This window comes from Artibeus jamaicensis, unplaced genomic scaffold (genome assembly GCF_021234435.1).
Source record: "Artibeus jamaicensis isolate MK-2021 breed Jamaican fruit bat unplaced genomic scaffold, CSHL_Jam_final contig_475, whole genome shotgun sequence".
In the NCBI taxonomy this organism is placed as follows: Eukaryota; Metazoa; Chordata; class Mammalia; order Chiroptera; family Phyllostomidae; genus Artibeus; species Artibeus jamaicensis.
Genome location: NW_026521852.1, coordinates 91647 through 379421, shown reverse-complemented (window position 1 = coordinate 379421; position 287775 = coordinate 91647). Strand labels below are relative to the sequence as shown.

The 287775-nt window shown below is 47.9% G+C and overlaps 1 protein-coding gene and 1 long non-coding RNA gene across 5 annotated transcripts; one reads left to right on the top strand and one right to left on the bottom strand.

Moving 5' to 3' along the window:
• Window positions 1-60421: 60421 nt before the first annotated feature.
• PLXNA2 (plexin A2) lies at window positions 60422-264714 on the bottom strand. Of its 2 annotated transcripts, XM_037156975.2 has the most exons (32): window positions 264050-264714; window positions 238776-240043; window positions 232230-232412; window positions 168832-168966; window positions 132818-132918; window positions 129156-129279; window positions 127148-127301; window positions 126445-126541; window positions 123270-123384; window positions 115208-115408; window positions 113341-113437; window positions 109831-110021; window positions 95028-95179; window positions 88824-88941; window positions 86850-86986; window positions 85234-85401; window positions 85009-85102; window positions 80530-80769; window positions 79590-79733; window positions 79067-79301; window positions 76900-77042; window positions 75930-76198; window positions 73972-74038; window positions 73647-73793; window positions 72845-73004; window positions 72374-72477; window positions 68411-68510; window positions 67145-67335; window positions 65692-65861; window positions 62978-63190; window positions 62165-62315; window positions 60422-60935 (listed from the first exon to the last, which is right to left on the bottom strand). In XM_037156975.2, the coding sequence occupies exons 2-32, from the start codon at window positions 240006-240008 to the stop codon at window positions 60840-60842; spliced, it is 5730 nt and encodes a 1909-aa protein (XP_037012870.2). In that variant the 5' UTR covers window positions 240009-240043; window positions 264050-264714; the 3' UTR covers window positions 60422-60839. The 2 variants fall into 2 exon arrangements, with proteins under 2 accessions (XP_037012870.2, XP_053523957.1); XM_053667982.1 differs by lacking the exon at window positions 115208-115408.
• On the top strand, window positions 187951-251332 carry LOC119058023 (uncharacterized). 3 transcript variants are annotated; one of them, XR_005084178.2, is made up of 6 exons: window positions 187951-188104; window positions 234339-234466; window positions 237407-237469; window positions 238675-238867; window positions 246198-246457; window positions 250793-251332. It is a non-coding gene; the product is annotated as an uncharacterized LOC119058023 (long non-coding RNA). The 3 variants fall into 3 exon arrangements; XR_005084179.2 differs by having other exon boundaries at window positions 237364-237469; XR_005084180.2 differs by lacking the exon at window positions 237407-237469.
• Window positions 264715-287775: the final 23061 nt, after the last annotated feature.

Here is a 287775-nt window from a genome sequence, read left to right as displayed (position 1 = left end):
CGGTCTAGTCAGGGGCACAGGGAAGGCCTGGCCAACTTTTCCAGTGGAAATTGTGTGTAAACCAAGACCTAACTCAGCGAGAGTGACCAGCAGAGGTTGGGCCTAGAGCTGTCTGGGATCATTGAGCCAAACGTACAAAGCAGGAGATAGAGAAGAGCCAGAGTAGAGAGATGGGCATGTGGACAGTGAGCGGAGACAGATAAGATGCTGGTAGGGCCAAACCTGTTTTGAGTTCTGACTTTCTCCCCTGATTTAGGGAAGAAAGCCATTACAGGGCCCTGAGTTGCCACTGACAAGGTCTGGTGTGCTCCTGCTGGCAAATCTGTGACCCTGGTCAATGTACTTTCCTTGTTTTCTCATCAGTGCCTAACTGATCGCTGAAGTGGTTCACTGCTCTGACCTTGACCCCGTTTGAGCAGTGGGAGTCCACAGACCCCAGCCCATTAGCAGGGCTCTCTGTAAACGTGACCTTGTCAAGGGTCCCCATGCCCCAGTCAGCTCGACTTCCGAAAGGTCAAGGCGACCTTGCTCAAAGAGGCGCCCGAGGGGCAAAGGGTGGCCCAGAGGAGGGGCTCTGGCGGCTCCGGAGTCCCCGGGGGCTTCCAGGCCAGGGCAGCGTGCGCTGCGCTGCCTCCCAGCAGGCCGGACCACTGAATCCTTCCCGAAACTCCGGTCACAACCGCAGCTCAGGGTTCTTATCGCGTCTTTGGGGCCTCAGAGGAAGACCGCCCGGCCCCCGGACGACTGAAATCCGCCCATTGTTCCCTCCGGGGACAGCAGCACCACCGCTCCGGGCGGGAGGCCCACAGCAACCCCCGCCGTCCACGCCGCCGGAAGAGCGGGCTGGGCGCCGGGCCAGCGGCCGCCCCGGATCTGCGCAGGCGCAGGCCGAGGCAGCCCAGGCCGGGAGGTGGCGGGGGGAAAGTGGCGCGGTCTTTGGTTCTGCGGCCCGCTGCTGCCCTCTCGTGGAAGCTGAGCGCAGTGGCGCGGCCGCTTCCACCCAGCCGCCCGCCTGCGCTGGCCGGGAGGGGACAGGCAAACCCAACTCTGGGACCTTAGCCAAGCGCTGTGTTTTTCCAGGTCCGCACAGGGCCAGGGGAACCCTGCGTGTTTGTTTGATCGGAATGGATTACTGGAAAACTAGACGGAAGGTACCCTGAACATCAGCATGTATTGTATTGTTTGGGAGTCAACAGACTGTTAGAGTCAGGTGATAGCAGTTCTGGGAACCCCCGCCTCCTCCTGGCCTTGGCTGTTCCCTGACCTTGAGCAAGGGACACAGTGCAGGCCAAAAAGCTTAGCTGCTCAGCGTAGGGGGAGGAGGCAATAGGGGAGTGGAAACTTAGAAGTAAGAGCTGAACCAGTACTGCCCCCAAATTGCACCGTCAGGGTCTCTAAACGAGGGGTATCACCTACCCTGTGCCCATCCCACAAAGGCATGGTGTATGTGGACTAGTAATACTTTCAGATAGGAGAGCTTTATGCAAGGCACGGGTGAGGGTGGAAGGGTCACTGGGGACCCACCCAGTCATAACAATATCTGAAGAGCAACGTCAGTAATGGAAGATTTAGCAAAGAAGAGTGAACCCCACTGTGGAATGCAAATTATGTGCCTTAGGCAGATGAAGGAAACACAGCACAAACAGTTCCTTTTGAATTCTTCCTCATCAGCTGGGTGTGCAAAGTCCTCCCCTAAGTCCTGGTTCTGAGTTACCCTGATTCTTCTTGGGTGGCACCCTGTTCTTATCTCAAGAAGTCACTTCGGAATGTTTCCTCTCCTCGGAGATCTAAAGATGAGTCATGAAAGTCGTCACTGGCCTCTGCCCCTGCGTAATTCCACTGGCATTTCTAGGGCGGCTGCTGGGGAATGGCTTCTCTAGGGCGGACCCTGTTTCATGCTCTTCCTAGCTCTGGACTCCAGCCCATCGATGGGTGTCACCCGGTGCAACCAGAGAGGCTTTTAGTGCCTGAATTTTTCATGGGAAGAGAGCAACATCAGGACTGAAGGTATGAACTGACGAACGTCTCCCCACTTTTGCAGAAGTCATGCTTTCCATTCGAGCATATTTTTTTCTTCTGGCCTCTAAACCTTCTCCCTATGCAGTGCAGGTGTGGTGGGGTTATGTAGCAAGCCTTAAGCCCCCACACCTGCGCTGTATAGGTTATAGAAGCACTTCATGGCAGAGATCACTGTAAGGATTTCCTGTGGAGGCAGATGTCAGAACGTGGGTCCTGAGGGCTCACGTGCAGCCTCGGTGTGGTGACACCAATGTCCTGTGTTCTTCAAGAAATGTGTAGACTGGGTGACCTCATTGAAGATCTTCTGGAACAAAGTCCTTGTTATACATGAGGCAAATTGAGACCCAGAGAGGGGAAATGACTGGCCCAGGTCACTCAGCCGAGCTGGTGACTGAGCTGGAATTAGATCTCAGATTTCCTGACTCCCAGTTCATTCATATGTTGCACACGTTTGTTGAGGACCTACTACGTGTGAAGTTCGATGCTAGGTGCTGGGGACAGCTGTGAATAAAATGAAGTGGCTACATAGAGCTTATATCTTCTGGTGTGTGTGGGGAGATTGTGGGTAAACAAACACATTTATCTCACAGTGTCAAGTAGATAGATGCCCTATGAAGCTCTGTTCTTCTGTTCCTCTGTCCTTGGAGAGGAAGGTTGGAGAGTTGGAAGGAGACGCTAATTCACACCTTCAGTCATTAACTAAATATCCATGATGCCTGTGTGGGCTGGGCCCTACAGAGAGTACTCACACATAAGAACAGGACCTGACTTCATAAGCCTGCCCCTCAACTGGGCAGAAAAGACACGCCTCTTTGCATCATCTGTACATGTGCATCTAATTTTTATGCTTACTGCTTTCCTCTCCTGAGCCCATCCAGAAAGGAAGCTCGTAGAAAATTCCGGTTCTGAAATGGTGCCCATCCCTTCCCTCAAAGCCTCTCAAATCCAGTTGCTGCTACTGACTTATTGATGGACATTGTCCAGTGGCCTTAGGGAGGCAGTGGGCAGCCCAGCCAGGGCCTGTAATAAGGAGAGACAGCCCAGCATCCTGCCTGCCGTGAATAATAGAACAAAAACTGCCGGCGCCTGCAGGATCAAAGCGCAGAGGCAAGAGTGTCTTTGGATTAAGCAGATCAGCAGGGCGGGCGGTGGACTTTCTGGGAGGGAAGTCTGGGCTACAGAGGAACCTTCGGCTGGAGAGGGAACTTCTGTGCCTTACACACGCAAGACCATGGCTCCTTCTATACCTTCCCAGGGCCCGGGGCTGGGGTGGGGTGGCTTTTCCCCCCGTCCGCCCCGTCCACCCCATCCCCTCAGTCTGTAGAGATGCAGTGGAGAAGACACTGCTAGGAGGAAGGAGACATGGATCCCTGACCTGAGGCCTCAGTCTCCTTTCTGCGAAATAAGGAAGATGAAATAGTCTAGACTTTCTTCCAGCTTTCGTCAGCTGTACTTCTCTAAAAAGAGGCAGAAAGGATCTGTTGCTTAGGGTCCCTGTCCAGTTATGTCTAGGCCCGAGCCAAGGGCCAGCAGAGAAGCCTGCAGCAGTTTTAGAGTAGTTTTCTTAAAAATGAATTGTCATTAAAATAATGGTAATTTTATCTTTTATCTTAAAAGAATATTTTGAGGTGTTAATGTTTGTGCCTTTAAATACATAGGTAGTTCTGGAGCAGAAAGCCCGGATGGTATGAGGAGCTCTGGCGGGCTTGCAGGTGTGTCAGCGGAGAAGATCTCCAGGGTCCTTAATGCCTTTAAGAACCACACTCTGACCACAGCTGCCTTGTGAGTGTGCGGGAGTGTGTGTGAGCGTGTGTGTGTCGGCGGGGCATGTTGAGGGTGCAAGTGTGCATGCGCTGAGTCAGCCCTCATTTTGGGCCTTGTATCTTCCCTCCACAGTGAGCTAATGGAGGAGGTAAGTGTATCATTAGAGGAAGAAACATGCCAGTCAGCAAATTGGTCTTTTTACTAGTGGAAAGTCATCGAAAACCTTGGTTATTTTGTGGGTGCGAGGGCCTGCAGGCAGGTGAGGAATCTCAGAACAGAGTGGGGAGAAAATTAGACTCTTACTAAGTCAGAAACTCTCACATTTTACATAAACCCCAAACTTGGGGGACCCAGTGGGCAGTCCGTCCAGACAGAGTGTGCAGGTGGGTTTACACACAGACGCAGCTCCCCTCGGGCACCGCCCAGACCTGCATGATGGATGGCATGCCTGGACACATGTGGACGCTGGACATCCTCACAGACACATTCAGTGCAGGACAGAGACCCAGGGTTATGGGTTGAACTGTGCCCCCCAAAAAGATATGCTTAGGCCCTAAGCTTGGCACCTGGGAGTGTGGCTTAATTTGGAAGCGGGCTCGCTGCAGCTGTAAGCAGGTTAACACGAGGTCATACTGGAGGAGGCGGGCCCTGATCCAATGTGACAGGTGCGTTGATATGAAAAGGAACCTTTGGACACAGCAGATCCACAGAGCGACGACAGCCACGTGAAAGTGGAGGCAGGGACAGGAGTGATTCTGCCACAAGCCGAGGGACACCTGGGGCTCCCAGAAGCTGGAAGAGGCAAGGAAGTATAGGGACTTCGGAGGGAGCCTGGCCCTGCAACACCTTGACTCTGGAACTCTACATCCCCAACTATGAGAAAATAAATTTCTCTTGTTTTAAGCCACCCAGTCTGTGGTACGTTGTTCCTACAGCTCTGGGAAATGCCCACATTCGGGACGCACAGGACTTTTGGCGCCGTCAGCCAGAGACGCTCAGGGCAGGTGGGCTCCCCTGCTCCTCTGCTCCCCCCTGCACTCACCCCAGTGGCCTTAGGCCCCCTCACCGGCCCCACTCAGCCAACACCCACTGTGCACCTGCCTCTCTGCCTACCTCTATTTTCAATGCCAAGGTTAGTTCATTGAATCTTTACAACAACCCAGGGAGCTGTTCACATTCACAGATGAGTTAACAGAGGCACGGAAAAGTTGAATAACTTGTTCAAGTCCTTGGGGAACAGAGCACTTGGAGCTTGGTGGGAGTCTGCTTTTGTCTGCAGTCCCTGGGAAATGACTCTTTTCTCGGGGTTCCATTCAGGACTGTGTCCCGAGTAATGCCTGGACTGCCTACCCCCTGCTTCTTGGGTCCTAGGTTGTGAGGTCCAAGGCCTGTGACATAAAGGCCCCCTTCCACCTGGGTCTGCTGGACCGGCACTGCACTGCTTGAAGAAATGAGAGCAGAGTGGGGGCAACTTGGGCTCAGAGCCTTCGTCAGCCTCCTACTTGACTCTTTGTTCTGACTGAGGACCATTTCATTCACTGAGGAATTCATTACCTACCATCACATGCATGCATCTGACGTGCACAGTCTGATGCGGCATAACAAGCCTATCTAGTCACACAACCACTACTCCAAGTATGAAATGACCATTTCTGTCACGTAGAAATGCCCCTCTGCCCCTTTATAGTCAATCCCCACCTCCACCCCAGGCAATCTTCGATCCCACTGCTAGCACCACAGATTAATTTTGTCTGTTCTCTAACTTCGAATGCATGGGTATACGGGATACGTAACATTTTTACACATCTGGCTCCATTTACTCAGCGTGCCTTTGAGACCAATGCATGCAGTTGTTCATGCCAATAGTTCACTCCTCTTTATTGCTGAGTACGGTTCCATTGTATGGACGCACTGCAATTTGCTCATCCAGTCACCTGTTGATAGACATTTAGGTTGTTCAGAGTTTGGAGCAATTACAAATAAGTTTGCTGTGGTCATCTGTGTATCAGTTTTGTGTGGACATGTGTTTTTATTTCTCATGGGGAAATGCCTATTAGTTGAATGGCTGGTATTATGTTTAACTATTCGAGAAACTGGCTTCTTTTCCAAAATGGTTGCACTATTTTACACTCCTACTAATTAGCATATGAGAGTTCTAGTACTTGGTGTTATCTATTTTTAATATTTTAGTTGTTCTATTGGGTATGAAGTGGTGTTTCATTGTGGTTTTAATTTGTATTTTCCTAATAGCTAAAGATGCTGCCCATCTTTGAATGTGCTTATTGGACATTTCTATCCCTTCTTTGTGAATTGTCTTATCAATTTTAAAATTTATTGTTTACTTTTTTATTATTGAGTTGTAAGAGTTCTTTACATATTCTGGATGTGAGTCTTGCTTGTATCAGACAATAAGTTGTGAATATTAGCCAGTCTGTGGCTTGCCTTTTCATCTTTGAAGAGCAATTATTTTGAATTCTTTGTCAGGCAGTTGGTAGATGTCCATCTCTGTAGGGTCAGTTACTGTAGCTTTGCTTTATTCTGTTCCTGGGGTGACGCCATGTTTCCCTGATTTTTAGTGGTCCTTGCAGCCTTGCATTGGTGTCTATGCATTTGGAGAAAGAGCCACCTCCTCTGGTCTTTACAGATTGGCTTCAGCAGAGAAAGCCCTTGGCTAGTCAGCCTCGTCAGAGATCTGGGGCAGGTCAGTTGGTAGGGACCGCAGGTGGGTAGGCTTGTGGGGCCTTTAAGAGAAAGGGCCTGTTCTTGGGGTCCACAGCTGGGTTGGGTCCCAGAGCAGGACACACAATTAGGGAAGTAAATGCCACATTCATGCCATTCTCATCTGTATCTTAGCAACCATGTAAATTCCCTTGGTACTCTTTTGGAAGAAGATGGAGTCTGAATAGATGATAACCAAATAAATCCAGCTTAAGTGCTGAGCAGAATCTCTCAGTCTGTAAACTCAAGTTCTATTCCTCAGATCTTTGATATCTCTCCACCTCTCTCTCTACCCTCCTAATCTGTAGCATACATGTTTATTTTGGGGGTGGGCAATTCCTCCCTGTTCATTATCACATAACTTCCAAGAACACAATTACAACACACAAAAACATGCAGATTCCCTTAAACCACAGATCAAAGATATGGGAGTGGTTGCTGTTTCTGTCACCAGGGTGTTTGTGATTCCCGATGAAGACAAACATCGTTAGAAAGAGGGTAGAAGGCAATTACAATGCAAGTAAGGAAAAACATGTCAGCACACAACTGAATAATCATGGGGGGAGGAGGCTTTAATAGAAGAGGAGCATCTGTTGAGATGCAGATCACCCAGCTCCCAACTCTCCCTTGACAAGCACCTCGAGCTTATGGGACAAATTTGGAAGATGAGGAGAAGGTGTTAATTATAGCTTACGCTAGTGAGGTTTTTTAAAATATATTTTATTGGTCATGCTATTACAGTTGTCCCATTTTCCCTCTTTTATTCCCTGCTGCTCCAACCCCCCCACCCATATTCCCATCCTTTGTTCATATCCATGGGTCATACATATAAGTTCTTTGACTTCTCCATTTCCCATACTATTCTTAACCTCCCCCTGTCTACTTTGTACCTACTATTTATGCTTCTTATTCCCTGTACCTGTTCCCCCATTCTTCCCTCTCCCCCTCCTTGATGATAACCCTCCATGTGATCTCCATTTCTGTGATTCTTTTCTGGTTCTAGTTGTTTGCTTGGTTTGTTTTTGTTTTTTAAGTTGCGGTTATTGATAGTTGTGGGTTTGTTGTTAGTTTACTGTTCATAGTTTTTGATCATCTTTTTCTTAGATAAGTCCCTCTAACATTTCATATAATAAGGGCTTGGTGATGATGAACTCCTTTAACTTGACCTTATCTGGAAAGTACTTTATATGCCCTTGCATTCTAAATGAAAGCTTTGCTGGAGAGAGGAATCTTGGATGTAGGTCCTTGCCTTTCATGACTTGGAATACTTCTTTTCAGCCCCTTCTTGCCTTTAAGGTTTCTTTTGAGAAATCAGCTGATAGTCTGATGAGTACACCTTTATAGGTAACTGTGTCCTTTTCTCTTGCTGCTTCTAGGATTCTCTCTTTCATTTTAATCGTGGGTAATGTAATGATGATGTGTCTTGGTATGTGCTTCCTTGGGTTCAAATTCTTTGGGACTCTCTGAGCTTCCTGCACTTCCTGGAAGTCTATTTCCTTTGTTATATTGGTCAAGTTCTCCTTCATTATTTTTTCAGATAAGTTTTCAGTTTCTTGCTCTTTCTCTTCTCCTCCTACCCCTATGATTCAGGTGTTGGAATGTTTAAAGTTGTCCTGGAAGTTCCTAAGCCTCTCCTCATATTTTTGAATTCTTGTTTCCTCATTCTATTCTGGTTGAATGTTTATTTCTTTCTTCTAGTTCAAACTGTTGATTTGGGTCCCAGTTTCCTTCCTGTCACTGTTTGCTCCTTGTGCATTTTCCTTTAATTTACTTTGCATAGCCTTCACTCTATCCTCTCTTTTTGCGACCATACTGAACCATTTCTGTGAGCATCCTGATTACCTGTGTTTTGAACTCTGCACCTGATAGGTTCGCTATCTCTTCATTGCTTAGTTGTATTTCTTCTGAAGTTTTGATCTGTTCTTTCATTTGGGCCATAATTTTTTGTCTCAGCATGCCTGTTACGTAAAAAGTCCTATAGAAGAATCTGATTGGCTGGCTTTGCAATCAGATCCAATGACCATCCCTGATCCAATTACTATGGCCAAGAACACAGGTATTCTGATTGGCCAGGTCAGCATCTCCTGCACACCCCTGGAGAAGGATAGTAACATCCCCACCCAAACCACTTGGAGTGGATTTCCCACAGAAAAGAGGGTTCTTTTACCAGAAGAAGTAGGGATATTTCTTCCAGGGAGGTAGTTCACTGTACAGTCCAAACCCTGAGGAGTAATTTTCATGGTGTGTGGAATAATTTACACATCGATACCATGAAGGCCAATGGTCAAGAATGTACTGAGATGTGGAGGCGGCTTCCTTGCAAGTCCCCCCAGCCTCCACAGATGAGAGTAATCATGACTGAGACATGATGTGATCTGCTTGGGGAGGAGAGGTGGCCATTTTCCCAGAGGAAAAAGGCTGTGAGCCCCTCCTCCAGGGCTTTTATTGGGTTGTAATACACAGGAATACAGGGTGGCAAGGATCAAACAGTACATAACATTTCAAAGAAATCTGAGGGCTTAGTATGAGTCACAGTCTATCAGGAACAAAGTTTTAAGGTTTCCTGCTCCAACCCTTAACAGATGAATGAAAGTACTCTTAGCAGAGCAGATTTCACAGGTTTATTGGAAAGTCTTTGTGATGCCAGATTTTTCCCCAGGACACACTGTAGCAAGGCAAGGAGCTGAATACCCCATCAAGTATTCAGTCTTAAGGGGATTGGAGCCAGAAAGCACTTCTCCCAGAGAACATGGGGACTCAGGCTTTGTCAAAGCTGGGGGGCAAGAGTCCATTGCTCTTTGTTGCAGCCCCCTGAGTCCTTTGATCAAGTCTGGCTTAGGTTGCCCCCCACTGTGAGGGGTCTTACTGGTCATTGACTTCCGACCAAGCTTTGGGGGCAGGGAGAGGAAACTGAGGCAGTGTTTGCTGCCAGAGATAAGCTTTGTCTCCTGTGGCTGGCATTCCAAAGGTTGTCCCTTGCCCTTAGCCACAAGGGGTCAAGATACAATTCCTAGAACCAGGCAGAGCGGTCTACAACACTCAGAGATGTAAGGGGCTATGCTATTCAACTGTCACCCATGGTGCAGATGTTTGCTGGAAATCACAGAAGAGTTATTCCGCTCCCTGAGCTGCGCTCATTATCTTCGTAACCAACTGAGGTAGCAGAGAGCTGTCCTTGGAAAACAAAGGCAGAGTTGGCCAGATAGAGCAGGCAAGAAGGACTGCATTCCCACCCCTCTTTCTCTCTGCGTGGGACTCTGTGACAACATACACGTACCCAGAACACAAGGACACTCACCAAGTAGGGGAACCTGAGGATATACACAGTGTGGCCCTCTTCTTTCCACCTACTCCCACCTTAGTACAAGCAGCAGATAAGATTACAGAAGACACAGATAGCAGCATTCAGAAACTTAAATGATAAACGTGCACAAGGTAATTGAATAGCATTCTGCTGAAAAACAAGCTCTCAGAGTTCATCATCAAGACTATGCTTTACCAGAGGGGCTTCCTGCTACTGCTCTGTGCAAACCCAGCAGCTTTAATCCATTGGGAGTCTCTGTGGGGGGAATGCTGATTTTGGCTTTACAAGAGTTCTCCTTGGAACAGTCTGACATTGGAGTGAGCTGCCCAACTGGTAGGTAGGGAGCTCCTTGTCCCTGGCAGTATTCAAGCAGGGGATAGATGGGAGGGGTGAGCCCTGTGATCACGAAGGAGCCTATCGGCTCCCAGCTTCTGTTTCTACCATTCTGATTCTTCAGACTCAACCATCAGGTACCTATAGAGAGTATTGTTAGCTCTAGGCTCAGTACCGTGGGTTAAAAAAATAAATTATAAAAACACAGCAAACAGTTTAGATTGCACTTATTATGCACTGAGCACTATTTTAAGTGCTTTCAGGGATGTGCTTTCAAAATACTAACTAACTTGGTGCCACCATCCAGATCTTACAGTGGATGAGACTGAGGCCCAGAGGATCTAAGTAAGTTACCCAAGTTCACAGAGCTAGTAAGGAGTGGGCAGAATTCAGACCCAGGTGGCAGGAGAGAGGATATAGTATATCATGTCCTATAATACAATATAACACAGTTTCCAGTAATTCACCATCTTGTTGGAGAGAACACAGAGTGTGAAGGTTTGGAAAAGGGGGGGAAATGGATGAGACACAGAGCTGAAGGGCTCTCCAGCCCTTTTCCTGAGTCCTTCACCTCTAAGGCCTGGCCTTTCTCCAGCCTCCCTCAGAGGGGGCTGGGGATGGGTGGTATCGCCTGGATCCACAAGTCACAACGGTGTGGCAACTGCCCCCTCCAAACCTACCTCTCTCGCTCCTTTTTCCCTCTTTCTCTGGTTATCGTAATTATTTGGGAATTTACAGAATAATCTGTCACCAAGTCCCCCTGAACAAATTGAATGTCAGGTTTATAAAACAACCTAATAAAGCAGATGGCATTACCGACTAGTAAATCTCTTCCCCATTTCCTGCTCCATCCCCTCCCCACTCAGCGTCTCAGAAAGCTGACAGATTATCCATTTATAGGCAGATTAATCCTGAAGAGTATAAACATGGGGAGAAAATTACACTTTCTTGTCTCCATAATTGATAAGAAGGATGCATTAATCTGTAAAGCCAGGAGGAAAGGCCCATCTGTCTGCCTCGGCAGACATGGGGGTGTCTGAGTAGGAAGGAGACCCGTCTATCTTTCTGTCCATTTGTCTGTCTGTCTGCGTTCTTATCAGAAAGCACTTTCCCAGGGGCGTTCCTTCCTCACCCTCGCACTAGAGGCCGGGCACCCGCAACCTCAGACAGCTCCATCCCTGTCCACGAGGCAAGGCCCACCATTTCAGCATCCACAGCCAGGGGCCCAGGCTCTGCCACTGGGATTCTTCTTCCCAGAAGCTCCGACAATTGAGGCATCTATTAGCCTGCCTCTGGTGATTCCGTAAGTTTGTTTCAGGTGACCACTGACTAACTAGCCTTTCGAGGGATTCCAAGAGAAATTTGTATAGTAAGATTTTGATTCACCTTCCTCCCTATTCTCTACTATTGCTTTAAAGTGTTTTGCCAGTTTACCCACTCTGCCTTCCTTTCCTTCTCTTGCAGTACCTTCCTTGGTGGAGGCAGCTGTGAGGCGTTCGTTAACTGTCCCCAGGAGGCCTGTCAGAGCCATCAGGGAGTGTCACAGTGGCCGAACCCCCTCTCTTTGGAGGAGGCATGGGGGTGGAGGGAGGGCTTCTGAGGAGACTCCACTCGGGAAACAACCGTCCCCTCCCAGCTCAGACATGATGGACAACAAAACCACTCCCCACACTACCCTGCTTCTATTCGAGGAATTTAGGGCACGCCCCTTCTGTCACTGTGTCTGGAATGGCTTGGGGTGGGGATAGAGGAATGTGACAGGGGTTGGGTGGGTAGATTCATCTAGAGTGGGAGATAAGGTCCCCAGGAAATCCTGGCAAATCCTGATTTGACCAGAAGGACCCTTTTTGTCGGTAGGACCTTGAATGCAAGAGGGAAGAGATAAAAATGACAATGGAGAGTTAGGCAGAGAAGACACCAGAAAACACCAAGAGGTCGGCAGAAAGGGAAATAGAATAAAGGAGAAGAAGAGAAGTCTCAGGCAAGAGCTTGTAACCTTTGCCTTCTCTGGATGGCAGAGGATGGGTGGGCATCTCAGAATCTGGCAACATATGTTCCCACACTGCTTTCCCCAGAGTATAGCAAGGTTGCTGGCCCTTTACGAGTGAACAACTGCACCACCCCAACTTTGAGTAAAGGTGCCTTGAGCCCCCAGAGTCTGAATGAATCACAGAAACTGCTCCCAGGTGTATTGTGCTTCAGAAACACTTCACACCCACCCCCAGACTGTACACTAGCTTGGCCAGGCTTCTCCAAAGAGCTGGACGGTGGGAGGGAGTGCCAATTGTGGCCATCCAGGGCCACTTCTCCATGCTGGGGGCTGGTGGACACAGACATGCTCCAAAAAGGTGTTCCCAGTCTTTGCCTTTGCACTCCAAGTTCTTTGCACAAACGACACATTCTGCTCCCAGCTGGAATTTGGGGATGGCTGTGACCAGGGTTTCCCAGACTGAGTCCCAGGGGCACAAATGGCTCTTGAGCTGTTCTTTGGGGGATCACAGGTAAATACATTTGGAAGGTGCTGGGTTCACAAAGTTAAACAATGTCATTTCCTCTGTTTTACTTTTTTTTATTTATTTTTTTGCTTTCCTTCTCTTTTCAATTCTGGCTGACTTTTATCTGCTTCTTTCTTTGTTTTCTTCTAGCCCTCTATTTTTAAAACATTGATTATGGGTTTAATACAGTCCCAGTGAAACTGTAAATACTAACTCATTTTGGTTTTATGATTTCCTTTTTAAAATAAATGATTAAGTTCTACACATATGTTTTATAAATTGACAATTATAATTTTAAAAGACAAAAAATAGTGACTCTGACCCTAGGGTCTTGAAAACTTGGAGGTAATATCATTCCATTGTATTTTACTTATTTTAATAAAAAAAATCAGTGCGACATGAATAGTAAAGTAATGATATGTAAATTATCTAAAGAAACCAGCAAAGCACTTAATTTTAGCCCCTTAACTGCAGTAATTAATGCTAGATGACCATCTAAAGTTTGAAGGGTTAGTTTTAATAGATATAAGATAAAATGATTTTTTAAAATTTATTCTGCTTGTAAGAGTCTCAAACTGCTCCAAATCATTAACTTGTTACTGTCTAAAGAGGCACTTTTTGTGCCTTTTTAATAAGGAGTACTGAGTTTCTTCATTCTGCTACTGTATTCTTATAAAGTGACAAGCCAGAATAAGTCCCCCACATACTGTTAAGAGCAAGGAATTTTCTTTTTAACTTGCAAAGCCCTGTGCTAGACACCCTCATAAGATACAGGGAAAGATGCAAATGCTATTTCTGCCCTTAAAAAGACAATACAGAATGAGAAAACGTGTCTTTCCTGAAGGTGTCATTAATGACTTCACAGAACAAAAACAGCTGGCTTCTTAAAAAAGCTGATGGGAAGTGAAAAAGCGTTGGAGAGTGAAGAGCTGGGTGCTATATGTCACATCTCATGCCTTTTGCTCACACCAGCCCCTGTGCCCACATTGCCTCTCCCACACTCTGTGTACCTGCTTAAGTCTGTTCCTGACATCTCCTTCCCCCCACCAACTTGGTAGAACTGACTACTCCTTTTCTGGGCCCTCACTGAATCTGCTCCACATTTCTGTTAATAGCTTATTGAATTTTTATTTTTTTCCATGTTGGCAGATTCAAGAGTCAAGAAGCTTAATGAACCCCAACCAGGGGTTCCAAGAAGAGCACACCTAGACTCATTACAACAAAAATAGTGAAAGTCAAAGCAAAGAAAAACCTTTGAAAGCATCTAGAGAAAAAAGAAAAACGACATATACAAGGGAACAAAAGTTCTAATTTTCTTAAAATTAGAAATCAGGAAGGTCCGAAGACAGTAGGACAGCATCTGTAAAGTGCCAAAAGAAAAGAACGGTCAGCCCAGGATTCTATATACAGCAAAAATATCCTTCAGATATGAAGCCCACATTAGGCCATTCCCCGATGAAGGAAAACTAAGAATTTGTCACTAGAATACCTAGTCTGTAACAATTATTTTAAAAATTCATCAGACTGAAGGAAGATGATAACAAAAGAAAGTTAGGTCTTCATGAATAAAGCAAGAACAACAGAAATGGTAATTATGTAGATAAATATAACTGACCATTTTTCCCTTCTAAGCTCTTTAAAACACGTATGACCATTGAGAGCAAAAATTATAACATTATCTGGTAAAATTTATCATGTATAAAGATATACTTCAAATGACAATGATAAGAAAGGTCAGCTGAGGGGAATAATCAAAGAGTTTATATGGCCACAAAGCTTCTACATTTTACTTCATTGTGAAAGTATATATATTGTAATCTCTAGAGCAAACATTACTACAAAATAAATACAAGGAGGTTTAGCCAAAATGTGACTGATAATTGGACACTAAAAATTATTTCAGTGATCTTAAAGAAGGGATTGTTTTAATAATTGTTTAAATAGATATTATTTAAATAATAAAGTCATTAATTTTAAATAATTCCAAAGAAGGTTGGAAAGGGGGTTAGAGGTAGAACGAAAAGAGGGGAAAATTAGAAAACAAATAGTAAAATGACAGAACTAAGTATTATATCAATCATTATATTAAATGCTAATGGTTTAAACCCTTTACTTCAAAGGCAGAGAGTAGCAGAATGGGTTAAAAAGCAAGTTTCTACTCTGTGCTGCCTTTAAGCAACACACTTTAAATGGAAAGGCACATACAGGTTTAAAGTAAGTGGATACCATGCAAATTAGAAGCACAGGAAGGCTGGAATAGCTATTTTAACATCAATTAAAATAAACTTCCACATAAAGAATGTCACTAGAGAAAAGAGGGACAATTCATTAGGAAGAAAACAAGTATAAACTTATATGAACCTAATAGGAGAGCAATTCCAACCTTAGAAATAAAAACAATAAGATGAAATAAACTTTAATATATAACATGGATAAATCTCAAATCATAATAAACTGTAAAAGGAGCCAGGCAGAAAAAATAGCACACACTGTGTAATACTCTTTATATAAAAATCCAGAAAATAAGCAATAGTCTATCAATAACAGAAAACATGCTTTTTCTTATCTTTTGTTGGAACCTTGCTTCTCAGACAACAATAAGCTTTACTGAGGAACTTGATCATTCTTCCATTGAATTTCTCTTGCAGCACTTTTCTGTATTTATTTCTCTTTTTATTTGAGTGCTCTTCCAAGAGTTTTCAAAATGGGATTTTATGTGATATATCTTCTGAGGTCTAATTTGTTTAAATATATTTTAATAGCACGCTTGTATGTAAATGACAATATGGTTGGATATAGAATTTTAGGTTAAATTCTCTTTTTCTTTTAATATTTTGAAGATATTTCTGTTTTTCTATATCCAACAAATGTAGTGTTAAGAAATCTGATAGCTTGGCCAGTGTGGCTCATGTGGTTGGATCATTGTCCTGTACACAAAAAGGTCACTGGTTCCATCTCCAGTGTGGATATGTGTGGGAGGCAACCGGCCAATGTCTCTCTCTCTCTCTCTTCCTTCCTCTCACTCTCTAAAATCAGTAAATATATATTTAAAACTATAAATATAAAAAGAAATCTAGGACTTCCGCCAAGATGGAGGCGTAGGTGGAAACACTTTGCTTTCTCACACAACCAAATCTAAAAACAATAAAGTTTTAACAACAATAAATGCAATCAAACCACACAGAAAATCAGCAATATGGAGTCCGAAACTAACGAACCAATCAGCTAAACTAGTGAGAGGGGCAAAGCCAGCAGCGGAACAGGTTGGGCAAAAAAGATCCCCGACCCAGGCAGGCAGGCAGGCAGGCACCTGAGGGTACGGATCCCAGGTGCGGGATAGCTACAGGCGGACCCAGGGAAGAGGCGTGGCTGACTGTCTGTGGTAGGTTGCGCATTTGCGCACAGATAAACCAGTGAAGAGGCGAGCATTGAGACAGAGCGAGCAGGCTCTGGCAGCGCAGGGTGGCGGGCCTGCACATTTGCACTCAGATAAACAGGGGGCGAGCGGTCAGGCGGACTGGGCGAGCTGGAGAGGACCGCCATTGGTCCCTCTCTGACCCCACCCCCACATACAGCGTCACAAACCAGCGACCTGGGTGGCCCTGCCATGGTAAACAGCTAAGGCGCCTTTCCTTATACGTAACAGGCACAAACAGATAAAAACATGGCTCAAGAACAACTCAGAGTCCCAGAGCCAATAAATCCAAGCGATGAAGAAATAGCCAAACTTTCAGATGCACAGTTCAAAACACTGGTGATCAGGATGCTCACAGAACTGGTTGATTTTAGTCACAAATTAGAGGACCATATGAAGGCTAAACTAATTGAAATGAATGGTAATGCACAGGAAACCAATAGTAATGGAAAGGAAACTGGGATGCAAATCAAGGGAGTAGACCAGAAGAAAGGAAAAAATAACCAAACAGAAAAATATGAAGAATCAAGAATTCAAAAAAATGAGGAGAGGCTTAGGAACCTCCAGGACATCTTTAAACGCTCCAACATCTGAATTATAGGGGTGCCAGAAGGGGAAGAGGAACAGCCATTAGTGGAAACTTTATTTGAACAAATAATAAAAGAGAACTTCCCATTCTGGCAAAGGAAATAGGCTTCCAGGAAATCCAGGAAGCTCAGAGAGTCCCAAAGAAGTTGGACCCAAGAAGGAACACACCAAGGCACATCATCATTACATTAGCCAAGATTAAAATGAAGGAGAGAATCCTAGAAGCAGCAAGAGATAAGGGGACTGTCACCTACAAAGGAGTTCCCATCAGACTGTCAGCAGATTTCTCAAAAGAGACCTTCCAGGCAAGAAGCGGCTGGAAAGAAGTATTCCAAGTCATGAAAACCAAAGACCTACAACCAAGATTGCTCTATCCAGCAAAGCTTTCATTTAGAATGGAAGGACAGATAAAGTGCTTCTCAGATAAGACCAAATTCAAGGAGTTCATCATCACCAAGCCCTTATTATATGAAATGTTAAAGGGACTTATCTAAGAAAAAGAAGATAAAAAAGATGAACAGTGAAAGGACAGCAAACTCACAGTTATTAACAACCACACCTAAAACAAAATCAAATTAAGAGGACATCTAGATCAGGAGTGAACCATAGAAATGAAGATCATGTGGAGGGTTAGCAACAGGGGAGTGGGAGAAGGAGAAGGCGGGAGAAGGTACAGAAAATTAGTAGCATAGACAGTAGATAGAAAATATATAGGGAGGAGGGTAAGAATAGTAGGGGAAATATAGAATCTAAAGAACTTGAGACACGTTCATGAACTAAAGGGGGGGAATGGTGAGGGAGGGGGTTTGCAGGGTGGAGGAGAATGGAGGGGGGAAGTAGAACAAATGTAATGGCATAATCAATAAAAAAAGAAAAAAGAAATCTGATGAAATGAATCTTTATCATTTTAGATAACTTGCCTGTCTTTCTGGAAGCTTTCAGAAGTGTTTTGTATCTTTGATTTTTAAAATTTTACTAAAATGTATCTAAGTGTGGGGTTTTTGTTATCTACTGGGCACTCTAAGTCCTTTCAATTTGAGGTCTTCTATCTTTAATTTTTATTTCTTGAAATATTTCATCCCCTCTGTTTTTCTTACTTTTTTGGAATCCTGTTATGTGGATATAAGTACCTCTATTTACTTCAAAAGAATTTTAGCTTTTTGTTAGTGTTTTCTATCTTTTTATCTTCTGGTGCTTTCCAGAATTTTTTAACATTACCTTAACAGCTTACAAATTCTGTCTTCAAGGATATCCATCAAACTATTTACCCATTCTATTTATTTCAATTATTATTCACATATAATATTTCCATTTTTATTTTTATGATTTATTCTACCTACTTCATACTTCAATATTATTCTGCCTGTTGAGAATATTTATATTTATTTTAAAATCTTGATTTATCTGTCCCGGCTTATCCTGCTTCATGGGATACATGCCGTTCAGTTTGTTATCTTCTTTTAAAAGTGGTTTTATTCTTCAAGTTCAAATTATTTTGACCTCGGGGGTATGGTTATTCTGTCTGTGGTGTGCAGTGGAGGAGGGTCTGAAATCCTAGTTTGTTATCTCTTGTTGAACTTAAAGAAGAGGGGAGACCATAAACTCTAAGCCAGAGAACCCCTGGTTCTGCAGAAACACTCTTTTAAAAAATTTACTGTTGACACTATTACAGATGTCTCCATTTGCACCCCCCACCCTTTGCTGGGCTCCATTTAGTTCCCACCCCCCTTCCCTCTGGCCATCACCACACTGTTGTCTGTATATGGGTCATGAATATATGTGCTTTGACTAATCCCTTCACCATCTTTCATCCAGTGCCCCCTGCAGAAACACTCTTGACTTGTCCCAACAAACTGCTGTCTCCTTCCCAATGTAGGGTCCCTTTGAGATTGGGTTCCCTTATTGTACAACACCTCTGTCTGGCATTCTCCTGTGAAAGAAACCAGTGTGAGAGGTGGCCATATACTTAGTACATCCACCAGCCTTGATGGTGAGGTGGAGTGCTGGGTGGCTGGCTGAACACCCAAGGGCAGCTGGAGGCACACTCTGGCCCCATTACCTTGTATTCCAGCAGGGTTTTAGGGTTTCTCTAGCAATACTTTTGGAATCTCAGAAGCCTGGACTGTGATGCTGCTTTCTCTAGATAGGCGATGGTCGCTGTGGATGCATGTGTATGGGGGCGGGAGAGGGCAGTACAAGACCGGAGCTAGAGCCAACCTAATCTCCCGCTGGGGCTTCTCCCCTCTGATCCCATTCCACTGCCCATCCATCCCCTCCACACACACAACTGTTGACAGTGTGGGGGAGCCTACTGACTCCCAGGGATTTCTCACGGTTTTGAGTTTATATTTTCAGATCCATGACTTATTTTCTGTGCTGTAGTTTCTTCAAGATTGATTTAGGGGAGGGATTCAGCAGCTTATGCTAGTTTTATCTTTGACTAGAACTAGTGAACCCCTCTTTTGGAGTAAATGCTCAGTCCTGAAGATGTCTTCCCTGTCCCTCTGGTCCCCTTCATTGTGGTGGAGGGTTTACAAGATGCTGTGCTGCTATGGGGTGAAGGATGTCTTGGGTCCAGGCAACACCATTTCAAGTTGCCTGCCCTCTCCTGCAGAACAGCTGATGTGGGCTGGTGCCTGGCTCAGCAAACCCTGAGGTCCTTCCTGGCTGTTTGGAGCATCATGCTGCCTCCTGCCATTAAAGTCATGGTCCAGTGCTGTGACTCTGGCTGGGAGACACCTGCTTTTTCAACAGTCCTCAATCCTCTGCTGGTCCATCCACCAGCCCTGCAGGCAGCTAGCTCTGAGTTTCTTCCCTGGAGCACAGGAAGGTTCTATGCCATGCCTGCAGGCCACCAGCAGACACAGCAGGGAGCCAAGGGCTTGGCCTCAGGCTAATTGACATAGCAAATACCCTCTGTAATGGCTGCTCTTATTTTCTGTGCCCTGTTTGCTGCCTGAGTTCCCTACCCTGAAGGAGATACTGCCATCTTTCTAATGTTCCTGATCTCCCCATATCCACCGAGATGTTTTCCTTGAACAGAACCTACAGAATTTTATATAAACCTCTGTTAAACCTCTTTCCCTTTCATCCTAAGAATTTATGTTTCTGTCTCCCCAGATGGAGCATGGGTTCCCCCAGGGCACATACCGTCTAATGGTTTTTCTTGTACTGCTCAATATTTGGCTTAGGTAGGGCTTAGCCGGAAATAAACAATGGATAAAATGTGTATTGAATCAAATTGAATAATATAAGTTAACAAGGGATAAGTGCTTTAAAATAGGTATTTGGGGAAGAAAAAGATTATTTATGGTTGAGGGTGTGACAAGTTTTCTTAAGAAGGTAGCAACCAAGGGGTTTGAAGGATGGAAAAAGAGCACTCCAGGGGCGGGCAACATTAGGAGCAAAGGCATAAAGATGGAAGAGTGCAGGGTGTTTGTTTCTCTTCTTGAGCTTCTTTGCAAGCTCTGGTGCAGTGCCTTGGACATAAGGGGTGTTGAGAATAAATGGCATTGAGTGGAATATGGAAGCAACCCAAGTGCCCATTAATAGACGAATGAATAAAAAAGCTGTGGTACATGTGTATAATGAATACTACTCAGCCATAAAAAGAATGAAACCTCATCATTTGCAACAGCATGGATGGACCTAGAGGGTATTATGCTCAGTGAAGTAAGTCAGTCAGAGAAGGACAAACACCATATGATTTCACTTATATGTAGAATCTAACAAAACAAAACAAATGAACAAACAAAACTGAAACAGGCTCATAAACACAGAGGGTAGACTGGTAATTGCCAGAGGGGAGGGGTTTGAGGAACTGGGAGGGAAAGTTGAAAGGATTAAGAAGTACACACTGGTCGTTACAGAATAGTCATGGGGATGTAAAGCACAGCACAGGAAATATGGTAAGTGATACTGGGGGAACCGTGTGTGGTGCCAGGTGGGTACTGGAAATGTTGGTGGGGGCACTGTGTAGAGTATATGGTGGTCTAACCACTATGGCGTATACCCCAAACTAATACAAAAGAATGTTGAAAGTAAACTGCAATTTAAAAATTAAAATAAAAAAATTTTAAAAAATTCCTGTCTCCTCCTGCTCCTTAGGAAGGAGGATTAGGGTCTGGGGATGTCCAGTGGTCACAGAAGACTTGTGGATAAAAAAGCCAAGAATCTTTCTTTGCTACAGAATACACCTAAGATTACAATGTTTCACACCCTCTATCAATCAGCCAAGGTCCCGGTATGATACATGGCACACCCAGGCAACGTGACTAAGGAGAATCGAAGGGAGGAGTTATTAGCCAAGGTGTGGGTTGTTAAAGGAAACCAACCAGGGGTGTTGAGGGACCCTGACACCAAAAAGGCCCATTCTGAGGCCTGAAGGACAAAGGGAGGGAGAGACGCTTTGTGCAAGAGGCTGTCTAACAGGAGCACACCGAACTCCGGGTGTGCACATGTGTGTATGTACATGGGTGCACATGGCGGAGAGTGACAAGCCCTCCAACCTCTTTCTCCTCCTGTCTTCTGGACTCTCCCCCCAGAAACTCCCACTGGCTGTACCCACCTGGAAGCCTCCAGGGACACAGAGCGGGAAGTGGAAAGGTAGCGAGTCAGTCTTCGGATGCAGCAGATCTATTATATACCCACTGTCTCATTTAACTCTCACAGCAGCCCATCAGGATGGTTTTTAACTATGGACATCTGCGTATTATTGCGGAAGAAAATAAGGCCTGAGAGGCTGATTTTTCCAAAAGCTACCGTAAGGAAGACTTGGGTCTTAATTGTTTATAGGAGTAACTGTCCTTTGTGTGTGTGTGTGTGTGTGTGTCGCTGCAGTAGGTGGTGAGGACAGAGCGCACACAGCAAGCTGGAGCTCTCACAGACCACCCTGAAATGGGACCCCTGGGAGGGGCCAGGGGAGGCTGGGGCTGGCGTTATGAGTTAGGATACAGGAGGAACGCCAGGGCCCCGGGCCCAAGGAGAGAAAACAGTGGTGATGGGGAGCAGTGAGCTATAGAGGGATTCTCATTGTGGTTTCAGGAGTCCTTTACACTTATAATAATTTTGAGGACTCCCATGATCTTTGTTTACAAGGGTTGTCTTTTTTTATTTTTAAAAAATTTGTTTACTGATTTTAGTGAGAGAGGAAGTGGGGGAAGAGAGAGACATTGATGTGAGAGAAAAACCTCAATTGGTTGCCTCCCATATGTGCCCGGACCTGGGATTGAACCCAGAACCTAGGTGCATGCCCTGACCTTTTGGTGTACAGGACGATGCTCCAGCCAACTGAGCCACACTGACCAGGGCTGTGTGGATTGTACTTCTAATATAATATTTCCTATGTTAGAAATGAAAATGAAAATGAAAATTTAAAAAATATTTATTTTCAATTTACTTAAAAATAACAGCAATGGAGGTACTACATGTTAATATAAATAACATATTTTAATAAAAATATGTTCCAAAACAAAAAGATTTGTGAGAACAGTGGCGCTGTTTTACATTTTTACAAATCTTTTTAATGTCTGACTGGATCCCATCTGTTTCTGCAACCAGCTTGTTGGGATATGTTGTTTTGGCTGAAATATGTGGAAAAAAATCTGGCCTCATTTAAATATGTAGTTGAAGATGTAGGTTTTTTTTTTCTCCTCACATGAGGACATACTTCCATTGCTTTTAGAGAGAAAGGAAGAGAGAAAGAGAGAGAGGGGGGAGAGAGACAGCGATGTGAGAGAGAAACATTGACTGGTTGCCTCCGGTAGGCATGTACACTGACTGGGAATCGAACCTGCAACTTTTCCATGCAAGGAATGACACACCAACCAGGGAGGTGGGGGTTTTCTTGATAATTATCCACAGATAATTGTGAATATTCATCTTTGATACTACATTAAAATTCAATAAATGATAGTTTCTTAAAGGTTTTTTGCAATATAACATTTGAAATCAATAAATATTTTATATTCTATTGCATATATTTATGAAAATGCATGGATGATTTTTTTACTTCCAATGGCTTTTTCACTCATGAATGACCTTATAGAATCATGCGCTGGGCATTTAAAAAATTATTTCACTGAGTTACTATGTAGATCTTCCAAATGCTGGCACATTTCATTATATAAGACCTAAAAATCCCCAATTTCTTACTGTTACCACTGACCTCATCAGGAAAGATTTTAAGTACTGGGAAGCTATCAAATTCATGGGGGTGAGGACACATTTTTCATCATCATTCTAATTTTCAAAAGAAAGCGAACTTTTATTATTGACTGAAAGTCTGTCAATGGTTTTCTTTAAAGTGACAGGCTTGCTCTGTGCACTTCTGACAAGATCGGTGCCTGAAACACAAATCCAAATGACCATCGTTAGTTAGTTGTTCTTTTTTTCATTAATTGTTGTTCTATTACAGTTGTCCCAATTTTCCCCCATTGCTCTCCCCTGCCCCACCCCCTACAGCCACCCCCCACCCTGTTGTCCACGTCTATGGGTCATTTATACCTGCTTGTTGATTAGACCCTTCCCCTTCTTTCCCCCCTTATTCCCCTTCCCCTGCACCACAGGTTGCTCTCAGTCTGTTCCTTGTTTCCATGCTTCTGGTTCTACTTTGCTCATTTGTCAGTTGTCCTTTCAAATAAAAATGACGTCCCATAAAAGGAGTAACTAGTCCCGGTCACGACTCAATCTCACGCCTGCTTTTTACTTGCAACGAGGATCAAGTTTCCACATGCAGCAGTTAGTCACAGAGAATAGTGAAGAGATACGTACTCCTGGGTTGAGATTTAAAAAAAGTAATGATCTGTGCTGCTTGATAAAGGACATTCAAAAGTAAAAGTGGATTTTTAAAACTGTGAGTGGGTGTTGAGGGAAAAAAATAATTCCATTTGGTGGTATCACTGTATTTGCACATCGATACAAATGAAAGCACAGTGAAAAAGACAAATAATGTCATAATATTATTACAAACATATTTTGACCTTGTGGATCCCTGAAAGTGTCTCAGAGTACCCCAGGGGACTGTGGACCACATTTTGAGAAGCGCTGCGCTCGAGAGTTAGGAAGAGATGGATGGTATGAGGACTGGAAGGCATACCCCAACTGCTGGGGGAGCTGCCCCTGGCCCTGTCCCCACTCCCTCCCAAGGTGCTGGGCCTTTGCTGCCCACATGGACCATCTAGGGGTGTGGGGTGATGCCCGAGCTGGGGGTGATGTATGTGCCAGGGAGGGCCACCCCAATCTGAAGCTCATGTAGCTTTCCCAGGTGAGAGGACTGTCTCAGAGGAGAGTGGGGACTGAAAAATTTTTAAGCAGAGATTGCACAGGCAGCAATAGCTAATCGAGAAAGAGTCCACAGGACATTTAGGTGGGAAGTGTTCCTAGAAGACACGCCAGGGACACAACTCAGCTCTGCTGAGATGACACTGGGCTCCGGCCCTGACCCCTGCCAGCCTGCCCCATCCCTCACCCCACAGCCTCCCTTTAGACTCAAAGTTGTTCCTCCTTCAGGTGCATAGAAGGGGGGGCCTCTGAAAGTGGAGGGGAAAACTCCCAGTCTAGGCTCATGGCTCCAAGAGGGGTCAGGGATTAGCTCTGAGGATCTGGGCTTGGTACCATTTTAATTTAAAGTCCGCCACACATCTTACTTGTTTACCAAGCAGAATTCTCATGTATAGAACCCTGTTTGATTCTGAAGTCTGATGACTCAGACCTCCCTCCTCCAAAACTGTTTGGTCCATTCCTTCCTGCCTCCCACCAGAAAGTCCTGACCCCCTCCTCCTCCACCCCCATGTCCACCCGCTTCACTCCTCTGCTTTAAGCTTGGCTCAAAAGTCACCTCCTCCAGAAATCTTCCTCCATTATTCCTGCCCTCTTCTGCAGAAACTTCACTCGGATTCATTTCTGATTCCCTCTGTGCTCAATGTAGGTAAAGCTCCCATCTTTGAGCACCTGTATGTACTAGGTACTATGCTGTACTAAGATACTAGGTACTAATATCTTATATATATTGTTTTTCATTCTTATCATAGGAATCATTGTACCCCGCCATCCTTCCTTTGTTTCTAACATCTAAGCTATCAGCAGGCCCTGTTGATTCTGCCTCTAGTACGTAACTTGCCTCCATTCTCTTTGTCTTCAAACCAGTGCGCTAACCCAAGGCATTGTTTTCTCCTGTCTGCACAACAGCATACCCTCCTTGTAGTCTCTGCCCCAGCCCCTACCCCAGTAGCCTATTAGCTCCCTGAGGACAGACCTTGCATGTCTGTTCAGCATCTCTCACCAGTGGCCAGCACAATGCCTGACTCATACTCTCTGTGCAGCATTAACTTCTGAATTAACAAATGAATGGAAGGAGTAAATAAATGGGGAAATGACAGCCATTTTGCACGTGGAAATATTGAGGCTTGTTAAATAATGTGCCCATGATCTCATGATCTCACCACAGTGAGATTCCAGCCACCCGTGGGTCACTCAAGCTTGTGCCCTCTCTGCTGCCCACCTGCCTTGGTAGGAACTCACTTCATGCTGGAGTTGAATATGCACTCTCTGTCTTGCCTGTGTGCATTTTTGAATGGCCTCCATTGATTGTAAAATCCTTGAGGAAGAGAATGATAGCAAATGTCCTCCTAGTTCCCCGTGCCCTATGACTGCCCTGATTATGAACTAGGAGACCCAGGTTCCTAAGTAGGATCTGTCAATATTAGTTATTCTTTAAACAAGTAATTCCACCGCACGGGCTTAGTTTCCTAAATCAATATATTGGGAAAGATAACACACTCATCCGTCACTCAGTGAAGCCACAGGAGAGCAGAAGGCTTGCCTTGGACGTCGGGTGGCAATGGAGTTGGAGGGAAGCAAGTGGGAGGTAGATGGGCTCTGGGGCAGGACCGCTGAGGCTCGCCAGCACGAAGGATGGTGGTTCTCATTTGCACTGCGGGCCAGGATGAAACGTCCCTTCCACCATTCAGTTCCTTTCCCACATGGCTGTCACCTCTGTTTCAAGGTTTTAGTGTCCCAAACTCCTGTTTTTCCACCAGCAAAGCCCCAAAGTCACCTTTTGTCCATCCATTTGTTCTCTCGCCCAGTGTACCTCCAAGAGCCGCTGCTTCTTCCTGCGTGAGATCTCCTCCTCCTCCTCATTCTCTAGTTCTTACTCTGCTGCCAACCATCTTGGCCTCCGTCTCTGTGGGATGGGCCGGTGTCTCCAGACCCCAGGACCTCCATGCCTTCCTCTGCCCAGCCGAACAAGGGCTCCCCAGGGCTTGTCGATATTCCAGCTCCTCAGCCTGGCCTCCACCTTACCCCCAGCCTAGTCTCCCGTTAGTGGCCTCTTTCCTCCTCAGGCCCCTCCATTGCTCCCAGACTACTCACTGATATCGGCTTTGTTGTCCTTGCAGATCTTAAAATCTTCACTCTGGAAGACGCCTAAATGACATTTCACCTAACAAGTCGCTCAGTTCACGCGTCCCTTCTAGAATTATCTCTAATAAAATGCTTTCGTCTGGATGGAAATGGCCTCCACAGGTCCCTCCGCCCAGGACGCACCACCTTCTCTTGTGCGTTTTGTTTGGTGTTTTGCCCACCCGTAGACCCGAACCCTCCGCTTCAGGCCTGCCCTTCCTCCCAGGCCCTATTCAGGTCCCGCTGCTCCTGCAGCTTCCTCTGGCCACCAACCAAGCCACGGGGATCTGTCTTTCCCCTCTACTTCCTTGGTGTGCTAGGTAACAGCCTGACTTGTCTCGTTTTTGTGATTGTGGTAAAACACACACGACATAAAATTTACCATCTTCACAGTGTTCAAGTGCTCAGTGCAGCGGCATTAAGTGCCTTCTTCATGTTGCTGTGTAGCCATCGCCGCCATCCATCTCCAGTCCCTTTTCACCAAATCCAGCCAAAACTCCGTCCCGTTCAACACGAACCCCGCTGTTCCCCTGGGGACTGGCAACTGCTATTTATTTCACTGTTTGTCTCTGTGAAGTTCACTGCTCTGGGTTATTCACGAGAGTCATATGACGTTTGTTCTTTTGTAACTGGTTTACTTCACTGAGCAGAACGTCCTGAAGCTTCATATATATTGTAGCAAGTGTCAGGATTTCCTTCCTTGTTAATGCTAAGTAATATATATGTATATATGTGTGTGTATATATTGATGCACCCATACACACAGTTACATATACATACATACTTGCATGTACACACACATATATATTCCATTATGTTGATCCATTCATCTGTACATTTGGGTTGCTACTACCTTTTGGTTATTACAGATAAGCAACCTGAGTTTTGCCTATGACAGAAGAGTTTAAATCTCAGCTTTCTTAACTTTCCAACTTGGGTAAGCTATCTAAACTCCAGGAGTCTCAGATTTCTTATCTGTCCAATGCAATGGTTTTGTGTGCCTTTTAGGATTTTTGCGGGCGATGAGGGAGAGAAGGGTGTGAAGTGGTTGGTTGGTGAGCATACCTGACAACTAGTAAGTGCTCGGGCCTATGAGGAAGCTACTCATAGCACCGTGTCACTTCCCGGAGTTGCTTTGTGGTGTTAGCTCTTTTTCTTTGTTAGCTCTAACTCCACGACTCATGTTAGGCTCTCAGGGGGCAGCGACCTGAACATCATAAATAGTCATGAACTCTTTGTTGATTGTTTGACTTGGGGATGAGTGTGGGGGGGCATGTGTGTTTATGCACATGGGTCTCACTGGGGAGCACCAGAGTGAGTGTGAGGGTGTGTGTTTGTGGTAGACTGGATTGGCATACGAATGTTGCCCCTGCTGACGGCGTATCAATCTGTGGGCCTGGGGAGCAGTGCAGGTGAATGCTCTGTGTCCCTGTACTCTGCATTTCCTTGCCCCACCCCCTACCAGCCCTCCATGCTTCTCCCAGGAGGGTGGGAGTGTGTGTGGAGGTGCATAAGTGAGCTGGGAGTTGGGGAGCCGGGTAGCAGGGCACCCACAGAGCACAGGCAATTGCAGATTCTTTGTTCTCCGGGACGATTCCCCTACCCCAGCCCCCACTCCACACGCGCCTTAAAGAGTTGTTTTCTGTGCCAGCCCAGCCTCCCGTTCCCGCAGTCCAACAGAAGGACTGTCCCCACTTGGCTTTTGCACACTCTGGCCTTGTGACAGCACAGTCGCCTTCCTGGCGCCTCCCCTCCCTGGCCACCTTGCCTTGGCAGGTGTGAAATATTAATTGCCTCACTGGGGACTGGGCTCTTTCTGTCTGTCTTGTCTGACCAGAATATCATTCTCTCCTGCAAATATAATTACCGGGGTGGGGGGACAGAGGGGAGGGGGCTGCAAGGTAGGGAGGGGGAGTGTGTGTGGGAGGGGTGCTGAGTGGAGGCTGTGGCTTCTTTTCTTAATCGCCTCTCCCCTGTCTGTTCATTAGGAGCTGAGCTTTGCTACACGCTGAGATATTTTGGTTAATTATGAAAGAGAAAAGGACAAATTTGTCACATCTTTTGTTTTTGTTCCGCCACGTCTTGTGGTGACAGGGGTGTGAAAGCTGATGGACTGCTCAGGAGGCAGCGCCAGCTGCTCACGCACACCCCTCCTTGAGAGGTGGGGAGGGGTTCGCAGGGACAGGGGCGAGTGGGGTGACGGAGCAGGTGTGGGCCCAGGGCCTGTCTGGACCGGGTCCGTGGAGGTCACATGGAGACAGTCACATCCTTAAATGCGAATGGGAAGTAGATGCCAAGGAGGAGCCCAGACGCACTAGAAAGAGGGGAAGAGGGGCACTCCTTTGCTATCCAGTCTGGGATGTGGGCCTTTAGCTAATATCTAGTGGATCACAGCTGAACTTGTTGTTAGCGATCAGAGTGGACAGGTGGCATGAGGGGCCTCCTAAGGTCTTGGGGAAGTAGGGGGCATGTTCATGTTGGCGAGTGGGGGTGAGCATAAGACAGTGTCATACTCTATGAGCTTGTCATGGAATAGACCACCCAGGGGCTGTGGCGGGACGTGCCAGTTCTCTCTGCCACTGCTCACAGGGCCGAGGTCTCTTTCAGATCTCAGCTGTACTTCATTCCCTTAGTTCCAGGTAAGAGCCTTAGCTCTGGGGCTCACTGAGCTTCTACCGTGAGATGGTTAATGTTACATGTCAATTCGGCTAGGCTATGGTGCCCAGGCCTTGCTCAAACACCAGTCTAGATGTTGCTGCAGGTATATTTTCAGATATGTTTAATATTTACAACCAGAAGACTTGGGGAAAAGCAGATTACCCTCCATAGTGCGGGTGAGCCTCGTGCAATCTGTTGAAGGTCTTAAGAGTAAAGACTGGGGTTTCCTGAATGAGCAGAAATTCTGCCTCAAGGCTGCAACATCAAATTTTTCCCAGAGTTTTTCACCTCCTAGCTGCCCTGCAGATTTCAAACTCCAGACTGCATCAACTTCCGCTTTACTTTTCAACTTTGCCGGGCTGCCTTACAGATTTCAGACTTTCCAGGCTCCAAAATTACATGACCCAGTTCTTTGAAATAAATCTGTCTACAGATATAAGGAAATATAGATATAGATAGATAGACACTTGTTACGGGCTCTGTTTCTCTGGTGACTAACACACAGCATTTCAGCCCTTCGCTGCAGCCCGGCCTTTGCCTCGCCAGCTTCCCTGGGCATCTCCTTCATTCGTCTGTGAGGCCAGCAACGGGGCCCCATCACATTGCCTGGCTCCAGCATACGGTCTGACTGTAATGGGCCTTAATACGTGTGTGTCGCCTATTGAATGAGTTATTTGGGAAACAAGGAAAACCCACATCCCTGAAACCAATTGAGTAACCACACAAGGCCGTGCAGGCAGTTCCTGACTTACAAATGGGTTGAGTTCCAAAAATTCATTTCAGTTAGTTGTCTGAAGCTTTTTCCCATAACAGCAAGGATATCAGTGCTGGCAAGTCTCCCGGGCTGGCTGCCAAAAACCTATTTAACCCCCAGTATAGATTAAGTACTGTGCATTTGCCATGAAAAATCGTAGAAAACAATACTCTTGCAAGGGTAGTAATTAAAAGAGAAATGTGATAGTATTGAATAAAAATAGGTTTTTAAAATTTTTTTGAATGTTAGGGTTCGAAGAAGGTGAATGAGTAGGTAGAAAAGACGTATGGAAACTCTGAATGCAATTTCTGAATCTTTTTAAGTGTTTTAGAAGTCAATGAGACCAAGTCTTTAGTTTATCTAATTTCTGTGCAAAACTCAAGGTTTTTCCTCCCCCTTATTATAAGGCATTATAAACTTTTAAAATAATGAGGCCAGCTTTTATTGGCCTCATTTAAGGACATTAGTTTGTTCACAAATGTAACAAATTGGGAGAAAAGGAATCCTCCAGGGTTTGGGCAAGAGTTAGAGAGAGAGAGCACAGAGCCGATAACCGTGTATGGCTGTGTGGGCTGTGAGTGCTAGAGGTGAAATCCCCGGGCCAGTAGGTGTGATGCGCCAGAAAGAAGGCAGGGCCGAGAAGACGCCCAGGCTCTGCCGGGCACAGGCAAAGTGGAGAGTGCCGTGTCAGCAGTTCCCCACAGCGGCCACCAGACGGCGCTGTTGTCCTGTTCCGACCGAGAACGGGGGTGGGCAGCCTTCGAGAAGTTGAGGGGAAAGGGGGTGAGTATCATGGGCGTTTCCAAGTTGGGAACACTCCTGCAAACCCACTCTCCTGTTATACAAACAGTGTGATGAGGACTACATACACCCTAAGAGCTGAAGAAAGGAGTGTGGACAGAGAGTGAACCACAGATGAGGTGAACCTGGGATCAGCCTCTGAAGGCCCGCATAGCAGGACCAGCAGGAAGGCAGGGGACAGGCTTCATGGCCAAAAGGTCCAGTGTGAGCGCAGTTACTGCGGCAAGAGGAGCCGGGTGTGTTCAGGGAAGGAAGGTGACTCCCAGGTATCGCCTTTGTGAAATAAAGCAATGTAAATGGGATGTGAGGATGGAGGGTGTTTTTTCAGGGTTTGGAAGGGAGCAAGACAGTGAGTTCTTTTCTTTTAAAAAAGTAAATGAAAGCTTTTTATTCTGAAGTGATTTCAGATTTACAGAAAAGTTGCAAAGAGGGTACAGAGTTCCATATGTCCCACGTCCAGCTTCCCCTAATGTTAACATCTTGCATAATCATGGTACATTTCCTAAAATGAAGCAATTAACATCAGTACAACACTAGTAAGTAAACTATAGACTTTATTCTAATTTTGCCAGTGTCCCAAGTCATGCTTGTTTTTCTGTTCCAGGATCCCTTTCAGGATACATGTCACATTTAGTCATTTTTAATCCCCTCTAATTTGTGACACTTTCTCAGCCTTCCCTTATTTTTTCATGATCTTCACAGCTCTCAGTATTTTTGTCAGGTATTTTGTAGATCGTCCCTCAGTTTGGGCTTGGCTGATGTGTTCTCACAGTTCGAGTGAGGTTATGGGTTTTCAGGAAGAACAGCACAGAGGTGAAGTACCCTCACTGAATTATCTCAGCAGGCACGTGATCTCAACGTGACTTATTACTGGGGAAGCAAGCATTTCAAGGTGCTCTCCAGGGATGGATTCAGCCTGGTTTTCCAGAACAATCTAGCATTCCTGCCTTTAAGTCCCTTATTGTCCAGACGAACTAGAAAAGGTTTCATGCTCTAGAAAAGCGGTTTACTCATCTGGATTCTTTATTTAAAAGCCTCTGTTTTCCTCTTCCAATACGCAATTTGTTAGGCGTGTGTCACTAAGTCCTGCCCACGTTCAAGGGGATGGAAATTAAGCTCCACCTTTTGGAGGAAAGAGTAGCAAACCTTTAATGGAGGTGTGCTAAAGCCACCAAGCGTTAATACGTATTTGGGTGGAAATGCTTTGGAGCTATGCAAATATCCTATTTTGATGAGTTCATTATTGGATAAGTTGATTCTGCTGTAACTGTGGGACAGAGGACACGGTGAGGAGGGAGATAGAAAGACAGGACAATTCTGCAGTTCCTAGGACTGGAGACTTACCATAGCCAAAGATGTTCACTTTTTTCCTGTGGTCAGTTACCCAGTGACTTTTGTTCCTGGTAAAGAATTCTTGGCTGTCTTTTACAGTGGAGGGTTCAGGAAGTCTTGTGCCCTTGGCTCTCCCTGTGTGGCCCTGGGATGGACAGAAATGGGGAAGATGCTTCTTTGACGGTCTTCTGAGTGGTGACAGAAGCTTGCTCGCGGTGCATTCAGGTGTTGGCAGCCTCTCATTTAGGGCTGCGACCTGATGCAGCTGAGGTGCTGAACCACTGGTTCTGGTCTGCTCCCTATCAACCTCACCACCCCAACTCCTCCTGAGATTCAGCGGATTGGTGAACACCTGGGGCTCACTTTAGTTCTGCTGGTGTGCAGGTAGCAGCAATGCCCCATTACAGGAGCTCATGTCCCAGTGCCTGGGCCCTTGAGGTTGTAGCCTCCTATGTTTTCTTCAACATCTCTGCTTTAAAGACAGGTGCCTGCATTAGGGAGTTGTTGGTCTCTTCAGAGCTGGGGTTTGCATCAGCTGCAGGGTGTCCCACGGACCTGTTAGGATTTTCCTCCTCCTTTACTCAGTCATCTCTGTCACCATCCAGCTTTTGAGAGACAGACAGACTGACTCAAAGGGCATTATCCTAAAATATCTCTTAGGATTAGCCATGTCTGGCTCCTGATGTCTTTCTTGGTTTCAATCACTTGTTGCTTTAGATGGCAGTTCTCACTCCATACATGTGCACATGTGTGTGCACACACCCACATATTAAATGCACTGTGCATTGTCTCTCAGCACCTTCAGCCTGCCTTCGATTTATTTGATTCTATCTATCAGTAACCTGGCTCCAACTCACCTCTTCCAAAAAGCCTTCCTGGATTAATGTTACATCAACCCAGTATTAATGCAGCTAATTTAACTCAGTTCTATGCTGTCTGTATTACTGAGCAGTTTTAAATGTGAACATTCAGATGTCAATCTAGAGATGTCTTCTCTAGATTTTAAGCCCCCAGAGGATGTCTTACCTCCCTAAGACTGTATTATGGACAGATGGACTAACAAATAAAAACTCAAGATGTTTGATCTTATACAGCCCCCACTGACTTGTAACTCAATCTGTCTGTCCTCTGGAATAGTTGAAGGTCTGGAATCTGGGGTTATCCCGTCCACTTTCCTGCCTGTGTCTGTGGGTGCAGAAGTGGGGTGGGAGGGAAAAGCATCTCTTATTCTAACCCCAGGGCCAGGCCTCTGTACTGTAGCTTCTCCATTTCCCCAAAGAAATGAGCAGTCAGATGAATTACCCTTTCTGCAAGAGGTTCAAAGAATCCTCCCTATGTGGAGGCACCACCACCCTTGACCCTGCAGAGAAAGGGCCTGGTACCTAGAGTAGTGAGGCCATGGGCAGACACTGCCCATCTGTCACGAAGGGACGCACACTGCTTCTGCTCAGGTCCTTTGTTTTCCTTGCCTCGTTATTTGCATTCAGTAAGGAGTTGACACATTCTAGAACATAACCTCCTTTTCTTATTCCAGGAATCTAATTGTTATTTCTGTGTTTGTGAAAGATAAAGGATTAGCAAGAATGCTTTGCATCAAGGCACTCATTTGTAAATGCTTTATAATTATTTATGAAATTATCCTGCATTTTATTGCATGGGCGATAATAACTTAAATTGATGTATTAAACATGCACAATCATTATTTTAACAATATTAAATGCACCTCTGTAGAATAATCATTGCATAAATACGAAGGACGCATTCGGAAGTGGCACCGTAATTTAAGATGTTACGGGATTCATGACACCCAAATCCACGACCCTTTCTCTTGAAGACAGATGGAGTTTCTTATCTGGCTGCAGTTTTCCTCTTTCTTGAAGTGAAAATGAATTCTTAAATTAAAAAAACATATTATCGAGGTAATTTTGGCAATGTGATGAAGCAATGGGGGAGGAGATAAGGAGCAGAATTTCCAGGGATCAGAACAAATTGGACAAACCTTACCTTTCTGTGTCTTCATCTTCCTCAGGGCCAGGGTCCTGAGAGTCAGCCAGTTTGGGGGTGCCCCACAGGGCTCTGGGAGGGGAGTTAAGAACTGACAGATGGTGAGATCATTACATTATCCCCCCTAATGCCGGGGCTTTGGGAGCTGTTTTGAGCAAAGGAAACCCCAAAATAGAAGATCCATTTTGTAGGGTGGTAGGTCTCTACAATGAGGGGGAGAATCCAAGAGAAATGTGAAAATTGGGGAATAAGAGTGGGGAGAAAGAGGAGAGGGAAAAAAACATAAATCCCAGTCTATTATTTGTGTGAAGCTAGTTAGTTCACTTTCTTTTTTAGACAGGTTGTTGGGTCCAAGGCCAATCAATAAACCAGTCTCCCTGGCAATTCAGCTCGAGTCTTCTGCTAGTGGTGCCCTCTGCTGGTCACTGTCAGAATTTCAACATCAGGCATTCAAGAATGTTAATCTTCACCAGGAATGAAGTGCTTTCCAGGGTCTAGGCCCTGTGCAAAATGTTTTATAAACATTATTTTAAATTCGTTGGATGATGAAACTGAGCCTCACAGAGTTTGAAGTGCAGGTCCAACCTCTTAACCACTGGACTATACTGAGCCAAAGGCTAGGGAACTGACCTTGGATGGTCCTCTTATCTAGCCCCAGGCCTATGAATGAATGCAAATCTAGCCTTACAGTTAAAGGCTATACTCCAGAGTCTTAGTAATTCTTAGACTTTGGAAGTGCATCTTAGTCTCCGAATTAAACCTAGCAGTAACTCAAGCACACGTCCTTCAGGGTAGAATGGATTTTGAAATTCATACTATTTGTTCTAAGATCTAGGGGTAGCCCCAGGGTGTTCAAATACTGGGAGTTATGCTCATTCTCCTTCACTCTCACACCTTGTACCCACTCCCTGTCAGGAAAATCTGTCAACTTTACCTTCAAAATGTGTCCGGAATCCAGCTTCTGTGTACCACCTCCAAGGATCACCACTGTGGTCTTAGGCCCCGCCATTGGGCTTTTGTGCTGTTGGACCAGCCTCCTCCATGGTCGTCCTGCTTCACTGTCCTCCTGCTGTGCCTGCACCATCTGTTCTAAACACAGTCATCAGAGAGAGTCTACTGCAACACAAATCGAATCGTGTCCCTTCTTCCATCTCATTCTGGGAAGAGGCCACGTGGTCTGCAGGGATCCCCAGAACCCTATAAAGTTTGACCTCCCTGCCCACATCTGTCTCTTCTCTCTACCTTTCTTGCTATTTACTCACACTGCTCCACCTGCGTAGAATATGCAGGTCAAACTCCGCCTCTGAGTTTGAATATGCAAGTCAAACTCTGCCTCTGAGCCTTTGCACTTGCTGATCCCTCTGTCTAGAATGCCTTTCCCCTCAGAATCCTCATAACATTCTCCCTTGTCTTCTTTAAAGTTCTCAAATGCCACCTTTTCAGTGAAGCCTACTATGACCACTCTTTAAAATTACAGCTTCCTCATCATCAATCTTCCTTCCCTGTTTTATTTATCTCCACAGTGCTCATCATTTCCTGGCACTTATGCAAAATTCTTATTTAGGATGCTTATTCCTTGTCTCCCCGACTAGAATGTAAGCCCCCTGAGCATATGCTTTTGTCTGCTTTGTATGCCAGTGGTTTTCCTGGAGTCTGGAAAAGTGCCTGGCACACTGTAAGTACTTAACAAGTGCCCGTTAAATACACAGTTCTGCTCCCTTGTCCCCAGTTGGGAGCAGGCAGGATAATCACCTGTTCCGGTTTGCTCAGTGCTGACCTGGGTTTAGCACTGACAGTCCAGCATTTTGGGATCCCCGAGTTCCCGGCAAACTGGGACTGCTGGTCACCTGAGTGACAGCCGAGAAGAGCATCAGGAAGGCTCAGTGTCCTCAGGAGCTGGTTGAGAGTCTGGAGGAGGCACCGTCTTCCCCCACATCATTGAGAGAATGGCTCCATCCCAGGTAAAGCCTCTTGGGTTATTGAAATTGCAGCTTATTATGAAGAAGAAAGTGAGTTTCTATTTTCCTGTAAGTGGCACAGGAGCAGAAAAATGATCGTGTAATGATGGTCCAGTGGAACAATTATTTTCCTGAGATGGGGCCGCACAAAGCATCACTGACTACACTCTGTCTGCCTCCCCACCCCTCCACCCGCCACCCCAGTCTGGCTGAGTTCAGTGGCCAGTAAATCATCCCCGGGCTTCCCTGCCCTGTGGCAGCCGCCTCTGCAGTGACTCACTGGCTGGCCTGGTCTGGTCCTCACCTGCCTGACTGAGCCCTGCTTCTCCGAACTGTGCTTTAGGGCAATTAACCCAGGGGAGAGCCCAGAGGTGAAAGGAGATGAGGCAGAGAGAGAGGGCAGCTCGAAGGCTCAGGGTGTGACCTTGGGTCAGGGATGGAGGTCTGCGATGGGGTTACGCTGGAGAAGTGGAGATTGGGAAGAGATTTAAAAGCAGTCTTATCAGGAGTGTCTGGGCACAAAGGCAAAGGGCAACGTTCAGTTAGCAGGGAGGTTTGGTTTGAAAGAACAGAAAACCCAAGATAGGGTTTGTCTGTGCTGCTAGCTGAGGGGTATACATGGAGACATCTCTCTCTTTAAAAAAAATCTCAGTATTTATTCAGGTTGTTTGGTCTCTGATTCGGCCTACGTTAGTCTCCTTGGGCTCCCGTAATAAAATACCCCAGACCGAGTGGCTTAAACAACAGAAATTTACTTCTCATAGCTCTAGAGGCTGGAAGTCCAAGATCAAGGTGCTGGCTGATTTGGTTTCTAGTGCGAGTTCTCTTCCTGGCTTCCAGACAGTGTCCTTGCTGTGTCCTCAAGGAGTGGGGTGAGATAGAGTCAGAGGGAGAAATAGAGAGAGAGAGGGGAAGAGGGAGAGAAACTCACTTTCTCCTCCAGGTGCATAAACCCACCTGTGCCCCTCCGCTCTGATGTCTCTTTCTCGTCCTGCAATAGCACCAGCCCCAGCAGAGCGAGGGCCCACCATCGTGGCCTCATTTAACCTTTATGTCTCCCCACAGGCCCTGAGGATTACAGCTACAGCAAATGAATTGGAGGGCGGGGCACACTAGTCCATAAGGTTGCCTAACAGGACTCAGTGCTTCCTCTTGGCCCCTGGGATTGTCCTTCTCTTTCTCAGGCCCCATCCCAGTCTTCACCCCAGATTTCAGAATTGAGGACTGAAGGTGTTTTCACAACCCCTCCAGGCACTTTTTTAAAAGAAGATTTTATTTATTTATTTTTAGAGAGGGGAAAGGAGGGAGAAAGAGAGGGAAAAAAACATCAGTGCATGGTTGCCTCTTGCACACCCCTTACTGGGGACCTGGCCGGCAACCCAGACACGTGCCCTAGACTGGGACTCAAACCAGTGACCCTTTGGTTCACAGGCCAGCACTCAGTCCACTGAGCCATACCAGCCAGGGCTCTCCAGGTACTTGTGATGCGGAGTGTCATTTGAGAACAAGTACTGCGAACACAAGAGTGTCTCCCCTGAGGACTATGGATCTGAGCTTCTCAAGCTGTAGAGTCAGAATCACCTGTGCTTGGAAAAACACAGAGTCTTTCCCTGGCTGCAGAGTTTTGGTCACAGGATCTAAGGTGAGGCTGGAGAATCTGCATAACCCACCAGTTCCCAGGTGATGCTTCTGCAGCTGGTCCTGGACCACTGTTTGCTGTGCACGCCTCTGGGCGCTCTCTCAGGAAGCTGCTCTTCTGGCCATGGTAGGACCTTCACTTTGGACCCCAGTTCCAAATTGTTCTCTGTCTCCTTCACTTCAGATGTGGCTCAGCCTGGCTTCCCAAGGTGACACTGCCTTGGGCTGTTCCTCAGTCCCCCATTGGCAATTGGGTACCTGCCACTTCCTGGCCAGAGCTCTACTGTAGCACCTGTTCCCTCTCAACTGAGGCTCAAACTGAAGGTGGGGAAGAGGTCCAGTAATCTGTGCCCCAGCTGGTTCTCTGTTCCTGGCCAGGCCTCTGACACCCAGCCTTTGCTCTCAGCCCATTCTCTAGCACCATGTCTCATGCATTAATAAATCCTCGTTTTAATTTCTGCTGTTGGCCCTGGATGCTGTAGCCAGGGCCCTCCTTCTAAGATCAGACTTTATTGATATTTTCCTTCTGCCTCCCTGATTTTCTGACAGTGGCTGGGAGAGATTCCTAGCTATTGAACTGTTGGTATTCAACTTCTATCCTCAGGGTGTCCTGAGGGCCCAAGCGACCCCTCCTGCCCTTCCTTCCACACACCTCCCCTAGCCTCAGGCCCAGTCCTTGAGGGACTGGACCACCCCAATGGCCACCCCAAGTCCTCCCTCCATTAGTTCGCCCAGGGGCATTCTTTTCTCTAAGTTGGGTCCTGGGATATCGTAGACCCCAGGTTTTTCCTGGGGCACTTGGAAATGCAGCCTTGTTCAACTCCATGTTTCCGTGGCTATGGAGGGGTAGGCTGAGCCTCTGGCTGAGCTCCCAAGTCCTTAGGATTGGGGACAGGTGGTTGGCTTTTATTGCATTGTTATCAATTATAGGGGTCCTTCAGCAATTGCTGGCTGGGAATGAGAAGCATGAGGAAGCCTGTGGTTTTTGTCCTAATTTGTTTGGTTTGAGGCTGGACCCCAAGCTCGGGAACCACAGTAATTAGCCCAGCTGCAGAATTGGGCACACGTAGCACATGGTTGTCATTGCTCCAAGGGGCTGGGCCAGCACCAGAGCCACTGGCTCTGACATGAGCTCTTGTCAGCTGGGGGTGGGGGTGTGATTGCAGCAGCAGATGTGGAGGGCAAGGGCTCTGAGCCTCCAGCCTCTCCTCCCATGCCCCCTCAAATTCATTTTGGCATGTGAAGCAGCCCCCATTGGCTGAGTCTGGGTGGGGGTTGGGAAGGGAGGGGGCCCTGGGATCAGGGGGGCAGAGGAGAAGGGATAGCATGGCCTCTGAGTGTCTTGGAGGCTCCTTGGAGGGAGAGGCTGGGTCTGGAGCTCACCAAGCAGGAACAACAGAGAGCAGGGGCCATGCAGCCATGTGCGGGTGGAGCTGTGCCTGAGCCTGGGGCTCTGGGGACAGCATGCGTCACTGGCCAAGCCAACCAGGAAATTAAAAAAAGCTCTGGGTAGGAGAAGGGAAAGCAAGAGTCAGAGAAGTGGGGGGCACTGGGCCTCCTGACAGGGGCTCCATGTCACCCACAGATGGCATGAGACTGGGGGCATGGTGCCATGTGGAACTCAGCATGCTGATCTGAAGCACATTTGAGGCCTGTGACTGGAGCCACAAGCTGTGGGAGACATACGCATGGTACATACCCCACGGCCTCCATGGGGGCTCCAGGGCCGCCCTGGCTTCCCTTCTGTCCCTCTCAAGTCCTACTTGAGATGCCCCGTCCTCAGTTGGTTCACCAGTGTAAACGGTGAGCGCCTTCAGGGTCTTGACTTCTGTGTGTTGTAAAATGTCTAGAATCTAACATTTTGCTGACTTTAGTTCTTTGCTTCTAATTGTGGAAGGAAATAATCGCAGGGAGGTTTTAGGGTAGACATCAGGAAGAAACTCTTACTCATAAAAACAGGTGAGGAGCAGAAAATAATGCTGAGTTTTTGTCTCAACGGTCTAGACAGACACATGGAATCGTGCTGGAGGTGACCTCTCCGGAGGCTGGGGAGGAGACCACAGATCAGAGACCCTGAGTGTTCTCGGAGAAGCTTAAGGCCTGATGCATACCTGGGAGCCAAAGACTCACCAACTACCAGTTCCTTCTGCATTGTCTCCTTGTAGTGGGCCCAGCAGATCAGCCCTCTTAGTGTCACAAGGGAGCACAGTACCACTGAGAGATAAGGAAGATGAGAAGGGACGTTGGGCCTCTGCTTGTTTTAGGCTAATGACCTTCAACCTCTCCCATGTAGCGTTTTGTGGGACGTACTTTCTTTTGCTTCCTGTCAGCAAGACTAGAGAAGGTGCTCCATTCCCAACCATGGCTAACAGCAGACATTGGCTTTTTTCTCTTGACCTTGCCATTCCAAAAGGGTCTTCTGACTGGGCAGAGGAAGAGTCAGGAAAAGGGTAAAAAACACCCAGATCCTGAGAGATGGCCAGTGCAGTGAGAGGCACCAAGAGGGTTGAACAGGATCCTGCTGGGCTGTGGCTAAGGTTTTGGGTGAGGAAGAACTGGAGGAGCATTTCCCTCAAGCTGGGTTCCCTGTAGATGAGCTGAAAGCCAGACGACTGTGCTGGTAGGGTGACCTCAGCATCCTTGGACTCTGATGACCTGATACCTCTGTGGTAAGCCTCATTGCACTGGCTCCGTTTCTGTTCCCCATCTATAGGGAATGCTAATTGAACAGCAGCGATGTCTCTTTTGATCATTGTTGTATCTGTAGGACCTAGAACCTAGTAGGGACTCAGTAAAGTGGATACACAAATTTACTCAGGAGGGAGCTGCAGATGAGGGGCCCAGTGCCGGGCATGGTGGCTTCCTACCACTTTTACTGTGGGCTTTTCCATCTGGTTTCTTTCTCTTCTGAGATCCCCTCCTTTCTTCATATTCTACTGCTGTCATTTTTCTTTTTTCATGTTCTGCATTTAATCTCCATAGATATGGCCTGGTCCCTGGTTGTTCTTAACCACACAGGCCATGCATTTGTAGCATGCATTCTGCATGGGACTTCTCCAAAGGCCCAATCCCAGTGTGAAAACTTGCAGAAATAGTCCCACTGTGCACTCCTCTCTGGGACTTTTCCAGGACCCCACCTGCCTCTCCCTAAGACAACCTGAAAGGACCAAGCCAGACCTTACTCAGGTAGACTGAGCAGGCCCAGAATGCAACTTGATTGTATCACTCTGGCCACACATCGTACCCCATGTTCTCTTCAACATGATGATGTTTGCCACTTTCTTTTTATAGGAGTAGAAGCCTTCCACACATCTCCATGAGATATAAACTTTATTTTCCTGATGTGACTGACCAGATATTGAAGTTCTGCTCCCAGAAGATTTACCCATCAAAGTAGCATTGTGCAAAAGTACTGACAATTAGAGTAATACAGAGACTGATTTGTAGCACAGAAAATAATTGTAGAGAAATTATTGATAAGGAAGGATCAATAGGATAGATATGGGGACAAATCCTGTCAGTGGCCATCACTTATTTGGTCAAAAGGTCAACTTCTAGAGAATATCCAAAAATCAGTATATAGTTACCCTACCTATCTCTACCTTCTATCTCAACATCTGTAGTCATGGAAAATAATAATCAAAGTGGATAATGAAGGAGCCAGAAATTCTTCAAGATTCTCATCCATCAAAAAGGTTTATTCCACACACAAGTGTTGAGCCTGTAATGCCCCTTTAAATGATCCTGGCCTGCCCACACCTGTAGTCCCACCTTTAGACCTCAAGAAGCAACCTCAGTGTGGTAGGTACCCTTTTAGATTCTCCCCCGTGATCCTGGCATCTCAGTGCTCACCTACTTATATAATCTGTTCCCCTTCAAAGTGGTCTGGATGTGCTGATTCGCTACTAATGAATAAAATATAATGAAAGTGATGGTATGTCACTTCGAAGATTAGGCCATAAAATACTGTGGCTTCCATCTAGGGAGCTTGCTCTCTCTCTTATTTTCTCACACTCTGTTTTTTGTCTTTCTCTTTCTTTCTCCAACCACAGCTACCATGTTGCAAGAACATTTAGTCAGCCAGTGGAGAGGCCTGTGAGGTGAGAAACTGAGGCCTGCCAGCAACCCCATCAGTGAGTTTAGAAAAAGACCCTCCATCCTGCCCTATCCCCCCAGTCAAGCCCTTAAGAGGAGGCTACACCTCTTTGGTCTCCAGCTTGACTTTAGCCTCAGGAAAGATTTTGAACCAGAAGTACTCAGCCAAGACATGCTCAGATTCTTGTACAAACAGTGTGATAGAAAATGCTTGTTGTTTTCGTGCCACTAAACTTTGGCATGATTTGTTACATAGCAACAGATAACTAATATGCCCAGATATCACCACTTCTTGAACTCTGACACTCCTTCAGACTCCCTCTGTTTACCACTGTTCTTACCATTCTTCAGCTTCCCAACTCTATTCCCCCAGCCCTCCTCATCCCTTATTTTGACACCACATCTTTAGCTCCTTTGTCTAGCTGCTTGGGTTGATGGTCATGTCTTGGATCTTATCAGGTGGCTTTGACTTTGGTATCTCCACAGACACAATGTGGAGGGGTCTGCTTTCTGACTTCACGCTTCATAATCTTGTATAAGAAATAACCCTCTGAACTCTATCATGGCCAGACCTACCTGTCACCTGCTGCAGGTTTGACTCTGAAGCAGGATTAGAAAAGCCAGTGACTTAGTGGAGCAGGGAAGCTTAACCAGAAACTCTGGAAAGATTTTTTGTGAAAGCTGAAACAACCTCCTTATCATGAGAAAATCCTTTGCATTGTAACCATTCACCCCATTCTCTTAGTGTTCCCATCAATCTGGACTTTCCTACATTTGTTAGCTGATGGATGGCAAATGGCTGGCTCATTACTTTGTAAAAACAAGATGTCGTTTTTGGATATTTTTCTTCCCTCTTTCTCTCGCCTACCCCGCCTCACTTAAAAGCTTTCATTCTTTAAGTCTAGTTAGTATTTCATTCATTATTATTATTATTTTTGGACTTTAGGCATTGAAATGTTCGGGTCTGGGTTCTGTTACAGGGCTCTAGTGACTTACAGCAAATAATATCTGAGACTGAGAGTGTATATGGCTACTTTTTCTCAGTCATCCTGGTCTCATAATAGTTCAGGCCTTGGAGTGAATCAGAGGCCAACCCAAGGTTAGGCATAGAACCGGACTTCAAATCGTTCTTACGGGAGTGCCAGCAAGTGCTGATGACTCAAGTTAAATTCAATGTTCCTGGGTGGGTTGAGGGACATCTAGCCTAGGTTAGAAATTGGACATGACATTCCTCATCTCTGTCACCAGGAAATGACACATGAATAGTTGGAAATGCTTGGTAACAGATTATGACTGTCTTGCCTATAGGAGAGGCATGGGAACTGTTTGCCGAAGTGATGAACAAAGATGAAGGCCCACTGAGGATCTGTGTGGCCACCCCCTCTTCTCCTCCTGGGTGATTTCATCTATACTTGATTCAGTATAGATGGCAGACCCCAACATAATTCCCAACTCATCATCTCCAGGGCATTATTTCTCTTGAGTTCCAGAGCCCTGTACCTAGCAGCTCACTAGACAACTGCCTGTCAGTGTCTCTCAAGACATGAAAGCTTCTCATGTCCAAAAACTGCACTACTTCTCTTCACCCAAAGTTTCTTCTCATCCTGTTTTTCCCATCTTCTGGAATCTCTTCACTTTGCTCAAGACAGAGAACTGAGGGGTCAGATAGGGCTCCTCTTTCTCCCTCACACTGTGCTTGTGGTCAGTCACTGGATTTGGTTCATTCTACCTCTTGCACGTCTCTTGAGTGGGGTCACTTATCTCTATTTCCATTGTTGCCCTCATGTTTTTCCTATCTGGCCCTTTGCTTCCAGGGTGGCCTATGGCCAGTTTCTCTCCACATTCCTGCCAGGGAGATGAGCAGAAAATACAATTTTGTTTAATCATTTCCCATTTCAGACCATTCAAAGACTTTTTATCACCCTTGGGTAATCTGCCCCAGCTGTGAGCAAAGGCAGCCAGGCCCCACCTGATCTGATCTGGCCCTGCTTCCTTCTCTGGCCTTATCAATTTTTCATAGCACACCTTGAAAGTTAGGTTTCAGATACAGCCGATACCTTTCAGCCACTCTCTGATGCCTTTGTACACAAGACTTCCTTAGGAAATTGCCTAAGGACCCCCTCCCCTGTGTCTCACCAGGTGGCCTGTGTTTCTCCTCTTTGTCCTCCCAAACTCAGCGTAGATTCTTCCTCTTCTGAGCAATCTTCCCCACGGCCCGAGTTTGGGTGGGCTGTGTCCTGGTGTGCTCCTGCAGTTTGCTCTGCCACTGTAATGCCTTCTTGCTTCTCTGAGAGCAGAAACGGTGCCTGGTCCACGGGAGGAGGTTAGTGTTGATACGTAAGCCCCTGGGCAACAAAAGAATGAACCAAAACTACTGAGGAGAACTTTTACACCTTCTAGGTACTAATACATAGTGAAGACCTTCACCTGCCCCACCGATCCTGCAAAGAACATTAGCTGTTACTGCAATGCAGTGAGTGTCAGACTCGGTGTCCTGAGGCTGCAGGTCCAAATCCAAACTCTGCCTCTTCTTAGGAGAAGTTACTGAACTTAGATCTAAGCCTCTGTTTGCTCAGCTGTGAAGCAGGAACCATAACACAAACCAGACAGAGTTGGTGAGAGGAGCACGTAAGGTGACCACTGCCGAGGTGCCCATCTCAGTAAATGGCCAGCTGGGTGGAGCAGTCCCTCTGTGGCCATGGAGGCCTGTGCCCAGCGTGATGTACTTGTGCTTTCAAAAGCAAGGTTGACAGAGCAGACTTGGTAAGGGCCCAGGTTGTCGGATATGATAATAATAGTCTCATTTATTAATATAAAGGCCCGCTAATAGAGGTGGCACTTTTAATTAGCCAACAGAGCCACAATATTAATTTTTATCCAGAGTTATTTAAGTCCAAGAGCCTTCCTCCCCTCTTCTGTTAGCACTTAGCTGGAGGGCAATTGAGAACATTTGTAATTGGATTTCTGTGCAGGACTTAATTATAAGGAGACAATAAAGCCCCTGAAATGCCGCAGGTCCGACCCTGCTAACTATTATTTTCCAGAAACACACTCAGGCCAACAAATGCGCAGATTTATCTAAATTATGATTTTCAAACTTCACAGAGCTCTCCTTTCCCCGCCCCCAGGACCAGCTCAGAGGACTCTGCTGGGAGGACCGATTTGCGGGGAGGAGGGCAGAGGTGGAATCCTTCGTTCCTGCAATCAGGTTTTTTTGCTCCACGGGCCATGGAGCGGCTTCCCCAGACCCCTCGGGATCTCAGAAGTGTATTTTCTTCCCTTGGCCAAATGGCTTATTAATGGAGTTGGCTTATTTATATCTCACCCAGAAAATCCCAAAGTGATACAGCAACAGGGAGATATTGAGCCAATTAGTTGTTGGGCTTGTTGTCGTGGGGGGAAATCTAGTTATTAATTTACTGCCCTTCACCAGAAGCAGAATCGATTCAGAGGAAACCAAAAGGAAAAGAAGAGGAAGAGGGAGGAAAAAAAGCCACATGTTTCAGACCACCTGGGAAAACTCAAAGAGACAAGACTAAACTGTTTATACCTTCATCAAAGCTGTCTCAGTGTAGGAGATCAGGCAGTCGAAGGCTCTGTCCGAGGTCCGCCAGGTGCTTTGAGTGTTTACTGACCATGTACCGTGGACCTGACTGCTTGTGTACATTATTGCATTTGATTTGTACAACCTCCCTGTCAAATGGGCTTATTTCACCCACTTCTCAGTTGTTCATTCATTCGTTCATTCATTCATTCTCCGTTGAATCTCTTTGGAGAGACAACAGCGGACTAGGAATAGCCTGCTCTCCTGGAGCATACTTTCTGGCTCAGATGCAGAGACTTGCCTATGGTCATCAGCCAGCATTCACACTTGACAAGGCTAAAATATGAACCCAGGTCGTTTGTGGCAATGCCAAAGCCCCGGCGAAGTGCTTTGCTTTCTCCTGGGTGCCAGGTTCTGGGGGTTGGCATGGCCCACTACAAAACATACAAGGTGAGGGGTCATCCACCTTCCCAAACGGACAGCTCTGGAGATGGGCAAGAGATCACCAGCCAGTGCAGTTTAGGACCTGGAAGATGAGGGTAGGCTGAGGTGAGGTGAGGGGAGAGGACTTGTGCTATACCCCAAGAGTGGTTATAGAGAAGGGGAGCTCAGAAGTACAAGTACTTCTCTTTAAAACAAACATCATTATACTTGTAGAAATTTGGGGTATGAGAAGGTGGGATGCAGAATAAGTGAGTGATAAAATAAAATTCACCCATGATCTCACTGCTCTGTTAAGTTCACAGTTAACATATTATGAACAATTTTCCTAAACATTAAAAATGCTTTGTGAGCATAATTTTAAATGATAATATAATACCCCATCTTGTGGATATACTATATTTTATTTAACTTTCCAAAACTTGGTGGCTATCCAAACACATGGTGGATATTTAATTTGTTTTTACTTATTAAATATAAATGGTACAAACATGTACGTTTGTCCTTATTTTTACTTGTTCAAAATTGGAGTGGAATTATTGCAACAATGAAACTGAATGTTTTAAGAACTTTTGAGGCTTTTAGCCATATTGCATTCTAGAAATATTGTACAAATTTTTATGATGCAGGCAGTGTGCAGGTCAGCTTTTCGTGACACTGTACCTTCATCAACAGCCTGCATTGACTTTTACCAGTATTTACTAATTCAATAGGGCAACAAATGTATTTCATTACTGTGGTTTTTCACATATATTGATTGTTAGTGAGGTTTAACATTGCTTTGTATGTTTAAAACATGATTTGTATTTTTTCTGCAACAGCCTATTCTTGTCTCTTATACATTTGGGGGGGGGCTTGGTGCATTTTGTTATGTATAAACACTAGTGTATGTATTAAGAACATTAATTTTTGATGTTTTTGTTGTAGACATTTTTCTCAGGTTGATTTTGCGGTTTACTTTTTATTCTCTTTGATTTTTTTATAGAGATGGTTTGAATTTTTATGCAGCCAAATATATGTTTCTTTTTTCGTGATTTTCCTAATTCCTTTTATGCTTAGAAATTTTATCTCCACACTGAGGTAGAAATAATAACTGATATTTAATCTATTTTAGGATTTCATTTTTTATATTTAACTCTTTAATTCATCTCAATTTTGTTTTGTTCTATGTAGTGTGATAATCATTTAAAGAGGACATAATTTATCCCAGGATTATGATTTAAGCAATGTTTTATTTCCCCTTCTACACATATCACATGCTAACTTTTTAAATTTATTTACAGTGCATTATTTGAGTTATTCTGTTCAGTTGGTTCTTCTATTGTAATCACACTGTTATAATTATTGTATCTTTATAGATTCAGACATTTTTTAATATGAAATGTAGCATTTTATTATCTGGTGGAACAAATCTTCTACAATTATTCAGTGTAAAAAAAATGGGCTATTTCTGCTCATTTTCCAGATGAATTTTAGAATCATGCTGTCTAGCTTCAGGAAGAGAAAAATCTCATTTGGAACTTTGAAAGGGATTAGATTCAACATATATCTTAATTCATGAACCATTTGCATCTTTATACTATGCAGTTTTACCATTCAGGAAAATGATGTGTTTTGGCTTTTTCTCCTATTTCTTTGTTTTTGCAGCTTTAACTCTGGTCGAAGTGAAATTTTAGTGAATACTATGAGTTAAGGATCAAAACTGATTCCCTTTCAAACAGCCAATTTTCCCAGGTCCCAGTTTTTACATAACTCCCGCCTTCCCCAGTGATTTACGGTTTCTGTTATCATTTATTAAATCTTTGTGTATGTGTTAGGGTCTGTTTCCAGGCCATCTAATCCCCCCGATCAGCCTGTTCTTCTGCTAATACCACACTATTTTAATTACTGTCTGGTCTTTCCCAGATCTAGCTGGAAACGCCACCCCCTCCAGATGGCTCTTGGAGTCGCTGCCTGCTTTGCCCAAACCAGGATGCATGTACTGAATATAGAGCCAGTCCCTTGATCAGAGTCTCTGGTCAGAAGCTTTTCAGTGCTCCAAGGGACTTGGACCGAGCAGTTGGATGCCAGGTTTTGGTTTTTAGTTGAGCAAACACCAAGACTGGTGCAGACTGAAGCCTGATCCCTGCCCCCACCCTTTTCCTTAGTTCAGCAGAACCAGAGGCTGGCCATGGGGGGTTCCAATCTCCAGACTCCCCCAGGGAACCACGCAGGAGAATGAGTGACCTGAACATTCCAGAGAGGTGGTGCAAGATAATAATAATATTGCTCTACTGGAAACCTCATTTCTCAAGGGCCTACTTAGCCAGGCCTGCGCTAAGGCCATTGCATACATTAGACTAATTTTCACCAAGCCCCTGAGCTAACACCTCATTTTACACATTAGAAAACTGGCTCAGGGAGAGTAAGAAACACATAACACTACCCAGCTACTAAGAGGCAGAGCCTATTTTTCACCTCAGTTGTGTCTAATTCCATATTCTATGATTCTTACTGCTGTATGGTGGTTGGCCCTGCAGCCCCTCCCCCAAGGACTCTTCTGACTGCAGAGTTTATCATCTGGAGGAAATCTCTGAGGTTCCTTGAGCTTTGAGGTGGTCTCTATCTTGTAATATCTCTGGTAATATGAGTTCTAGGTGTTTGAAGCTGTTCACCTGAGCCAGGGCTCAGTGGTCACCTCACCACCCAAGCTAGTGGGGTCACCTGAGCATCTATGCCGCCATCAGCCACGGGGAACTCTATATCTCCCTCCATCCTTCTCCCAGCCTGCTGCTGCCCCTTTCCCCCAGCCAGACAGGCAAATTGGACTTTTTAGCTGGAGCCTGTGTGTGGATGGGGGTGGGAGGGAGCCTGTGTGCCCAGTAAGGGTGGGAAGCAAAGGCTGGGGCACGGGGAGAGTAGGGGGAAGCCCATTGCTCAAAAAATGGACCTGGTCACATTCTGTCTGAAACAGTGGCTGAGGTGGCTAAAACTGCCAGAATTTAAAAATAATAAGCATTCATGTATTGAGTCTCTATTAATCAAAGAATACAATCTCAACTTGCCTCTAACCTTGGGTCAGTGAGCAAGCAATGAGCACACTTTTCCACTTACGTAATCAGTGTGCATCTGTTCCCGTGGAGCTGCCTCTTCCACGTTCACATATCCTTGTGTTGACATGGTTCCCACACTCAGTTCTTCATGGACTACAGCATTCCATCATGTCAATAATCCACAATTTAAAGAAAACATATTTCAAATGCTGTCTTGAAGGGGCGATGACTGATGGACTGAGGGAGAACGACCTGGTCATGGGAAGATGAAACACGTTTGCTGGGTGGGGATTTTGATTTTGGGGGGGGGCATGGTAATGCAGTAGTGCAAACTATGACTCTTAAGACCTTCCTTTGATGCAGGTAGAGCCCTGGGCTTGGAATCTAGGCACCTGTGTTCTGATCTTGGTTTTTTTCTTTTATTGACTTTGTGTGTTTTTCTAAGACATTTTTTGTTCCCCTCATCCTCAGATTTAACTTGTTTTGTTCTGAAAATCATAGAAATCATGAAACCACAGAGGTGGAGGGGCATGAGAGATGACTTCGCCTAACCCTTTTATTTTACAGACGAGAAAAAACAAGTGCCAGGGTTCTGGTCACTTGTCCAAGGGGCAAAGTCAGCCATTTCCTTTACATAGGTCATCTCCACCAGCCTCGTGCTTCCGGGAATCACGGCAGAGCTGGAGGGCTTGGCACTTGTGAAGAAAGGTTTAATGAGATGCTCCATTATATTCACGCCAGACCAGCTTTGAAACTTGTGAGAGTTTTTCCACCTAAGCTGGTGGCGTGTGCCACCCATGAGCAGGCTTTATGGGAAGGAGGAGAAAAGGGCACCAGGTACCCTCCTGAGTCCTGAGGTGATTCTGTTTCCCTCCAGGACCCTTCTTTCATGTCTTCTTCTTTTTTAACTATTTTTTATTGAGTTTATTAGAGTGGCATTAGCTAATAAAATTATATAGGTGTCAGGTGTACAAGTCTATAATCCATCATCTGTATATTGTATTGTGTGTCCACCACCCCAGGTCAAGTCTGTGTGAGCTGAGCCATCCTTCCAGTTGCTCTTGGAACAGGCCAAAGCAGTCACAACATCACCATTCTGCCCTGGCAGAGTCTCTGAACAGTTTGGCTTGTCATAATTATCTCACTATCTTCCTATATTTCTTTCTCAGTTCAAAGAAAGCCCAAAGTGAACAAAAACATGGGCGCAGGGGGCAGGGTGGGGCCTGGAGCCCCAGGAGCTCTGGCCTAATCAGAGAACCCACTCTGGGAAGTTCTGATGGAGCCTCTACTCAGGAAACTGGCTGTGCTATTGGGACGGGAAGGAGACGCCAGGAAAAGGTTTTGTCCATTTAAAGTTATCCTAGAACAATAAGAAGTCAGCAATGTCACTGACATAGGGATAGAACAGATCCACAAAGGAGTAAGACCCAGTCAAGGATCAGGAGGAGGGAAGCGGTGCTGCCTGTGGTATGCAGGTCCCTGACCAGAGGAGCGGCCCCTGAGAGGAGGTGCAGGTAGCCCCAGGGGAGTGGGGTGGAGCATGGAGGGAAGAACTGTGTCATGGTTTTCCAAGTTCTGAATTTTCTAGAGACTAAGATCAAAGACTTCTGAGGAAATTTCCTCAAAGGTGCTGTTTGGGGCCAGGGCACTCTGAATTGTGGGCTTTGTCCTGTGTCTCTCGGGCTCTTCCTTGTGTCTCTGATAAAACAATTTTAATTCAATACAAAGGCACACAGAAGAAAGAAAAGTGGTAATGAGAGCCTAGGAACCGGGAGGGAACAGGGATGGATGTGCAGGCTGTGGGGGCAGAAGGGGCTGGCCTCCAGCCTCCCTGATACCCACCATCTAGGGCAGAGCTTCTTGAGTCCTTGCCCCCAGAAGTTTTTCCATGGCCTGGGTGGAAAGAGAGGTGGGAGGGGTAAAAAGAACAGGAAAAGTGGCAACTTGAGCATCCCCCCCCTTGTCCACTTGCCATCCCCAAAGAGCCTAAGTGTTTTTTTTCCCTGTCCTTTCTCTCTTTGTTTTAGAGTAGGGAGTTGGCCTATATTCCTCTCTCTTCTATCAGGTGTCCTTCTTCAGGTCACCTCTGAAATAGGAGCCTGATTCTTGAAACAGCAGGATCCCTTTACATTCCTAAGATCCTCTCAACACTCCACCACATCAAGACAGAGTGTGCACTATCACAAACCCTGGGCTGGTAAAGGCTAAATAAATCTCAAAGCCGTACATATCGGGAAGTCCTGGTCTTCATACTGTAAAAATAAATTGGGTCCACCAATCGCATAGTCCCTTCTCTCCTTCCTCCTCAGGGCTCTTCCATTCATCCGATCACTCTTTTATCCCACGGAGGGGCTCTTGTCACACCCAGTCCTACCTCCATGCCTCTCTCTTGTTCTCAGTCTTCCAGCAGAACTTTTGTTCGTTCTCTGTTAGGTGGAAAGACAGGTACCTCCAGGCTCTGTGACTTTTGTTCCATTTGTTGAGGCCAGAAATGTCCAAACATGTAGAGAATTTTTATGAGAGTTTACTGGAGCCAAACTGACAACATATACCAGGCAGCAAGATCTCAAATGCTCCCGAAGTAACAGTTTAGCAACTTCTCTCGTGCATTTGAAATTAAGGGGGGAATTTAAGGAAGGTTACCTGGAGGTGGGGGATCCTATTACAGGATAGTTAACAAGATGACGTGCTTTCTTAGGGGTGCCCAAAGTCAAGGGCACCTGAGTAATGATCAGGACCTGGGGCATGGAGCCAAAGGAAGACGAGAGAACCAAGAAAAGATGAGACTTGGAAGATGGATTAAGAAGGTTAGAAGTATGAAGGATTCTCGGAGATTAAACAACTGAATGTGTTTTTATTTGTTTTACCAGTTTTTGGTGTATGCTTCTTAGGCGGAACTCTTGTTAGAGCACTAGGACAACACAGACATTTATGAGTTCCATGGAAAAAGCAGAGAAGAAGGTGGTTTCCAGTTTTTTCTATTTTATTTTATTCCTCATGATGAGCCTCTCTTCCCTGGTCTGGAGCTGGAGTCCTCCCTCCCCCTGAGCCTCCCCACCACGCCTGCCCCAGTTCTTGGCATCTGGGCCACTTCACACCTGGTTGATGTCTGTCCCTTTTGTCCTTTGGTTACCTAGCAAAGGTTGGGACTTTAAAAAACATTTCTACTAGGAAACTAAGAGTTTCCTGGAGGTTGCCAGGGACCGGGGTGAGGGGAGAATGGAGAATTGTCATTAGTGGGTGCAGAGTTTCAGTTTTACAATGTAAACAGAGTTATGAGGATGGAGGTGATGGTTGTACACGAGTGTGAATGTATTTACTACCACTGACCTGTCTACTTCGAATGGTTGAGGTGGGAACTTTTATGTCATGCGTATTTTACCACAATGAAAAAAAAAGCGTCGGAGTGAATGGATTTACAGATCACACGCACTGCATTTGGCTCCAGTGTTTGATAGCGTGTTGACTTTTCCTCACTGCGACGGTTAATTTTTTCTGTCAACTTAGCCAGGTTATGGTGCCCAGTTGTTTGGTCGAACATCAGTCTAGATGTTGCCGCAAAGCTATTTTTTTAGATCAGATTAATATTTACATTCAGTAGCCTTTGAGCAAACATATTTCCTGCTGTAATGTGGGTGGGCCTTATCTGACATTTGAAGGCCTGAAGGTCAAAGCTGAGGTTTGCCAAAGAGGAAGAAATTCTGCCTCTGGGCTGCCTTCAGACTCAAGACTGCAACCTCAATGCTTGCTGCAGTCGCTGGCCTGCCGGCTTGCCCTGAAGATTTTAGACTTGCCAGCTCCTAAAGTTACGTGAGCCAATTCCATAAATTCCCTAAAATTTCTCTGCCTCTGTTGCTAAGTCCCATCTACATAGGAACACACACACACACACACACACACACACACACACACACACACACACACAATTGGTCTGACTAATACACTCACCTGAAACCGTTGGAGATGGAGGTGCCCAGACTTCTCCCAGAAGAGACACAGATGGGGGCTCCCTCCCAGGTCTGGAGAGTATTTTGTTTGCTCTCCTACTCACCTTTCCTGGATTCTCTGGGAATCGATCTCCCCCTTGGGGTCTCTGCCTTCTGCCTCCTGCCCACTTCTGCTACTCCTGCTTCCCCTGCCCTGAGCCTGTGGGCCTGACCTGCCTCCTGGCTCTCGAAGTGAAGGGGCTGTCTTTCCTACCAGGCCCCAAATACTTTTTGGCTCCCGTCCTGGTCAAGCTTTCAGAAAGCCATGTACTGATTTTGTGGACAAATGACTTGAGCACATGGAGATCTGGCTTGATTCACTTCTCTCTGCTACTTTATTTACCTGTAGCATTATTTACTGACTGGTTCCTAGCTGGTTCTGCCTTTGGCTAAACCTTGATTCGTCTCCTGTTTTCGTTGGTTGCCATCCATGCCTAGTCCTGTGAGGCTTAACTCTCAGGTACCAGCTTTTACTTCTGAAACCTACGAGTGTTAATTCAGCTTTGTCTCAGAGCTAGGTAGAGACTCTCATCTCCTCCTGTCTGTAGGTCCTGTGGAACTCTCTCTAAAAGACTAATTTGTGGCTCATTCTACCTTGTCTGCCTTTTGTAATATCTATTGACCTCATTACATACAGTATCTTACTTAACTTCTACAAAACCCTTATTTAAGACACAGCATACCCATTTTATAGATTTGAAAATTGATAAACAGAGAGGTGATGTAATTTGCCCCAGACCACTCATCTTTAGGATGGAATTCAATTGCAGGCAACTGACATCCAAGGCCTGTTCTGATAGGGATATATGAAATCCAGCCATTAGAGAGGAGTAGGGAGTAAAGACTCAAGAAAAAGGAGGCAGAGACATAAAGCGAAGCCAGGAATCAGATCAGTAGTGTACTACTAATATCACTTACTATGTATTATATGTAATATTAGTTAATATATATCATATTACTTAACAATGTATTATTAACATGTAGCAGAAGGTCCCAAACGTGTGCTACTTGGTGGCCCCCAAATTAGGCTCCCAGCTTCTGGCAGCCAAACACAGTGCAACCTCATCTGTCAGCCCACTTGCTGAACTGAGGGGTTTGACAGCTCATGGTGTCAACACGGCCAAACACGCACACATTTACCCACCACACCCACTTCCCTGAGTTCTCTCCAGTGGCCTATCATGCAGGCTTCCCTCAAACCCAGGAGCCCAGAACTCTGAGATTCCTGTTGCTACAGTTGGGCAAAATTATTTTGCATTTGTAGTAAAAATGAAGAAAAGGGGTGAATCTTTCTCTCTTTGAGTAATGATTTGGGGGTTCACATTCACTTGTAAATTCTGAGAAAGCTGCAGTTTAGTTTCCCCACCCCTTTGTGTACCTAATGGTGCCCAGTCTAGTATCACTCTCACTTCAAGCAACAAATCAATAGCAATTGTGTTGAACAAATATTAATGAATGCCCAAGAGTGGTCCCATCACACCTGCTTGTTCTCAGAGGAAGGATTTGTTTCTGGAGAAGACTTCCAAGGATTACATGACTCTAGAGACAATGAAGGGCAGAGTTGTATGGGATCAGAGGGCAGATCCTGTGTAGGATCCGACTCCAGGAGTCAGACCTCAATGGCTGTACCATTAGTAGCTGTGTGACTGTAGGGAAATCCCTTAACCTCTCTGAGTCTCAGACTATGAAAATGGAATATTCCTATCATATGAGATTAAGAGGCCTAAAGGAAAAGAGATTCCAGGGCCTGGAATTTGGTAGGTGGTTCACGACATTCATTTTTCAAACCTGTATCCATTCAGAACATTGTTATGGGGCATGTGCTGGGGCCCTCTGGGTGCTTTGTCCTGTAAACAGGACAGATAGGCACCTGGCAGATTCCTCCTCCCCACCTTTTCCTTCCTGAGGTCAGTGGTTCCTGCAGCGGATATTTAATAATAGAGGTCCTCCAAGCCCAAGTTGTAAAGGGGAGATGGACCGCGGCAAGGAACTCTGGGGTGCAAGGACCCCCTAGGAAGAAAGGGCCCCCTCTATCTGACCTGTGTCCCAGCCGACTCCAGGGCCCCTTCAGCACTGACAGAGGCCCGTCTCCTCTAACCGGACTTTTAGCAGGAGCTCGACAGGGTCACATATCAGCTCTGCTGAGAAAGGATCACTGGTGGAACAGAACTCTTCCAGTGCTCCAGGGCCACATTTAAAGGAGAAGCAGAAGACGGTTTAATGTCAGTAATGTTAGTCAAACGGCCCGTGGCCCCTGTGCTCACAAGCTCACAAACCCTTTGTGCGATCGGAAACAATGCACTAATTACACACAGGCTTGCTCTGCTCCTGCTCTTCAGGATGTTGTGTTTGCATTTTTTTTACCCTCAGGCCCAGCATTTGCATGTCTCCTGTCTCTTAGGGAATTGAGTGTGTGTGTGTGTGTGTGTGTGTGTGTGTGTGTGTGTGTGTGTGTGTGTGTGTCTGTGTGTAAACACCATAAACTTAGAGGCAACAAAGTAGGGACTGAAAAATCTTCACAGGTATTTTTCTCTTTGAACTACGATCATTCTACAACTCTAGCTCACATACTATCTATTAACACACATTTGTTGACATGCCTTTGTTTTTTGAGTCCCAGGCCCCATTCTTATGGTGTAAGAGTTCACATAAGATTGGGCTTAAGTCCACATAAGACACATGACAGCGAGGTCTGTGTCTGCCCCAGCAGGCGGCGGCACTGTGAAGGCGGCAACTACCTCTGCCATCGGAACACAGGCTCTCTGAGGGCAAGGGCTGTGTCTCCTCCTCCAGGAGACTTGACTCTTATTGTCAGGCAGACAGAAGTAGGGCCAGAAAACGGTTCTGAGCTCATTTTCAGGAAGGGAGTGAGCAGCAGTTGCCGGCCCGTTCAGCCGAGATGTCCCATGGACAGGTTGGAGAGTTATCCAGATCTACCCTCTTCACCAGCTGAGAGTGGAAGTATCGCCCACGCACTTTGGGGTATGAGCAAGCAAACCAGAAAAGCCGACGTACTGACATCAGAGGGAGCACGATGCCCTTGCACCAGCCCACCTGCTTCATCTTCTCCCTCCCCACTGTGCTGGGTCTGGAGGCACACACTGCCTGGCGCCTTTCCCTCAACTCCCCTGAATCCCTCAACTGGAAATAAAAGACAACAGAATTACCCTTCCCGTAGCATGGTGGAGACATTCATTCTTCAGAATCCTTGTGGTTTTCACCACACTATAAGGCTGGGGAGGGCAAGGACCCAGCCTTCTTCAGTTATAATTTTATTCCTGGGCATGTGCCACAATGCCAAGCCATGGTAGGTGCTCAATACAAGTTTTGTATAAATGAATGAATGTAATTTTCAGGAAAGGCTAGGAGCAGTCTCCTCATTCTTCAGAAGCCTCATTCACCCCTGGGCAAGTGCCTCAGTCCAAAAAGCCTCTGCCCTTGTCAGTCTTTTGCCGGAGAAAAGCTACATTCTGGGGTCTTGGGGCTAGAGGGCAGTGTTCACTTACTGGTACAAGCTGGAGCAGTGTGTGTGTGTGTGTGTGTGTGTGTGTGTGTGATATGACTGGACATTAATAAGCTCTGGCTCCAGAGAGAATTCCAGAAGTCCCTCAAAACAACTTAGCTCATCTGTACGTGATACCCTGCTTCTCAAACATGCTGTGAAATATTCTTCTGCAGATATGCTGCTGAACAATCAAGTTTACTTGAAGATTTAAGGCTATTTTTTTATCCAGTAAACTTTATTTATATATAACAACAGTACAAATTGTGTCCTTGGCTTGCAAAATAGGAGTGTTTCATATTTACAATAGGTACACGATAATATATTAGAATAACAAAAAACCCTATTTTATTGGAACGTTTTAAATACTTAATTTTCTTGCAATTTTTAATTCCACAACACCTGTAAAAACAACAAAACCAGACAACTATTGTTGCATTGTCTTAAAAATATATATAATACAGATTCCAGTGTGTCAAGAAGAGTGGGTTTGGGTAGGAGAAGTTGTGGGGAGAGGCAGGTGGGCTCGGGTCCCTCGTCTTACGGTCTAAGGAGCTTGTCCCTTCCTCCCTGACACACTTGGGGGCACCTGCTCTGTATGGAGGGGGCTGGTTTCTATTTTACTCTCCACCTGTAATGCCAGTAAGGAGGGCAGAAAGCCAGGCTGACTGAGAGCCAGAGCATCAGCCCACCTTCATTGAGCTTGGACAGGAGGAGCAGGCTGCGCAGAGGATAGAGCTGGGTCTGAAGGCAGAACTTCTTTCAGGTGAGGAGTGTGAGGGGAGGGCATCTGCGGAAGGCTGAGAATCTCCGGTTTGCTTGCTGGAGGCCACCTTGTGCCATGAGTAGTGGTCTTGCTTCTCTCCCAGGACCTTCCTGACTCCAAGAATGAAGCTTTATCCTTCATTGGTGGCATCACTGAACCCCAGTAGCTGACACTTCACTCACTGGGAAAGCCAGCAGGAAGGGAGGGGAGAAGGGAGGTTTGGAGTTATGAAGAGGATGAGCCATTTTCTCAAAGCTTGTTGTCAAGGCTTCTTCTGAACTGCGCCCCCCCACAAGTCTCCCTGGGGGATCTACTCCTACATGTACTTTTGTGTCTATGAGGCTGCTTTGCATTTTCTTACCCATGGAGACTCCTCTGCCCCCAGTCTCAGTTCTTTCCCGTCTGCAGCCAGGCCACAGGAACCACTGGCTGAGAAAATACAGCTTCCCCCAGAGGCTCGGTGTTTAATGGCTGTGGGTTAATGGGGCCAGGTGTGGCAATACGAATGCACCTGGAGATTTATCAGCCAGAGACTTTCAAGTATTCTCTATGTGTTCTGCCAGGCCACTTTAAGTCTAGCACACTCATGCATTACTTCTGTTTCATGCACAGCGGGGCCAGGAGACTTCGCTGCTATTTCTTGTCCTAATTTGGTGGATATAGAGGAAGATCTGGAGCTCAAGCAGCAGGGGAAGTGTCACCACAAGAGACAGTGGCAGTGGAAATGAGGGAGGCTCTATTGCCCCAGTAATGTCCCCTGAATAAGGTAAGGCAGTTGGGTTGGTTGGCTTTCCTTGTTCCTCTAGAAAACTCCTGCCCCCTGCAGGTGGGCACAGAGAACTGTACCTGCTAAGCTGGTGGCAGGAACCAGCAGTCTAAGGAGTGTACATTTGCAAGAAGGCCCTTCCTGGTCTTGTTGGTTGCTGTTTCTCAGCACACAGAGCAGTGTCTAGAAAATAGTTGCAGGTCTGAAGGTTCCCTGAATGAATGTAAGAAACAGGTCCCACGCTGATCCAAGCCTCACTGACTGCACTCTGCAAGGAGACGGAGAGCTCTGCCAGGGGTGGATTGGAAATGATGCTGAGAGACGTGCTGTGGGAGGGCAGGGAAGCCAGCACAGAAGCACCTGACACAATGCTGAGGGCAGGAAACTGCAGCCAGCCGGCCGGAGTGACTTGCTCCACCAAGCCAGACATCTTCCCCATCTCCATGTTGCCCATTAGCACCCTGCTTGCCAAACACATTTCTGGGGTCCTGTTCCTTTTCCAGAGATTTGTCTCTTGTGCAGATCAATAAAACAAAATGAATCTGGATTGACTTCATTCCCTGCCTCCCTCCAAGATCGATGGCTTTGTGTGGGGGAGGAGCAGTGACTTTAATACTTACTCTTCACTCAAGGTCAAAATATCTGCAGATTGGATAATAGTGAGGAGTTGAGGACAGCTAACGTCCTCTCCTCCCTGTTCCACAGGGCACCGGTTCTTGGTGACCCAATGTCAAGAGCTGGTGCAGGAGAGACAGGTGAGAAGCCAGGGAGGATGCTTTCCTTTTGCTTAATTCCTTTCTCAGGGGTGCCCCTCTGCCACTTCCTTTGCCAATCCAGCTTCCCTCTCTCATGGCATCCTGAGAAATGGGGCCAAGCCACTCTTGCCAGCTCTGGCTCCTCTTCTCTGTACTCTCCAATCTGTACCCCATCCCATATCACTCTCCACATTCTCCCAAACCCTCAGCGGCAGTGGTCACCAGAAGAAACTGCTGAGAGATACCCAGGAGGCTGTAGAGAGCTGAGGGACGTCAAGATGCAACTGAGATGGCTAAGTTGCTTTTACTTTTTGGTGGAGCAAAGTCCGGGATGGCAGTTTGAGCAGTGGTATGATCCAAAAACCTAAATTCAGAGCTCAGAAGTAAGATGAGGAGGGCTGGATTTTTTTTTTTTTTTTTTTTGTGGATAGCACAAAGTTCCTTGCTCACATTCTTCTTCCCATACCTCCTCTTTTCCTCTCCATAAGCCATAAGCTCTGGGATGATAAGTTTTGGGTGGTGTGAAGAGTCAACACTTTGGCTTAGTGAGGAAGGCCAGTGGTAGTATTTCTTTCAGGCTGTTAATAGGACCCAGAAGTGGATTATCAGAAGAAAGTGGCCTTGGCATGGCTGGTTGTGAATTATAATGAAAACAAGCAAGTTTCCTGAGTATTTTGCTGAATGCCCTTCTCTTCCCATTTGTCAGCTGCATTTAGGCAAGAAACTGGAGCTGAGAATACCAGGCGATGTCTGCTGTGTGGTTAGCTCAGCAATCCAAAGCCACACACCAGGGATGAGAGCCAGCCCTCAGAGCTCCCCCACCCGCAGCCCTTTCCTGGGAATCCAATGTGGTCAGCAGAGCCTCTAGAAGTTGGACTTGTTTGGAGGTATATCAAGGCATAGAGAAGCTGGGGCCCAGAGTTAGTTACAGAGGAAATGACCCTGGTCTGGTCTCTCTGGGGATGGCTGGTCCAGTTTCTCACAGCATTGCAGCCCTGTGAGAAGTAGGTGGACAGAGGAGGTTGGTCCTCTCCTGCCTCCCCCTTCCAATCTCTTTGCCTTTCTCTTGTCTTCCTTTGCCCACATTTTGGTGCTGCTTGTAGAGAAGTTGGAGCTGTTTGCTTGGGTCCTTGGCGGTGTGGGAGGCTTTGAAACTCAGATGGCCGTCCTGGTCACCAAGGTCCTGCCCCCAACAGAGCCATTTTCCTCTTGGCTCCCACTGGCTTCCACAAGTCCTCTGGAGTGGGGTGTGGACCTTTGGTCTCTTTGTCTGGAAACTACAGTCAGGAGAGTTGGTCATCATGGTTTTAGGTGTCAGCAGGAGAGAGCAGGAAAGGAGCCCAGTGGGAAGCCACGCACTTGTCCTTCAAACTCCTAAGGACAAGAGAGGCAGAAGACAGTTGTGTGGGTAGGCTAGTCATTTCTCCTGAGCAGGTGGTCACTCGGGAGCTTCCACGTATGAGTGAAGGGTTGTCTCCCCTCTCCAGGCACAAGAGAATGAAAGAAAGCAAGCATAGCAATAAATACTGCAGCTTCTTTAACCTATGCTCTTCAAGTATTGCTTGCTGTAAACAGTGTTTTATTTTTGCTTTCTCTTTAATTGTAAAAACCACTAGCGGACTGGAATGGAATCCGAAGCCAAACACCCATGCCCCCACATGGAACCTCCTGGAGGCCTGGCCCACATGCCTCCAAGCCCTTTCCCCAGGATGCCTTGGTTATGACAGTGACTGAAGTAAGGCAGAGCTGCTCAATGTCCTCAGGGAGGCCAGGCGTCTTGTCTGAGAGGCCCACCTCTCCCACACTTCTGTTAGTAACTTTAGGGAGATGCAAAGTACCAGAGATCAGCTCCTCATTGGTTGAGGTTTGGGATTAAATAAAATAAAACAAACACACATACACACATAAAAGAAAAAACAGTAGCAATAAGCATTGGTACTCTAGAGACACATATGTCCTCTGAAGAGATGAGAATATACAGGTGTGTGGTCTGTAAAGCTCGAGTTCCCGTTGGCCAGGCGGAGCTGCTTGATGGCTTTGCAGTTGGTGCGAGTTCTATGGTTCCCACACTCTTCTGGCTGCCAGGGTAATTCCAGGTTTTACTGGCCTCTAGTTTTGCTAAGTGTTTGGTGCAAACTTGTGCTCATTCTTCTTCTCCTCATTTATTATTATTTTTTTTAATTTCAAGGGAAAAGAAACAATCGTTTTCCCTTCAATTTCCCCCAGCATCTCTCTGTAGGTTTTTTTTCTGGCATTGGAAACAGGAGTTAGATAAGGAAGGAGGGACAGCGGTGAAAGAAGGAAATGGGTAGAAACCAGAATTCAACAAAAGTTGGACGGGATTAACAGGGAGGTTTTTGTTTTGTTTTATTTCTGGTTTTCCTTTTTCTTAAAAAAAATTAAATAAAGTTCTCATTATTTCCCCAATATACATCAAATGAGTTTTCATGCAAAGCAGCAGTCACAGAGGCAGAACTGGCCTAGCTCGTGCCTCTCAGCTTGAAGAACCGCCTCCTCCACGGCCCTGCTTCTCCCCTGCTCCTCTCTTGTTCGCCCTGGGACGGTGACGCCCATGGTCTCTCTCTGCAGGAACCACCTGTGAGGAAGCTGGGCTGGGACGGGGAGAGGGGCCCTCCCCTCTCCCTGAGATGGGGTCTCAGGAGACAGCAAGCTCTGGCGTCTGATCCCCTTCACTTGTCCTTCCTTCTGAGACTCCCAGTGTGACAGCTTTCCTGGGTCCCTCTTCCCAGGAACGGGAGGCTCCATCTCTCAGCTCTCGATGGACATGGCATTTATGAGCTGTTCCACCTTGTACGCCAGCCGCTGGCGCCGGGCCTGCTCGTCCTGTTCAAGTGCCCCGATGAGCTGAGGAACAAAACAGAGGTGGGGAAGGCTTCAGGACTCAGTCCAGAAGACGCCACTTTCCAATCTTCCGTCCTTCTACCTGCCTTTCCATTCTGCCCTAAAGAACATGACCTTAAATAACGTATATGATGAACTCTATATATGTATGTGTGCACATATGTTTATACAGGGTCCAGCAGAAGTAATGCCGGCTTCAGTGTGCTTGGTAGGGTAAATAATACGGGTATAGTAATTTATAGTTTTAATTTGAACATTTCACCTAAAATATCATATGGTGTGCTTGAGTGTAATATTGTTATGTTACAGAATTATGTGTTTATGAACTTGTAATAAAAAAGGGGCATTATTTGTGCTGCACCCTGTATATGTATGTATGTATGTATATGTGCATGTATATGTATGTATACATATATACATATACACATGTGTGTGTATGCCCTTGAACACAGAGGTTAGGGGTGCTGACCTCCCACACAGTAGAAGATTCTCCTGAAATTACAGCTACCCCTCTACATAGGTGAATTCCCAGCAGCAGAATTAACAATGCAAGTTTGACCTTTAACAATGCAGGTTTGACCTATGCAGGTCAACTGAACTGTGATCAGTTGAAAAAAAAATCTACAAACAAATGGACCTGCACAATTCAAAATGGTGTTGTTCGAGGGTGAACTCTCTCTCCAAGGTGTTTAAAACAATATTTGGCATAAAAGAAGTGCTATGTAGGTGTTAGATACTACAACTATTATTATTATATCATCATTATCACTACCACGTCTTTCAGGTACATTGCTAATGTGTGACTTGTGAATTCTCTAAAGCTGTTCTATTTAACCTCTACTCATGTTACGGTCACCCTGCATATCTGAACTGTAACTGACAGGATGTGTCCAAGTACAAAGAAGAGTCTAATTCATTGTTTAAGAAAGAATGAAGTTAATCATACAACACTTTCAACTGGAAAACCTCGCCATTATTAAAAGTGTTATTTATTGCATGAACAATGAGTGAAACACAATGCAATGTGTAAGGAAGTACCCAGTGAATCAGGAGAGGTGAGCCTGCCTTCTGAGGGAATCCGAATGACTTTTGAGCTTAGGTGTTTTTGCCCCCATGTTTGTTTTATCGAAATTACCCTCTGATACTATTATTCAAGGACCTGCACAGGTGTTGTGTTTAACCGCCTTGCTTGCTGCATGCTGGTTTCTGTCCCCTCTGGGGCCCCGTCTCACCTCTTCGCTGTACTTGCTGACGTAGGAGTAGATCTCATTGAGGGCACTGAGCATGTTGAACTCCACAGCGTGCAGGCGGGACTGCTCAGCGAGGTAGGCATTCATGTCCTGGTCACTGATGGCAGGGAGCTTGGCGATGTCTGCATAGTATCTGTGTAGAGAGGACAGGCTCCTGGGTGGCAGCTCAGCGAATGTCTTCCTACACCTACCCTGAGCCCAGGCCTTTAGTGACCATGAGGCGTCCCCATTCACTCGTGCCTCCCTATTTCTCTTCTGATGTGGCTTCCTCTGGCCTCTTCAGTGTGAGGTTAAGGCATGGAGACAGGCCCCCCCACAAGGCCAAAGTCCATGCAGCTTTGAGCTCCTGGCTCTAGTGCCCCCTAGAGTGGTTAAAAGCTCAGACTTTGACCAAACTCCTTGTATCGAAACAGCTCTGCTACCTGCTAGCTGTTTGACCTTGGGCAGGTTACTTAGCCTCTCCCAGTGCCAAAGTTTTCTTAGGGAAATGATAGTAATAGCTACTTCACAACTCTGTTGGATGTTTTAATAAGATGGTACAGACAAAGTCTTTATTACAGTGTCGGGTACTTAGCATATGCTCAATAAATGGTAATTAGGATGATGATAATAATCTGAGTTCCGAGCGCACCAATTCCCCTTCCTCCCCAATGCAGGAAGTATAAACAAGGGAAAGGACCAGAACATGTACAAAGGTACCCAACACAGTTGTGAGTCCAGGGTGAGTGAAACGCACAGGGTGGAGAATGGAGCAGGCGGACGTGCATGGGCCTTTTTCCTCAGGGTGCTACTGACCTCTCCACCCAGCTCTTATAGCTGGGAATGTCCTTGGCGTACAGCAGCTTATTGGAGGGGGAGTCCTTGCCCAGCCGGTGCTCTGAAGTGGAGCAAGAGTCCATGAAGGTCTGGGCCACCACGGAGAGGCAGGCATCCGTGATGCTGCCTTTGTGGATGTCAAATACAAACTGGGGGTTCTTGATCACATTCACCCAGAAGCGCAGAGGGAGGCTGTAGGGAGAGACAGAGCAGACCCTAAGGGCTATGCCTTGGCCGCACCCCTGACAGTGCCCACTAATATTCCTCCCTGTCCCCCAAATACAAAATTCTCTCTCTAAAGGGCAAGAAAATAAAATCATAGAAAACGGGTCCAACCAGGTCTGCTAATTTAGCTTAAGCCGTTCCTGATCCTGAGAGAAAAAGAGAGATGCTATCGTACCCTAATGGGGCGCTGACCCTGATCTCTGAGAACTGAAGGGTGGGAAGGGGTGTTCTGTTCCCTCCTGGCAGCCTTTTGCAAAGGCCTCCATGCCCCCAGGGCAGCCCAAGAACAGAGAACTGCACAATTTTCTCAGAGCTTCAAACAAAGCCACCAGGCTCCTAGAGTCCCTTCACAGTGCCCATGGCCATTGTCCGGAAGTACACAGCCAGCTGCCCTGGGCATGGCCTCAAAGAGGGCACAAAGGGGGCCACCTGTGCTCCCCGCCCAGCCCAGGCTGCTTCCCAGGGCTGGCCGGCCTGCCTGGGCTAAGGAATGGGCTCCCCTGGGGGCAGCTCTTTCACGACTCTCCCCAGGCTTTCCTGTATCTGGGCAGGGGCAGAGGGGGAAGACGAGGCAGGCCATTGTTGGTGCGCTGGAAGTGACTCACTGTAGCTCAGTTTTTCCCACCCAAAGAGGAACTGATCAGTGCTTCGGAGAGTTCCTTCTGCAAAGTGGGAATTCATAATCAGAGCAGAATGCATTTTCTCTGCTCCTTAGGCCAGAAGGAGGATAAGCCCATTTATCCCCCTTCAAAACCAGAGCAGCTGCTGTTTTTCCTTCCTTTTCCAACTTTGCCTGCTCCTCCAGCTGCCTTCGGGGCCTTAACTCTTTGGGCTCCTCTGTGGAGTAAACTCTGTTCCCTGGCTTGGCCCTCTGGCTTGAGGTAATGTTCCAGCAATCCAGCCTACCTCTCCTCTCTTGTTCTTCATCTTTTCTTGACTCTGAGGGACCCCAAACTTTCCCAAATATCTCAGCTCTCTCAGGTCTTGGGAAAGGCCTGCTTTGCCCACTTGAAGCCCTTCCATTAGAATTTCTGCTTATCTTTCAAAATGCAAGGCAATCACTCATTTTCCTGTAAGCTGGGAGGAGCTACCTGGGCTGGAAGGTGACTCATCTCTTCCATCCTTCCCTTCCTCCAGCAGCTTTGGGAAGCTTATGACGAAACTCTTTGTTTAGACATTAGCTATTTGAGGTCTGGTGAAGGGGACTTTTCCCACCACAATAGCAGGGTAGGGAATTTCTATAACTTGAGCCTGGCTAGTAACAGAGGACAGACAGATGAAGATAATCCAGATTTTTTTTTTTTTAGTTCCTTGAATGTGCCTACTCCCCATGCTGGGCTGAGATCCTCCAAAGCAAAGGAGATACCCCTGCCCTGCCCATGGGGACACAGGCAAGAGACCTGTCCTGGTGAAGTGTGAGGTGAGGTATGTGGTAGGCACGCAAGTCTCTACATTTCACTCCACTGTGATCAAAGTTGCAGGCTTTGATGGACTCTGCAACCACAACGTGCCAGAGAAGGAAAGAATTGGGCTTGGGGTTGGGTATTTCCACCGTGTTTTTTGGGTTGCTAGGACTTTTGCTTCCCAAATAACAGCCTGGGCCCATCTGTGTCGGCTGTTTTCTGAAGAGAGCGCTGACTCCAGACAGCTGTATGGGCTGTCTGCCCAACCCAAATGCCTGGACCTCCTTTCTCTACTCTCTGTGCTCTTTTCCAAAGGAAGATTTTTGACTCTGGCTCTTAGCCAGGCCCTATCTGACCTGTAAGCCAGACCTTAGCTTAGTTTTGGTTCTGGTTCAAGGCCAGGAGAGAAAAGTCTTACCCCAGCAGCCCGGGGGAGCTGCTTCCCCACTGCTGGGTCTGTTGAGATTACTTTTAGGGAAGAGAGTCATGCCTGTAGGATATCTGCCTGCTGCTTCCTGAAAGCTGTGGGGTAATAACCTGGCCTTAGGGGATCAAGTTTGCAGTGACACCCTCCTAATAAGTGGGCTCAAGTCTACAGCAGGTGTGAGTTCTCCAGATTGCTGGCCATCTTCCCTGGGATCTCAGTTGAACTCAGGGCTTCCAGATCTCGGGAAGTGCCTTAGATTCTGCCCTGCTCAGAATGCCTGGCACTGCCTTGGCTTTCAGACTCTGCTGCTAGTTCTCAAGTGAGGCTCTTTGTCTAGGTTCCCCCAGCTCCCTTTTCCTGACTACTAGGGATCTCAGAGTCCAGGGCAAGGTGCTTCCTGGGCAAAGGTCTCAACCTAAAAGGGCAGAGCTCAAGTGTGTGTCCTAGCGCTAGGCCCTAAGCTGAGCAGGACCCACTTGGTGGGTCTGCAGAGCATATGTGCGCTATTTGTCCAAAGAGCCTGGGCCTACCAGCCACAGTGAACAGGCTCCTCCATCCCCCTGGACCCTGTTGGTCCCAGCCCACACAGCTGGCAGCCTTTCCAGGCTACAGCTCCCTCCGGGCTCCCCAGGGGTTACCAGTTGCTTTTCCAGGTGTGCCGCACATCTGTGTCGTGGATGCTGTGTCTGTCTGCCTGCTCATCCAGGAAATCAAACATGTACTTGATGGCCAGGGGGAGAGCGCTGCCCCGGTGCACAGTGCTGAACAAGGTCTCAAATAAGTCGTCCACAAACTTCTGCAGGGTTCCCTGGGGAAGGGGCAGTGGGAGAAGATGAGGTGAAGAGTGGGGGAGGGGGATAGCAGGCAGCAGACGGGCAGACCAGATGGTGCCTTGGACCAATCCTGCCTTGGAAATTCGTCTGCAACACCAGTGATACCAGGCTGAGCAGACGGTGTGGTGGGGGTGGGGAGGTGCCTGTTGGGGTGCTGGCGAGGCGGGAGGGCCTAAATGGGATGCAGATTCCTGGGAAGATCTCCACCAACGTGCAGCCACATGCTACATTTACGCTGTGTCCATGACAGGAAGGAAGACAGCTAGCGCTCTGAGTCTAGGCTTCCTATGGGAAATGGGGGGCACAGGCTCATACAGCAAGGTGTCTAAAGAGCCAGCTGGGGGACCAGGGGCCTCCTGGCAGGAGCATGGCAGGACCACAGATGGCCTGATAGGAACGTATGAAAATGCTTATGATGTTAGTGGCCTGGGGTAAGAGTGGTTCTGGAGTGGGGCTATGAGTGAAGGGTCCAGATCCAAGAACACTCGGGCAGAGCCCTGACCCACAGGGCATTTAGGGTCTCTGGGGAGGGACAAGACTGGGCCTGGGTCCCCCAGTTCACAGGTTCAAGGACTACCTCTGAAGGTCAGGAAAATGTCTAACCTTTTCTGGTGTCACTTTGTTGGTCCCTCATTGTCCTTTTGGGCAGAGCAAAATTTGAGACACATAGTTTGATGGTATCTGTCTGTGCCACTTCTAGGAGCAAGTCTGAGAGCTGTAACCTCATGCCACTGTATTGGAATTTCTGGGGCATTTCTGCTGGTCAGTAGGGGACCGTATTTAAATCTAGCCCTGTCTGGCCTACATGAGCCATATGATTGCCACACCTAACTACTGTTCTCTGCAAGGGAAACTTCCAGCACTGCTGCCTCACTTCCATCAGCGTTTGGGAAGATGGCATGGGGTGGGGGAAGGGCACTTTCTCTGGGATTATTGTCAGGACCAGGCCTTCCTTCCTGCTTTCCCTCCCGTTCTGGCCAGAAAGTGGGTGGAAAAGGCAGCGATGGTGGAGGCCAGCCTATCTGTTCAGTGAATGCCAATAAGAAAAACACAGTATGTTCCTAAGGGGTTGGGGCTCAGATGTGGGGAGCCACTCCTCTTAAGGAGTGGGCCAGGAGCAACAACATCATTATGGTTTTTCCTACAGGGGAGAAAACAGCGGTGGCTGCTGGGAGACCTGGGCCTGTTTGTCTGGTTGGGTTCCCTCGAAGGCCAGGCTGTATGATGTCCTCCCGAGGCAGAGTAGAGCAGGACTTACCTTGGTGGCCAGTAGCCGGGTCAGGTAGATTTCCGACACCATCTTGCTGCCCCGGTCACCCTCCTTCTGGTCTCCATGGTCGTGGTTCTTCACCAGATGCCACACCTTGACCCCGCTCTCCAGGTCTGGGGTGATCATGGGGGCCCGTGACCGCAGGCTGTCAGGGCTGCCTGTGTACCTGAAGGAGGAGTCTGAGGAGAAGGGGGCGGTGGAGGCCTGTGAGGAACGGATTTCATCATCCTTGCCTGAAGAAGTCTTCTAGAATCTCGCCTGCTATGCTTTCATGCTTTCCCTCCTGTTGTGGCCAGACAGTGGGTACAAGGTTGTGTAGGTTCCCCCTGCTCCTTTTTCTGTAGGTCTCCCCAAGCTTCTGACTCAGAATAAACCAGTTCCAAATAGAAAAGGACCCCTGGGACCTCCTATTAGGGTGGGGGGTTATTTTAAGGATCCTTGGCTGGCATGAGGACAGCCTGAAGCTTTCTGTAAAAAGAGGATTCAGAAATTCTGTGAGCTAGAGAGACCCTTGGCAATTGTGGAGTCCACCTCCCCTGATGCTCCCAGCAAAGAATGATCGATAGGTAACACGTCAAGTGGATATTTCCATAAGGGCTTTGATAGAAACCTGGATACTAAGGAGCTGTGAGCTGTAATCCTCCCTCATTGAAGTTAATGGGGGCACTTCTTACTTGGGCCTAGAATATGGAATTGCCAAGGCCGTTTTGGAGCTGCTGGCCTCTGTCCTTAGGTGTCCTTAAGTTGGACAGCCCAAAGCCTTAGTGCATGTACAAGTCCAGAAACAGGAAACAAGAGAGTGAAGCACTGGCACCTCATTGCCCAGACGGCACTAGGCGTCCTAACACTCCTCAGTGGTGGACAGTCTAGGATGGCTAATTTATTGCCCAAACTGAGACACTTTTGAGAGTGTCAGGGGGCACTAGTAATAAGTTAGTTAGCCTGGACAATAGGCGGAGACTGGGATGTATGGACCTCCTCTATCCAGGTGCCTCTCTGGCTCTGGACCCCCTGAACTCCTTCCCCAGGAAGGGCTATTGAAAGAAGGGCCCATGGTGCCACCTGCTCCCACTGCTCTGAGGAGGTGGGCAGCTCTGGGAATGAGTGGACCGGGGAAGGACACACATGAGCAAGGGTCTTTTGCTGAGGCTGGCAGCAGCAGATGCGTCCTGCTATTAGAAGGACAGTGAGTGGTGTCTGGTAGGTCACAGAAGACTCCCCTCCGAGCTGCCCAGGCTGCCTTCCTGGCCTTACCATATCTGCTGATGGATGTCCGGGAGATGCTGGCAGAGGCAGGGATGTTGTAGGAGGAGGTCTGTTTGGGGACCAGAGCCACCACTGATCTGTCTGACACCTGAGAAGGGTATGAAAGATACAGTGCAGGTGAATGTCAGTGTTTGGGGAAACCGAGTGGTTCAGAACTTCTGCAAGGTACCCAACAGATGTGGAGTAGAGCAAGGTGATCAGGAATACTCAAAATAACAATTCCTGCTGTCCAACATGGCAGCTACTCACCACCTATGGCTACTAAGCACTTGGAATTGACGGTGAGTCTGAACTGAGATGTGCTGTAGGTGTCTGCACTGAAATGTGCTATAAACAAATGTTCAATATACGGTGTGTTTCGATGACCTACCATGAGTTAAAAAAAAGCAAACTACCTCATTGGTAATTTTTATATTTATGACAGATTGAAATGATAATTATTTTCGATCAGTTGGGTTAAAGAAAATATATTGTTGCCCTGTGTGGAGGTGCTCAGTGGACTGAGCACCAGCCTGAGAACCAAAGGGTCACCAGTTTGATTCCCAGTTGGGGCACATGCCTGAGTTGCAGGCCAGATCCCCAGTGTGGGGCACGTGAGAGGCCACCATAGATTGATGTTCCTCTCCCTCTCTCCTTCCTTATCCCTCTCTCTAAAAATAAAGAAATAAAATCTTAAAAAAAAGAAAATATATTGTTGACATTCATTTAATCAGTGTGTTTTTACTTTTTAAATGTGGCTTTAAACATTTAAAATTACACATGTGGCTCGCATTGTATTTCTCTTGGGCAGCACCGGGCTAGACCCGGCCCCCCTGCGTCCTGGTGAGTCACGGACAATGATTACCATTTTACGGATGAGGAAATTGAAGCATCAAGAGGCTAAGCAACAGCTTCTAAGGTCACACAGTACCTGGTGGAGCCACTGTCTGTAGCCAGGCCTGTCAGGCTCCAGAGCACATGTTCTCCTCATTATGTCCTAATTGGGACTTTATTTCAAGTCACAGTGGTCTGAAGTACATTTTCCCTCTGGCTCTGATTTCTTTCTGGCCTAGGTCCTCTACAGCCTGGGCCACCTTGAAGAAATTCTCAAACAGAACGGCTGCTCTTGGAGTCAAAGAGAAAGATGGTGCCTTGCCCATTCTCGCTGAGGGTGCCCAGGCTCAGCACCTAGCCTGGAGGGCAAGGGCTGATGAATGAGGAGCCACACTGAAGACAGTTGGGGCCATTGTGATTTAAGATCAGCCTCCATCCAATAAAAATGGAGAATCCCCAGAATTGTGGTGATCCAATTAAACCCCTAACGCAGAGGGAATAAAACAGCTATAATAATGTTATGGGTCATAAAACATTCCTATTAAACCATTTTTTATTTTAACAATTTTTATGAACTTTGTAAGTTTGATTTATAGCTGCACCAGTCGTAAAACCATCTTTCTGGGTCTTAAATTGTCAGTCCCTCTCTCCCACCAAAAAAGAATTAAATGTTAGGAAGTCGAACTGTAAATGAACATTAGCACTAACGAGATTCCCTGATAGTTGGGTTTAGTAGCGGTGTTTAATTTTACCCTCCCTATAAATCTGCAGGAGCCCAGGAAGATTTTTAACATCTCTTTGTTAATTAAGATTATGCAGATTTTCTAGTGTCAGAGCTCCAAGGACCTTGGACCCCAGGGAGGGTAACAAGAGGGTAATGCTTTGACCTGATGACCGAAAGCTGCAGGACCCTGTGCTCTGCACAGGCCTGGAAGGTGCCAAGGCTGCGTGATTCCCAGCCAGGCACTGCCCTCGGGACCACCAGCAGTTTGCACCAGTGGCACCGGGTCTGGAACTGAGAGGGGCATCTCCACCCTTGCAACTGACAGCCTAGAAGCGATCTTCTGAAAGACTGGCAGGGGCAGGTTTACACTCGCAGAAAGGACACGTTACCTTATCATTTATAGTTTGTTGTCACCTAAAGGAAGATCCACGACTTGGCTGGAATGACCACAGTCAACTCAAGTCCAGGTGTTGGTCCCTGAATCTCTCTCATCCTCAGTCTTTCTTTCTCTTGACCAACAGGCAGTGCAAATCTGTGGCCGGGATGCCTGGCTGGGTCTGACTTTGGCTCTGCAAATTCCTGGCTACATTACTCCAGGAAAGTCACTTAACTGCTCTGTGCCTCAGTTGTCTCATTTGTCAAAGGGAATAACAATCTGGTATAGGTCTGTTGTTCAGAGTAAAGGAACTGGAACCGGAAAGGCTGAGGGCAGTGCCTGCTGCCCGGCAAGTGCTCATGAGCAGCAGCAGCATCACTGGCTCCCAATGGGAAGAATAATCCCTGTGGGCCCCTGTCACTCAGGGCTAGTACGTGGGAAGTGCCATGCACTCGGTAAAGCTCAGTAAATATTTGAGGAATGAATGAATACATGAATGATAAGTGACATCAGGGAATTGAAAGCTCTTTGTATGATGAGCACGGTAAGAACAGAATTTTCCATTCTTCTGATTGGGAACCGTCAGATGGACAGCCCAGTAACAGCATGAAGGCATCACAGAGAAGAGAGGCCCCATTCCTGCCCAGGAGAAACTAATAAGTTGGGGGCATGATGCTATTCTGTTTTGCACTTTCTTCTCCAGCTCTAATTGGTTCCTTACAACTGTCCTATAGAATATATGAACACTGTGAGGTGGGGGTGGGTTAGGATCAACACAGAATGTTTGCAGCTCCGTGAATGTAAGTACTCAGCCTGGGCACCTCACCTATGGTTTCGAACCCTTCCAACCACCTTCACAAGTCGGGTTGTTACTCCCATTTTACAGATGAGAAGCCCAAGTTTTCCAGAGATTAAAGTCACACCACCCGTGAGCAGGGACTTAATTACAGCTCACAGTGTCCTTTTTCTTCCCACCAGAGCACACTCCTTCTGTCTGGGGTGGGGAACACAGGCCAGTAAGGAGATGCAGCCTGGAGAGGAGTGGTCCAGTGTTTCCCCCGCTTCACTTGTGCCCTGGGAGGCTCCCCATCAGACCCTGTTGGCTGTTTGGGGCCCCAACCTCCTGGTCACTGGCAACTGGGTGCCTCCGAGCCCAGCTTGCCGCCCCCTGCTCCCTCCCTCCCCTCGTGAGGCACAGACACAGGAGGATGTTATTAATCAGGTGGTCCCAGTGGGCCTTGCAGCCTCAGGCACTTCCTTTGGTTGGTTTAATTTCCCTTGGTGTGTCTCATTTTCAGCTTCTACTTTATTATTTTTCCTGAATCCCAACCTGCCTACTGTGCTTACTTTTACAGAGACCCCTAGCCTCCAGTGGTTACCACGGGAGGGAAAGACAGACTGGATACCTCCTGGATCTTTTGTTCTTTAGCTGGGATTTTTATTTTTTTGACTGTTCATTCAATAGGCAGTTGAATTCTGCCTGTGTGCTAAACACTTTACCTACTATATTTAATCTATCCTACATAACTTTATGGGGCAGGGATCACTATTAACCCCATTTTACAGAGAAGAAGGACAAGAGCTTAAGTAATTTCCCCAAGGACACCAGCAAGCCAGTGGCAGAAGGACCTGAAGACAAGCCTATGCCACTTCCCGCTATGTTGCAAATGAGAAGCGTCAGCTGCATTTGTAAGATGCTGAAGAGAGAAAGCAGCAGACACTGACGGTGGCTCTTTGAGGAAGACGTTACAACATTCAATTTTTCTGCAGATGCAGGGCTAAGAGGATAGCAATGCTTAGCTTTACCCCAGACCCAATACATCAGTTTCTCAGGGTGGGTCTGGAGCTCATGTTTTTCATAAGTTCCCCCAGCAATTCTAATGTGCAGCCATGGCTAAGAATCACGGCTCTAGAATGATGGAGGAAGGGAAGAGGAAAGATAAGAAAACCCCTTTTAGGCTTTTGAGGGCCTAGGAGATATTTGGGACGAAGGTCCTGGAGCAAAGCCCCTTCCCAAACCAAGAGGGCCCACCCTCACCTGATAATGCATCAGTGTGTTGAGGCGCTTCCAGTCACCCTCGATCTTGGTGGTGATGTCCTCGTCTTGCAGTACTACCCTGGCGATCCGGCCTTGACGCCACTCTGGGTAAAAGGGTGGTGCAGGTCACCATGAGGAGGTGGGACTGCCGGCCAGGATCACCCAGTCCTATCTCCTCTAGGCACCTGGCAACCCTGGCTTTTCTCAAGCTGGTGCAGTGATAGCACTTAAGATGTCTAGGCTCCGTGGGGTCCAGGCGGGAGTGTGGCCTCCCAAAGGCGGCCACTTCTCAGTAGGCAGTGCCCTGGGAGCAGTGTTTCAGGTGGCCCCTTACTGGGCAGGGCCCAGTCATGCCCCCAGGAGGGGCTGTATGCAGGGCAGGGCTTCCCATCTTCCCGACTTTTCCTACAGTGCACACGCCTCCTGGGAGCTGCCTCTCTACCCGTCCCCACTCTCAGCCAGGCCTCCTACCCAAGTCCATGTCCACAGCCCTAGGCCGCTGAGAGTAGGGCACGTTCTTGTAGATGGCATCGAGGATCTTCTCCTTGACCTGCGTGATGGTGTCACAGTTTAACACTTTCACTGGGATCTCTGGACTGTTCTCATTGTCTGGGTTGACGCAGTTCAGGATCTGCAAGTGGCCAGAGAAGGGGAGCAGGAGGGAGTTGAGGGAGAAGTTGAAGGAGAGGAATCGAGGCCTTGGAAGGAATCTCTCTTTCCACGGCCCCTCCCCTCATGGGAGATATGGGGTGTCTCTCTGTCTGTGCCTCATTTTCTCTCACCTCCCTGCCATTGGCCAATGACAGCCTGAGTCATCTGTGTTTCTCAAAGAAACAGGACTCTACTTTCTAGCTCCTGGATTGCTCAGAGGACCTGTGATCCTGCAACGAGTTGCCCTGGGCCTCAGAGATGGCTCCAGGTGTGTCCAGGGGCGGCTTCCCCCTTCCCTGAAGCCTCTCTATCAAGATTCCACAGACTCATGTTCTTTCCCATCATGTCAATTTCCTCGTACTTAACGGTGGGTGATTTTTTTCTCCACCCAATAATATCCAGGGCAAACTGGGGCACTGCGAGCTCTTTAAGGCCCACCAGATGAGGAGGAGAGAAGGCACCCAGCTGGGTTTGCCTGCCCTTCATGCACTTGGACTCGCTTCTAGGCCAGTCAGTCTCCCAACATCTTTACTGACCCCTCAGACTGGCTGTGTGGTCAGAGGGTAAAGTGGGAATAGGGGGCAGAAGGTTCACACTGTCCCCAAGCTTCCAGCCTCCTCACCAGGGTCTTGTACTCGATCTGCTGGCGGATGAGCTTGTCCTCACTCAGGGAGTAGCGGGCCTCGCCTGTGATGGCATCGATGGGGCCCTTCTCCATCTGCTGCTTGATGGCGCAGTAGAGCATGAACAGCGGCTCCCCTGCACACTCCTGGGGGCACAGGCAGGACAGGCACGTGGCAGCACCAGCCTCCTCCCTGCTCTCCTGACCACCTGGCCAGGTGGGACCCTGTTCCTGAGGGGGTCCCCATGCAGCCCTGGTGGCCTGGCTACTTGGAGCTGCCCCCCACCCTGCTCTCAGCTGGGGCTCCCATCTCATTCCCACTCACCTTCAGGAACTTGTGCAGGAGGAAGGCAAACCAATTGGTCAGCATCTTCTCAGCCACGGACTCGGTCCTGGAGAGGGAGAAGGGACAGGGGTCAGACCTTTATGAAGGGTGGCAGAGCAGGGCCTGGTTTGTTGTGGGCACTGAATGACACAGGGCTGGGAGCCAGGACACCTGGTCCTAGCCATACTTGGCCAGTAACCACAAGTGTGACCTTGGGCCAGAGATTTCTTCTTTCTGCACCTCAATTTCCTGTGATAATGGAATGGCGCTGTGGTCTGCAGATAAAAACACCCAATACCCCATCCCACAGGGTCGCAAAAAACCAGTTCTCCCTTCTCCCCTCTGGCCTCAGGGGATGTTGATGAGCTGGACAAGTAGTTTCCTTGGGCCTCTGGGATTTTTTGCCTGCCTGCACACTGCACTTTACTTTGCAAGTCCAGAACATCGTAGCTGGCACCTGCCCTCCAAACACTCAGTCACACTGCTTGAGTTTAAATCCTGGCTCTGTCACGCACTGACTGTGTGGCCCTTGGGCAAGTGATTTCATCCCTCTGGGCTCATTTTCCCCATCTCTGAATGGGGATCATCATCATCATCATCATCATCATCATCTATTCCACAGAACTGCTGTCAGGGTGAATGAGTTAATACATGTAAAGTGCCAAGAATGACACCTGATATCCTGTCAGGTGGGGTCTTGGATCCCAGCCCCTTGGGTAGAGAGCAGCGTGTGTTTTTTGCTGACAGGGGATCTGCTTCTTCAAGCACCGCCCCTCCCCCTCCCCCACTCCAGGGCTGCAGATCTGGGGGCTCATGAAGAAACAAAGCGGCTGTGACAGATCCTCCGTGATGGGGATGCCGGAGGGGTGTTTTAACTCCCTGCACGTGGTGCAAATTATACCCTCTGTTTGCAGTAAATCCCAGCACTTGCCAGGGCTGCAGGGTTGCTCATCGATTGAGGCTCGGGAGAGAGTGACAATGTGGAAGAAATTGCAGCTTTCTCCCCTGGCCCCTCCCAGCTCCCCTCTCTGTGCATTGTGCCTGAGATTAGCTCTAATTTAAATAAAACAGTTTTTAATGAGAGTTTCTAAGGCTCAGGTTGGCAGGATGGGGAGTCTGTAGTCATAAAACAAAGCCCTTCTTCCCCCCCTTCTCACCCAATGTGGGGCCTGGAAGCCTGAGCCCTTGCTCAGAGAAGTGTAAAGGGAAGGCCATGAAATAGATCTGGCTTATTCCAGAGCTGTGCTCAGCTCCCTGGGGCCTCCAGAGAGGGTGCACTCTGGGGATGGACGCCAAGCTCCAACCCTCTGCCAGGAAGACGGCAACGGAGGAGCGGGTATGTGGTGGATGCTGGTGACTGAGATCCAGGAAGCTGGGTCTGGGAGGTATAGGTTGCATCAAACCTCTAGCCCAGTGCCGTCCAATAGAACCTTCTGTTAGATGGAAATGTTCTCCATCTGCTCTGTCCAATAGGGTGGCCAATATGTGGTGACATTGGTGGAATGAGGCTAGTGCAACAGAGGGACTGAATTTTACATTTCACTTCATTTTAGTTAAAGGTCACAGGTGGCTACATATGTGTTGGATGTTGGACAGCACAGCTTTAGAAGCACAGGGAGGGAGAGAGACTGCAGGACAGGCGATCTGTCATTTTGTCCACAAGGAAACTAAGCAGCAGTGAGGCTATGTCACTGGCCCACGTTCACACAGTTAGTAGGTGGCAGAGCTGGGGCTCACGCTGAGATCCGAGCCAAGGCCTGTGCTCCTCTGTCACGTGTTATCAGCCGCAGACAGCACACAGTGCCTGGCTGCGGGAGATCAGATTCTGTACTACAGGATGTGTGGATACAGGCCTTTCTGCAGAGGGAACCCTCTGGTGCCATTTCCGGGACCTGCTCTCATGGCCCCGTGTCCCTGTGCAGTCACTCGCTGCCACACCAACTCTGCACACAGCTCACCTCCGGAGAAGCAGCTTGGGGTGGTTCTTGTTCTCCAGGTTCTTATCGATGAGGTCGGAGAGCAGCTGCTTGAGGACATCGGTGGCATACTCTAGGCGGCCCTGCAGGCCAGTCATGATGAGCGAAGCCACATTGCCACGGTCACGCATGGAGAAGCTGCGTTGCAGCTCCAAGGTGCGGATGAAGGTCAGCAGGAAGACCTTGTTGTTGATGAGCTGGGCAAAGAGCTTCAGGGCCTTCTCCACGTGCTGCTGCCCGTTCCCCTGCACCTGGGTTGGGCGTGATGGGTACACCCTCAGAGGGCAGCTCTGGCCTCCTAGCCCGGCTCCCACTGGGGTCTTTGCCAGCAACAATACCAATGGTAAGACTCTCACCATGAGGCCCATAACCACCGCACTCACGATGATGTAGGAATGGCGGTCTCTGAAGCCCACAGTCTATTCTGACCTCCCTCTAGGTTGGGAGGGTTGGGGTCCAGGCCAGGCCCTCAGTGGGATGCCATCCATCTGGTTTTCCCAAGAATATGATAGGAGATACCTGGTAAGACCCACTCTGCTTGCTAGTCTCCCCTTAATCTCTGTCCTGATTTATCAGGGACAAAGATTTGGTCTAGGATAAATCAGTATTTGTTTTGGTGTAGTAAAACAAACCAACAAATGATCAAGCCTCACAGAATTCTGTGTCTTTCCCTAAGCCACCTTAAGTCCATTTGAGAATGAGGCAGAATTGTAGTTAATTAATTCAGTTATTAATTTGAAAATGACAATGAGCCTTGCCTTGGAATCATCCCAAAGAGCCTCGGTGCCCGCCTTGGCCATGATCTTCCTAATTAGAAGTATGCCTGTCACGGTGATGCCATTACAAGCTCTTTCTCCTCACTTTTCTGTGAGCTGCTGAGCTCCATCAGCGCACCCTGACACCTGGGCACTGTGTCCCCATTGTGTGGCTGGGCCAGGGGGACAGATGTTACCTCCAGCTCCCGCAGGACAGGATGGTCCTCGATGCCAGGGAACAGGACCCGCATGGCATAGGTACGATAGTCCAGGTAGGGGATTCCTGAGCGGTCCAGGTCACTGGTCAGCTCATTGATGTCTGTCTGGAGTTCAGCAAAAGCTATAAAAGTGCAGTGGAGACAGGGAGGTTCAGGAGGGGAACCCCGGAAAAAAGGGGAAGGTGGGAGAAGGAATTTGTGAAGGAGGAGGGGGGCTGGGAATACAGAAAAACAGGTTTATAGGGGTACAATTCCAGAGGGACCGAGATGTCTCCAGGCTGCCTTTCTTAAGTGGTGGGAATACGGACCATATCTATATTACTTCCTTTTCTGTGCTTATCTATAATTTTGAATTTTCTTTCTATGTATTACAAGTGCAATTAAAACAAAGAAAAAGGAAGAACACCGTGACCTGTCAGGCAGGTGCTGCAGGTGCTGGAAGCAGGTGAGAGAGTGGCCGGCAGGATCAAACAAAGACCGAAACAGGCATCTTCGATCTGCTTTTCCAAACCAGAGGGTAAATCAAGACACAAAAACCTTGGGGGACCATAAAAATCAAAACTATCATGACCCACGGTTGCTATTACCAAAAAATGGAACATAACAAATGTTGGCGAGGGTGTGGAAAAACTGAAACTCTCACACATTGCTGGTGGGATTATAAATCGGTGCTGTCACTCTAGAAGACAATTTGGCAGTTCCTTAAAAAATTAAACATAGAATTACCATGTGACCCAGCAACTCTGCTCCTAGGTATCTATCCAAAAGAATCGAATGCAGGAATTTGAACAGATACTTGCACACCCATTTTCATAGCAGCATTAGTCACAATACCAAAATGCGGAAACAACCCAAGTGTGAAAGATGGATGGATAAACAAAATGTGGTCTACAGGATCAATGGAATATTACGTAGCCCTCAAAAGGAATGACATCTGACACATGCTACTACATGGGTGATTCCTGAAGACATTTTGCTAAGTGAAATACGCCAGAGACAAAAGCACGAGAAGCATACGATTCCATTTATATGAGGTCCCTCGAGTCGTCAAATTCATAGGGACAGAAGGTAGAATGGAAGCTGTCAAGAGCTGAGTGAAAGAGTAATGGGGGTTATTGTTTAGTGAATACAGTGTTGTAGTTGGGGAATATGAGAAAGCTCTAGAGGTGGATGGTGAATGTACTTAATGTCACAGAATCGGAGTAGGGGAGAGCCCTGGGGTTTCGAGACAGTGAGGGTTAAAATGGTCAAGTTTATGTTATATATACATTTGACACACACACACACACACACACACACACACACACACACTGAGAACAAAACCAAACCCAGCCTCGGGGCACCCTGGCCATTAGGCCCTCAGCTGACAAGGGCAGGCTTGTCTCCTGGTGCCTTCCTCTGCCCCCCTCCCCAGCCCTGGCCCTGGGAGGAGGCCTTGACCACCTTTACTCAGCTCTGCTCTTCCCCTTCAACCAGCAGAGGCCTTGTTTCTGATCCCAACATTTGCAGAAAAGGAAGAAGTGTTTTTATTCCTAATTGAAATGTTTACCCCGAGAGCTCACTGGGTCCTCAGCCCCAGGGGACGCCAGAGACACCCATCACCTCATGGCTGTGGTTTGTGTGGGAGACGGGAAACAACACAATCTCCACTCCCACACACATCCGCAGCCAAGGACAGCGGCAAGCTCGGCTTCAGAGTGTTGAGCCTGCTGTGCTGAAGGAAAACAGACCTCGGGGAGGGAGGCAGGTAAGATGCTCCTGCCTTTTGTGCTGCTGCCGCTGCTGCTTCTTCCATGTGTGATCCCAGGGTATTATGCAAAAGGAGCCAGACATTCCCACAGGGGGGATCTAGAGGCTGAGATTATGACTGTGGGAGACTGAGGCTCTGAGTGGGAGAAGAAGACAGCTAGACCATGGCATGAGTCAGGGCACAGTGGACAGAACAATGTGAGCCGCCCTGGGGCCTCCCTCTGGGCATTAACAGGACTTCTCTGGCCTTGAAGACAAAGGAGACAAAGATCAAAGTGGAGTGCAATGGCTGAGGTGGGAAGGAGGGGAGTAAAGATGAGCATTGTGGGTAAGAAGGGAGGTCATAAGTTGGCTAAAGAAAGAGGAGCCCAGGAAGCATGGGAGTGCCTCCACTTACCTTCCTTACACTCCAGGGCCACACGGGACTCCAGGTTGTCCATCTGCATTTGGAGCCTCTTCAGAGTGAGGTCGTTTTCTCGAGACTTCCGCTTGTAGGCAATGAGGACGATGATGACAATGATGAGGAGGAGGCTGCCACCCGCCGCGATGCTGACAATGGCTGGCAGGGTCAGCAAGCTGTCTGAGATGACACTCACCGAGCCAGGAGAGAACACCATCCCGCCCACGTGAACCTGTGCATTGTACACACACACAGAGACACTGTAGAGCCCTGGCATGCCATGGAAACCCTATCCTTTCAGAAAGGACATGAGAGACCACAACCACACGGTGCAGTCTGCACACAAAACAACGTCCTGCTGATGGTCTGCCTCCCTGCGCTTGTGTTCTCAGCTTCTACACATTCTAGTTGTCTGACATGGAGATGAGATATGGAATAGCAGGAAGAAGGAGTCCTTCTCACAATTGTGTGTGCGCAGTGCGGAGGGGAGGAAATAATGGAAAGAAGAGGGCTCACTCACCATGACCTTGTGCTGCCCTGTGAGGTTGGGGGGCTCACAGAGCAGCTGTGTCTCGGACACAGTGACAGGGCACGGGGTCTCTCCAACCAGCACTGTGTAGTTGAGTTTGGCACCTCCAGAGGCAGGGGGGCAGAGGTTCTTGCCCTGTAGGTAACAGTAATCTTAATAGGAAAAACTGACATACGCACTCAGAAGTTAATTGCCTTTAAAAAAAAAAGATTAAGGAGACAGAACAAGGAGGGAAGGGTGACGGTGCCAAAACCAACGGGTGACAACACAGAAAGTTTTTGGAGAGGACTTTGCCACGATTTGGAGAAAAAGAGAGAAAGCAAATGGAGGAGAGGAACAAAGTAGGAAATAGAGAGGAAAGGAAAACAGAACACTAAACAAGTGAAAATTTGTGGGGGTTGGGGGGACACAAGGGATGTCCATGGAAGTGGTGGGGTAACAAAACACTTGTGCCAGGGAGCGGTGACCCCCCAAAATATGTGCTCAGGTTCCAGTGGCCAAAAAGCAGTCAGCTTGGGTACCAAAGCTTACAAGAATAAACAGAGATATTCCAAGTGTTTCTCAGGATTCCCAGGGTGGGGAAAGGGTAGGTTCACAGTCATTTGTATGGAAAATAACACAATGATCAGGAAGTAGTAATATGAGAATAAATATTGAGAATATGTTTCTCATATGAATGAGATATTCTCATATGAATATTCTCATATTGAGTAATATGAGAATAAACATATGAGAATATGTTTCACGTACGCACAAGTGTAAAGCCACTTTTGCCCCACCCTGTATATTGCCCGATGGGCCACCACTTATAAACAAGCTCCCTTTCCAGGGAAAGATGACAGCCATGTGAGTCAATTCTGTGTAGAAAGGAGAACAAGAAAGGCCAGGAGGGGATGCTCTGTACCATGCCCGCCCCTCCCCACATTCCTACCTTCAGAATGATGGGGGATCCTGGCTTCTGATCCAAGACTCCAGTAGGGCTGAGTAGTTCGAAGGTTGGGTTGGGGTAGTAGATGAACTTGGTGTCGTTGTAAATGAGCAAGGACTGGACATTATTAAAGACAAATCCAAACTCATCTGGCCGTTCCACAGTGTCAAGGCCAGGCCGGTAGTCCGTGGTCAGAGAGGGTGCCAGGCAGGTTAGGGTGGTGGTGTTCACAACTTTACACACCTAAGAGATCCAGAGCACAGCATTCAAACACCTAGCAAATGACCCCAGCCACCCCTCCTGCCCTCTGCTTGCTTTGGCCACCACTATTAAGTGACTTGCTTATCTTCATTAGGTAGTGAACCCCTTGAGAAACAGGGTGTGAAGCTGATTTTGGGGAGGTTGCATCTTAACCACATTCGTTCATTCACCAACATTGCTTGAGTGCCTCCTTTGGGCCAGGTACTGAACTAGAAGTCGGGATTATCTAGTAAAATAGTCACAGCATATATGGGGAGACAAGTGATTCAACAAGCCTAATGGAGTCCTGGCAGAGGGCTAGGAACACAGTAGGGGCACAAGCACTGTTAAATGCATGAATGGATGTGAGGAAGGCCTAGTGGGGTAGTGCCAGGTACTGGGGGACTGTCTGTGCGTGGCCATGAGTGTGTGTGCGAGTGTGTACACAGGGTGAGGGTGACTCACAGAAGCTTTCCCTGGGAAGAAATGAATGAATTTAATCTGAAGAATGAGTAGGACTAACCTAGACAAGGAGAGGGAGGGGGAGGGGAACACATTCCAGGCAGAAGGAACAGTGGCAAAGGCCCAGAGAGGAGGGAGCATGGAAGGTTTGAGGTGAACTAGGACGCGGTGCTGGGTGTGGGTGTGTGGGTGTGAGTGTGTGAGTGGGGGGGCGTGCAAGGAGAGGAGCAGGGTGTATTGTGAGATAAGTAACTTTCCAGCACACAGTAGGTGTTCAGTTAATGTTTATTGGCTACACTGATGAATGAAAAGGAGTCTTCAACTCTTTAAATGTTCTACTTAGGATCTCTCTCTTCTCCAACCAAGTTTTCCCTAACTGCAACGGGATGTAACCTTGGTAGTGACACTGAGTTTAGGATGTCCTTTCTTTCTTGGTGGACTCTGGTCTTTTAAGTGAAATTCTAGCTGGCCTGACCCCTGCTTAGCATGAGTCGTGTCATGCTCTTCTCTGCTTTAGATCTGCAGCTGCCTGAGGCCGCCGCCAGAATGAAGAAAGCTCTACAGGATCCACATGAAACTTGGGAAGAAAACCTGCACTCCTACTCCCACCGTCCAGTTTTGGCTTTGGGGACCACAGTGTCCCAGCAACAGCCAAGGACGTCTGTGAGAACTCGGTCTGCTCAAGTATGCACTGTCCTGGCAGGTTCACACACGTGTGTCTGGCCAACACACACATCCACGGACTTCATGTTCAGAAAATAAGACTGTGTGTGAAACTGCAAAGAGGCCAACCCTTGCACAGAAATTAGGCCAGAGTTCTAAGGCCAAGCATTAACCCTCTATGTCCAGAGGTAGTTTGAGTTTAAGCCAACAGCTCCCTGAGGGCTTCATGCCATGTTGCAGGTCAGTTCCCATTCCCACCCTTTTTAGCTCACACACTTCAGTAGCCCCTTAGAAGCCTAATGTCTGTTTCATGTTCCAGCTGGAGACACTCTGGCTTGAGAAAAATGCGGGGTGGGGTGGGGGGTGCAGTCAAACGGTAGAGTTGAGCCAGGGAGTCTGAAACCCCAGGCTCTGTGGGGCAGATGCAGCCTGAGTGTGTCTCTTCACTCCCTGGCCCATCTTTATCCTCGCTCATTCCAGTTCTCCCAGACTGGACTCCTGCGTGAACAAGCAAATTGCTCCCAAACAAGCGGCCTCTGTTTGCTTCCTGCCCTGTGCTGCATCGGCATTTTGTTTGCCAAACATTCCTTGGGGTTTTGTGGCCTTCACTTTGGCCCTTCTCACTTCTCACTGGGGCTGCTTCACAACCCAAAGGCAAGAAGAGGCCCCAGTGGACTGATGGGGCCATTCAACCCAGGCTGGGCTGAGGGGCCAAGTGCTTCTCTCCCACCCTCCAGAAAGAGAAGGCCCAGGACAGAGTTCATGAACTTCCCACTGTGCAGCCAGGCTGGATGGAAAAGTACAGTCTCTAGGCTTGCCAGCCCGCAGACCCCAGGCAAGAGGGTCCCTGACTCTCCAGCAGGAAGAACTAGGAACAACCCTCTAACTCCTTTAAGCCCTGCAGTCATGGTGGGTAGGCTGGGGGAAGCACTGGGGAAAATCCTGCCTGGGGCTGCAAAGGCTTCTGGGAGGGAGAGGGTGCCCAGGACTGAGCCTTCTCAGAAAAGAATGTCCGGTGTGGTGAAGACCTTCCCAGCCCAGCCTTCTGTACAAATGGCTTCCCCAGGACTAATGTTCAGCCTCCGAAGGTCGACCTTGTCAGTTACATACTCATTTTCCAAAGTTCCCTCTGTACTATATTAGCCATGTCTTTTATTTTCTGCATTCTGGTGCTTTAAAATCTGGGGCCTTGCTGATCCTGGAGGGACTGCCCCTCCCCAGACTCACCAGTTCCTAGGGAGAGCGAACAACTAGTTGCCCTCTAGAGCTGCTCTCCTGATGCAAATAACTAATCCAGAGCCCATGGGCCCAACGGCCTTTCACCCTGTGGGCAACTACCCACCTTCCCTAACTACACCAGGGCTAGGTACCAGACAAGGAGGGACAGCCCCTCTTCCCCCAGCCCACTAAAATGAACCAAACTGGCCAATCCTAAACCCACTTGCCTTGCCTCGCTAGTTCCTTCCTGTGGAAACCAATATAAAGGCTCTCGCCCCAGTTTTCCTTTCTCCTTCTGCTTCCTAACTTACCCCGGGGTTTCTCCTCCCTACCCGCCCCCACCCTTGCCATGGCAGGGCTCCCTTTTCTTGGGATCTGTATTAATAAACTATCCAATGGCAGTCATTTCCTGATCTGTTGGCCTTGTCATATGTGAGTAACAATAAAACCTAAATAAATTGTTTGGGGGTTTTATTCTTCCCTGAGTATAAACCCACCATTCCCATTCCTACCCCTCATCTTCCTCCCTACCACTTAGGCCTTGGAGTTGGAGAGATGGAGGTGGTCTGCCACCAACTGGGGATACTGGCCTCGGTCTGAAAGTGGAGTTGGGGAAAGTGGAGTGGACTCTTTACCCAGGGATCAAGTTCTACACCTGGGATAAGGAGACATGTGCTCTCCCAGCCTATAGAGCTGTGGCCGTGCTGTGTGCTGAAGGTGTGAAGCAGGTATCCCCATGTCTCTCACATGATGGAATGTCAAGCTGAGGAGCATCTCATATGGTCTAGTTATGAAGAGTCTAGGTATTTGCAATATAGCTTGGCCCTGCCATGGGCCACCTTCATGACTGGGGACAAGTCCTTCATTTTGGGCCTTAGTTTCCTCTGCTGTATAATGAGGGGCTTGAACCAGGTAATCCCTGAGACCTTTTAGATCTAGCCTTAGAGTTCCTGTCACTTGGAGTGTTTCTGTTTTCTAAGGAAGCCTCAAGCACTCTGGGAATGTGCCAGAGATGAGGGTAGCTATAAAGCCATCCTCCCCGTCTCCATTTCAGCCTAGTCTATCCTCTGAAGGTCGAAGCAGTAATAATGGCAATTTATTTGAAAAATAATGGCCATAATTTATATTGCCAGCATCTGTTGAACTATAATTATAAGTACAATAATGTTTCAGAAAATATTGGTTAAGAAGAGCCACTAGAACAAACAAAAAAATTTATAACATATCAGACATTCTGCCCTTATGTTAGAAACTTCTTTAAAATCACAAAAATCCATAATGAAAAAAAATGGAATTACATGGCTCCGCACAGAGGAATAAAGTGAAGTGTTCAACCTGATCATCTCGGCAATCCAGATGGAAAAATTTGCATGCAGTGACTAACGTTTATCAAGTGCCCACCTCAGCGGCCAGTGGCTACAGGTGACAAATCTGCAAGGCGAGCCTTCCCATCCCCCAGGGAGTGGGGGATGGAGGATCAGAGAGGTTAAATGACTTGAGCATGGTTGTTCAGCTAACAGATGGCAGTGTCCTGCTTCCTCCGACCCTGAAGCATCTGGACCTGGAGTGAGCATTTCCTCACCCTCTCACAACAGTGCTTCTCATCAGACCTGTATGTGAACGTGCCCCTGACCGGGGCCCCTTGTGCTGTATCTACGCTCAGAGGGCACTATGTTTATGCACTCATTATATCACCTTCTGACAAGAAGTGAGTATACCATCATTATAAAAATCATTGTCAGGCTCAAGTATTTGGGACATGACTCTGGGTTCAGCCTTGAACCAACTTTCTTCTCTGGCGGTCAGATGCTCCAGTGGCCAACACAGAGCTCATACCATTACAAAACACTGGCATACAGCTGTGCTTTTCCAGCGCCAGTCAAACCAGCACTTACTCACATTGACAGATTCTTTGCCATTAAACTTGACTCGGATTCTTGGCTCCTGAATGACATCAAGGTTGAAGCCTGTGATGGTCAGGGGTGTGTGGCCACTGGGAACAAGCAGAGGCCAGGTTAGGCAAAAAACCAAACTGCCACCACCTCCACCCCTGGGATCCTCTCACAAGCCACACTTGGGCCGAGGGGATGATGCCAAGGGCGTGTTCCCCACCCTGTGCCTCACCTGGCAATGCTCCACTCTGGCTCAATGCGCTGTACCCGGGGGTCGTCTATGTACTCAAACTGCAAGTTGTTATCCACATGGGCTCGGTCGACACTCACAGAAACGGGGACTGGACCCAGTCCATTGGATGATGGAGGAGAGACACACACGATCTCATTCATGGATCGCCTGCCGGGGGGACAGCAGGAAGGTTGTGAAGAAAGGCACGGGCGATACGGGGTGCATTGTGCTGGACGAGGGGCCTTCCTCAGTCTGAGGGAGAAGCCGGGATGTGCTGCCCTCCGTCCGGAGACACTGTATGCTGGGGAACACAGCTCTTACCAGTAGGGATCAGTGCCCTTTCTACCCGTGAGCCAACTTGGGTTCCATTAGGAGGGAGTAAATTGGAGGAGGGGATCAGAGAACTCGAGGCAGGGGCCGGGCTTCGTGGGCTGCATCCTCTTTCCTGATTTTTCTAGAAATGACCAGTCTGGTGCTTAGAATCCAGTAAGTCAATTAATGAATATTTATGGAGCAAGTACCAATCAGAAGAGTGAACACACAGTCCATGCCCTGAGGGAGTTTACGGTCTAAGGAGTTGATTATCAGGTATTCATCCATGGGTTCTCTCAGAATTCTCTGAGGACGCTCTGCATCCCCACTGAAGGTGTTTGACAAATGGTAGGTGCTCCATTTTTTAGCCCCAAGAGATGTACTGAGGATGAGCCTGGGTGCTTCCTGGAGACTGAGGCCAGTCCTCAGGTAACCGCAGTGGGGACCTAATGACTGTGCAGTCGGTCCTGATGGTGACAGGACAGCTCCCGGGAGCCTTTCTTAGCAGCAGTCTCATGGGGCCTCACTTCTAATTATGCAGTGGGGAGGGCAAAGAAACCCAGAATGCATTTATAAAATATTGTGTATTCACTCTTGCATGTTTAAACTTCAGTCACCTTCAAAGTACTCTCCATTGGATACAGTACACCTATCAAGACATTTTTCCACTGCTCAGAACAGTTTTTGAACTTGTGGATTTTTACTCCTTTTAGTGCTTCTGCTGGTTTTTGTTTTACCTCTTCCACATCAGCAAAATGTTTCCCTTTGAAGACTTTTTTTCATCCAGGGAAACACAAAAAAGGGGGGTTTGGGGAGAGGTTGGGTGGTGCACTGGGGTTATGTTGCTTGTGGTCAAAAACTGCTGAATACTCAGCACAATGTGGGAAGGTATGGTCATAAGTCACCATCATGAAATGGGCACACATGTTGAAAAAGTCTTCAAAAAAAATTCACTAAAGCCAGAGGCAGCTGCCCACAATGATGTCAGCTGGTACACTGATACAGATGGGTTCCTAGAACACCCACCTAGTGGAAGAAGCTTGTACTACAAGGAGCCCACCCTCCAGAAGGTAATTCTGGGTTTTTTGGGGGAGGTTGCCCCTCGTACTTGTAGAAGTATCCAGCCCCTGTGATACATATGGTATACAGTTACTAGTGGTATACGTGTGTTACGATGACCACAATCCAGGATGTAGCACATAACATGGACATGATGGGCAGGCATATGTGTGGACATGCACAGGAAGATGTGTACACAGGCCATGCAAGGACAGTCTTGCAATGCTCTTTCGAGCCCATCTCACCCATAGAACTCGCAGGTCTGGTTGCCCAGGTACACGGCCACGCTGCTCCCAGCCCCAAGGTAATGGCCTGTGATGGTCACCATGGTGCCTCCGGACTCTGGCCCACGAATGGGGCTGAGGGACAGCACAGAAGGGTTCTTTGGGAGGAAGCAGAGAGATGCTCATAGCTCAGGTTTTTCCTAAAGGGATGGATCCAGGCTGGACTTCAAAACAGAAGGAGGGACTGCATCTGTCCTTGGGGCAGAGGCACTTTTCCTGCCCCTTTGGATCCCAAACACTGTCTACCCACTCTGAAGCTGAGACCCTTTCTAAGAAGAGGTTCCAGGCATGTCCAGGAAAGACAGAAAGGTCATGTTTTGGAATTAATTAACTCCTCAGGGAGTCTCATGCCCATAACACTGATGGGAAGGCATAGATGACACTGACTAATCTATCAATTAGTTTACAAATTGAGAACAATTTGAAAATGCTTCTCTATCTAGAGCTTGTACTGATTTTTTTGGCACAAAATCGATAGGGCTGAATAAAGCATCCCTGCCTGGATGGGGCCACTGTGAGGCGAAAGTCCTTCATTAATGGCTCAGGCACATGTCCTTCTGTCCCCCCTAAGCATCTGAAGGGCACACCAGCGTGCCTGGTGCAGGGAGCTGTGAGTAAATGTTAGACATGGCTTTCCCATTCTGTATGGGCTGGGACTTTTGAGTAAGCTTATTTGTAAAATTAAGCCTGAAGCTTAAAAGAAATGTCATTTGGCCAAAAGACATCACGTAGCTGACCTAAACCAGAAAGGAATCGCTTTTGCCTCGAGGGCAGCAGAGTGGAGTGGAAAGTGCGCGTAACTGAACAAGTACACAGACATGAACTAGTCCCCATCAGCTGCTCACTTGCAATGAGCCCTGAATTGAGGTTCTGGATCACCCAGGGCCTTTGTCTGTTCCTCTGTCTAGAGGAAGGGGGGCTAAAGTATCTCTGCAGCTCCTCCCTGCTCTGACATTCAACAGTTCTCCCTCCATCTAGTCTTTCTGTGTTTGCTTCTCACAGAAGATTGTCTGTCTGGGTCGGAGATGGGGTAGGTTGGGGACTGATAGGCCCTGGTTCTTAAGAAAGAACTCAGATTAGAATCTGAGAGAGAAGCATACAAGAAAAAGGTGCAGATGCCAGGATAAAAAGGCAGAGACTGGAAAACCAACAATAAGCAGGAAAAATGCCTCGGGAGAAGAATCTTGCAGTTTAACGATTTTTCAAAACTTGTAGCAAGGCTGGTTTGACCTCGCCAGCTGGTGCTAACACTTTTTAATGGAGAATTCAATGTGGCAATGTAGGTAAGTGTCAGAAAAGGGACTCGAGGGCATAGAAGCAAGTAATTGATTCAGTAGGCACTTTAAAGAAAGCCTTTGTGATTTAACTACCTGGTGCCTGAGTGTGAAGAGATGTTTTCAGGTGTGAATGTGTGCATACTTTCATGTACCCACAGCAACTCACTTGTACACCTGACTACCATGATCCTGCACAGATCCAAGGTCCTGCAGGATTTCAAGTGATGCCTCTACATTCCTACTCACAATATCTTTGACAGAAAACAAAGCTTGCTGATAAATACAGACCTTTTTTAATTGGGTCCTCCAGGCACTCTATCCTCATTAGACTGGACTTGGAAGAAGATACCACACAGGCAGGGGCAAAGGGCAGCCCCTCACTCCCTGGGAGGTGCTTCTAAGATAGGAATTCTAAGAAAGGCCTGATTTTGCTTTATTTAGAACTCTGACCTTTGGCTCTGGGGGGCTCCAAGGATTTCACAGCATTGTTAGTCACACACCCACCCCACTTGGAAAGACAGGCTTGTAAAGTGAGGCCAGAAGTTCCCAGCTGTGGTTCCTTGGAGGTGCCTGGCTTAGGAGGAGGTATGTGGAGAAGTCTGGAAGGAAGTGTGCCCTTGCTAAGAGCCTGTAGCCCTGAACCATACTCCATACTCACCACAAAGGTGTACTGTTGGTGGGACTTGGTCATGAACTCTGGCTTACACTCGCCAATGCACAGGCGCACAGGCCCAGAGGTGGTTCCCACGAGGGCGTGGCCCATCTCACACACGATCCTGAGAAGAGAGCAAATCTTCCCATGAGAGGCTTGGCCGGAGCTGGTATCCCTGCCCCTACTTGCTCACTGTCACAATGAAATGACTCATCACAGTCTTGCAATGGTGCTAAACTGAGAGTTAGATTGCTCACCCATTCAACTGTGAGACCTTGGGTAAGGGCTTTCCCTCTTTGGGTTTTAGCCTCTCATGTGTACGGTGAGAGGTTGTAAGAGATCATCTCTAGAGCCCAGTACATGCTATACTGCCTAAATCTCTGAACAAGCCTCTAGTACCCAGTACCTAGTGCAGTGCCTACCACCGGGTGGCTAGCCAATATTGTGGAATAAACCTAACAACCAACAGAGAGGTCTAGGGGGCCACAATTTAGTGTCTTTTCCTACGCAACAAGCCAACACTGCAACTCTCCCTAAAAGAGGGAGTGAGGGCCTATTTGTCAAACTGATTCAATTGTGGTTCATTTCTCGCAGTGAGCTTTCAAAAGAGAACAGATAACCAGGTGAGACAGTGAGGGCCTGAGACAGGACCTTGGAGCACAATGGGAGAGGTGGAGTCCTGTGGCAACCAGTGATGGGCTGGGAGGCAGATGAGTTCACTAAGACGGCAGTGGGCGCTGGACCCCGATTTAATCAAGGGTGGAGCGCACTGAGCCAGTGGGTGAGGCAGTGACCCAGCCCTGGGGTTGGAAGTCCTGTCTCACGTTAAGAGGAGAGCTGGAGAGGAGAGGGAGTGCAGCATTCTCTCTCATGAAGTGCAGATCTGTATCCCAGTGATGACTTCCCTGGTTCCTGAGATGAGTTACAACAAGCACATTTACAGACTGGTTGCCTTGGCCACAGCTGCAGACTAGAAAGGGTGGATAGCTGGAGGGATTGAAGAAATAAAGTTCTTGGGGGGAATCTCTTGCCTGGCACTGTAGACATGGGGTGCACAGAAAAGGGTTCAACCAGGCTCAGCAAAAGAGATTCTTGGAGCAGAGAGAAAGATTTTCCTTTCTTCTAAATACCACATATAAGTTCCGAGAAGCCTGGCACCCCTGGTAGGTTTGCTTAGTGGGGAGTCAGAAAAACAGAACCCCTTGCACTAATCCACAGCATTATCCTGGCACCGTGGGGAAGATCCGTGTTTAACCGAGTGGTGTTTATCTCAACAGCTTCTCTAGGAAGGAAGGTAACTAAACAGAGATTTCATTCCGATGTAATAAAACTTGCATTAAACAAATACACTGCACGCTCGCATACATGGCATGCCACTGATCTCCATCTCCTTCATAACAGTTAATCCCAAATAAGCACTTCCACTCCTGGTGAATATTTACTTAACATGCAATAACTGTCTTATTATGTTTAGCATATTAGATTCAACAAGGAAGTACCGAATGCACAGGGAAGGATACTCTCCTTCTCCGTCCCTTCCTTCATGAATGAATAAATTAGTCATGAATCCAGTGTAAAGATGATAGTGATGATCAATTAGTATTTTACACATAGCTGTCTCCTTAAACCTCATTAGCAGAGCATTTGAGAAGCCTAATTTATGGTACTGTGTGTGGTTATCTCAATGCTGCTACTGGCTTAGAGTAACAACTCTTTCATTCTATCTCCTGGGTCCTAGCACCTGCTGCTGTTCAGGGTCCTGACCATCCTGCAAACCATGCCCTGTGCTCTCAAGGAGCTCCAGAGGAGGCACAGAAGAGGAGGGGCAGATAAATCTCCTTCCCTCTGTTCTCATCGGGGCTTTCTTGTCCCTCACTCACCCCTCTTGGACTATCTGTGCCAAAGTGACTCTCGAGCAGAAAAGGAGGAACTCATGGCAGGCTTAGAATCATAAAAAGAGAGACTATGAGAACATGTGAAGGTCATAGGCATATCTGTTCTTCCTCGGGCAATTCTAGAACCTGCCTAGGGGAAAAGAAAGCCTAGAATGTCCAGTCAGTTGTGTCTGCAGGAGTTAACGATGGGCTGGGACCTCTTTGGCACACTGTTTTTCTAGAATATTTTTTCTCCTAGGGTTCATGTCCCAAAAGATAAACCTTACATGTCAAGCACCTGCGAAAAGGGGGATGGATGGCAGATGGGCTCTGCACAGGTGTCCAAGGCTGCATGGCTGCAGTTGGTTCTGAACGCTCCGCCTGGAAGGGAGTGATGTAGAGGACCAGGGGCTGAGCCACAGTGAGGGCCCAGAGCTGGACCATGGGTTCCCTTCCTCAGCACTGAAGCTAACCCCTCTCTCCACCTGTAGAATGAGGTTCTACTTTATCTTGTGAGTGGGAAGAGAGGCAGTGGGCTATAGAAAGGGTTGGGGTTGCTAAGGCTAAGAAATGGGCAAGAGTCCTGAGGAATCAGGCAGCATTGTAGAAGAACTCAAATGCTAACTTTTTGTCCTTTTTATTCCTTGGATGAAGTACTTGCATCCTTGAGTATATCTGTTGTAGGCATTTGTCTTCCGAGCTCAGGAATATATTCAGTTAAAGGAAAAAGGAAGGGTAGCTGTAGGAAATAGAAGGGTTATATTGAGGTATGAGGGTCAGGCCATACTGAGATATGACCATGGGCGATACTGGACAAGACAGGATCTTGGGCCATCATCCTCAGGCTCTCCTACAGGGAGGGTTTTATGATCTGCATTTTATAGACAGTGAAACTAAGGCTCAGGGATGCTCAGTGACTCATTACAGCCGCAGTTCTGGTAAGCCACAGAGCCATGATTCAAATCCACATCAGCTGACTCCAGAGCTAATGCCTTTGACTACTGCACTCTATTGCCTCTAGAATTAATGGAATGAGCTGTGTGTCTTTTGGGAAAGGGACAGGGTAAATAGACATGGCAGCAATGCTGAGGTGGAGCTGAGGTAGCAGGAGTAGGGGTTAGGAAGTGTAGGGAACCCACCCAAGGAGGGAAGACCTAGCTGGGTTCCTAGGGCTCTGAGAGCTAACCACCTGTGTCCTCCACCCTGCTGGGTGTCAGTGACCACAGGCAGCAGTGTTGCACCCCTTCTGCCTCAGGCCTCACAAGTCAGCAAACTTCCTGTGGTGTGATTTCTGGAGGACCCCTGACTTCCCTGCCTCCTCCCAGCGTCCCTGGTGGCTCCAGGCTCCCTATGTTTTATTAGGAGACAACAGCTACAGATGTCTTCTCCTTATAAAGTAAGGAATTGGACTGATTAACTGACCAATAGTTATTTAGCTTCAACAGTTGAAGGCTTGACTCCTTCTGGTTGACAGGGGACTTCTGGAGACAAATTAGTGCCAGCAATATACTTTCTAATGGTGGGAGGCACAGGTCCCATCAGGCGGACACTTCTTCTGACATTCTCAGGACCACAGACATGACTGTAGAGATCTTATATTTCTATATATTCATTTTCCAGGTGAGACATTTGAGGATCAGGGAGCAAAGTCACTTGCCCAGAGTCACCTAGCTCATCAATAGCTTAATTCCCAGCGCTCAGTCAGCGCCCTCACTTCCACACCCAACCACCTCCCTTAAATTGGCATAGAGATGGTCCCTTTCACCCCATGAGTGTGCACCTGAAGTGGGGGACACACGTGTCTAACATCAATCTATCCAGCTGTGTCTGAGTTCACAGGTGCAGCAGATAAGAGGGAGGTGGTCTGAGGATGAACTCAGTCCATATGACACAGAACCCCAGTCCCAGCCTGGGCTGAGCTACATCCTTAACCTGCATCCCACTGCCTGGAAAGAGTCCTGTGATGGAATCATCTGGTCCTCCACCATCCTGTGGGGTGCTGATTGCAGGACTAAGCAGGGCCCTTTAACCAACATTAACCTAATTGTTGAGTGATAGATGGCAGGCATAAGCATATGGTGAATCATTACTGTGCCCAATAATCTTGCCCACACCCGGGACTCTGCACTGTGCCCGTTTAGCCAAATTCATCTCTCGCAGACATCTGTAACGATTGTGCCTGCTGCTCTCTGCCTGGGATGGAGGCTTTAATGATGTTAACAAACTAGGAAACCTTGAGAGCAGTAATGAGCCTGGCACGGCTGGAAACCAGGGCTGCATCCAGCCGAGGTGCCGAGTGTGTTGGCCGCCTCCGGCCTGCCCTGGGCCCAGGGATGATGTGGGGGGTTTCCAAGGTGACCACCAGCTTTGGCAGGGACCCCTTGTGACCATTCACCTTTCTAGGCTCCTTTCATATTCTTACTTCCAGTTTCTCTCAGCACTTTGTTCCCTGTGGCCCCAGGCGAGTGTGGAACATTTGATTTCCCAGATAGAACGCCATTTCCTTACATTTGTTTGGCACCTCAGTCTCCATTTTCTCTTCTTACTGAATTTTCCTCAAAACTTGTGCAGCAGGAACCATGATTTCCACTAGGCCAATGATGGTCAGAGAGGCTGGATAGTTTGCTAAGGTCTCAGGGCTGGTCAGTAGAGAAGCCAGGACTTAGAGCACCTTTGAATTCCAAATCTCATGACATGTCCACCTAGCTGCGCAAGAATTTCCTCTTCTCAGCTCAAAGCCTTACTCCTCACTCACCCCCTGAACCCTTTTCTTTGGAGTCCTGTGGCATCTCACCGAGTTGGAGACTTAGCCTGTGTCCAGAGGCACAGGCGGGTCCTGGAGGCCATGGTGGATTTGGGTCAGTGAGACCAAGTGTCTGGACCAGGCTGGCAGGGTGCTGGACTCGGTAAAGGGTCAGCTGTGAGGATCTTTGCAGGCTGCCCTGGCTTCTGCCCCCAACAGCTTTCACCCCCCCTTCTGAATCAGAAGTGCTACTACGTCCTATACTACTTTTGCCTCCCTCATCTCTTTCCTGTAGACCCTGCCAGGCTTTCCTCTGACATGCACTCCTTGCAGGGATAAGGTAGTCTGTGAAGGATCTGAAGGTCTGAAGGGTCAGGCCAGCTTCTTCTTCTCCCCTGCTGGTGCTGGCAGAGATCACACCCAGCCTCAGAGTCTGGGAACTCACCCATTTGACTCTGACTGGGATTATGGCCCTTGGTCCTGAAATACACATTCTGATGAACCATGAAATTTCCAGGCCACTCTTACGCAGCAGTCTTGCTCCATTGCTGTTAAGTGAGGGAAGAAACCTAGAACAGGAGTCAGGAGACTCAAGTTCCAACTCTGCCTTGACCACTCATGCTCTGAGTGAGCTGGGAAACTCATTTCCCTTCTTTCTTGCTTTGTAAAATGACAATAATAATATGTATCTCTCAGAGTTCTTGCCAATTAAAAGTGAGATAATGGATGAAAGTGAAGTCATTTTTATGGTTGCTACTAAGGGCTGGCTCTGGGAGGTCAGAGGGAGGACCTGAGGCTGCATCGGAGTAAAGCACAGGGAGGGAAGCCCCTCCCCCAAACCTAGAACCCCTTGCAGAGCTGTGATCTCTGTGGAACCAGAGTGACTTGACCAGACTTTGTAGGATCAATCATGTGGAGTCATCTGGCACTCCCCTCCCTTTCTCCTTTGAAGAAGAGGCACCCCTCCTTCTACCCACCTGCCACAGCTTTGTACCCATTTCCTGCCCACCAACTCCACCGAGGCTGCCCCTGCCAAACGAACACACCCCAAATTGGAACATATGTCACTCCTGGAGCCCCGTTTGCCTGTCCGCTGCTACATGCCTATTTTCTAATTTCCAGCTGACATTTCCCTTAGTGAAATAAATGAATTTGCTCCGGCGGAGGCCCTGCTCGGATTAAGCTGCTGTCAGAGCCCTGTGAGCCAAACAAATTGTTGCCCACAGCCCACCTTGCGGGATGCATTCTAATGGGGCCTGGAAGGGGAGGGGCCAGGGAAGAAGAGGAGGAGCCTAGGCTGGTTGGGAAACTGACTCAGTCCTGACAGTGCGCAGGCAAAAACGTGAATGGGGCAGCGCTGCTCAAGGATCCCTGATGCCAGAGGAGCCAGGGAACAGGGAAGAGAACAGAATATGACTTTCTGAGAGTGGAGATGGGAAAGCACAGGGCTCTGGGTAGACTTCTGGGGTCAGGTCCATGGGAAAGGAGATGAGAGATGAGTCTTGGCAAAGTCCCAAAGAAAGGAGGGGAGGAGTCCCCACCCACCCAGAAGCTCCCCTGGGAAAAGGGCGGGCCAGAGCAGACTGGACTCACTGCTCAGCGATGATGTAATCCCCTGGCAGGGGTGTGCAGGGCACGCCAGCCACCTGCACATGGTGGGCGATCTCGGAGAAGTCCAGACCCAGGTTCACACCGTGGATGGTCACTCGAGTCCCTCCTTCAGGTGGTCCAGACACGGTCAAAATCTGTGGGGGGGAAATGGGATTAGCAAACCTGTGGGGTGGAGGCTTAGGGACTTTGATGGAAACCTGGGATTTGGGTAAAAAGAGAGTGTCTTCTCATCTTTTAATTTGTCTAGGATCATGGAACCACCTTACTTTACACTCTTTCCTTGGGTCTTTAGGTCACTGACCCATTCATTCATCCATTTATTAAAAAGAAACCAGAAAGTACTGGACTCAAGGAAGGAAATCATTGTTTGAGATGTGTCTCTAATTCACTAGCTGCCTGATTGTCAGCAAGTGACATAATCTCACTCTACAACAGTTCTTAGGAGTTGTGATAGTCATCTCTGCCAGCCTTGCCCTGGGAGCTCCAAGGAGCAAATACAGGGTGTTCAGGAGCAGTCTGTAAACCAGAGAGGGCTTTGTAATTGTGAGGTGCTATTATTGCCACTCCTGTGTGCTAGACTCTGTATGGGATACAGTGATGAATACACAGGAAATTCTCCCTTAAGGAACTTATGGTCAAGAGGAGGAGATAAAGGAAGCCATAAATAATGCTGGTGCTGGCTACTGAGTGACAAGGTAGATTTAGAGGGAAAGCTGGAAGAGTGCAGAGGAGCCTGAGATGAGGCCGTGCTGCAGGGGGTGATCAAAGATGGAAAGTGTATTTGACATTGTTCTGGAAAAAGAAATCTTGTGATGCATGCTAGTAGCAAAAGGCAGGGATCATTTACTTATTCACTTCTTAATTCAGTCATCAAATGATGACTGTCTCATTTGGCTCCGACCCAACAGGTGACCCAACAGGTGAAGGAACTGCAGAATCAGGCTCTCTGAAGGTATAACCTTCTGTCTGGGAACAGATCAGGCTCTGGAAAAATGCAGCTCTTTGACATCCCACAGATCCCAGGGAATAAGTGCACATTGTGTGGTTCACATTTATCAGAAGTAGAAGGAAATTAGACTAGAGCTCAATCCTAAGCAGGAAGAATTTCAGAACTTGAAGGGAACTTGAGATATCTTAGGCTAAGATACTTCTATAACTGCCCTGACTGCTGTAGCTCAGTTGGTTGGGTGTTGTTCTGCAAGCGAAGGGTCATCAGTTCAATTCCCAGTCAGGGCACACGCCTGGGTTGTGTGAGTCAGGGGCATGTATGAGAGGTAACCAATTGATGTTTCTCTCTCTCTCCCTCCCTTCCTCTCTCTCTAAAAATAAATAAATAAAATCTTTTAAAAGTTTAAAAAATACTCATATAACACATATACAGTTGTAAGAAAGTCCAGCACTCTTTTCACTATGATAAGAAAGGCAAAACGAAGAGGGAGGGAATGGGATTGGTCAAGGCCAGGAGTCTACCAGACTCTCCCAGATCGAGCCTCTTGGCAGAAGGCTGCTGCAGCATTGGTTCCCTCTATTCTGGGGTCCCTCTGGGGAGTTTATATGCACCCCTTATGTGCTGGTGGAGTGTCCAGTGGGCAGAGAAGTCAGTGTACCCCAGGGCACAGATGATAGGTGGGTATAGGTGAAAATGCTCTTGAAGGCTCTGGGAACTCTTCCCATCTCCCGCCTCCCCTAAACTCTCCCCTGCTTTCTTCCTGTGTGGTATGAGCACCATGAGTTCTGCTACCAACTCAGTCACGAATCCCCAGGTGATCATGGACAGAGAGAGATAATGGTGGGGATGAGGAGGACGAGGACAGGCCTCCTCCCTCAATGCCTGGCCAACTGCTGTGCTCTCAGTGATTTGGCTGCACAGCCAAGACTGGAATCCAGACCTCCTGACCTCGCACCCTCTTCTCCAGCTTTCTACGATGCAGCCTCTTTCCTTCCTTGCCAGGGCAGGCCCTGAACACTCCCATCCGGGGACTCATTTCACTTAAGTCACCTGGTCTATGGCTCTGACTTCCTTTCTAGAAATAAAAATATCCCATCTTATGAATAAATCAATAAGATTCATGAAATGAGTCAACGGAAAGAGAGTTGAGGGGCTCACAGGCGCCTCTGTGTGTTGGTGTGAGTGTGGGGGGCAGGCAGGACAATTTGGAGAAAAAGGAGCTGGTATGAGAAACCACAGCCCACAGCTTTTCTGACCCTGGGGATTCTAAAAATAAAGTACTTGATCTTGGCTATTCCACTCTCCCCTGGCACAGTTTCCTCAGGTACCCAGGCCTCCTGGGTTCTGCAAGATGGACCCTTGTTAATGAGGAACAGGGAAGGGGCTGCTTCCATGCCACTGCATGAGATCATCCATGGGAAAGAATTTGCTTTAAGCCAACTTGAGGTTCTCCTTTGATCCACTTGGAATGAGCTCAGCTGGTCCCTCCCCTCCTGCCCTAGCCACCGGGATAGCAGGAACTCACCTACCAAAAGAAACTGACAAAACTATAGTGATTGGTATACTCTTCTTCCTCCACTTTTATTTTTAAAAATACATTCTTTTGCTCACTGCAGTTAATTACAACCTTTCAGAAACACTGTGAAATGAAATCTTTCTGGAAAGCCTAAAAATATTTCTGTCTTGCAGGTAGGATGTAGGAGTTGTATTGTGAATGTGCAGTGGTGTTGGCAGGTTCCTTGGGGCCATTTCCTCCTGCTGATAAGTCAGTGTAGTATCCCCTTCCCATGTTTAAGGGTCAGGGTCAGAGACTTGGTTGTGGTACTGAGGTACTCAGAAGCATAAGCCAGATAATACTGTGTAGAAAAGGAAGACTTTAAAAAATATTAGGAAGTGTCACGATCTTGGGTTGTAGAAGCACCGGCTTGATCTCTTCTCACCCAGCTACCAGCTGCTGGAATGCAAGCCTGGAGAATCAGAGTCCTTCTGAGTCATTGGAAAGTGCCTGGGGAATGCTGGGTCCCTGTGGGTCTTCTTTCCCACATGGCACACCCTATGTGCTATGCTGCCAGCCTCTGGGGTAAGAGGAGTTTGGAGGTCAAGGCACTCAGCGGCCATCATGCCCTGGGCTTACATCTTCCTTGCTTAAAACTGATGTGTGAAAGTCTGGATCTCCAAAACATAGATGGGGTGGTGAGCATTTGATTTCCAAGAGAATTCCCAAAGCCTCAATTACGGATGACTCCCAAATCTGTATTTTTGGCTCCGACCTCTCTCTTGAGTCCCATATCCATATATCCAATTGCTACTGGACATCTCCACTTTCACATGTATGTCCCTCAGGCACCTCAAATTTCACCAGGTCTAAAAATGAACTCTTCATTTTTCCACCTCTCACTTGATTATCTCCTAGATTCTTTTTCAAGGTTAACAGGATCACTGTGCACCGAGCCAGGAATCTTTCGAGCATTTTCAACTGTTTTCTTTCCCTCACCTCCTCTGTTCAATGAATACGGTCACCAGGCATGACCAGTTCTTCCTCCCAGGTGTCTTCTGAATCTGTGCTCTGCTCTGTGTTCCAGAGGAGGTGATAAGCAGGGCTCCACCACCTCTCACCCACACCAACAGCCAGAACCCCATGCTCCTCCCTTAGACCTGACTTTCTCAGACTGCCAGAGTAACCTTCAGGAACACATACTTGATCAAGTTACTACTAGCTGTTTGCTCTAAAAACCTTTAATGGCTCTAACCACTGTCAAGGCACTTGTCTTTCAGTTTCTGATCTTTGCGACTTCTTCAGCCACATCTGCCATCCTGGATCATGTCCTCCATGTTCCTCCAGATACCAGCGGTTCTTGTACGCATGTGCAGTTTAAAATCTCTGGGCCTTTGCACGTGCCACTGCTCTCCCACAGCTTACAAATCAGAGAGAGTCAAGGACACATCCCCTGCCACCTAATGGCTTTCTGGCGAGAATGAGTTCAAGGGCCTTGATGTCTGGGTGGTGGCCTGGGGTGGTAAAACCCATGCATCTCATTGTCCTCATTCCTCCCTAGAACTGGGTGCTGGGGAGAGGCTACAGAGAGGAGAGGCAAAAAGAGGGAACTCTTCTTCAGCAAGGGTGTTGAGCAGGATATCTTCAGGATACCAGCACAGACCAGGCAGCTGTGGGTTTCAAGCCCACCCTGGAGACTGACCCCAAGGACCACTGCTAAAAGCACCACTGGATTGTAGGGCCCCGTTGTAGCACTCACAAAACTTAGTTCTCTCGGGCCAAGTCTGGCCATTCCACCTGGGTTTATAGAGAGGGAGGTTGGTGGGGTTTCAACCACGGCTTGCAGAACTCCAAGGAAGGCCTTCTGCCTTGTAGACCTGGAAGGTGTTGTGGGGCTACAGTGGAAGGGTGAGAGCACAGCATGGACTTATACAGATTCCCTTGGTGATAGGGAAAAGATATGGCTGGATGGTAGCCAGATCCACACATCCTAACTTCCATTTTCAGGTGGCCCTTGGGCCGCTGACTACACTGGGGTAGAGAAGAAAGACCATGCAATGCTCAGGCAGTGTCTGTGGTAGGAAGAGAGTAGGCTCTGGCATCAGACAGACTTGAATTTGAATTCCCGCTTTGATATTTAGAGGCTGTGGGACCTTCGATCTTGGTGTCCTTATCAGAAAACAGGTAATGATGCTTGCCTCACGGGGGTATTGTGAAGGTTAAGTGAGACAAGATTTGGAAAGTCCCTAATGCGATGGTGGTTTAGAGAACAGGCCTTGAAAACTGGCAGCTTCCTTCCTTGTGTTCCCCCTGCACCTGTGCCTTCCGAGATTATAAAACCCCAGGATGGTGGTGCTGGTCGGGAGCTTAGAGAGCTTGGGAACCTTCCTAGGGATCTGGAAGGAGGATACATGGGCCAGGAGCACATAACTTTGGTGCCAGGGTGACCTGGGTAGAAAGAGGTGCTCATAGGTTGACTGGAGAAAGCCTGGGAGGTGTCCTGCAGTCTGAGCCTGGGCAGGGAGGGTATGGCTGGGCTGCTGAGGGCACCGCCTTGGCTCTGATGGAATCTGGGTCCTTCACAAAAACATATTCTGAGCCCAATCCCTTTCTCTGGCTCTATCTCAAATGGTCTACATCCTTTCCTCCCTCCCTTCTCACCACTTCTTTTTTCCTTGGCTATTAGCCATTTTGGGGTAGGCACAGCACTTCACAACAAACTCAATGACTTCTTTCAAGAAAGTAATTCCAAATGAGACACCCACACAAACAAATGGTTTGTCAGTTTAGGCTGAACGTGTATGTGTATGTGTGTGTGTGTGTAGTGGAGAGAGGGAGGAAGAAGATGAAAACCTATAAAATCAACTGCCAAGATCTTTAGATATTGACTAACTTCAGCCCCATGCCTTGTAACAAATATTATAATGTGGACCAGAAATCTATTTAAATTTTCTGTGGCCCTCAGGAGCAGAGCCAGAAGGGATAAGGGAGAGAAGATCCCAGAAGCAGCTGTTGTCGCTGAGTAGGAGTGAAGGGTGTACTGAGGGTCTCCCGAGGTTCTGTGCTGGCTCCTGCTGGTGCTCCTCCCCCACCCACCTGCCTGAGCTTTGGTTCCGCTCCCTTGTTTATGACATGTGCTTCCAGGCAGAGCGAAGGGTCCCCACGGCTAGATGGCCTCAAGTCCATGTGCACTTGACATGCCCACAAAGCATGTCCACAGACAAATACCTACCCCTCTTGCAAGGCTCTGCTTCAAGAGCCTCGGCACAGAAGCTTTCTCTGAGTCCCCCGGGCAGGTTTAGCAGCACCTCCTACACTCCCACTGCCCTTTGTGAACACCCCCAGTACAGCAAAGCCCACATGGGACCGTAACTGTTTTTTCCTCATTGAGTCAATAGCTACCTTGGGACAGCATCTCTCGCTTTTGCTGAGCAATCTAACTTAGCACACTGCCTGGATAAATACCCCCAGCTTTTTGTTACTGGGAAATGATGGTCTCAACCAGATTCTGGGACAAATTCTGTTCTTTCATGACAACCAGAGGCATGGAGGTGCCTACGTGTTGCTTGGGAGAGATGTTGTCTTTTAACAACAGAGTCATTAAGAAGCTCTTCCTGCAATCTCCCTTACTTTCATTTAAGCCAATTTCTGCTGTGATTCCTCATTGAATGGAGGACTAACAGCTGCCTCCTCATCAGACACCTTTCAGACACTGAAGATGGCAATTGTGTCACCCTTGACCTTCACTTCTGCGGTTCCATTAGCCTCCTGTGGAAAGATCTTGTTTTCTAAACCCTTTGATCATTTCAGAGGCTGTTCTTTGGACCTCAGGTTTCCATGCATCTTCCAAGAGAGTAACGACCCCTGTAGGCTTGTGGCTTGAGCGCAGCCTGCACCAAGTGCAGCAGGAGGGCCTGTGCAGAGGACTGCCCTGCCCTCATCACACGGGCATTAACAGGGCTGGCCCTGTGCAAATCCTGGAAGGAGGGTAACCCGGTGCTATCGTTCCCCAGTTCTTTCTCTCCTCTCTGGGGTTCTTCTCTCATTGTAGACACCTCTCACCCTGCTATTCTCTTCTCCCTAAAGAAACCTTTACTCGCATCTTAATGGGACATTAAGTTCTGTTATTACCTTGCCTTAAGAGTATTGACGTTTTAACTGGTTGTAGAATAAACCGTGTGTCTATTTGCAGAATTTGGAAGGAAAGTGTGGGAAACAACATTAGGGCAGAGGGTGCAGTTTGGCAGCCCTAAACCCTGTCTTAGAGGTAGTCACTGACCATGGCTGGGTACAAAAAAGGCGACTCTGAGTCCTGGCCAAGTACTTCTTTATCTGTTCATCTTAGGCCAGGATGAGCAAGCCAGAAGGATGTGTGGTGAGATAGCCTGGCCTGATGGTAGGGCACTAACTCGGAGAGTCCTGTGTCCTGCTGGGTCCTCTCAAAGCCTCCCAGAGCTTCTGGTTCAGAGAGCCACTTCCCCACCTACCCACACCCACCTGACCGCCACACAGCCTGACGGAGCCCAGCCCAGTGCCCAAGCACCCAGCCAAATCTATATTCCTGCCAGACTGTGTCATGTTTCTTTCCCACTGTGGGTGCCATGACCTGGAAAACAGCCGCTGTGATGCAGCACTCGCCCTGATTCTTGCAGCCACTAATTGAACAGTTTGGAGGGAACTGTGTCACAATGCCGCCAAAGGGCGAGAGCAGATGCAGCCGATTAATTACATCTGGAGAGCTACGATGGGTTTCACCAGGGAGCAAAGTGGGGGAGGTGCTGAAGGCCGGGGGCCCCGCAACCTGGGGAGCAGGGGTGGGCCATCCCTGGGACTTGGGGAGCCTTGCAGGAGCAGAGTTGGGGCTTCCTACAGGGTCGGGGCTTAAGGGTTCAGAGGAGAACCCCTTGTTGGTGGGTGCCTCACAGAGCCCAGCTCCCATCCTGGAGCCTTTTCCTGGTTGTATCTCTTGTCTGATAGACACTGTGAGAGAAAAAACAGAAACCTGCCATAAGCTCTAGGTTATTAAAGATTCTGATAATGACAGTAACTGCTTTTTCACTTCAGTACTTACAATGAGTTATGCCAAGAGCTTTACATATTTATCCCACTAAGGGCTCAAAACAGGCTACGAGGGTTACTGCCCTTGTATGGATGGGGAATAGTGTCCAGGGGAGGTTAAGTAACTTGCTCAAAGTTGCACAGTGAGCAGCAGAGCCTAGCTAGGTCTATCTAACCTGCGCTTTTGGCCTCTACACCACACTGCCTGGGCTGGCTATCCTCCCACCCTGGGAGAGACCCCCAGGTTATCAATGGTGAGAACTCAAGCCATTGCTTGTGGCTTCCTTATCTCAGGCTCCCCAGCCCCCCTCCCACAGCTCAGGCCATACTTGCTGCTTTCCGAGAAACTCTAGTTGGCTTTGCCGGGCAGTGCCATCTCCCCAGACTTCTTAGCTTTCCTCCACCCTCCTCTCTGCCTCTGTCCCTGTGAATGTCCACACTCCCTTATTGGCCTCGCCTCTTTGTCACCTCCCCTGTGCATGTCCAGTCTCCTCCCAAAATGCTAGGAGTGTGGACTGCTGGCTTTCTCCCCATCTCTGCAGCGGGCTGATATCAGAGGATAGCACCTGTGGGTTGAGAGTTCCATTTGCTTAAGTGAGCCCAGGGCAGAGACTAAGGATGACCTACTGGGCAAACGTGGGGTTCTAGAATCAAGTAGCTGAGGGTTAACTCCTAGTTCTGAAACTGACTCCTCCCTGACAGGAGTCCTTGCTGGCTCTGTCTTAGCTGATAGTACATTCAAAACCTAATTGTTATCTCAGCAGAGTAACTCCATTATTCATCTTGACACCATCCCCCGTTAGCTGTTTGCTGCAGTGATGTTATATTAATGAGGCCTGCAAATAAATGAACAGAGATCAGAGTGCTGACTTGTTTCTCAGGAAAGCTGGCTGACTTATTTTTTATTTGTCTGGAACTTTGCAGCGAGTCACTCTGGCCCTGGGCAGGCGGCTTTGGCCTTTCCTGCTGGGATTTGTGGCAGCCTTCCAGATAAATACTTGCATATGTCCAGCACCCCAAACAGTTTCACAAATGCATTTGCATCTGGGGGAATTCATGGGGAAAAGATCTACTTTAAATTATGTGGGCAAGAGGGAAGCAGGAGGAAGCAAGAGCGATGGATCATCTCAAATGACTACAGTGGCAACGATGATTTAGACTTGCTTTTGGAGGGCGGTGTACATGGTTTTCTACAAGGGCTTTCTTTCCAAGTTACATGTACCTAGGATGTTAAAGAGAATTACATTCCCTAAGCAGGGACTAGTGAGGTGTCGGGGAAGTTACTGAAGTTGAAAAATTTATAAAGTAAGAGCTACAGGATGGTCAATGGAGAGACAACTGCAAAACCAGTACCCATGTGGCCCGGCATGAGTACGCCCTTACTGGGCAATGCCGCAAGTGACTTGAAACACACAGGGACATTTTTTGGGACCCAAATGGTGGTAGGTTCCTGGTCACTCCCGGAGGACCCCAGCACTGGGGACTCGCCCCTTGTAGCTCAGGCCTGCTTCACATTACTTCGCTCTGGTCTCTGTTCTCAGCTGCAGGCGTGAACCACTTGAACCCCATCCTCTGGGTCCTCCCAATGGGCTGAATGCTAGAGAAGTCAGACACACCAGCCCAGGGAATTTCCAACTTTCACCTTAGCCATCATCTCATTAATAAAGACAACCAGAAAACAACCAAATGGAGTTGGTGGCTTTAAGAAACACGTGATTAAATTTGCATCTGCCTTACACTTGCAAGAAGTGATATCCCTGGTCTTAAACACACCCCCAAATGCTCTTCCTGTTTTTTTCTCTCCACTCGTTAGAAGTATGTGTGGACCTAGTTCTGCTTAGGAAGACAGGTGAAGTTTACTTTAAGGGTAAGTATAAATAGTAGCTAATGTTCCTAGTTTGGCATTTCCTGGGATCTTCCAAGAGGAGTCGGCTCCTGGGCCCAGGTATTTCTGATATACCTGGGGTGGGTTGAGGTATATACCTAGAGAATACCCCTCCATTCCTCCCACCAAGAGAGGTCACAGGGCATGGTGGGAGAGTCTGCCTTCTGGAGTCAGAGGCCTGGTCTTGAGTTTGTCCTGCCACTAGTCAATCTGTGACTGCCAGCAAATTGTAAACTTCCCTAAGCATTGTTTTCCCAACTCTTAAATAAAGATAATTTAAGAATTGGGAAAATAGCCATGTTGGCAGAATTCTTAGGAGGAGTAGGTATGCAAAGTACACAGGTCCTGGCACACAGTGGAGTCTTATTAAATAAAAGCTTTATTACTAAGAATTCCAGAACTAGGGAGCAGCTCATCTGTTCATACCCCTGGCCTGAAGTCTGTGTCCTTGTTAGGCATGGAGATGTAGGACCCTGCCGCAGTGCTCTTTCCAAACCGGAGACAACTACAAAAGGTATAGATTAGAAGTGTCCGTCTCAGGTCCTTTGGAGGAAGCAGAATGGCTGCAGGGCAAGCAGTTTTCAGCCTCTTCCAGGGGCCAAAGTGCAGAGATAGGTTGTGGTTCCACAGAAAGAGGCTGTGTTGTCCTACCTCCTCACCCAGGACTAATTTATCCATGAGAACTTCCAGACTTACTTAGCACAGTGCATGGCAGACAGCAGTCACTCACTGAATGAACACTTAATGAGTGACTTAATTTCCTTTAGAACTGTGGCATCTCCTTCTCTTTCTCAGAATGCTCTGTCCTGAGTTGAACTTTATCCCCTCCAAATTCTCAAGTGGAAGCCCTAGCTCCCATTACCGCAGAATGAGATCTTATTTGGAGATAGGGATTTTACAGAGGTCGCCAAGTTAAAATGATGTCTTTAGTGTTGGCCCAAATCCAGCATGACTGGGGTCCTTATTTTTCAAAAAACTGGACACACACAGACAAGGAGAACAGCACATGGACATGAAGTCAGAGAGGGGGGTGGCACCCCTATAAAAGAAGGAATGCCAAAGACTGTCACAAGCCCCAGAAGCTAGGAGAAAGGCATGGAATAGATTCTCCTCACAGCCCTCAGAAGAAACCAGCCCTGCCAACACATTGATCTTGGACTTCGAGCCTCCAGAACTGTGAGAAAATCAATTTCTGTTGTTTGAGTCACCCAGTTTGTGGTGTTTTGTAATTGCGGCCCTAGCAAACTCATACACTCACTTGGAGGTCAGACCTCTGTCACATGAGCCCTGAAGTCCCTTGATCCTTCCTAAACTTCTTTTCCCAAGAACATATTGAGTATCCTTTCCTTTCTGCTGGCTGCCGCCCACTCATAGCTTCTTGGAAAACGTGTTCCCTGAGACTTCCTTCCTAGTGGGTGGCTCATCACATCCTCGTCTCCAAGGTCCCAGCAGGGCCTCAAAGCACATGCTGGGAAGAACCGAAATGTGACAGGCCAGGCATCTCACAGGCTTTCCAATGCTCTGCATGTCTCTTGTTCTGGGGTTGAACAGGTGACATTGTGTGCAGACATCCAGGATGACAGCTGGAGTGGGAGCAGCCTGGGATGCCTCCCACAGGGGACAGCATCATTATCACAACAGGGGCTGGTTGAGAAGGAGCAGACGGTGAGTCCTGAAGGGGGCCTAAACTGAAGTTTATGCAAACTGGGAAATTCAGTGAGCTGTAAGACTTGTCTTACATGAAGCTGCCATAAAAGATGGGTCTCTAGGGGTGGGCTTGGTCGTCATGGAGACAGCCAGGTAAGAAGGGGTTAAGGAAGAACACAGCTGTTCATCTAACTAAGCTTGAGCCCACGCCTTTTCCTAAAGTAGAACTCGTTCATTTGAGGGCATCTCATGGATTTCCCTGCCTGTGGGCAGAACAGCACCTATTCCAGCTCCATTTGTTTCCAGCCTTGGAAATTCCACTGCCTCCAGCTGACTTTGTGGCTGTCATAGAATCTTCCCCTTTTCACCCCTCCAGAAAGATTTTTGTAGGGAATGGCTTCTGTTTGCATCCGGGCTTGCACTGAGGGAGTATATGTATGGGTCAGAGATGAGGGGGAGAAAAAAGGGCATGGATCTCACTGAGTTACAATTATGAAGAAAAAGAGCTGTGCTAATGTCAGGGAATTAGCCAAGAAAGCTGAGGTAAAGGAAAGAAGTTGATTCTTTTTAAAAATTACTTTTATCAAATTATACATTTGGGGCAAAAAAAATGCCATAGAAATGAGGTTGTGTTCTTCTTAGCACATCCTATTGAGAGGCACATGAGGTTGATTTTTCCTATTCCTGGTGATACTATCTTTGATCATTTGGTTAAGGTAGTGTCTGCCAGTTTTTTTTCACTGAGAAGTTACTATTCTTGTTGTAATTAATAAGTACCTTGTGGGGAGATAGCTTGAGATTATGCAAATACCTATTTCTCATCATACTTTCAGCCACTAATTTTAGCATTCATTGGCTATTCTTGCCTCAAACAATTATCACTGTGAATTTTGCCAAATGATGATTTTCTATTTCCATAATTCCTTCTACATTTATGAGCTGAAATTCTACTATAAATAAGAGCTTTCTCTCTCCCCCATGAATTGTATTTTTATTTATATCAGTAAAGGCCATACATTCTTATTTTATTCTATTGTTTAGTGTTCATTAGTTATTATTATCTATTTTCTTGCTAAAATCACCCCAGATTTGACCATTGGGGCCAAATCAAGTGGCTCCTATGCCCTTTGGACATGGATCCCACGTTTGTTTTTAGAACTCATTGTCAAAAACATACAACCCGAATTTAACTGTGGAGAAACATCAGGCAAATTCTAACTGAGGGACAACTACAAGGTAATTGGCCTGTACTCTTCACCAGTATCAAGGTCATGACACACAAAGAAAGATTAGAGCACAAAGAGGATATGATAATGAATGTCACATGTGACCCTGGATTGGCTCCTGGACCAGAAAAAGGACATCAGTGGGACAATTAGCAAAATGTGAACAAAGCATGTATATTAGATGGCATTATTGTATCAATGCTAACATCTTGGTTTGGGTAATTATACTGTGGTTATGTAAGATGTTAATTTTAGAGAATCTGGGTGAAGGGTATATGCAAGTTCTTTGTACTATTTTTGTACCTTTTATTAAGTCTGAAATTATTTCAAAAATTAAAAGTTAAAAAAGTGAAAATGACTTTACAGGGAGAAGAGGATAGGTTGGGAATAGGAAATGCAAAAGAAATATTCTTGATAAAACATTCCAGGCTGGTTTCCTCCCTCCCACATCTCCTGTCCGGAATGGTGTGGCCAGAGGGGCTTGGGACACGCCATGGATTTGTCTCTCCCAAAAGCTGCCCTTTCATTTCCCCATGGCCTCTGCTTGAAAACACCAACGGGAGCCCCCACTGCTCGGGGCTTCGGGTTCCTGCTGCTGTGTTCACTGAGAAAATCAATTACAGCCTAATTACCTCAGGGGGTTAATTAGCATTGTGTAGCTGGGTGTCCTCCCTGAACAGAGCAGCCTGTCAGTCCCCGGTCAGTGAGCCGGGGCAACAGAGGCAGAGGTTCCCAGGGAGAAGCCTGCCTTTGGGCTGGGAGTGGGCTCCTGCCAGTTGGGAAGTAGACAGATGGGGCTGGGGCAGCAGCCAGGGTTGGCAGAGGTTTTGGGAAGCGAGTCCCCAGTCTAATTTAAGAGCGCTGATGATGCAGGCACAGAGACCTAGAGACCACAACTGCATCAACAAGAAGTGCAGACCGGAGCGAGCTATCAGGCCAACAGCTGCTGGAAATCACGACAATTGGGGCGAAGGCACGGAGCACTGAGCAGCAGGGAGCCAGCTGTCTGGGGCCAGGGGCCAGGGCAGACCCTGCAAACACTCTTTCCCAGCAAGACACACACACACACACACACACACGGGAAAGTCAGTAGCCCCCAACCAAAATGGGACTGGAGAAGCCCAGTCTTTGACAAATAGAGGCCATGCTCCCATCACGCCTTCCTACTGGGACACACTAGATGCAAAAGGCACTGTCCCGCAGCACTGTGCTTCCCCTGGGATATGTTGCCATGTGGCTGGATGAGTGTCTCTGCTCTGTACCAGCTAAGAAGGTTGGGTATAAAGTATAAGGAAGTGCCATTTCTTGTTTTATATCACTTGAGCAAAAATACTAATGGTGTAAAAAATGGTTTTATAATTACATAAATCTAAGCTAAAATTCTGGCTCCACCACTAAATAGCTGTGTGAACTTGGGCAACTCACTCCATTCCTCTGAGCCTCTCATTTCTTTATCTATAAAACAGAGGTGAGAATATTTACTTCCCATAGTGGCTGTGAGGATTAAATGCCACAGTGACAACAAAGCCCACTAAATAAATACCTGCTTCCTCTTCAAACAACCATCTGTAGGTTAACATATTCATTTGATCTCGAGGGTTTTCTTTTCGCGGATGTGAATCTTGGATATGATCCTAAGGACGCTTCAGAAGTTTCCCAATACCCACTGACACAGGTGAGAGCCACAGTGGCTTTCTTCGGGCCAGTAGTGAAAACGAGGCAGGGAAAGCATCAGAGGTCCTGCTCATAAAAGAGGCAGAACGCAGTCCTGCCTGCTCTCTGCAACACACAGACCACAGTGGTACTTGCCCAGGCCTTTATTCCTAGTCACCCGAAGGAACGTGCAATTAGTTTCATAGCACAAGTGACAGTCAGTGAATTGGGAGACTGAAGAGTGATGAGTACATAATGCCAGCAAAGTTAAATACAACCATTCCTCTCCCAGGCCATTCAAAACCCCAGCAGCTGCATTTTCATTCACGTCATGTATTCATCTTCCTTTGCAATTTGCTATTCAGGAAACATCCTTTCTTTTCCAGGACAATTAATTATCTATTTCTTTCCATTAAAACGCACTAACAAATTGGGACAGAGAGTAAACCCTGGGAAATGGTATAGTGGCTAATGCAGTGCCTGCCTTTACTTTCTTCTTCTGTTTTCAACTTTGCAACTCGGAGCTAGTTTGGCTCCTGAAATCACATTTCTGCTGAGAAAAGTAAAATCTGCTTTCTGAAATGTTCGCCCACCATGTAGCCAATTTCGCATTCCCCACCCTGGCCAGCTGGCCTGTCAGGGAGGCTGGGCTGGCTCTGCCTCCCTCGTTGCATGCACACGCATTCTTGCACAGGCACAAGGAAACACTTCCACACACTTGTCACTTATACTTGGACATGGGCCACCAAGACACCCACAAGAGGCTCTCTACATCTCCACATTTATCACGCCAAGGCTCAAGTTGCCATCCTCACCCACTGCCCTGGGGTAGGCTCCTGGTCCTGCTCTGGAATGGGGTGGGGGGGACTCACCTCGGTGATCTGGGGGTTGGAGCACTTCACGTTGTGGCTGGACCAGTCAAGCCAGGGGCTGGAGGGGCTGGTGCAGTGCTGGTGGAGGGTGCACCTGCGCTCGCCGCTGCACCAGCCACATTCGAACTTCCGGTCGGCCTTCAGGCACAGTCCACAGCTCTCCCGCTGCGCCGCACACTTGTAGAGGTGGACTGTGAAGACAGAGGGACAGTCATAGATGGGGCTGGAAAGGACATCCTACAACTTACCCTCTTCTTGCAGGTGTGACAGCAACCATCCCCAACCACAGATAATACCAATAATCATCATTGTTATTGCAAGAATAATTGATGAAAAAGTAGTAAGTGGAGCATCTTAGCAATCATTTAAAGGCAATACAGAAAATACTATTATTTTAAAGTTCCGGCTCCAGATTGAATCAGATCAAGGCTTTAATTGAAGTGTCACCACTTCCTAGCTATGTGACAAAGAATCTGACTTCCTGGAACCTTTTTTACTTAATCTATAACATGGGATAATCATGGTTTTCTTTGAGGTTTGAATGCGATGTTATATATTAAGTGCTTAGCACAGTGTCTGTAACACATTTGATGTTCTGTTCACGCTTTTTATCTTTTCTTTGATTGCAAACTACATTCTTATACTGCTGCCTCTCTGACTGTTACATGTGGCCCTCATCCTAGGAGTAAGGACTAATTTCCCCATTTCACGTGAAAATGAAGCTCAGAGACATGTAATGACTCTTGGGGCTTACCAAAGTGAGTGCCCTGAGCTGGGGTCCTGAAGTTCTGTTTGGCTGTGCTGCTGGACTGTCGGTCCTGAGCGGAGGGGCACCTGCCTGGCATGATGGGAGGTGGTGGGTCTGGGAGAGGAGTCAGCCTGGGACTCAAAAAGGCCCAGGTGCCTGGCTAAGTGGAGGCTAAGCTGACAAGGAACAAGGGTGACACAGAGAGGACAGCGTGGCCACTTAACAGGTCACTTCTGGAGTCTGCAAATTCATTTTTTTGCACCTGTCATTTCCTGACGTAGAAGCCCTCAACAGGCCAGTTAGCAGAACTGTGTTTTGTGAGCCTGGGACTTAGTTTTTGCCTGCTGGTATTTTGAACTCAGAATCCCAAGTCGAATTCTGCAGAAGCAGAATACTCAGCATGTCATTTTCAACTCCTCTGCCAAGCAGAAATAAGCTTTGAAGATTGGGTGGCATGTCTCCATCGGGCACATGCCCTAGGGAAGCATATTTTTTTATTCTTCCATGGGTCCCCATCCTTTTCCCTCTGCTCTGCCAGCATCTGCAGTCCCAGCTGTAGGGACTAGACTTAAACATCCTTCTTCCCATGGCTTCTTACGGTAGAGGACAGGAGATGGGGATCTTATAATGAACAAGTATACACCGCCCATTTGTTACAATGCACAAATGGTCCGTATCTAGTATCTCATTTGATCCTCATGATGACGCTGAGAGTAGGGCATCCTTTTGCCCCTTTCACGGATGAGGGTGTAGGGAGAAGCAGTAATTAGTCTGAGTGCACATAGCTGCAAGTGAGAGACAGGACGTGAACCCCAGTGTGTTAGATTCTGGAACCCAAGTCCTCAAACACGATGGCCCTCTCCACCCAGCATGGTGTGCAGCCTCCGGGATCACTTGGGCCCTGGGAGGGAGGTGGGTGTGAAGCTGGCACCGCTCGCGCACTCCAGAGCTGCTGAAAAGTGCCACAAGGGAGGGTTCTGAGGCGGCAGCTTGGATGTGACTGCTTTTCTCTTAAGCTCCAGGTGCAAAGGCAACCTCTGGTGAACCGAGCCTGGATCCTCAGCAGGGCAAATGTCTGTTCTTGTGCTGAAAAAATTTGGCCTGGGTATGAGGAGAAAGAGAAAAAAAAACCCCTCCCTGTGTTAGTTTCCCTCTCCCAATCTAAGTAGCATGGCTTTTAGGGCGGCATCTGGAACAGGGAGCCGTAGCCCCATGATGCTGAAGCACTTGCAGGCCCCACTGTGGCCTTGGTCTCCCTCTCTGTGTCTCTCCTGCCTGGTGACCCTTAGGATGAGGGAGAGGCTTGTGGCAGCCCTAGCTATGTGAGCTGTAGTGAGGCATGTGGCCCACGGTGGCGGGGGGGCCGGGGGGAGGAGGCTGCACATCCTACAGAGGCCTGAGTCCCCGCGAGTGCAGGGATGTGGCTCAGCATGCGAGCTCTGCAATTAGACGGTCTTCATCCAAACCCTGGCTTGTATTATCTGACTCTCGGTCTGTTTCTTTTCATCCCCCCAGCTTTATTGAGGTATGATTGACAAATAAAATTGTACTATATTTAAATCATGATGATTTGATATATACATACACATAATAAAATGATTCCTCCCATCTAGTTAATTAACACACACATCCTTCACCATATAGTGAGAAAATTGAAGTTCTACTCTGTTTTCAAATTTGAACTACGCCATACAGTGTTATCAACTAAAGTCATCATAGTTCACAGCAGATCTTCAGACCTCATTCATCTTATAGCTGAAAGTTTGTACCTTTTACGAACCTCTTCCTCGTTCCCCCACCTCCAGCCCTGGCAACCACTTTCCTACTTTCCGTTTCTATGAGTTTGACTTCTTAAAAAGAGTCCACATATAAGTGATAATCATACAGTAAGTTTCTTAAATATATGAAACCATTAATTAATTTGCATATTTGCGCAGGGGCCATGCTAAACTCTGCGTCATTTCAGTCTTGTATAGGTGCTGCCAAAGTAAGCACTCTTGGTTCATTTCTTAATTTCATTGGATTTAAGTTTTTTAATCTGTAAAGTGAGAATAATATTAATGCATAACTATCAGGGTTGTTGCGATGATTATGAAAAATAATCTGAGAGCAGTGAACGCTCATCATATGGGAGGTACTTGTGTCATTCTTGAGAGCATGAGAGAATGTTGGTATTTGCTGTATTGAGGGTGGTGATTACCTGGCACATAGGAGGGGCTGCACATGTGTTTGTGGGGCAATGAATATGGGTGGCCCCCAGTGAGCACTGCCCTGCATCATTAGCCTAGCTCCTTCCTGAACTTCCTGGAACCAGCTGTGCACTTGAGTCCCCATTTGGGTCTCTCCCACCCACCCCAGAACTAGGGGAGCAGCCTTAAAAACCTTCTTTGTGCAAGGATGGGGCCAAAGACAGGAACCAGAACCTGACTGGAAACAGTATCTCCATTTCCAGGGAAACTGGCAGGACATCCCGCTTGCTGCTCTCCTCGGTCAGTTTCCACAGACACTTCAAAGTCTCCGGGAGCCTAAGAAAAACGCGATGAGCCGGCAGCCACAGCGGATGCTCTGGTTGTAATAAAACAAGGTTCCCAACAGGACTCCTTTGATGGCTCCAAATGTTGGTCTCGGATCCTCTGAAGAGTTCCACTGACAGAGGGAGTATATTATTTGTGGCATAAAGGCCAGCAGGCTCTAATCCTGCCAGCCCCCTCTTTCCCAGGGTCACAGACAGGTCAAAACTCTACCTGGAAGTAGACGCTTACCTTTCAGGTCCTGAGGGTTGTCGATGATGAAGTTGCCATTCCACACCACAGCGAAGTCCACGGCCAGGTTGCTGATATCCATCCCGTCGTACTGGTACTGTGGGAAGAGGGCAGAGGCACTGGTTAGTGAGCTTTTCTATCACAGTGGGTCAGGGATGCTTCAGATTTCTCAGGGAACCAGGGGGCACAGCTGGAAAGAAACCAGTGACTCTGGTTCCATATGGGCTGAGGAAGCAGCAGAGGGACAATCAGAGGAACCCTAATATACAACTCAATTATCCCTGTGGCCCACTGTCCTGACTCCCAGTCCCTAATACCAACAGGATCCAGCCCAACCACTTAGCTTGGCATTTAGTGCCTTCCTGATCCAAACTTACTTCCCCAACCTTCTCTTCCACTGCTCTCCTAAAGAAATATCCAAATCCACTTGACTGTAAACACACCCACCAAAGCACCTCTCTGTGCCTCTCACAATGAGTGCCTCCCTCTCCCTGTGGCACCAGTCCTTCAACCCACCATGATCTTCCTAGTCTAGCTCAGACTCACCTTCACTAGGTGTTTGCTCTGACATTCCTGCTAGTGCTCACCCAAGCCCTCTGTCCCCTGATGTTGCCAGTCTCTGTCTTTAACCTGGCACTTCCCAGAAGCTGCTTTGCACTGTTTCATGGGCAAGTCCAGGCCATAAGTTCCGTGTACTGCTCAGTAAACCCCACAGAGCCTTGAGCAGAGCACATGCATAACTAACAGTTGGCTGGGCGCCACAGTGGCCCTTTATTTCTACATGTGAGCTTTACTTTAGTCAAAAGTCCACTAGGAGAAGTGCCCAGAGCCTTGTGGGCAGAGACCTGATCAGCTCCGACATGAAAGGCCCCAAGCTGTGGCCAAGAGTTGGCTCTCTCCCCCGTGCTGATCCCACAGGGGACATTTAAACCCTTCATATACTTCAGAAACATCCCCTGTCCATGACCCAGGCCCTGTCTCTGTGAAGGGGGGACCTCTAGGAATCCCCGCTATGGGGAATGCCCCAGCCCTGGCCACTTAGCTCTCAGGGCATGTCCCTGTCAGCCCTCTTGCCCAAGCCCTTCCTGCAGCCTTCTTCCCTTTGTTGTGTTCCATTCCTTTCTCCTCCCTCCTTCCCCTAGTGTTTGGCGGCCTTCCACCCATTACAAATTCTATCACCCGACTGTGACTGTGACCCGGCAATCTGACAGCTCCCTGATAAGAGGCCCAGATTCTCTTTATCTCTCCCAGGCGAATTAGCGTCCCTCAACACCTTTGTCATGTCACTCCCCCATCTTTAGTTGACCCCCCACCATCACAGAGAGGGAGTTGGCAGATACAAAGATTTTCTCTGGGCTGGTATTATAATTAAACACCTCGGGCTTTTTGTCTGGCATTCAGAATTGGTTGACCCTTGCTGCTCTTGAAACCCACTGCTTCCGCTTCCTTCTTCCCCCTCCCCCATCCCATTACACTTCCTGCTTGTGTGTCCTGTGCAGCGCCCTCCAGTTCTCCCACTCTTGCAGTTTGCACTCCCTGAATGCAGAGAGGGTTTGCAGTGGAGCTGACTGGCTTTGGCTGAAGTTTCAACGAAGGCCAAGAGGTGCTCATAAAACTCAGAAAGGGCACAAAGTTCTCGACTTATACTATCAGGGTCCTCATACCCCTCCACCTCCTCTGATGCCATCAACCTGCTCTTCGCTTGCCGAGAGGCCTGGTGTGCATGCCTGCTCCTCTGTCCCTGGGCATCTGGGCTCAGGCTGTGGACCTGAGAGGTTCTGGAAACGGGGGCAGGCCAGGCTGAGGCCTTGGTTGGGGTGTGAGAGAAAGTCTGCTCCCGGCAGGGTCTGAGCCCAAGTCTTCTTACCGAACTGTTCTGGCACTGGACGCTGGAGCTGTTGAAACGTAGAGCGGGCACTCGGTGGATCGCCCCCTGGATGTTGAGGACACACTCATAGCCTCGCTGCCCGGACTGAGGCTGGGGCAGATTCCGAGCCTTAAGGGTGATGGGCTTTACCTCCCCGACTGGTATCAAGATCTCCTCTGTGGGCACCAGCTGGGGACAGTCCTGGGGGAGCAAGCAGAGAAGCTCCATCTGTCCTGGCTCACACCTTCCTGCTCACCTGAGCCAGGGCAGAGGACAGGGCCTGAGGCCAGGCCAGACCCTCTGGTACCCAGGAGAAGGACATACCTCCTTTAAGGGGCAGGTGGAGTCAGCAGGGAAAATCAAGTCTATCTCTTAGCTCCTGGCCTTAGATATTATCATCCCCATCCCACAAGTTGCCCTAGATCTGATGTGTGTGTTATAATTTAGGAATTAATTTTCAGGCACTGGTGTGGCAGCCTGAGGATTTTATCTCCTGAGACACAGGATAAAAGAGTCTCCATGTGTCCCTGTCCCCAGTCTGGAACCCCCGCCTCTCCGTTTCATTCATCTGTTCCCCCGTGCCAGACGCCTCGCACTGTCCCTGCCCAAAGCATTCCGTTATCAGTGGCTTCAGCCCCCTGCTCCAACTGTGGACCTTTGCAGGAGGTGAATCAAGTCCTCCCAGCAATGCTCTAAACACTCGCGCTGGCTTTTTATCTCGTTTCATTACCAGACCCTGCATGAATGCCATGTTGCTTTGAAAAAAAAATGGAAAAAAATCTTGATGAGCAGGGACTGTAAGAAGGACCATGAGAGAGAGAGAGAGAGAGAGGAAGTGATTGATTTTCCTCAGTTCTATTCCTAGATGTTGCTTCTCCCCTGGAGGCTGAATTACCACTTCCCCGCAGTCCCAATCCCCTGCCCACTTTCTCCTTCTCCAGGAAAGACAGCCCAGTAGCCTCCCACAGTGACAAGCTGACTGTCACCTCCACATGTAACCATTTCTGCCCATCCCCTTTCCCTCTGGTTGGGAGTGTGTGGGGGTTGATGTTGTTACCCAGCAGAGGATGCTACGGGCATTAAGTCCCTGGGGATGCGGGGCAAAATTGCTGAACTTCCCGCAAGGTCTGGGATTGTCTTCAACAAGAAATTGTCCCTGTCTTAATGCTGGAGGCGATATTGAGCACGGACAGCTTTAGAAGGAGACTGGAAGAACCAGGCTGACTCACAGTGTGGCTTAGGCAGCCTCCTCTTCCCTCAGGACCTCAGGTGCAATCCCTTCACTACCTGGGCCCTGCCTACCTCCTACCCAGCAGTTCTTGTGCATCAGCCATAAGAGTTTAAGATTGATTCTGGGGGGGCAGCCTTACTCATTCACCTCTGGTCACTTGAAGATGCTTTTCTCTCTTCTCTCTGATGCTTTACTCCTACCCACACCTACATCTTCCTCTGGCCCGGGGCCCTATTTAGCTGATTGCCTTTTATTCATCTACAAACTCAGCATCTCCTTTGGAAAGCTGTCCTTGACCCTCTCCCTGCACTGGCCTCCAGGCTGGGTTACAGATATTGCCCCGTGATAGCATCTAGCCCTCAGAATTGCTGCTTCTTGCTGGCTTGCCTTTCTCAGTGGTCTGTGAGCCTTGAGGGTCTGGCTGGAGCTTATTTACTGTGTCCGCCATCTTTATCCCAGTTCCTGGCACGTACTGGGTACCTACCTGGTCATTGCTTCTGGGACAGTAAGTGAAAAATAAGAAAGTAAAGCAACAGACAAAATGACTTATAAATTTCCTTCTAGATCCTACTTTCCAGATTTTTTTTTACAGAGGAGGGGACAGCCTTGCCTTCAGAAGAGCAAGAGACTTGAGGAGTTTGATTCCCAAAGTTGTGGTTACAGATGGTCATTGTTTCTGTAATCACACAATTATCAAGTTGGCATGTCCACATCTATTAAGAAATCTGAGGATATATGAGAAGCTGGTCCAGGGGAAATTCCCCATAGAAACCTAGCTAGGAGCCCCCAAATGACCCTCCAGGGACCCTGATGCTGTTCCCCACCTACACACCAGCTGTACAGAGGACACCAAGCAGGCAAGGTTTCCATGAGAGACAGGATCACAAGGCAACTCCAGAACAGATGGGTCCCTGTTCAGAAGCCAGTCACTCAAGCTGCCAAGTCATAAACTTGCTCTTTACCGAATTTTCACTTTCATTCCCTGTGGGTACTCTTCATGGAGTCTTTCATATATTTATAGGCAAGAAAAATATAAACTCCACTTTAGGGAAACCCAGGCGTCTCATGGAAAAGGAGATATTACTTCCTGTTGGTGGCTGAAAATCCCCATTGAGTCTAATAAACTAGAATGTTAATTTAGACTAGAAATAAGGCTGAGGTATAATGAGGAGGGGTGTGTGTGTGTGTGTGTGTGTGTGTGAGAGAGAGAGAGAGAGAGAGAGAGAATGAATAAATCTTCAGGCTCAAAACTGGTTGACACATTATAAATGATGACCAACTGTTTTGCATCTCTAATGAGCCCAGGGAACAAATTCAAATATTTCAGTAGCAGAGGCTTAAAGATATGCTTGTGGGCATATAATGTCTGGGGTTAGAAAATAAGATTGTAGAATCCTATTAACTTTGACAAAAGTATGTATTTATACCCATATTTGTGTTTTTATATGTAATATTATATATACAAACACAGGCACATTCTCATCTCTTTGTTTGGGCTAAGTCTGATTCAGCTTGGAGGATTAACAATCAAAAGCAAATACTTCAGCTCTGGCCAGGTGGCTCAGTTGAGTGGAGAGTCATTACATACACCAAAAGGTCTGGGGTTCAATCTCTGGTTGGGGACCATACAAGAGACAATCCATCTAAGTTTCTCTCTCTCTTTACCTCTCTCTCTCTCTCTCTCTCTCTCTCTCTCTCTCAAATCAATAAATCTATCCTTGGGTGAGGAGTAGAAAAAAGAGACTTTTGTGAGAACTCTTCACACTTTTTTCCCTAAGAAATTCTAAAATTTTACAAAAAGTTTTCATGGTCTGCTGTTACCGAGCTTTTGGCACTAAATTTAAAGACAATGACTGGGTAGTTCCCGAATGACTGACTACACAGGCTCCAAGTGCCCCACTAGACAAGGATGTCTTATGCTTTACTTGTGTATTTGGCTGTTTCTCTCAGTTCAGAGAGTATGGGATTCATCCTTCTAGTCTCCAGGGCAAAGGAGAGAAGTGATTGGTGCCCAGGTACACTGTCCTCTTCTTGGGAAATAGGGGCAGGGGAAGACATAGACCCTTTGGGTTGTGAGTTGGTTTTGGTGGATGTAGTAATGAGGGAGCAACAAGGCTTGGGTGGAAATGCAGTGGTGAGGGTGGAAAGTAGGTGCAGTGGAGCAGGCAGCCCAGAAAGCTGGCAAGTTGTTGGAACTTCAATACCTCTGGAGCTTGAGGAAGGGGACAGGTTTCATCAGATACAAGATACAAGGAGGCTACGTCTGACCTGTTTGCTTCTGTGAGCACGCATACACACACATACACACTTCCTGTCCTAAGAACAAGAGAGCAAATAACCACACTATGCTTCTTCCACAGAACCTAAGGACCATTGCTAACACTGCTAAAAAGCCCATTGCTGCTGCTGATCCCCTCAGTGTTGAATGACCCCTCTAGGTCAGGCATCTTATTCTTCTGTCACTAGGCAGAAGCATCACTTCCTTGTCAGCCACTGAGTTTCCAGCAAGATGAACAGATGTTGTATTTGGGAATATCCCAGGGGTGGGGGAGGCTAGGAGGAGGTGATGTGACCACGGGGAGAGCAGGACCCTGGCACAGGAGCCCCCTCGCCGATCTTAGGATCACATTGCCACCCTGGTAGCTGTGCATCGCCAGCTCTCAGTGCTGGGGTCCCTCAGCTCTCTAAAACGACTTCTCCCATGTGAAAAAATGGCATTATCTTCACCTACCGGACTTCAAAGAGAGAGAGCAGTCAGCATCCTGGGAAGCTAATCGGATTTATTTGGTTCTACCTTTCCCTCGGGGCACGGCATAAAGAAGATATTTATGTATCTACATCTAACTAGGCCTGGCTTAGCCATGGAGGGAGATGAGCTTTTAAAGCTGAAAGCCATATACACTCCAGTGCACACCGCTTGCTAACACCATTGTCACAGCTGGATCCAGCCTAGGGATGCAGAGATTTGGGGGCTCCCATCTGAAATTTGCTGTACTCTGAGTGGTGGAAAGGTTTTTCACGCCCTAACAAGAGTTCAAAGGTGATTCAACTGAAATTCAGATTCCTCGTCTAGAAAATGGGTCAATAATAACTGCTGACACTGGATTGCATGGGAGAATATATGTGCGTCATAATGGGAATAAGTAGAATTAACAATGTTAATGTTATTACTGCATATTTCTGTTGTGCTTGTGCACTTAAATTTCAACTTATTCTTCTAAATGGAGTCCATTTCAGAGTAGATTAAATGAGATATTAAAATGTTGCATATATAATAAGCACTAAATAAATGTTCGCTACTGTTTTCATTTTCGTGTTGCATTCACTCTTAAATGGCTAAGCATTTTGTAGTCGTGTCTAAACATGGACTTGGTCCATCAGCCCTCTGACAACAGTGGGCAGATCTACCTCATGGCTGGCAGTCTCTGTAGCTGCATGTGGCAATACTGACCTATCTGCCATGGGTACTGTCTCCACCAGTAGAGATGGAAAAGGCCAGGTAGATGTCACTTCCTCTACTGTGGTTGTGGCCATGCAGACACACAAGCAAACTGGCCCTGATTTTCTATAGAAAGAATACTGTGCTCAGCTTTTTGGGATGTCTGAGTTCTCTGTAGCCTTGGGCAGAAATCCTAAGTTTTTAGCATCTTGGTTACTATAAATATCAAATATGAATTAAGTGAAACTGCAGGTCTGTTGCAAGAATCAATTGAGATGCCATATGTCAGTGGTTCTCAATCTTTAGGCTGTCCTGGGATAAGCCCCAGAATTTGAATTTCTAACAGTCCCAGGTGCTGCTGCTGTGGCTGGCTTCCCTTCCCCCACGCACTCTCTCTCTGAAAACTGTCACAATTGAGAGAATTACAAATGTATGATGCATTCACGTTGCTATGTAAATCAACGAAGCTAATCAGTTATATGTTGTTTCTAGGAAGTATAGAGACAGAAAATTTTTTTTGAGAGAGAAAATTTTTATTCGAAGTTAGGGGAGCCTTATTGGAAGTACAATAGAGATATTCTAGAACCCCAAAGTAGCACCTAAGATGTTTCCAGTCCTCAGAAGAACCTGAGGCTGTCCGACTGCACTCCTCATGGAATCAGGGGACCCTCTCCCAAGCTGCGCAGGTGTACTTTGCTGTCCCCGAGTTTTTAGGAATGGGGTTCCCTATAAGCAGAGCTTTGGACAGAAGAGCACAGGGCTGGGAACTATTTGTTGGGAAAAGCTGTGCAGTGGCTGAGAGCTAAAGCAGGATCAGGAGGAAGCTGAGAGAAGCCCTGGCTACTTCACTGGGAGCCTGCACCCTATTTCCTTTCCTGAGAAAAAGCAGGAGCCAGATGGAAAAAGCTGGGCTTCCCTCACCGGCCTCCCAAGAGCTAATCCCCAGGCCACACCAGGCCTGTGCATATTAGCAGAAAGAGAGTGGTCTGCCCCATTCCTGGAGGTGAGGGGAGACAAAGGCACCTCTCCTACCCCAAGGAACAGACATTAAGGAGAAAAGGAAAAACTAAAAGGAGATGGGAAGCTTCTGAGTTTACCCCCAGGGCTCTTTCCCTATTAATTCAACCCTGAGTTGTAAGGGGTGGGAATGGAGTATCAGACCCAGCTCTCTTGACATCCTGAGTCTCATCCCTGTGGCTGAGAGGGGGCTGTGTTCCAGTGACTTCTATGGGGCATGAGGGCGGCTGGCATGCTTCCAATTAGCCCTCTGGGGCTCAGCCCTCCCGGCCTCCACACCAGGCAGTTTATTTGTCTTGCTCAGTGACTCTGCTGCCCTCCCTCCAGCTGCCGGCGGTGGCAGGCTTGGCTTCGGGTTTCTCTTGCCTGAGGGGGAGCCCCTAGGAGGAAATGCAGCAGCTGTTCTTTCTTGTCCAGATCTACACTTCACCCTCTGCGTGTGTGTGTGTGTGTGTGTGTGTGTGTGTGTGTGTGTGTGTGTGTGTGTGTGTTCTGTGGTCCGCCTCGATTTATTTTGTTAAGGAACTTAGAAGTTTTGAAGTGGCCACTGTGAAGGTCAGTCTCCCAGACCGCTTATCCTGATCCTTAGTTGCCTTTAATCTGAGCAGGTCTTCCTGCGGCTTCCGTTTTTCCTGGCCCCACCTCACCTCCCTTTTTCACACTTCTGTTAACTCCCAAGCTGGGTTAACTACTCCACTCAGTCCCTCAGCTCTTGGACCCTCTTCATGAGTGAGAACATAGACCTGAATGCAGTTTCATATCCTTGCAGAATCCTTGGGTCAGGATGGATTTCCAAACTCCACTAAGACCGATGTACTGCTTTCTGGTCAGCTATGTCAAAGCATGGCAGCTGGCAAGAGGAAAAACCTTTTCTCAAACGTTTCAGGGGACTAGATATTCTACAGTGCTGAGGCACCTGTGGATGCATCCGCCTTAGGTGCCTGAGAGCTTCATTTGTTTTTCTCTTTCAGTACTGGGAAATCCTACTTTTCTGGCTGAATATAATACATGTTGCTTCAGAAAGTAAGACTTCAAGGTGAAGAATGTGTGTTTGAGAAACCTAAATGCCTACTTTCTTTTTTATTTTAATTTAAAGTTTTTTAGCTTTATTGAGGTATAAATGACAAATAAAAGTTTTAAATATTTAAAAATATTTAAAGTGTACACGGTAATGACTTGATATATGTAGATCAAGGCCTACTTTCTTATGTTCATCCATGGAAGCAACCAGCACATCTATCAAGATTAGGAGACACATAAGACTCTATTTCTTGAAATCTTAGACATGTAGATCCAAGGAACCCTTTTTCTATCAATGGCATTTGGCTAAAGCAGTCATTGGTTTATCCATTTGTTCATGCATTTGTTCCAGAAACACTGAAGAAGGCACTAAGGGTTTAAAAATAAGATGTAGTCTTGACCTTCAAGGAGCTTGTGATCTAGTGGAAGAGGGAGACATGCATAGAAAGACTGTAGCAGCATATGCAGGGTTACTCTGTCGCTTATTTACGTTTGTGAGTTTTCCAAAAGGTGGAATAAGAGGGTATGTAGATATATGCCCTGTGTATTTGCATGAACACATAAAGTCTCTATATTTGTTCAAACCCAACCACTGGGCACCCTCAGGTGTGAAAAACATTAGCCACAAGACAGGGAAGCTGACCAGGCAGGCCTCATTGTCCTGAAGCATGCCGTGAATATGTAGGAAAGTCAACATCAGTGAATAATCGTTGGATGGAATATTTGCTGGAAAGATAAGCAATTTGCTTTTTCACTGTGTTGATAACAAAGGTGGCTCAGACCTTAGGGATGAAACATTGATGTATAATAAAATGGGACTTTTAGCAAGGCCTGGTTCTTTTCACTAGCTGAATTTCTCTCTCTTTCTATAAGGCCACCCACTCAGTCATACATCAGAGTCAAAGAATCGTTGAATTTTACACTTGGAAGAGAAGTTGGCATGAAAGAATGGTTGAGAGTGAATGTTCTATTGAACTAGACTATGTCTGCAGCCAAGCAAAGGGCTTAGATTCAAAGAATAAATGCCATTCACTACACTCTTCTAGACCATGGAGTCTGTTTGGTTGGAAATGTTTCCTCTAGACTTTCAGTTTCAACCCTCAGTTCCCCTCAACCTTTTGAATTCATAGAGTCTTAGGAGTCTAGTAGATACAGGGCATTTCTCCGCCTCTGGGGTGTTTCCTGCCACTTTTTGAGCTTTATAATAACATGACTTTCTAACATGGAGAATCTCTGGGAGAAGACCAAGATGGGCCAGAGCCAGGAGGTGGCCAAGCTGCTGGATTGACCGCCTGAAAGGGAGGGCCACTCAGATTCAATGGGGACATTGCCATGCCCAGGTGAGCCCTGCTTACCTCTGAAATATTGATCCGGCCCTCCTGGAAGGAGCAGGTGGTGGGGTCATGAGTGCAGAGGTTGCGGTACTTGCACCAATGGCAGCGGAAGGCGCTGTTGACACAAGACAGGCACCTGCAAAGGTGGAGACAGTAAGAGGCAAAGAGAAGGAAGCAGAGATGGAGGATAAGGGTGCTAGGAAACCTATGTATCCTGACGTTAGTCTGTTTATCCTCGTCTCATTCTTGGGAGGGTAGATAGGCGGGGAAGTCCACTGAGAACTGTGGATTTGTTCTCCAAGATACTCACTGGACCAGAGACCTGAAAAATAAATGAGTCCAGAGTGGAAATAAGGTAACCTATAAAGTAGTGGCGTACTAGAGCTGGCCTGTATCAGCTCATGAGAGCTGATTATTTACATCTTTAGGAATTTTGCAAATGGGTTGACATCATGTCGATAACTTGAAAGTTGGCCACAGAGGAAATATTTCCACTGTAGACACTGGCAAATGAAAATACGGGGATTTCCCCCCTGATTGCTGGTGGTTAAACCTTTCCCAGCGTACAACCCCTTATATGACAGAAAAGCTGAAAGACACGGTGGAAACTGGGCAGATCTGATTCCAGGCTTGCCTCCGCCACTGCCACTGGGGTCACCCTGAGTAAGTCACCTCACCTTCTGAGTAAGCATTTCTTCCTCTGTCTGTAATCAAACTTTCCTGTTTACTCCACAGTGCTGTGTAGCATCAAACCAGATAATGCATTGGAAATTGATTTGAAAAATACAATGTTAAATGTATTATTTTCAAATGCTTAAATTACCCGTTATTTGAAGATCTCAAATCACATTTGTTAATGCTTGGTTCATGTCACCTGTGATCCTGAGCTCTGGGAGCCAAACAATATTAAAGTGGAAACTTTATCCCACTCTCCAAGTAGTCTGGCATAGGTAGCAATAGCTGTGTGTGTGTGTGTGTGTGTGTGTGTGTGTGTGTGTGTGTGTGTGTGTGTGTCCTATTTCTTGCCAGGGTGAGTGCCTCCCTCCCTGCTATCTCACCTGGAGGCTGTGCGTATTGTTTTGGCTTTGTGCGTGATCAGACCATTATAATGGAAATGGGTTCTGTAAGGTAGGGTTCCTGCCCCTGGACAGCTTCTCCAGCCTAGTGTTTCACAACTGGACAACCTGGAAGGGACACAGCCCCGTCTACAATCTGGCGCCACCTGGTGGGAGCTCTCATTACATTTAGGCATATGGGACTCCATCCTGAGGGGTCATCGCTAATACGTACTTCATCTCCCCCTTGCTTCCCTCATTTTTCTTCCCCCTGCGTATGCCCGAAGTTATTTCATATCTGAGCTTGGGCCAGACTGACTGAGTCTTGCTAACATTTTATGATTCAGTAAGTAAATAATGAAACTGGACCAAGGATGATGAGATGGGGTTCTAAGGCCAGCTCTCCCACTGGTTAATTTTGTCACTTTCATCGAAGCACTTGTCCTCTGCAGGTCTCATTTTACCACAGTTAAATGAGAGGACTGAATAAGCACAAAATTCTGTGACTTTTTACTATGAATGCCAAGCTAGATAGTGTTTGGCAATAAAATGATGCAATCTGTGCTGTCAAGGCGACCTGCTTTTTTTCTCCTCCTAAGACTTGCTGCTTGTGACAGCATCTCTGTTGCCACAGCAATGCATGGCTGAAAGTGGTGGCATCACACTGAACTGCCATGGAGATGAGAATACGCTCACAAGCAATGCGGTCCATCACCACTGTGCTGGAGTCTGAGAAGGCTGGGAGGCTCTTTGTTCTAAGGTGCTTGCATTTCCCCAAACTGGGCTGGCTGGCATTGGAATGCGGTGGTTATTGCGCAGTTTTGTCTGTTTGGACATCAGCCACTGGCTTCCCTGCTGACACCTCCCCACTCCCTGGGCTGGTTTTACCACTTGTCCTTTCTTATCACATTTGTCGATTTGGCCCGAAGAGGCACAGTTATGTCCCTGTCCTTAACTACTGTGGAGGCCCTAGAACTCCAGCAGATGATTGTAATCATCAAAATCAATATCAGAGAAGGGGAGAGAGGAGGACTGGCTCATTTGTCTATTTTAAGGGCTAAAAGATTCCTCTCAGGCTTAGCTGTACACAGGCCCACTCCCCACATGGATGCTGGACCCATTGTGGCCACAGCTTAGATCCTATGGACTTGATGCCTTGGAGTTCGGTGGATTATGTAGACCTCAGGCTGCCCCTGCCTCAGACAATGGGCAGAAAGAGTCAATAGAATTGTCCCAGTTACTGTTCCCTCTGGAGGAAGGTGTTGTTGGGGGGTGATCTCTCTTTTCTGAATGTTCATTGTCATTGGTCCTGTGACCAATGTTCCCACTTTGTAAGGAAGCAGTCCCAGTTTCTTTTCCAGAGAGAATCATCAGAAACTAAATGCGGGTCTCTCTCTCCATTGCTCAAGGCTCTCCCAGGTTCCTGTGCAGCTGTAGGATCTCATAGCTTGTGGGCACCCATTGGCAGGCATTCTGCTGCTGTGGATGGCCATTGAGGTCAGCTGGGCTGTATTCAAGCCCCCGTTGAGACTGGGGTTTTTACTCCGATTTCCCTCTTCTCTTTAAAATGTTGAAGGCTGGGCTCGGACTATGGTGGAGTTAAAGACTCCTCTCTGCCTCCCAACCCAGGTGCTTACTCTGCATGCCGGGGAAGGCTATTGCCCCAGTCTTACCCCTCCTCTGGGGGTAGTGCATGCATAACAGATTCTTATCACTGAGTCCCAGTTCATTTGATCGTGGCTGACATGTCTAAACTCTGCTCGCCGTCAATCTATGTTCAAAGCCACCGCCAATTTGTCAGGAACAGAAAACTTTTCTTATAATTCCTGGGCCATGACTTTTGTCTTTACTTCAAATCCTCTTTTTACTCTTTTAGCTTTAGAGTTGAGGGTAAGGTTTTGGGGGAGCAGGCAAGGGAGTCAGAATGGAATCTGAAGCTATGGAGTGTGCTTACCATTCAGTTTAATGTAACTGAGTAAATTGAATAGAACTGAAAAGGAATATTCATGGGGAGCTCACTCTGTTCCAGACACTCTGCCAGTCTCCATAGGCAAACAGGGAGGTGGATAGGACATGATTGGAGCTTAGAAAGACCCCACACCCATATCCAGACCCAGGGCAAGACCCTGACAAGTGCTTACAGTTGGTGGGCACTGCAGTTGTAGAACTTGAACTCGGTGCTAACAAATATCTTCCCAGTTTCCTTGGATCTCAGCTGCAGTTCTAGCCCAAACCAGTCTGGAAAAAAGGAGGGAGGGTGATAATCTGGGACCCAGTGAAGATCCTGAGGGTAAATCATTCAGCCAGTCCAGGGCTCTCTGGGCATGGAGGGTAGATGGAACCTGCCTGAATAGTCTCTTCCCCAGAGAGCCCTTTGCACCCTGTTGACACCCAGACACGGCCACACTCTGGCTTAGGAAAGAAATAATCAATCAGATCCCACAGAGCCCCTGCCTTGGTCAGGCACGTTCAGTTACTGAAAGACTTTTAAAAGTGTTAGGCTAGAACCCCTCAAGCCTCTGGTTCTGTGGAGAGAACACCCCTGAAAGCCGCTGGCCGAAGCCATAGCCATTCTTAGAAGTCTAGGAAAACTCTGCACACTGTGTAGCCTTAACCCAAATGAAAGCAAGGCACTTCCTAATTCCTAAATTTTACTTTGGTGCATGACTGTTTGTTTTCAAGCCCAAACAAGTGAGGTAAGCCCATACTGGTATTAGGCATAAGGAGACTTGGTCAGGCCACTTCTTTGCTGGTATTTGTCACCCCCATCCCATGTCCCTCTACTCCTGGTCCCCCTTGTAAGGCAACTCCCAGCCAGTGGCTCTCATGACAGACACTTCTTACCTTGATCCAGAGGGATGACAGGGACATCCTTGGGCCCGGGTGAGATGCAGATGACTTGGCTCCCAGACACCTGTCCCTCCACCTCTGTCAGGTTTCCAAAGGCACATGCGATGCCCTCAGACAGATCTGGAGCATCACTCACAACCAGGCTGAGCTGTGGGAGGAGCAAAGAGGCTCAGGAGCACAGGGATGATGCCCTTGAAAGAGCCCTTAGGGGCTGGAGACCTGGACCCTCCCTGGTCCTAGCCTGGCTCCTGCCGTTGCCCAGTGGCTCACTAGTGTCCCCCGACCTCATCTGTAAAGAAGGGTGTGGATGCAGGTGTTCTGACTCTGACACTGAACAATTACAGTAGTGCTGCCAGGATGGGCAGGGTCAATGGTCTTTAGTAATGTTCTCATGAATTTATTTTGCAGTCTTGTCCAGCATCAGAAAGCACTGGGGTGGCAGGTACTAAGGGGAAAGATACCAAAATCCATCTCAGACACAGCTCATTTTGACATGAAACCATGTGAACTTTAAAGCAGAGGTGTCAAACTCAATTTTACCAGAGGCCACATCAGCCTTGTCTTCAAAGGGCCAAGTAGAAACAAGGCACTAGGCCAGGTAAAACGAGGCGGAGGGCTGGGTTCGGCTTGGGGGCCTTCTGTTTGCCACCTGTGTGTTAAAACAAGTCATGAGCCAGGCCCTGCACAATATGTCTTAGCCCTGGCTCATGGGAGAGTAAGTACCACCAACCTGGCGGTTCCCCGGGAGTTCACCAGGTTGGTGGAAGACAGCTATCTCCTCATTCTGGCTGTCACAGGGGCTGCTTATCAATGTGGTAAATGTGCTAGTTTCTGCTTCTCTGTCCCTCCTGGGCTCTCTGCTCACTGACAGCTCCCCTGGAGGAGGGCAGTCACTTTACAGGATGAGAGAAAGCAGGGACGAGGACACCAGCAGTGTGCGCGATGTCAGCCGTCACCTATATCAGGTTCCAATGATCTAGGCCAGTGGTGTCCAGCCTTTTCAAGTTGGAACACCCTCATTTTGAATGGTAAAAGTATCCCACACTGTCAGAAGAAACTGCTGATGGAGAAACTAATGGCAAGATGCTGTTCTGAAATGAGTTTGTACTCGATCAACACACTACAACATCTAAGCTGTATTTAAAACAATATGTAAAAAGTGTGACTGGCTCCCTCTGGCAGTGGGCAGTGCCTATAAGTGGTCAAGAGGACAACAGTCCTGTGGGTCTCCCTTTGTCTTCCTACCAGCACCTAGTGGGACTTATTAGCAGCGGGTTTTTCAGTCACAAGGAGTGTCACCTCGCCTTCCCATACATTTGCTTGCTGCTGAATCTCTGTCCCAGTTTCGTTTCCATGGGGCCAGAAACTGAGGTACAAACTCTGCTGTTTGTTCCTCAGCTCCATGCGAGCCAAAATCTCCCTGTGGGAATGAATGAACGGATATCTTGGAAGGTTCATTGACTAATTAACATTCGTGAATGCTCATAAAACTTCAGAATGAAATAATTGTGCAGGGCCTGAGGACATGAAATATTTTGGGTTGCACTTCGACAGGTGGCTAAGGGCTATTCCACTCTCTTTAATATTCTCTTAAGCACCCACAGACTGTGAATTAAGTCCCCATCTCTGTCTCTGTCTTTCTCTGCGCCCCCCCACATACAATCAGAACTCTCAGGTTTTTGTGAGGGGCTGTATCAGTGATTGTAAATGTAGCATACACCAAAGAATGCATTGTTTGCTATCGGATAGCATGATGTTGTAGATGTTTGTTACTAAATGCAAAATCTAGGTTTATGAAACAGATCAATGAGTGTGAATTTGCAAGGAGTATGGAGGATGGCCGTGCCCTTTACAATAGTTGCCATAGCTTTTCTATAAATATAGTTTCCTTGGAGCATGTAAAGCACAATCCATTTACAGATTCCTGTGTAAGTGTTAAAGGAATTCGCCCACACATGTGCGTGCTCTGTGTCCCCACCGTGTCCCTGGGTGAGTTACTTACCAGCCGGCTGTGCTCAGACACCGAGATGCTGCTGGGATGCACCTCGAGGCTCATGCACTGGCTGATGCTGGCAGCAAATCGATTAGGTTCCCAGGCACGCTGGCACTTGTCCCTCCGGGAGCACCTGCCACAGACACGGATGCACAAGAGGTCAGGCCTCTGAGACCCATCTGTTGGGCTCCATTGTCTTCTACATGTAAGTAAGACGGGTTTGCTGCTCTGAGGCCTGTGGCTGGTCTTCTTGTTATGACTTTCTTTTATTCCAGAGGCTTGGGTGCCTCCCAGATGGTATCTAGTGCAGTTAAAGACAGACTAAGAGGAAGTGGGATTAACTCCCAGAATGAGAGATGTGGTTTAGACATAAAGCATAGCTCTAGTTAGCATCATTATAGACTTCTCAATGAGCAAGGGAGGGGAGGTGGGAAACACAAGAAGCACAGGATAGGCTGAGCCATAAACTTTGGAGCCAGGCTATCTGGGTTCCAACCCAGATCTATTGCCTACTGGCTATGGCCCCTTGAGCAAATTACTTAATTGCTCTGTGCCTCAGTTTCCCCAATGTTAAAATGGTGACCTTAACTCTTAGGGTTGCTGAAAGGATTAACTGAGTTAGAGGCCCTAGCGGGGTAGCTCAGGTGGTTAAAGAATTGTCTTGACACAACAAGGCTGCAAGTTTGATCTCAGGCTCGGGCACATGCAAGAAGCAAACAGTGAATGCATAAATAAGTGGAACAAGAAATCAATGTTTCTCTCCCTCTCTTCCCTTCCCTCCCTCCCTGTCTCTCTCTCCCTAAAGTCAATAAGTAAAAAAAAATTTTAAAGGCCCTGGCTGGGTAGCTCAGTTGATTAGAGTGTCATCCCAATATGCCAAGGTTAAGCATTTGATCTCGGTTGGGGTACATACAGAACCTCCTCCTTTCTCTGTAAAAAATCAATCAGTAAAAAAATTTTTAAATGAATTAGTGCTGAGAAAATAGGCTGTTAGCCCTTATTATAATATTAATGATGACTCTTAATATTATTCATCTCCAGGCATATTTAAAAATCCGGACAGGGTCTCAGCCACATGGGATAGTGTAAATGTGATCTTGTGGCTGGATTAATGGCTTTTTGAAGGCGGGTGCTGTGTTTTATTCACTGAGATATCCTACCTGTCACACCATGTCTTTTAAATAGATGTTTGTGGTGTAAAATAATGCCCAGAGACAGAAAGACAGACGAGGAGTCGCAGCCAGGGCTACTCTGTCAGAAAACTGTGTGGCTGTCTCTTTCAACATGCTCATCTCTGGCTCTAGGCTCCTTTGCTCATGGTTGCAGGTGGGAAAGGTGGCTCCTACATGCAGGAGCCTTTAGTTGCCATTATGTCACATGGGAACATGCCGGTGCTTTCCCAAACCATTAGCCACGGGACACTACCAGATTCCACAGTGGGGTAGTGATTCCCATGGAACTCCCCCCAGCTCTTCCTCTTCCTTTCCAGGCCCATAATGTATCTAAATATGAATGCTGTCAAAGAAAAGAATTATGGAGGTTTAAGTGAATCCTTAAGATAGCTCTAAAGTGAGCTCTTGACTGGAGCCTTTATCTCATTGACTCACTGAAATGGCTCTTTTTTATCATACTATTTATGGCAACAGCCCTAACAGAGATAAATAGCCCTAGAGACAATAATGCACTTGAAAGAGCAAGGCACACAGTAGAGACAGGGAGGTTGCAAACCCCTGCAGACCCAGAGGTTCGTTAGCATTGCCCCTCAGCCCTCTGCCTCCACTGAAGTCCAGCGGGTAGGCCGGCAGCTGCAGGTGGGCCCGGCACCTCACTCCCTCACCAGGCAGGCTGGTGATGGCAGGTCGGAAGGATGGCAGGAGGAGCTGGTGGAGAAGAGAGCAACCAGAAAGGAGAAATCTCTGGGTATAAACAGGAAAAAGCTTGTTCCCCATGGGCCCTTGCAGGCAGAGTTAGGCTCTGCCTAGGAAGAAGAGCTATGCCCTGGTGTGTAGCTGGGGGTCTCTGAGGACAGGTAAGGAGTTTGGCAGACAGAGGAAGTCTAAGACTCTGATGATGTGGCTTAGTCATTTCAGTAGCCACATCTGACCTTAACCAGGAGGATGACAAGGGTGGTCTGGGGTCACCAGGGGACAGGCATTGGGGATAGGCCGTAGGCACAAGTGTAAGTTGGGGAACATGCATGTTCTTGCCAGTGAGTAAGTGACAATGCTCATCTATAATTCCGGTGTGTTCCACATGGGAGAAGTGGTGCTGGCAGAAGATGGGTGGGAAGGGCAGGGTGCAGCAGGGCGGGGGTGGTGCAGTTGGAAAAGTGCCCATTGCCCAGCGAGAGGGCAGGTAACCCAGGACATGGAGCCAACGTGGCTGTCAGGTTCTTTGGAGGAAGAAATCCTCCTGAGGAGAGAGAGAACCCACTGGCTGGCAAGTCAGCCTCACTGAAAGGAACCCAATTTCAGCCCCCTCTGCCACTCCTGGGGCACAACAGTAGTGTCATCAACGTCTTTATCACTTGCCTGACCTAAACAGTGACTCAGTATCAGTTTCAGATAAGAGCATGTTTTGAAAACTTTTTGAGGAGTCTCTTCCCTCCAAACCCAAGTGGGAAACCCAGTATCTGTGGCTCCAATCCAGTCCGGATTTTGCATCTGTGAGGCGCCTGCTTCTCTCTCTCCCTCTGTAGCCCTCCCAACACCTGCTGCAGAGGCTGGAAGCCAAGAGCTATTGTGCGGCCCCTGAACTCTGGCCCCCGCCTCCGCCTCTACCCCAAACCCAAACCCAGAACATTTCATAGAGATGCTTTGCTGGCTGGCACGGAGCCATGGAGTTTCCAACACCACTGGGGAACAGAATTCCTAGTCAGCTCTGCCTTTCAGGGTTTTCACCCTTTTCTCTCCCTCCGAGGCTCTTCAAATTGGGAAGTTTAAGTGTAATTTTGTATTTCTATCAAGGTGGTATTCAATGGCTAGGATGTTTCTGAACTGGGATGTGAGACCAGTGGGAAGGGGATGTGGACCTCTTGAAATCCTCAAATAATGAGGCCAGAAGGGTCCTGCCAAGTGTTCAGGGTCCATAGTAATTATTTTGATTTGTGTAGCCTATTCTAGGCTTCCTTATTTCCAGAGCATTCATTATTTCATTTAATCCTCACCATACACCTGCAAGGTACGCATTATTCCCTATTGAGCAGTGGGGAAACGAAGGCCCAGAGTAATCAGTGTACCATGCAGGGTCACACAGCAGCTAAGTGGAGTCCAAACCTCTGACACTAGTGCAGGACCATCACATGCTCACAGCAGGAGATGCACCCAGAAGTTTCTTGGGAAACCTAGAGATTCTACAGCTTCCCGAGTGAGTGCATCCAACACCACTGCCCTTCCTGTACTGACAAGGCACAGACCTGAGAGTGGCTGGGAGGGCAGACTTTGAAAGTGAAATGAAAGACACAGAGGCAAAGGCACTGAGCTAGGAAGAAGGCCCACCGAGGCCGTCTTCCTTTTGCTGTTCTCAGTGCTCCTGCTGCGACTGGAGTGACTGCTCAGCAGAGGGAAAGGCCTCTCCCCCTGCCAACCACAGTCACAGCCCTCATTGACACTCCCAGGGAAGTACCTGGCCCTGTGCATCCCAGCCCTTTTTCAGAATGGTCCCAAACTTACATGTTGTGCAGGGCACACCAGCCACAGTGAGGGTCCCCTGAGCTCAGGCACTCCCCGCAAGTTGTATACTGTTCACAGGATTCCACAGGGACCCTGGTGATCTGGTGGAGAGAGGAGACATCAAGGTTAGGTCAGGCAGTGACACCTCGCCTATGTGCATTCAGACTCCTCCACAACCTACCCATGCTTGCACTATCAGCACCCATAAAGGGGTGACACTGGGGGTAAATTTGCTCAATGTTCCCATCTGTTTGCCTGGATCAGGTAGGTACAACTAAGTAGGATGTGTTTCTCATGTGTCTGGTCAAGGCTCCATGGCTTCCCAGACGTGAAGCAAAACCTCCAGTGTCCTTCTGCCTGCACTATATCCTCATGAGAGCTGGGCCTGTCCTGGCAAGTGCTGAAAATGGTTAACTCTCTTAAAAGGCTCTTGCGTGCCACCAACTTGTCTCTGAAGAGCTTTCAGCTGGGCTTGGGCTGAGACATCCTGCCTGTGCAGAGAACATTTTAAAAGGAGAAACTTTTCCTATCAAATAATACTCATCATATGGCACAGTCTCTTTACAGCTGACCGAACATACCACCTGGATCCAATTATCCCATTCTCTGATGTTTCTGAATTCAGTTTCTTTAGTAAATGTCCCACCATTTGAAAAGTCTGGATAAATGGGAATATCCACAGAGACGAGCTGCCCGTCCCATTCTGTCTTGCTGGGGAAAGTGGGAATTTTCAGATCGAGCTCCTGGCCCCCCTGAGAATACAGCCCCTGCCTATTCCTCCCAGTTTCCTGGTGATGCCTGGCAACACTTGAGCTGGGCCTGTTTGGACATCACTCACCCCTACCTGCCCAGCGTGCGTGACGTTAAGGCTGGACAAGAAGGTCAGCAGATTGAAGTTTTCCATTTGATAATGTCCTAGGCACCTGTGGCTGGCTGGGGCGGGAGGCTGCTGGGCAGCAAAAACATTTGCTAGGCTGAGAATAGCTTCTCATTTGTTAGGGCACAGAGGTTCCCCACCCACTGGATGTGTTAGCTCAAGTGAAAACAAAACCTGTGGTCCAGCAGCACGGTGTTCTGACTCTGGCAGCGGGGCAGAAGATGTGCTGAAGATGCCTTTACAGCCCCCTCCTGAGAAGCTTGGCATGGAGTCTAGCAAATGTTTATTAGATGTTACTGTATGGAGGCTCTGATGCTACGCTCAAGAGAAACAGCAGTAAACTGGACACAGATTCTGCTCCTGCAGAGCCTGTGGTCCAGCAGAAGTTGGTAATTACAAACTGAGAGTTGCTCTCCATTGTGCCTAGGATGGGTGTGTGCCCCGGGGGCCTTGGGAGCCTAAGGAGGGGCACCCAATACAACCTGTCAGGAGGAAGAATGTAAGCGTGAGTGAGGAAAAGAGTAGGGTCTAGAAGGGCATTCCAAGCTGAAAGATCATGACGCACAAAAATAATCAAGTTCAGTACACACAAGCACAGAATGCACCCCGGATGGGCAAGGTGGAGATGAGGCTGGTGGGGTGTAAGCAAGGGCCCCATGACCAAAGGCACCTGCCTCGTGAGCTTTCCTTTTCTGTTCTGGGCACCACCCCCATTCTTACAGTATCATAACACTTAACATTCTGTATTTCAAGGCTTTTCTGTAAGTGAGTGACATCACCAGCTTTAAATATCCTTAACCTTCTGTTAATAATAAAAATAGAAAATGCAAGGAGAAGTTTTAAAACCAAATACAATTTGATTTTAAAAATTCATACTTTAAGTGGAAGCCGAGGGATAGCTGTTTTGAAACAGCTTGTGTGAAACAGGCCTGTGGGTTTGAGTGGACTCTGTGTGCAACTGACCTGACGTGGTGATGGAATAGCTGGAGGGGCTAATTTGCTCATGGGCTGCAGAAATAGATGGCATGTCGAGATTGAGAGGGGACACCCCACACTGGGGATTTCCCCCCTCAAGTCTCTGCAACCTACCCCAAGAGGGGTGTTGCTCCACCAGTGACCCTTCCCAGAAGGGAGGTCACAATGAGGTGAGACCCAGACGCGGCACCTGAGGTACAGCTGAGGGACCTGGCATGTTTATTTGGCTCAAAAAAGACGAGTGTCAAGTTGGCCACGGAGGCTGTTTCCAATGTTTGAAGGGTAGCAGCAGTGTGGCTGCAATAAGACTCACAGGTCAAAAGTTTCAGGAAAGCTCAACAGAAGAAAGTCAAGGTTGTCCAATAATTCCCCAGACCTCGATTCCGGAAGGAACTCCCACTGGTGGGATATGTAGGTGGAGTCTGAGCTACGTGTGCCGGGAGTTTGTGAAGGGACTTCTGCCCTCAGAGGAAGGAGGCACTAAGTCTTTCCACTTCTGACATTCAGGATTCTGTTTCCCACAGTTTACCTAACTCCTTCCTGAGGCTGTTTATGGCATTTGTCCCGTATAACTTGTACAGTTTAAAGATAACATCCGGCCACAGCCACCAGCCATGGATAGCACATTGCTTAAGGAGTGACCCCTGACTCATGGCCTGTGATTCCTACCAGAAGCACTTTTCTGACAGGTGCCTGCCATAAACTCTCCTAGTGTATCCCTCCGGACCTGGGACTCTCAGTCCTTCAGGATATCTGTGACCCCAGCCGCCTGCTTGGCTTCCGCTGGGCCCCCTCCAACCTACCCTCCGAGGCCTGAGAGCAGCGGCCCTGGGCCCGGCCTTCCTTTCTTGGGTTTCGGGCTCTGTGTGAGTGATGTCTGCATCTGGCTAGAAATTAAAACAACTGTCTGCATTGCATTCGGCCCGTCTGTCAAAACACAGCCCGGCTCTCAGCAGCTGGGCAAGGGGGCCCTGAATGGGAGCAGTGTCTCCAGCAACAAAGCCCACTTTCACGCCAAGTGCCACGGAGATAGTGAGGACCCTGTTCTTCTCCAAACATGAAACCAACAGCACAACTATTTTTCCTGTTTCCTGGGCCCTCCTGGTGGGAATTTTTTTTTAAGCACTGAGTTGAAGAGCAAAGTGAAACAGGAAACTTATTGGGGTGTGGGTCCTAAAACTCGAATTACTCTCTCCTCAAAGGTCTAATAACCATATACAAACCAGAGGAAAGAAACGTCCTAGGGACTGGGAGGAGACCCTCAAAGTCAGATGTTACCATGGGCTCCCTGTCTTCGCTATATTCATGTGTGGCTACATTCATTCATCATTCATCAGCCAATATTCATCGATCATGTCCTACACACAGGCCAGCACTCAGCACTTCAGTGGGATAAAAACAGCAGCAGCATGAAAACACGGCCATCACCTTCGAGTTGCAAACAGACTAGCAATAAAAACAAGAGAGTGATGTGTGTTCTACGAGGGGTGTTAACGGGGGGCTGAGGGAATTCAGAGCAAGGAGAACACACTTCTGTCTGCACCGTCCAGTATGATAGACACCAGGTCCTAACTGAGAGATGCTGTAGAGACACAACAAACATTGGCTTTTGAAAATTTAGTAAAAAGAAAAGAAAAATACCACATTAATAATTTTTACTGACAAGTTAAAAAGATAAAAATTTAGTAAATATTGGGCTAAGTAAAATTCATTATTCCTTTCAACTGTTTCTTCTCACTTTTTAAAATCTGGCTGAGAGCAAAGTGAAAATCACGCGCGAAGCTTGCCTTTGTGGCTCGACTTCTATTTCTATGGGACAGCCCTGCTTCACGTGGGGGTCCGAAGAAGGCTTCGTGATGGACATGACAAGTGTCTGGGTCTTGAAGGGTCAATGATATTTATGCCAGCGAAGAGGGTTCCAGATGCAGAGAACCGCACGAACAGACACAGGGGAGCAGAGCGGCTTCTGCAAGCCTTGTGTGAGGGCCAGGGGGCAATGGGTATGCATCCGGACAGGCAAGGTCGGGTTAACTTGGGGACGGTTGAGAAGAGTATGGAGCCAGAATATAGAGGGTGTGGCAAAGTAGGTATACAGTTGTTCACATGGAAAATAACACAATCATTAATAATAGAACAGTAAACTCTGTATTCCTCGTACTCACAACTGGAAACTTACTTTTGCCCCACTCTGTACGAAGACTCTTAGATCTCCATCCTGTCACTCCTTGGTCAAAAGAATGTTTTCCAAAAAGAGGGGGCCTTGTGGCTCTCCACGAATGGGTCTTGTGCCAGCACCTTTGTCATTACCCGTGAGCATATGAGACAGAAAGGCCCGAGTTCGCTGGACCAGAAAGTCTGGGTATGGGCCCGAAAAGATTTAGCTCTCCAGTGGATTCTTATGAATGCTGAAGCAGAGAACCACTGATATAGACGAGCTCATACCTTGTTAAGTCTTGTTAAATGTCCGGCCCTTGGAACCAGGAAAAAATGGAGTGAGACTATGCCGCGGGGCTTCGTAAGGAACTAGATTAATCTGGGGGAGGTGGGTGGATGTACATGGAGACTGCTTGTATATCCAGGGAGGAATTGGTTTTATTAAGTCTGAGTCTATGGAGGCCCTAAAGGACCAAGTTCAAGGCTTCAGTGTCGGGGGCCACTTCACACTGCACCCCAGGTGGCAAGTGGGCACTTGCTTAGGAACTGGTGCGGTGGAGTGGGGTGGGATGAGGTGTGGGGGTGGGAGTTGTCTCTGGAAGCTCTAGAAGGGTGGAAAGCTTTCTCTTGAACAGTGTCTACTGCATCAGGTGGCACTCTGTCAGGGGATGACTCAGAGCTTAACAGGACACTCTATGATGCTTTAACTAGTGTTTGTTTATTGTGATTGTGTTTTAATTATGCCTGAGTCTCCCCACCCCTTTCACTGAATGCTGGGATCTAAGGGTGGCTGGGTTGGCCAGCAAATGTCGTGAAGAGAAGCCCACAGTTGGAGGGTGCCCTTCTCCTGCCCCTCCATGGCCTTCTCCCCAGGACTGTGGAGCTGTTTCAGACTAGATTCCACCCTCACACTGCATTCTTCCCTGCTTGATCTTATGTCTTGTAATTATGCCTCTAATGAATATAACTGTCCTATTAAGTCATTTACTTAAGAAATACTCTTAATTAAAGGTGACTCATACTGTGTTCTTGGCTTCTCTGGCCCCGGGCCCCGCATCTCATACCTTCTTTGGCCTGATTCAGTGGGGGCTGGAAATCTATGTGGGCCAGGGCTCCACAGGGCTTGCAGAGTTTGGGGTGGCTCCCCGCTGACTGTCTCAGTCCACTGGGTAGCCCAGGGGGAGTCAGGCCCAGCACAGCAAGGAAAACTATACAGGGTTATTTTTGGCTGAGGAGACAAATCACTGAGGAAACTGCTGGAACCAGCCTCATTCCTGGAGATTCTGAAGAACATGGTAGACCTGCAGGGCTTGACCATCCAGGGTGAGGGCAGGCAGGCCTCTGGGGCCTGTAGTCACCAGACAGAGGCCCTGAGCAGTCGTCTGGTGCCATCAGGCGCAAACCCATCACTTTCCAGTGAGGAGTGCCCACAGAGGAGTGAGGAACAGGAGTCCTTTGGTGTGTGCAGTTGGGGGCAGAGAATCTGTGCTACATCTCTGCCTGAGTGGACACCTGCAAAGAGTGACATGGTTCTGACAGCCTGGAGGGCTCTAAAGTAGAAACGTTGGAGTTGAAAGAACAACACTTAAGATGCTGACAATAGATTGTGCCCAGAGCCCATGTAGTCCTTAAACATTTACTGAGCATTTAAGTGTGTCAAGCTCTCTGTTTGATATTGGGCTGCATTCTGTGCCCTCCCGGAGCCTGTGGTCTGATTGAGGACGAAACTAAGGAAACAGGTCATCTTAATTTGGTGGGATAGATGCCACAATAGAGGTACAATCAAGAGACAGTTTCGGATCAGAGCAGAGGTTCACCCCAGGGGCTTTGGCACGAACACTTAGTGTCTAAGAGGCCTGCAGCATTCCTTTGGAATCATGTAAGACAGCCATAGGGTTGGGTGGGGGAGGAATGAGGGAAAGCTGTTCCCCAGGCTGGGGGGCCCCTTGGGCACTGAGCATTTAATCCCACCGCCTCTCTGGAATCTGTTCCCCTTCTGCCAGATAGTACACCTGTCCCCACACGTGTCCCCTGCTTCCTGACACAAGGAAAGGAACAGAGCCCTTCTCAGTGCTGAGAGCCAGGTGGCAGGGGTGGGAGGTGACACACATAGCCTGGCTGGAGCGTGCAGTTGCCCTGATCCACAGCCTCCTGGTCCCCAGGGCCTGGGGCAAAGTGCAGAGCAGCTGAAACACAACTGCACCCAGACCCTCTCTCCTTTCCTTGGTACCTTCCCTGGTGGTCCCTTCCTAGCAGCACCGCCTCGCTCCCTTGAAGTGTGTAGGTTTCAGACCCACTCCTCCTCTTTCCCCCAATGCAACCTGTTTTCAAGAAAAGATCTAATGCTCATGTGCACACATGGCTGAGGGCAGATTGAGGAGAGGCCCCATGGAGACCCAGCGCACAATCATAACACCGGGAGAGGCTTTTAGCATTTTCCGGGTGCTTTGACACACATTATCTCACAGGTCTGCACAGCTCTCCAGGGAGGAAGAAGGCTAGGTATAGGCATGTTCCACGTGACCCACTGGGAAACAGAGGCTGCAAAGGGCTGGCTTAACCCTGGGCATGGACTCCCAGTGCGGGGAGAAGTGGCCAGCTGGAGGACAGTCCTCCATTGCCCATGATGGTGACGTACTGTAGTCATCTTTTTGAGGGAGGCAGAGGAGGTTCAGAGGTCAGTTCCAGGAGACTGAGGCTGAGGCCAGAGAGGGAACAGGAAGCAGGAAGCAACCCGAGGGCAGGTGAGGGCTGGTGAGGCTTTCTTTCACTTCTCTGACTCCACAGCCCTCAATAGCTTGCTGGCACCCAGCAGTTGAGTTTTTAGTTGACGGACTGGATGGGCAGCTGAAGTCTCTCTTCTCACGCTTGTCCTTTGCAACAGATGGGGCTAGTGTTCTGAGTCCTCACAGGGACATGAACATGGGCAGATGGTCAGTTAGGGTGGCCCAGCCCAGCCTCCTGCTCTGGCCAGTTTCTCTCACACACCAAAGCTGAAGTGGACTCTCTGGGGATGGGCCAGGCTCCCTGGCTCCTGATATGCCTTGAATGATACTCCTTTGGCTCAGCAAGTCTCCCCAGAAAAATACCAGTCCTCTCTCCTGTCCTTAATAGGGAAAGAGCCGGTTGTCTACTGGGGGCCTGAAGCAGAATCTTAATCTCCATCTTCCCTGCAGGGAGTGGGTGGGGTAGGGAGTGCTGAGGCTCTGCTCCTCTGGACTGAGGAAGGGAGTGATGAGAACTGAGGTCTCCTACTGGTGGTTAGCAGGCTCCTGGCCAGCACCATCTTGCTCTGAGCTGGGCAGTTGCCTGAGTTTGTTGTACAGAATGGAGCACCAGGGATAACAATAATATTAACAATAACAATAGCAACAATGATAATAATAGTGGCCATTCATCCAGCACCTATTACATGCCAGGCACTTTACCTGTTTTATCTTGTATAATCCCTACACCAACCTTGCAGGAGAAGCATTCTGAGGCCTACTTTTTGGAAAATTGAGTCTCAGGTTAAGTAACCTGCCCAAGGTCATGGGTCTCATGGGTGGCAGAAACAAGACTTAGAGTTCAGGTGTTTCTGACCCCCACCCTGAGGAGTGAGGTAGAGACAGAAGCATATTAAAGAAGGAAGGCCCCTCTTCTGGGGTGGTGCCAACAGCTGGCTGTCAGGTCACCTTGCTTTCTTAGACACGGGGTGCCAGGTGTGTGCTGAGGCTGTGGGACTGTGCAGTCACACCTCTCACAACCACCACTGCATGCCTCTTAGCTCATTTTACTCTTCTCTACTAACCATGATTTGGCTGGTGAATCTGAGCCAGATGAAGAGGGGAAAAGGGAAGTGAGGACTGAAGCTCCCTGCTACATGTTTCTAAGCCAGGCAGGACCAAAACATTAATGAAAGTGGCTCTGAGCAGGTTGCACGGTTCCATCCAGGGCTTCCTGGGAATGCCACGGAAACATCAGGGAACACAGTGAGGGCAGTGAAGGTGGCAGGGGCTTTCTGTCCTGGTCTTGCCAGTAGTTCACTATGTGGCCTTGGATGAGCCTCCATTTCCTCTTCTTTAAAGTGAAAATAGCAACACCTGTCTCACCCATCTCACCTGCTCATCAGGGAGCACACCTGAGCATACATTTTCAGCACCAGTCTTTCCTATGGATCAACTTCCCAGTAATTAATGTGAACTCACTATTTGTTCCTATTGTTAGATCCAGTTCTTTAAAAGTCAGTAGTCATGTATGAGATGCCCTTAAATCCTCATAAAATAAACATCAACCCAGCTCCCTGCCTGTCTTCTGAGCTGTGACAATCATATGGCCAATGTCATTAAGAAAAATGAAGCACACCCCCCCTCCCCCAGAAAACCAGCTAGAGGTTCCGGAACCTGTGATTTCTACTAAAGCAACATGCAACCTTCTGACCAGAAGATGACCCTGGGGCTATATCCTAAGAACTCTTTGACACTCCGGAGACCTGAGAGTGGAGTGGAGTTCAAACAGAAAATCTATTTTTAATGACTTGGGGAGAAGAGTGGAGGGGCTGAGTAATTCAGAGTAATTACAGCTATCTATCACTCAGAGAAGTGGAATCCAAAGTTGTTGAACTTTTCAATGACATTTTTTCCCTCCTCATTCATAAAACCCAGCCGAGGGTCATGCTGCAGTCAAAGGAGAGAGGACAATGAGGAAAGAAATGTCTGGCCTCAAAGAGTGGAATTTATCTTTTTGATAAGCGCTAAGGGAATAGTCCCTCTTGAATCTTTTTTTTTTTTTTTTTAGGTAGAGGCCAAATTTCGTTCTGGTTGAGAAGGTGGACTTTGAAAAAAGCAGTCCCCAGTTTCAAACCCAACTCCTATGCTTATCAGCCACTGCATGACATTAGGTTGTTGGACGTCCCTGAGCCTCAGTTTTCTTCTTTGTGAAGTGATGACAATACTGATATCAACTTCACTAGGTTGTTTTGAGACTCAAGTGACATCTGTACTCCAAGAGCCTTGCACACAGTTGGTGCTCAATAGTGGTAGTTAGGCTCAGTCTCTATACACAGACCCCACTGAAGGTGGCAGTGTTTGCACAGGAAAGCTGCAGGGGGCTCCTGCTCAGGCTCTGCACTCGGGCTGGGTGACCTTAAGCAAGCCACCTAGGCTCTTTTGGCCAAGTCTGCTCATCTGTCGTAGGGGAGAACTGTGTCTGCCCTTTGCATGAAGGCAGTACAATCCCTCCAACCATTGTCCTTATTGATAACATCATCCCTCCTGGAGGCTGAAGTGCACTGAAATTCACTATCCCTGGCTGAAAGAAGTCAAATTAAGCATAGTCTCCTATGGAAGAAGGACAAGGAAAACTTGGACAAGGAAAACACACAAAGATGAAAGGGAGCTGAATGGACAAAGCAGATATCGCAGATACCATACCGTATTTTCTCAGACAGAACTCCTGGGCCAGACACACTAGGGAGTGAGGAGTAGGGCCCTTTCTAGTGCTGGTTTTTGGAAGGATCTATGAAGAAGTACAGATGCTAATACTCCATTGTCTCCATGACAACAGTGGATTTATTCAGTTAGGAAAAGCAGGTGGGGTAGGAAATGGGAGATGAGAAAGACTTGGGAAATGGACCTAAGAAATAACTAAAATAGATTTTTTATTTGGGAACCAGATGGCTGGGATTAGCCAGGTCCCACAAAGCTCCCTATAGGTTCAACACCGATTCATCTGCCCCGGGAGGGGAAAAGTGATACTGTAATGGCAAGGGAACAGAGTACCTAGGCAGCGACGCCCATTTACTCACCCATTCCCATTCATTCATTCCATATTTCTGTTTGCTCAGGAGATTCTAGTGAGGCCCCTGGGGGCACAGAGCCCAAGTCTACCCTTAATGTACTCAGCTAGATTTTATCTGTGTATTAGACCCTGACTTTTGGAGCCCACCTGTCAATTTCTAGTTTCCCTGCCTTCCGGTCACCAAGAGAGCAAGATGAGAGGGTTTGGAGGTCCAGCTGATCCCATATTCTCCGTGAAGCATCTATGGCCTAGCAAAGTGAGGTCCGAGTGGGAATTATCAGGGCCCAAAAAGAGGTTGGTCAGAAACCTAGGGTAAGAACATCTTTGCTGTGGTCTGGGCAGCAGGTAGGGGCTAACTTCAGGGTTGTCTGAGATGAGGACTCGGGGAGTCCTTCCAAGAGGAAAAGTGGGGCCTTAGGACATCACTACTCCAGAAATCCTGGCACTGTCTCCCAGCCAAGCTCTGGTTTCTGCCTGCTGGTGCTCAACTTCACTGCTGGTTCTGATGTGGGCACTCATGGTTATTGAGATGTGCTGGCAGGTTCTCTGGGAATTCTCGTGTGTTACCTTTCTACCCTTATTACCCTCCCTGAAATCTGCTTCTGGAGTTCTGAAGGAACCTCAGGTTGAATCTCAAGGTCATCTTGATCTGGGGAAAACAGTCCTACCAAATGACATGTAAGGTGGGATCAGACTTTGTCAAGCCCAACCACTCAGGCCCTTCTTCAGGGCACCGCAGTGAGCAGCTGTGTAGATAAGTGAAACCACAGCTGGCCTAGCTCTGTCCTTGGGTGCTGGATCTGAGACAGCTCTCTACCTTTATGCCCTAACTGTCTGCCTTATCATTCTAAGTAGAATTCTAATTCAGAATTCTGATTTCCAGTGGACCCCATGGAGCACATCTTCTCAAACCATCTCTCGACTTTCCTTTTAACCAACAGAAATGTGGCCACCTTGTCCTCACTGACATATAACATCTGAAAATATTCTGTCTCGTTTTTCTTAGTATGCTAAGTGGCTAGCACCCTTGGGAAGGACAGAACCATTTCTTGTCACTCACAGCTTCCTGGGACAAATTACTAGGTAAGTGGATGAGTGTGTGAGTGAGTGTGTGTGTGTGTGTGTGTGTGAGAGAGAGAGAGAGGGAGAGAGAGAGATAGAGAGTAACAGTGCACGCTAAACCTCTAAGGTAAAAAAAGGCTCCTACATGTATATTAAACAATTTTAATTTCCTATATAGAGTACATGTATTCCTTCATGCCATTCATTCAGTCCTGCCACCTTGGCAAGGTGGAGATGGGTAAGGCAGGAAGGATCCATGCTTTGCTGAAACCTGTGACACTGTGCTGCTTTGGGAACATGGATAGACTGGTCATTTGGATAAAGTCCACTCCACTGAGGCAGCAGTGACTGTGGAGACACAGTGCTCTGTACCTAAGAACTCATCCATATGGGTTGATTGGCCTGGCCTTGTGAATTTGCATTCATGTAGACTTGATTTATAACCGAGTACCGTATTTTTAGGACTATAAGATGCACACATTCCCCCCCCCCCCCCCCAAATTTGGAAGAAATAATGGTTGTTAATGCTGCTGTTGAGTTCTGTTTACATTTACATTGGTGAAATATCATGTTATTTATGGTATTAAATATTTTACCACATTTTTTGCTTCAAAAAATTTTTTTCTATTTTCCTCCTCTAAAACCTAGGTGCATCTTATGGTCTGAAAAATACAGTATATCTGCATATGGTTGAAATACACTTGATACTTATACTTTGTCCCTTTTCTTGTTTATCATTGATGCACTCAGTCGTTAGTTCACTTAGGTATGAATCCTTCATTCATCTGCTCATTTATTCAACAGACCAGGTCTCAAGTCTTGTACTATGGTGGTACAAATAAGAGTTAGCCATGGTCTTACAGTCCCTCAAGAAGCACACCCTCTGGCAGGTGAGCTGGAAAGTGAAAGATGTGACATAAAAGTTTCTAAGCTAAGTATGATCACTTCTGGCTGAAGGAATAAGGAAAGTGTCATCGTTTGTGGCAGCCTTGACCACTTAGTGATATTTTGATAGACAGGAATGAAGAAAGGACATTTGGTGAGGAGAGAAGGGCATCAGCAAAGAACACCCATGAGAACTGAAGGAGAATCCCAGGAATGGACTCGTGTCTGGGCAAGATAAGAAAGTGATCTGAGGGCAGATCATGGAAGGCCAGGCCATGGGCACAGAAGACCAGGAAGAAGGGAAAGGAGAGCTTTTGCATTTCTTTTCTCATGACGTGCCCTATGTCTGTCCCTGTGATGTATTCCTGCAGCCTCCCTCTGCCTGTCCCAGCTGCAGACCGGCATTCTCACAGTGGGGTGACAGCTGGAGGCCTCATTGGTCTCCCTTCTATTCTTTCCACACTAGATGTGTTCTGCACAACCTCACTTTTTCTTTTCTTCAAAAAGGCGTAATGGGTGGGGGCATGGATCCTAGAGTCAGACTGCCGGGTCCACATCACAGCCTCCTTGCTCATTAGCTGTGTGAACTTGGGCCCCTGACTCAGCTCTCAGCCTCATTTGCCAATTGGGGAAAAAGTGATAGTAACAGCACATGCTTACATAAGACTTACTATCTGCTGATGAGGAAGAAAAGGAGGCAGAGAGAGTCCTAGTGAATTCACTTGAAGTCACATGGCCAGTAAGCTGTAGAGCTGGGACTCCAACCTGGGCAGGCTGCCCGCAGAAACCATGCTCCGAACTTCTACACCAAACTGCCTCAGCATGAAGGCTGGTACAGGTTAGCAAACCCTTATCCCAGTGCCTGTCATGAAGCTGTTCGCTATTATTAATAAACATGCATTAAGCTCCTTCTATGCTTTCTGTGCAGGTATGAAGTTCAAAAGATGACCAGACATGGCTCTGATCCTCAGGTACTCAGAATTTCGTCAGGAAGATAGACAAATCTCCAAACTGTAAAGAAATATCAGCACTCTGATTGAGATATGGCATACCTAGCTAGCTACAAAAGCAAAGAGAAAAGGCAAATCAGAGAAGGCTTCCAAGAGGCAGTGTTTTGTAATTACAACTTCAGCTAAAGAAATGAAATCATAACATGCACCCTATCCTCCCCCATCAAAGTCAAAACAATAAAAAAAACTGCCTCTTGGATGAAGTTTATAGTCCAGACACCCCCACCCCAGCCTGATGTTTCAGCCTTTTCACCTCTGCTCCCCACCCAGGCTGACATTTCCACTCCAGGCTTCTTCCATCAGGGTCAATCCCCCGCCCCTGTCGGCTGGCCTCCTCCCGTGCTCCCTTCTCCACGCAGCCTTTCTTGACCAACCTCTGCGACCTCTCTATAAATTTTGATTTAGAAAGATGGTCTAAATCTTTGTAAATCAAAGAGAGGTAGGACTGTGAAGTCCCTCTCTGCCCAGCTGGCAGTGCTTGAATGCACTTTTCAACTCTTCTTAGGTCTCCACCTTTTTGGGTTAATCATGGGGCTCTGCTTTTTATTTCTTTACGTGAGATATCCCTGTATACCCCAACCTCAGTTTCTTACACAAAATAGGTCTATAAATACCTGCTGGGAAGCTAATCACACTGGCCCAGTGATCCAGGTTTTATTTTAAGCTCCTTAAGTAAATGAACTGAACAATGTGAAGGCTCTCTAGGTGTGGCTGAGGCCCCTGGCACTCTGCTGGGATTCATTAGGTGATGTGAAAGCATTTATTTTTTAATGGACTTAATGTTTATAACCCAGCAGAGGTGCATGGTGTCAGGGAAAGGGCACAACTGCTCAAGTCAGAAGAACTTGGCTCAGCCCCGCCCTCTACTCGACTGTGCTGGGTAAAACACTTAACTGCACTGAGCCTCAGTTTCCACATTTGTGAATACGACTGGATGTCAAAAGTAAGGCATCCTCCAAGGCACCAAGATACAAGGAATGCTGTGGGCTGATGAAAGGGGGCAGACTGTCCCGCAGCTTTTCAGAGTAGATTCTCAAGACCCAGGTTCTCAGTTCTTCAGTCCTTCATCCTGGGTCCCCTGATCCAGATCAAAGAACTAAAAAAGTCCAGGAACAAAAAGGGGGTGTTAAGAGATGTTTGAAGGAAGCCTCTGGAATGCTGTAACCTAGCCACCTTTCAGTGGCCCACTTGGAAAGCTTGAGCTTCAGACCCCGGACTGGAGGGGACAGCGTGGACGGGAGAATCCAGAAGGCAGAAAAGCCAGGGGCTGGGTTGGTGAGCTCCTCAGAGGCAGAGTGAAGGCAGGACCTTGGGAAGGCATTGGAACCCCCACTCCTGTGACAGCAACAGGTGAGGGCATGGAAGTGCTCCCTTGCACAAGAACCAGATGTGGCCACCTCAGGAGGGAGAGCTGGCTGGGAAGCACTTGAAAACCTGCCCAAGAGGACTCTCTGGAGGTGGGGTTGAGACCCTGCTGTGAACATCTCTGGAGGGAAGTACCAGAAAATCAGGGCTGAGCGGAGGGTGGTCGGACAATAGGAGGCACTGCCCCCCTGCTGCAAGCTGCAGCCAGAGCGGCTCAGCACAGGGGTGTCCAAAGGCCACGGAGAACCCAGCCCGAGAGAGGCAGAGTCATCAGCCTGTTCAGATGGCGTGAGGCTATCTTGTGACAGTTCCAGTTCAAGTGAGAAAGGACTGTTCTGTCCCTTCTTCTCCCTCTGAATCGACCAGTAAAGACAGATCCAGTGGGGAAAAAAGAGGGAGAGAAAGAGAGAACACTTGCCTCCCACTCCTTATGGCTGCAAGTGTGCAGTGCAGCGGCCCAGGCTGGGCAGGGGAAAGATCTGAGCTTTTATTCAAGTCCAGAGTTTTACCTCTGGTTGGGAACTGGACACTGCAATCCTTAATTGAGATAAGACTGTGTTTGAGACTCAAAGGACTCTGTATTATCCAACAGTGAGCTGCTGAGCAATGCAGATTTCCTGAGACATGCATGGGGAAAGGGGGTAGGGGCAGCCAAATAAGTGGCATTTTGATTTTATCTCCCAGAAAACTGACTGGGCCCGAGAATGCTATGGACCACCATTCCTGACACTGTCACGAGGGTTACAGGAAGTAAAGACATGGCACTGCATCGTTCCAGATCAGGCTCACTGCACAAATCTGAGGGAATTATGGCTGTTACTTCTGGAGACAGATTGGTATCTTAATGATAACATAATTTAAAAAATAATAAGACTCTGGTCATCATCACTCTTAGATGGCTCAACAGAGCAGTCTTCCTGAAACCCTGGGGTCCTTCTAGGGAGAGAAGAGTTGCATGGTCTCTTTTCAACCCACATAGCTCCCGAGTCAAAAGAAGTTGAGAATGGCCCCACTGGGGAGCCTGTTGACTCATCTACCCTGTCTTCTAAGAGACACAAGCACAGTCATCGGCTGTGCCATCTGAAGCTGGTCTAATGAGGACAGAGTGCTGGGAGGAACTGGCTCCTGGTCAGAAGCCCTGTGGCACTCCTGCCCACCCCAGCCCAGCACCCGGCCTGAACAGTCAGTGGGGAGTAGAGCTTTGCAGCCTCCCCCTGCCCGGAGGCTGGTGGCAGCGACTGTTCAAATCGTTACCTTCCTCACTGCCTTCTATTTGTGGCTGGGTTCAACGGTGGCCTCAAATGTACCTGATGTCACTGAGCCTCTGAGGATAGAAAGGGGTGGAGGGGAACATAGGGAGATGGAAGAGAGACAAAAGATTTTTCTTTTTTAAAAAATAGGTGCTTAGGAAATTAATTAGAACAAATAATCACCGCTTTGTCTGAGTCTATTTTATTTGGTGCACGCAGGGTCTGGTGGGAAAAAAAAGGGGAATTTTAAATAATTTTGGAGTTATAACTGATGTAATTAGGTGCTCAGTGAACACTTAGCATCGAGCTGTGCTTATTAAAATTACTGTTTTAATCAGAACATTGCCGGCGAATCATTAATAACACAATGGCTCGATTCCCTGGAACTCTAATTAGACCTGGACTTTTAACCACCTGAGCATAATCTGGATACGCACCACGGGTGATGCATTATCATCTCAGGGCCTGTGGGGATGGAGCATCTATACTGCTATTTGGTGACGGCCTAAATGTTTCATTTTGGAGTGTGAGCACGTGCTGAGGGGCCTGGGACACAGATGCTGACCAGGGTGGGATCAAAGTGCCGGGAGTCAGCCAGGGGCCCAGACCGGAAGGAAAGGCAGGAGAGGCTTCTCCCGCTGCTGCAGGACAGACCTGCCTCCTGTGTTTTTCTGCAGGGGAATGCACAACCAAGCCATTATGTCACAGAGCCAGCTAAAGGCCTTTTCCTGGGCTGCTCTGCCTTTACAAGGGCCCGCCTCTCATCGCCTGTCCAGGAGAGTAAAGCGTTAGTCTCCACCAAGCCGCTGCTGGCCAGAACCCAATCTATCAGTCACTGCATGGTAGTAACTAAAAGTTAATCTGGTGAAGAGGCCACTTAATTTTTCTATTCCAACACTTTGTGTCACCCTAGAAAGAGACTACGAGATGGGCTGAGTTTTTTCAGAACTTTTGAATCCTTAGGGACATTTTGCAAGTAACTAGGCCCAGCACTGAGGGAGGCTGAGTGGATGTGTGTGCCTCTGAAATGCCCCGGAGCATTTCAGGGTGGAGCCGGGGGTTGATGCCCTGGCTTCTGGCTCTAAGCACAGAACTTTGGTTTCTCTGCTCCTTCAGCAAGTGGCACAGTCTCAGCAACACTGACCTGGCCCCCACTGCAGGGTCAGGGGGCAAATTCCTCGGGCAGATGTCCTTTTACAGGTGGCCAACTAGTTGGAAGGACATAACAGAGATGTGAAAAGAAGATTTAGGACACTAAAAAGGCAGATGCTGGGAAGTGAAAATCAGGCTGGAGCCAGACAAGGCATGTGGAGTTCAGTGGTGGTCCCAGTGGGATGGGATTGGTCAGAGAGGGTGTAAAGGCCTTCAGAGGACTGTGGGACTGGACCACATCCCCTGAGGCTGGGGAGACAGCAGCAGCACCCCCGCCCTCACTGTCTCTCATTAAGCATTCTTCTGGCTGCTACAAGGGCCGTCAGATAATAAGATGGAACCCTCTGGGCTCCTTTCCGGGCCACCTCTAGCTAATCCAGCACTTTTGTGTAATTTGACAAGGGCGCCCCTCTAGGTGCACAGGTGGGTAAGAGAAGTGAGGGCCAAGTTTAGCCCCCACTTCCCCTGAGGCAGACCCCTCTGTGCAGTACCCAACCTGGACCATTATATCTGGTGGCTCTGATGCCCAAAGTCTTCCAGGGAAACAGGGAGTTGAAATGCGTAGTGTGGGTCTACCAGAGTTTTAAGTGCCCTACCAACAGAAGATTTTAGGTACTAAAATTGTGACTTTCCTAAGCCCTTTGGGGGACAGAGAAGGTGGGAGTTGAGGGTGGGTTGAGGAGCAAGGAAGCCTCTAGGAGGAGGAGGCACTGGAGGAGGGGCAGGGTGAAGCATCCCAGGCAGGGAGATATCATAAACCAAAGAAGAGAGAATGAGCTTTGGGATGTGCTCTGGGGACAGCAAAGGACACAGTAAGGTATGTCCCCATTTAGATTTCTTTTCTTCTTTGTGAGGGGACATTTTAACTAAGAATTGAAAAAGTAGAAGAACTCCAGGCCTCCCTCAAGGAAGACTAGCACAATGGAAGAAATGTTCTATAAACCAACAACTCCAGCAAGGAGGGAGAGTCCCACCACTGGAAATTCTCAGCAGAAGCTCAATGTTCATAATAAGTGAGAAGCTGAACTCAATAGTCCCTCCAACTGCAGGTCTTCTTGGGGCAGAGAGGCTGGCAGGTGGGGGTGGGAAACAGCCCCTATGCTTTGGAAATAAATGGTTAGGTCTCAACTCAAGAATTCTTGTGCTTCTGGAAAAAGAATCTATGAATGATTGCTCCCTGACACACACACATTCACCATCACTCCACAAACTCACACTCTTGTATAAACACACTCATGAACACAAACATACATGCATACCATACACTCACATGCCACACAAACACACTGATAGCACACACATGTCACACACATATCACACGCTTACAATGATATCCCACATATATTCATGTCACACATTCTCATAACACACAGACATTTCTGCCACACTCATCGCCCACCTCCCAGCCGCGCCTGAACATGATCATGAGAAAGAAAGAGCCATCAGGAGCTGTCTCCCTCTGGCCGGTAGTGAAGAAGGATTAGGGCTGTCCAAGATTAAACCGAGGAGTTAAAAATGACAAACAGACTTCTAAACAGGATTAGAGTCTTAATGAAAGCCATAATGAATGAAAGAGCTGCACTGATATCACCCATAAATGGCCATAAATATCAGACCAACCGATGAGATCTTAGATACTGCAGTTTTGAACCCCATCAAATTACTCCTGTTATAATTCATCAATAAATAACCAAGCTTAGCTCATACTTAAGGTCTTATTGTGCTTCAAAGAACAGGCTCTAAAGCGAGACAGACCTGGGTTTGGATTATGGTTTTCACCCATCAGCCTGGGCATGCCACAGCTGCTTGTTTGAGTCTCAGTTTCTTCACCTACAAAATGTAGAAATTATTCCCTAAATAGTGATGCTGTGGAGACTAAATTAAGTCCCATATAGCTCTAATCATAATTTGTAATACTAATAATCCACTATCACAGTTACAATGAATTTTCATGGTCTCTTGTCCCCTCCTCTTTCAGTTTCCTGGGGTCAAGGAAAGCCCATTGGTGGGTAAGACCATTAGGGAGAAGAGGAAAAAGAAGGAGGGAGATAGAAGCAATAGGCAAGAAGACTGAGGCAGGAGAAGCAGGAGAAGGAAGAGGTAGAGGCCCTCGGCTGATGCGCGCGGGCATCATCTGTGGGGGGAGCCCATGGCTTCTTGGGCAGTGGTTCTTCAGGAGGAGAAGCTATGAAGTAGCCACACAATTATGGCCCAGCCTTCCTAAGATTATTAAAATTGAAGCTTTATGGAGACATAATGCACATACCATAAAATTCACCCACTTAAAGTGTACAATCAGTGGTTTTTAGTATAGTCACGATATTGTGCAACTATTACCACAATCGATTTTTGAACACTTTTAGCATTCCCCAAAAGAAACCCCATATCCATTAGCAGTCCCTCCCCCTCCCACGTCCCCAACCAGTCCGGCCCTAGTCCACCACCAATCAACTATGGACTTGCTTATCCTGGACATTTCATATAAATGGAATCATACAAAACGTGATCTTTTGTGGCCGGCTTCTTCCATTTAGTATTATGTTTTCAATGTTCATCGTGTTGGAGCTAATCTCAGTAACTTCTTAAATTTCTTTCCTTTTTTAAAGGTTTATTTTATTTTCATTTGAGAAAGAGGGGAAGAGAGAGAGAGAAACACTGATGTGAGAAACACTCATCGTTGCCTCCTGCATGTACCCTGAATGCAGACTGAACCCCCAGACTAGGCATGTGCCTTGACCAGGAATTAACCGGTGACCTTTCAGTTACTGGATAACATTCCAACCAACTGAGCCACACTGGCCACTGAACTTCTTGAATTTCTTAATTCCAAGCCAAGATGTGAAGGAACAGAGCTTATTATAGTCACACATCAGCAAGTGTCATAAATAATAGAAACCATCTGATTGTTTGCTCTAAGAAATCCCACTGAACCAAGTTAGTCACAAAGGTATCGACTTAGAGATCAGACAGTGGGAGCCTTCATTTTTATCACTGGGAAACGAAAGTGCAGTGAAATGATACATTTTTCGAGCGTGTGCTTTTTGGCACCCTCCATTCGCTTCTCCTGAAGAAAGAAAAACAAAATAGGCTCTGAGTGTAAGAGTTTCTTTTCTATGGTTTTATGTTAGATTTAATGTTAGAAGACAAATGAGAGTCTCTTGGTATTCTGTCCATATGCCTCTCTCTTACCTCGTAAAAGTGGCAATTTCCAACTCTATTTTTACAGTGTAAAAAGATGACTCTCCTCTAATGGTTATCTGTCATTGTTTATGTTTAAAGTAATTTTATATGTTAAGACTGAAGTATTAGGAAGCAGGAAAGAACACCCCTGGGCCAAAGGTGGTCCCTGACATAGGACGGGCTTATCATTTGGATTGAAAAGCACTAAGCTACTCACTGGACTCAGGAAATGTCAATCATTTTTGCTTTATCACTGATGTGAGTTGTGTCACTTAATGCAGCAATACTGAGAATTTCAGAGATAACAGGGTATATGTGCTGTCCAGTTGGCCCCAGAGACAGAAAATATTTAAAGATTAAATTGTGTGTGCACAATTGTCTCTGTACTGATGCCTCCCATCATTAACCCATGACCCCTAGATATTAGCCTAGGGCCACAGATAAAGAAATTGAACTTCATGCAAAACAGAACCAGACATACCACTGACTAATACTCATGCTTTAGGCCAATCCAACTAAAGGGGGCTATGTGAGGCGTTCTTTCTTTATTATAAATTCTAATACAGATTTAGCTTGAATTACAGGGAGAGGAAATTGTCCACAGTCAGGCCAAGACAGTGCTATGAGCTACCGTGTCCTTTGATGCCAGGCATGGGGGCAGTGACAGCAGCCACAGCAAGAGACCCAGGGAAGAACTCAGATCATGAGGAGTGGCCGTGAAGTTCAGGTGTCATTGCTGGTCACTTCCTGTCTGGGCTATTCAGAGACCAGTATCTCTGGTGATTTCAGTGAATACTGTGAGCTGCAGAGCCAAACTTATTTTTAGAACTAAATTTATTTGAAAATGGAAAAATAACTATACCAAATGGCCTGTTGTTATAGGCCATTTTTCATGAAATAAAATGATATAATGTAGCCACTCTTTAAAAGGTCAAGCATTGTTTATTAACAATACTCTAAAACATCTCATTAAATCCAGACACATACAGGCAGAACAAACTAATGTCATACACGTGAAGTGATTTGCAGACCGGAGATCATGCCCTGGGACCAGAGTGGCAGTGTGGGTCTCCTGTGGTTATGGCCAGACGTCTCAACGCTCCTCAGAGGGCTGCTACCCAGTGTGCAGCATCCCTCTCATCCTGTCCAGCATAAAGGAGATGCCGGTTACATCCGCACAGCCCTAGAGTTCCTTCCTCTATTGCGATTTACTACTTAGTGCATCCTTGGCAAATAAACAGGTGATTCCAGATGAAGAAAATAGGATTCTGGAAAAAGTGAGGTGACTAGAACTTTCTCCATTAATGTAGCATGCTCCAATTTGCATGAACAGCATACATTTGCATGTTGAATTGTAGAGGGTGGAACTCTAAGAATGCTGGATAAAATAAAATTAATTCTTGTAATCCTCTGTGGTCGTATTCGAACCCAATATTCTTAGCTTGGCACACAGAAGAGGTTTGCCCGCCTGCTTTCCTCACAAAATTACTTTCTCCAACACTGAGTTCTGGCCGTACAATCAGTGCTGGGAGGGAACACTTCCCTCTCACCTGCATCTAGTCTCCTAATGGCTTAAGAGCCTAACAGGAAAGACACCAAATAGACAGTCACCAGACACGTGGTTTAGACCATAGTTTGAAGAAGCTCAGAGAGTAGAACTCATTCTGATTGGAGTGAATTGGGGTGCTTTTGAGTTCTGTTGGGGTCATAAGAAGCAAGGACATGTGAAAATGGCAGCAAGCAGATACCTTTGTCTTTCTACGAGTTCCAAATATCTGCCTGGTTCCTTAGCCTGCCGTCTGTTCCCTCTCCTTCTAGGGGAGCTGTTAATGAGAGACAGCTCCTTGTGATGAGGTGGCTGAAGGCTGAGCCCAGCAGGCCTCACAGCTTGGGAAAGGCCTATGACCATGGTGACTGTTGGGTGGGCCTGAGACCAGGAGTGTAGCCCGCCCACAGCAGAGAGCAGGGCCCCAGGCTAACCTGACTCCCTGCTGAAATCTCCTGCGCCTTGGGAAGCAGTCTTGATGCCAAGTAGTGGCTTGGCTCTTTCTGGTTCCTCCCTGAAATGAGGCTTTTCCTGAGGTTCTGGAGATGGGATCAGTCATGAAATATGCAGGCTTCCTTTCCTCAGAAAAGTCCAAGAGGCTCCCTGTGTGCCAGTCTCTAGGGGCTAGTGAGCTAAGCACTGCCCAACACTTCGGGGCATGTCCAGGGCAATTGGAGATCTTGTTAGAAAGATGACGTTTTAAATGTTCGCTGTGTGCCCAGCACTGGGCTCAGTGCTTTACGTGCATCTCTTCATTTAACCCACAACAACCTGATGAAGTAGAGTCCATCATTATCAACAGCTTTTCTAAGAGGAAGCTGAGGGCTTAATGAAAATAGATAATTCGGTGACGGTCATCTTTGTAAGAGGCGAAGCCAGGATTCCAGACGTGCTTAATGCAGAGAGCCTGCCCTGCCCTTCCCCTGTGCCGTAGGCCTCCCAGTAGCTGGCAGGTGATGGAGTAGGTGTGCTCAGAGACTGTGGCTCCCCCTTGCCTGCCCTGCCTTCCTGGGGAGCCAGTGGCTCTGCTTTTGCTGTTGTCTCCCTGCTGCTCCTCCCCTGCCCCTACCCCCACTACCTCCAGAGCACTCCTGGAAGAAAGCTCAAGAGAGAATATGTAGGCACACTGTCACACTGTGTCCTGGGCCTGGCGACAGGTGACCTTTCCAATTCAACATCTTTATAAATCTTACCTAATGAAGTTAAGGGGAAAAAAGAATTAATGAATAAATGAAGGTTAAATCACTCCCTGCAGAAAATTGATGCTGACAGCGTGGGCCAAGAGGAGAGCGTGGAAAGCAAGGAGGCGACTTGCACCAGAGGCTTTAGAATTCCTTCCCTAAGTCTCAGGGAGATGTAACGTTGGCCACATTGGAGACGGGCAACAAAGGTTTGGGACGTCCAAGGCAAGTGGCCTGAAGACGATGGAGAAACAAGCTACACTCTATCTTGGATCAGTTTTTCCAGAAGCCAATTTGGGTGTGGTACGTGTACATGTGCATGCACATACACACTGTTTACACAGCCAGTCAAGACTCGGGTTTCGGTCAGCCTGGCTCACTCCTGGCCTCCTGGGACCTCTTCGGTACGTCTTCTCATCCGTACCCATGTGTTAACCATCTCTGTCTCCTTGTCACGATGCCCAGTGGCCACCCCTCAGCCCTGGAGGTGCACACCTCAGGCCAGTTGGCTCCGAGGGCCTGTATGTGAATGAATGCAGGGCTGGGCTCATGGCGGAAGAGGAAAGGAAAGTGGCAGGCCAGCCTACCAGGAGCTCAGGCAGGGGTGGTGGAGGTTTCGGGGAAATACATGAAAAAGAAAAGGGACACAAGGTAAGATCTCTAATGACAAAATCTGGGAGGGGAGGTCGGGGGAAACATGAGGTCTCCTGGGAAATTCTGTGACTTCCTGAGGAACGGTGGGGCAGGCCACTCACTGGCCTAGGATTCGGTTTAGCTCTCTAGTGAAATGGGATGGAAGAGAAGGTCTACAGGAGAGGATCAGCAGCAGCAAGCCCTCTGGTGAGAGCACCAGCAGGGAAGATCAATAATTCCGGTTCCCCCTCCTCTCTGCGTCCACAGGTTTTTAAGAAAATGATCATGAAGACAGGGAGGCTCCAGGGGCCTGCAGAGCTTGTCCACCCTGCAGTGAGACGGGGCCTGGGAGGCAGGAAGCCAGCACTGCGCTGATGAAGGGGTGGGGATTCGGGGGTGGGCTGGAGGGGGCAGGCAGAGACCCGGAGCCAGAGATGACTAGATCAACCAGTAAATAAAAGGTCACAATGATTTTTTCAGGCACCTAGGGAGAAGCAGAGAGAGAGCTCTGCTGATGGCGGGAGCTGACAATTGGCAAATGAACCTCTGTTTCCCTTCCTCATTCTTGTCTCATAAGACAGAGGCTAGAAATAGATGAAACTGACAGATGATTTAAAGATGAAAAATGAGCAACATGTTAGTGTGGGGGCTCTGTGGCAGCGTGACGAGACGCTCACGAGCTAACCAGAGAGAAGGCACAGGGCTTAGCTAGAGCCAGTTCCGGGGTTTGGCTCTTCCTCTGTCCCGGGTACTTGGCAGGGATTAGTTACTGAATCTTCTCAGGAACCCTAGAAGGCAGTACTATTGTTATCCCCACTTTACAGAAGAGAAAAGTGAGGCTTACAGAGGCTATGGCAGACTCTACTGAAGAGAGGCGGAGCCAAGATTTGAATAAGCCCTAACTGCTTCGAAAGAGGAACTCTTACACTACCCTGCAATGCCTCTTTTTCATAGTCCTCTCTTTTCTTGTCTCCCTTCTTCCCCTGCCTCTCACCCTAACTTTCAACAAGTGTTTATTAAGCATCTAATAAGGGCCAAACACTGTACTATCTCTTACAGAAGCAGCCCAGACAGGCAAGGTCTCCACCACAAATAAGTGCTGTTGAAATGACCAAATGAAAGGATGAGCGAAATGCTACGTGATCTCTCTTTTCCTCTTCCCGTGAACCAGCGATGCGCAAAGGTTTTCATGCAGTCAGTGACTGTCCCGAGGGGAAGTGGATTGGCCTGATCACAGAGGGCCTTGGCGGTGGGCTCTGCCTAGCCCCGGACTCCTTTTTTCTTGACTGTGCTGTTTAGACCCACAGCCTGTGCAGGGGGCCTGGGGGGTAGGTTTGCTGCCAGGGAGGGAGAAACACTGGGAATTGCATGCATGCATGTTTTCTCCCAAGTTCTGTGTTGCAGCAGCAGGAGCTGGAGGAGCCTGAAGTTCCTTTCATCTTGGTGAGGGTAGGGGGAGTTGAGTCTACCTGAAGGCTGCTCACCTGGGTGCTATGAGTATTCTGTGATAACTGATGCCTTCTAATCCTTGTCTTCAGCTCCAACAATAATGATATCTGGGGAATATGCCCTGTATATGCTGAACTCTATGCCTCCATGTGTCCCTTCACTGGAGAAATGTTCCTTTGCTTTTTATTCCACCCGCTGAAATTTATTTCATGATTCACCTAATGCACCTCCTCCAAGAAGCCTTCCTGACTCATAGGCTCTGTTGGGTGGCATCTTCTCATGCATTTCCAGTGTTTGGCAAATTGTACTGAAATTCAACACTGACTTGTCTGTTTCCCTTGTGTATGTGTGATTTTGTGAGGACAAGCTCTGTGCACCCAACAGGTCCTCAAAGGTTTTTTGATGAATTACTTGGTGGCTTAGTGGTTAACTAGACATTGTTCTTGGCTCTGTCCATTTTTCTCTTTCCAATCTTCTTTCTGCCTGGCTCTTTTCTCTGCCCATCTCCCTCTTTTCATCATTAAACATTACTTGAGGGACAGAGGCTGAACCCAGACTATTTGCTAAGCCATCGACTGCTGAGGACACAGCCAGTTCTCCCTCCACCTGGTGCAAATTTCAACCCCTCAACTGTTTGCAGAAGTGGGGAGTGGGAATACTGGGGGGGGAGTGAGGAAGATTACTCTGCGCTGGGTGGCAAAGGCTTGGGGAATTTGACGGTGCAGCACGCAAACTATGAGGTAGGCATCGTGCTGGGATGCTGGGTCCCTGAGCTGGGTGGGTAACAGAAGGATCACAGGGCCACATGGAAAAATGCAGCCAAGTGGGGCCTTGAAAACAGAGCAAGCCCTGCTTTCCCCAATGAGCATGGCCCTGCCCTGTTGTAGGAAACAGCCATGTGAGTACAAACGCCCTGAACACACAGGAGTGCTTGCCCCATCTCACTCATCCCCAGGAGACAGTGGCCCAACGGCCAGCCTCCTCTCTCACAGGAACCCTGTGTTCATGGAACATCTCCTGGAGAAAGGGCCTGGGCCATCTGTGTGAGAAACAAGCTTGAGTGGAGACCAGTTCCTCTCCCTTCCCTCCTGGGCACCCAGGACCCTAGCCCACTTACAAGAGTCTCATCAACTTGCCTAAGGCCAACACCCCAGCTCCACTCTCTCTAGGGGAAACCACTGTACTCAGAACTTCCCATCATGCTTCATTCCGAGGGTTCACTGACTTCCCTCTGCCCCTCCCCCTTCCCTGATGCCTCGTTCTTCTCTTGGCACCTCTGAAGCTGCGTCTTCACATCACAGCAACGGTCCTAGTCATCAGCAGATAGAAATAACTTTTCACGACGGCTCCTCTGATGTTGCCATCTTTTGTGTGGATCAAAACAACAAAACGAATCAGACTCTCGGCATCTGATTGAAGCCTAATTGGAAATCCAAAGTGGCATTAAATGTTATGGTCTAAATAAAACACATTCAATTACAGAAACTCGACACAGGGAACAGGAGGGAAAGCTCTGGGGCTTAAAAAGCAGGCTTCAGAGTTCTGGGGTGTCACCATGGGGCTCCGGCATTTGGCTGGAGAAGTAAGACTCAAAATGGCAAGCACAGGAGCCTTCCAGAATCTGAGAATCCCTGGTTGGGGCCGGCCACTGAGCAAATACCAGTTTACCTGGCTCACACTTGTTGCACCCAAGAGGTTGCATCAGGGCTTGGGTGCAACGCCTCTCATGAGCGCTGGATCTGCCTTCCTTGCAAAGGTTTTGTTTTGCCAGATAGACCAGCCTGTGGATGGGGGTAGAGAGTGTGCCGAGGAGTCACGACATCACCCACTGGGGTCCCCGAATGGGTCTCCTTGGTGGTGGGGGGATGGCTGGCGAGGCAGGCGCTTTTCAACCACACAGGTGGCAGCCGGTGTGCCAAACCCAGCTCTGCCTCCTAGGAGTGGTATGAATGGCCTGCTCAGGGCACCTTACCTTGCTGAGCCTCTGTCACGTTTAAATATGGCTGATAATACTTGTCTGTCAAGGTTGCTGTAAGGAGTTGAGATAATGCCTGTGCAGTGCCTGGCCCACTGCACAGGATGAACAGCAGCATAACTTCAGACACTGCACCCTCTCCCCACTCCGACCACCCAGAACAGTTCCTGTGACTGTTCCTGTAAGGCCCAGGGCAGTGCTCACTACCTGTTTTAAAACAAAACAGTGCACTGTTCCAGTCTCCGTGTGGGTATCAAATGCGGGGCTATGAGTCTGTGCTGGTCTCCTGGAGTCCTGAAAATCATCTCTGTGCCCTTTCTCTTAAAATTGGAGCCCTGTGGAGGTGACTTCTGCACCCATGTGGCAGCCAGGGGGCGCCATCTCAGGAAGCCAAAGGTGGGTTTGGCCTAGGAAGTATGAGGTGGAGCCGGGGCCCTGCATTTTGTGAGCTTGATGGCCCTGGGCAAATTTCTTAGCCAGATTGAATTTCAGTGTTCTTATCTGTAAATAAGGCCAGGAAGCTATCACTTATCTCCTGGGATTGTTTTATTAACTGAGGTCAGTCTATAAGCTAAAATAAGAAAAAAAACCCTGACTTACATGCTAGTTAGCTGACTTCAACACACCTTAAGGTAGAGTTGAGAGGCAAGGCCCAGTGGTTCAGTTTCTTTGTTAGGTGTGGCTACAGGCACAGCATGATCTGCAGGGCTTGGCCTGGTGATGATTATGCTCAGTGGCACAGCCATAAAAATATAATTACTACTGCTAACATTTATTAAGCAGGTAATAGGTGCCAGGTACTTTTCAGAGTGCTTTGTATGTATTCCTTCAATTAACTTAATCCTCCAGCAGATCTCATAATTACGCCCATTTTGCAAAGGAGGAACTAGAGGCCAGAGAGGTAAAAGAACTTGCCTGAGGTCACATATCAATCAGGGGGGTCCAGCCTTTTGGTGTCTTGGGCCACACATTAAATACATTGCAACACATAATCACATAAAATTCCTATGATGTTTTAAGTAAATTTACGATTTTGTGTTGGGCCACATTGGTAGCCATGCTGAGCTGTACGGGGCCCACGGACTGCAGCTTGGACACCCTTGTGAGTAGAGCCAGGACTTGAACCTAGGTAAGTGGGCAGAGTCTAGAGCCCATGCTTTTCCTGGGGCCAGGAAACCACCCATCATGAATCTCTATCTGTTTCTTTACAGTCTAGCTGGGTAGACCCTCCGTTCTCAAGAGTCACTTCCCCCTCAGGTCTCTTGTCCTCAACTAAAATGTAAAGCTACTTTTCAAGAGATAATCTCTGAGGCTCTACCAGCTCTGGATTGCTGTATCAGAGAGAGGGTGGGTGCTCTGTCTGAGTGACTCCAAGAAGGAGGGACAAGGACAGGTCTCACACTGGCTGGTATGAGTTTCTTCCATCACTCAATGCATGGTACACATCTGTTATGGCAGTGCTGACTTTACACTGTCATTTACTTCTACAGCAATCTTCCCATCTGAATGTGACCTCCCGAGGGCAGGGATTCTATTTTACTTATCGCTACACAAAATCACACTTAACAGTGTGGTTGTTGCATTGAAAATGAGCAAAAGGAATCAAGAAGGTACCTATCTTCAGAGCAGCCCTATGTATAAGATCTTGGCTGGAAAATTACTTAGAAAGACTGCTCTGTCTATATCTGTGTATGCAAATAACTTGTTAGGTGGACAGCTCTATGCATTATACATGATAGACCCATAAAGGTCCATGAAATAAATGAGTCTGTGTATGCAAATGATGCACAGATCTTACTCTATTTTAATTTGACCCTTGGGAATACCTTTAGGTAATCTCTAGAGTCCAGGTTGTTTTAATTTTTTAATTGAAAGTCTTTTAACACAACCAGTTTTCTTTTTGGCCTGTCCCAGGTGAAGCTGTTGTGAAACTGGGAAAAGGAACGCTGGGCTGGACCAGGCTAATTAGTTTAATTTTGATTCTTCTGAAAATTAAGAGGATGGCCTAGGCAAGTGCCTCACCTTTCTGGGCACCAGCTTCTTTAAAAGAAGTAGAGGCATAATAATAAAATAAGTGGGGTGCTGGGAGTACCTTCATGGATTGAGGCACTATGATTTCCCATCTCTCAGCCATGGGAACCTCATTCTGGGCAGTCAGCTCTCAGCAATACCTGTTTAGATAGAGAAGTCAAATCCCTTGCCAAGGATCAGAGAAAGAGTCTCCAGACCCCGCCCCTGCCCACTTAGAGAAATGGGGTTTTTGGCATCAGTTCTTTTAGCCTGGGCATTGTGTTTGATCACTTCTTTCCAAACCAAGGGATTTTAAAATAAGAAGCTGGAGTTTTCTCTCTTAAACACAAGCCAAGCTTCTATTAATAGGGTGGGTTTGCATTTCCTTTCCCTGGTGTAAAAATATTTATTAAAAAATGCTCCAATGAGAATATTAATTGCCAGGGAATAAGCCCAGTGTCGGCCTCTTTGAAATAGCAGGAAAGTTGGTGGAAAAATCAAAACCCAGGCTTGAGGTGTCCACTGTTCCTTGGGCCCCCGCCCCCAGAAGGCAGGATTCTGCCCTTTCTTTTGGGAGGGGCACTGAGATGCTCACTCAGCTCCTGGCCCACACTGGGGGCCGTGTCCTTAACCAGAAACACATGGGCATCAAAGGGCTGGATTGAAAGTGACACATTTGAAAACAAAAGTGCAGCAGAAATTCGCTTATCCTCACTTTCCTAATCCGCAAACTCTGTAATTCTCCCCCAAGTCCCTCAGGCTCCACTGTAGCCCCTACCTCCTCCATTCCCTCCTCCCTGTGACTCAGCCCAGGCCTCGCAGCCCAGGCAGCAGGCAGGGCTCCTGTTACTGAGACTTCCACCGCCTTGTAAAAATATACCTTGGCACGCTCGGCCTGCGCCCAGGGAAGCCTTATCGTCTGGACTAAACAAATGTGCACAATCAAAATAATAGTCTGAGATGTCAAAATAAATGAGCAGGGGACATCTGGAAGCATGGTTCCATATTTTTTTTCCCTTCCTCAAGTCTTTAGATGTCTTTCGGGTTTGGCAGTTCAGTGTCTTTGGCCACAGGTAAGAGACTTACTATTACTTTTGTATCACAATAGGTGCTTTAAAAATGCTCCTTAGTTTTGGCCCTAGGTCCAGAATTATGGTTGATAGGCCCTCCCCCGAACCGAAGGAACCCAAATGAGTTCTCTGGTGAAGCCGGCTGGATACGGATGGACAACATGCTGGAGGGGACTGGTGCGTCCTTCCTGACCCCACCAGGGTCTTCATGCAATGCAGGGCACCGGAGGGGTTTGTCCTATACTTGAGACCTTCAGAGAGGGGGGTGCTTTATAATCTTTTCAAATAACGTTTGTTTCTAATAACACCAACTCAAAGTTGTGTGTGCCCCTCCTCTCTGAAGTGACTTAAAGTGGGGGGTTAAAACAGTCAGTCACCCTCAGTCCACGAGGGTAAGTTTCCTAAAACCTATTGCCCTTTGTACCAAAGGTGGACCACCAAGGAAGACCACCTTGGAGTGGGCTGATGCAATATTAACACAGGAGCTGTGATGGTCTGTGGCTTCATAACCCTGGGAGACAGAAAACCACCTGTTTGTCTTTTCTGGGCCTTATTTCTCGCTGTGCTCATTGGCCACAAGCATTTGAATCACTCGGGGTGATTGGCTGTAGAGAGGGAGAGTCAGGTGGAAAAAGAACTATGTGACTCCTAAGACTAAGTCATAAAAAAGGCAATAAAGTTTCTACTTTACTCCTGCAGCCCTGAGCTGCTAGGTCTGCCATCAGCTGCTCTGCTCCAGAAGGTTCACTATCTTGAGGCCACCATGCTGTGAGGAAGTTCAAGACATATGGAGACAGTCCCAGCTGTTCCCAGCCTTCTAGTTCCCAGCTGTCTGACGTGTGAGAGAAGGAGCATTCAAATGACTCTAGTCCCTGGTCATCCTAGTCACTCCATGCCATTCATGTTGTAGAGAAGAAAAAAAAGCTCTTTTTGGTGCAACCCATCTGAACTCCTGACTTACACAATTGGTGAACTTAATAAAGGGTTGTTTTATGCCCCTAAATTGTGAAGGGGTTGGTCATGTAGCAATAAATGCCCAGAACATTGTGTCAACTACAGACAAATATCAGGGCTTTTAAAACTGGGGGCTGAGTGTCAACTGCTTGGAGAAGCCAGGCCATCTTTTGCAATGAGCTTGAGACTTGGTTTACTTACCTGAAGAGGCCAGAAATGAAAAGCCCCAGGGACGCCCCTTTCTGCCTAAGTACCCACACATGCGGCCAGACGGCCCTGTGGGTAGGTGGATGACCAGGGCTCAGGATCCCCTCCCTTCTCTCCACAGATGCTGCACTACTGGCTTCCTGGGCCTCACATAAGGGCCTGGGGCTGCCTCCGCATGTAACAAGGGGAGCAGGACTGTTTAGTCTGCTGGGCACATTCCTGAACTTTAAAAATAAATAGCAGATTATGAGCAACTCAGCCTGATGCTGTCATTTGGCCAGGCCCGAGGCTTTGGAGGCGTCCCTGGGAGGGAGCTGCAGGAATGGCAGGTTGGAGAGGTTTGACTGAGACTTGGAACTCTGGCTCAGCCATGATTTAAGTGGAGATGCTGCTAGCCCTCTCTGAGGTCCTAGAGGGCTTCTCATACGACTAGTAACAGCAATAATAATAACAACAATAACCACTACCACTATTTGAAGGCACAGGGCTAGGTCATTTATGAATATTCTCTCACCCCACCCCCAGTATCTGCCATTAGTAGGCCCATTATACAGATAAAGAAACTGAGGTTTAGTGAAGTGAAATTACTTTCTCGAAGCCACATGCCTAGTGAGTGGCCAAAGGCTGAGTGACAGGCTGAGTCCCATACTCTAGCTCTTAACCACTGTGCTATATTACCTCTCCAAGCCTTGAAATAGACAGCAGCATCCCATGGCCCACCCCACCCCACCCCACCCCACACACACCCGCCGCCAGCCTTTCTGCTGATCCCAAGGCCCTTACCAGGCTGCATACAGCCATTCTCCACTGCGACTCTCTTTCTCCATTTCACCCTTCGCTGGATCATTTTATGCCTCTATTCCCTCTGCTAATTCAAACTAATTAAAGTACAAAATAGAATAATTGCTTCCATCCCCAAACTCGGTTTCTATCCGCCTAGAGTACAGAGTTAGATTCCCTTTCTAGGAGTGGCCGGCCTAAGAAGTTGGGTGGAAACTGGGGCTATCGCATTTCTTTTCATCTTGTCGCCTGGTTTTTCACTTGGCTGGCAGCCTGATTTTCCCTGGGCTTGCTGTCTGACTTCCATTAGACACTGAAGATATCGGAGCGGCTTGTGTTCCCTCCCATAACATCTGTCAGTTAGCTCTTGGGGAAGTCGGGTGGACTTTCTAGGGAAGAGCCAGGCTTCTCATCAGTGGGGAGCCTGGACGGTGAACAGGAGTGGGAAATCAGTTTCCAAATTTCCCCCTGGGACTGCTGGCTGGCCTTCGATCTATTAACAGTACATTAACTTAAATTGTTAGGCAGTGCCACTAAAGACTCAACACTTCTGACTAGTCCTATTCTATTTCTTAATTACATTTAATTAACATACACACACACACACACACACAGAGGAAGAGAGAGGGAGAGAGAGAGGATGAGCTGTACTGAATTGTTCTAGCTCTGTGGGGAGATGAAAACCTATCTAGGCAACACTTGAGACCTGAGGCTTGGTTCTACTCTCATATGGTGTCATGAATACAATAGCTGCTATGTTTGGGGGTGGAGGAGGGGGAACAGAGAGAGAAGACTTGGGGACAAGGTGAAGGCAGGGATGAGAGTACGCTGCCCAGAGATTTGCTATCAAGTGATTCCCATGATGTCTTACAAGGTGTTAGATCTTTTAGAGAATTTCAAAGCCTTAAGTCACTTCCAAAACAGAGATGTACTTGTCCATAACCAGCCAGCATTCTGGCCTCCTCTGAAGCATTCACCCTTCAGGGAAGCACTTCATATGAACACACACAGCCTCAGAAACTTTGAAGGCTGTCTCCTGTGATTTTGGTGTTGTCTTCTGGAAAGGAGAAGAGGCCCAGGGCCAAGACCTTAGATCAGTCTCTTCAAGATCTGAAAGAGACTAGAGAGTTGGGTTTATTCTCTCTATCTTTACAGGTAAGGAAACTGGGTGCCTGGGAAGTTAAGGGCCCAGGTCACCCAGCTTGTTAGAAGTGGGGCCAGGACTAGAACACAGGCCTCCCAGCCCAGCCCGAGGCCTCCTGAGCATGCCGCCCTGCCACTTCACTTCCTTCTGATCACACTCACACTCACAGTCACTACCCTCCTGAGTCATGGACGGTAAAGCCTGAGACCTGGAAACAGGCTCGCAGAAAACCTTCACATCAGCTATTGGTGCTGCTTGAGGCAGTGTGGATCCACTTCCCATGTGCTGTCTCTGCTGACCCCGTGGGACACTAAGGCAAAGTAACTTGTCTAAGGATGTCAGCTATAAAGTGTTGAGATAGGATCCAAATCAGAGCTTCGGACTTCAGAGACAACCCTATTCTCTGACGCAACTCCTTTGTTTATAGAGGAGGTAACTGAAGCTGAGAGAGGGTCACAAGTCTGATTATAGTGAAACCTGAACTAGAACCCAAGTCATCGGACTTCATCTCCATGGATTATTCTGTTGATGTACATTAAAGAGTCTCCTTTAAGAGGTCCGAGTGGTCTGTGCATGAGCTGTACTCACAGCTGCTCAGACGCAGACAGACGGGCCTTCTGAGATGTTCTTGGCCCTCATCCCTGGCCCCAGCCATCCCTGGTGGAATCACCTGGCTACCTATTTCTACACGATTTACAGTTCTCCAGGTGACAGGCCTCAGAACTCCCTCACAAATCCCTCTTAGACTCTGCCTGCTGTTCACAGCTCCACCTGGCATAGAGTTTCCCTGGACAAATACGTCGCCTCTTAGAGACAGCCCCATGGCACTCTACCCAAATTCTTCCTCTCTGCTCATCATGATTGGCTATAACTGAACCCCTCTGTCTGGTGTAGACTGTAACAAGAACTGGCAGCTGAGGCAGAAGGAGAGGACATTCAGAAATAAGTGATGTGAGCCCTGGCTGGTGTGGTTCAGTGGGCTGAGCATCAGTCAGTAAATGAGAATGTGGCCAGTTCAATTCCCAGTCAAGACACACGCCTGGGTTATGGGCCAGGTCCCTGGTTAGGGGCCTGTGAGAAGCAGCGATCAATGTTTCTCTTGCACATCAATGTTTCTTTTCCTTCTCTCTCTCCCTCCCTTCTCCTCTCTCTAAAAATAAATAAATAAAATCTTTAAAAGAAAGGAAGAGAAAAGAAATAATCAACATGGACACTTGGTTTAGCCAGGGCTGATGTTGTCAGAGGTCATGTCAGATACCATCTGACATGGGTAGGTCATTATAGTCCCTAAAGGCCACATTTGTCTCCATCCCTGGCCCAAACCCTTTCTTTTCACCACAATTTGAATGCAATTTCAGGAAGCATCCCATTTGAGAAAAATATATGTAATAAAAAAATGCATGCCTTGAAATTTTCTCAGTTCTTCTAAGGTCTCATTGGTCACTTCTGTTTGCTTTTACTGCTTTTCCACTTTCCTGGGTTCAGAGAACCCAAGAAAATGCTTTTACCTCTGTCGGGCATGATGTCTTTTAAAAATATCACATATAATATGGGTCTATTTGATCCCTCAGATCATCCTTTTACCCACCTATCCAGGTTGCCACCTATCCACCCATCCTTCTCTCTGTACATATTCTTGAGAAGTCTGGAATGGTGTTTGCCAAATATTAACAAGGTGTCACATTTTGGGTAGTGGGGTTTAGGGACTTGTTATCTTCTTTTCCATACATATTGTTAAAATTTGTATAGTGAGCACCTACCATTTTTTGTTTAAGAAATAACCTTTTGCCTAAGGAAAAGAATATGGTAAAAAAGCAGAGTATAGACTTAAACCTGATGTAATAGATTTCTGGGTATATGTCTCTCCCTCCTTAGACTGGAAGCAACTTCAGGGTAGCAATGAAGTCCTATTCATTTCGATGTTTTCCAAGTACACTGTTCCCAATAAACATATTCCCAGTAATGGGGTTTTTTTAGGGCTCCCCAACTATTTTATTAGAATGATAGGTTGGTGTTGACTTCCAAGACTGTCTTTCCCACTCTAGGTCAGGCAAAGCCTCCTCCAGCTCTACCAGGTTCTCATCTGGGCCTGTTTATATGTCAACTTCAGGGACCACATGAAAGGAGGTAAAAGAACAGGTGGGTTCAAGAGGATCTGGATGTAATTTGCATGTAATTAGCATATGATTTGTGTCATCGATTCTCCAGAAGTAATTTTCAAGTTAGAGCTGCACCGCTGCTTCCCTCATGCTGTCATGTGCCCATCCGCCTCTTCCTTCCTCCCTGCACTCATCCATCATTCCCGGATTCAGAATTATATCTTTCAAAAAGAAAGGAGGGAAAGAGAACTCTGGGTGACATTGATCAAGGACATCTGGAATCTTGACAGAGTATTTTGAGAATGACACATGAGCTAGGAGGCACCTCATGAGAGCTTGCTGGTCCTCTATCCCAGCATCCTTGTGTAGCCCAAGTCATTGTCCTTAGCACCAAGACGGATTCATAGTCCTTCTTCTCCATCTTTGGCCTTTATCTTGCTTACCGTGTTCAGGTCCATGCCAAGACCACTGCTTCTGCTGAACAACTGCTGACTCACTAACTGAATAGAAAACAACAGCATTCCCCCAGCTCTTTGTTTCCTGCATCTCCATTCATTTGGAGACTCTCCCATCTTCCCTGCTTCTCTTGCCCTTCACAATGGCACTCCCTGCATTTTCCTTCTCTTTGCTCACACATATTCAGAGCAAATACAATTCAGAGCAAATACAATTCAGAGCAAATACAATCCAGAGCAAATATAAGCTCCATGCTAGAAGGTAGGGAACCTTGTCTGTCATACCCAGGACAAGGTAGAAGTCTATTTCTCAAGGCTCCCCAACTCTGCAGGTGGAGCTTCAGCTTCTCGGGGCTGGTAGAAGGGCTGAGCTTTACCCTGCCTCAGTCGAAGATGCAGGCCGAGATTTTCAACTCCCAAGGCCCTCTCTCTCTTGTCTCTCCCAGGATTGGGCCCAGCCTAGGGCCTGGATTATTTACACTTCTTTGGCTCCCTTGAGCAGCAGACTTTGTGGGCCCAGGAGCAGTAAATCTACCTCCTAATCACACCAAGCCGCTCTGTGCGGTCTGGCCCATTCTTGCAAGGCTGTTCATTATGCACTGAGACAGAGACTGTGGTCTAGAGAGAAGCCTGTGGGAAATGGCTGGCCCCTGTTGCTTCTATCTGGTTCTCTGCAAAAGTGTCCATGGACTCTGTCTCTCCCAGGCCCCTGAGCAGTAAACCCAGAGGTCTCCCTTGTTACGTGGAATAGCTTCTGAATAAAGGTCACAGGTTATCAGCTCCTCCTGGGCTTCAGAAAGGAGGGAAAGGTGCTGGCACTTACCTGTCTCTCTGACATGATATACAGGTAGCGCTGATCAATGGAGAAGGCCATGTCCCTAAGGATGGGGCTCCCATCTTTGAGCACAGAGATTGTTTCATACTGGACTCCGCCGTGGGGGGGACCATCAGCTCGAATCTGCAAAAGAAACAAGAGCATCCTCAGCATTCACACTCAGCATTTTCCTGTGGTTACTGGCCTCAATATGAAGCAGGTAGCTTTACAGAAGATAATCACCCCATGCCACCCCACCATGGTTGCTACCCTGAACCATGCTGGGCTGCTCAGTTCTATGAAGAAGAATCCTTTCACAAGTGGTCTGAGTGTACCGAATTTGAAATTTCTAATAATGGGTTTATTTGTGTGTGTATATAAGCCCTTAGGTATGTGGTTTTTTAATATTCCTATGTAGCCATTCTTCTGTGTGTATAGCAAAATGTGATGGGTATGTGTACAAGTGAGTACGTGTTTGTGCACACTTATTTGTATTTTGGGTGAGAGAGTCAACATTGGCACAGTCTCAGGCAACTAAGTGAGAAGAATGGTGGGACACTCACACAAACCATCCAAAAGCTGGTCATCAAGAGACTCAAGATTTTCAGATCTCAGGAAGGTCTTTCTTACCCCAAACATATCCCCTGAATGTTTACACATCCACTCGGTGAGATGTGGTGAGCCAGGAATCTCAGAGTCCAGCCCAGGGTAATAAGTCAGAAAGGACTTGAATGTCATCTAGTCCAGTGCTTCTCAGCTCTGGCTGCAAATTAGAATCATCTGGGGAGTTTTAAAAACTATGGATGTGAGGACTGGGTCCATTCATCAGAATCTCTGTGGGAGGGGCCTAGGCATCTTTTTGGGGTTTCAAAGATTCCCAGATGAATCTAATGAATAGTCAGAGTCTAGAAGCACCGACATAGTCCAATGGTTCTCAAATCAGCATGCCCCGAGAATCACTGTGGGGGTGGGGCTTGGTAAAATGTATTGCTGGGCCCATGCCCAGAGTTCCTGATTCAGTGGGGATAAGGCCTGAGAACTTTCATTTCCAATAAATTTCCAGGTGACATGGATGCTGTTGATTCAGGGAAGCACTAAGCTAGTCTAAGCAGTCTACATATAGAATACTGAGATTCAGTAAGGAGAAGTCCCTAAGGCCATCCAAAAGTTGGTGGATGAGACTCCTGGGTTGAATGTATCCCCATCCCCAGGTTTCTTGTTCCCAACATAGCAGCTGACAGTCGACCAACATTCCCTACCTGGGGGTGCATTTCTTTGTCCTGTTCTCATGGAAACCCCTCTAGCTCAAGCCCCACTTCCTCCGTGAAGCCTTCCCCCATCTCTTCACCACACTAATTGCACGTCACCTTGATGCCTTCTTCTCTTACCAGATATTTTGTCCTAGGATTATAATCAATTGATTTGTTCATCATATATGTATAAACTAACATGTACTGATGATCTATTTGACTTCTTCCCTAATCGCTTTGCATGTGCATCTTCCATCAATGTTGTGGAGGCAAGGATATATTTTCTATTTCTCCTCTAATCCTCTAATCCTGAGGATGAGAACAAGGCTGAGAACATAGCTGGGGATGGATAAAAGGGAACGCTTGAGAAATACTTGCTAAAAGGACCTGAACTATGAACCAAATTCTAAAGTATTGTGGTCTCCTTGGTGCTAAGTCAAAACGAAGTCAAAAGACTTCATTTTGGAAGATTTTAAGATTTTCTTTGGAAGATTTTAAGATTAAGACTTCCTGTCCTGACTCCCATCCGAAACACCCCCTTCCTGCTGCCCATTTCTCCCATCACAGCAGTTTCAAGCTCCTGGGCATAAGGACCATGGCTTGTTCATTCCAAGGACTAACTAAGCCTGTTGCCTGATGTCTCAGTAAACATGCCAGAATAAACAAGTAGAGGCCATATTAGTTCCTATTGGCCAAGTAGGGATAGTCAAGAGCATTATTTATTGTAGAATTGGGGAAGTAGGACTGGCACTTCCACTCATATTTCTCTACTCTCCTGAGAATTGCATACTGGAGAGGCCTGAGCCGGGTATGGCCTGTGCCTGCTGGGCTGGGATGAACTGGAATGTGTGGGGGGTAGTCTAGGAGCCCGCTGTGGGCGGGGAACTGTGCAGCCCCCTGGGTTTTCTTGTGGCAGAAACAGCAGATTCCTGCCTGAGGCCCTGTGCCCAGCCCCAGGGGTAGGAATAATAAGACAAGGCCTGGAGTCTGGGATATTGTGTTCTCATCTGCTTTGATGATTGAGTTGGAGGCTTCTGGGCTTGAAGATGAGGATGTAACAAACCCAGTGGAATCAAAAAATTCTGCTCTCAGCCATTCGTACCCTAGGAACTCTCCTTGTGGGCTAGAATCTCCTGTTTCCCCTAAGCTCCTGTTTTGTCCCCCCTTTTGCCTGGCTTATAGCTTCCTGTTGTTCAAAGCTATTGCCTTGGCAACTGTTACCAAGCCCCTCCTTTCAGGGGAGGGGTTAGGGCACCATTTAATTCATCCTCACAGGGTGAAGGAAGTCTCTGGGGTCAGCGATGATGCTAAGGGGCTGAGGCTACTACCCTCCACCCTGGGCAAATCTGATTATGGATTCAAGTAAAGTGATGAGTCAGGGTCTTTATCTGGGAAAACACCTTACATTAAATTGAATCCTCTTAATATTCAAAGCACATTCTTCCTTAGATGGACAGATACCAAATGGACAGACAGAGATCCTTCCAGAAGTGTAGTAGCATCAGTCACACAAGTTCTCCAGCTATTGCCAGAGGAAAAGGGAAGACTCGATAGTCAGGACTTCTGGTTGACTTGGCCTCAGCTTTCTGCCTCCATAAAATGGGAGCCCAGGCTCCACTTCTTCCTCTGTAGTAGAAGTGTCTCAGTGACTCTCACCACCCTCCCTGTGATGGCTGCTCCTCTCGTGTGAGAAGTAAGTCACCTCCAGGCACTTGCTCAGCCCCCGGAGCCATGGAAGCTGCTTTTTACTCCAGACCTGGCCCAGGACCCCCCTGCCCCAGGAGGCCAGTTATTCCTCTGCCAGGCAGGGTAGCCTCCCTCCCGAAAAGCTGAAACACTTGCCTAGATTCCCCACTAATGAAAGGTCGGAAGGGGAAACCCCACAAGTCCGACCCTCCCTCTCTGGTTCCTGGGATTAGTTGTTACCCACAGCCAAGTTGGAGCCGGGATTGAACCACAGACAACTTGTGATCATATCCTCTGCTACATCCCATTTAGGACCAATCCCAGATACTCACCTTTTACTGAATCAGAGACCTAAGCAGATTTAAAAAAAAATTTCCATCTGCAACCCCAATCTTTTAATAAACCAGTTAAAGCCAGAACCAAATCTACATAACTCTCAAATGTCACAGCTAAGACCAAACCAGACCAGAATATGTTCTTGGAACTGAACCTGAACTAAGCTATCCTGTTTCACTCAGTCCAAATCCCCAGAGAGGAGAGCAGTACTGCCCAGGAAGTCTGAGCCTCTCCTCTTACTCCCTCCTTCCATGCTATCTGCCTCCAGCTCATGTAACCCTCCCAGGAAGCTTCAGGAGGGCAGAAAACATGGAAATTAGGACTAGGAGACCAGGGGGGTCAAAAATGAGGCGGGGAGGGGGGATGGCAGGCAGAGGGCAGGGGAGGCCAACTGAGCAACAGAGGTCTTTCCCCTCCCTAGTTCCCTTTGCTCCCTCTGGCAACCCACCAAAGGTTTCTGGGCTTCTGGTCTGACTCTGTTGTCTGGGCTTGGTTTCTGCCTAATGGTATACTTTTTGGTCAGTTACCTCATCTCTTTGAGGTAACCTCAGTTCTCCCCTCTGCATAACAGGAAGACATAATAGGCTCAGTGCCTGCCACTGGAGAATCACAGGCTTGTAAATACTGCTGGTGCTATAAGGGCTTTGGAGCTCATCTCATCTAAGCTCTTCCATGCAGGGCGTGCAGTTAGCAGTGGTGGAACCGGGGCTCCGATGAGCTCCAGCCAGTGTGGCCCACAGGAAGTACATGGCTGACACAGACTGGGGACCAGGGAGGAGGGCCCTGCCAGGGGGTAGGGAAAGTTCAAGCACACGATTGCCCAGATTGTTCTGTCTTGGATACGAAGGTTTGAGTTTCAAAGTTGTCCCCGATCCTTGCCAGACCCAGGGTGGTAGTGAAGGGACTGTCAGGGAGTTCTGAACAAAAGTGGGATTTTGAAATCCAACTGATTGTGTCTGTTCCGTGGTGTCTCACAAAGTCACAGTTCTATTAAGCTTTTAAGCTTGTGTCCCCAGGGCTAGGTTTCAATGACTACAAGGACAACAGCAACCAGAAATAGGCCATGAATCCAGTCCAAGAGAAGGCCATTATCAGACCAAGCTGCACAGGCCTCCGCATCCAACCAGGCCGGGGAAGAGTGAGGGGGTGGGCCAAGGAGGGAGGTGACGCAGACAGGTGGGGAGGAGTCACTCAAGCGTGTCTTTCTAGTTGAGATCCCCCTCTCCTGGGAGGGCCAGACCTCAGAGGACATGCAGAGGCTGCCCATTTTCCTTGGACAAAACTCTGAGTTGGGATAGGAAGGACACCGGGCCACAGTGGAGGGTGACAGTCTTGACTGAGACCAGAAAAAGGCAAAATGTGCCTAAACTGTTGCACAAGGAGATTGCGGCTCTCGGAAGAGTTCCTGTCGTGGGGAGGAGCCCTCGCTGCAGAATGAATAACCACAGGAGGCTGTCGCCACCTACTCAGGACAGGTTCGAAGCCAGGATAACCTTCTTTGCTTCATGGGTCAATGTGGCCCTGCCTGAAGGTGGTAGGAGGGACCTGGTGAAGTTTCAAAGAAAGGATCCTGTCCTCCTTGAGTATTTTATAACAGCTACCACTTTATCACTTCTATAATGTGCCAGGTGCTGTTGAATGTACTTAGCAAAAATGAATGCATTTAATCCTTACAAGCACCCCTGCAGTAAATACTATTATTATTTTCATTTTGCAGAGAGGAAATTCGAGGCATGGGAGAGTTAGGTGACTTCCCTAAGACTACACAGGTGTGCCACCTAAGGGTGGCAGAATGAGGATTCATTCCCACATGGACCCTGATTTCTCAGTCCTTCTGTGACCCTCTTAAGAGAGAGTGATGATGGACAGATATAAATATTCCTTGTGGCTGAGAACAGAGTATAGCGAAGGTCCAAGTTCTCTCCTTACCCACTCTTCCTCCTTCAGACCCCGAGGCCAAAGTGGGACAGTCACCTCTTTCCTGCAGGCGATGATGAACTCAAACCTAATTTGGGGGGAACTTGGTTGGCAGCTAAAAAAGTCATTTTCTCAGGGCTAGCTTTGGGGGAGGAGAAATCCAGGGGAGATTTATGGTCCTTTCCCCAGATGGGAGGGGCCTCTTTGAAATGAGAATGAAACAGTAATCCTATTAGTAGCTTTCCTTTAAATCACAGCTAGGCCTGGGCAGAAATTAGTGACAGCCTCTTTACTTGAACATCTAATTCAAATCAGCATATCCAATTAACTAGCTTACCTGCAGGCCGCTCCAAACTCTTTCTCTTGTGCATCAATTTATTCTCTTGTTAGTCCTAAATTATGGTGCCTTTGCTTGGAATTTGGCACTTTAATATCACTTTAATATTATTATTATTATTATTAATAGTAGTAGTAGTTGTCACAGTAATTTTTTTCCAAAATCAGCTGAAGAGCAACAGAATTGGGAATTCTTTTCTCAGGCCTCTCAGTAGGAAACAGATTGGTGTGAGAGGTAGCCCCACACGGTGGGAGGCACCGGTTCCTGTCTGGAGGGCTGGAACCTAATTTCAGCTTTCTCATTAACTGGCTATGTGGTTTAAGGCAATGCGCTTCACTTGTTTGTGTAATAGTTTTTGCAGCTGTCAAATAAGGGTGGTAACTCCTGTCCTTACCAGCTCAAAAAAGATGTCATGAGAATGAAATCAGTTACTAGCTATGAATTTTAGTATTGTCCCATATGCATTTAGTACATGCCAACTGTGAGCTAGGCCTATACTAACAGCTGGGGACCTTCTTAGGAAGCTGGAGGAATGGGGAAATGAACACTCCTACCTGTGTTTGCAAACACATGGGGAGCCCGGGGAGGCCATCGTAGGGGGGGCATGACAGCACCTCACCCAGATGGAGGAAGCCATGAGGGGGGAGGCTTCCTGGAGGGGGTGGCACGTCAATTAAAAAGGAGAGGTGGAAACATGAGCTTTTGGAAATTTTACAGCATGATGTAAATACGAAAGAGTTATGTTTGAGCCCAGATTCCTGGAAACTTAGTGTTGCAGACCAAGTTTGGAGAGGCTGAGGCTTCTGACACACGGTTACTGAGGGCTCAACAACAATGTCAGTGGATCTTGTCACTATATGTCCTAGAGGCCTTTATGACTTGATTGTACTTCTGTCTGAGGACGCTGTGCTTGCATGGTATATAAATGTGTGTGTGCAGGTGTGTGCATATATGTGTGTGCACGTGTTCACGTTTAGAGAGGGTGGAGAAAGCCTGGCACTGCCCAGACCGAACTCCGGGGTGAGTTAATGAGCAAGCGTGTCTGCAGCTGTGCAGTTAGAGCTTCGAGAGAAAGGACTCATGCTGAAGTTTATTTTTGTACAGCTTCATGACACAAATTATTTATAGATTGAAGTCTTTAGTAAGTTCAGTCTCTGAGATGCTTCTTCCCTTTATCCTGTGCGCACACGTGCCCACACAGAAGCAGCAGCAGCAGCAGCAGCAACTTCTAGGGCGCCTCTGGCTCACCGATACCCCCACCCCCACCCCGCCACCGCCTCTGGGCTGAGCAAACATTAACTAACCGTGCAGTCACAGCCAAGTAGCCTGAGGCTCCCCTGAGGACAGCTGAGAGCCTGGCCCTAAATGCTTGGCTAATTGAAGAGGGACAGAGGAGCCTAAAAACTTGGCCGGTGGGATGCACTGACCCAGGAGAAGAGAGGGTCCACCTGTCCATGAAAAGGAAGGACTTGACTAAGATGTGCTAAACTTGAAGAATTCTGGCTGCTCCACCTTTGCACACATGCACACACACGTGTACACACCCTCCCCAACACGTGCAAATGCTTCCAACTCTGGTCCTTAGAGTTATCGGTCAATGTCGGGTTTTGACATTAGAGACTGACATTTCCATGTACAATTACTTCTATTTCTGTGCATGTTGTGAACTGGGGGTGAAGGGCTAGCAGAGGGGTGCATGGGGCAAGAGGCTCCTGGGCAACAGTAGGTCAAGCTATAGAGGGCTTTCTCCTAAAACATGGGTGTGGTGGGGGCCATGGTCCTGATAGGAAGCACTTCTCTGGATTTCAGCACCTTGGGACAGTCTGAGATTTAACAGCCTGACCTATAATGATAGGGGATAGTGGATGTCATCAATATTTATTGAACATCTACTATGAGTAAAGAAAATGTTTAGGAGTTAGGTTAGAGAAATTGGCTGGAATGGAAGATTTTTTTTTCCCTCTAAACTGTGGCTTCTTTGCTCCTCCTCAGCCAGGGGTGGATAGCCAAGCAATCATGGGCCCTGCGGCCCACAGGCCTGGGAGGAGTGGCCTGTGCTTCTCACCTGCCTGTGGTTCATGACAAACTGTACTTCACAAGGGCACCAACTCCCCTATCCCAGGGGCCTCTCCCTTTACGACTCAGGGGAAAGTGACATCAAGACCTAGAAGCAACAGAATTCAACTCCTGGGTCTACCATTGTCAGGGAGGGCTTTGAGCTCCAAGGCCGAGGAAGGGACAAGAGCCTGTACAGGTGAATTAGGTCAGGCAGTTCTGGGGCACAGGGCTTGGCCTCAGAGCAGCCCCACCTTTCGGTGTTGCTCCTGTTCAAAACCTGGGCAGGTCAGGAGGTGCTGGGAACAGGACGAAGCTGTCGGGGGCAGAGGAAGCACTTGATTGTTCTGGGAAACAAATAAGATAAACACGGCAAGGGACAGCCAAAGCATTAAGCAGCCTCAGAGGAAATCAAGTCACACAGTGGCAAACCAATAATTCACAGGGAGTGTGCCCATAGTCGGGGGAGCATAGAGGGGTGGGAGAAGGAATTCATAAAGAATAAGGAGCAACTTCTGCCAAAATGCAATCTCTGTTTTCCCAAAGCTCCAATATGTGGGCTCTTGAACTCTCCATTTGAGCATGGCACAGAGGTTCCTGTTTGGGGATGCCCTGGCTATTTCAGGATCAAATTAATGATTTAGAACCATCCTTCACAGTCCACCTTGGGACGGGACAGCCTTCTTCACCCAGCGCAGGAATAGGGTGTGGTGAAAATTACGCACACTGACACACAGGCTGGCTGCCTTGGGGAGGCCCCATCGCACGCCTAGAGGGAAGCGAGCAAAGGAACCTGCCCTCCCTGGGGCCGGATCTGCAAAGGCTTTCGACGTGCTTCTCTTCCTTTATCAACTTATATAGCTCAGTGTGTTTATTGAACATCTACTGAACATGGCTACAATGTGTGCAAAGGGCTAGAGATATTAACATGAATAATCTTGAAAATGCTATGGGATAGGTCCCTCATTTCATGGAGTAAGAAATGTTAAGTGTCCAGACCAGGATCACGCAGCTAGTAAGCAGCCCAGGGAAGCTCACAGCTGGTCTGTCTGATTCCAAGGTCTGGACTCTGTGCCTTTCATCCAGCCTCCCTCTGGGGCCTCCGTTTTTCGTAAGTCACACAAGAGGACAATGCCTGTACCGGGACTCAAAATTACATCTAAGCTGCTGGGTGCCCCTGGAGATAAGTCCTGGGGAACAAAATAGATCTTATAGCTGTCTCCTCCAGTGTGACAAAGAAGGCCACCTGCAGCCTGGAAAAAAGAGCGGGGGGTGAGTGTTTAAGAGGGCTATTACCCTCTTTAATTAACTCATTCTTTTCACTGGTCTAAAATTGCCCAGCATTTTATAATCTGGAACAGGAATCTCTTGCTTTCATTAACATTGAGGATGGCATTTCGGGCTGTAAGGATGAGAAGGGAGGTTGAGAATTGTGTACACAGCAATCTGACACGGGGCTGTGCCTGAATGCAAGGACTCCCTGAGATTTTCCAAGGAAAAGTCATTTAAAAACCGCTTGTGGCATGTGTATACCATGGTGCAAAAAATGCACGGTACCCGAAAAACGAAAAATGGAGACCATTACCATGGTGTAGAAAATGCATGGTACCCAAAAAATGAAAAATGGAGACCACATCCATGGCACTGTATTTCTCTTCCCATTGCCCATGGACTAGGTCTGAGTCTTCGCTGACTCTTATCTGTGCTACAGCAATAGCCTGAGAAATCTCCCTGCCTGCAGCATATTCCTGCTATAATTCTCCCAAACAGGGACAGATTAATCTTCTTACGACACTTATTTGATCCTGCCTTTTCTGTTTGCAAAAACTTTAACTTTCAGGTGTTTACAAATTTCTCTTACTTATCTCAGGCTTTTAAAATAATTTTTTAAAATAATGAACATCCACCACTTTGGGGATATGAAGAAGAGTAACTGGTTGCATACGTCCACCCCCCCCCCCACAAAACACCTTTAATTGACCCCACTGGTGGTTTAGAAAAGTTCACATTTCTCAGTCTGTTATGTAGAGGCCTAGCTAACATGGCCTTCTCACCATTTATCAGTTATGTCTCCAGGTTTTTGGTCTTTATGCCTTTGTTTGACAATTTATTCTATCTCCTCGATCCCGACCATCCTCCAAGGCCCAGTCCAAATGCCACTCCTCCACAAAGCTGTCCTGATCCCTCCTTTGAATTTTCATAGCGCCTAAGCCTGTCTCTTGGCACAGTTACTTGTGAACACATGCAATTGTCTTTCCTAAGATGGAAAGTTCCTAGAAAACAGACACTGTGTTTTATACAGCATCATATACCCTACTGCATTTGGTACCACTGTGTATATCATAGGGCCTCAATAACACATGCTGATGAAATGAGTGAGTCCTGTTCCTGAAACGGGGCAGGAGTGGAACATCAGCCACAGCTCACATTTCTTTAACCCCTATTAGTGTTAGACATCATGCCAAGGGTTCTATTATTCCCATGTTACAGATGAGGAAACAGAGGCAGAGGAGGGTCAGACACAATAATTCCTCAAGGTCACTGACAGCTGATAGGTGGAAGAATCAGAATTTCAAGGCTTTTAGGCCTTTACTTTTCTAGGCCTCACTTTTTCATCTCTGAAAAAGAATGGGTAGAGAAAGAAGGAATCTTGCTCTGCCGTTCCTCCTGCTCCCCACCCAATCTTCTGGAACTGGCAGAGAAACATACTACATGCACTTGCTTCTGTTGAAATGACTTTTTCCCTCCCCATTGGCCCTATAAGAGCCCTTAGGGAGAAAGGACTAAACACTTGAAGTATCGGTATGAAAAGAACTCCAGGGCCACTCAGCTGGAGCTGTGCTGGCTCAAAGGCAGATGCAAAGCAGAGGTTAAGGCCATGATGATGGGGTTAAAGCTGGAGTCTGAAGCACAGCGTCACAGGAAGAGGCATGAGGCCAGAAAGAGGTGGGACCAGAACGCCTCCATGCTGAAATCTTGGGCAGCCAGCACAGGGCTGCTCAGGGCGCCTCGTGTGCTCCGCTCCGTCTGTCTCTCTGGCAGAGAACCCAAGGGCGGAACAGACAGCTGGGGGAAGGTCTAGCTCTTTAAGAAGATCCTGTTTGAATAGCTGTCCTCTTCACACCTTTCCCCATCTCCTCTCTCAGGAGAGGGACTTTCATAATGAGCTGCTCTGTGACAACAGACTCCTAATTAATTCATTGCTATTCTTCTGGGGCCAGATCATTCTAATCAAAGTGGGGTGGGTAAGGCGTGGTGAGCAAGGACTGCTTGGTCTTCTTGATCTATCATTGACTTTAGCTCTGCTCCCTGGTATCAATGCTTGAGACCATTCCTGGTCACCTTGTCCTCTTTGACTGGACACTGCTTCTCCTTGATGTTCTCTCCTCCTTGTGCTGATGCCCCACAGCTGCCCACCATAGTGCCAACATGCAGACCTTGCTGGGATGGCTAAGTACAAAAGGGCAGCAGGTACCAGGATCTCCTTGGACAGAGAGGAGGAGAGAAGCAGAAGCCTTGTGAGGAGTAAACTTTGTACTGCATTTCCTCTGAGCACTGGCAGAATATCCAGTGGGCTCAACAGTCAGCACAGTGCTGACTGTTCCACCTCCACATTCTCTGAGCCCCAGAGGGGCTTCCTCTACCCAGGGCACATGTGCTCCTGGACCAACCACACATCACTGCGTGTGAGGGGTGGCTGCATCTCTACAGCTGATGCAATTCTCTGTATGAGGATGTGAGCAGATGCCAGGGACCAAGACTATAGAGAAATGTTCTAGGGATGATACAGAACATAAGAGCCTTAGAGAACTTCCCCACAAAGCTGAGTCACTTCTGGCGATGATGGAAATTAGGAGCACACAGCTCTATCTTCACAGCTACTTTTCTAGATTTCCCATTTGCTTTCTAGATTTTCTAAACCCCTCTCTTCAGTCTTCCCTTCTGGTGGGTGTTGACAGTCCATCCAGTCTGGGCTGAAGTCTCAGTCGCTGGGGTGGCAGCCAGGCCACCCAGGGGCACTCAGCCAAGGGAGCTAATTTTCACTTTCCTCATCTGCAAAACTGGTAAAAACGATACTGTCTACATGACAAGGCTATGGCAGAAACAAATTAGATAAGGAACATGAAAGCATTTTGGACAGTGGAAAGGGCTGCGTGGAGGCAAAGAATTTCTAATTGATTTACTTTCAACCCAGAGAGTTGGATGGGAGCAGAATGAGGAGGAAAATTGGGCAGGAGCAAAATTCTTCAGGGGCCCAGTGGGGCAATTGGTCATTCCTGCTCTCTGTCCTTCCAAGGGAACCAGCTGGGGAAGGAGGAGGAGGGGGCAGGATGGAGGAGGAGGGAGAGGAGAGAGAGTAGGGGGCCGAGAAAGGGGAGATGGGAGAGGAGGGGAGCAGCAGGGGCTCAGGGCACTGGGGGAGGCTGCAGCCTGCTTTTGATGGCAGCCTCTCAGAGTGGCTGAAGGAGTGGCTTGGTGCGGCCCTCCGTGGGACCTGTGCTGGGGACACAGAAGGCTGAGGCCGCTGGGGCCAGAGGGATGGCGGTGTTCTGAGTCAGGCGCTTTTTACTTTGTGCAAAAGAGAAAGTGAAGGGAGGCTCCAGTCTATTACCCACAGAGAGAAGGCTGCTCAGGGCAAACCTGCCCACTTCTAATCTGCTCCTTAAAAAGAGCTAGAAGGAGCTACAGCTTAGCTTTTGTGTAAAGTACTAAAGCATCCCCCTCTTCTGCCCCTCCCACACCCCCACTCCTCTATTTTTTTCTTTTAAAAGAACGCTTCTCCTCTCCAGGGACTGGAATCATTAACTGAACAGCACTTTGCCTCTCATAGCTTTTGACAATTTGGCAGTGAGCTGGAAAGTACCAGAGAAACTGCAAAGAAGCAGAGGGGGAGGGGGTGTGTAAAGGGATGTGTCTGAAGGGCCAGCCTGGTATGTGCCTGGCCCCTGGCCCAACACCTGGATGTCTGGCTCTGCCTCTCCTTTCCTGCCCCCCTCCATACCTCAAGGGAGTTCTGGGTCCCCAGCTGTCAGGGAGGTGTGGTGTGGGGCAGGCAGGGAATACCACATGGCTTCCTGTCCTCAACTCCTTTTGCCATCACCTGGAGGCTGCCTGGGGCTGGCTGACATCCAATCTGGACAAGGGATGCATGGAGGAGAGGTAGCAGTGCATACCTGTCATCCTACCTGATGCCTGAACCACCCCACAGCAAGCGGGGGAAGGGCACCTGAGGGTTGAGGTGTGGGAAGACAAGGGGGCTGGGCAAGGAGAAGTGGACCTCAAGGCAACGAAACCCAAGTCCTGGGCATTTCTGGAGAGGAAAGAAAACGGGTGAGAGAAAGCAGGCTCAGGGATTTTCTAGTCAAGCTGTGACAGAAACAGAGCCAAGAGGCAGGAATCTGGGGACCCCCGAGAAACAATCTATGTTGGAGCATCTGCAGAACTGGCTTCAGATGGTCCCAACCATTAGGAGCTGATGGTTTCGAGAGGATTTCTGAGAAGGGGTACTGTGTGCCCTGTCACCCTTGTGAGGATCAGAGAACTCCTCCTCTTGCTGCTACTCACCGTTCCACATTAGGAATCTAGCCGTCTTTACCATCCCGGAATGGTATCTAGTTACCACGGATGGAGCTTGTATTACATGTTGGACAGGGTACCAGGAGCCTTACGAAAAATATCTATGTTAATCCCCCAAACCCATTTCACTGATGAAGAAACCGCATCTTAGAGAGGTTAAATAACTTGTCTTAGGTCACACAGCCAGTAGGTGGTAGACAGAGATTTGAGCCTGTGTCAGTCTAATTACCTAAGCTTTTATTAAGCCACATGCCTCCCTGAAAGGTATTCGCCTTTGTCTTGCATATGATGTTAACATCTTACTATCATTTTAATGCCCTTATTCTGCTGTCTGAGCCCCTGTGGAAGTGCCAACAAAAATGATAAATTCCCAGATGTAGAAGCTGACTTTAGATAGTTCATTTTATTCAACTTTTGGCAGAACGCCAAGCATAAAGGGGTGCTTCAAAAAGTTGCATGTTATCCTTGAATCAAGTTGGAGCTCCAGAAAGCCACTAACTGGGATCACAAAAGCTTAATCATCAAGCTTCACTTTCCTTAATGGCCTTATCTACTTGCTTTTTATTGTTGGTTACTCCAGGAAGGTAATTTATTGAATGTTGATTGTTACATGGGTGTCACAGCCTTGGCATTTTAGCATGAGTTATTATAAAACATTTCCATATAAAAGATGCTTCTGATTTTGATGTCCAACTTTTGCCCTGGTTTCTATACAAGATCTCACCCGATAAATCATTTATATCATGCAATGTCTGGAAATTGTCTCTCCTGAAAAATAGGTATACTTCTATCAGAGAGTTAGGATTTCTAATTCATTCCACTTCCCTTTTTGTTTTGGCTGCCAGGATACTCAAGCCAAATCTGATGTTGGGTGATGGTTCCTATATGGGGTTTATTGTAAGCATATTTATTTCTACTCCTCTTTTGTGGCTTGTATTTTCTAGTTCCACGCTAGTTTGCATTATATGTGTTTGCCAAATCTTTTATTATATTGCCTAACTCCTTATTTGAAAAGTGGGTACAAATACATACAAATAACTAGACTCATAGAATAATATACGGTTTGTACTGATGCATTTGCACTCTGTTGTGTGTTGCCTTGATGTATTCTCAGGTCTTTGCACTGGGTGCTTGAATCCTTTGTCTCTGTGGGTAGGAGTTAGACAGTGGGGGTTTCTGAGGGCCTGGACTACTTCCAAGATGGTTAAGTATATAGGATGTGTTAGAAAAGAGGAAAGAGGTGAGAAGAGAGATACCACTTAAAATCTAGAGCCAGTGGTCAATATGCCTTCTATTGGGTCAATAAAAGTTCTTAGATCAGCTATGGGTCTGGCCCATAACTTATACGTAGGTCTGCTCCCTACGTATAAGTAAAATGAAAGAATGAATGAATAAATTAATGAATAAATGCTTCTGTGAGTCAAGAGTTTCTTCTCATAGAAGAGAGGACAAGGACTGTTTGGCAGAAAGCCCCACCTTCATGTTTATTACCTCTCTGTCTTTCTCTGGGCTGTCTCTGTGCCTCTCTCTCTGATGCATTCAGGCACCCTTCTCCTCAATCCCCAAGGGAGAAGCTCTTGAAGCCCTCATTTCCACCCTCATCCCAGAGACAGTCAAGAGCAGAAGACCGCGGCCCAGAGAGTGGGGCACTCCCACCTCCCCACTGACCTGTGTCCAGACCTGGACCTTATTCTAATCCCAGTGGCCTTGCTGACATGAGTTGGGCTAATTTTTTTCCTGTAATTAAACGGGACCTGACCCCCGCCCCATTCCATCTCTAATCCTGGATAATGAGCTCGCTGATTGCCAGTGCAGGGCAGGAAACCTCATGTTTGGAGAGGATTTTAGGCAGACAGATTAGGCAAACACTATGCAGGAAGCTGCACTGGGAAAACAGGCTGTTCTCAAAGTTTGTTGTTAAAAGAGATTTGTGGTGGGCAAAGGGCCTGGTTCCCTCCAGGTGGTCTGAGCTGCCTCTGACCCTGTCAGGTTCCCCAACAAATAGGTAGCTTTTCTCAGCAGGCTCTCAGGCTCCTCCTGCTGTGGGTGCTCTCTCCAGCACACCACTCCGAGGGTCTCCTGGGGAGGTGTTCCGAGTTGTTCACAGAGGGCAGGGGGCACATCTGCATGTGAGAGGGAGGGAGAGCCCATTGGTGTCCATACGTGTTTGGGATGGGTGGCAGTCAAAGGTTAACAAAATGTGGTGGGTGACAACAAGACCACTATGACTACTACTGACCCCAGGGCGTGGGAGAGTGCCGGGGAAATGGGGACATAAAGCCCTCTCCTCCAGGCTTGGGGGCGACTCCTTGTCCTGGTGGAGGATGGGGGTTCTGGGGGGTCAGGTGCTCCCAGCGTCGGCTGCCACTTGTTGATGTGACTGGCATCGCACTGCCCTCTGCTCTCAGAGAGTGCGCTCTGATGATGACATTCCCTTTTTGTTTCTGTCACTTCCATTTTTCTTCCATAAGCCTCACAATACTGGGTGGGGGAGGCAGGTAGCCTATTATAGAGAAGGAAACTGGGTCCCAGAGAAAGCAAATGATTCCCACAAGGTCACAAAGCAAACCCCGTGGCAGCAGAGCTGAAGATGTGGTGTAAGGCTCCCGGCAGCTGCTTATACCTGTTCTTTGCATTGCCCCATGCCTTCCAATCCCAAGATCCTTGTGTTATGAGAGCTTGAGTACTTAGGAGATTGGAAAGATGGAAGATTGGAAATATTGGGGCCTGGAGATTTAGGATGCTGCCAGCCAAGGAGGGCTGGTCGACTCCTCTGTGAGGATTCTGAAAGCCCAGTGTTACACTGATGGCCATCTGGACTTCTTCCCGACAAGAAATGGCGCTGCATTCCCCGGGTTCCCTGGATAAAGAGCCCTGAGGCTCCTTCCCCTTCCCCTGCATGACTTGAAGCCTTAAGATCAGCTCATGCTGGCTCTGAGAGGAAGGGGCAGGAACTGAAGCCAGGAGCTGGTGTACTGGCAACGTGTGCTTTCAGAGCGGTGTAGGGGGGAGGGAGCGGCAGGGGCCTGTGGGCTGGCATGTGGGGGATTGCCCAGCTGCTGGGGGAGGCACCTAGCCCTGCTTTCCTGCTTTGGCTCCTCCAATGAGCTCAAGGCATGGGGGAGGGAGGCAGGCTGTGGATGGATCCCAGATGGGCTATCAGTTTGCCCACAGTGGACTCTGAGGCTCCTCTGGTCTCGGCGGCTCCTCGGCTCTGATTCAGCTGCACAGCCACAGCCCACTATGGAATGCCAGTGACAGTCCACTCGCTCTGCCACCAGCCTTCCTTGCACCCCTCTGCACCAAAGACACTGCATGTCTTTCCTGTCCCTTCTCTCCTGCATTCGAACCTCTTCCCTCCTGAGGCAGAAAGGGTTAGGGCTGGCAATCTGGATGAGGCTGGGCTCCCACCTCTATCTCAAAATTATTTTTCCTGGGAAGAAGTAGCTCTATAAAGTTTCTGCATTCAAACTCTGGATATTGGAGAACAAGGTGCCTACATGAGGACCTTGGGGCTAGGTGGTAGAGCAAGGATGATGGGACAGGAAGAGATCACCAGGGCAGAAAGTCCCTGGTGCCTAGCAAGGGACGAAACTGGGAAAACAAGGACGTCGCCACCAGAGCAACCTTTCCTTCCCTAGCACATTGTGGTCATGTGATTTAACCCCCTAACTTTTCTTCCCTAGAGATAACATCTGGGCCTCAGTTGTATTTCCACTCCAGGCCCCCCAAAACTGTAAAATCGGACAAGTGACACCATGGCTGCCTCAGGACCATCAGCACTGACCAATGACCCCCCTGTCCTGGCAGTGACCAATCAGTGGAGACCGTGACCCTGAAAGGACACACCTGGAAAGTTGATGAATATGCTATTGGGATCCTCCCCTGAGGCTTTCCCTAAGATTTCTGCCTGCAAGAGAGAAATAACGCACAAGACACAGGAGCTATTGCATACTTTCCCTTTGGGGAGAATGCCCTCGCCATTCCCTTCTTCCTCTTCCTCCCTTCTTCTTCCTCCCAGACTCTAAAGGACCCACAGACTTGCAACTAGGAGAGCAATAAGTGGCAGCAGCTTGTCCTGGGCTTACCCCCTGAATCTGTCTCCAAGGCCCCCTTTTCTCTGACTTCCCAATGAGCTAAAGCAGCCCACCTTGTCTCACTTCTTCCCTATAAGGTTTCTAGAGAACCAAAGCAGCCCAGTCTAGGCTGTCCTGTTACTTCTTCTATCCTTGGCTCTTCCTTGTTTCGCTGACCTGAGTGTGCTTTTGTTGTGGCCAATAAATTCTTGCTTCCTTTACTGCACTTCTTCTCTTGATTGAAATCTTTCCTTCAAGAAGACAAGATCTGAGGTCTTGTCCTATGGCCAGTAACAGGTAGAAGAAAGAAACTCCATGTGTCCCTCTGATTACCAGGTCTGCGCAGCTGGCTCCGACCCAGTCATGGGCAGGGAGAAAGGAGGACCAAGAACTGGGCAGAACAAGGCAGCCAGCTACCTGGCATCACCACGGCATCGCACAATGCAGGGCTTCCAGACTAACAGCAACATCTCATTCAATCTACCCGACAGGCTGGAAAGAAGGGAAGCTTCCTTTATCCCCATCTTACAGATGAAACTACTGAGGCTCTGGGGGATTAGAGTAAGAATCTGAATTTTGAGTTTGGTCTCCTGAGTCTGGCCACAAACATTTTCAAAGACCTGTCATATGCCAAGGATAGTGCTTTTGCTTTGTGGATGCAGAAACCAATGCAACACAGATCACGCCATAGAAGCCTGTGCTGTTTTCCTTATGCCGCATAATTAATAGATTAATTATTCTCATAGAGGACCTGCAGGGTCTCCTAATGTATTAGACTTCCACCCATCCTCACTCAATCATTGCTGTTTCAACAGAAGATCAAGTTCATTTCTGCCTTGTAGAGAGAAGAAGGAAGTGTTTTGAGTGGCATGAGGGGATTACATGAGGAGAATTGTGCCTCAGTTTCCCTTTTGGTGTCAAGCTTCTGCTCGATGGTGGTTTGATCCTGAAGCTTCTATAACCTTCCACGTCAGCCTGCTCCACTCAGGGCAGGCTCTCTTCCTGTCTCGGGTCCTCCCTGGGTCATTTGTTAATGAGTGCCAGGCTACAGGTGATGCTGCCTTGTCAGGGTTGACTAGCTGGGCTGAAATTTGCATTTTGCTTCAGAAAACCAGTTTGGGATGAGAAAGCAGTAGGGCTCCAGCTTTCAGAGAGAATGCCCCTGAGGCCAGACATCTGAATTAACCACGGAAGCCTTTTCTCCCCCTTCTTTCCACTCTTCAAGCTTCTTCCTCACCTCTCGCTGTGCACCAGAAGGCTGGTAAACTGCAGCAAAGGCTCTCTGCACATGCCTGCAGATGGAAAAGCCTTTTTTTTCCTTCAAAGAAGATGATGCAAAACTCCCTCCAGCCTCTCTAGAGAGTCAGTGAGGGAACAGGCTGTCTCCAAATGCCATTAAAACATTTCTCAAATTAAAAACAGTCTTGGAATGTGCAACTTTATGAGTGCTTCGGTGATACAGGGATGCTGGGTTTCCCCTACCTGAGAGTGTGGATAAGGGTCAAAGGCTCCGGCCCAGGCATAGGTCTGCAGCTCTGTCCTGTGACTCACAGGCTCCTGGGGCAACACGTTTAGCCTCTCTGAACCCCAGTCCCACTCTTGTTAATAAAAATGAAATCTTTATCTTTCTCCTCCCTCCCTAGTACCAGAGAAGCGGCTCTGTTATTATCAGGGATAACGGATTCGGTTCTCTTCACGTGCTGTCTTCTGAGCCTCCTTCCCCTCCCCTCCCTCTCCCACAGTCATAGCGCTATTTTAAGTTGAGGCTTCCAGCCAAAATCTGTACTTTATTAATTACGCGTCAACTACTTTGTGTAATGTTTAATGCATTCTCCAGATTGTATCAAATCCACAGTGAAGGGAGGAGTCCGAATCTGCTCTGGGTGCCTGGCAGGGTGGGTGCTGGGAGTGCTGGGGATCAGGGGCCAGCCCAGGTCTGCCTTGACTCGGTCCCCCCCTCCTCTCCACCCCTGCAGTCTCTGCTAAGGCCAAGTCTCAGTCTGGCTGCCAGCTCCCTATTTAAAGAACACACAGCACCGGACTGAAAGGTAGGAAAACCTGTCTCATTAGGAAGGGCCAAAGTGTTCAGGACAACTGAGATCATTTGCTGGGAGGGCGGAAGGCTGAGGGGCTATTTGAAAGTGTGGCTCAGTGATGTGCCAAGAGAGGGATGGGGAAGGACTGACCATCTGTTCTTCTCCAAAGAGGACATAGAAATAGCATGTGGGCTGGAGCAGGAAAGCTGTGAGTTAGACCCAGGTACTCCATGCCTGGCTGCTAGGTTCCAAGTGCTGAGTAGCTGTATGAATTGAACAAGACCTTCCTTCAGCTCATGGGGACCACAGGTTACTGATCTGGAAAAGGCTCCAGATGATCTCTGAGGTCCTTCCTGGCTTGAGTCTTCTGTGCTTCTTTCTGAGAGAAGTTACAAGAAATGATGGGGCAAAGCAGAATCTATCTGAGGGAATACAAAGATGAATTCTGTGTGCTTCCTCGGAGTTCATAATCAGATGGGGAGGCAGATGATAATAACATATGAAATACAAATAATAGCAAGCAGGCACTGTTACACGTGCTTTATCCAGAAGAACACGTTCTACGCCCTCAACAGCCTTAAGAAATAGGTTCTACTACTATTCTCCTATTGCTGAGGAGAAAGGTAAGGCACGGAGAGGTTAAGTAACTTGCCCACACTGGACTAGGTTTGGAATCCAGACAATCCACTCCAAAGTCGGTGACGCTCACCGCTGTGCACAGGGCCTCAGGAAAGGAATACAGGAACTCACACACAAGGCCAACTCTGCTGAGTGCTGTAGCCAGTGATAAGGACCATGGGTTTCTAGAGAGAGCAATTGAGTCTGAGTGGGCAAATAAATCCTGGAATGTTCCACTGAGGAGGCGGGAACTAGGTGGAGCCTGAAAGGTAGGGTGTGAAGGTGTGGCAGGAACAGCTTGAGAAAGGAAGTGAGAGGAACGGGCACAGCTGGAAGAAAGGGGCACGGGTGTGGCAGAGATGGCGTGTGGAAGGAAGAGATGAAGCGTTCCTGGTGGCAGGGTGTCGGAACCTTGCATAGGATTCTGAGCTATGTCTTAAAAGTCGTGGGAGCCATTAAAAGGGTTAAGTGCTATGGACCCTAAGGTGAGGGATGTGGGGCGGAAGCTAGCACAAATTCAGGAGCACATGATAAAAGTCTTAGTAGGGCTGGGGAAGGGAGGGCAGGTGAGGGCACCTGGGGGAGACAAGAACTAATAACATGGGGAGTGAGGAAGGGGGAGGAGTCGAGGGGAGTGCACCTGTGCCTGAAAAGGCTAGTGAGGGATGTGGACGGTGGCCCTAAGGGGCGTGGGGCAGGGGTTCTAAACTGTGCAGAGAGGCTGACAAGGCATTTTTAGTCAGCTTACATACCACTTGCTCAGGGAAGCCTTTTCTGAGTGTCCCCAGCCCCAACCCCCACAGTTCTGGTTGCCTGGTCACAAATTCTCAACCACTCGTGGAACCTTGTCCACCTCTTCAACATGGTCACCAGCTGTTACTTGCTGGTGTCCTTTTCCCCTCGTCCCTGTGCTGGTTCAGTTCTGCGCCCCAGCACCAGGCCAGTGCTGGGCATGTCAATATTCAGTAAACACTTGCTCAGTGAACGGAGCTCGGCGTCTACGCAGGGTGCCCTTCTCCCACCCTTGGGCATCATCCTGTGGCTTCTCATCACCATTTCCCCAGGGCCTGGGCCTCCCCACACAGTGCATGCAGGGCAGAGGAGATGTATTCACGGGTGCACCTGTCCACGCTTCCCACGCTTATGGATTCTGACACTTCTGTGCAATTTGCCTGGTGGCAATAATGAACAGTTTAGCATGGAAATTGGCCTTAGCAGGAGGGGGCTGGTGTGTGTGTGAGAGATTAGACAGCATGTGGCCAGGGGACACCTTCAGCCCTGAAGCTCCAGTGGAATAGATATCTGATGTCCCTCCCTGACTCTCCCTCTCTGGCCATCCCTCCCTGGGCAGCCTCCCAGGGGGTACTCCTCTGCCCTTTCCAGGCCCCCCAAACTCTTCTTCTCTGTCACTACCAATATCTACCTGATGTTGAGGAGGAGTAAGAGGGAGAAGTGCACAGTTTTGTTCCCATTTCCCCGAATGCTTCTCAAGGGAGCTTCTGTTCCCCATCCCCTCACAATCCAAAAGGTAAGAGAATGCAGGTGAGTCTGCCTTCCCTATTCTTCCAGTTTACCGCCGGTTACTTAATGGTGGTGTCTTCCTTTGAGGACCAGTTCTAGACACTTTCTAAGAAATACTTTCTTACCAAATCCCTGTAGGACATTGAGGGAAAAGGGAGGACAGAGCATCTGATCCTCACTCTCAGAAGTGAGATAATAGGGCTTCCTCAAGGACCATGGTCAGGGACCATCCTTAAAAAAAAACTCCTAGGCAGGTAACACCAACTCCTTTCTGGGCTGCACCGGAGCATCCTTCCTGGGCCCCAGAGCTAGCCTGCCTCACCCTCAGTGTGCCTCCATGCCACTGCCACCGCGCAGAGGGGCCTCCTCAGGACTACTTAGCAGGCACTGCCTGATGCTAGCTAGCGGCACTAATGGATTCTGTTGATTCTGTTATCTCTCGGGGACCCTTGTCTGCAGATCAGCACAGCGGAAGGAGGCGGCAGGTTAAAAACACTGTGTTAGCAAAGAGGCTTGGGTGGGGGCCTTGCCATGGGAACTGTGGTGATGAGAGGTCTCTGGGACAAGGAGTCAGGAGGGGAACCCAGGGTGCTGGGCCTTGGGCTGGCCTGACTGCTCTTTTGCCTCCCGTTTGAAGTTGCCACGATTTTGAATTCGAATTTGCAAAGCAGCGTGGAGATGGAGGGATTCATTTGGCCTCTTTCATAAGGTCTAAACAGCTAGCTACTTACTGGGTGGCCCTCTCTGCTTGGGGTGTTGGGTGCCCAAGCTCTGATTCATTTTGTAGCACACATTCTTTTCCCCAGGATAAGGAACCAAACCCTGGATGGGAGGAAATAACAATGCCCTACATTTACAGGCTGTTTTTATAGCTTCTGAAGTGCCTTCGCATATAGTACCTCATCGCATGCTCGCAACATACCTGAAGTGAGAATTATTACCCACCCCATTTTTATATATGGGGAAACAATGCTCTGAGAGTTTATGAGACTTGTCCAAGGTCACATATCTAGAGTGGCAGAGTGTGGACTTGAATGAGGGTTTTCTCATTCCTTGTTCAGGAATCACCTTTCATCCTCTGTTTTGCTTTGCTGACTTCCCCTATCAGGGAAGAACCCGTGGGGCTCCCTGCAATAGCCCAGGGCAAGCCCTCAGTTCATTTCATGCGTCTTAAAAGCCCACAGGCCCATTGCCTCTACCAGGTCCAGGGCTGGCCTAGTGCCAGGTTGCTCCCAAGGCCACTCGTCTCCATCCCTTCAGACCTGGAGGAAATCTTGTAGCTGTGGCTTCCCTTCCTCAGCTCTGGGCAGCAGAATCCCAGGATAGAGAGGAGCCCCATGCTTCCCAGTGAGATTCCACCCTCTTTGTAGGCTGGGTATCTAGGTTTCATTTTTTGACCGAAGAGAACAAATGTTCTACAATTCCCATTGGCCAACTGAGTCAATGCTTTTCCGATATTCCTTCCTCTCGCTCAGAAAATCCTCTGTAAGAGTTACCGTCCAGCTATAGCTGTTTATTCTGTTCACTGATGGTTAGTTACTTCCATTGAGCTTCTGGAGGAAAAGGGCTCCGAGGAAGAAAGAAACAAGGGAGAGGAGGACACCAGGAAAATATCTGGTGTCCTCTCTCCCACACCCCCTGACAGCAATGTGAGTTGCTAATGCATTAATTAACTAGTAGTTCTGAATGTACTCCATTGTACCTCATTGTCTGCAGCTGCCATTCCCTGGAGGAGCCATAATATACTCAGTGCACACTATATAATTACTTAAATATCAACACATGTGTCCCCTGCCCAGCGCTGGGATGCGTGTTTACTTGTGTTAATGAGAACTCTAATGGCCATACTGATGAGCGGCCGTGGAGGTAGGAGCGGCTGAGGCACAGGCTGTCTCAAGTTGAGGTGCATATGCCCCCTGATTTCCCTCTGTTCTCACTTCTCCACCACCTGCTCCCCACTTCCTGCCCTGAGAAGGACATCTCAGGATGCTGGTGGAAGCTCCTCCCCAGACCACAGGCCAAAGTGCCATTGACTTCCCACTTCTCCAATTCGAGTCAGATGCAGCTGCCTGCACGTGCTGCATAATGACTATGTTTTTGCTTAATACAAATTGTGGTTATTTAGCAGCCCAAGTACCAATTCCCTACTGAGATCTCATCATTGTATGCCCCCCCGTACATACACACAGTCTCAACAAATAAGCGCAGCACCTGTGTGCTGCCCCTGCCCCCACGTGCCCCCTCAATCCATCAGTGAATTACTCTCTGGCTTTGGGGATCCAGTGTTATTAATACTGAGATGAGTGACAAAGTGAACTTGCTATATGAGTCCAGACTGGTGGAACTGGAACAGCATGGCTTTAGAGTCACGAGGCCTGGGTTCAAAGTCTGGTGGTGCCGTGAAACCCAGGGCAAGTGATCAAGACCTTAGGATCTTTGGTTTTCTTGTATGGAAAGTGGGCACAGGGACACTGACATCACAGGAGAGGGTTATAAGGTGCACTTGATGAGAAACGTTAGTGCTTCTCTCCCTCCCTTTCCCCTCTTCATATAAAGCCAAGTCTGGATGGGAGAGGAGTCATCCGTCCAGAGGAGGGGAAGAGAGTATAGAGAGGTACCAATACCTTACAGTCAGATTTCAGTTTATAGCATACTCCTTTGAATTTAAAACAGATCACTAGAATGCAACAGGCTCTTGTCTGTGTTCATGGATATATTCCCCCGAGAAGGGTGACCACATAGACTCAGTGCTCAGGAAATACTTACTGAATAAATAAATAGCATTCTCTTATTTACTCCTCATAACGTTTCCATGTGATCAAATGTATTGCCTCCATTGTGCAGAAGAATAAAATGGCTCACAGAGGGTGAGTGCCTTGCCTAAGGCACAATAGCTAGCCTGGGATAAAAACAGAATCTGAATCCAGTGCTCTTTCTGATGCCTTCAGCAAGCTCTAAATAAATGCTTGGGGAATTTTTGATCTTGTAAAAAAAGGAAAATACATACAGAAGAAGATAAAGAGTATGTGGTTTTCAAGGATGATAGATACTGCTTCTGAGAGCCTAATGGACCTCACACACTTCTTAATTTACCACTGTGACCATCCAGTGGCATCCCCTTAAGTCTCAGTTTCAACCAGGACACGAGGCCAGGGAAAAAGAACTTCTCAGCAGGCACAAGAGGCGCGACCTCTTCGAGGCACAACACTGGGCTTCTCCAGATTCATGAACTCTAGGGTTTACTCTCATGTTCATTTCAAGAGATATCCTGCCCTTCAGCGGTTTTCTATTAGGCTGGGTGATCATTAGCCCATCTTGTACTTTTAGACTGAACTCCCTAGAGAGGGTCCTGGTGTCCTCACTCTGGCCTGAGGATGCTCCCAGACCAAGTTATTGGGGGTGGGACAGCTGGGCTGCGGTAAAGGCTGTCCTACCCTCTGCACTGTGCTCTCTCCTTATGCTGATGAGACAGCCAGAGGAAAGAAGGGGCTGACCTTTGGGAGTCACGGGCAGACGGACGACAGGCCACACACTCCAGACCCAGACATGACACGCACTAAAAAACTGATAAACAAGTGCAGATTAATGGAGTGACAACAAAACACAGGGAGAGGTCAGATGGGTTACACGTGATTGGCAAAGTCTTCGACCACCAGCCTTGTGTGCTGGTAGAACTTTAACTCATTGTGAATATTGCTCTGTCTCCCACAGTGAACTGGATTCTGCAGGGCCCAGTCCCAGGGCAGACTGATGCTGCATCCAAAAGTATATTTGGGATGCATCTAGTGCTGTCTGGAAATAAGCCAGAGCCCCTGTCGTAGAAAAATAAGAGTGGCCACAGCCTTGTGGGCAAGTGGACAAGGTGCTTAGAGCACCGAGAAGTCTGAGAGACAGGACTTGGAGATTACACTGGGGTGTGCAGGGGCAGAATGTGGAGCAGCCCAAGGGAAGGGAAGCTAGGTGAGGGTCAGAGCTTGAGGGGTGGGAGAGGAGGAAGGGCAGAAGGAACTTGTGCAACGGGTGAGAGGGGACTTCAGTCTGCAGAGGAGAGAATGAAAGCACAATGCCAAGAAAACTGGATTCCAGCCCCGATTTGGGCACCAGTCAAGTGTGGCTTTGAGCAAGTCACTTCCCTTTCATGATCATAAGTTTTTTTTTAATCCCCTTATGCTGGATGAACTCTAAAATCTCTACTATTTTAAAAATTCTAAAATTCCAGACTTATTACTCCCTCCTGAAATGTCCGGACTTTTCTGATCACAGCCAACCACTGAAACCAGGATCTCCAAGGTCTTTTCCGACTAGCTGTGGGGTGCCCTGTGCTCTCCTCATTAGACATTCACCACCTCTCCTCACTCCCCAGCACCCCCATCATTTCCCCATATGCAGATGGCTTTGTTTTCCAAACCTGATAGATGATGACAGGTATATTGTCTCAGCATCACCAGACTGCCAGAGGCAGCTTAAGTCAAATAATTTCCCTTCCCCTAATAACTTGGAGGATTTTTTTCTCTTAAAAGGCAAAAAAAAAAAAAAGGCCTCTTTTTAATGCATTTTTTTAACCTTAAAGAGACAGTGTCAATTACCTTCCTCTTGAGTCCAAAGTCAAATGAAAGAAGTGTTAAGCAAAGACCGGCCTGCCTTGAAGCAGTCGTTTGTGAATAGAGTCTAGGGAGAAGAGGGATGGGCCTTGGGGACCATCTCCAGGGCCTCATGATTGACAGGCTGAGGGGAAGTGGGGGGTGAGATCAAAACCCTACAGCCAGAAGGAGAGGCACAGCCGTCCACAGAGGCAGGGGAGCAGGAGGCCCTGTGAGGTGGATGCCTGCTGAAGACAGGGTCAAGGGCTGGCCAGTAGGCAAGAGCTATCTGTGAAGGTGCTTGTAGATCATAAAGGGGCTAGTTCAGCCAAGAGCACTAGGAACAAATCTGGTGGGTTTGAGTCAAATAGGCTTGATGATAGAATTCTACGACCCCAAAATTATTTTGGCCTTTGGAATAGGACTAATGCTGGCATTTTACACTATAATCTGCTTTTTGCCTTATAGCCTAAATTGTTCTTAATGAACAATTCACCATGATTGGGTGATATGCCAGCCAATGAATTCTTTAAGCTCCTTCTGAGTGATAAATATCCTGGCATCATAAAGATAAATTAAATACACTCCTTGCTCTCAAGAATCCCACGAGTTAATGAAGAGCACAGAATAGGGAAAGCAAAATGACAAAGAGCAATGACAGTGAGCAAATGCCAAATACAGATGACAGTTGTGCAGGAATTCAGGGATCAGCTGGGGTTAAAGGGGAAGGCTTCCTAGAGAGGGTGTGTTTCCCAGAAGTGCTATCATGGGGGTACCATCTCATGAAGTGATCTGACTGCAGGCGGGAACAAGGGGAGACAAACTAAAGGTAAGTAGGTAAGTTTGCTTGGCACTCGACAAAGTTGGGAAGAGGCAAATTGTCCATATGAAAGAGCAGAGTGGTGGAAGTGGGGAGGGCACCCTGCACTGGCATTGAAGTTGCTTGAGCCTAAAGTGCAAGTAAGATTTAAGTGTGCTGGGAATGAGGTGGGTGCTTTTAGTCAAACTTAATGGAAATCATAATCATAATTGTAGCTAATGTTTATTAAATGCCTATTATGGCAAAGCACTATTCTAAATGTTTTACATGCATTATCTCATTTGGTCTTCAAAATAAAATAATCAACTGGTTGCCCATTTTAGAGGTGAGAAAACTGAGTCACTGAGAGTTTAAGAAACTTGCCCAAATTACCTAATCTCCTCTTTAATTGTTGGTTTCTTTAGCTATTAGATGACAGTAATAATAGCTCCAACCTAAAAGGTAAGGTTTTTGTTGTGAGGATTAAATAAAGAAAATGCACGGGAAGCACTAAGCACAGGGCCTGGCACACAGTAGGTGCTCAGTAAATAGTAGCATTAGCATCATGAGCAGTGGATCTGAAGGAGAGGTGCAGACCTATGTGAAAGCTACTGTTTGGAACTTCAGTTAACTTGTGGGGTTAATACTTTTTGGCTGAGTGAAGTATAGTAGAGGGGGACCCAAAAAACCCCGTAATTTATTTATAAAAATTATTTATTGTTACATGTTTAAACTTCAGTCACCTTCAAAGTATTCTCCATTGGATGCAATATGCCTATTGCAATGTTTTTTTCCACTGCTCAAAATGGTTTTTGAACTTGCTGATTTTGATGCCTTTTAGTAGTACTGCCGTTTTTTTGTTTGTTTGTTTTGTTTGTTTGTTTCACCTCTTCCACATCAGCAAAACATTTTCCCTTGAGGTCTTTTTTCATCCAGGGAAACAAACAAACAAAATTTGCTCAGGGTAAGATCGGGTGAATAGGGAAGGTGGGGCTTGGGAGTTAGTCAAAAACTGCTGAGCACTCAGCACAGTGTGGGCAGGTGTGCTCATAAATCACCCATCATGGAATGGGCCAACACATTGGAAAAGTCTTCAAAAAATTCACTGAAGCCGAACACAGCCTCTCCCAACAATGCTTGCTGGTACACTGAAATAAATCGGTTCCTAGAACACACCTAGCAGGGAAAACCTGTACCTCAAGGTGCCTGCCCTCCAATTCTGGATTTTTGGGGTCCCCCATCATAATCATAGGAAAGGTAGGAGGAATCATATTACAAAAGGTCTGAGATGCCTCAATTTTGCCTTGTGAAAAGGGATGTTCTATCCTTCCCCCTAGTTCTAGCTCATTAGTTTGTCACTGCCTTAAAAACACCTCCCAAGAACCTGCAACTTACTGCTGCCCCCTCTTCCTCCACTTCTGACGCCTCTGCCTCCCAGACATGCCCACAGCACTGCACCCATCTACAGGGGTGCACGGGGTCTGAGCTCAGCCTGGGCAGGGTGAGCAGAACACATGCCCTGACACTTATCTCACCGATGGGGAGCAGGGCTTCTGTGCTCCTGGGTGACAAGTGTCCCAAGGAAGCTGTCTTCTCTTGCTAAAAGAACCTGGAGGGCAGAGGGAGCTGATCTCGCTCTGTCCTCAGAGTACAGAGTCAACTGCCTATCTGTGCAGAATGGCGGGCAGGAAGGGCTCCAGCCTTACCTGGACTCCCCTTAGAAGGCTGCGCAAAGCTGCCTTTTGTGTTCAGGAGACACTTTCTAGAGCAGTGGAGGACAAGGGGGGAACTACGTTGCTCTGGGACCAGCTGGCTGCAGAAGATGGGTTCCTGCAGCACCTTCTAAAGAACGTGACCACTCAGCCTGATGCCACAGAAAGAGCCCTGGCCGAGGAAGGAGGTTGACAGCTGGGTGACCCTGAGCAGGTCCCTGCCCTCTCTGGGCTGCAGCTGCCTCACTGGCACATCTGAAGGTAGTGGAGGGCAGTGGTTGAAGGTGAAGCCTAGAGCCCTTCTCTTTAGGGTTGATTCCTGGAGCTGCATGACCTGGGGTGAAGCACCTGATCCCCAGGAGCTAAATGTCCTCATTTGAAAAATGAGATGGTGCAGGATTATGAATTAATACATGTACAGCACTGAGAATATAACCTGGCACCGAAACATTCGGTTATTGTCTGGTGCTACTGCTGCCACTGCTCCTGAGCTATGGGTGTTGGATTCGATTCATGAGCCTTTGTAAGGGCTCTGAGAAGTCTGTGCTTCTAGCACTATTTAGATTCAGACTTAACGAGCATTAGTGGAACACGTACTACATGTGAGTATGTTATTATATTTAATCCTTGAACAAGTCCTGTGAGTCCTGTGATATTATGCTCATTAAAAAATGAGGAAAAGTGAAGCTCAGAGAACTTGACTCACATTCTAAAGCTCACAGAGCGAGCACATGCCAAAGCCAGGATTCGCACACAGCCCCCAACCAGCCCTCTTCCCACTCTGATCGTCTGCTCTAGGACAAAGGGTTGTTCCTTTGTACCAAGCTGTCATATCTGGCTAAGATTTGGGGCTGAGGCTCTGGATCCAGGCAGCTCCATTTCTGGGCCTATGTGTGTATGCTAAGCCCGTCTCAAGGGTGGGTAGGGCACTTGCCAATAGACATGCTACCGGCTGAACTGGCATTAGCCGGCCGTACTGGGGATGAGACAGAGGGGAGCTAAAATTAATCCTCTCATTATGGGCCTGACCTGCAGAGCGATGGGCAGCCCTGAGCCAGAAAGAAGAGCTCCCAGAAACATCTGCTGCTGCAGTCTGCCCAGTTTTCATTTCCTCTGTCCCACTGGGGAATGCTGCCCGAGCACCCGGATGCCAAGGCGTGGTATGTGCACACAAGCATGCATGTGCATGCATGCATGTAGACATGCAGGCGCAAACTCGCACCAGAGATAGAATGAGGGGCTCAAGGATGCAGAGCCTTGGAAACAAATGAAGTGAGTAGGTTTTCTCCCTTATGCCAAGTGCCCTCTGAGGAGGGCAGTGGGGTCAGAGGCAGGATAAAAACAGGCACTGCAAATGTGTCTAGGGCCTGCCTGGTAACAGAGAGGCCTTGCCCACTGACTAGCCTCAGCTCCTCAGTGAGACAGGCTTCCAAATGTAGGAAGGAGGGGAATGGGAACTTCATATGGGTGTTGTGTGGAGCTAGGGGATAGGGAGAGAAAGGATAATTCTTCAGAGAGCCTGTATTCTTATTCTATTCTTGCAGAGCACCTGGGGGAGGCAGCAAAGAACACAGATGGTAGAGTCATAAGGAGACTCAGAGGGCGGAGGTAAGGGCTGCTGAGTGCTGAGAGAGGGACTGGACAAAGACGTTGTCCACCTCTCTGGATGGTCATCAGCCAGATGTGCAGACTATACGGAGACAGCTGGAGGCAGGGGGAGGTGGTGAGGAAAAAAAAGATGAAATGAAGGGAAGATGGCTGGGAAGGGCATCAGCGGCAGGTAAGAAAAGCAGTTTACCTTTCGGTGGCCAGCCCACCGACGCCATCAGAGTGAGAAGTGGAGGTGTTCCCATGCCTCCTGTTAAACTGGTTACTATGAGAGGACCACAGAGACTGCCAGGCACTCCTGCTGAGCCTCGGTCTAATTCCTCTGCTTCAAGTTTCCTTCACAACTCGATCTCCACAGTACATCCCCTGCTCTGTACTAGAACCGACGCCTCCTCTCCTCTTGTAAACCTCAAGTTCATTGCTGCAAAGTGATGACATTCCCAATACCACAGTGGTGGACACGGGAGAAATCCCTTCAAGAAAATGAATTGGAGTTGCCCGGTCTCCTTCAGTGTCTCAGGGATGCCAGGAAACTTGGATTTGGCCCCTGCTGATCTGACCGTTCCATGGTAGTAGGACTCTCTGGCCGGGCCCAGCCAATTGCTATCTTTGGGGGAGATGGGTCAGCTGTGAGAGAACTGTGGTTGAACTTTGTGCACTGGCAACTCTGTGGGAGCTCCCAGACCACTCAGAAGACAGAAGTCAACATCATATCCACTGGCCAACCAACAGTGAGCAGACTGGCTGATCCTGCAGAAATCTTTAGGAGGAGGTGTATGACCAGGGATGGAACACTTGGACACCCTATACTGGGAGACAACTTAGAAACTAGACTAAGGGAGGGTGGAAAAGAAGGCTAAGGGGTGAGTGTGGGGGAGGAAGGGGATGTGTGAGGTCAAGAACAAAGTGTGAATCTTCCACCCAGGTCCACTCATCTCAACTCAGCATTTGACAGTGCAGTGTGGGCCCAAGTATGGAATATAGCCAGTCAGTGGGCAAGTGGAGCCATTCCTTCTGGGGGAGCCATGCCTCCTTTGTCCCCTACTAGACCCCCTGGGGCTGTTGTGTCTGCCACCCAGGAGTCCTCTGAATGGGAGACATGAGGGGTTTAGTATCCAGGTAGGAAAGATTTGAGGTTACCGGCTTGAAGGCAAAGAGAGAGGTAAAACGAACCCTGGAAGATCCTATTAGGGTGGGCAAGGTCTAACTTTGCTTGTATCTCTCACAATTCTAGGCAACCTGAGAGGTCTACATCATCCTTCTTTGTTCTGCTCTCTGCTGGGAGGTCTGGATCCAGCTGGCTTCATACCAGTACTAACTGCTGTCCTGGGGAATGGGCTGGAAATCTGGAAAGGTTATCCAAAGTCCCAGTGAGGGGTGGGGGCTACCACTGGAGGTCCTGGAGGAGCAGGGAGCAGAATGAGCCTGGAGAAAGGGTACAAGAAAGGCAGTCTTTTTAAGAGAATGCCTAAGAAAACCTGACAGTTTGAGATGGAAGACCCTACAGTTCAAAAGATAGTTAAAAGGTACCTAGGGACTCATTGACACGGTTATAGGGTTGGACATGGGTCAGCTTCCCATTCAGTGGTATCTTGGGCTTTTGTTTGAAGTGAATTGATGGATGGCTCAATTTGGTTCCTGATTGAAGCAACCAGTCTTATGTACCCTCCTCTATCTCATATTTATCTGGTGCTTCACAGTTTACAAAATGCTTTCAAAGTCAGTTTCGATTTAAGGTCACACAAGCCCTGTCAGTTAAGTGCGTGAGGACTTACTGCCAATTCGTAGGTGAGGAAGCAGAGGTTGAAGGATGCCGATGCTGATGGGAGCCTGGTTACATGGACGAGACAAAGCCCTTTAGAGGCAGTAGAGGGTCCTCATGGCCAGTAATTACCTCTGAGTGAGGTCCATCGATTTCGATGGGTGTGGGCAGGAGGAAGGCCTGTGATCACTATAGTTCTTCAGTCCTGCACGTATCCAAATGCACCCTTACCCAACAGAGCAGGAGCCTTAGTCAACCCAAGCATGGGCCTGTAGGCTGTATATCGGCTTGACTTGAAGTAATGGGGCCATGAGTGAGAAGGTCAGGATTAGGTTGATACAGGTTGAAAAAAATCTTATGAAGGATGGGAAAGGTCAATTAGAAAGAGTCCCAAAGTGGGAAACAGACAATCAAGGGATGTTGTCCAGGTAGAAAGAGAGTGCCAGGGAAAGAGTGCTTTTATTTGGGGGGATGTGGGTCATCGAGGAAGCCAGGGGAGGTTCGTCCACGCTGAATCAAAGGCTAAAGCCTGGAGTTATCTTTTTCAGCTACATATTATGTCCCTGACTTGATCAGACCTTAAATGGCTCCCCCTTGGTTGCCAAAGTACGAACCATGAGCATACCATTCATGGCTCACCACCTGGCCCCACTGTGCCCCTGCAGGAGCTTGCCCACTCCATCTACTCCCTTCCTCCTCATACCCTCTGTCCTGGAGCGCAAGCCACTCACAGTCCCAGGGCTTGCACAGTGTCTTTGCACAGACTCTTTGGCTGCCTTTAGCCTTTCTCCACCTTAAAACTCCTTATATTTATAAGTCAAGCTCGAATGCCCCACTGTTCTTTGATACCTTCTCCAACTTTCCCAGGCTGAGCCATTCATTCTCTCTGCCTTAGGCCCTCAGCACTTGGTGCATATATTTTTAATTTTTTTAAATTTATTTATTTTTAGAGAGAGGGGAAGCGAGGGAGAGACACATCAATGTGCGATTGCCTCTCATGTACCCCCTAGTGGGGGGTGGGGGGACCTGGCCTGCAACCCAGGCATGTGCCCTGACTGGGAATTGAACTGGCGAACCTTTGGTTCCCAGGCCTGCACTTAATCCACTGAGCTACCCAGCCAGGGCAGCACATTTCTATCTTAATATTATCCTATGGCATTCCATTGGTTAATACAAGGCAGAATGTATTCATCTGTGTATTTCTCACCTACCCCATGTCCAGCACAGTGCCCATTGCCACAGACAGCGAGCTGAAGATTGGTTAGGAGTATGGATTCCAGAACTATACTGCCTTGTTTGAATCCCTGCTCTGCCTCCGATTAACTTCAACTTCTCTATGCCTCAGTTGCTTCGTATTAAAAATGGGGGTAATAATTACAGCATCATAGCATCATCATGAGGGTTAAAAGATTTAATATGTGCAAAGCTTAGGACACTGCCGCTTAGTAAGCAGTATGCAAGTGTTTACTGTGATGATTATTATCTTTGGAAAGAATGAAGAAACACCATGGTATTAGCAAGCTGGTCACCTGAGAACTCAGAGTGCAGTGTGATGTAGGGGTGGAAATCGAGTTCTGATGAAATGTAACATGGAATTACAGCCAGCAAAAGCCCAATCAATGGGCTGCACACCTAGCACAGTGGTTCTCAAAGTGTGGTCCCTGGACAAGCAGCATCAGCCCCACCCGGGAACTTGTTAGAGATGCAAATGGTCAGTCCTCACCCCAGCCCATGGATCCTGAGCTGGAAACCCCGGGGCTGGGGCCCAGCAGTGTGTGTTTGACAAGCTCTTGGGTGCTTCTGATGTACACTCAAGTTTGAGAACCACTGGGCTACACTTTGCTGGGGTCTTAGTATCTGAGTGTAGTACATGCTCTGAGATTTCAAACCTGCTGCTGCAAAACAGGTTTGGGGCTGTACCCTCAGGACTGGAGTGCATGTCAGGGAGACGACACTGCTGCTGACAGGAGACGCCATGCAATGAACCCGGCATGGTCTCAGCCATGCAATAGCAGCTCAGCAAGTGTCAATTCCTATGCTTTCCTCCCTTCCCTGCACAGTAGTGGTACCAGAGCGATGACACAGAAGAAGCCGTGCTCCCAGGGCACTGCTTTTGGAGGATAATCTCTGAGATCTCCGTAGCAGAGGGGAGGGGAAAGCTACAGCACAGAATTGTGGGAGCCTCACGTTGGGAATTAGCACACACAATGTGCATCTTGAGTGCCTGTTCTCTCATGGGTGTGGGGACAGTGTGTACAGGGAGACTGTCAGTCTGCTGGAGCCTGTAGCTCAGCTAGAGGAACAGGTGGAGAAGAATGAGGGAGGAGACCTTGGCAGGGGCCCAGCGTTCCCCACAAAGGTTTACATCATGAGTCAGGCTGGCCCCAGCCTCCCCCTGAGGAAGGCCTGAGTTGTCAAATGAAGGAATAAATCTTCAGTGGGTGGGGATGATGGGGGTGTTGCCTGCCTCGTCCTCCTCTCCAAGGGGTTTGTCTGTGTGAGAGCTCGCAGCGCTCCCTTACCTCACACCGCACCTGGTCCCTTGGCCCCCTGGCTGGGAACCCACTTTTGAGAGTGTTGAATGAGGCACAATGTAAATGCCTGTATCCATAAGGATGAGAGGAAGAGGGGAGTTCAGGGACTCACCCCTTAAACAAACCCAGTTTGGACTCCCCAGACCAAGGGCATCAGCCTGATTTGGGAACATGCAAAATCAGCATCTGGGCAATGCACATTTTCGGGCCCCATCCCATATCCATTAAGCCCGAACTTCTGAAGGTGGGGCCCAGTGATCTGTATTCTAACATGCTCTCCAGGTGATTCTGATGAATGCCCAGGTCTGAGACCCGCTGGGTTAGGGCATGGATTAAAGTCTTTGTCTTGTTTGGAAGAAGAAGGACATGTGCTGCCCAATATCCTATGGGCCTCCCTCCAGCCCTAGCATCTAGTCCTGCCACACAGTACCCCCCTCCCGGCCCCAAGGATGAAGGCATTCTGGGCCTGGGACAGGGAGAGTCCCTGGAGACAGGACAGGAGGAGAGACCCTGTGGGTGGTAGTGGGAGGAGAGAGGCTGGGAGGCTGCCACAGCTCATTTTCTCTTCACATGAAAGCCCAGGGGAGGCCCAAGCCTCCTCGCCATTGAAACTGGCAAATTACAGGATGATGATGGTGATATTACCAATAATGATGATAATAGCATTAATAACGTGAGGTCAGACGGGCATTTTCCCGTCTTCGGTCAAGGGGTAAGGTTGCAGCTTTTGTGCATTTGCTTCTGATTTGGAAGAAAACCTGGATCCCAGCCAGCTCCATTTCCATGCCAGGGGGTGCGGCTGGGGGTTCCTCGCCCTTTGTCTCCCCCACCCCTTCTTCTGGGGCCTCCCTCCAGTCAGGCAACTCCCTCCCCCTGGCAGAAGGATCTGCCTGTTTCTGGGCAGGCGAGGGGCTAGGGAAACAGCCAAGAGGCAGGTGGTTCCCACCTTCTACGCCCCAGTCTGCAGACGAGGCCCAGCCTGAGGAGGCACGGGAGAGGTTCTCCCTGGACGCTGCCTGCATTGAGAAGATGGGGGCCCTGGGCTCTGATGGCCTCCATGTTGCTCAGACAACCACGGGGAGAAACTGGAGTCAGGAGCCATGCATACTAGGGCAGGGGCTTCGGCAAATTCGTAAATACTCAGAGCTAGCGTCTCCCCTTAGAGATCATCTCTGTCCCCTCGCCCAGAGATACAAGACAGAGCAGAGTCAGGATTTGAAGGAGAGAAAAGGTCTCCTGGTAGCATTCCTTCCACAATAGCCCTGCCACACACCCAACCTATGTTTCTTATTCTTCAAGATTTCCTGGTATGAAATATTTTCCTAAATGCTACGGTGTTTCTGAAAGGATCAAAGGGAGCAACCAAATACCCTAGTCCTCCTCTCTTCCCTCTTGCTGCCTGGCACCCTGCCCCCACACTCAGCTTCAAACACAGGAGGAAATTAGCACAAGGCCCCCTGTCATCACAAGCAGTGACTTGTGAACATGTGCTTGGGCTGTTTCTCCTCCACTACAAGAGGTTTGGAGCAGCTCACTGGGGGCTTGTATTTTTTTTTTAAAGAACTGTGTGTATGTTAAAGTCATTAAGGCTTGAAAAGGGGGTGGTAGGTGGGGGAGTAAAGGCCATTATATGGGAAGAGAAGAAAAATGACCTGTCTTCAGGCTGTCAACAAAGGAAACGCCTCTGCATCGGGCAGAGCGTGAGGGCCTGGCCCGGGGGCCGGAGCAGGCACCCCTGTGCCTGGGAGGCTGGGGCAGGGCAAGGCAGAGAAAAGGCTGTGGCTGCCTGGGGAGGGACTGTCCCCATGTGTTACAGAGATGGGAGCTGGTAAGCAGAACAAGAAAGAGCTATGAACAATTGCTATTGATCAGGAATGTAGGAGGCATGGTTATCAACCCCGGCCCACAGGAGAGGACACCGAGAGTCACAGAGTCACACAGCTACCAAGTGATGGACAAAGCATGGAGACCCAGGCCACATGGCATCATGGACTGAGCCTTCGGAGACTTAGCTCCAGTTAAGATCAGCTCATCATCTGTGTTCCTGCCCCACCTCAAGGCAGCCAAGGGGAGCAGCGATACCTGGGCTGGGGATCTGGGAAAGAGAGTGGGGGTGTCAAGGCAAAGAATAACTATGTGCTTGGTCAGTACAAGCTTTTCATGTCTCCCTTCTGCCCAGGTTCGAGAAAGGACAATGGAGCCTCCTCTGGAGCCCCCGACTCCCAGCATTCCAAGGCCCCCAGCACTCACTCAGCAAGCAAACTCCAGCCCCCAGTCCCTGAGCCTGCAGCTTCCCCCTTTCTTTTAGACCTTCATTCGCCTGCCCAGGAGACCGACTTTCACCCGTGGTTCTCTGGAGCAGTGCAGGGATGTTGCAGGGCACCCAGCCTGGCTGGGGCTCCAAGGACCCTCATCTCCATCCAGGCCAGTCAGGCTGAGCCTGGCCTTTGTCCTCCTGAGCAGCCCCTGACGGAGAGGGGCCTGTCGTCCAATTCCTCCCCCTCCCCCAGCCCCAGGTAGCTGAACTCTTGAGGGGGGTGTCCTGGAGCACAGGCTCCAAATCACTGTCCAAGTGACAGCCTTTGTTTTCTGCATTTGGGTAGTTGGGGAAGGATGAAAGTCCGATCCCACTGGCTGCTCCACAGGCCTCCTTTGCCAAAACATACTGTGAAAAGACCCCTGACCTTCACCTCATCTTTTCTCTGCTCCACCTCCCGTCAGCCCTGATTGCCTCCCCTCCACCCCAAGGGAGGGCTAGACAGCTCAGTAATTTAGGGATCACTAGCAAGAAAGGTGCAGAGGTCAGAAGTCAGAGAGGGGCTGGGAGGGGAATTTCACCCCTGCTCTGTGGCAAGACCCCTCCCCCTAGAGCCCATGTCTTCCCACCATCTGTACTGCAGGCCCCCGTGGGCCTTGGGAGGGGGGGCAGGCCCTGGAGGTAGGAAGTGGTGGTGAATAGATAAAGAGGTAGGGAATACATATTTCGCCCTGAACTCTGAAAAGTAACGTTCAAGATGCAAACGTATCCCTCCAACATGCTCATTTGGAAATTTTTGCTAGGAAAAGAAACGCTCTATTTTCCCTGAGAACTCAGCTGCTTTAGAAAGTTCTTTCTATGATCTCATCTTAACTCCTCCCTGTTATAGCTGTTATACAAACAAACGCTAATTTACTTCATATCTGTCTTCTCTCTCCCACCCTGGTCTGTTCAGCCCAGCTCGGCCCGGCCCTCAGCTCCATCCAAAGTGCAAAACATGAGAGGCAGGAAGTGACCCAAGCTTTGTCAGGGACGTGAGTACCTGGCTCACCTCTCTTCCGAAACCATCGGAAAACCTCAAGGGGATTTTACTACAATCCCATAGCTACCAGAAGTTCCTTGTTTGGCCCACATGAGTGAAGTTTTTGGGAAATTACATTCATGGAATGCTGGTTCTAGAAAAGCTTTACAATGCAGTTTCCCCATTTTGCGATGGGGAAACTAAGACGTATCTTTATTTGTTCTGTTGGTCAGTCACTGTCCTCCGCAGGTATGAGAAAGGAAAGAGCCTTGAAGAGCTGCCTTACAGTGGGCCAGGTCAAGGTGGGGTTTGTGGCCAGGATGCCTGGGTTCTCATCTACCCTGCATGAGGCTTGCTTTCTCTGAGAAGAATCTGGCTGCTGGGTTGAACTGCAACTTCACAGGTGGTCGCTTTGCTCTCTGGGGAGCCAGCAGGGGCCAAGGGGCCAGGCTCAAAAGAAGGAACACTTTCCTCCCTGTGTGCTTTCTCCACCTGTGGAATCCAGCCTGGGCTGCCAGACTCCTGGTCCAGAAAGAGAGCTTTCCTCTCTACGTCCTGGGTGCCTGGAGGTACTGGGAAGGTTAAAGTCAGGGAGGATGGTGGAATTTTTCAGTCTAGGGTAGGGAGTGAAAGCTCTTCTGGGGCTCCCTCCCCCTCCAGGGGTGAGGTCAGAAGAATAAAGGTCACAGATGGACCCGCCATGGTCCGGAAGAGGCACATATGTTCTTCTTCGCATGGGAGGGCACCAGGGTTTGACAGCTCAGACAGGGGGGAAGTCACCAATGGCTTATAAACCAGACAAGGTTCGTCCTGAATCCGGAGGGAGGGCAGTGAGGGTCCTATGAAGTCACCTTCTTGAATGTCACTAACATTTCATTCCACCCTCATTCTGCCTTCCTGGCTTTCTTTTCCTCCTTCCCCCTTAACCTTCCTCAGCAGGGGATGGGAGCTGAGGGAGACAGGTCTGCAGGGCCTCTCCAACTCTGGTGACCCTCAGTGGCCAAGAGGGGCTGCTGACAGAAAAGAAATGAAGGGGCAGAGATGGAAGGAGAGCAGATGTCTGCGGCTGCAGTGCCACTCTTCGTGGTGCCCCCACTGCCGCTGCTTCCTGCCAGGGGTCCAGGCTGTGGATAGGGAGCCACCAGGTGCAGAGGAGGGCCAGGGTGGGTCTCAAGGGAGGGCTGGGCCTCATCCTGCTGGCTCCATCCCTCAGTTCTGTTGTCCGGGGCTGTCTGGTGCTTTAGGTGGGAATTTGGCTCACTCTGGGACAGACGGAAAATAAACTTCACTGGGGCATCTTACAAAACTTACCCTTTTCAACTGCGACTGAGAGAGGGAGGACTTCTCCTTTAGACTTTACCCACACCCTAGACTCCAAGTTGCTTCTACTTCATATTCTAGAACTGCACCATCCAGTACAATAGCCACTGGCCACATGTAGCTATTTCCATTTAAATTAAGCAAAATGAGAAATTCATTTCCTCAGGTGCACTAACATATTTCAGTCTGTCCACAGCCACTAGTGGCTACTGTGCTGGACAACACAGATATAAAAGGTTCCCATCATCACAGAAAGTTATTTTGGACACTGCTGTTCTAAGAAAGTTCAGGCTTGAGTCTTATGCTCATTCTCGATTTCTTTCGATGTTCACACGCTAGCCTGCTCCTTCGGCATGAGGGAATGACTGGCCCTAAGGATGGGTGCAGGGTGGGATGGGGCGGAGGGAAGGGAGGTGTAAGAATGTCACGACGATTACGTTCGTTTTGACAACCTGTGTGCTTTCTTTAGACCTGGAGCCTCTTTGCTGGTGCCAAGCTATTCAGTTTGCCTGGGGAGGAGGGGTGGCTGTCTGCAGTAGAGAGGAATTCAGGCGGCAGCTAGGCCAAACGGGTTTCGCAATAATATCCTGCCTCCAGTCCCCACCCCCGCTTCACTTCAGAACCTTCAAGGAAAGTGTACCAGGGCAATCCCAGGTAAGGTGGGTGTAGTGTCATTAGATGACTTACTCACACCCCCTGGCCTCCAGTGGGGCGGGTGTAGGCAAGAACGGGGATGGGGACAGAGGCTGGGGATGAGGCAAGTGGTTATGCTTCAGTCAATTTTGAAAACTGTTGACTTGATAGAGATGGAATGAGAGATACAGAGCCAGCTACTGAGCACGCCCAGCTAAGCCTCCCACCCAACTCATTCATGGTCACTCCGGAAGGTCCCTGCGTGGAGAGGAGTCAGGACGAACACACGCACACATGACCATGCACCCCTCCCCACAAGCACACATGTGGTGCATATATACCACACACCCCACCCACACCCCCACATGTATGTAAGCACACGCACAAAACACAGTCACACACATTCACACATGCTGCACATGTATGCACTGGTACCACACACATGAATGTATATAGCACATACATACCCCACTGTACCACACATGCATACAGGCACACACACAAACACGCCACATACACCATGTAATTCTAGGGAGATTTGTGGAAAGAATCTTTAGCCCCATCTCTCACTAAGCTTCAGCTGTTCCTCCAGGCTGCAAGGGGGACAGCAGATGGTCCCAGCTAACAAGGCAAGCCTCCCAGTGCCTCTAAAACCAGGGTCTGGGCCCCTCTAACACCAATAGTCTGATTAGGCTTTGTTCCCGGGGGAAAGCAAATGAATTCAGAGGCATTCCTTCCCTTCTTGGGGGCACTGAGCCCTCAGGCCTCCCGACTCCCCTTCCGCACCCCTGCACTTTCCCACATGGACTTGCCTCTCACACTCTGCTCTGAAGATTACGTTACTCAGGGAAAACAGACCCCTAGAAAGATTTCCTTCCAAGATGTCCTCTGGACCTCAGGGACCCGCCTGAATAGTTCAAAGGAAAACTCTGGGCTGACAGGCATGGCCTCCATTAGGGAGTTCTTCACTGGATCCAGGAGGTGGAGCCCGGCTGATTAAGGCCAAGCATCCCGGTGTCTTCCGTGGTATTATTTCCTTCTCCCAAGGGCCCGAAGGAGCTGCGGGGAGATCCTAGGGCTCTACTCTCCTTCCAGAGGCCCCTCCTCCTCCCTGCAGAGCTAATTGGCACGACTGGCATAAATATACCCATATATCTCTCTATAAATATACACATCTTTAGCTATATATATCTTTTCTTCTAAAGACTTGGCAAGAATTCCCTAGAAGCCTTTTCCATGACACAATAGAAAACCAGTGGAGTCATCAGTTTGATCATTCCAGCTTCAGGTTGACCTCTGCAAAGCTTCGTGAACCCTGCTTCCAGTAACTAACCCCTCCAGGCCTCAGCAGCCCCCAGTCCCCAGCCCCCAGCAATCACAAAATACAACCTGATTTCCTGAAGTAGCTGCTTTAGTCCTTGTTGGCCTCTGTCTGAAAGCAAAAGAATTCATTGCTTTCAACCTCTCATTTAAAAAATACATAGGCTTTGCAGCTGAGCTCCAGCTCGCAGCAGGAGGACGTGAGCAGGCAGTGGGACCCCATGGCACTTAGGGGTAGCATGGGCAAGAATGGGGTGCTGGTGGTTTCTGAGTGGGTTACAACTCTGTGGGCAGGATGGGGTCATGCTGAGTAGACATCTCTCAAGGCATGGCAACCACTTGGGTAAATAAGCAAAGTCGTGGCTGGGCTCCTTATGAGGTTGCTTGGATAAACAGGAGAGACCTCAGGATACCAGTGAGAGCTGGAAAAGCCACCTGGGTAATGACTTTCTGAGGGAGTTACCATTATGCTCAGGTTCTAAGAACACTATCTTCATCTCCCCGCATCAGCATTTCTTGGAAGGAGGCCCAGGAAGAGAGGAAGGAAAGACTGGTTCTTCCACCTTCCTTCCTCCCTCCACTCTTAAAGACTTGGGTGGGTGGAGATAGCCCCTGCAAGTCTTCTTTGAGGTATTAAGATCCTAGCCACATGTTGACATCAAATTGAAACCCCAAACAGGTTTTCTTTTCTTGATTTTCAAAGTGGGATTTGGAAGACAGTATTCACAAGTAGAGAGTGGAAAATGCAAAGGAACAGGAGACTCAACAGAGAAATGCAGAAAATGTAATTTGACAAGAAAACAAGAAAAAAAAGTTCAACCCCAGGCCTACACCTGTTAGAGCCTTTCCTGTTCAGTATTCTCTTTTTAAAGTTAATGTGGTGTCCTTATAATGGAGAGGTGCCAGCAGGTGTTGCTGGCAGCTGTTTAATGACAGTGTCAAGAATGTCTTCCAGGAAGGTAGGCTCAGAGGCAGGAGGCGGTGATGGAGAAAATGGGATGGCGGGAGGAGTAGGTGGGCCCACATCTGCAGAGGGGTAGCTAAGGAAGAGAGCTCTGGGAATTGCAATGTTATTTTGTACAAAATTCTTCCTGTAGGAAGCAGGGGTGGGGGGAGGAGAGACATATTTCACTGTTTTTCAGACCTAAGAATGTAGAGCTGGAATTAAGAGCAGCTCATGGTGTCTTTTGGCAGCTCTCTTAGCTCTCTAGTCCACATCTCCCACTTTCTTCTTTATTGTTAGTGACTGTCATGAGGATTAAATAAAAAGACTTGCTGTCCCTTGGAGAGGGATCCCAGCAGAACCAGGGGTGATTAGCCCTGAAATTCTCCCACATCTGGAAAAGGTAATGGCTCCCAGATTGGCAGGGGTGTGTCACAGACCAGCAAGGGAAAGACGGTTTTTTGTATCCGCTGATCTCAGTTCTACAGTGTATGGGAGAGGCTGTGGGATGCCGGATTTGGGAGGGTGTGGGGCGGAAGGGACTGCGCCTTCACAACAAACACAAGCCTCAGGAACACTCGGAATTTGAAATTCTCTTCTGCTTGGTGCTTACTTATGGCTGTAAAGACGTATCCTCAAATCATTTAAGACTCTGAGGCTGGGAGGGATCCTCAGCATGTCCTAATGATTGTCCTCGCCCGTTGCCCTTCTCGTTTGTCTCACAATAGAGGAATTTTCAGGCTGCACAGAGACAGAGGGGAGCCCATTCACTGAGAGCCTACTGTGCACTAGAACCAAAGCCCACCATTGACCTTGCAAAGGGCAAACCTGAAAACCTCTGAAGTCAAATTCTTCCTTGAAGAAACCACAGCTGTGAGAAGCTGTCCTCAGGGTACTGTGCACTCCCCTAACTATTACTCCCCTACCTGTTGGGACAGTAATCAAGATCATATGAAAGTCCTGGCATTTTTTTTCTCCACCCGAAGGGCTCTACCAGGCCTCCAATTCCTGGGATATAACCTGTGGATTTCAGGTTCTATTTCTCAGGTCCTGCTTTGTTCTATGCACTTTTATTTTTTTAGCGGGGAGAGGGTTGTACTTTAACCTGTCCTGACATATGTAACATCTGTAATGGATGGAGAGGGGGATGTAGGCTTTGAGCAGCAATTAAAGAACACAGCTGTACTGGCCCCGGTCAAAGGACATGTGGTCAGGGGACAATGGTGATTAGCGTAGAAATGTCTACTGAGGGTCTCAGGCAGCTCATAAGATGGGGAGAGGGCAGAGAGAAGGAGAGCACTGACCTCTCCATTTGCTTCCCAAATGCTTTCACACGTGTTATCTCACCAAATGTGCCCCTTAATCCTGTAAAGTAGGAACCAGGATTATCACTGTCTCCATTTTAGAGATAAGGGAACAGGCTGCAGGGCTGGGGCTGGAGCCTGTGAATGCTGGTCTTCTCTCTCCCGGCTGCACAGGAAGAGTGTGCACAGGGAGGCAAGCACAGCCCTAGCAGATACCTGAGGAAAGGGCCCTTGCATCATCCTTTACATCTCCCAAGGCCCATAAGCTGCTGTTTACACATAATAGATGCTCCCATAATATTGTTTGAATGCCTACTTGAGGTAGGATATGAGGAAGGACACAGCAAGGGTATGAAGGCATTATGGGGGTTGGGAACCTTAAGCCTCGGAACCAGGGTTTATGTCTGGGCTCCAGGGCTTGCTGACTGAATAATCCACTGGTGTTTCTGTTTACCTCATCTTCAAAATGGAGATAAACATACCCACCACAAGAGCTGCTCTCTGAACTAAGTGGAATGAGAAATGAAAACACTTGGAAACTGTAATGTGTAAAGTTGGATCTTCCCGACCCTGACGTTCAGGAGGTCACCAAAGATAGGACAGCAGAGAGGTAAGGAAGCTCCTCTTCAGAAGGTTCTCAGAGCACCACTCATGCCCTCCTGCCCGGGCGGGGTGAGTGTAGTGTGCCCAGAATGGGGTGGCAGGTTACAATAGGGTGACAAGGGGTCCAGTGTACAGTAAGCTCTCAGCGAATGGGCTCCTCTGTATCTCAATGCAGCCTGAAAATTCCTTTATTGTGAGACAAACGAGAAGGGCAATGGGCGAGGACAATCATTAGGACGTGCTGAGCATCCTCCCAGCCTCAGAGTCTTAAGTGATTTTAGGATACTTCTTTACAAAGGGAACTAGCACCACTGCTTAGCTTTTCCATGCCACTTCTTGGGTCTCTGCTGGGTTGAGGGATAAATATGGATGACTCTTGCTTACACGATCATGCCAGGGGAGGTGGTGGTGGCTGTGGTTTAAGTCACTTGAGTCACCACAGAGGCAGGTCAAGCTGGCATTCTTGTGGTCAGTTCAGGGGCCTGGGTTGACCTATACACGGGGCCCCCAGAGCAGGTAGGGAAGTAAGGCTTAGCAGACCCACCGGGAGGGTATACTATGTCTCCCATCTGTTTGAGCCCCTGGAAGTTTGAGCCTGGGGCTGAGGCCAAAAGATATTCAGACCAGCTAGCATTCCTGGAGTACTCACTCTCTGCCAAGCAACCATGCTAACAAAAATGAACATACCAGACTGCATTTAATTTTCAAAGCACCCTGCAAGGTAGGTACAGTCATTCTCATTTCACAGATGAAGGAACCAAAGCTCAATAAAGTTAACTAATTTTCCCAGTACCATCTACCTAGCAGAAGGCAAAGACAGGACTTGAACTAATATGGTCTGATTCCAAAGTCCATATTCTTCCCATTACACATGCTGCCCCTGAGCAAACAGCCCACCAGTTAGGAGCTACAAATAAAATACCACACCTCCTACAGTATGCACTTAATCAGCACAGGAGAAGCTGGGGGCTGGCAGAGAGCAGATCTTTATCAAGACATTTCAGGAGCCAGAGAAATATCTCTGCCCTCCTCCCAGCGGAAGGGTTGGCTGTGTTTGTAAGATGAGAAACGTTTTGGGGGGAGGGAAAGGAGAGTGCAATCTCAAGCTAAAATCACCACCCACACAAAAAACAAACCTGAAGGCAAAACGAGGCCTCAAGGACTTTGTTCAATTGCCTGAGTGTGTATCTGTGTGAGCGTGTGTGAGGAAGAGGGAAAAGAGGAGCCAGGAAAGCAAAAGTCATATATATTTTTTCATACCCAGTGGCATTCACCAACTATACTCTTCCTCCAAAACTAATGTTTCTTCCTCACTTACTTATTGCATGTTTTCCCCTTCCTGACCTTGAGCAGAGATTTAGTGGATGAGCACAGACTTTGGGGCCAGCAGAACAGGGTTTGCTCTCCAAATCCACACCTACTGGGATGTCCAATAAATACATTTCACCTGAATGAATGGTAAAATAATTTAACCTCTCTAAGCCTTAGTTTTCTCATCTGGAACGATAAATAGTCATAGTGTCTGCGCTGTGGCGCTTTTATGTGGATTAACGAAGTGCTTAGCACGGTGGTTGGCACAGAGTTGATGCTCAATAAATGTTTCTTGCTTTGGTGTGTTTCTCAACCTCAGTACTATTGACATTTTCAGCAGGATAATTTTTTTGGTGCTGGGACCTGTCCTATGTATTGTAGGATGCTCCACAGCTTCCCTGGTCTCTACCCACCAGATGCCAGTAGCTCCTCCTGCCCCAAATGTGAAAATAAAAAATGCAGACATTGCCAAATGTACACAGACTTGCCCCCGATGAGAAATACTGGCTTCGTGTATTTATGGTGATATTAGCAACAAGCTATATATTTGAAAGCACACAGTAGGCATTGATAGCAATATTTATTTTTTAAATGAGTGAGTGAATGTATGAATAAACACACTAAGTAATAACAGGTAGAGTCTGCATCTTCAAATCTTGGTGGCAGGAGGAGTGCAGTCTACTAGGTTGTGGACTTCAGAAGGTAGAAGCAATCAGAGGGGGCTCAGAAAGGCACCACCTGGCCCCCTGGCGTCTCCGCCTCCAGCTGCCTTCAGAGCAGACCTGGCATCTGCTGAGATTCACAGAGGGAACACTGACAGGTGAGTGAGGCTGGGAGCTAACTGAGGATGAAGGAATGTTCCCTCTGGGAAAGGGCAGTCCCTGAGGGATTTGCCTGCAGCAACGAGGGCTTGAATTTCAGTGTGCGAGATGTGATTGCTAGAATTACATGCACTCCTCCAAAAAACCCCCTTCCTGCCAATGACCAGTCAGAGATACTGGGTGGAACCCCTGAAGTCTGACCCCATTTGGAGGCACAGCCCACACCTGCACGCTCCTTTGACTCACATCAAAATGATGCTTTACCGCTGGGGGAGGCAGACGGCTCCTGTCCTAAGATTTCTTCCCTCTCCCACCCTGCTTCCCACCTCCCCCTCCCCTTGCTTTCTTTTAAACATTTATTGGATGTCTGATGCATTAGTTGGTACAATAGACACAGAGATGAAAAGTGCAGCTCCTATCCTAGAATTGCTGAGTGTACTGAGGGACAGTGAAAGGAAAAGGGGAAATTATGATAATCATAGGTAACATTGACGGAGCACTTATTCTATTTTGGAAACTGATTCGTGTGCTTTATACACATTAACTCATTTACTATGTTCCTCACAACAAGCCTGTGAGGCAGAAACTATTATTTCCAATTTGCAGATGAGAAATCAGGTAGAGAGAGGTGAAGTGATTCTTACTAGCAGTATTGGCCAGACTTTAAGGGGCAGAATCAGGAGTGGAGCCCAGGACGCTTTGGCTGTTGGGCCTGGACTCTTCTGAACCACTTTGCTCTTCTGCACTAATAGCCATGTGATGGGGTGTCATGAAGTACATAAAGGGGGCTTCCTGGAGGAGGTGATGCCACAGAATCTGGAAGCTGAGAAGTGATAGCTGGATGAGGAGATGAGAGAGTGTTCCTAATCTGACTGAATAACACACGCAAAGTCCGGAGGTGAGGAGCAAGGGGACACATGGAGGTTCCATGGGGCCAATTCTTACCCTCCCCGAATGGACCCCTCCCCTGTCCTCTTGACTGGGTTAGGGCCCACCCAGCTGACAGTACAGCTACCTCCTGGCCTGATCTGCTTCTCTGGACACTCACGTGGAGCCACCCATTTGGCCTCCTTTCCCTGCCGTGCTGCCTGATTTAAAGGCTTTACAGCCAAGAAAGAGAGACCTATACTCTGTCTCCCCCAGGCGCGGTGTTCAGCAGCCCACTCCTCCCCCGTGCCTGATCTGTTCTTTTTGCCTTGGTCCTCTGGCTCACCTCTGGGCCCCGATCTGGGTTATTTCAGCATCACCTTGTTCCACTGACACCAGGTCTGGGGTGGGGGTAGGAGTGTGTACATGTGTGTGTGGCAGGTGGTGATTACGGTGTATGCATGCCTGTTACAAGGGGCACACACCACAGGATAGGCAGGCAGGCCCAGCGTTTCGTCATCTCTCATTCAAACCTTTTCATTAACAACAACAAATATATAATACCCTGATACATACGCATTATACAGGGGTCCGGCAGAAGTAACACCTGCTTCAGTGTGGTTGGTAGGGCAATAGCATGGGTGTAATAATTTATAGTTTTAATTTGAACATTTCACCTAAATGTCATATGGTGTGCTTGAGTGGGATATTGTTATGTTATAGAATTACATGCTTATGATTTTGTAATAAAAACTTTTGTAATAAAAAGGGGGTGTTATTTGTGCTGGACCCTGTATATATATTTCAGAGGGTGGAAGTGGGGAATTAGAGTGGTCACCCTAGAACTCGAAAGGCACACTGTCTAAACGCTTGTCTCAAAACCATGAGACAAAGGGTTTTAACATTTTAGAGTTGTAGACCGCTTTGAGAACATGATGAAAGCAATGGTCTCTCTACACAAAAGTTACAGATACACAAATGTTTGCATAACATCCTTCTCTAGGAGATCATGAAATCCCCCAAATCCTGGAATCACATTAAAACTCCTGTGCACTTGACTTCTGCCTTGTCTTCCTACTGGATCTCTCTGCCCCTCCGACTTTGCAAAGGAGAGTTATAAGATGCTGGTGGCTGCAGCACAATAAACAGTGAAACCCAGACAGTCCTGGCACTGCTTCAAGTGCTCAACAGAGCAGAGGCCTAGGGGTTGGAAAACCTGACCTTCTCACTCTCGCATTTCTGTGATGAGGGCATTGACGTTAACATTGTTCCCACAATGCCAGCTCTAGTGGGCCCAGGTGTCAGAGGTGATTTATGCCTCAGTTTCCTCACTGGCTTAATGCTAGTGAGCTCACCTATCTGGGCCAGGATTAGAATGGACAAAGGATGGGCCTCCAGCTTCCAATTTAGTGTCATTCCTGGGTGATGCTGGGCAAATCACTTGATCCCTATGGGCCAGTCTCCTTACCCACAGGATCACAGCCCGTAGGGTTGTTAGGATTACTAGATGAGCTCAAAGTGGGTGATACACACATGAAAGCTCTTCTTATACCTCAAACCACCAAACAACTTTATGGGTGTTATGATTAACTTGGCATTCAGAGACTGACTGGGAGATATACCAAGTCAATTGCTTTCCAGACTGGAAACCAGGGAGGATAATAGAGATCATGTTTACTTAACAGGGTCAGGTTGAGGCCCAAGATATAAAATGATCTGTTCAGCGTCATCCACGCATAAAGCCTGGGGGTAGCAGGGGGACCTCAGCTAAGAGCTCCAGGTTCTAGAAAATCTCAGCAGCATTCAGTGGCTGAGTCACCTGCTCCCCTGTCTAAGGCTCCTTCCTATTCTTCAGCCAAGGAAAAAGACTCTGGGAACTTTCTCCCCTGGTCCTTTGTGCTCGGGTTGTATCTCTTGTCTGCTACCAAATGCAAATCAACTTCCAAGTTCATAAAGATGAGAAAATGAGAAAGTTCTTCTTTGGGTCTGCCTACTGTTAAAGAGCTGACCAGTGGGAATGACCAGTCTCCACCAGGTCACTGGAGTGCTTTGTGCAGCCTGCTCTACATTTGTGTTTTATTCAGTGTTTAGGCTACTGGTGCCTGGGACCCGCAGCAGGTTTATGAGATTAAAGCCCAGTGCCCAATAAATAATTGAGCAGCTTACTGCAAAAAAAATACACACAGTATAATAGCTACTATCTCCAGCAGTCTGATGTGTACAGATATTTTAAATGAACATCGCTTTCATCTGTGTGTTTCCATTTGATGTGGAGTCCAAAGTAAATAAAGAGGAGAAAAAGAACATCACCTCCATCCTCTATGTACATCCTGCCTCTAAGATGAGGTTGATGAGAAAGAAAACTCCTCAATGTACTAATTACTCAGGGCCTTGCTGGCTATCCTTCTGCATTCCCCAACCACCCCCTCTATTTTTTGCTTTATTCCCTGCTCTCAGTTGTGTTTATGTATGTAGGAAGAATCTGAAATCTCCACTAGACCAATTATTCATTTGAAAGTTGGTTTTCTTCTCCCATGGGTGCCTTTTTGGAGCAAAGCTGGGTCCAGGTACTGTCTCCGTAGCATCATGAGCAGTAAGGCTTGGCCTTGGGCTTGATGAAGGGGGAGAGTATAGGAGAGGGGAAGAAGAGGTTGGGGTGGTTGTCATAGGGAGAGGGGGTACAAGAAGGCAGAGAAATGTTCGAGAACATCCTCCAAGATCTACCATAGAAGATTCAGTGGGAGGTGAGCAACCCATGGTGACCTGTGTAGCAACATGAGCTAGCAGGGGGAAAAAAACCATCAAAGGAAACCATCCTCTCCTTACTGGAAAGTTTACTGGTTGTGACTGCAGTTAAGGGACAAGTGGTCTTAGTGGTGGACCAGGCTTGAGAGAGGGTGATAGGCCTTCCCTCTAGCTCTGGGGAAATCTGGAAGGGTAGCCTCTGCTTCTGCACCAGCCCTTGACTCCCCTTCTGTAGGTAGCATCTACCCCACACCCACCAGCCACTGGGCTTATGCAGACACCAGCAAACTTACCCTAGCCTCCCTCCCCACTCTTTGCTCCTCCTTGCCCTTGGATCCATTTATTGCCAGTGGCCGTGGTTTATCTCTTGTTGTTTATGGCCAGGGACAGGCTGTCTACAAATGGCTCCCCAAAGAGCGGAAAAACAGCAAGCATCTGCCATTCTATGAGGCTCTTTCCAGAAATGAAAAGAGCAGTCATAAAATGTTGCATTGGGGGAGGGAGGGAGGGGTGTTGGGGGGGTAACATGCATCACAAAAAGCGTAATGGACTAATGCTAATACACAGGCTGGCTGCAGCCCAGGGCGTCTGCTGCACTCACACATAAATACTGGGGAGGCACCAAGGAGACAGATTATTTTATTTCTTTGATTTGATGGTAGGGGAGGCTGGGCATATTTTTTCCTCTATTTCTCTACAGTCGTTCTTCTGGGGATACCACCTATCTGTCTGAGACTGAAGCCTGTCAGTGTTTTACAGCTCCCAGCACAGTTAGACTCTTGGAAAGACTGAAGGTACCAGAGGATTTGTGGGTACATCCCATTGCCAGATAGGGTGAGTCAGTTTGGGGGGGTTTGTGTCATCCTTCCAAGATTTTGAAAGTAACAAAAGAACAGCACAGGGTGAAGATAATTATGTTAAGTGTGTGCTTGGATGCATGTAGGAGTAACTATGCACTTGCCCAACATCAGGCTAATTTCCAACATTAACAGGATTGAATTATGTTCTTTGCTTAGTGGAAATCAAAACAAGAGCATTACCAACAATAATCTTCATTCTGCTCAACTCCAGGTATGAAGAGTAAAATAGTTGTTTGGTAATTAATGAAACATTCAGGTTGAGGACTTATCCACACATTTTTCCCCTAGGGTTTTATATGGTGAAGTGCCCACATTCTGTTCTTAATATTGGCCAGTTACTATGTCCACATGTTTGCCTTGAAGTATGCAATTGGGTAAAATGGGTAAATGTACAGTGTGGGGGGGGGCAGAAGAAGGCAGAATGAATAAGAATCGTATATAATATAACAACATCCATTCTGGGTGATGCTAGGATGCCTTCACCCTTGTCTCCATACCCCTGAAGTGCTCAGCGCCTAAGAGCCATCCTGGAACTCTAGACCCTGAGCTCCAGGGTGAATTCAGTTCCCCTAAGACCGTGGACTACTGGAGAATAAGGAGAAACAAAAGAAACTAGGATACCTACAGTCAGGCAAGAAGCCCCTGTTCAGCCGTTTAGTTTGTAGTGAGAAAAAAATCTGAAGGCATTTGGAATTCATGCTCCTGTTCACCACATGTTTTGGAAGAGTTAATTCTCCATGTGCTGTCCCTGAGAATGGGAGGAAAGTACAGGGGCATTTCCGCTGAATGTTGTGGTGCCAAAAGCCAGCCGCTTGTCCTTTCTAACTGGAGATACGTAAGAGGAGAAAGACATGGGGATGGGGAGTCTGATTGGTATAAAAGACCAATGATAAGCAATTCAGATAATTCTTCAACCTTACTCTAAGCCTTATAAAGTAGATACTGTTATCTCCGTTTTAAGGATGAGAATTCTCAACTCTAAGCTTCCAAGGTGGGGAAGTAACTTAGTCAGGGTCTCACCCTTAACACATAGTAGGGTTAGGATTTGAACTCATACCATTTTCTTCTCACAATGACTTAAACATATGGGAAAAAAATCAATAAATGATTATTTGGAGGGAAAATTATTTCCAGTCTGAAGGTCAAAAGAGCAGGGCCTAATGCATCCCTTATGCCAACTGGTATGTATTATTATTCCAAATGATGAAGGGGTAGGGGTGGGTGGGGGCACCACATGTGCTATTGGAAAAGGGTTAGAGAACCTGTGTGCACAGTGACACATGATTACTCAAGTTGGGGGTGAATGGGGCACCAAGAGTCTCCAGTGCTGAACTGTAGGCCTGATGATAATAATATAAGACTGGGTTCCCCCATGAACAAATGCTGCACATTCACCCAGAGAAGCATCTCGCTATGAGAGAGCTCATCCTTTCCCATCCCATGCAGTGGTAAGCTCATCTGTGTCTGAGGTTAATGGGTGCTCTGTGGCCCATGGAACTCTCTGGGTGGGGGCCCTTGGAATCAGTTGCAAGTGGAGGTCTTGCCCAATCATCTACCCAGAAATGAGGCCCAATTGGGCTCAACCCTGTCCAAGCAAGCTTAGGGCATAATGAGATGTTCCTCTTTTCTTAGTTGGCTCATTACCACTTCAAAGTGTGAGAAAGAAACCATCGTAGTATCTAGTCTCTTGGCTAAGCTGGCTAGCATTGGGTTAGACTTAAGGAAGATCTTCCTGTCTGAGGCTTGACCATGAGCAACCAACACTGGCTCTGGAATATTCCTTTCTAAAGATGTCTTTTTTTAAAAAGTGGATTTTTTGTTTGTTTTTTAATCTCATAAGGACATTTTTTCATTTATTTTGAGCAAGAGGAAAGGAGGAAGAGAGAGAGAGAGAAAGAGAGAGAGATCGATGTGAGAGAGAAATATTGATCTGTTGCCTCTTCTATGTACCCCAGTCAAGGATCAAACCTGCAACTTAGGTATGTGCCTTGACTTGGAATTGAACCTTCAGCCTTTCCGTGTACAGGAAGATGCTCTAACCAACTGAGCCACACTGGCCAGCACCTTTCCTAAATACTTTAAAGAGCATGAGAGTTACCTCACAGCTGTCCACAACACTGGGCAGGAGAGAGCCTTACCTCCAGCCTCACCTTTGCTTGCTGGTATTTTAGTAAAGGCCCAATACCAATATAGAATGTATAATTTTCACATCATTCTTGGCAAAGCCCAGGTGCACCCCATTAGCAGAGTTCCAAGGATGCCATTTTCTATCAAGAAAAAGACAGGCTGCGTCGTAGTGCTTAGCTTAGGGCCCTATTAATAGCAATCCTAATTATATGGCTGCAAATTTAATTCATAGCAATGATTAGTGTCAGAATCAAAGACATCAGGCATCAATATTGATGGAATTGCATAAGCCCCATAAACAGAGAACAAGCGATCTGGCCCTTCCCCCCAGACGTGGTTTGCTGTTAACTATTGCATTAATGTCTCTTTCAATTTTGCCAGATGAAAATGACTCCATTTTTCAGTGTCTTCCTCCCCTTGAAAACCTTGGCCCGGCCAGCTCTGAATAGGTATGACTGGCACACAAAAGACCCAAGACAGTATCTTTGAAGAAGAGCCCTGGGGCTCCAAGGGATGCTCGGGTGATGGGCCCAAGTGATGGGCCCAAGCCTCTCGCTTCACACAGCAGCTCTTGGCCTTGTGGGCAATACTCCTTTGTCTCCTTTTCAGAAAGCTCACAGCAAACAATGATGCTTGGAGAAAGGGGAGTCAGCTGGGACTGTGTGTGGCACAAAAGGCTGCCACCCCATCCACTGTGGCCTGGGCTGAGATGGGCGCAGAGGGGGAGGAGGCCTGAGGGGTACGATACAAGGCAGTGTGTGTCTAGGTGACAGCTGCCATGTCCTAGGTTTCCAGGGTATCTCTGTTAGAAAGAGTGCAAAGTGTTAGCCCTTCTACTTTCCTCTCCGCATCACCTGTTGGGCAGGTGGTAGGTTATAGATGGACTAGACAGAATCTTAGAGAAGGCCAACAGAGTGCTAAAAGCCAGTAGCTAACAAAACACAGGTCTGGAGCCGGAGAGATCTGCATTGAAATTCCAGCTCTCCATTTGGTAGCAATGTGACTCTGGCAAGTTACCTAACTCTGAGCTCAATTTGCTCATATGGAAAATGGACATAATAAGAATTCTTATGAGAGTAGTCGTGAGGCCTAACAAAACAAAAATAAACAACACTTATCCCAGGACTTAGCACAGAGTAAGTGCTTAATTTTTAATAGACCCCCACACACCCAAAAGTGTCATGCCTAGAGAGAGAAGAGAATTAACATGTAAGACTTGAGATTCCCAATCTGGTGTTCTGATCTATCAAAATTTCTTAGCCCTATGGCAAGAATTCTGTGGTTAAACAGACTTCCTTTGTGGCGGACTCTAGTAAGATTCTGGAGACATGTGGGGTGAGGGCTCAGGGAGGCTAGTTACCCAGAGCAAGGCTCCATTGTCAGGTCTGGGAAAGAGAGGAAGTTCAGTGAGACTTTTGCCCTGGGTAGAGTGATCGCCAGACCAATTTAGGTTCTGCTTAGGGAATGTGTGCATTCTAGGGAGAGGCAGATTAGTTAGTCTGATGTTTTGTGCAAAGAGAACATTCTTCCATTTGATATAGAAAGAAGAATCCAAAAATTGCAATCTAAATATCCAGATTTTAGTCTTGCCTCTGTTGCTAAGACTCTCTGTGATTTTGTGCAGAGAGTCTTAGGCCTTTTTTAGGCCTTAGCTGTCTTATCCATAAAATAGAATAAACATCCCAACTGCCCAAAGTCTGCAGGCTAGATGAATTTTCTGAGGTCCTTTCTAGCTATAAAATCAGAGGAAGATTCCTGACCTTGTGAGAGAGTCTGCCTCCTCCCTGGGGACCCTACCCCTCTGCAGGGTTCCAGCTCCATGATCTCTCCTCCTTCCTTGGTTGTGCTCTCACCTACCCTAACAGTGAAGTGTGAGAATTCCAGATTTGTTACTAAGACCTGTGGATGCCACAGGTTAGGCTGGGACATCAACTGGTGGCTGTGGTCTTGGAAGTAGAAAACCAGAATGTGCTATCAAAGACTGATGGCTAATTGGGACAACCCCAGAGACAACAGCTTCCAAACTTCTGTTGCACTTTGGGGTTCAGAAACTTTTCTGGAAGCTAAGACCAGGAGAGGGACAGAATCCCAAGAAGAGACTCTGACAGACCTGATTTGACCTTTACCACCTGCATCTCTGCATCTGCTTCCCTGTACAGAAGAACATATGATAATAAGAAGAAAAGAGAAGTTCAAGTAGCTGCAAGCTTTTAGCTTTGCCATCTTTGAACTACACAAATGACCTAGGTGTATGCTGGGCCCATCTCCACCTGAGATATTTGTAGCTCTGGTTCCCATTCCCACATTGGAAGGAGGGGCCTGGATAGAAACCCACGCCCCTTCTCTACACCTGTCATGGTCAAGCAGGGGGATGAGATGGGGGCAGGGGGCAGGAAAGTGGGGGACTCTTCCCTTTACTTACTCTGTGACCCTGAGTAAAAACATAATCTGAGTTTCAGTATTACCATGTGCAACAGAGCAGAGAAATAGCCCAACCCTTCCTGTTCATTTAAAATGTTATGGGATTAATGAGATAATAAAAACCAACAAATCTGGCTGGGCCTTTGAAAGAAAAGCATGGTAACAGCAATACTAGTGACAGTCATGCTCACAGTGAGAGTGGTAATAGCAGCAATGGCTGCCATTTATTAAGCACCTAGTGTGCATCAGCCTCTGCATTAGGAAATCTTACACCCCCCATGTCTAACGTGCATAGCAATCTCACAAAGGCAGCGTTAGCAGACCAGCTGAGAAAACTGAAGTCCCCCAAGATCACACAGTTAACCTGAGGTGAGCTGTGCAGCACTTGGATGTTGTGGTTGCCTCGAGAGCATGCAAAAGGCACAGAATGGCCCTGCTGTAGTTAGTTTTATAAAGCTGCAAGAGTGGACCCGCCGCTTCCCTGGCCCTGCCCTGGGGGAGCGGCAGTACATATTGTTCAGTGATAGGGGACTGGGAAAGCTCTCACTGGTGACTAATGCAGCTGGTGCCAATGTCCAGCAGGATTAGATTAGTTCAGCTCAGCTGGTCTAGTCTTCTAAGTATATTTTCCCATGACTCAGGGCTGGGGGCAGGGGGCAGGATTCTCTTCCTCCATCTGACCTTGCAAACATGTCACTAGGAAGGAGGCTGATAGGACGGCTCCACTTGCCCAGGGAGCCAGAGTACAGTGAGCTTTGGAGGGAGGGGAGAAAAGCCTCAAAATGTTGGTGATAATCATGAAAGTACTTTTGTACCAAGCACTAGACGATTGCATTTACAATGACCATGCAAAGTGTTCATTACTCCCCACTCTACAGATGGAAAATTTGAGGCTCACAAGTTAAGTAGCAATGGTAGTAATATTTAAGTACACATATGTTCCAGCACGGCACCATGCTTTCATTATTCTCCTTTTTAAAAGATTTTATTTACTTATTATTAGACAGAGAGGAAGGAAGGGAGAGAGGGAGAAAGACATCAATGTGTGGTTGCCTCTCATGAGGATCTGGTCCACAACCCAGGCATGTGCCTTGACTGAGAGTTGAACCAGCAACCCTTTGGTTTTCAGGCCGGCGCTCAATCCACTGAGCTACACCAACCAGGGCCATTATTCTCCTTTTAAACATACTGTTTTGTGTTTACTTACATATTTTGTCTGTCTTTCCACATTAAGATATAATCTTCAATAGGACAGGCAATTTTGACTGTTTTGTTCACCACTATATAGCCAACAAACGGCACATAGTAGGTACTCAATAAATTTTTGTTCAATAATGGATTACTTTATCAAATCCTCATTATAGCCTCATGAGGCAGGTATAACTGTCCTCATTTTACACTGGAGGAAACTGAAGCTCAGGGGTCACACAGCCAGTCAGCTGGAGTTAGTAGAATAACATCACATAACCTCACACACTATTTGTTATGAAAATAATTCATACTTGAAGGCAAGAGGACTGCACTAGCTGGTCTTTGGAGGTCCCTTCCCACCCTGCTCCACAGGCAGGGGAGGCTCAATGGCCTAAAAGGGTGTGCATCCCTGTGGCTTGTGTCTTCCCAAAGCTGAGAGCTCTGTAACATTAGTACCTTGGCCTCTTGGAAATTCTGCACAGCCTATTTGGGTCACCTGAATTCTGTGAGCTCTACCCCTCCCTCACCCTGTCCCTGAAACACACTTCCCTGTGTTTCACCTGTCCTGTGATTAAAGCCCTGAGGGGCAAAGTCTTGGATGTGAAGCAGCCTGCTGAGCACACAGACTGATGGATTGTCCAAGATTGAAGCTTTTAAAGAGCTGCACAAAAGGTGCAAAAAATAAAATGAATCTTCAGTTTCTCCCTTTCAGCATGGCTCTGGGAGATCACGGCCTCCTCCCCTGGGGTCAGCTAGGAGCCTGGATAGAAACCCACACCCCCTCTCTACACCTGTCACGGTCAAGCAGGGGGATGTGGTGGCAGGGGGCAGGAGAGTGGGGGACTCTGTAAATACTCTGCCTTCCCTGTGCCAACCAAATGCTGCCTTTCCCAGCTTTCAGAAGACAAGTTCTCCGGACTCAAGAGGGCTATAAAACAACAAAACAAACAGCGAGTTTGGCGGCAGGAGCCTGGGCGGCGAGCCAGACTCATTCCTAGGGCTGTGGTGGTGAGTTCCAAGCCACCACCGGCCCCTTCCATCGGGCTCTGAGGAAGGGGCAGAGGGTGTCTGCTCCCAACCCCTGCTCCCCCAACCCTAGCACTGCTGAGATGCTCTTAGAGTTAGGGCATCAGTAGTCACAAGTGCCAGGAGGACCATGAGGTCTCCTAGAACTGGACCCCCAGCCCTGGCTGTTTACAGGATCCAGAGTTCACACTGAGAGACGAATGAATCATTTCCACTCAGAGGAGTGAGTGGCTATTGTTTGGTGGGGTTGGCACCAGGAGAAAGGCATGATTCTCAGCGTTTCATCCAACTTGGCCTTCTGTCTGCCAAAACAACTCCACCCTATGAAGGAGTCAAGTCACAGGTTAGGAACTTCTATGTGTGTTTTGGGAGGGAAGTATAATTGCCAATGTCAATGTAGCCAATGGAGGGGCCATATAACCTTGGGCCAGGTATTTAACATCTCTGTGGCTCAGTTTTGCACATCTGTAAAATGGGGCAGAGATGCAGGCAATGGACACCACACTTAGCTAAAGAATTTAGGGAAGATGGCAAGGAGCTTGGAAAGGTATCTTGTAAGTAATCAGTGTTACCAAACAATTGAGCAATAATCCCGGGGCCTGGGAGAGTTAATACTTTCATATTTTCAATGCATTCTTTCCACCACCCAAGCTACTACTACAAGAAGCTTACGGTTTTCCTGGCTTTGCTTAGCAAAGTGTTGGTGAGCTTGCAAAAAGAAGAAAAGAACTGGGAACTCAGGGCTTCCCGTGGGCTGCAGACAGGAGACCTTGGGTTGGTATGTCCCTTAGGAAAAGACTGAAAGAATTTCCCTCAATAATTTCACAGTCATTTCTGCAGCTGGCTATTGGCTAATGGGAAATAAGGACATGACAAAAGAGGCCAGTCCTACCCACATCCCAGAATTTGAAAAGGGCTGTCTGTGGATTTGCGGACATGCCCAGGAGGGCTATAAACAGAGGCCTAAGAGGGGATCAGTCTGCTGCAGACATGCCTACCTCTGATCCAGGTGAGGTGATGACCCTCCATGTTTTTCTAGGGGTCTCCAGCAACAGTGTAAGTGCTAGTTCCTTCTTCCACCCCAAGCAACATTTCTGAGAGTGCCACCCCTCCCTCTCCCAAGTGTTGTTAACCAGCAAACTCATTTCCTGTTATCCATCAGCAGTTCTCTTGTTCCCTGGAGTCCTCATCCCACCACCACCCAACCCTCCTCCTTCCTCCTCCCCGTCCAGCCTATCCAACACACAATAACTTCCTTCCTTTGTGAGCCAGCCACGTCAACAGGAGTCACTCTTGGTGTCTGATCTGTTCTAATCTGTGCAAATAGGTGTCTGGCAAGGAGAAGGTACCCAATAACTTGAGATAAATTTAATGATCACCTAGTGTATGAAAGATGTTGGATTGGACATGGGGGTGGGTGACGTTAATATGAAGGGAGGGTTTCTGACCTCCAGGATCTGTGAATCTCAAGTGAGATGGACACATCTGTACTTGCTTCCATGTCAGATGCTGTCAGAGCAAAACTACACCATGAGGAGTCTGAGGAGGGCGCTACTCAAATGCTCCAGAGGGACGGTACAGGACACAAGGAAACCAGCCTTTGGGCAGCAGGCAAGGTTTCCAGTGGGGAGAAAGAAGAGAGAGCCAATACTTCCTGCTGCTGTGCAAGGTCCCAGGAGGCTAGAGGAGGCCTGGACTGAGGCAGCAGTTTTAACAGCTGCAAATGGAGAGAAGGAATCATAGGAACTTTGCCCCAAAGAGGAATAAGGGAGGGAGTCCTTCCTCTCATGTCCTGGTGGCTTCTACCTTCTCCTGTGCCCCAGGGCTTGTGTTTCAATGGCCTCTTGGCCTCCTTCCTTCAACCTGAGATGTTGAATTAAATGAGTTTACAGTTCCTTTTGCCACTGCTCATCTTCCATCTGCTTTCTTATTAGCTCCCAGCATCCTTTCTCTGGCCTCCCACAGCCTGCTCTTAGCCAAGAGGGATGTCATCGTAGTCAACCCTGCCCAGCACACCCTGCTGTCGCTGCCTGAGCTCCTGCCCTCATCGCCTTGGCGAAGGCTTTTCCTGTCTGTGCCAAGCACCTACTCCTTGACCCTAAGGGCCTTTCCACCACACTCTGAGAGCAAGCTCGAACCCAGTCACGATTTCAAAGCCCACACCCAGGGGCCTTGGCCTGTCTCTGCTCCGGTGTCCTGCCACAACCTGCCTGCCTATCACCTACTATGACCGAAGGAAGCAGAGACAGATAAGCAGCAGAACTGAAAAGGTCATATGGTTAGTGGAGGAGCCCCCTCTACAGCTTCCCTGATCCGTGACCATCAGTCTCTGCTTGAATATTTCTATCAACTGGGACCTCACTCCCTCTTCAGCCTGCTCTTTCCATTATGGGGCAGTGTGGCTGCAAGAAACTTCATTTTTTTTAAGTGGAACTCTAATCTACCGTCACTCCTACCCATTGGCTCTATCCTGTCCTCTGGGCCCACACCAAACAAGTCTGATTCATCCTCCACAGCTTAATGACTGAGCCTTCAGGTTGTGAATCTTGGGTCTGCCATTTACTTGGTATGGGATCTTAGAGGCATTTCTTTACCTTTCTTGGCTTCCATGTCCACATCTGTAAAACAGATAATAATAGCACCTACCTCATGGAGTTATATACATATTAAGCAACTTAATAGATATAAAGCTCTTAGAGTAACACCTGGCACATAATACGTGCTCAATAAATTACAGTATCTGAAGAAAACTGTCTTGTCTCCTCTTTTACTCTTCTTACCTTGGCTTAACATCCTTTTAACAATATTCTTCACACACCATGACTTCCACATTCTTCCCATTTTTTTTAATCTCACACTTCAGTTGGCTTAAGGTCCTCTTACAATGTTATCTCCAGTGTGGAGTCACCACTTCTCATGACCTGGAAATTGTTAGTGTGCTGAAGACTAATTACTTTGCTCATTTGTATCACACAGGTGACTCATGTCAACCTTGTGGCCAGTGAAAATCCCAAGACCCTTCCCACTTGCTCCCAGGTTCTCATAACACTCTGCCTCTGCCTACCACTGTACCAAGTCCTACGAGCTCCCCTGTGCACTCTAGGCCGTGCTTGCAGGTGCGTTGAGTCTTCTCAGCATGGCACCCAGGGTCTAGAGGGCCCTTCTCTCACACTCCCCAACTCAGCCACTGATCTAGCTCAGTCTTTAAGCAAAGCCTGGTAATCTTCCTCTCTCATAAAGCCTTCCAAGTTTATCACTCTATTATAGCTGGTTTCTCTGGAATTGTTCCATCCATGTGAAGCTGTCTTCTCACCACCTAATAACCCTTAGCCTCTGCAAGCATTATATATCTCCCATCTTTGTTTTGAGGTCTTGTCCTTTTACAGCCTGTGTCTTTTGCATGTTGGTGGCTTAGAAGGCTGTGGCCTTGAACAGTCTATGAGCGAGTACGTGACATAGCGAATAACAGCACCTCATGGTCATGCACTCCTCATGAGTCTCTGCTTCCTCTAAACTTCTCCACTCAGGGACACCCTATTCCTGTGGGCTGCAATGGACGGGGGCTGGGCAGTCTGACAGACGCCTGGTCAGGCAGGGAACAAGTGCGTCGTCTGACACAGCCTGCTTCCCTCCCCTCTCTACACTCTTAGCTATTTTTTTACTTCATTTTCCTTCCTGTGTTGAAAGAGCCATGGGGCCTGGACCATGGACGGGTTTCCTGGGGACATTCCATAAATTCCTCACAGGCCATTTCTCTGGAGTGGGATGGGTGGTAAGTGGGAGGCCAGCAGGAACTGGGTGTGAATACCAGGTGCCTCAAAGAAGTGTGGGTGGAAAGGAAGGGTGAGTTGCCCAGAGAAGAAAAGGGGATACTAGGAGCTCATAGAAACAGTCCAAGAAAGGCAAAGTGAAGAGTGAGAAGGAGCTGCCAACTTGCAGGTTGGAACAAGCTGTGGGTAGCCATGCTCCCAGCCTTGCCCTCGAACCCACGAACTTGCCTCCATAGTGAATGGTCTGCCAGGGTTTGGAGAACTTTCCCTGCTTGGGTGTGCGGCTTGGAAAGATGCCCCAAGTAGCCCCTGAGTGTGCTGTGCAAGATGCACAGAGATATGGGAAAGGTCATCATAGGGTCCCTTTGAGTCCGGCTGGGTTATTCCTCCTCTATTCAGTCTTCATCCACCCATTCAGCAAACATTAACTCCTTAACTGAGATCTCAGGCCAAAAGGAGTGGAAGCACTAGCCCCTGGCAAACTCTTTATGAAGCCTGGATCCAAAGACTGTTCTCAGCATCCATCCCTGTGTTCTGTGTCTGCTTCTTTAAGTAAAAATGGTGTCAAACTGGGTGTCAGGGCAAGAAGCAACCTGCCTCAGTCTCTAGGCTGGGACAAGCCACTCTTCTTCTTTGGGCCTCAGTTTCCCTGCTGAATAATGAGAACATTGTGCCAGATGATCTCTAAGCTTCCTTTGAGAGTGGTTCTATTTTTCAAAACATTTTGGAGTCCTAGCCCATGTGTAGCCACACAGTGGAAAAATTAGGTAGAATGAAGGACGTGAATAAGAAAAAGGCATGGACCCTGCTTTTAATAAAACTTTCAAGAGAATAAAAGAGACAGAGTTATATGAATGACCCAGAACACCTATGGCTACTGCTGGTCCCCAGAAAGCCTTTGTGTAGTGTAGTGAAAGGTGGTCTCTATAGGCAGAAAAATTAGTAAAAAGGGCCCTTCTGGCTGAATGTTTATACCCCAGGGTACGTGCCTGGACAAGGAGAGCTGAGGCTGGAGTTCAGCTCCCATAGGCCCCTTGGCCCAAGGCCCCCATGCAAGGACTGTTCTACCCAGCTGTACAGGAAAGCCTGCTGAGCAGGGAAGTGGCCAACCTCAGAGTTCCATCCTGGCAGAATATGCCACTTTAAAATCTTAGTGAAATCTCAAAGGGCAGCTCCTTTTCTCCTGCATTTTGGGAAAGCAAATGCAGAGACCACACTCATCCTCTCTTTCATGCACGTAAAAGCCAAGCCAGGGCCCCCAGTCCCAGGCAGAGTAGACGACCCAGCCCAGGAAAAGGTAGCCACCTCACCACCAAGTGAGAAAAGGGTTAATGGGCATTGCTGTCATGAGAAGCAGAAGAGGTCTGGAGGGATCAGCACCTTCTCATAAACCCAGGCCAGTTCTTCTGGCCTCCTCTGGCAGCAACTCAGAGTGAGCAGATGATGGAAACTCTTCCTCAGGCTCCCTCTCTGCCCTCCTTCTTCCACATCCCAAACAACTTCTCTCCCAGGCTCTAACTAGATTAGGAGGAAAGAGCTACAGGGGTGATGTCAACCTCAAGTGTGAGATGGGGTGAGGTCTTGCCTGTGCTTTGATCCACAGGTGGAGGGACTGGGGAAAGGTAGCAGAAGGGTAGGCTTGGGAAAAGGGGATTAGCTGGGACCGGAAAGAATGTGGCCGCTGTAATCCGACATAATGAATCAGACTGTGCTCCGTCTCCACATCCTAAGCACTAGACAAGCAGGTACAAGCTACTGGCTTCAGCCTGCAGTACAAGAGGCTGCCCGTGCTGCCCGCCCAGACAGCCCATGCCTTCCAGCTGGCAGAGGGGCCCAGGGAAGGCGTGGGTAAGATATCTACTTCCTCCAGGAAGCTCAGGTGTTGGGGCTGGAATGGGGAAGACATTGTACTTGTAGGAATAGGAAAGACAGAAGCATGGCTTCTTAGCCAGGCATCATACACCCCCAGAGAGCAGCCCCACTGTTTGCCTACGGTCTTAGAATGGAGACCCATAATCTGCTTCAACCAACTGCTTTGCACTCCGCAAAGACTTTTGACTGGCACAATCAACTCTCCAGGCTATGGGGAGAAAGTTGTGATGTTTGGGATTTATAACAGAGAATCAAAAATCAAGTTGTTTCTATTTGACTTGGAGATAAAGAGTGAAGTACTTTTCTCCCTTAGGCAGCAGATGTGCCTTCTTATTTCCTTGAAGTGTGGGTGACACTGAAATATTTTTGTATTTCCTTTGACCACTCATTGACAAATACTTGGGGGAAAGAGCAAGAAGAGAAGCCACAAAATTAATCCCTTCCTACTCTGCTATCCTACCCCTTCCACCAAGAAAATTAAGAAAATTGGAGTTGCCTGCAGTTAAAACTCCACCAATAGTTACCTTCCAGAACGGGCTCCCAGCTGAGGAGCTGAAGGGCATCCGTGCACTGGGACTCACGGACTCTTACCTTTTTCAGCTTGCCACTCTTAGTCCCCACAAAAACCACGCTGTAGCCATTGTAAACGTAGGAGGCCACTGACGTCATGCGGTCCCGGCTGGTGGTGTATAGGGTCAGGCCCTCCACTGGAGTGGAGCCTCCAAGTGGCTGGTTGATGTCTAATCCACAGAAGTTGTCATCAATGGGCACCGGCTGGAAGGAAGAAGAGGAAGTCGGGATGAACAGCAGCAGGGTCATGGCGGTCAATCTATAGCTAGCTCACCCGTAACCGCCAACCCTGGGACATTAGGCTTCAGAGAAGTGTGACATGGGTGCAGGGTCCTTACACATGCTGCAAACCACATCTCTCCATCTGATCCACGAAGCCCACAGAGGACCCTGTGAAGCCTGAGAGAGGAACAAGCAGCCTCCCTCGCGTACCCATTCACTTTCTGTCAAGAGATCCAGGGGTCATTTATAAAGCTGGTTGCTTAAATTCATGTTCTGATCATTTTAATGTCCCCGTAGACCATGCCATTTTGTGGAGATCTTTCTATTTAGACAGTAGAGATTCAGTCTAGAGACAGCATCCCAGCGCTTCTATAGCCTGGAGAGAATTTCTTATTTCTTGGGATGCAAGGCCTTCCTTTGGGCATCCAGACTTTTAAGCCAACTATTCACCACATTCTATACTAGGGATAGGTTGAAAAGGGTCATCCTAATATTGAACAGAAACTTATACTTTGAAAAATTTACTTAATGTATATAAACCTCAGTTTCTTCACTTGTCAAACTACCTGCCCACCTTTCTGAGAGAATCACTGAGGAGCAAATGAAATAATACATGCAAGAGAGTTTTAAGTTATATAATGATTTCCACTATTGTATGGTACAGGTCTTCAGCCATGCTCAGGCGATGTTCTTCCTATTACCAGACTTTTGAAGAGAGTGGAGGTGTGCCTCTGTGTAAAGAGTATCTTTCAGGAGAGACTAGGACACTTTCGAAAGAAGACCACCTTACACAAATGAAAAAATAGCTGGACATAAAGTAGAGAGGCTTGGATTCCAGCTTCTCCTTTACTGCTAAGTATCTCTAAGCATAAATTGGACCAGTAACATCCTGTTTGGGGGCTATTGCTGGGGGTACATTAAATTAATTATTTCTAACATCTCATGCAGTTAAATAAATAAAAGACTATGCTTCCTGAGAACAGGGGCTGGTAAAAGGCTGTGTTCTCTGTAGAGTGCCTACTGTGGGGCAGGGCTATGATGGGTCCTCTGAAATGCCCCAGCTGACTATGCAACTGGAATCTTGTGGGCAAAGGCTGCAGACTCTGGGCTAGAAAGAGCCCTGAGTCATGTTTCTTCTGTGTCTGGAAAGGCATCCCAGAGAAGGAAGGAAATGACTGTTCTAGCAGAGAAAGCGTCATGGAGAAGAAACCTGCAACCTATTCCCTTCAACCTCCTCCTTTCACACGTACCAGGAAAGAGCTGGCTGGTGCATCACTTGTCAACAGCCTCATTTCCTTGGAATAACTGGTTTATAAACTAGGGCACATAATTGTTAAGCCAGGGTCTTCCCTTCCATTCCTCTCTGAGGTCCACGGGATCAGAGACTTGTATCTTGTGATCCCTTGGTGTTTTGTAGAGAGCTGATCTCCTGCTACTGGTAGGAATAGAGGTGTTGCCCTTGTGTGTCTGAGTTTATACATATGTGTATTCTCTAAGAAAGAGAACTAACTTTTAGGTTAAGGATGACCTGGAACTCTGTGAACTCTGGTAAGATGAAGTCATCACTACGCCTAAACACACCCCTCACTCCAGAAGAAATGAGCTTCTCAGGAAGGGAGTAAAGCTCATGAGGGATGACTGTACACCTCCACATTCAGTGACATCACACTGGTGGTATGAAATCAGCGACGATGGGAGCATTTACATCATGGAAATTAGCAAATGCTTCTAGTCAAGGCTCCCACCACCACTACCACCACCGTGGCCTGCATAGAGCTAGCTGTTTAATATTTACCAGCACATCACTGTAGCCAATGTGGAAAGTTTTTGTTCCCTAGGAAGACAGAGCAGAGGAGAAATTACCACCTTTTGCATTTTTTTCTTGTCTTTCTTATCCCTGTACCACAGGCAGCAGGTCCCCTGGAAGACTCAGAAGATGTAGTCCTGTCTCTAGGACCATCTAACGACGTGGCCTCTGTCACATACCCCCTCTGAGCCTTAGTTTTCTCATCTGTGACGTGAAAGGGTTGGACCAGGTTATCATCAAGTTTCCTTTCAGCTCTGAGAGTCCTCAATTTCATGGTTGCAGTTTATTTCCCACTTTCTCCTGGGGCCAATAAGGCTGCAGAGTCTGGGCACAGGGATAGACCAAGCCAGATGCTGAGAAATGATGACAGAAGCAAAAATCTGCTGGTGATTTTGGATTTCTCTACATCTCTCCTGAAACTGGAAATGCCAGTCCATGAAGAAAATAGTTTGTTCTGAGCCTAAGCTCTTGGGACTGGCTGACATTTTTCTCTCTCCTCTAAATTGTCAGATGCTCCCAAACACCTGATGCCACTTCACTTTTCCTCAAATGATGAGATCTTGGAGTACGGCTCTCCTTAAAGCAGCGTGGCTAGACAGAAATAACTCAGAATTGTGGTAGGCAGTTAGACATACGTGAGCAGAGCAGGACAATAGTCAGGTACAGAAGGTCACCCGGGCAGAAAGCCCCGGGTGCCTAGCAAGGGACAAAACTGGGAAAACAAGGACCTCTCCCCCAGTGTAATCTTTCCTCCCCTCGCATGTCACTAGTCATATAGTTTAGACCCCCTGACCTTTCATATTACTGGCCATGCAGTTTGGACCCTCTCCTGACCTTTTTGCCCCTAGCATGTTGCTAGTCATGCAGGTTAGACTTTCTTTAGAGGGAGAACAAACAAGGGGGATAGAGAATAGATAGCCCTTAAGCATTAAGCCCCAAGGCCCAGAAAAGCAGCAAAATTAGATAAGCCACACCATGGCTGACATTAGGACCAATTGTATTGACTAAGGACCCCTTGCCCTGGCACCAACCAATAAGTACAGACCATGGCCCTTGAGACACACCTGGAAAGATGATGAATATTCTAGAGGGATCTTCCCCTGAAACCCCCAGATAAATATCCTCAAGATGGAGGACCCAGGGCCAGGGATCACACCCTTACCTTTCTTCCCCCCTTTACTCTAGCCCCATTTTCTTTGCCTCTCTCTCCCTCTGGCTCCAAGAGCCCTTCTTTTGCCTCTGAAACTTGTTTCCTGAGCCCAGTTCTTCTACAGCTGACTTCTTCTACCTCTGTGACTTTCTAAATAAACTTTCTCTTACAGTTTGAGCTTCAACTCTGAATTCTTTCTTTGCCAAAACTCAAGTACCGAGGTTGCTGAACCAAGGTCTCATTTAATTCTCTGTTAAAACCTGGTGATGTTTTTGTCCTCACTGGCGACAGACTCAGAAGTCATATGGGCCAAACTGAATTCAAATCCTTGTTTTATCATTTATATTTGTGTGGATTTAAGCTACATAGTTTTATGAGCCTTTGTTTTTCCATCTGTCAAATGGGGGTGATAATCCTTGCTTCATAGAGTCATACTGAGGATCGAGGGACATCTATAATAGCATGAACAATAAAACCAAAATAAATTTCCAGAAAAGTCTTTAATACATAGCTGCTATTTAATGAATGATAGCCCCCTTCCTACTTCCTTTTAGGAAAGTTTAAATCCTTCATTTGAGTGTTCCATGTCTGTCCAAAGCTCATGTCAAAATTAAGCCCTGGGACCACGGCTTCTCTCACCAACCCTTAGCCCTGTCTGAGGCCACCAAATGCTTCAGGATCCTTATCTGGGACTCCTTGAATTATGAGGGGCCCCTCCTATACACCCCTTCTCACTGGGTAAAGGCTGCACTGGAAGAGTGTGATGCTGAGGGAAGGAAGGTGGGGGACGGTGATGAGGGGCTGTTTTCTCTGAGGTCCTGGTCTCACCTGCTGTCACCTCTCTCCCAGGGCTTTTGCTGCTCTTTGGTCATTAGCCCAGGCTTGTCTCTCTGCAAGTCACTGGAGCCAGAGAAGGGTGTCAGCTTCCTCTTCTCTCTGGCTCAGGAGCAGGCAGGAATCAGCAGTTTCCTCCTGACAAGCTCCCCTCTGGGCAATAGGAACCAGTCAGGACTCTGCCAGGGGGTTAACCCTTTCCTTTCCTCTGGGCTTCTCCTGATTGGTTGGAGCCACAGGTTATAGAATTTTAGTGCCATAAAAAACTTTGGAGATTATCTAGTTCCACCTCTTCATTTTACAAAAGCGAAATAACAGCAAACAGCTGCTTGTTATTGTGATTAATATTAATAATTATAGCTGCAATTTATTGAATGCTTATTATGTGCCGAGTATTATGCTAAGCATTTTATATACATTTTTCTATTTGATCTTCATAAGAACCATAAACAGGGTACTATTAGCTATTAGCTCTATTTTAAAGATGAAAATTATAGCTTAGACCAGGTATACAACTTGTGCAAAGTCATACAGTTTTAAGAGGTAGAGCTGATCTTTAAATACAAATCTGTTGGACTTCAAAGCCTATAGCCTTAACCAATATCCTATCATACCAAGCAAATGATACTGGAACCAGAAGCATAGAAGAAAGAGGCATCTGCTTTCTTGCTTTAAGAATTGTTTTTGGTCCCAATAGCAGGCACTTGTAGTTTCGGGTACTCAGAAGGCAGCCATATGGGTCGCTTCATCTCAGATATTTTTCCAGGCTGCAGATCCAGAGTCAACAACACTATGCACAGAAATCTTCCTTAACATCCTTCATGTGGCTCAACAGTTAGCTAATAATGGTACACCTCACAGTCCAGGCATGGTTCGAATCTGCTCATATATTATCTAACTTGGTCATCCCATAAGGTAGGCATTATAACTCCCATTTCACAGATGGTAATGTAGAAATAAAAATGTTAATTACTTCTGAAGCCAGGAAGCAGCATGGATGAAATTGGAACTGTGGTCTTTGTCTCTAAAGCCCAAACTATATTACACTGTGAGATATTTCTCTCTCTTATTCCACCCCCTCAACTAGTTTATGGAAATATGTGAGAGTAGTGATCTTGTCTTTTTGTTTGAATCTGGTACAGGGCTGGGCACATGGAAGATCTTTGATACTCTCTTTTTAAATAGATGGAGGAATAGGCTGGTAGATGGTAACAAATGGGAGAGATGGATGAATACACGGATGAAGGGGTGAGTAGACAGATGGATGATGGATGATGGATGGATGGATGGATGGATGGATGGATGCTGGATGGGTGTGTCATGGTGACCACTTAGATGACAGCAACTTGACCTTCCAACAGGACATTGCTCACCACTGATTTTCTTATCTCTACTGTCCTCTGCTCTGGATCCTGAGTTCCCTTTCCTCTTCTCTTTTGCCTTTACCCAAACACCTGATTATGTTTCCCCAGTTTGTAATCGACCAGTCAACTTAACTCCCTTCCGTCTCTTCCAGCTTCCCTAACAACCTGCCTACTCAACACCCCAACTTGGCTTCACAGTGGCCTAGAAGGCCCTACATGGACACTGTCTGATCCCTGTTGCCTCGGACTGGCCTCATCTCCTCCCTCTCTTTCTCCCACAGGCTCCAGTCCAGCTGCAGGTGCCTCCTTGCTGCTCCTCACACATACCAGGCATGTCCTGAAATCTTTGCACCTGCTGCTCCCTCTCTATGGAATGTGCTCCCCAGGTCCCCACATGGCTCACTTCTTTACCTTCCTCAGTCTTTGTCCAAAGGCCACTTTCTCACTGAATCAACCCTGTCAGGTACTGCCTCTTCCCTTTCTCTGTTTTATTTTTCTCTGCAGCAATCATCACCATTTGAGAAGCTACATATTTTATGTATTTATTTGTTTTGCTTCACTAATGAAAGCTCCATGAGGGTGGAGGGGCTTTGTTGTGGGGGTCACCACTGAAGTTAGCAGTGCCTGGTGTGGTGTAGGCACTTAATATATGCATGTTAAATCCTGAACAACACAGATTTGAATTGTGCAGGTCTACTTACACATAGTTGTTTTCAATAAATACTGTAATTGTATTTTCTCTTCCTTATGCTTTTCTTAGTAACATTTCTCTAGCTTACTTTGTTGTAAGAATACAGTATGTAGTAAATATAACACACAAAATAGATGTTAATTGACTATTTATGTTAGGGGTAAGGCTTCCAATCAACAGCAGGCTATTAATTAAGTTCTGGGGGAGTCAAGAGTTGTAAGTGGATTTTTGTCTACACAGGGGGTCAGTAACCTGACCCTCATTGTTCAAGGGTCCACTATATTTGGAATGACTCAGTGGATCAACAAACACGCCCTAGTGTCTGTTGTATGTCAGACTCTGTGTTATTGGTTACCACCTGATAACATGAACCTGAAAACCTCTCTTATTTCATTCAGGCCACTGGTGGTCCAGGAACAGGGTGTACAATAGGGCACAAGACGGAGACTTGGAGCCTGGACTCTAGATCAGGAGTAGAGTGAAGCGAGCACCTCCTTACCGCCTTGGTACACTGGACATCCTTCCCCAGCAGCCAGTTGAGCTCCAGGTTGCCCTCGCCCTGGTAGCAGGACTGCAGGCGGTACTTGATCTGTAAGTTGATGGCTCGGATGGGGAAGGCACAGAGGGCAGAGTCATCAGGTGGGTGGTGGTACTGCTTCTGCCCTTTGGAGAAGATGGCAAAGAGCACGTCGTCCTGGCTGCTGATATTGAAGGCCTGGGCCAGGGAGTCCCCAGGCTTGGCCAGGTAAGCAGCCTGCAGGAGGCGGTACTCCACCCCAGCCCGGGTGCAACCAAAAGGCAGGGACACATAGGAGTGGAACTTGGGGTCATCCTTGCAGAGCCTCACGATGCGCGAAGTGTAGAAAAGGTCTCCAGCCGAGTTGATGGCCACACCCTCCGGGGTCTCAGGCTGAACAGTGAGGAAGTAGACAAAGCCCCCGCTGGCAAAGCCATAGATGTAGAAGATGTCAAAATGGGAGACCAGAGCCAGGGTGTCCGAGGGGATCTTGATGAGGGAGGAGACAAAATCACTGTGTAGCTCATAGTCAAGCATGGCGGAGGACTCGGGGTCACGGGGCAGCTTCCTGCTGGACAAAGTGGGAAAGTAATCCTGCTTTCCATCCACAGCAGTGCCAATGAAGAGCTTGCCATCCTGCCCCTCAGAGCGCACAATCACCCCATACATTGTCCCCGTCTTATTAACGCTGGACAGGTAGTGTTCCTTCTTGTGGGATGGCTCCACCAGGATGAAGAGGTCATCCAGCCGCAGCAGCTTGCAGACTCCCTGGTAGAGGCTCCCACAGGCCAGCAGGCGGTTCTCAGGGTAATCAATAATGAGCAGCTTGTTGACGTTGTTGGTGAGGGTAAGGACCTCGCTGCAGGGCTGCACAATGAGGGGTGGGTAACAAGACTTGTTGTCCTCTTCCGGCCCAGTCTTGTGAGCCACCTGGATGGTCAGGTTGCCTGTCAGCTTGTAGACGCGGTTGATGGCTCCCACGTACACTGACCCTGTTCCTCGGTGGACGGTTAAGTGGTTGAAGGTCCAGTCTCGGTTCTCAGAGTGGAAGGTGCTAAACTGAGGCATGCCAGCTGCTGGGTGGGCCAGCAGCACCCAGACCACTGAGAGCAAGACCACGGACCAGCTGTCAACCTCTGTGGCCCATGGCCAGGGCCTCCTCTGTTCCATGCTGAGAGGGGCAAAGACGAGGAGGCAGATCCTCCGAGTGCTCATCCACACCACCTTCCTGGGTTGGCCCTCACATGGTTCTGGAAAATACAAGGCAGGGAGGTCAGACGGAAAGGAGTCCTGAGAGGAGTGAATTGAATTGCTTGACCCGGAGTCCCCAGCCTGGCTAGCTCGGTGAGCCTCTTCCTTCTATATTTCAATTTTTCTATTTTTAACACACTTTCTCCCTCTTGGAGTTGTTCAAGGAATCCTATTATCTATTTTTGTCTCCAGCCTTACACTGTAAATTCCCCTTTTTTATTTTGCGAAGCATCTCTATTTCTGTCCTCTTAAAACATTGTTTTTCTCTCTCAGAGAGGTTAAAAGACTGTTTAAGTTCACCCTGCCAGTCAATCCCCTGATCTGGAGTAAGGCAAGTCTTTCCTACCCAGGAGTCGCTTCTGTCCTCTCCCAGTCCAATGAAAATCTCCTGTTTTTTAAAACCACTCCCAGACTCTGATACTGCAAATAAAATTCCTTTTTCCCCCCCCAAAATGCTGTCCTCTTACATAGCTGCGTTTCCTTACTTTCTCAAGCTCTGTCCTCCACAGGAAAGGACTCAGCCTCACCCTCTCCAAGAGGAAGGATCACTGGTGTTAGCCATTACAACTTGTTAAAAAAGAGCCACACTGTGGCCAATAGGGCTGGGATGGCGGGGTGTGCCATTCAGAAGCCTGAACAGCCCCAGGGAGATGGGCAGACACCCCCCCGCCCACTCTTCCCTGGGACGGGAGGATGCCAGTCACTGCTTCCCAGGGAGGAGGCCGCCAGGTCCTAGGGACATTGCTTCAACTTCTGCTTCTCAGCAGGTGGGGCTGGCCTCCCACCAAGGGGGACTGGCCATCTGAGTCCACCTTCAGTCACCTGGACACAAGTTCCGGGTTTAGTAATTGTGGGGAGAGGCATGTTGAGGGTCTGTCTCTCCAGCTACTGCTGGAGCCTAGCGATCACTTAAGCTCCATGAAGTCACCTCCCTGCCCTGCCCCCACCCACCTCGTCCTTCTCTGCCCTGCCCAGCCTGGTCTCCTGCCCCAATTTCTTTGCTCCTTCCCTACCCCCCTTCAGATGCCCAGGCCCTAAGGCTTTTCTGTTTTCCAAGAAAGCTGCCCAGAGGAGCAAAGTGGGGCTCCTGTGGAGACCGGGCCAAGGGTGTGATAGGGCCAACGGAGCCTGTTTCCTTCCTCTGAGAGCACCGCTCCTGACTTGTGAGGAAAGGGACGGTGGCGGCAGCAGGTAGCAGTAGCAGGAGGAGACTGAGAGCCATCTAGCTGAAAAATCTTTTCTCCTGCAAGACAAATTGCCCGGCACCTTTCTTTGGCAAGTCCAGACAGCTCTGGGCAGCAAGGCAACAGGGGTGGACACACCCTGCCCAAGGATGGAGAACTGGCTCCAAGGCAGCTTAGCAGGGCCCTGTCTCCTTCTACCCTCCAGTCGGGCTGGACAGGGTTAGAATCAGAACAGACGCCACTGTGGGACTCCACACTGTTTTTTGGCTCTGTATCTTTAGAAACTCTCTTTCCTCCACTTCAACTCTGAGTGCCAGAGGCAGGCCCCACCTGACAGCTCCCCTCCAACCAGGCTGCACCGGAAGGACTGAGGTGACTCAGAAGCCCAGGCTTCCTTGGAAAGAGGAAAGCAACAGCACAGGGCCCTGGCTGACCTCTGGGACTCCAGCACGGCCCTTCCGGCCCCACGCCCGCATCCACCGCAAAGCCTTGACAGACAGACAGACAGAGCTTTCGGTTTGAAAGCAAGTTATTTTTAGCTATGTCCTGGGGCCGGTAGCAGGACATGAATTCCTCATAAGGAGCTGCAAAAAGGAAATAACAGAATCCTTACATTCCCCAGCTGAATAGGGAACGACAAGAGACCATTCTGGGCATGCCCCTGGCTCAGCTGGTGGAGGGCAGTATGTCCCACAAAGAGCCACGGGGAGGAACATAATTATCACCACGCTGTGCTTGGGCTTTGCCTTGTAGAAAGTGCGCTCGGAGACCCTGGCACTGCATTTGCGGGCAGCACACTCCTGCCTTCTCCACAAAATATAAGCATTTATATGTTTAGCCTGTGGCTATAGGAAGAAGGTCCTGGTAGCAGAGATAACATCAAAGGACACAAGGTGAGGTTAAGATCAACCACCTTACCTCCCTACCCAACATCCCCCTGAGATTAGTTTGATTAGTAAGTGGCTTTATTGTTTGGCAGAGTTTCGAAATAAATTTGGGACTGTGTGCAAGTCAAGTCTCATCTCCCTTTTTGGTAGGACGGGGATAATTGCAGTACCGACCTCTCTGGTTGTCATGAGAGTGAATGAGATAATGCAGGGAAACCTCTTAGCCTGGTGGCTGGCGCAGAGTGAATGCTCAGCTTCTGCTTGTTACTATTTTCATTGATACTTCCCCAGGAAACTGCACTTCAGGAATCTTGCCAGAGCTCTTGACTTCTCTTTTTTCTCATATTCTTCCTTTTCTTGGGAATGAATATTGTGGGAAGAGCTTTGATCCCCAGCTTTCCCTGACCGAGTGAAGGGGTTCAATTTGGGAAGCATGTGTCAAAGGAAAGAGAATAGATCTGAGGCGATCTTCCCTATCCTACTACTGCACAAGCCCCAACATAGTCTCTCCGCCACCTGCAGGGAACATGGCAGAGGTGAAGGATCTTGAGGGTTGAACTATGAATTGGAAAATTGGTCTGGTTGCTAGAAGGCATGAAGTCATGGGGCAGGAGGAAGAGTGAGAGACTTAGGAGACTTTGATTCAAATTCTGCCTCTGTCAGCCATGAGTCATATGGCTGTAGACTAGGCTGGCATTTCCCTGAGCCTATTTCTTGATTTTAAAACAAAGGGTGTTTGAATTAGCCAGTTTGTGAGATTTCTTCTTTCAGATGAAATAACACCTTGAGGCTTGCTTCCTTCAGCTTCTAAAGTCCGTGGCTGACATAGATGCTGAAGTTCTTCCATGCTGCCTGGTTAGGTCAGGAATTCTCAACAGACCACTACAGTTGGGCTGTTTGCCTCTTACTTCTCAATCAACATCCACTTTGAGACAGACAGCTTTTGGTGACCAGCCAAGCAAATTCATTCCATGGGGCTCAAGGGCCGCCCATCTGGGAGTAGCAGGCGCTGGCAAAGTGGAGTCAAGAGGCAGCATGGTCTCCTGCAGTGCAGGGGTGGCAGGGAAGGCTCACACTCTATCTTAGGAGTGTGGCTTTCACAAGGACAATTGACTTCAACAGCGAGTTGAGAGTTTTTGCCTTTCCATGCCAAGGCTGACGTAACTAAGTAGCTGTTCCAAAGCAGGGCCCAGCTAGCAAGGATCAAGTCTCCCATCCGAGTTCAGAGAAACACCCTTGGTGGGGACAAGCACCCATCTTTGCACCTCTGATGAAAAACTGGGTAGTGCAATGGTTAAATGCTTCGACTCTGAACTTAGATGCTTGGAGAGCTGTGTAAAATTGGTCAAGGTCCTTAACCACACTGTGATGCTATCTATCTACATAAAATGGGATTAGTACAAGCATCTGCCTCATAGGATTATTATGGAGAAGTCACTTAATACATATAAAGCACTTAAAACAATGCCTGGCCCATTTTAAGTGTTTACCATGGATAGTCTTTATTAGTAGTAATTTATTTGTCGATATTTCTTGCTCTTCATTTCCATCCATTCCATGATCTGTCTTAGAATGAATTACCCGCCCTCGATTTGCTAGAAGCCAGTGAACAAATGCCTATGACCTTGCATACCCATCATTTTCTCCAAACTCCGATTCTCTGCTGCTGTCAGCCTCAGGAGTTTCCATTTAAAGATGCCTCTGTTTTTCTGCCACTTCTCCTCTTTCTGTCTAGTTTGTGAAGTCACTTTGTCACATACATTCTCAAGAGTGCCTAGTTGCCATTCTCTTACCAGCTTCCCTCTCTCTCACCCCGCGTCTCAAACTAGGACATGCGACTCTGGGATACGTACCCTATCAGAGCAGCCTCCCAGGACATCTTACTCCAAGCTCTTTCGATGCCAAGCAGAGGCCACACATGTCTGTTTGGGAAGCAGTGTCACTAAATATTTTATTTGGAGGGCATGGTGACACCATCTCCCGATCAGGATTCAGGAGGCAGGTGTGGGTGACAGCTAGTGGAGGCATCGAATACCTTCCCGACCAGCTGCTGTGGGTGTCAGTGGCAAAGCAGGGAGGAAATGACAATCAGGCATTTCCAGTTCAGCTCAGTGCAGGATTCTCTCCACCCTGCTGATGTGCTCTACAGCGTTCTTCAGATATGCAGGCACACATGATTCCACTTGGCTTTTCTTATTGCAAAAGGAGCTGGTAGGAAGAGGAGATGGAGTCCGGATATGATTTGGCCAACTGAGTCAAAGTTGATGATAGTAGATCGAACAACCTTGGGCCCACCTGTAGCTCCACCATCGGCACTATCTCCATTCTGCCATTGCCATCACCACCTTCATCACCAGCACCACCCTGGTTAGGATACTTTTCACAACAACAACAGCAACCGGAACCTATTATGACTGCACCTACTAAGTGGCTCACACAGCCCGGATGCCAAGGAGCCAGATGGTGACAGAGTAAAAGCAGGCACAGTGGTGAGGGCTGTGAAGTCACGGAGGGAGTGAGCAGCTGCACTAGAAATTCTCCCCACGCTCCTCCCTCTCCCAGGGCAGCGGGAAGTCCATCCTCTCCTGCAGCTCTCCTTTCCAATTAGTAGTGTCGTTAAAGCAGCAATTCAGGGCCAGTGCTGAGATTATAAGATTACTCCCATTCATGACCTGTTTTTAGATGAAGAAACAAAAACCTATGGAAAGGAAACAAATTGTCCAAGCTAACCCAAAATGAGTCAGGGACAGGCTGCAATGGAACACAGCAGAAAGTCTCATGCTTCCTTAGTCACAGGCAAAAGGATCCTGACAGTCAGTGATGTTCTGCCTCAAGGCTGCCTGCGGGGGGGAAAGAAGGTGCCTTGAGAGGCAGTGGCCCCGTGATGGGCAGAAGTGAGCCTGGCTCCAGGCCTGGATGGGGAAGCAGTGCACAGGGACAGGGCAAAACTAAAGAGGTGCATGCAGAATTAAGGGGCAGAAGGAGGGAAGGAGACTCTCCCCATTGGCTCCCTCTGTGTTGGGGAGAATGACCTCTCACGATGTACTCTAGGCCCAGGCAGAAAGCATGTGCAGGAATGAAACATACGCTGCGCCTTGGGAGCTACGGTGTCCTGTGCCTCATCCCTTTGGGTTATAGGCGGCGCCACAGACGGGTCAGATGGAGGCTAAGCACAGGAAGCCCCTTCTCCCCAAAGAGTTAGAACTGCAGCAGAAGGGACTAAAGTCAGATATTAAGGGGGACGTCCTGGAGAGGATCCCCGGGGCAGACTGCCAAGCAGATTATGGAATTTTCCGACAGAGAATGTTCCAGACAGGTGTCTAGGAGTAAGTTTACCCAAAGGCAGAGGATTGGTCCCAATGACTTCAGAAGGCGTCTTTTGCTTTAAGATGCCTGTGAGGATAAAATGTCTAAACGAGAGATTACGGGGCCCAGCTTGTCCCCTGTGGGTGGAATGACCCCGAAGGACCTGACATAATGTCATTTGCGTGGTTGTACAGGCAAACATTCCAAGCGTCACTGTCTAACACCGACCTCAGAGGTAGTCCAGGCACGTTGGTAGCACAAGGTGAGCGAGAGGGCAAACCGAACGCAAAGGCCCCGGGGAATGCCAGCAGCTGAAAGGCCTCAATTAGAGTGAAAGGAGTTATCTGGTATTTAAATAATTATTAGATTGAAGGAATAATCATGGGTTTGAGCTGATTTTTCCCCACTGTCACCCTGATGGCGTCTATAATATTATTATTCAAATGGCCACGATGCTCACTGAGAAGAGACCATGAGAGAGAGGAGCGGGTGGGGGAGAGAGGTGGGGAGCGGGGAGAGGGAGAGACTCATTTAATCTCCATGTGACAGGGCTGCAGGAGGTACGATTAGTCTTTTTCTTATTTCAGCTGTCACTCATGCACAGACACCGAAGATTGTTATTAGCGTATTTTATGCACACGATTTAAAGGGAAGAGAGGGTGGGCTGGGGAGAGGAGAATTTCCTACAGAAAATAACAGGAACCAAAGGAAGGTTTAGATGTCACTGCTATACCAGCTGTGTTTGCTTCATTCATCGAATGTCATTTTCCCCCCAGACTCTGTGCTGTTACGTGAAGCTGAGTGGTTGTCCTTCGCCCCAGAGGGAGAGAGTAGGAAGGTGATGGGAGATGGAAGAAAATGGGCTTCTGCCTCTGTGCCCTCTTGGCACCCTCCCTCTGAGAAGGGGAACCAGGTGAGACTGTGGACCCCCAGACCATGTCAACACAACTCTTGGTGACCATTTCCATCCCGTTACCTTCTTTCACCGCGAGAAGAGAGATCTCCTGCGTATCTCTACATGCAATCCCTTTTACAGGTGGGTAAACCAGATCTCTCTCTCCCAAGGAGTAAGAGAGAAAAGAAAATTTAGAGAGTCCTAACAGTCCTGCTCCACCGTGAGGGAAGAGCACGTTCCAGGTGGCAAAGCAGTGAGGATGGTGTGGCTGGAGCCCGGTGTGGCTCTCTGCTCCGGAAACCCGCCCTTGAACCCACATAGGCCCATGACAGCAACGGACTCCACTTCTCAGATGCACAGTGGGCAGACGTGGAGTGACATGCAGGCGCTGGGAGCTGGCCCGAAAGGCAAGAGAGCAGGTGTTACGGGTTCCAATGTGTTCCCCCCAATTCATAAATGGAAGTCCTGACCTCCAGGACCTCAGAATGTGAGTGTTTTTGGAGATACGGGTTTAAAGAGGGAATCAAGTAAAAATGAAATCATTAGGGTGGGCTGTAATCCAAGTGACTTTTCTTTGTAAAAGAGGAAATTTGGACATAGAGACGGACAGTCACAGAGGGAAGAAGATGTGAAGAGACACAGGGAGAGGATGGCCACTTGCAAGCCCAGGAGAGAGGTCTGGGATGGACCCTTCCTTCCTGGCCCTCGGGCGGAGCCGCCCCTGCTGATACCTTGACTTCTTGCCTGCAGAACTGTGAGACAATACATTTCTCTCATTTAAGCCACCGGTCGGTGATACTTTGTTAGAGCAGCCCTAGAGATTAACAAGGCATGGAGGAGTAACATTCTCTAGCATCCCGGCTCGGGCATTGCTCTTTTAGAGAAAAGAGGTGTGTGCACAGGCATGTCTAAGCATGGGTGCTTGTGCTGAGGGGGTGGGCATGAGCCACCACGGGGCCCAGACACTTAGAGACACTTACTGTCTCTGTGAGAACCAGGGCAGCACGCAGATTTCCTCTTCCACCCGCTGAGCACTACGGCCCGAGAACCCGCCTGCTTTGCCTCTCCTGCCTCTATCCCCATGGGATCAGAATTGGGCATTTTCCCACAGAGTGGTTCTAGCCTTTTTGTCTCCCCTGCCCTGTTCTTCTGCTCCTGCCCAGAAGAGTCCACGTGTCACTTCTCAGACCCAAGAACCTTAAGGATGTTTTGTGACTTCCATAGAGCACTGTCCCTCCAGTCCCGCCCCAGCTACTGCTCCGGCCTGTCTGGGACCACGGCCTTTTCATGCTGGGGAGGGTTTTCTGTTACTTTTTCCTCCCCAGATCTTCCAGTGGGTTCTGATAAAGCTTTGAAAACCACACCGGCTCTCACAGGGCCTTAGCAAAACATCTAGTGTTTGTCCTCTCCCCTCACAGGCTGTAAAAGTTTGGAGTTGTCTCCCTGAATTATGAAGGGTTCCAAAGACACGCACTCACTTGAGGGGTGGTGCAGGGGAGGGGGCACTGGCCCGGTTGGCTTCGCAAAGTCAAAACAAGATTCATTACCCTGGGGCCAGGAGCAGGGAGATACATGCCTGACCCTGCAGACCTGCCCCATATGTCATGGGCCTGTCAGAAATCTCCCAGAATTCCCTTTATTATCTAAAGGTCGCCACCCGGGCAGTGCTGAGAGAGCCCAGGGTATAAACTAAACTACAAGAACAATCAATTTCAAGCAGCTGCCTTCCCTACCACCCTGCCCCCTTCCCTTTCCATGGGCTCTGCTGTCTTCAACCCCCTGTAGAGGACAGCCAGAGAGAAGGGGCGCCTTGCCATGGCCAGCTCACCCCTGGGGCAGAAAGAATTTCTGCAGGTTAGGAGCAGTGGACCCCAGCGGGGAGCCTGCTCTGGGTACTACAGAGGGCTCAGAAAAGTCACCCCACTTCTTCCCTGACTCTGCTGGACCCCACTTAAACCATCCTGGGAGGGGGTTGCTATGGGGAGGCATGATGGGATTTAAAGAACGGGAAAATGAATTCTCAGGCTCCCTCAAAATCAGGCAAAAGAATAAAAGTAGGGGTATTCGGCTTTGCTAAGTCAAGTCCAAATTCATGCCAGGAGAGCTCATAGGGCCATGAGATGCAGAGCCTTTGTCCTATAACAAAAATAATAAATAAAATGGGACAGCTATTATTAACTACCTGCTACATGGTGCGCTGTGCTAGATTCTCTGCATATGCAAGAAAAATGTTGTGATCATCTTGCAAGATGAGTATTACTCTCCCCACGTCACAGGTAGGAAAGCAGAGTCTCAGGAAGGTTGACAATTGGACCAGTGTCATTCCTCCTGAGCACAAAACCTCCCGGTGCCCAGGCTGTCCCCACTATTGCACATTGCTCTGACATTCAGTATTTATTGTTCAACCAAACCCTCTTATCTCTGGTCTGGAAAGACTCACTAGAATGTTAGGTAAGACTTGGCAAGTATGTTATTTTAAAGGTCAAAACTGGAGGCTCCCATACTGGTAATGGAGTAGGGCTAGGGGGGTGGGCAGTATGGACTGAGTTATGTGTTACGAGGTGGAATCCAAGGGTGTTTCATGGCAAGAGGGTTGCTAGCTAGCAGTCTCCTTTCAGAAAAATTCCCAATGACCTTTCCAAAGGTCCTGGAGATGCATCTCCTGCCTTCTCACTTCCTTACTATCCACGGCAGAGCCAGGGAGTCTGAAGCAGAACCGGCAGGAGAGCAGACCACAGGGTAGAAAGTGCCCAACTAAATCGTTAAATAAATTACAGTTACTCCACATAATGGCATATTATGCTGCCATTAACCACCCTAATGTTTTCAAAGAATAATGACACAGCTTCAATCCACAAGCAGTGGGAGGTTAAGGGAGGAAAATAAAGGGGGGAGGGGAGGAAAATTCAAACCAAACATCAGGCATTCATCTCAGCTCTCAGGCAGTGGGCGAGCCCCAAACCTCACTTACTTTTCCCTGAAGCTCTCCCTGTCTTTGTCCTCTTGAAGAAAAGTTGTAATGACCTCCAGGAGTCCCCAAGTGAGAACACTTCCTATTTCCCCTACAATCCCTGTGCTGTTCTGCATCCGGTGGCTCCCATGGCCGGTCACTGAAACAATCTAGGGACAAGGAGCACAACCCATCATGCTGTTCATCCTCTCATCAGGGAAAGTGGCTTTTAGTGCCAAAGCAAGGTACATCTTTTAACACTGTCCATTTCCAGAAGTCGGGATTCCCCAAAGTTCAAAAGAGTGGGCCTCTTGATCAGCAAGTCTGGTGTTGCCTCCCTGAAAATGGTCCATGTAAGACTGTCACAGGGATGCTCGGCTGAGAGACACCCTAATGAAAGCCATTGGCAGCTGTAGATTTCATGCCACGTGTGCCTGGACTGCTTCATTCCTTGCGCCTCAGATCCCTTGTCTACCTTTGGCAGGTCAGAGTGCACATGGCCAGAGTGTGATATCTACCAGGGAAACACCTTCTGTGGCCCAGATAGATTCCAGGATGGACTGCTAAGCACCCAGGTTCATGTCCTTCCCAAACTAGCTGGCTCTTCTGTCTGTCCAGCTTCCCTCTCTATCTCTCCAAGTCCCAACACACCAGCTCATTTGTTGAGTCCCCAGAACACCTTGCACAATTTCACCTCTGTGGTCCCCTCTCCGGAACACCTATCTTTACCTTCTGCTTTGCCTACTCAACCCGATCCATTCTTCAAAGCCTCCTGAAGACTCTAGAACCTCCCTGCTTCCAATCGCCCATCTCTCCTTCAAAGTCAATTAGAAACTGCTGTCTTAGCACATGCTGCTTTACAGTGTGTGCTCTCATATGTTATGTGGCTAGGTCCTAGCTCCCCCATTACATTGGAAGCTCTTAGAGGGCAGGGACTAGCCCAGTGCTTTTCACTCAGTCTGTGGAACCATGGAAAGCAGAAAAGGGAGACAGGGATACTCACTGCATCATCTTAACTACTAGCCTGACCTAAGACATGGTTTGAATGACCACGCTTGGCTCAGTGATTTGTCATAACTGATCTTTTGGCATTCCTCTCGAATCCACTGGGTAGAGAGCGGTATCATTGGCTAGGTGGATGAAGTGGAAAGATGGATGGAGAAGAATAGGAAGATATCAGCTCTGCCTTTGAGGAATGCCCAACGCAGCCAAGGTTGGTGTGGGAAAAGTTTTGGCAAGAAAGCTCCAAAGCCACAAATCATATAACATCATAGATCACCTAAAAGTATATAATAATAAATGGCCAAGTAATAACATGAAGTGATTATGAGCAGAGTGGAGGAGGGTGAGATTCCCCAGAAAGGTTTTAGAACAAGACTTGTCTACAATAAGGTCAGACTCACTGTGGTGCGTGTACCCAGGCAGCGGGTGCACAGGAAAGACTAAGGACTTTGGAGACAGACCTGGGCTCAGTCTTACTCCATCACTTACGTTAATGACCTTGATCATGCTTTTTAACCTTTCAGAACCTGTTTTCCCAGCTATAAAAGGACACCTCACAGGGTTGAGGTGAGAATCAACGAGACAATGGATGTGAAAGTGTTTCTGTAAACTCTACAGCTCGGAATAAACACCAATTACTCGCGTTTCTGTTTTGGGGGGAAACACTGTACAAGGGCATCATCTCCTTGGTAGTCACAGCTGTCCTGTATGATGGCAACAGAGGCTGAGCCAGTTTCACCCAGGTGAGGGGTGATTCTGTGTCACTGCATTCCCCAACTCCCAGCTCCGAGGAGAGACCAAGAAGGCACTGGGTGCAGCTGGTCCCTAGTAGCCACTCTCCCCAGTCCCTTTGTCCCCATACTGCCCAGATTACTACCCAACAACTCTCATAGCCTTGAGGATGATTGAACAAATGGTCACTTCTCCTGCTCTTGGTGGTTCATCCAGGAACCCTGGGCAGCAAAGAAGGAATGGAAAGCATTTCCATAGAAAGAAGAGATGCTGAAAAGTTTCACAGGCTAGAGATCCACATCCCGTGGTCTCTACCCATACTCTCCTAACAGTCCTGCTCCCCCCGTGAGGGAAGAGCCCACGTTCCAGGTGGCAAAGCAATGAGGACGGTGTGGCTGGAGCTGTGTGTCTGGCCAGCATGCTGGAAGAAATTCCTCTCCTTTATCTTTCCCTGCTTCTCCTTCTCTCCTGTGCTTTCCTGAACTGACAGCCAAGACTGAATAAAAAGCTGTAACTCCTTTTTTATGAGGAAGCTTTTTAAGCAGGCTGTGTCCCTACCCTGTGCCTTCCCACCTTCAGTGTCTATTATTTGTCTCTCTTTGTCTGAAACTTTGAGCTCTTGCAGAAAGATCCTCAGCTGTCAGACAGCCTCTCTTAAGTAACAGGCGAGCTGATAGTCCCACACTCCAGCAGAAGTGCTGGGGAGCTGGATAAAAGGGACATGTACAGACTGCGAAGTGGTTGGCCTTCTGGGCACAAGGGCGCAAGTCTGTCCACGTAAGGGACTTGTCTGTGCCAAGATGCACGCACACTCCACTCATCTGGGGGACACTTAACACCTGGGTGGCATAGGCCCCTGGGTGAGCATACAGAGAAGAGACTTTTGAGACCCTATCAACTCTGGATGTCTAGGACCCCAGCCCCACTGCAGTGGGAGAGTGAAGGGAGCAATTATCTGAGGCTGATGCGGGGAGAAGAATGTGCTGGAGGGAGTGCAGGGGGAAGGCAGGCAGGCCAGAGCAGCATGGAGACCTGGGGCAGAGAGATGAAAAGAACTTCCTGAGTGAGAATCTGGCTCTGTGATGAATGGGGTGTGAGAGAGGAGTCTGGAAAGGGGTAAACAGCCAGGAGGGACAGAGGAGGGAGGGGGGCTCAGGAGAAAGAATGCTGAGGTCAAAGAGCAAAGCAAATGCTCCTGGCATGATTGAATCAAGATCCAGCATGCTGCACACGCAGATGGAACGGGATGGGTGCTCATGTGCACCCAGACATGTGGGCCCGGTCCCCTCCCCTCCCCCCTGCCAAGGTGTGAGCAAGTCAGCTTTGCTCCCAGACTCGTTCCACGCCCCCTGCAAAACTTCTCCTGTGATGGTTTGTTCTGAGGTCCCAAGGGACCCCACTGTAATATAAACTAACATTTGTGCAGTGACTAAGTTTTACTGTTCACTAAGAATTTCATGTCTGTTACCTCATTAATGTACCCCTCACGCAAGCCTGTGAGGGACAGATTAGCATCACCATTGCACAGGTGGGAAGACTCGGGTGTACTGGAGATGAAGTATTTTGTCAAAGGTACCCCATGTGGAACTAGAGTTGGATGTAGGCTACTGGAGTCAAATATATCACCCTACTTCTCTGCAGCCTGGGACTATAGGTGCCACCACTTGATATGCCCAAGGAGAGATCACTTACTCCAGCGATTCCTCTCTGCCTCCAGGAAGCAATGCTGCCCACACTCAGGGCTGTACCATTAACACTCTTTGGGAACAGGGCAGGGTATTAGGAGCTCAACTCTGAGTTGAGCCCTTAGGGATCCCTGTGAAAGAGGAAAAGGCCTGGTAATGGAAGCTTGTGGCCAGCCACCAACTGCCCTTTGGCTCCCATCCAGACCTGGCTGGTGGGAAGTAGGGTGGGGAAGGGCTGAGGACTGGAGCTGGCCCCCGGCGTGGCCCTGGTGGTGGCAGATGGAAAGAGTCCAGAAGCAGGACTTTGTAGGCAGAGAGGCTGGGGTGCTGAAGTCCCCTCCCTAACTAACCTGCTGTTTTCTGTGGGGCAGAAAACTAGCCACCCACTGCTCCTCTGAAGACCATTTCCATAGTCCCTGCAGCTGATCCCAAAGCACAGGCAGCTCCTGCCGGCGTCTTTCTCTCCCCCACTCATCTTCTCCCAGCTACCCTGGCCCTGCTGCTCTTCAATTTCCAACCCTGGCAGATCACTGATTAATTCAAGGCTGTTTAATAACCCTTCTATTTCAATGAAACAAGCTGTCTTGTTTTCTTTATTTTTAACACCGACTTTCGACTTTCGTTTCTTTGCTAAGCATCTTACTGTCATTTAAATTTCTCTGTCTCCAACCAAGCTGATAATAGACTGGAGTGAGCAGCTGCTTCCATCCCGTTTATGACAATGATTAGAAGTTAGAGCTGTGCAGAGAGCTGACCAAGTCTCAGTTCAGAGGGGTCTGCCCCTGCTTGTAGAGGGAGTGCTCATTTTAACATGATTAGGAAAATTCCAGCTCCAGGGGAGACTGGGGCTTACCCTAGCCTAACCTTCCTGGCACCCTGCTCCTGGCGGACTGGTGGGGGTGAAGGTGTGAGAGCCAGCTCTATTTACCGTGGAATTAAGGCCAGCAGTTGAGAACCCGACACTCTCAACTTCCCTTCTCAACTTTCTCTTCCTTGAATTTCCTGAGTAGCAAACAGGGAGAGTCAAGGTTAGAAGATCTGGAGGTGGGTGGTGATCTCAGCCATCACCTATATACCTTTGTGCCCCATATACCAGGGGTCCCTTCTTGAGACCTGATCGACAGCTTCCAACCTCTGCCCGAATTCTCTAAATGATTGTGGATGAAGCTCGTTCCTTTCCCTGATGGCCCTGTCGGGGTTGGATGGCTCTAGTTAATTTCTCGTCTGTCCCGCGTACTTCCATGTAACCTGTGGACAATTATTTGTGTGCAGACCTTTCCTTCCTTGGCACACTGTGAGCTCCTCAAGATCCAGCATAATGATTTGCCTCCCTCCCTTAATACTTGGCACATAGTAAATATTCAATAAGCATTTGTTCAATCACATAAAATAACATTCAAAAATCTCCTTGCAAGCAATGTGTCCTTCTACTCGGGCAGGCTCCTGGTGAAGTTTCCCATTTGCCTCTACCTGGACAAGGGCTCTGCCTCTTCCTGCCCTCAGGAGAGAAACGGCTGCTTCCACAGGAGCCGGGCCCCTCCTCTTTCTCCTAGGCCCCCAGGGACTAGGCGGCTGGTGGAAAGCTTGGCTAAGGAAGCCAGGGGTACAGGTGACAGCCAATCAGGTGGCCTGGACTAGGCTGTCTGCATCCCAATGCCCCCCTCATTCCCACTGGGTTGGTTGTGGCTGCCTGAGAACTCACCCAGGTGCGGGGGGTGCCCAAACCCCGGCTGGCCCAACTCTCCCCAGCAGCCTCCCAGCCGGCAGTCTGCAGACAGCTGCTGGGGTCATTGTCTCACCCTCTTCAAGTGTGAATGCTGAGTCTATAGAGACCGAAACACAAACAGTGCCCACAGTGCCTCTTGGGAAAGGAGCAGCGGCTTGGCCTTGCCAGAGCCATTGACTGTGCAAATAGCAAGGCTTGCTGTGCATGGAAGAAAGCTGGTTGGGGCTATTTGAGCGGGGGCCTCCCTACACCACACTGCCCAGCACCGTGGAGAGGCAATCGGGTGTGTACTAAGGGCCAGCAGCCTGGCAGAGAAGGGGAGAGGTCCCTTCTCCGGGAATACCACTTCACTGTGAGCTGCCTGCCTGCTCAAACAGGAGAGGTTTCTGGGCATGAGTTCAGGGAATGAGAGCCTGGAAAGAGAAGGTGGCTCAGTGGTCAGATCAAGAGTGTGTGCTGAGCTAGGCTGAGGCAAAGGAGCCTGCTTAAAAGGAGAGCAGTGCCTGGCCTCTCGCCGTGTGACTCGGAGCGATCTGCTTGCTTCCCCAGGGTGGACCTGGGTTTCACATCTATAATATGGGCCTGGGAAGAAGCTGTGATGAAACGCACCAAAAACACTTTCCCCAAGTATCCCACACAGAACACCTGTTCCTTTTGTAATTCAAACCGTTTTCTTAATAATATCTCAGAAGAGAAAATGAGGGCACCTTGTCTCGCTCATTCTCCACAGCTGATACTGAGATAGTACTCCTGAACACACAGGGCTCTCTCCTCTGAGAGATGCCCTCCCATGCTTTGCACTTCCAACCAGGCATAGGGCTCTTGTGTTTCAGCTGAGAGGGTGGTAGGAGCTTCTCGGGCTAGCAGAAGACAGCTGATAGGGCTTCCAGACCTCCTGCTACGTTCTGACCGATAGCTAGAGCTGGCTGAGGATCTCATCTCTGAGTCTCAGGGTCTAGCTTGGGCTCTGGGATCCGGCTCTTGCTAAAATGTTTCAAGCCATGTCTGCCTCCCCATACCCATGCTCTGAGGGGCTCTGTCTGCAGAAAGATGTAGGCCTAGTGCGGGCAGGCAGGTGGAGGCCCATGACATCTGCCCCTTCCCCTGCTATGGGAGGCCGACTCCGAGAAAAACACCCCTTTCCCAGTTCTTTGACAGTATCATTCATCCCACTCTTCGACTGGAAGGCATCGGGGTCTAAAAGTGGGGTGAGCCAGGCTAACAAATTCAGAATTCAAATTCCTGCCGCCTGGTCAGATGCTAACAATGAGCCGTGCGCTAGTTGCCTCCCTCTGTGTCCAGTTTCCACTCAGTCCACAGCCTTTTATCTATTTTTGTAGATGAAAACCTCTAGCACACACATCTTTAAATAAAGTCTTATTTTTCTCATAAAGTTCCAAACAAATTCAGGGGGAGAGAAGAAAAATGTCCCTGGCTTGGCTTTATTCCTGCTCTCAATTTTAGAATAGGTTTGCAGGTTTGCAACAATTGTCCTTTCTCCAAATCCCCTCCCCATCTCACTATGCCCGGCTCCAGACACAAAGGCAAGTGAGGGCCCTTGGGGAGACCTGAAAAGCAGCCATTCCCACCATAATAACGGAGAAACTGAGGTGCTGGGTGAAGGAGCCAGCTCTCCTAGGGCCTTATGGCTCAGTCTCGTCTCCCCCCACCCCGGGGCCAGAGAGCAAATGGTGGGAAGGTGAGAAATCTTCAGGGAGAAGGAAGGGCACAGGTGTGAAGGCAGGCCCTTTGTCCTGGCACCTTAGGACCCCGTCCTGACACCACTCCTCCTGACCATCTGTTCGCATGCTCTTGCTGGGACTGGGACCCACACTTCCAGCCCCAGGGTGAGGGTGTGGCTTCCCACCTTCACGGCCTGGTGGTCTGACGATCATTTTCTCAAAGCCTCTCGCAGCTGGGTCCCGGAGCCCAGAAAGCTGACTGGCTTTACCCTGGGGGCTGCTCATAGTGGGGCAGCAGACTTGAATTTTCCTCATTTCCTGGGTAAAACTCAGGGGGGTGTTTGCCTAACAGAAACATTAGTGGTGTGGTTTTTAATTCCACAGAGAGTCAGGGACTTGTCAGGATGGTCTAGGCAGCTGGGTGGGAGTGGGGGGCAGTCTTGTCAGGGCACTGGGAAAATCTGACCACCTCTCTCCTGGAAACACCACTGCCCTCCATCGCCACTGGGGAGCAGAGACCACCAGGGAGAGTTCCCTGACTCAGAGGAGGGCTTTCCTGGGGTGAGGACAAGCAAGGAGCTGGGGCTTTCTGTCTAGCTTTGAGCTGGGCTCCCACTGACAACCCCCAAGTTCAGAAAACAGGCTCTTCTCCCTTGGGTATCTTTGACAGTCAGGAGAAAGGCTGGGAAGCTGCGGGAGCAGCCCGGGGAGGTGGAGGTCACAGGTCAACGTAATATTTACCCAGCCCAGTGAGGCCCTTGGCTTTTACGAAGCAGGAAAGTGCTTCAAAGCAGCAACATCCCCTCCTGCCACTTGTCTGCCCCTGTCCTCCTGTCTCTCAGGGCAGGCCTGGCAGTTTTACCCACCCCTTCCTCTCCTCCTGAACTTTCCATACTCTCTGCCTTAAAGGGAGATGCCCTGGGCCTTGCCTCCTAATCAGAGAAGGTCAATGACTTGCCCATAGTTGCAGAATGATTACAACCGCTGGGCTCCCCTGGCACTCTGAGCCTGGCCTGCCTGTCTTTTGTTTACTCTACGGGTGAGTCATCCATCCCGTGGATGGAGGTGAGGGCGCTTCTGGGTCATGGCTTTTCACCTGAAGCCCCCATTGCAACTACCAGAGCAGGGAGTATAAACTGAGGGGTGGGAAGAAAATCCTCGAGGGCCCTCGTTCTTTGCATTGAGGGTGGGTGAAGGTCATAAACCACTCTTTAGAAATATGTGTGTGTGTGTGTGTGTGTGTGTGTGTGTGTGTGTGTGTGTGTATCTCCACATATTTCTTGAAAGCATAAACTTTCAGGGGTTTCAAAGGCCTCCTAAAGCCCAAGCGTGGCCCCTGGTTCTGTCCATCCCAGCACAGGGACCTCCCCCAGCCCAGACTCCTCAAGGAGCAAGGACAACACTACCTTCTATAAGGTTAGAGGTAATTTATAAATTGAGTTGAAGTCTGCCGCCTCGGGAACTTCCTCCATGAATCCTCCTGCGCCTTCTTTCTGCGCAGAAGCTTTGAGTGGTTCCTCCTCCAGGCAGGCGGCAGAGATGGCACCTGAAGTGCGCTCTGCTGCTCAGCCAAGGGTGGGGGTAAAACCCGGATTTTCCCTCTGGTGCGATCCCCTTAACGTGTCCATTCAGATAAGAGAGGGTGAATTAACAGCAGGATCCTGGACACCAACATGTGAATACAGATGAGTAACAACATTTCCTGATGAACCACGCTGCCAGCTCCAGGGACCGGAAAGGGATGCAATTTACATAGAATACAATGTGAAGCCCTAGGGAGCGGGGACTGGGGGTCTCGGTGTAGGACGTTGACTAATAGAAGACAGACCCAGTGTTGTCAGTTCCCAGTCTGTGGAGGAGAATGAGGGGTAGCTCAGGGGTAGTGTAGAGGCAGAGGAATGAGCGAGGTTAGTCATTTTCGAGAGGAAACCGTGACGCTCTCAGGCACCTGAGTCTGTCTCCTGGCCTTTCTTTACCAGCACTACAAGTATTTGGCTCATCTCCAAGGCCCCTTCCATGGCCTAGAGCAGAAGCTTCCAGAAGCTTCCATGTTTTCACTTCCTGAGTCCTCAGCCCACCCTTAACTCCACTCTGCCTATACAAAGGTTCTTTGGGGGCATGCGGCTTATGTACTTCTCCCTCCCCCTAGGACACTGTAAATTTCTTGAAGGTAGAACCTATTACTTTTGCATTTTGTATCAGGTGCTAGTACATCCTTAGCACTACATAAGTGGTCAATTCCTATACGTTTAAACTGAAATGGACTGCAATTCCTGCTTTCAGTGTCTTCAATTCACTGCAAGGACAAGAAGTGCAGTGTACATCTCAAACGTGAGGGTTAAAGTTGGAGGGGATGTTCACTTCCTCCGTCCCTCTATCTCCAAACTACGGAGGGAAGGGAGACTGTTTAAATACAAAACGAGAAAGCCCATGAGTTTAATTCCCTGGACAGTGCGGACAGCACAGGAGTGCCTCTGTCAGAGGCTCTTTAGTCTCTCAAAGCTTCAGACAGACCATGTGTTGGGTGGGGCTGGGGGGGGCAGGTGGTGCAGAGGGGAGAAGTTCATTCAGGGGCTAATCACTCTGAGCCCCAGGACCCTCCTCCTCTTCCTTCTCCAAGGCAGTTGAACTTTCCAAGGGCAACTCAGCTGCCTTTTATCTCTCATACCAAAAGTAATTTTAGCTAAGGAAAAGCAGGATTAAACTTTCATAACGAGGTACATTTATCTTGTTTTTCTTTTCTCTCTCCTCTTTCCCTCCTGCCCCCACCCCGCCTTGACCCCAGGTAAATATGAGCCAAAGTGAAGCCAAGATTAAATATCAGGAGTTGGTATCAGACCTGAGGAGATGCTACTTTCTGGCCCTCTGCCAGCCGCACAACTTCAATATTTTTCCATACCCCCTTAGAACATTATTATCTCCTCAGATGAGAAAAGCCTCCGGACTCTGCTCTCTCTCCATATTGTCCTCTACTGAAATGAAAGGAGGAATTATAATTCAGAGAAAGGCTCCCACAGAGAAAAGGAAGACAAAGATTAAATCGGCGATACAACTTTGACATGCCTTCAGTTCCTGAAAGGTCTTTTTAAAACAGTCTCATCAGGAACAGTTTGGCCACCACCTGGGAGGGGTTCTCAAGTCCTCCTTTAGGGAGTTGGGAGGAGGAGAGACATGGGAAGGCACCTTGGGGATGGGCCAAAGACTTCTTGTATTGCTAGTAAAGAGAGGCAAGGACCTCTGGGCGGGCCGGCCGGCACAGCGGACTGACTGCTAACTTGGGAAGGTATCCCTCTCCCTGCCTCACATCCCAGAGGCATCCTGTCCGGACAGGCCTCTCTCTGAGCTGCTCACCACCCTGGGTAACCCTGCTTAATGCCGCAGGCGCCTTTCCGTTCTCCTGCAACCAGACAGGGGCCCAGAGGTCCTATTGGCAATAGGACTCTACCAGTTGTGGTCTCTGGGTAGTGACAGCTGGTAGTTTCTAATATATCTCATCTATTTTTTTCTTGTCTTAAAAAAAATCACAAAAACCACTGTTTAGAGCCAAGTCTGATTTTCAGGAGCCCCCTCTAGTGGAGATAACCTGCTACTTCAGTCTCCCAGTTCAGCCCAGAGGGAACCTTCCTCGCTTGCCTGGGAAAACTGGTAAGAGCGCCCTTCTGCTTGGAAGGGTCTTTTCCACTTGTTTTCGGTTTTAGCTCTTAGCTCTTTCTGCCTTGTTCAGTGTTCAGTCTCTCTGCCTTCACCTCCCCTTTCTGTCACCCTGCTCCTCTCTGTTTATCTGTGGCTGTCTCTACATCATGACTTGGGTCTTTCCATGTGTGCCCTGCCTCCAGCATCTTGGTCTGCATCTTTGGTTCATCTGCCATTTTTTCTCCGCTGAAGTTCAGGATATCAGGTCTGATGAGCTGGAAATGCTTCGACAAGGCCTTTGGTAGAGTGGCCTAATCTCAGAAGGCCAAAAGAGGGACCCACAGGCCAGCTCCACAGTGAGAAACAAACACTAGGGGAACTGAGTGTTCCTGGAGGAGAATGGGACTTTGGCAAAAACTCCCTTCCCCACCCCCATCCCCCAAGCAAACCTGGGTGTCCTGGGGTGATGCCTATGTTTGAAGTGGTCTAGAACCTGAGCTTAGAGTTCCTGTGCTGAAGTCCAGAGTGAAACCAGCTCCAGTTCTCCCTACTGCCTGCCCTGCCTGCTTCCTGGCCCCTGACACGCACCCTGCCATGAAGACAACTGGCAACGCCAGGGTAAAGGGACAGCTGGCAGGGGGTGGGAAGAGGGAGAAAAAAGGGTAAGTGCGAGCCAGGACTGCACCTGGGGCTGAAGCTGGCAAGGGGAGACAGCATGAACACTCTGCTGGGGCAAGAGAGACACAGGAAACACTCGCTGCTGGTCCTCTAGGTTTCTGAGAGACATCCTAGCCCGAGTGAGGATGTGACGAGGCAGGGCAGGGGGTTAATGGTTAACCAACTGTGAGAGCAGGGTACTTTTGTACTGCTCAGGCCTAAGCCTTTTCTTTCGGTTCCCCCCTCTCTCCCCATGCTTTATTTACACTCTTACCCAGTAGGGACCCTGCTCCTGACAAAGAACTTTCTCGCCTCTATTTCTGCCCTCAGTTCCAGATGGAATAGTGTAGAGCTAGATAAAGAAGTTCCATATGCCCCATGCCAGTGAATGCCCCCCCCAGTGCCTAAGGGCTAAGCCCAAGAGAAATGGGGGGGGTCTCCATTCTGACTATCCACCCCTCCCTTGGAACCAGCTGTTTGACCCTGGGAAGAACTGCCTTTCTTTCTGTCTCCACAGGGCTCACCTTTAGAAATGACCAAAAAGAAGTGGACACACACCCACCCTCATTTACTCTAATCGGGCATGAAATCTTTGTAACTAAGTGAAAAAACTGTTTCCCATAAGGGAATCGGTTCCATTCATCATTGTTTGAACTGAGCATATGTGCAGGGGGGAAACAGAATATTCCCATATAATGAATTCATAGCAGACTGCCCCTGGGTGAGGGTGGTCGTGATGGGGGGGACTGCACATGAGCTGTAAAACTACAGCACCCCAAAGCTTGTTTCAGCGTTTCCCTGTGGACGGTCCTGAATTATTTGTAGTTAACAGACTGTAACACAATGCTCCAGTCTCCTTATGATCAGAATGGGGGTGTAGTAGGGGGTGGAGGTGAGGGGCTTGGCTCAGACTTCCTTGCCTCTCTATTTGCTATGATGGACAGAAGTATATTGGGCCCCAGTCTGTGTGTCGGGGGACAGCTGTGTGGCAACACTGAGAGACAGCTGGGGGTCGGGGGGTGTTGTTGCTGGAGACAGAAATAGCCTCTCCCACCCCAAACCCTGTATCTTGGGGAGGCAGCCATAGAAAAGGAGGCAGGAGAGAGACTCTAAAACCCCCAAACAGTGACAATTCCAGAACCATAAATATTTCATAGTACCTGAACAGGCGGGTTCAGACTGCTGCCGGCTGCTGCCCTGTATATTTAACTGTCACTGGTTTCCCGTCCCACTCGTGTGTGTTTTCTTGTAACATGCCCATGAAATAAAGATTAACAGAATCATCAGAAACGTCTGTAGATGGAAAAGAGGCCTAAGGGAGAAGTAGCTGTTCTTGGAGGGTTTTCCTTTCAGCCTCATTTTGAGCACAAACTCCACTAAAACGGATGGTGAACTTTTACATTTCCCACATCTGCAGCTTTTGATGGTCAAGAGGTTGGAGGGTGAATGTTCGCTGGTGCTTTGGGGACAGGGGTAGGTGTTCAGGCCAGCTGTGACAGGGGCCACCAAGCTTGTCGTGACATGGTTTCTTCCAGGCAATGGACATGCCGCACTACCATTTACTCTTCATTTAGATCTAATCTGAAAGGCCAGCCAGCCTCCTGCCCTGCTCCAATCCAGGCTGCAGGAAACCCTGGTTCTTATGTCCTGTCAGAGGAGAGGACCAAGTGGGACTCTCTTGCCGCAGCTGGGGTCCCTGGGCAGACGAGACTTTCTGGGACTTTGCCAGGCAGGTCAGATCTTGCTGCTCCCCAGCACCCCCTCCACTGCACATCGCTCCAAATGCCATCTCCATTTAAGTGCTTCGGGAGCCCATCTGCCCCATCCTAATGCAATTTGCAGAGGACAGTGAGGGAGCGGTGAGAGCAGTCTGCACTGCCCTCCCTTTATTAGTGGGACCCTGAAGAGAGTCAGCTGGGGGGGGGGCGGTGAATGAAAGGAACACTGGCAAAGAGAGCAAGTTCCAGGATGAGGAAGGGTTGGAGTGAAAGACAGAGATGCCAGGTCAAAGAAGGGAAGAGAAAAGCAGCCTGGCTAAAGTAGCCTGACAGAGGCACTCTCAGTTTCCTAGGTTGCCTCCCCTCTCTCCTCACTCCTCAACCCTTAACACCCAGGCCAAGGAGAGATCACAGGCAATTAGTTCACATGGTGCTTTGTGAGGTGAAGGGGGAAGTTCTCTCTTCTAGCCAAGAGGTCAGACACAGGAGAGAGGGCTGCTAGCAACTCCAGGAGCTTTCCAGGATGAGCGCACAAAACTCATGCATTTTGATCAGGAAGGGCTGTATTCGTCCAGCCAAAGCTACCTCTTCCCGTTGCTCTCTCACTCCGTTGAAGGCCCCAGAATCCACAGTCTGCCCAGAGGGAAGAGGGAAGTTTCAAGGTCTGAGAAAGAAGCCCAGGGGGCAGGAGTGGGTGGAGTGGGCTTACCAACATGTCAGGAGGGGAGAGCTGAAGCTGACTCTGCTCCCTAAATGTCCAGCTCAGAGCAGACACTCAGAAATCTCCTTCACTATGCTTGAGAACACAAGGAAGGGAATGAATGGGTCCCCCAAATGTCTGCAGGTTCCTACAAGCTGCTGAGCCCCCCAGCCCCTCAAGCTCCAGCTGGCAGCCCCAGTCCCTCAGACCGTTGTGCCCTCAGTCTCTTGCACAGCCACTGCTGGTGTGTCACTAGGTCCCCACAGGAGACCTGCCCGTATTTCCAATGCCCACCTCAGGGGGCTTTCATTCCAGACTCTTAACTGACCTAGAACCCCTAATCTTTTACCTTCCCCCTATTATCTCTATCCCTCCGAACCTGAGTTTGAATGGGCAGCTCCTCCTAGGGCAAGGGTCATGCCAAATAGGTAGACGTTCCTCTGGCCTCTGAAATGACAGTTCTGGTGCCTCTCTCTCTGGCCATCCAGCCCCATGATTAACGTTTAGAGACTACCTGTAGGATGGATCAAAAGGGCTGGAATTTCCTAAGACCCCCACATCACTTGTGGGGTGGGGCAAGAAGGGGCCCACAGAGCAGCCTCTTGTACCCTGAGCAAGCTTCCACTTCAGTTCCCACCCCTCTCCTGCTGCTCTAAACCTGCTGCACACAACCGGGTGTGTGACCACGGGACGGACAGAGGAGGCAGGGAGCACCTCTCCCATTCAGCGCCTTGGAACGGCTCCCTGAGCCCGTGGAACCCGCGCGTTATTCCTCTTTTATTCCTAAGTCCCGGGAATCCCAAGAAATAGCCAGTGGCCACCAGGGACTCCGGCACTGGAGGGAACGCCCCCAAACCGAGCTCTGGCCACGGTGGCCCCAGACTCTTTTGCTCGTGCCACAGACGCCCGCGTTGGGCTCTAGCTCTCGGGACAGCCCCGCCGCTCAAATGCTCTCCAAAGCCGCAGAGCGCCGGCAGGTGCGCGGGGGAGGCGCGCCGCCCAGCGCCGCCGCCGGCGGCAGCCAGCGGCTTGGAAGCCGGTGGCGGGCGGAGAAGCCGGGTTGGGCAGGGGATCCGAGTCCGCCCGTGAAAGTGGCCGAGCCCGCGCGAGGACTCGCCGCTCGCAGCCGAGCCCGGGAATCAGGGGCCAGGACCCGGGAGGGCAGCCTGGGAGCCGGAGGAGCCGCGGCGGGGAGTGCGGGTGTCTGGGGAGAGGGCGGAGGGAGCCGGCGAGCAGAGCGCAGCTTACCCAGCTCGGAGACGTCCGTCTGTCTTCCAGTCTTCGGTCCGTCAGCCTCGGCCGCCGGCTGCCGAGGGCGGCGCGCTGCCCCTCTCGCGGCCCACAGCTCGTAATCACGGGTAGAACCACATCCACATGGAGTCGAAATTCATTAAAATCCACGTCAAGCCACCAGCCACTTATCTGTATTCCTAAAGTGGCCCCTCGGTCTCCGGTCCGCGCGCCCCTCCGTCCCTACCGCCCCGCAGCAGCCCCACCGGGCGCTTGTCGCCGGCTTGCGGGGGGATCTAGGAGACACTGAGGGGGCGCAAGGGGGTGGCTGGCGGTGTCTCTCCTGGGGAAGCGGCAGAGCCCCGGCTGTCTTCAGATTTTTCCAGCGCGACTTTCCGGGCTCCTCTGACATCAGCAATCTCGGCGCTTCCTTCCCTTCTCTCTCCCGGTTCGCTCACAGTCCCATTTCCTCCGGGAACCGGGTTTCTCAGTCTATGGGGAGGTCTGCTGCGCTCGCGCTCCCCTGCTCCAGAGGGCTCCCTTCCGATCGCGCGCCCTCTCGGCAGAATTCCCAGCAACTGCGCCCAGCCGCCCTCCCGCTCCAGACTGGCGAGGACGCCGCTCCTCCTGGCAGCTCCGGCTCCCGCGGTGGCGGCCGTAGCCAGGCTCTCCACGCCGGCCTCCCTCCCTATATTACCAGGCAGCTCATTATCATAGAGGCCGCGCGCCTTAACCCCCTCCCTGCCGGGCGCGCCCGCCGCGCAGGGGCCGCGCCCGCAGCTGGCACCGCCCGCCGCCGCCAGCCCCCCCCCCCCGTCCCCTCCCCCGCCTTCCCCGACTTCCTCCTTCGCCAGCTGTCAACAAAGAAGAAGCACGTTTAGCTTCGGGAGGCCGCCCCCCTGCCCTCCCCACGCCCAGCGCAGCCCGGACCCACCGGCCACCTTAAGTGGCAAGGGGGCACGAAAATCTTCTGGGGCCTGGGAATTGGGATGCAGGCCTGGCCAGTCCAGCTGGCTTAGCCTGGGTGCGGGGAGAGCTCAGGACCTACGCAGTGGGGGACGTGGGCTCCCCCACCCATGGCATCACCTGTCACCGCGCACAGCCTGCACACCTCACTCTTCATCTTTAATTCGAGTGTGGGGTGAGTGGGGTGAAACCGGCCTTGCCTGACGAGGTTGACACGGGTCTCTGAATCCGTGGGAGTAAATTTCTTCTGCTGGTGAATTTCAGAAAGCCAACAAGCTGTCAAATGAGATTTGAAGTTGTAATTAATTATTTTCATAACGCAAAGATGAGCCTTGCTCGGAATCTCAAGCTTCCAGCTCAGTTAGGGATACCGGGCCTCTGGCAAGCGAAGAAGGACCAGAAGGGAGCTTTCTATATCCAGACTCAGGGAGCCCGCCCGGCAGGGGAATCAGAGATGTGGCTGTAAAATAACTTATTTTAATAATCTAACGTGAGAGGTTTCTGGATCCGGATGGCCATGCCTCGGTGCCCTTGCGACCATTGATTAAACACTATAAAGAGTCTCGGTATCTCGGTAGCCTATGGACGTGGCTTTCCGAAAGGGGCCTGCAAACCAGACCCCAGCCAGCTCGCAAGATCTGCGTAGTCCCTGTTGGAGATTAGTGCGCGGAGAGTTTACTCTACGCGTCCAAGTATTCTGATAAACTTCCTCTACTGCCCTCTCCTGGCCACAGTCTTCAGTGATAAAAAAAAAAAAAAAAAAAAAAAAAAACAGGAAAAAATTTACTCCTGAAACCTTGAAGGGAGTCACAAGAAATTCTCAGAGCAGTAGGGTCCAGAAAGAAAGAGGAGGCGGGGGGGGGGGGGGAGAGAAAGAGAGAGAGAGAAGAGGAAAGAAAGAAAAATTTAGACTCATCCATTATCTTGCATAATCGCCCATTCAATACAGAATCTGGGGAAATTTCAGCTTTACTTCATCTACAGAAATTATCTAATTCTTCGAGAGTTATTTCTTCATAATAATCAGTTGAAATTTGTCTCCCTGGGACTTTCACGGGCTATTCCTGGTTGTGTCCTGTGGAGCCACAAAGAACTGAAGCTGTGTTTACTGATCCACACCCGGTCTTTTCTTTGAACTTCTTTAGCATTTATTGTTGGCACCCCTCAATGCAATTGTCATAAGTTACCCTATATTATTGTTAGTTTTTTTATAAGTAGATCTTGTCTTTCCACACAGACAGTTTAGTCTACCTTCTTAGTTCTGGGTAGACCAGATCTAAACCACAACTTGTTAAGAAAGATGATGTGAAGAAGGTGCTAGAAGCTTTTGGAACAACATTCTCCTATTTGTATGATCCTGGAACATCAGTCTGGCCAGCTGCACCTAAGATGGCCAGCGGTCCGGTTGGAAGTATCGAGGTGATAAAGCTGGAAACTGACAATTGGGTCCTCTGGGTCTAAATCAAATCTGTGTGACCCTGCCATAGGTCACATCTCTACTCCACGCCTCAATTTAATTGTGTCTCTGGAAGATTATAGTACAATTTAAATGCTTAAATTGCATGAATGCAATTGTGTGAATAACCATCCTATGGTCCAAAAATAAATCCTGAATGAAGAGCAAGAGAGGGTAAAATGAAACAGATTCCTTCACTTCTGCCATCCCTCACTCTTAGCCTTCCCTTCCCTCCTGAATAAAGGAAGAGAACAAGCCAGGGAGGAAGAGAAGACAGGTAGCAGGACACATTGCAGGCAGCATGGCAGTGACACAAGGTCACCGAGTTCCTCTATCGCCACTGAGCAGGCTCTGAGATCAAAGTCCTGTGAGATCATGGCAATGCTTGTGGTCAAAAGCCAACGAAAAGAACCCTGACCTGTCTAATGGGAGGTACACTGAATGAAGTACCCTTAACATCTCTGGGCCTTAGTTTGTCCATCTGTAAGATGGGAATGTCTCCATCAATCTTCAGACAATTAAGGGAATTAAAATAGACATATTCTATAGTGTTAGAAGAATTAAGGGTATCATTAAAATGGAAATTATTTGTTCATATTTTTAGTTCTAATAGGCTAGAGAAAATATGGATCTTATTACTTAAGCACATAATTACAACAGTACATCATGACAATAAAGAAAAGAACAAGGTTCATGGTTGATGTTTAGATATAGCATCCTCCTAGGCAATGGCAATGTACACGAGCCTTGGCCTTCAAGGGGCTCAGATGTCCTCATTTCTTCCTCTACTGGCTATCAACTCATTCATTTATTTACTCCACCAGTGTTATTTATTAAAAGTGAATCTATTAAATGTCTGCCTTCAATGAAATTATATATGGTACATAATTATCCCTTCCACATGCTTTTACTTTTTTAAGAAAAACATACTAATGCCCTGGCTGATGTAGCTCAGTGGGTTGAGTGCAGGCTGTGAACCAAAGGGTCATAGTTCGATTCCCAGTCAGGGCATATGCCTGGGTTGTGGGCCTGGTCCCCAGTGGGAGCCATGTGAGAGGCAACCACACATTGATGTTTATCCCCCTCTCTTTCTCCTTCCTTTCCCCTCTCTCTAAAGAAAAAAAAGGAAAACATGCTAATAAGCAAGCAGGTTCTCTCCCTCTAGGCTTGTCTGTGTCTTCCCGGGATTCGAGTTTTTTGGTGTCTGTCTGAACTTTGATGTTCTCTTCTCCATCCCGTCCAACTGATGTCAAACTGCAGCCCTTGGGGCACTCACCAACTTTTGCACAGTGACTGACAGACTATCCTCATTTCCATTAGGAGGGACAGCCACAGCCCAGTCCAGTCCTGGGAAACTTGTGGGCATATAATAAATATTTATTGGATGGATGGATGGACAGGAATATGTTTGTCTTATTGGGTTGGCCAAAAAGTTTGTTTTTTCTTGTAAGCTGGCTCTAGTAGCACTTAGTTGTCTTTAACTTCATTTGAAACAATTTTGTTAGATTGTGTTGACAGCTGTCATACCAGTGTACATTTAAAAAAATCACAACTGGTGAATTTTTTGTGTAGCCACTTTAATATTGAAGGTGGAAGAAAATATGCCACATTTTTGGCATATTATGCTTTATTATTTCAAGAATGGTAAAAACACAACTTCAATGCAAACAAAGATTTGTGTTGTGTGTGGAGATTGTGCTGTGTTGGATCAAATGTGTCAAATGTGTTTTGTGAAGTTTTTTGCTGCATATTTCTTGCTGGATGATGCTCCATGGCTGGGTAGACCAGTTGAAGTTGATAACGATTGAATTGAGACATTTATTCAAAACAATCAACTTTATACCACATGAGAGATGGCTGACAGACAAGGATTGTCCAGAAAAAGTCCAGCCATTGTTAATATTATGAGAACAGTTTGCATGATGTAACCCAGCAGCCAAGGAGAGTGGACTGGAATGTGCATGTGTGAACAATGACAACTTCACTGTACTAGTCTGTGAGAGCAATAGATACCGTTGAGCGAGCATGTGTACTGTGTGGCCATCACACTCCCAATGACAGAGAATGTAGAGCAATGGATGTGCACCAGGCTTTGCGTTAAGCTTGAACATCCCTCCATGGAAACTGTTCGGATGATTCAGGAGGCCACAGCCATGGGCAACTGGTGATTGGCAGCTGCATCATGACAATGCGCCTGCTCATGCATCATGTCTCATGCAGAGTTTTTTGGCAAAACATCAAATCACCCAAGTGACTCAGCCCCCCTATAGCTCATATTTGGCACCCTTTGACTTTTGGCTTTTCCAAAAACTAAAATCACTTTTGAAAGGGAAAGGAATTCAGACTGCCAATGAGATTCAGGAAAATACAACAGAGCAGCTGATGGTGATTGGGAGAACTGCGTGAGGTCCCAAGATGCCTACTTTGAAAGGGGACCGAGGTGTGATTGTCCTATGTACAATGTTTCTTTGATCTTGAATCTTCTTCAATAAATGCCTCTATTTTTCATGGTACATGGCTGGATACCTTCTGGACAGACCTTGTACTCAAAATATTCAAATCAATAAAGTTATTGATGGAAATGAAAAATGTGTCTTTCATTTTACAGAAAAAAATAGGGATTTTTTTGGCCAACCCAACACAAAAATCATTATTTGGGGGAAAGTCCTCAAAAACTCAGCAGGGCTCTTCTCCACCCCAAACTCCCCACCTCCACCAGTCACAGTGCTCCTGGAACTTATTCTTACAGTCACCTGTGGCCCCCAGGCCTCAGGTCTCTTCTTCACTTGTCACTAGATGGGTGGGTGGCTGGGGGAAGAGGATAGAAGTGGGAGAGAACAGGGCAACAGCATTCTGGAATGGAGCTGAATTTTCCCTGGGAGAAATGAGTATGAATTTCTCCTGCAGGGGGCAAGTTTGGCTGAGCAGGCCTCCTCAGGCCCTTGGAAGCAAGCCTGAGACTTTGGGGAGAATAGGCCCCAATGGGCAGCTGGCCGATGCCAGGGTGAGTCCTCTCTCTGTCACAGCAGTAGCTCCAGCCCCACAAATAGATGCCCGTACGGGTAGCCCCTTGGATCACAAGAGATATTTTTGGTGCTGGAAACTGGCCACATTCTGGCAGGCTTTCAGCATTAACTCTGCTTGCTTAGGGTGGGGGGGAGATGGCAAGCCATCAGTGCTCAGCATGGGAATGCTGTCTGTGAGTGTGTGCATATATTTAGGGTGCCTGGAGCAGAATGGGGGCTGGGCTTGGGAGACTATGTGCCTGGACCTGTGGCCTGGAGGCCAGTGGGCTGGCCAGTGTCAGCGTGTGATCTCTGAAGGAGAGATCTCTGTTCCCAGACTGGCATCTGGCTCTCGGAGCTGAGACCGCGGATGCCCCGACCAACTGGATCAATCCCCGCTCTGAATTGCACATCATCTTTCACTTGCCCTGACCCTGAGATTGCCCCTCTCCCATTCCATACTTCTCCTCCTCCCAGCAGACACTGTCGGGCCCCTGCGGTGCAGAAGCAGCAGTCTCCTTACCCCCCACATTGTTCGAACAAAGGGATTCCTCTGACGGGCCAGACAGCACTGTGTGGGCCAAGTCCCGTGAATGGAAGGGAGAGCTGCTGGGATGCCAGCGTGGCGGGCCTCAGCCTGGGCGAGGGGGACAGGGGCCCGGGCACACACAGCAACAGAGCACCTGCTCCAGAATCCTCGGCACCATTCATAAAGACGTCCCCTCTTCTCTCCTCCCCACTCAGCCCTTCACAAATCCCACTTCGCTCTGTACTATAAACAGTGACGAGCCTGTTAAGGCTCCAAATCCAACAAGGCAGGATTTTATTCCTTTCTTGCTAAACCTCCCAGAAGTGGAGCTTATGTCTGGATACCTCTCCCTCTTTCCCTAACACTCCTCCCTCTCTCCATCCATCTAGAATATTGCTCTGGAAGAAGGATAGTTGCTGTGAGGCCCAGCTAACCACAGCTCTAAACCTACTTAAATTTAGGGTCCCTGGAACAATTGCAAGAATCCTGCAGTACAAAGTAAGGTGGGGACAGGGGAGGGGCTCTGGACTCAAATGGGCTTCAGACAAGGACAGTGAGGGCTGAGTGAAGGCTTATGACTTTTGTCTCTGCTCTATGCATAGCAGTGGGGGTCTGAAAAAGGGTCTTCTCCCCTTATTTTTTGAAAAAGAGATTTCCAAAATGAAGACATCACCCATTTGGTCATATAATCCCTGGCTAAGTCTCTTAGTTTCCTCATCTATAAAGTGGAAATAACATTCTTTGCCTTGCAGACTCTGTTTCCCAAAAATCAAATAAGATACTGGCTGGGAATTGGAAAGTATCATATGATTCACGGGGGTGTTGTTTTATCATCTACAAGTTTCTGCCAGAGCCAAACCCACTTTTCCACTGCTGTCACTTCAGTTCATTCTTTGGTTCAGTTTTCAAAGAAAAGTGGTTGACTCATTAGATATACTCTTTGCATCAGGGGTGGCCACATCATTTCCTCGTCACTTCAGGGTCCCTCTTTCTCCGCCATGCCTCTGCTGGAAAAGGCTACAGGCCCAAAAAGACTCTGTCCAGTTTCCTTCCCATATGGACTCACACAGCACGTACACGCTGGAGCTGGCTCTCCTCGCCAGGCAGTTGATGTGCACACCTCCCCCTCCCAGGCAGGCAGAGAGGAAGAGGAGTGCCCATGATGCCTTGGAGAACACCCTTCTACTGAACAATAATTATAGCGGCATGGGCCCTTGTTGCCTGAGATGTATTATGAAGATGCATAACACACTTCTGAGATGCAGTTTTGGGGTCGGTAGCCCTCACCAGCTAGGAAGCCCCATCCGTGAGTTTGTGGCTTCAATGGCTCAGCCTGGTTTGGATGACAGTTGCTCTCAGAGCTTCTGCTCAGGCTGGGCTCCCAGCTTTCTGAGTACTCAGTGCGTCACGGGCAGGCCTACCCAGGGCCATCGAGGGCCGGAGTGAGAAAGACAGGATAAAGATGGTCCAGTTTATTCCTTTGAGATCAGAAAACTTTTAGAACTGGTAGAAAAGAATAATTCTGTCCAGGTTTCTTCCTTTAAATAAAATGATGCTTTCTCTTCTGTGCTTATACTTATCATAACAATGGTAAGTACTAGAAATTATGGGGTGCCCACCTTGTTTCAATTGCAGTGGTTAGTGGTAGACCAATATGCTGCCTAATCCTTACCAGTATAATCTTACAAGGGAAGTGTTATCGCCCCATCTTGCAGATACAGAAACTGATGAGCAGAAAGTCAAGTGACTGGTCCCAAGATCACCCTAGTACAAGTGGTATGGTCAGAATTTGAAATGAAGTTTATCTGACCTCACATCCATTTTCTCTAGTTTTTACCTTCTTCTGAAGGAGGAGAAAGTGATGACAAGGGGGAGTCCATGCTTGGAATGCCAGGAAATGGTAGGAAAGAGACTCATCCTTCTCCTTAGCACTCACCCAGCTGTTGGCCTGCAGCCCCTGCATCAGGAGGGCCCCCCAGACACATCCGTGTCCAGCAAAGCCTCCCTGAGCTTCTCACTGAGGGTCAGGGGTGTCATTTTCTCTTACAAAGGAGCGCATGTTGCAGTCGTTATCATGATCGTTATAAGCAATCATACTATTGAGCTCAGTTCTCATCTACTTTGCAGGGTGTATGTGTTTAACATGGAGAGTTGGCCCAAAGAAAAAAGTTGCCAACCATGCAGATCTCCACCAGCTCATGTCACTTCTGCCCTGCACAGTGCCACATACCACATATGTGACCACCCCTGCCTTCCCAAATTAATGGGATAATTGGGTGCAACGTGCCCTATCCTTTAAAGACAGCATGCCAGCCGGTATATGTGAAGGTCCACAGGGAGCAGAGTGAGCAAAACGCCAGTGTCTGCCATCTCCCTGATTGCATTGGTGCCCTACAAACCCCAACAGAATTGAACTTACATCTCCTCCTAATTAGTGGAGAAAAAAAGGACAAGAATGATGGCAGAAGAATCTCTTCTTGTTTCTGACTGCAGACTCTTCAGGGACAGAATGTTAAGCTCTCACTAGCCCCAACGCCTCTTTTCTGACTGATATCTGGAGTCCCTAATATAGTGCCAGGCTCTCTCTGGGCCTGGAGCCCTCTGAGATGAGAGTGACGAGCAGAGGTTGGTTGGTAGGGATAGCTAGACAGGCTGCTGAGGCTGTGCAGAGCACAGGGTTGGGAGTGGGGGGCAGTCTGGGAGCCCTCAAACCAGACAGGTGGGGGCTGGTCGGGAGTCCCGGGGAGTGAGTGAGGCCTTGCCCAGAGAGGGGTTGCCAGAGAGTAGAGTCCATTGCCCCGTGCAAAAACAAATAATCACAGTGCTGAAATAAATCAAACACCCTGACGTCCAGGTGCAAACCCAGTGCCTGCTTCGATGCTGTGAATTTAGGGCAGGGTGTGAAAGACTTAGGTCTAAAAAGAAACTCCAGAAATGGCCCAAGCTCTTGGCAGGCAGGAATCGACTGCGTCATCACCAACATCATGAAACAATTAATGGCAACAAGAAAAAAAAACACTTTCATATTGTTTTTTGTACTTTGAGTTTTGAATTCCTAGAAAGAAATGTCCATACTTTCCCTTCAAAGTCAGTTCGGTGTTGAGTTCATTATTGTTCCTTTTGTGAACTGCTTTCTTGCTGCACGTTCAGGGTCATACAGGAGATGGGAAGAAAAGATCGGCGAGAGAAATTCTGTTTCTGTCTTTCTTTTCTGACTTTTTTCCTCTTTCTCTGGGGTCACAGTATGGTTTTTCTAAAATGGCTTCGATTCACTCAGAATCCACCTTTCAATGAGAAAACTGATATTTGCATCCAAACACAAAGGTTGGAACCCCCAGCTTGGGTGTCAGGAGACCTGGTTCCTAATCCTGCCGCTGCTGTTCCCTGGCCTGGCACAAGTCGCCTCCCCTCTTTTCGGCTCTGGCTTCCCCATCTGTAAAAAGTAGAAATCACGCCGGATCCTCCCCTCTCTCCCAGCACAGCCGTACGGTCCCCTCTCCAATCCTCTCCTTGGAGAATGGAGGAAGGACATTGGACACACACACACACACACACACACACCCTTAAAAAAATCGACGCGGAGTACGGTCCAGGGACAGAGCAGAGATTTCGCCTTTAAATGGTCTCGAGTTGGATGATTGCTCTCTCTTTGCTTCCTTCGATAAACTCTTTTGTTCAGGGTTCCGATGTTACGAATCTTTCTGAGTCATGGGTGGCTCCTGCCCCTTCCATCCATTCGGCTGACAATATGTCCGGATATTTCAAAGGCCAAAAGTCGGGATGATCGGGTATTGGATATTTACCTTCTCTCTTCTTTTCCCACCCACCTCGCTCACTAGCCTCCTCTCTTTCTCGTGGAATTCCTATTCTGCATTGTTCCACAAGGGCCTGGGGTGAGGGCAGACCCCAGTGCTTGCTACTGGCCACGGTGCCTGAGGCACAGATGCTGGGCTCCGGAAGAAGAAAAAAGAGCAGAAAGGCTTCTGCGGCCTCTCGAGGACGTCGACACCCCCTGGTGGAACGACGGGGAACTGTCCTGGTTTCAGAAAACCTGGGCCTTCGGAACTGGCGGCAAGCGGTACCTTGTCTCCGCAGTTTTCAATGGGGCTAATAATTATTACCTTGGGTTAATCACGACAATGGAAGAACTGCAAGGCATTATTTTGAAATGATTAGCTTCATTCAGTGATGACATATGACGGCAAAGGGGAAACCTCAGCGCCGAGGAGTCCCTGTGTTTTTAGTTCCATTTTCATTCCTAAAAGGGCCCTGTCAGAGTAGTTTCCTCTTCCGCCCACTACACCTCGCCATTATTTACAATATCTTCTTGAGAGAATAAAACAAAGCCGGACCCCTCCTCCTCCCTGCCCCGCCCGCTCCCCTCCCCGCCCCCACCATCAACTGTGTCTCTTTTCTGGAGTTTGGCAAACACAGCTACTTCCTCCTGCTGTGCTTTCAGTGGAGCTGAAATGAATGTGGCTCTAGTTATTTTTTCCCTTAATCATTCTTTTTCTTTTTTGCTGGAGAGCATTTTCACGAAGCACAATCACAGAGGAACAGAATGTCCTCATGTTTGGGTGAGCAGCATGCATTCCTTTTCTTTTTTCTTTCCTTGAATAAAAATAACACCCATAACCATAATATCAGAGGACTTAAAGGCCGTCATTCAAGGTTTTTCATAATCTTGCCTTGCCCTCTGCACTCGATTTCATTTCTGACAACCCCTGCCCACCCACCTCAGACATGGGTTCCCTCCCAGTCCTTGCGCCTGTTACTCCTGCATTCTGGAACGTGGCATTGCCCTTCTTCCTTTCCCACAGCCTGAACCAGCTTTAGGACTTTCTGAAGACTCATCTCTTTTACGGTATCTTTTTTACAGTCTTGGCTAAGGGTACTTTATGGTCATACTGTGTTTAAGAATTTGTGAACTTGTTGCTATCCATGGTAAGCTTGGCAGAGAGAAGTCACTTCGTAAATATTTGCTGAATTACCTTTACTAGTGGCATCTGCATTTTTTAACCCATTTCTGAGCTGAGAGTTTCAGTAATGTGTGGATCACACGTCCAGGAAGCAGCAGAGAAGACACTGGAATTCAGGTGTTTTAATTCCAAGTCCAAGGTCCTTCCCATTCTGCTGTGCTGCCTTCTTATTTCAATCCCTTCTAACTCCCCTTGTTATTCATCAGGGTGCTTACCTTGAGCACATCATTGTTCTCATCAGATTGCAGATTCTTCATGGGCAGGGACCATGTCTTCTGTTTCTCTTGTACTATACATTGGAAATAAAAGTTACTTATCAATCTCATGTAACTCCAACTTTTCTCGAGCCCATCAAAACTGGCTAAAACATTATGGAACCAAACTTTGGAAGGTCTTGGTTTGGACACGGTCAGACTGTGGACCTGGACCGGCAAACACACGTAATCCTGTCTAAGGCTGACACCAGGAGCCACCCAACTCTGCCCTGCTGACCTGGGACTCTTTGATACAGGAGGATGGTGACACCGGGAATGTCAGGAGGCCAAACATCTCCTTGGAGACATTAAAGCTATCTCCAGTTTCCTACCAGTTGTACCTTCAGGGACAGTGACTAGCACCTCTAGCCTTCTTGAAACAAAGTACTATCTTTTCATTCCTGTTGATTGATAAGCTGAGAAAAGACCCTTTGACAGAAGAATGTGCCAAATTGCTTTGCAGTTTTTATATCCACCTCATCACAGGACCGATGAATCACCTCTGTGCTTTTGGTGAGCTTCAAACTCAAACCAATTCTCACTTCTTTTTAGCACACTAACATTTAACAGTTAATATTAATAATTAATGTAATAATATGTACAGCAAGTTACCATTGGCAACATTTCTGTGGGCATTCGAAGCAGATACAGACTAAAAAAATTGCGGGTTCAATTGTAGCCACTAAGGAGATAGGGTTCAGAGTGGGTTTGATTCCTGACTCTGCCACTGAGTCATCCGTGGCCTCAGCAAAGTTATTTAACCTCTTGCTGACTTCAGTCTCCTCAATGGAACAATAGGAAAAGAATGTGCATATCACAGTGTTGTTATGAGAATCAAATGAGTCTCATAAGCCACGGTATCTGGCACAAGAAAAATTGCCCCTTACAGGACCGTTATTCTGTGATAGCCCCTGTCTGTCACTAACTGGTGGTGTGGCCTTGGGGAAGTCAGGTCACCTCCTTTCCTCCTCTGTAAAGCAGGGAGCATTGGATCCTGATACATTTCCTTCTTCAGAACAACACAAAAAGAAAGTTTTCTAAAGAGGAGACAGAGGTTTAGAGAGTCAGTATTTTGCCCAAGGGGATGCAGCAGATAAATGGAGAAGTGGGTTCAAAGCAAGATCTACTGAGTCTGGCCTGATGCACCGTTCATGGAAACACAGGGGCTCTCCTACAAGTCTCTGGATGGATCCTTGTCTTTTAACATGCACCATCTTCACTTTTGGCCATGGTTTCCCTGGAGGATGGCAATGGTGTCTGCCCCGAGAACGCTGGTGTTGCTCCAGGACCATCTGTCTCAGGTAATTCAGACTAAAGAACACAGCGATCTTGAGACTGAGGCCACTCTGCTTTGTCCCCCATCTCCTCCTCCTGCTGCAGCCCTGGGAGATTTCATCTCTAATGGCATTAGCGTGTGCTGTCTGCATGCTGATTGGATTATCTTAATTGTTTGGGATTGAATGGCACTCCTGAGTCAGGAATCCTTCTTCTTGACAGCCCTGGGGACTGGGGTCTGGTTCCTGTCCCCTAGATTGAGCACAAAGTGTGCAGCTGTTTCTCACAGGAGGACAAGGAAGGGAGCACGTGGGTAAGAGTGTGTAGTATGAACCCTTTCCTAAGGAGAGGAGAGTCCAGCTGAGGCTCTGTCTGCAGGATCTACAATGGCTTTTACAGTTCCCTACATCTCAGTTACAGACCTGCTTTTCTCTCTCTCATGATAGGATGGTATGGAAATCAGCTCAGAAAGATGCTTCTGTATTAACTCTCAACAAAGAAACCTCCACAAATTTAGGACTGCAGCCTATTGCAGTTGCAAGAGACCCTGCACGCCACTTAGTCTCACCCTGTATTAATTTTATATGGCTGCTATAACAAAGGACCACAAACTGAGGGGGTATAAAACGACTGTCTGTTTTCTTAGAGGGTTTCACTGGGGCTGTGCTCTTCCTGAAGGCCCTAGGAGAGGATCTTTCATGCCTCTTCTAGCTTCTGGTCATTGTCCATAATGTTTGGTGTTCTTTAGTTGGCAGATGCATCACTCCAATTTTTGCCTCTTCACATGGTCATCTCCTTATGTGTGTTTGTGTGTTCACATGGCTTTCTTATAAGGACACTGATCATTGGATGTGGGCCTACCTTATTCCAGTATGGCCTCCTCTTGATTACATCTGCAAAACTATTTCCAAATAAGGTCACATTCTGAGGCACCAGAGTTTAGGACTTGATCATATCTTTTTGGGGACACAATTCAACCCCACTGCATTCTCTATAAAAATATGTCCTATATCAACTCAGTCAGTGGTCTTTTTTAATTTCTTTGTTATCCATCCGGTAAGGCACTTACTGTAACAGGGTGCAGCCAAGGTGGGGGGCCCAAATAGGGATGTGTAATGAACTCCAGACCTCAGTGTCCAGGAAATATTAGAAAAACATACATATAGGATGTCCTCATCCCACAAGTCTGAGCTGTGGGATGGGATGCATGGAGCAGGGCCATTGAGATTTGTTTTGAATAGCAACAGTTTTGCGGATGACCTCTAGAGCAGTCATTTAACATATCTATAACCTTTAACTGGTTTCACAGATACATTAAATAGCTGTGGCCATGCTTTGAGCCAGGGGGATGGGAGTGACTTCCACCCATGGTGTAACTGGGAAGCAACTCTCCTTTGTTACAGAGCCTGTGTAGGAGCTTGGAGTCCACACCTGCCTGGACTTACTATGGCAGCCCAGTAAAGCTGGAAGAATACAGGAATGCTGGCAGCTGTGGCCAATTGTGGGAAAAGTAGAAAATGGTGTGGCAGAGAAAGATTGGCACTGGGATTTAAACTCAGGAGCAGCAGCCCTGTGTGGGTTTTTTTGGGACCACATGGCTTGGGCAGAAATGAACCATGGACTTCTATTTCTTTTTCTGAGATACAATACCCTGAACTGGGCAGAGGGGGAAGGAAGGACTGTGCATTTGTGGGTGTTCTAAAGGACTTTGGAGTCTCAATTGAAGACATTAAGTCATTACTCTTAAGTTTGTATAACTGTTTAAATTAATAATTCCTTTCCTTTTCACCAATCTCTAGCATTGAGAGACATCCTTCCCTGGAGGCGGAAAAGGTGAACCTAGTAAGGGGACACCCTCAAAGCACAAGGGTGGGTCCATGCAGTAATAGTATATCATTTGCACCCCCCTGGGTCTGTCCTGTAACATTATCATCTTGCAACTTTTAAGAGGTCTAGAGCATATTACCGATACTCCTGCCACCTGTTACAGTTTTACAGTACTTTTAGCCTTGAAGATTCTTAAATTCTAGTCTAAATTTTCCTTTCATGCTTCAGTTGAGTGAAAGCAATGATTTCCACAAAAGCCTTGGACAGAAGGCTCTACAACTAACCTCCTTTTTAATGGCAATATTGTGAGCATCTGGGAGGCTCCTATCCCACATCTAGTTTTGTGTGCATCCCAGTGAGAAAAAAAGACCCAGAATTATCACACACACACACAAAAAAAATACTCATGATTAGCATTGCTATGAGACTTTTGCCTTCAAAGACCTTTGGCCCCCTTCTCTGGCACACATTCAAGTTCAACAGCATACTTGCCTACCCCCTGTCATTTCCTACATTCCCTACAACCTCATCCTTGTGGCTCGAATACTTCCTTTGCTTTGACTCACACTGTGGAAGCCAGGGAGGCCAGAGTGAGTTTGGGGGAGTCCGTTGAGATAGACGATTGTATTAGCGCGCACGCGTGTGTGTGCACACTGCCTGTGACTGAAAAAAGATCTGTTGGGTTGAACTGATGCATCTGATTACTGTGATGACTCCCCCCTTAGAGCTTTCCAAAATAGCCAAGTGGACCACCTCCAGTTTTTGTCTTTGGTTCAAACTCTGGCCAGGAGACAGAGAATGGTGAGGATTATGTACATTGGCACAATGGAAGAAAAACCTAAGCCTCATTTCTATAGAGCTCAGCCTCCATCTCTTTTCTCCAGGACACAAACTAGACTATCTCTTGTCTATAGAGCCCTGGGGATAAAAGTGAAAAGGCAGACTTAGAGGAAGCCAACTGTGAGGGTCCTTCTGGGGGCCCCATTCCCAGCCATCTCCCCCTCCCCCCACTGCCTCTTTTCACTGCTAGATAATCAAGAAAAAGCAAATGAGAGAGCTCATTTAAAGTTATTATAGGAGGAGGACATAATCCTTTCTCAGCCCACTCTCCCCTCTTCCTCTCAGCTCACTTTGGATGTACTTCCTGAATACAGATCTAGCAATGGCTTTTGTCACTAAAGCTTAGACAAGTGGAGTAGGGTCTGATTCTTGCCTTTTCATAGTTGCAGAAATGTGACATTAGGCTGAGACTAGATGTCAACAACTCTAACTTAGCATCATTCCAACCACCTGCTTCAATGCATTGGCTGTGAGCTGTGGTGGTACAAGAGCAGATGAGCCTGTGCAGCAAGGAAAGTCAAAAGTCTGATCAATCAGGAAAGTGCCTCAGATTCTAGTGTAGTCCTGCCTTTAACTGCCTTGCTGATCCAGGCCACAGGTATCTCACCTTAGGGATTGAATTAAATCCCTAAAACCCCTCTGGCTCTCAAGTCCTGCCTGTGGAGGGCCAGGAATATTTGTGTCATCTCTACCCTTGAGTGATCCTAGGACTGGTGAAAGGAAGCAGCAGCTTGCTATAGTGACAGAGCTCTGGGCCAGAAGATCACACAGCCAGCTTCATTCTAGGTGTTGACACACTGTGTGACCTTAACAAGTAATCAACCTTTATATGCAACCAGTTTTCTCTCAAAGACATAAACCCAGTCTCCCCAGTTCTTTATGAAAATCATCATGGCAAATGAAAGGACGAGCCAAGTTTTCCTTTTGGCGTTGCCGACACAGAATCACTGCATCTCAAACAGCAGAGGGGAGACCATGAGGAACCATTGACTGCAAGTGCTATTTCTGCTCCACCTGGGCTTTTACACAGAGTGGCTGCTGGTCAATGGCTGTCACACTGTGTAATTGAGTCATGCCTTATTATTTAATTAAGGTTCTCAGTGATCACTTCTGGAGATTCTGATTCAAGGGGTCTTGGGTTAGAACTTTGCAGCCTATACTTTTAAAAAACTGAAATGGCTGGATCAGTACTTTGGGTGCTTATCCAGGGCAAAGAGGCACTGATTTGTGCATTCAATTTAACAAGTTTTCATTGAGGTTGTGTCTGTATGGGAGGTAAAAAGTATGTAAGGGCTGGTCTGGTCCTGGCTTTCAAGGAAAGCCTAGCAGTTTTTGCTACCATGGGAGGCAGAAGTGAATGCACTGAACTGTAATCAGATAAAACTCAGACACCAGACGATTAAAGCAGAGAAGTGAACAATCCGAATGGAGACTCTGAACCATCCATGTGACCATACCGGTACATTGTCAGGCCAGATACACTTCTGGCAGTAATTAACTTGATGAGTATTCTATTTTTGGTGCTGAGGCCTAGAGAAGTAATATTGGAGCCGAGCCTTGAAAAATGAGGAGAGTACAGATATAGGTTTGTATTTTCTTAAAGTAATTATAGCAGGATGAGCCAATGAAGAATAAATTGCAAAAGCAACATTTTTTACTTTCAAAAAAAGAGAGGGAATAGAGTGGAGAAGACCATGATAAGCATGAAACTTCTTTGAATATACCATATTTTACTGATTTGTCCTTGGAACTATGTAAATATTTTTACAAAATTTTAAAACAAAATACAACAAAGTGGTTTCTAAAAATTTAGAAACTAGAATTTTAAAAATAGTGAATGTAACTGTATATCTATTTGGAGCAAAACCACAAAAGAAAGTATTTTAAATAACTTTAAAAAACCCAAATATGTACTTTTTATATTCCTAACAGGATATACCCTAAGAACAAAAATAAATAGAAGATGAAACAGACCTTAAGCTATTTTTAGCAATCATATTGTTTGTGGTAGTGTTGATATTGTTATTCTGAAGTTGTAGTATACAGCAGGTCCTTACTTAATGTCGTTGATAGAACTCCTGCATAGGCTTATTGATATAAATAAGAGTTAAGTTCTCATGGTATCTCATTAATGTTACAACAAAATGATGTTGAATAAAAGGATGTTATTTGAGGATCTACTATATTTTTGAGGATCTGCTAGACATGTGTTGTATATGATGAGTTATATAAATGTTACTGAGAACAGGAATTTTTATTCTAGGAGAAGAAACATAGATGTGAAATTGACAAGGTGAAGAAAAACCTGTGATCCTGCATTTGTATTGGAAATATCATAATGAACTCATGATCCATATTATTTTTTAAATATATGTTTATGGGCTCTATCTCTTGAAAAGACCTAAAAATAATGAACAATTTGTAGCACCGAGTACCCCTAGCTCCCAGATTATGTTTTCTAAATACCATTTTTGTCCTAAAACACAAGATTTCTTAAAGAAATGTCTGATTCCAGATTCAGGCAGGAGACATACAAGATGAGTCTGGAAAATCTTATCATACTAGAATGAAGACTAGATTTCAACTCCTACTGGTATCATGCCAAAAGGACTCAGGAGCTGGCTGGGCTAGATTCTGGCTGACCAGAGATGGGGGACTGTAAGTACCAGAAAGGATAATAACTACAAAGGACTGACATTTACCACCAATATAGTCACATCTGTGAATCCATCATAATACTTCTATTGGTCACTGAAGGAAGTATCATTATTTTGAAACTGATAAATATTGAATACAGGGAAAAATCAAACATTTATTCCGCTTTTATATATGGTCTATATTTCAGAGCTATCTAATAGATGAGGGGCAGTTTCTCTTTACTGAAGTCTTAGAGCTAACAAATACAAAAGGAATCATATAATTAGAATATCATCGTTTTGCAGCCCCTAATTAGGGTTGCTGGATTTAGCAAATAAAAACATAGGGCCCTGAGTTAAATATAAATTTCAGATTAAAACCAAATAATTCTCTGTGTAAATATATTTGGTATATTCTTACACAAGATAATTGTTATTTTTTTAACCTGAAATTCAAATGTAACTGGACATTCTGTGTTTTATTTGGCAACCTGACAATGAGTTAATAAATTTGGACAATGATTATTGATACTGCTAACATCACAACAAAAGAACCAACCAGATATTGTTGATGTCCTGCTAGAAATACTTACCATGACCCATGAAGTTGTCCCATCAAATTACTGAAACTCTATCACTCGATCCTGCAAATCTGTCAATTTGTAAGAAATGCAGAGGGACAGAGGAACATATTAAATGATGTTCAATCAACAAAATGCAGACAGTCAGAAACATCATTCAACAAATGATATAATTTCAGGAGAAAAAAGTTGCAAGGAGAAAGATAGTAAAAAATAATTGAAGGGGAAACTACAAATTAAAGAAATTTGAATCTTAAGAAGCCAATGTGTGCACCTTTAAAAATTATTTTTTTAAAGATTTTATTTATTTACTTTTAGAAAGGAAGGGAGGGAGAAAGAGAAACAATGATGTGTGATTGCTTTGCATGCCCCCTACTGGGGACCTGGCCCCCCACCCAGGCATGTACCCTGACTGGGAATCAGACCATGACTCTTTGCCTTGCAGTCCTGTGCTCAATCCACTGAGCCACACCAGCCAGGACTGGACCTTTTCTATTATATACCTATATATAAAATATCTAACAGAGGAGGGCCCTGGCTGGTGTGGCTCAGTGGATTGAGCATGGGCCTGTGAAGCAAAGGATCGCTGGTTCGATTCCCAGTCAGGGCACATGCCTGGGTTGCGGGCCAGGTCCACAGTGGGGGACACAGGAGAGGCAACTACACATTGATGTTTCTCTCCCACTCTTTCTCCTTCCCCTCCCCTCTCTCTAAAAATAAATAAAAATATTTTTTAAAATATCTGGCAGAGCAGAAAAGAGAGAGAGAAAGAGACATAATGATTAATATTTAGTTTTGTAGAATGTTTTTACAATTTTGGAGAGTGTAATAATGCTATAAATTTTGTAGACAGTCCACCTTTTTAGAGATCTATGCCAAAATATTTAAAGATTAAATATTATTTGTTTCAAAATAATAGAGGTGGAAATGAAAGGGTAGATTTAAGATAAAGCAGGAATGACCATGCACTGACCATTGTTGAAAGTAGGTGAGGCAATTATGCTACTTGGATATGCCATGTTGATATTATGCTTTTGTGTGTCTATAAAGTGACCTACAATAAGAAGTTTTCTAAAATGAAGATCTAAGTCAGTCAATATTTGGGGTGTTTCATGTATTTAATCTCACAAATACTGAATAAGGTAGGTATTCTCATTGTCTCTGTTTTACAGATGAAGAACTGAGGCGTAGACAAGTCAAGCAAGTTGTCCAAGGTCACTTAGGAGTAGACAGTGGAACCAGAGTTTGGACTCAGGGAGTCTAACTTCAGGCAGTCTAAGCCCCTGATCCTGACTGCCCCTCATCCCCTCCACTGGCCCAGTTGGTTTGTCGGCCTTGGTATCTGGTTACCCTTGAGATGATGTGGCTCTGCCAAGCCCTGCAGCTCGAGCTATCCCATCGGTAGTAGCTGTCACATCACTGGTGGTGTCCTGTGTCGTGCAGGTGTTCTAGCATCTTGGTAATCTGACTCAATGGGCTTTAAGGTCATGACTAGTTATGAGATTCTATGATTCTAAGAAGTTTTCTTCCCCACTAAATTGACTGTCCTGAGAGTGTGGTGAGGCAGTAGATTCTTCACTTCCAGAAGCTGCAAAGGCAACTAGGAGAGAAACAGTAACCTAGGGTGAGGCAGCATAGGGCAGAGGATTCACAGAGCCTGGAATTCCTCAAGCGAGGCCCTGTCTCCCTGATCCTGCAGTAGCCTGTCTAGAAATGGCATACCCACTGTCTTCTAGGTCAGATAACTGGTTTGAGTATTTGCAAAATGCTTTCATTAGTTTCTGGGTATAAACATAGTTCTTTTCATGAAGACTCACTCTGCAGCTTCAGGAGGTAAATGATGTCCACAAATGCCCTGTTTGTTAACACTGCAGAGAGAGGCCAAGTAAGTTGTGCAGGGTCACCAGATCTCCAAAATGGACCAAACCTTCCCCAGAGTGCAATCTTGCAAGAGCTGGAATTCAAATACCTTCCCTTGAAGAATACAACTAAATTTCTCTGTACCCCAGGTCTTCCCTTTCACTGAAACACCTCTTGCTCTTTTGCTTCAAAAGCCTCATTTAATAGAAGGATTTGGGGGTCACAGTCAGAAGAACTGGACAGGTGGCTCCAAAGGACCCGTTAGCTTGGCTCTCTCTGAAGTGGTTACAGGTGCATTGTCTTTGTCCATTCACAGGAAGAAAAGATGAGTTCAAGTGCAAAACTGCTTTTTTTCAGATTTGGGGACAATCTCATAGATTGCCTGAAACATGTGTACTATTTTTCATAACTTAGAACTATCTTTAGAACTGCCAAAAGTCAATTCCAACTCTGTTTGGATAAGATGGGGTTTTCAAAGGAAAGTTTTCCTTGGCAAAATGTATGCCTTGGCTCCAACAGTCCAATGATGAAAATACCCAAGACCAAAGGCGAGGCAGGGCTGCTTCCAATTACTGGAGTTGAGCTTGTTGGGAACAGGCCTCATGACGCGCCTCGAATTGGGAGCAGACAGTGTTTCGATTGGCAAGTTGGGGGAAAAATAAAAAGATCATTTCTCTGCTATTTGGTGGACTTTCCCAATTATGGAAAGGTAATTCAAGTCTTTGGTGATTTTGGAAGTCTTCCTATTGGAATATTCCCATTGATTTTTAGTAAGTGACTTATTCTGGAGCATTGAGAATAGTCTGGAAGAAACGGAGTCTAAGTGGCCTGGAATTGTTGGGCAAGTAGCATCGGCAGAAGTGTTGCCTGGGACTTACCCAAATGCCTCAGAAGAAGGTTCTGGCTTTTCATGTGAATTGAACTCATTACCCCAAAAAAGCCTGGGCTGCTGGCAAAGAGCAAATCAAAAATCTCTTCAAAATTAAGGACCCTAAGAAGCTTAAAAGTAAAGTCAATAGAAAATGATCTCAGACGTGGGGAGGGTGAGGAAAGAATGGTATTTCTTTCTTTTTGGATTGCAAACTGTGACAACAAAAACAACTATGTTGAGTTGCTACTGAGGTATTTTACAATATGACCACCCTTTTCATACTCAGAGTCTGGATGCTTAGATACGGACTTTATTTTAGAATTGATTCCTACCCCAGGCTCTGCTCTGCCTTTGCTTTTCCTAGGGGCACCTTTTATTGTAAAATAACCACTTAGAATTGAGCCCAGAAAAAGTTAGTGACCTCCACCCCAACCATCTTGGAAGAAAAAGGTGCTGCTATCCCACTTGCTGGTGACCTTGGATGGAGGACCGCCCTCCCCCCAGCTCACTGCACACTCCCCAGTCTCCTGTTACTGGGATCTCTAAGGTATAAGTCTAATTACTTTACCTCCTCTGTGTGAGTGTATTGGAACTGTGCCTTCAATCAAAACGACCCTGGGGTTTTCACTTGAGCAAAGTGGGAGTTTGGATGCTGAGGGATCGATCCACCAACCCCATCGAATGGCTTGTGCCTCCTCCTTCAGCAGCTCATAACCTGCATATTCTTAATTTAATACACTAGCTCCAACTTCTCAACACGCATGCCCATGCAAGTTTTTGCTGTGTTGATGATCCTCAGCCAATGATAAGGAAGCTAATGTGCTCTGTGTGGACAACTCATTTCATGAAGGTCAAAGAGGTTAGGGACAGGGGTGCCCAACCTTTTGGCACCTCTGGCCCACAATGGAAGAAGAAGAGTTGTTTTGGGCCACACATTAGATACACAAACACTAATGAAAAAAATCTCATAATGTTTTAAGTAAATTTACAATTTTGTGTTGGGCAGCATTTATAGCCATCCTGGACTGCATGCAGCCTGTGGGCTGTGAGCTGGACACACTTGGACCTTGTCCTTTGGTCCTTGACACCACTTTGGCCTCCCTTCTGAACTTCGTACTTGCTGGGATATTTGAATAGAGAGATGAGAAAATGTTGACTCAAATAAAGAGCTCCCATTTTTAAAGTTTTATTTTATTTCTTCTTTTTTAGAACAGTTGCACGTGGCTCCCACCCCCCATTCAGGCCCCCCATCTTCTTCCCAAGTCACAGACCTCCCACACAGTTTTAGACCCTGGGGCCTTCTAAATGCATCTTTGTGACCCCAGACAGGCCTCAGCCATCTCAGCTATAGAGGAGGGAGGCCATGCCTTTTCCTGCAAATGAATACATGAATGGTCATCTTTAATAAAATTTAAGATACACCTCTGGTAGAAGCAGTACCTATTAAGAACACAATTTACCCAGTCACCTTGCAAGTGAAAAATGTCCAGGTAAGCTGTCCTGACCATTTTCACATGGGCTGTGAATGACCTGATTATTACTGGATCACAGTTCCCAGCCCTGCCCTTGGCTGCTCAATCAACATTCCCAATGAAGATCTCATCACAGCCCCTGCCAGCTGGATGAAAAAGCAGAAGGGGCCTTTGGTCTGCCCTTCTCCAGCAACCAGACTTCCACACAGAGGGAGGTGTGGGAGGACAGAGGTGCTGGAATCCATCTTATCGTGACAGCTCCACCCACGACACTGCCCCCACCCCACCTACCTTCCCGTCTGCAGCAGGAGGGGGGAAGTGTCTGTGAAGGATCAAACAGCACAGCAGGGCCCAGCAGCTTCAAATTTAATTTCCTGAAAGGACACAGTAAACAGCAGCATTGTGGTGACAGAGCACCCCTCTGGAGAAAGATCCTGAAGGCTACAGTCTTTTTGGTACAGATGGGAAGGAGAGAGGGCTCCTCCCAGCACCAGTGTGAAGAGCACACCCAGACAGACAACTCTGTCCACTCCTTGCTCCACAACTCATCCCAGGCAAGGGCTTAGAGGATGATTGCCTCTTCTACTCTCTTTGCCTTTCTTCTTACTCTTCTCTAGGGTCCAACCACTTGAACTGTTTGAACACACTTGTTGGGACTTACTTGCCAGGTCCTATCTGGGGGTCTCAGGGAGGTTGAGTTCTACATTTGAATGTCACTGCCCTTCCACTTTGTCAGAGCCTGCCCTTCCTGGTTCTAAAATCTGCCTTTCTTTTATTTCCTCCTAGAGTTCAGACCACTCTTTAACATTTGCAGCTACATTAAGGCCCAATTTGTCATAGTGTCATGAAAAGTTTTGAGCCTTAGGTGGCCTTGGAGATCAAACAACTGCCTCACTTTCCTTTGGGGAAACTGAGGCCCAGAGTGGGAAGAACTTGTATGGTTGTGTGACGAGGGGTGGTAGAGCCCGGCTTGTAACTCAGGGTTTGTATCTCCTGGTCCAGGACACTTGTTTTCCATGTGAACTTGTCTTGCTTCTTCTCCTTGTGAATTTGACACAACTTCTCCATTAATCTTTAAACTTTCTGAGGGCAGTGCGTCTATCTTTCTCCTTTTAGAGGTTTTGCTGTGCCTGCCACAGCCAATACTTCATGCTTCAGGTACATTGTATGTTTTTAGAAGTTATCTAAATTAT

What these genes read in the sequence shown, in the direction of transcription:
- PLXNA2 (XM_037156975.2), bottom strand. Translation starts at nt 240,008, where the DNA reads ATGAGCACTCGGAGGATCTGCCTCCTCGTCTTTGCCCCTCTCAGCATG. An exon ending in TCCAGTGCCAGAACAGTTCG is followed by an intron (nt 113,438 to 115,207) that starts GTAAGAAGACTT and finishes CTCTTCCCACAG; the next exon opens with TACCAGTACGACGGGATGGA. An exon ending in GACATCCATCAGCAGATATG is followed by an intron (nt 67,336 to 68,410) that starts GTAAGGCCAGGA and finishes CCTTCTCCTCAG; the next exon opens with ACTCCTCCTTCAGGTACACA.